This window comes from Chiloscyllium plagiosum, unplaced genomic scaffold, assembly GCF_037043375.1.
Source record: "Chiloscyllium plagiosum isolate Xiang-an unplaced genomic scaffold, Cpla_swu_hap1 HiC_scaffold_3, whole genome shotgun sequence".
Taxonomy (NCBI): Eukaryota; Metazoa; Chordata; class Chondrichthyes; order Orectolobiformes; family Hemiscylliidae; genus Chiloscyllium; species Chiloscyllium plagiosum.
The window spans coordinates 3,733,411-4,021,768 of record NW_028270141.1 but is presented as its reverse complement, the minus strand read 5'-3'; the positions used below and the strand labels follow the sequence as shown (position 1 = coordinate 4,021,768).

At 41.2% G+C, this 288,358-nt stretch overlaps 3 protein-coding genes and 2 non-coding genes across 17 annotated transcripts in view; all 5 read right to left on the bottom strand.

Moving 5' to 3' along the window:
• Positions 1–69,075, bottom strand: part of drc1 (dynein regulatory complex subunit 1 homolog (Chlamydomonas)) — an 81,093-nt gene extending 12,018 nt beyond the window's left edge. For 2 of the 3 annotated variants that reach the window (XM_087977148.1, XM_087977162.1), the window contains exons 1-15: positions 68,875–69,075; positions 63,881–63,968; positions 56,386–56,498; positions 54,524–54,707; positions 53,035–53,172; positions 49,139–49,225; positions 47,660–47,782; positions 34,056–34,195; positions 32,052–32,186; positions 29,476–29,711; positions 28,670–28,866; positions 24,486–24,575; positions 22,456–22,545; positions 16,007–16,248; positions 9,228–9,371 (exon numbers count right to left, since the gene is read on the bottom strand). In XM_087977148.1, coding sequence (XP_087833274.1) covers positions 9,228–9,371; positions 16,007–16,248; positions 22,456–22,545; positions 24,486–24,575; positions 28,670–28,866; positions 29,476–29,711; positions 32,052–32,186; positions 34,056–34,195; positions 47,660–47,782; positions 49,139–49,225; positions 53,035–53,172; positions 54,524–54,707; positions 56,386–56,498; positions 63,881–63,968; positions 68,875–68,996 — 2,129 coding nt within the window. In that variant the 5' untranslated portion in view covers positions 68,997–69,075. The remainder of the gene's footprint in view (positions 1–9,227; positions 9,372–16,006; positions 16,249–22,455; positions 22,546–24,485; positions 24,576–28,669; positions 28,867–29,475; positions 29,712–32,051; positions 32,187–34,055; positions 34,196–47,659; positions 47,783–49,138; positions 49,226–53,034; positions 53,173–54,523; positions 54,708–56,385; positions 56,499–63,880; positions 63,969–68,874) is intronic. The other variant, XM_087977155.1, reaches the window with a different exon arrangement.
• A 1,595-nt stretch (positions 69,076–70,670) lies between these two features.
• On the bottom strand, positions 70,671–125,322 carry selenoi (selenoprotein I). The gene is made up of 10 exons (XM_043676308.2): positions 125,152–125,322; positions 97,403–97,471; positions 96,776–96,884; positions 91,259–91,333; positions 88,843–89,105; positions 86,210–86,318; positions 84,495–84,543; positions 83,696–83,876; positions 83,403–83,585; positions 70,671–77,389 (listed from the first exon to the last, which is right to left on the bottom strand). The coding sequence occupies exons 1-10, from the start codon at positions 125,206–125,208 to the stop codon at positions 77,276–77,278; spliced, it is 1,209 nt and encodes a 402-aa protein (XP_043532243.2). The 5' UTR covers positions 125,209–125,322; the 3' UTR covers positions 70,671–77,275.
• Positions 125,323–135,711: 10,389 nt separating this feature from the next.
• Positions 135,712–267,113, bottom strand: agbl5 (AGBL carboxypeptidase 5). Of its 11 annotated transcripts, XM_087977072.1 has the most exons (21): positions 266,494–267,112; positions 258,874–259,070; positions 258,023–258,318; positions 257,797–257,881; positions 250,589–250,760; positions 228,707–228,873; positions 226,107–226,284; positions 225,100–225,278; positions 224,240–224,810; positions 219,539–219,708; positions 216,413–216,548; positions 207,048–207,229; positions 203,857–204,077; positions 192,634–192,840; positions 192,113–192,142; positions 161,081–161,190; positions 158,049–158,101; positions 151,985–152,136; positions 149,644–149,762; positions 141,420–141,515; positions 135,712–138,415 (listed from the first exon to the last, which is right to left on the bottom strand). In XM_087977072.1, the coding sequence occupies exons 3-20, from the start codon at positions 258,237–258,239 to the stop codon at positions 141,444–141,446; spliced, it is 3,021 nt and encodes a 1,006-aa protein (XP_087833198.1). In that variant the 5' UTR covers positions 258,240–258,318; positions 258,874–259,070; positions 266,494–267,112; the 3' UTR covers positions 135,712–138,415; positions 141,420–141,443. The 11 variants fall into 11 exon arrangements, with proteins under 11 accessions (XP_087833198.1, XP_087833197.1, XP_087833199.1 ...); XM_087977071.1 differs by lacking the exon at positions 258,874–259,070; XM_087977073.1 differs by lacking the exons at positions 192,113–192,142; positions 258,874–259,070.
• A 17,656-nt stretch (positions 267,114–284,769) lies between these two features.
• Positions 284,770–284,842, bottom strand: trnaa-agc (transfer RNA alanine (anticodon AGC)). The gene has a single exon. It is a non-coding gene; the product is annotated as a tRNA-Ala (tRNA).
• A 354-nt stretch (positions 284,843–285,196) lies between these two features.
• Positions 285,197–285,286, bottom strand: trnay-gua (transfer RNA tyrosine (anticodon GUA)). Its single transcript is given in 2 exon segments — positions 285,197–285,232; positions 285,250–285,286. It is a non-coding gene; the product is annotated as a tRNA-Tyr (tRNA).
• Between the last annotated feature and the right edge of the window lie 3,072 nt (positions 285,287–288,358).

The window sequence follows — 288,358 nt, the reverse complement described above, 5'->3', positions numbered from 1 at the left end:
ATAAGCCGCCTTCTTCCTCTTGACCAGAGATTCCACTTCCTTCGTAAACCACGGCTCCCGTGCTCTACAGCTTCCTCCCTGCCTGACAGGTAAATACTTATCTAGGACACACGGTAGCTTTTCCTTGAATAAGCTCCACATTTCTAATGTGCCTATCCCCTGCAGTTTCCTTCCCCATCCTATGCTTCCTAAATCTTGCCTAATGGCATCGTAATTGCCTTTCCCCCAGCTGTAACTCTTGCCCAGTGGTATACACCTATCCCTTTCTATCACCAAAGTAAACATAACAGAATTGTGATCACTATCACCAAAGTGCTAAGCATGAGTAAAATGTCACCAGTTGAACAGCAAATGAAAGAATGACCTATGATCTGATTAATTAAGGCAGAGACATAATTACAAAAACAATCAAAAATAAGATAGTGCTAGAGACAAACCAAATGGCTGGAATAACATGATAGATGTAACAGTCACAAGATGAGGGCCTAACCAAACTAACAAGTAATCCACAACTGTACAAACTGATTAAGATAGATCATAAGTTATCAAGGTGATGGTGTCAAAACAGAACAGTAGGGAAGATTTTACAAACATGAACAGTATGGTGAGGTTACATGTAGCACAACATGAACCCAAAATCATGGTTGAGGCCATTTTTATGGGCACAGAACTTGGCTATCAGTTTCTGCTTGTTGATTCAGCGTCATTATGTATCTCAAAGGCTGCCTTGGAGGATGCTTACCTTCCAGAGGTCGAATGTCCTTGACCACTGAAGTATTCCCTGACTGGGAGTGAACATTCCTGCCTGGCGATTGTTGTACAGAGTCCATTCATTAATTTGCAATGATCAATGACATGGTCAGGATAGCTTATGGCCAGATTTCTAATCTACTTTCTTGGTCAATGCATGAGGTGTACAAGAAGATTTTTGTAATGGTAGAGGAGTGTAATTTTAAATGAGTGCCTAATTAATGCAATTATCCTTTTGGCAATTAGCCACAAGTGGATCCCACTGCCACAGGTAAACAACTTACTTCATCACCTCTGGGTATGCTGGCAGTCATTCTTTCTATGTGCATTGTACAGATGAGATTCAGTAGAAGATGGAATGCTGTCCAGTGTTTTTTTTATTTCCTTGTGGAATATGGATGTCTTTGGCTGGGCCAGCATTCATTGCCTGATCCTAATTGCCCTTGAGAAGGTGATGGTGAGCTTTGTTCTTGAACTGCTGCAGTCTATCTGCTGTAGGTTGACCCCCAAAGACACTTAGTAGGGAATTCCAAGATTTTAAATCAGCATTCAAGAGAATGAGTACTGCTTATTATTCCAGTTTCAACCCCCAACATTCATGTTAAATTGTTCATTTTAGCCACGGTCAACCACCATCTGACTTAAGGCTCCCCACATATCCATTGAACTAACCATTAGCATCCCCAGACCCAAGCCTACTGCATAAGTATTCCTGACAATTTTATTTAAAGTCAATCCCAATTGAAGCCAAGCTGGAAATGACATCCAAAGAACAACCCCCTGTAGTACCTATGTCATACTGGCTCCAACATTTACACAGAGAGTTGACCTCCTCCATTGTTCCCTTTGCAACATAGTGGCTCTACATAGATTCCATGCCTCACACAGCAGTGCCCCCCGATAACCTGCCCAAATCCCAGGACTGAATGTAGCCCACTCCATGGATTAACTTGGGAAGGCAGCTCTGAGTGAGACATACCTGACTGATCTCAGTGCAGCTCACGGATCCTTATTGATAATCCACAGACTGGTTAGATTTCACAGGCAGGACTGACTGTGGTCCAATTTCCAGAATAAACTCCTTGGAACCTGACCACACCAAGTTCACAACTGACTGTGGTCAACTCGTTGGACTGAGCTCAGACGATATCCTTGACTGACTGTGGTGGCATCCCAGACTGACTATAGTTCAGCTTGATTGGACTAAGACATTCTACTCATAATCATTCAGACATGGCTACATGCTTGAAGGACCAGCAGTGTTTATGCCAAGCAAGTTGCTAGCACATACATTAGGTGTCACAATGGCATAGTGCAGTGTCATGCGCCAACATATCCATCCTCCTGACCATTCAATGCTAACAACCATGACAAGCCATCTGGCTCTATATCTGCACAGAACAGGTAACACAAAACTAGAGACTTTAAATTCTGAATGAAAGCAAATACATAAAAAAGCAAAGGAAGGCTGAGAAGCTGTGAGTCTCCAAGTAAGTACAATGTAAATCAGTACTAAGAAAGCAAACCAGCAGTCCTGAGAGGCACTCTATTCCAATGTACAACATGGGCATATGCTTAGGGTGTAGGTTTGCTCACTGAGCTGTAGGTTTAACATCCAGACGTTTCAATACCTGGCTAGGTAACATCATCAGTGGCGACCTCCAAGTGAAGCGAAGCTGTTGTCTCTTGCTTTCTATTTATATGTTTGTCCTGGATGGGGTTCCTGGGGTTTGTGGTGATGTCATTTCCTGTTCGTTTTCTGAGGGGTTGATATATGGTATCTAGATCTATGTGTTTGTTTATGGCGTTGTGGTTGGAGTGCCAGGCCTCTAGGAATTCTCTGGCATGTCTTTGCTTAGCCTGTCCCAGGATAGATGTGTTGTCCCAGTCGAAATGGTGGTGTGGACTTGTTGGGCCGAAGGGCCTGTTTCCACACTGTAATGTAATCTAAATCAATCTAAATGTAATCTAAATCTAGGCGGCCTGTCTCCCCAATGTAGAGAAGACCACATCGGGTGCAGCGGATACAGTAAATGATGTGTGTGGAGGTGCAGGTGAATTTGCGACGGATATGGAAGAATCCATTGGGGCCTTGGAGGGAGGTGAGGGGGGAGGTGTGGGCACAAGTTTTGTAATTCTTGCGGTTGCAGGGGAAGGTGCTGGGAGTTGAGTTTGGGTTATTGGGGGGTGTGGACCTGACGAGGGAGTCGTGGAGGGAGTGGTCTCTCCAGAACGCTGATAAGGGTGGGGAGGGAAATATATCCCTGGTGGTGGGAACTGTTTGGAGGTGGCGGAAATGACAAGAGGATGATACGATGTATCCGGAGGTTGGTGGGGTGGAAGGTCCTGGTGGCGATTGGAGGGGTGGGGTTCAAGGGCGGAGGAGCGGGAAGTGGAGGAGATGCGGTGGAGAGGATCGTCGACCACGTCGGAGGGGAAATTGTGGTATTTGAAGAAGGAAGCCATCTGGGTTGTACAGTATTGGAATTGGTCCTCCTGGGAGCAGATGCGGCGGAGATGAAGGAATTGGGAATATGGGATGGCGTTTTTACAGGGGACAGGGTGGGAGGAGGTGTAATCTAGGTAGCTGTGGGAGTCGGTCGGTTTGTAGTAAATGTCTGTGTTGAGTCGGTCGCCCGAGATAGAAATGGAGAGGTCTAGGAAGGGGAAGGAGGAGTCTGAGATGATCCAGGTAAATTTGAGGTTGGGGTGGAGGGTGTTAGTAAAGTGGATGAACTGTTCAACCTCGCTGTGGTTCTGTTCGCCGAGCTGGAAGTTTTTGTTGCAAACGTTTCGACCCCTGTCTAGGTGACATCCTCAGTGCTTGGGAGCCTCCTGTGAAGCGCTTCTGTGGTGTTTCCTCCGGCATTTATAGTGGCCTGTCCCTGCCGCTTCCGGTTGTCAGTTTCAGCTGTCCGCTGTAGTGGCCGGTATATTGGGTCCAGGTCTATGTGTTTGTTGATGGAGTTTGTGGATGAGTGCCGTGCTTCTAGGAATTCCCTGGCTGTTCTTTGTTTCGCTTGCCCTATAATGGTAGTGTTGTCCCAGTCAAATTCATGTTGCTTGTCGTCTGCATGTGTGGCTACTAGGGATAGCTGGTCGTGTAGTTTCGTGGCTAGTTGATGTTCGTGGATGTTCAACCTCCTCGTGGGAGCACGAGGTAGCGCCAATACAATCACCGATGTAGCGAAGGAAAAGGTGGGGGGGTGGTGCCAGTGTAGCTGCGGAAGATGGACTGTTCCACATATCCGACGAAGAGGCAGGCATAGCTGGGGCCCATGCAGGTGCCCATGGCTACTTCTTTGGTTTGGTGGAAGTGGGAGGATTCGAAGGAGAAGTTGCTCAGAGTGAGGACCAGTTCAGTCAGTCGAAGGAGGGTGTCAGTGGAAGGGTACTGGTTGGGTTGGCGGGAGAGGAAGAAGCGGAGGGCTTGGAGGCCTTCGTGATGGGGGATGGTAGTGTATAGGGACTGGATGTCCATCGTGAAGATAAGGCATTCGGGGCCGGGGAAGCGAAAATCATGGAGGAGGTAGAGGGCATGGGTGGTGTCCCGAACGTAGGTGGGGAGTTCTTGGACTAAGGGGGACAGGACAGTGTTGTGGTATGCAGAGATGCGTTCAGTGGGGCAGGAGCAGGCTGAGACAATGGGTCGGCTGGGGCAGACGGGTTTGTGGATTTTGGGCAGGAAGTAGAAACGAACGGTGCGGGATTGTGGGACATTGAGGGTGGAGGCGGTGGATGGGAGATCTCTGAGGTGATGAGGTTATGGATGGTCTGAGAGATGATGGTTTGGTGGTGGAAGGTGGGGTCATGGTCAAGGGGGCAGGAGGAGGAGGTGTCCGCGAGTTGGCGTCTAGCTTCAGCGGTTTAAAGATTGGTACACCAAACTACCACTGCGCGTCCCTTGTCTGCCGGTTTGATGGTGAAGTTGGGGTTGGAGCGGAGGGAGTGGAGGGCTGCGCGTTGTGAGAGTGAGAGGTTGGAGTGGGTGAGAGGGGTGGACAGGTCAAGGCGGTCAATGTCACGGCGGCAGTTGGATATGAAGAGATCGAGGGCGGGTAAGAGGCCAGCACGGGGTGTCCAGGTAGATGGGTGTGTTGGAGGCAGGAGAAGGGGTCGTCAGAGGGTGGACGAGAGTCCTGGTTGAAGAAGTAGGCGTGGAGGCGAAAGCGGTGGAAGAAATGCTCGATGTCTAGCCGCGTGTCGAACTCATTGATCCGGGAGCGTAGGGGGATGAAGGTAAGGCCTCTGCTGAGGACTGATCATTCATTCTCAGAGAGGGGGAGGTCTGGAGGGATGGCGAAAATACGGCAGGGCTGGGAGCTAGGACCTGGTGTAGGGCTGGAGCTGGGAGTGGGGGCGGAGTTAGGCATGGGGGGCGGAGTTAGGCGTGGGGGCAGAGTTGGTCGTGGAGTCGGAGATCGACGTGGGGGCGGAGATCGACGTGGAGACGGAGATCGACGTGGAGGCGGAGATCGACGTGGGGGCGGAGATCGACGTGGGGGCAGAGATCGACGTGGGGGCAGAGATCGACGTGGGGGCAGAGATCGACGTGGGGGCAGAGATCGACGTGGGGGCAGAGATCCACGTGGGGGCAGAGATCCACGTGGGGGCGGAGATCGATGTGGGGGCGGAGATCGACGTGGGGGCAGAGATCGACGTGGGGGCAGAGATCCACGTGGGGGCGGAGATCGACGTGGGGGCAGAGATCCACGTGGGGGCGGAGATCGATGTGGGGGCAGAGATTCACGTGGGGACGGAGATCGACGTGGGGGCAGAGATCCACGTGAGGGCAGAGATCCACGTGGGGGCAGAGATCCACGTGGGGGCAGAGATCCAAGTGGGGGCGGAGATCCACGGGTGGGGGGGTGGAGATCCACGTGGGGGCAGAGATCCACGTGGGGGCGGAGATCCACGTGGGGCAGAGATCCACGTGGGGCAGAGATCCACGTGGGGGCGGAGATCCACGTGGGAGTGGCGTAGTGTGCGGTGTGGTCGGTGTGGCAGTGGTGGCTGCAGTGGCTGCCGTGGCCGCGTGGGCAATGGCGCCTGAGCGGTTCCGGAGGTCACGAGAAGGTTCAGGAACAGTCGAGGAATCCGGAGTGTGGGGGTGAGTACATGAAAGTTTTTGTACTTACTTTCTTTGATGTTCGATATGGCTAGGAAAAAACGTTTGTTCAGTGTATGAATTCTTCTGAGGATGAAGAACAGCAAAGGTGCTTTGCAGGTCTGGGACAGTGTTGTCCTGAACTGGGGCAGGGCTGACTGCAGGGAGTGTAGGTAGCGGCGCATGGCTGCGAGTGTGGAGTGGAGGATCCAGAGGGAGGTCTGTTGCTGGAGGCTTTGGATTTGTTGCAGGTACTGGTTGTCCTGGTTGGGTCCAAATTGTGTTGGTCTGAATGTAGTCCGGAGTCCATGCGGGGTCAGTCGGTTCCGTAGGCAGGTGCTGAGGAAGGAGATGTGGCTGTGGTAGCGAGTCTGTTTCAGGACATGGCTGAAGAGCTTCAGGGCAGAGGAGATGACCTGGGGGGTGGAGGGGGGAGTGCAGTGAGAGAGGGACTCACTGAGATCCTTGTAGAGGGAGGAGGAGAGCTTCTTCAAGGTAGGCATGCTTGCAAGAGGATTCGCAATAGGTTAAGATCAACTAGGAGTAAGTGAGGACTGCAGATGCAGATGCTGGAGACCAGAGTTGAAAAATATGGTGCTGGAAAAACACAGCAGGCCAGGCAGCATCCGAGGTGCAGGAGAATCGATGTTTCGGGCATAAGCCCTTCTTCAGGAATGAGGATGGTGTGCCGCAGACTGAGATAAAAGGTAGGGAGGAGGGAATTTGGGGGAGGGGTGCTAGGAATACAATAGAGTCCTCTCCCGCCGGCCCAACCAGTACCCTTCCACTGACACCCTCCTTTGACTGACTGAACTGGTCCTCACTCTTAACAACTTCTCCTTCCAATCCTCCCACTTCCTCCAAACCAAAGGAGTAGCCATGGGCACCCGCATGGGCCACAGCTATGCTGCCTCTTCATCGGATATGTGGAACAGTCCATCTTCCGCAGCTACACTGGCACCACCCTCCCCCCCACCTTTTCCACCGCTACATCGATGATTGTATTGCTGCTACCTCATGCTCCTACGAGGAAGTTGAACAGTTCATCCACTTTACTAACACCTTCCACCCCGACCTCAAATTTACCTGGACCGTCTCAGACTCCTCCCTCCCCTTCCTAGACCTCTCCATTTCTATCTCAGGCGACCAACTCAACACAGACATTTACTACAAACCGACCGACTCCCACAGGTACCTAGATTACACCTCCTCCCACCCTGCCCTCTGTAAAAACGCCATCCCATATTCCCAATTCCTTTGCCTCCGCCGCATCTGCTCCCAGGAGGACCAATTCCACTACCGAATAAGCCAAATGGCCTCCTCCTTCAAAGACCACAATTTCCCCTCCGACGTGGTCGACGATGCTCTCCACCACATCTCCTCCACTTCCCGCTCCTCCGCCCTTGAACCCCGCCCCTCCAATCGCCACCAGGACAGAACCCCACTGGTCCTCACCTTCCACCCCACCAACCTCCGGATACATTGTATCATTTCCGCCACCTCCAAACAGTTCCCACCACCAGGGATATATTTCCCTCCCCACCCTTATCAGCGTTCCGGAGAGACCACTCCCTCCGTGACTCCCTCGTCAGGTCCACACCCCCCAATAACCCAATCTCCACTCCTGGCACCTTCCCCTGCAACTGCAAGAATTGCAAAACTTGCGCCCACACCTCCCCCCTCACCTCCCTCCAAGGCCCCAATGGATCCTTCCATATCCGTCACAAATTCACCTGCACCTCCACACACATCCTTTACTATATCCGCTGCACCCGATGTGGTCTCCTCTACATTTGGGAGACAGGCCGCCTACTTGCGGAACGTTTCAGGGAACACCTCTGGGACACCCGCCCCAACCAACCCAACTGCCCCGTGGCTGAACACTTTAACTCCCCCTCCCACTACGCCAAGGACATGCAGGTCCTTGGCCTCCTCCATCGCCAGACCATGGCAACACGACGCCTGGAGGAAGAGCGCCTCATCTTCCGCCTAGGAAACCTCCAACCACACAGGATGAATGTAGATATCTCCAGCTTCCTCATTTCCCCTCTGTCCCAACCCCCGAATTCAGCACTGCCCTCTTGACCTGCAATCTTCTTCCCGACTTCTCTGCCACAACCCCCTCTCCGGCCTATCACCCTCACCTCCTTCCACCTATCGTATTCCCAGCGCTCCTTCCCCAAATTCCCTCCCCCCTACCTTTTATCTCAGCCCGCTTGGCACACCAGCCTCATTCCTGAAGAAGGGCTTATGCCCGAAACGTCGGTGCTCCTGCTCCTCAGATGCTGCTTGGCCTGCTGTGTTTTTCCAGCACCACATTTTTCAACGATTGAGGAATTTGGATCTGTGCTCAATCAAGTTTAGAAGGATGAGGGGGAATTTGACTGAAACTTACAGAATACTGAGAGCCTTCGACACTCTGGATGTGAAGATACTTACACCGAGAGAAGAGAATAGGACCCAAGAGAACAGCCTCAGAGTAAAAGGATGATCTTTTAACACTGAGATGGAAGTAATTTCTTCAGCCAGAGGATAGTTAATCTGTGGAAATCATTGCTGTGAAGGCCAAGTCATTGAGGGCATTTAAAACATTGATATATAGGTTCCGGATTGAAAAGGGGATAAAGGATTACGGGGAGAATGAGGTAAAGAAACATATCAGCCATGATAGAATAGTGGAGCAGACTATGTGGGCTGAATGACCTAATTTTGCTCCTATACTTTATGGTCTTATTTCAAACAACAAAAGTTTAACCTCAAGAGTTTCTATGCAGTACTAATAAGAATTCTAAATAGAATTATTAAGTCAAGAAGCTCTAATATTAATCCGAGCATTAAAAAACTTGTGAACTAAATTAATCTTTTATAAAGGTTGTTGCATTTTGGCATTATTTTATTATTAAGAGATAGCACTTGAAATTTAGTATAAAGGTTTGGAACGTGGGTCAAAGATGTAGAGTTATAACTTTAAGTTTACAATATGAAGTATGCTGTCAAGGGAAAGCACCAAAAATAAAGTTAAGCATTTTCCCACAGAGAGGTGAAATACCCTTACTGTGTAACTTTTGCTCAGATAGGGCTAACAATAATATTTTTGTGCAGCCCCTTTTGGTTGGACAGCTGCATATTGCATATAAGGAACAAGCTATATTTATGATAAACATGCAGGTTTTTTAAAAAAAGATCAGTTTCACAGAAGTGTGATGAAAAGGAAAGCATAATTTGAAATGGGAGACTACCATAAAATAAGAATTGTATGCTATTGTTCAATTTTAACTATCGCAGTATAATAAATAAAGCTAAAATGTTCTACAACCATTGTATAAGGTTAATTTGATATTTCACAGTTGATTATGTGTTACATACTTACTAATATTTTTCCAGTGCATTGCTTAGATAATTCCAGATCTTTAATTTGTTTTCTGGTATGATATTTGCCATAGCAGCCCAATAAGCACTATCCTCAGAGCTATCCCTTTCCTTCACAGTGGTCACTTTGGGTTGTGATTTTTCCCTGAGTAAAAAACATCTTGTTGAAAAATTCAGCATCTTTGACTCACATCTTGCACAACTGAACATGGTCAAGCTATGTCATGAACGTGAGCAACGTGGTTGACTCCTCACTGCCTTCTGAAAAGATCTGTCGAGCAATTTCATTCAAGATAGTTAGGTATAGTCAACAAATACTGGCTTTGCCTGCTATGCCGACATACCATGAAAGAATACAGAGGCAAACAGGGAAGGTGACCTACCGTCAGTGTCACAGCAAAGCAGACTGGGAAGTGTCACCTACCATCAGTGTCACAGCAAAGCAGACAGGGAAGTGTCACCTACTGTCAGTGTCACAGCAAAGCAGACTGGGAAGTGTGACCTACCGTCAGTGTCACAGTGATGCAGACTGGGAAGTGTCACCTACCGTCAGTGTCACAGCAAAGCAGACTGGGAAGTGTCATCTACCATCAGTGTAACAGGAGGCAGACTGGGAAGTGTCACCTACCGTCAGTGTCACAGCAAAGCAGACTGGAAGTGTCACCTACTGTCAGTGTCACAGCAAAGCAGACTGGGAAGTGTAGCCTACCATCAGTGTAACAGGAGGCAGACTGGGAAGTGTCATCTACCGTCAGTGTCACAGGGAGGCAGACTGGGAAGTATCACCTACCGTCAGTCTCACAGGAGGCAGATTGGGAAGTGTCACCTACCGTCAGTGTCACAGGGAGGCAGACTGGGAAGTATCACCAACCGTCAGTGTCACAGGGAGGCAGACTGGGAAGTGTGACCTATCGTCAGTGTCACAGGGAGGCAGACTGGGAAGTGTCACCTACCGTCAGTGTCACAGGGAGGCAGACTGGGAAGTGTCACCTACCGTCAGTGTCACAGGGAGGCAGATTGGGAAGTGTCACCTACCGTCAGTGTCACAGGGAGGCAGACTGGGAAGTATCACCAACCGTCAGTGTCACAGGGAGGCAGACTGGGAAGTGTGACCTATCGTCAGTGTCACAGGGAGGCAGACTGGGAAGTGTCACCTACCGTCAGTGTCACAGGGAGGCAGACTGAGAAGTGTCACCTACCGTCAGTGTCACAAGGAGGCAGACTGGGAAGTGTCACCTACCGTCAGTGTCACAGCAAAGCAGACTGGGAAGTGTCACCTACCGTCAGTGTCACAGGGAGGCAGACTGGGAAGCGTCACCTACTGTCAATGTCACAGCAAAGCAGACTGGGAAGTGTCACCTACCATCAGTGTCACAGCAAAGCAGACTGGGAAGTGTCACCTACTGTCAGTGTCACAGGGAGGCAGACTGGGAAGTGTCACCTACCGTCAGTGTCACAGGGAGGCAGACTGAGAAGTGTCACCTACCGTCAGTGTCACAAGGAGGCAGACTGGGAAGTGTCACCTACCGTCAGTGTCACAGCAAAGCAGACTGGAAAGTGTCACCTACCATCAGTGTCACAGCAAAGCAGACTGGGAAGTGTCACCTACTGTCAGTGTCACAGGGAGGCTGACTGGGAAGTGTCACCTACCGTCAGTGTCACAGGGAGGCAGACTGGGAAGCGTCACCTACTGTCAATGTCACAGCAAAGGAGACTGGAAAGTGTCACCTACCGTCAATGTCACAGCAAAGCAGACTGGGAAGTGTCACCTACTGTCAGTGTCACAGGGAGGCTGACTGGGAGGTGTCACCTATCGTCAGTGTCACAGGAGGCAGACTGGGAAGTGTCACTACCGTCAGTGTCACAGGGAGGCTGACTAGGAAGTGTCACCTACCGTCAGTGTCACAGGGAGGCTGACTGGGAAGTGTCACCTAATGTCAGTGCCACAGGGAGGCAGACTGGGAAGTGTCACTACCATCAGTGTCACAGGGAGGCTGACTGGAAAGTATCACCTACTGTCAGTGTCACAGGGAGCAAGACTGGGAAGTGTCACCTACTGTCAGTGTCACAGGGAGCAAGACTGGGAAGTGTCACCTACTGTCAGTGTCACAGCAAAGCAGACTGGGAAGTGTCACCTACCGTCAATGTCACAGCAAAGCAGACTGGAAAGTGTCACCTACCGTCAGTGTCACAGGAGGCAGACTGGGAAGTGTCACCTACCGTCAGTGTCACAGGGAGGCAGACTGGGAAGTGTGTCCTACCGTCAGTGTCACAGGAGGCAGATTGGGAAGTATCACCAACCGTCAGTGTCACAGGGAGGCAGACTGGGAAGTGTCAACTACCGTCAGTGTCACAGCAAAGCAGACTGGGAAGTGTCACCTACCGTCAGTGTCACAGCAAAGCAGACTGGGAAGTGTCACTACCGTCAGTGTCACAGGGAGGCTGACTTGGAAGTGTCACCTATCGTCAGTGTCACAGGAGGCAGACTGGGAAGTGTCACTACCATCAGTGTCACAGGGAGGCTGACTGGGAAGTGTCACCTACCGTCAGTGTCACAGGAGGCAGACTGGGAAGTGTCACCTACCGTCAGTGTCACAACAAAGCAGACTGGGAAGTGTCACCTACTGTCAGTGCCACAGGGAGGCTGACTGGGAAGTGTCACTACCGTCAGTGTCACATGGAGGCTGACTGGAAAGTGTCACCTACTGTCAGTGTCACAGGGAGCAAGACTGGGAAGTGTCGCCTACCGTCAGTGTCACAGCAAAGCAGACTGGGAAGTGTCACCTACCATCAGTGTCACAGGAGGCAGACTGGGAAATGCCACCTGCCGTCAGTGTCACAGCAAAGCAGACTGGGAAGTGTCACCTACCGTCAGTGTAACAGCAAAGCAGACTGGGAAGTGTGACCTACCGTCAGTGTCACAGGGAGGCAGACTGGGAAGTGTCACTACCGTCAGTGTCACAGGAGGCAGACTGGGAAGTGTCATCTACCGTCAGTGTCACAGGGAGGCAGACTGGGAAATGTCCCCTACCGTCAATGTCACAGGGAGGCAGACTGGGAAGTGTGACCTACTGTCAATGTCACACCTACCGTCAGTGTCACAGGGAGGCAGACTGGGAAGTGTCATCTACCGTCAGTGTCACAGGTGGCAGACTGGGAAGTGTCACCTACCGTCAGTGTCACAGGGAGGCAGACTGGGAAGTATCACCAACCGTCAGTGTCACAGGGAGGCAGACTGGGAAGTGTGATCTACCGTCAGTGTCACAGGGAGGCAGACTGAGAAGTGTCACCTACCGTCAGTGTCACAAGGAGGCAGACTGGGAAGTGTCACCTACCGTCAGTGTCACAGGGAGGCAGACTGGGAAGTGTCACCTACCGTCAGTGTCACAGGGAGGCAGACTGAGAAGTGTCACCTACCGTCAGTGTCACAAGGAGGCAGACTGGGAAGTGTCACCTACCGTCAGTGTCACAGCAAAGCAGACTGGGAAGTGTCACCTACCGTCAGTGTCACAGGGAGGCAGACTGGGAAGCGTCACCTACTGTCAATGTCACAACAAAGCAGACTGGGAAGTGTCACCTACCGTCAGTGTCACAGGCGGCAGACTGGAATGTGTCACATACCGTCAGTGTCACAGGGAGGCAGACTGGGAAGTGTCACCTACCGTCAGTGTCACAGGAGGCAGACTGGGAAGTGTGACCTACCGTCAATGTTACAGCGAATCAGACTGGGAAGTGTCACCTACCGTCAGTGTCACAGCAAAGCGGACTGGGAAGTGTCACCTACCGTCAGTGTCACAGGGAGGCAGATTGGGAAGTGTCACCTACCGTCAGTGTCGCAGGGAGGCTGACTGGGAAGTGTCACCTACTGTCAGTGTCACAGGGAGGCTGACTGGGAAGTGTCACCTATCGTCAGTGTCACAGGAGGCAGACTGGGAAGTGTCACTACCGTCAGTGTCACAGGGAGGCAGACCGGGAAGTGTCACCTACCGTCAGTGTCACAGCAAAGCAGACTGGGAAGTGTCACCTAACGTCAGTGTCACAGCAAAGCAGACTGGGAAGTGTCACCTACCGTCAGTGTCACAGGGAGGCTGACTGGGAAGTGTCACCTACCGTCAGTGTCACAACAAAGCAGACTGGGAAGTGTCACCTACTGTCAGTGCCACAGGGAGGCTGACTGGGAAGTGTCACTACCGTCAGTGTCACAGGGAGGCTGACTGGAAAGTGTCACCTACCGTCAGTGTCACAGGGAGGCAGACTGGGAAGTGTCACCTACTGTCAGTGTCACAGCAAAGCAGACTGGGAAGTGTCACCTACCGTCAGTGTCACAGAAAAGCAGACTGGGAAGTGTCACCTACCATCAGTGACACAGGAGGCAGAGTGGGAAATGTCACCTACCGTCAGTGTCACAGCAAAGCAGACTGGGAAGTGTGACCTACCGTCAGTGTCACAGGAGGCAGATTGGGAAGTGTCGCCAACCGTCAGTGTCACAGGGAGGCAGACTGGGAAGTGTCACCTACCGTCAGTGTCACAGCAAAGCAGACTGGGAAGTGTCACTACCGTCAGTGTCACAGGGAGGCTGACTGGGAAGTGTCACCTACTGTCAGTGTCACAGGGAGGCTGACTGGGAAGTGTCACCTATCGTCAGTGTCACAGGAGGCAGACTGGGAAGTGTCACCTACCGTCAGTGTCACAGGGAGGCAGACCGGGAAGTGTCACCTACCGTCAGTGTCACAGGGAGGCTGACTGGGAAGTGTCACCTACTGTCAGTGTCACAGGGAGGCTGACTGGGAAGTGTCACCTATCGTCAGTGTCACAGGAGGCAGACTGGGAAGTGTCACTACCGTCAGTGTCACAGGGAGGCTGACTGGGAAGTGTCACCTACCGTCAGTGTCACAGGGAGGCTGACTGGGAAGTGTCACCTACCGTCAGTGTCACAACAAAGCAGACTGGGAAGTGTCACCTACTGTCAGTGCCACAGGGAGGCTGACTGGGAAGTGTCACTACCGTCAGTGTCACAGGGAGGCTGACTGGAAAGTGTCACCTACTGTCAGTGTCACAGGGCGCAAGACTGGGAAGTGTCACCTACTGTCAGTGTCACAGCAAAGCAGACTGGGAAGTGTCACCTACCGTCAGTGTCACAGCAAAGCAGACTGGGAAGTGTCACCTATCGTCAGTGTCACAGCAGGCAGACTGGGAAATGTCACCTACCGTCAGTGTCACAGCAAAGCAGACTGGGAAGTGTCACTACCGTCAGTGTCACAGGAGGCAGACTGGGAAGTGTGTCCTACCGTCAGTGTCACAGGAGGCAGATTGGGAAGTGTCACCAACCGTCAGTGTCACAGGGAGGCAGACTGGGAAGTGTCACCTACCGTCAGTGTCACAGCAAAGCAGACTGGGAAGTGTCACCTACCGTCAGTGTCACAGGGAGGCAGACTGGGAAGTGTGACCTACCGTCAGTGTCAGACGGAGGCAGACTGGGAAGTGTCACCTACCGTCAGTGTCACAGCAAAGTAGACTGGGAAGTGTGACCTACCGTCAGTGTCACAGGGAGGCAGACTGGGAAGTGTCACCTACCGTCAGTGTCACAGCAAAGCAGACTGGGAAGTGTCACCTACCGTCAGTGTTACAGGGAGGCAGACTGGGAAGTGTCACCTACTGTCAGTGTCACAGGGAGGCTGAATGGGAAGTGTCACCTACCGTCAGTGTCACAGGAGGCAGACTGGGAAGTGTCACCTACCGTCAGTGTCGCAGGGAGGCAGACTGGGAAGTGTCACCTACCGTCAGTGTCACAGGGAGGCAGACTGGGAAGTGTCACCTACCGTCAGTGCCACAGCAAAGCAGACTGGGAAGTGTCACCTACCGTCAGTGTCACAGCAAAGCAGACTGGGAAGTGTCACCTTCCGTCAGTGTCACAGGGAGGCAGACTGGGAAGTGTATCCTTTAGTATATTCCTACATGACAGAAAGTCTCTAAGTTCACTGGCTGGTATTGAAAAGGGAGGATTGGAAGGTAGGAAGATTAAACCAAACATCAAATGAAGACTTAACACAAACACTTGTTTATCAGGCAGCAGCGGAGACTGAAGAGATTGTGTACCTGGTCAGCAGCAGTACAGCAAACCTTCACCAAATACAGAGGCAAGCTCCTGAGGTGATGTCAGGATTCAAAAAGTAATGCTGGACAAGAGGAAGCTGCTGGTTTGGTGAATAGCACTTATAATTCGCAAAGTCTTCAGTTTATCTTAATGAACTGATCATGAACTGATGTCAATTTGCAATACTCATGGATACCAGCGTTTAAAATTCCAAATAAAAATTAACCAAAGTCTATTTCTCTCCTTAAGTTGGTGTCATCAGTCTATAGTATTGAAAATAAACATGATTTTTAAAAACTACATCCATTGATAACTTATTTCAGATAAAGGATTACTGAGCCATAGAGGCTGTGCAAATTTAATTTAGGCAGGACTACAGTCTAAAGTGTTTCCACTCTTCATCAGTACTTAGTGACTCAGTCTGGAAAGTGTGCATAAATGTAAAAGTTACTTCAGCCTTGATTATCATTGTCTTTGTTCCTTCTTTCTACGCCAAGATTTACCACATTGGAAACATTGGCCACTTGTATAAGGTTTCAAAGGACTGGGTCCATGAAACTGAAGCCTGGCATAGATTACTGGTGCCAGAAAACAAAAGTGGAAAAAATAACTGAGAAAATGTCTTTAGTGACAAAAAAAAGTGTTATCGAGTCACAGATTTTAAAGGCTTGAAAAAAGTTACATACCTTGATTGCTGAACGTCTTCAAGGAAAAGTCTTAAAGTTTTGAGGATGTCATTAGGGTGAACAAGTTCTAAATGATGCTCAGCTTGCAGATCTGCACAAACATGAGCCTCTCGCTCATCTGTTTCAGTTACACAAACTTCTTCCTCTTCTGCTGGTATCATACCATGTTGTTGCATCTCTACACTAGCCACAAATTCTTCTTGTACTTCTTTATCAAGTCTCTTCAATAATACATCAGTCTCCTAAAAGCAACCAATATACACATTCATTGAAAGGAGAAAGCCATTGCTGCTGAACCTGAAATGTCAACATTTCGCCAAACAAAATCATATCCAATAAAGACAGAAATGCTGGAAATACTCAAATAAAAGCAAAGTATTGCAGATGGTGGAAATCTGAAGTAAAAGCAGAAAGTACTGGAGAAACTCAGCAGGTCTGGCAGCATCTATGAAGAGAGAAACAGAAATTATTGGAAACACTTTGCAAATCTATGAGTTCCAGAGAGGGAAACAAAGGTAACATCGCAGATTGATGACCCTTCATTTATGTTTCTCTCTCCTTTGATCTTGTCAGACCAGCATTTTATATGTTTAATTCAAATTTCCATTAACTACAGTACTTTACTGTTAGATTATTTTAAATTTATCAAAACTGTATGCTAAGGAATAGATACATGCTCTCGGGCTGACTGTGAAATCACACACATAAAACTCAAAACCAAAAAAGAACTTCCCTGCAATCTATTTTTATGACAATGTGACATTGCTGGGGTTTTTTCTTATCTTTTATGGAATGTGGGCATTACTGACTGAGGCAGCATTTATTGCCCATCCCTAACTACCAGGAGGACAAGCCTGAGTCAATTACATTGTTGTAAACATATTTGAGGCAGACCGGGCAAGGATAGCATATGTTCTTCCATTAAGGGCATTAGAATGCCCTGTGATGTCACACACATAGATTTAATCTAATTATCCCAATTCCTAAGCCTTCTCTTCATTCTGGGATGCCACATAAATGAATTAATTCCTTAATGAGACAACAGCAGACATCACATTGACACTAAGAGCTCAAAATGGCATAAACCATTATATAGGGGTTTTCCATCTCCAACTCTGGCTTTATTAAACAGTAATAGGTCACTTTTAGATTTTCAATTACTTTAGGTTTTTTAACAGCTACTCAGCAGATATTTCATTCATTTTTGTTTAAAAATATCAACTCTCAAACAAAAAGTTCCTAAAACATACTAATTATAAATGTATCCATAACATAATACTTTAAAAACTTATAGAATTAGTTTAATTTCAAGGTCCAGTATCATTAACACAGTAAATAGTGTAAAAACTTATTTTCTGAACTAGTAACTACAGTACAAGGATTAATCATGTGGGTTGTGCTGGAAAAATCAAATGTGATACATTTGGTTCTGAGAGTCAAAATGGACTCAAAAAGTTAACTCCAGATCTTTCTCCACTGATGTGGCCAGACCTGCCAAGCTTCTCCAGCATACTCTGTGTCAGTTATACATTCTGTGCTTTAGCAATGATACTACTAATATAAAAACTACTTGCAAAATGGTGTTGACCACATAATATATTCATAAAAATTTCAGCAGTTATTGACATAAAAAAGCAATGCATGACCTCTTATGTAGGTGTGATAGTTATAACTTCCTGTTTTATTGAAATATAATGTTTCAACTCTACCTCAATCTGCAACGGTTTGATTTCATTTCCACTTATTGCCCATTTCTGCCCTACCTCCATTTCATTCCAGCTGCTGCAAAAATCTTCAACCACAATTCAGTAATAGAACATAGAACATAGAACATAGAAGAATACAGCGCAGTACAGGCCCTTGGGCCCTCGATGTTGCGCCGATCCAAGCCCACCTAAACTACACTAACCCACTATCCTCCATATACCTATCCAATGCCCTCTTAAATGCCCATAAAGAGGGAGAGTCCACCACTGTTACTGGCAGGGCATTCCATGAACTAACGACTCGCTGAGTGAAGAACCTACCCCTAACATCAGTCCTATATCTACTCCCCCTTAATTTAAAGCTATGCCCCCTTGTAATACCCGACTCAATACGCGGGAAAAGGTTCATACTGTCGACCCTATCTAACCCCCTAATCATCTTGTACACCTCAATCAAGTCACCCCTAAACCTTCTTTTCTCTAGTGAAAACAGCCCCAAGTGCCTCAGTCTTTCCTCATACGATTTTCCTTCCATACCAGGCAACATCCTGGTAAACCTCCTCTGCACCCGTTCCAATGCCTCCACATCCTTCCTATAGTATGGCGACCAAAACTGCACACAATATTCCAGATGCGGCCGTACCAGAGTCTTATACAACTGCATCATGACCTCAGGACTCCGGAACTCAATTCCTCTACCAATAAAAGCCAGTACGCCATATGCCTTCCTCACCGCACTATTTACCTGGGTGAGTTATAATGCCAAGGTTTAATTTCTCCAAATCAGTTTCATGTATTTCAACTGCATAAACTTCAACTCAACCAAAACTCTGGCATCTGCATATTTTGCTACACCATGTCCCAATTCCTCATCACCCTCCATTCATTTTCAAATTCCTCTACTGCCATGCCCCAATTTACAGCTTTTAACATCTCCACTCCTTTCAGTTTTTCCACTATGGCATCTGACTCACTTTTCCCCATCACCTGCCTCAACTCTACTTTCTGATAATCCCTCGTGAAACATTCTGCCTCCAATACTTTACATTTTACATTCAAAAGCCTGCTTCATAGAATCATACAGTACAGAAAGAAGCTTTTTGACTCATCAGGTCAGTACTGCCATAAATATACTACTACCTACACTCATCCCACTTTCCCACAGCCTTGAATGTTATGACACTTCAAGTGCTCATCCAAGTACTTTTTAAAAGGTTGTGTGTTATCCTCCCAAGCAATGCATTCCAGTTTTCCACCACCCTCTGGGTGAAAAGGTTTTTTCCACTGAAATACTCCTAAATGGCCTGCTTTCACTTTGAAATTTTGCCCCTTAGTTGCTGACCCTTTAACTGAGGGGAACAGTTGCTTCCTATTCACCCTGTCTACACCCTTCAATCTTATATGCCTCTATCAGGACCATCCCAACCTTCTCTGCTTCAAAGAAAACAGCTCAAGCTTATCCAGCCTCTCTTCATAGCTGAAATGTTCAATCCCAAGCAACATCCTGGTGAAGCTCTTTTGCAACCCAATGTACTGATCCTCAATCAATTATATTTTCCATCTCTTGCAGAAGGCAGCACACCGTAAAAGGAAGCAGTGCAGAGCAGACAGCAAAGATGCCAGCAACCCTCAAGTCCAAGACGGCAGATGGCCCTCCACATCTTGGGGCCAACTGTAACAAAGCCAGTGGCATCCAGCATTATTCAACACATTCAAGAAACAGTTATATTTCTGCCTTTTACCCCTTCTGCATTTGCAACTCCCTTCAACACATCATCTCGAACGAGGAGCAATATTCAGGTGTTTCATTGTGGTTCCCTGTGTTTCCACCCAACCCCACATCCTTCAGCTCAATCCTCTTCTTTCTGATATTCTGCTTGCAGACACGTTTGCTATTGTCCAGCCAAGGGAGTCCAAGAAGAGCAGAGAGCACCAGTAGAGCTGTTATGAGGAAGCCCATCATTTAATCTTATAATCACAATCATCAGTGTAGATGCTGACATAGCACATACTTAAAAGATTAGGGTAGAGTTGGATTCAGGATAAAGTGAGTCATCTCACATAGGCTGAAGACACACCAAGGGTAAAGGATGTTTGATGGATTAGTCCACAGCAGGAGAAGTAGAAGACAGGACACTACAGAGCACTTAGGCCTAAATGGGAATGGCATAAAGGAGAACACTTATGGGATATGCACATGAACCTGGCTGTCCTGTGACAGCCTCCTGACATTACCAAGGAGAAAAGAGGTGTCCTGTTTTGATTTGGCAGAACACTGTATAAAACTTGCTCTCTCTGCAGTTTCTGTTCCATTCTGTTACCCGACAGATCCAAGAGTCCTGCAACTGTCTTTAAAATCTCCAGCAGATATTTTACAATAGTAGTTACTCAAAATTTCCTTACCTGCAATTTGGGCAGCTGGTCCTTTTAATAAGGCTTTTGATACTGAACACTGAATTAGATGCTAAGCCAGTGGATTTGCATGTTTCAAATTTGGCATTTGGGCAGCCAGCAAACAGTGAGGATGTGCAATATGATAAGAAGACAAGTTCAGAAGCTACTTGCACGTGCAGATAAAGGATCAATACCTGCCGATACGCTGCCATAATTAACATAAACTTAGGGTCACTTCCTGCCCATCCTAATTTTTTTTTTGTTCACTCATGGGCACCACTGGCTGGGCTAACATTTATTGCCCATCGCTGGTTGCCCTTGAGAAGGTAGTGGTGAGCTACTGTCTAGAACCGGTATAATCCACATGCCGTAGGTTGACCCACGATGCCCTACTTAAGATGATATATCGTATGAGCTGGAAGCATAGCATATATTCCTAGGATATGAATCCAAATGCCAGAAGAGCTGCCCACATACTTTTATTACACCCTTCCATGACTAAAAATATGGACAGTCTATCACTAGAGAGAGCCTGGAGCACACGCTGTCTCATTCTTCAATAAGAAAGCTCACAAAAGCGAAAATTTATTCTCCAAATTGCAACTCACAAAGGCTTTAAAAAGAAAGGAAAATAAACATGCAGGTTTGTAGTCCTTCCATGACCTAAGGTCTTCCCATAGTGTTTTACAATCAAATAAGCTAATTATCAGTGAAGAAAACGATTGCATCTTTCACAACTTTAGCACTTTTACAGCAAGTAATATACTTTTGAAGTCATTAAGGAAGTAGAATATAAAGGTCAGTGCCAGTCCAATCTAAGAATTTCACAGGGGCAGGCAAGCCCAGGCCTGCCTAATGCTGCCCTAATTAACAAAAACTCAGGGTCACTTCCTGCTCATCCTTAATTTTTTTTTAATATATTCATGTGATATGGGCATCGCTGGCTGCCAGACCTGCTGAGCCTTTCAAGCATTTTCCATTTTTTGTTTCTGAGTTACAGCATCTCCAGTTCTTTCGGTTTTCATTTTTTAATCCCATCCCTGGTTGCCCTTGGGAAGGTGCGGGTGAGCTGCCTTCTTGAACTTGTACAATCCACCTGCTGTGGGTTGACCCACAATGCCATTTGGGAGGGAATTCCAGGATATTGATCCAGCAACAGGAAAGAAAGGGTGATATATTTCCAAGTCAAGATGGTGAATGGCTTGGAGGGGTACTTGCAGGTTGTGATGTTCCCATATATCTGCTGCCAATGTCATTCTTGATTATGGTCTAGAAAGTGCTGTCTAAGGATCTTTGGTGAATTTCTGCAGTGCATCTTGTAGATAGTAGATATGTTTGAGGTCTTATAAACAGCAGGTGAAGATCTGGCGATCTTTTTGGTGTAGACTGAGGGATGAATATTGGCAAGGACATCAAGAGAATGCCCTTGGTCTTCATTCAATTATATTTTAAGTTCACAGATATCTTGGTTTGACATTTCCTTCAAAAGATGGCACCTGTGGCAGTGTAGTAATTCCTCAGGGCTGCACAGCAATACTACCAAGTGTCTGGAGTGGATCTTGATTTTCAACCTTCTAATTGGGAGACAAAAGTGCTATGGCTGATGTATGCCAAGGATGCATGCCAACTTAAAAGAAAATCAAGTTGGAAATACAGGCTGAGACTAGAAATAAAAGCACTCAGGTGAGGATACAAGTCTTGTTCCACTGGTTCAGAATACAACGCAAAGACTTCGCAAATTCTCATTTGTATTTAGATGGATAACTGTCAAAACTTTTTGGGCAATTTTCCAATTTATGTTAAAATCAAATTTACTCAGAAGAGAAGCAATACCAGCTTCCAGTACTATATTAATCCAGTTTAAAATGTATGCATATTGTATATCAGTTCACAAAATCAACAAACTTACAGTTGATTACAACATCCATCCAACCAAAAAGTATACACTTCTTCCAAATGAACTTACATTTCTGTAAGAGGAGACATCTGCATATTGACATTCAAACCCAAGTTTAAAAGGCTTTAATTATTCTAAAATTCTAAAATAAATTGCTCAGCAATGCAATACCAAAGTATCTCTTTCAAAGTGCAATGATGACTGTAAGTCAAAATTAAAAATCACCACACCAGGTTATAGTCCAACAGGTTTAATTGGAGGTTCTAGCTTTTGGAGCACTGGTCCTTCATCAGGAGCAGCAGTCCGAAAGCTAGTACTTCCAAATAAACTTATTGGACTATAACCTGATGTTGTATGATTTTTAACTTTGTCCACCCCAGTCCAACACCGGCACCTCATCATCATAAGTCAAAAGCGCACTTAAATTTGTTTCTGAAGTTAATGGGTCTTACCTTATCTAATTCATGTTTCGAAGATTTACAATGCTTTATGAAGAACTCTGTCAACTTGATGATATCATCTTCATTCTCTAATCCTAAAGCCTACATAAAATAAAAAAATAAACAAAATTTCTATTTTTATTTTACAGTTAGATATGTCCAATAGTAGATCCACCTCTCAGAAAAGAAGTAATTTATGTAGTCTCCGTTGGAATGACCATCAGATAGCCTTGAGAGAGCACAATTTAAATTTATAAGGTTCTAAGTCAGTCAAGTATTCACTTCTTTCTCTACCCAGATCATTTTCTTCATGTATGATGACACATGTGAGGACCAAAGTCATTATTGTATTAACTGTGGGTCTCCTCGAGTAAATCTTATCATTATGGTCAGACAGTTGCGAAAACCATACCTGGGAACAGAAATAAAGGGTTTTTTTTTCCATGTTAATTCAGAAAATTACTAATTACACATTAATTTTTATTGATCCTTTTCCGTTGACTACACATCGTGGCCTATCACAGCATTTCTTCTTTGCTATTAAGAACATGTTCTGTATGAAAATAGCAAACATTAAATACATGAATTAGTGACATCTCAGCTACCTAAATAGAACTTTTCCTTGGAATTCAATTCTGTTATGAATTTTTTTTAAAAATCCTTTTATTTAAAAAGGTCAGTGTTACTAGATATTTTAATATAAAGTACATGCTATTCATTTACAATTATCAATGACCAACTGGAGTTTACAATTTAGAAGTGTGGGTTTTATCATTTATGCAGGAAAAGGGCCCAAACATATACCAATGTAGAAACTCCTACCAGTACTTTTGGAATGATAGTTTATACTCTTCATAATGGAATGTAAGAATTTATGCATGTTGTAGAGCTTTATCAACCCAATAATGAAACAATTAACTTGCACTGCATTTCATCATAGTGATCAGTCATGTCACAGCAAATTCAGTACATGTTGCCAATTTTCTACCAAATTGTTTGATGAGACAAGAGAAAGAAAATTTATTTTTTCCACTTTAGTATTCAAAGAATTATACACCACAGAAGAGGGCCACTTGCCCATTAGGCTCTGTTGATTCTTTGAAAGTCAACACAATTAATTTTTAAAGCTCTCCCAATCTTTTATCTTCAAATATTTATCAAATTATATTTTGAACACCATTATTTAATGTCCTTCTATCATTCTTTCAGGTACTGCACTCCAGTTCATAACAGTTCATTGAATAAAACATGTTCCTTCTGTCAACTCTTCTTACTTTACCTTAAATCTGTGCCTCTGCTTGCTTAACATTTATGTAACTGAAAACAGCTTCACCTGATTTACTCACAGTGACTGCACAAACATCTCATTTTAACCTTTCTACTTAATGAATAACCCCAAAATTTTCTGTCTCTCAATGTAATTTACCATTCATCCCAAGTGCTATTCTAACAAATATCCTTTATACGCCTTCTACGATCCTGACATGCTTCCTAAAGTATGAAAACCAGAACGGAGCACAGTTCTCCAGCTGGAGCCAAAGCAGGTTCGGGACAACTTTTTTCTTTATTTTGTTTTTATAAAGTTAAGGATCTTACACATTTCTGAAATAATTTTCTCAGTGTGTCCTGTTGCATTTAAAGATTCATACATCCCACATTCCCTCGGTTTCTGCAAGCCTTTTTAGCATTGCCTGTCTCCATTTTTCTGAACAAAATGAATTAATCAAACATAATAACAACAGCCAAAATAGGCAGCAAATAGTTGGAGTATTAGTCATCAGGGATTGTCACAAATGGAGCTAACTGAAATAGTGGAAAATATTAACATGAGTGCTGCAATTGTACCTGGCCATGTGGTTATCTTTCTTTAAAGTGCACATTTTATACCGTCATACCACTTTAATTAAAGGGCTTCTATTTCAAGATACCGATTGTATTTATACTATTTAGTTTCATTAAGTACTAAAAAAGTATTTGTACAAATCAAACACAGAATCTAAAGGTTACAAGGAAATGTTCTCATGAAAATCTGTAGCTCTTACAGCAAAAATGGCATCCAGTTTTATTAGCGATTGTTCATCCTTCTTGAGGGGAGCAAGAATTTTAAGAAGCTTGCTTTCAATCAGAAAACCCTGTCAAAAGAGGAAAATATTGCTTTATGCTCTAAATATTATATACATAGGAATTCTATGGAAATAAATATATCCCACAGGGAATTTACCCACTGTCTTGTGACTGCTACAAAGATTCATTGCATTTTCTTTTTCCTTTTGAAGTAATGTACCAACAGACTGGCACTTATAATCGAAAAAAATCAATTTATTCTATCTTAATCAGTTATTTATCACTAGTGAGTTTTGAGAAGATTTGTAGCTCAGGTCGAGATTCTGGATGTAAATTTGGTCACTGAGCTGGAAGGTTCATTTTCAGCCATTTCATCACCATACTAGATAACATCAACACTGAGCCTTCGGATGAAGCACTGGTGGTGTGGCCCGCTTTCTATTTATGTGTTTAGGGCTCCTTGGGTTGGTGATGTCATTTCCTGGGGTGACATGATTTATTGTGGTGATGTCATTTTCTGTTCTTTTTCTCAGGGGGTGGTAAATGGGACCCAAGTTAATGTGTTTGTTGATAGAGTTCCGGTTGGAATGCCATGCTTCTAGGAATTCTCGGGCCTGTCTCTATTTGTCTTGTCCTAGGATGGATGTGTTGTTCCAGTTGAAGTGGTGTCCTTCCTCATCTGTATATAAGGATACTAATGAGAGTGGGTCATGTCTTTTTATGGCTAGTTGATGTTCATTTATCCTGGTGGTTAGTTTTCTGCCTGTTTGTCCAATGTAGTGTTTGTTACAGTCCTTGCAAGGTATTTTGTAAATGACATTAGTTCTGCTTGTTGTCTGTATAGGGTCGTTCAAGTTCAGTAGCTGCTGTTTTAGTGTGTTGTTGGGTTTGTGGGCTACCATGATGCCAAGAGGTCTGAGTAGTCTGGCAGTCATTTCCGAGATGTCTTTGATGTAGGGAAAAGTGGCTAGGGTTTTTGGGTGTGTTTTGTCTGCTTGTTTGGGTTTGTTGCTGAGAAATCGGTGGACTGTGTTCATTGGGTACCAGTATTTTTGAATACACTGCTCTTCGTAGTTCCTCGTAGATGCTCTACTGCAACGTCTAGGAATGACAGTTTGTTGTTGTTTTCCTCCTCAAAGTGAATTTTCTCCCAGTAAGGGTATTACTGATGGTCTTGAAGGTTTCCTCTAATTTGTTGCGTTTAGTGATGACAAAGGTGACATCCACGTAGCTGAATTTGGGTCCGCTTTGTCATCACTGAACGAAACAAATTAGAGGAAACCTTCAAGACCAACAATAATACCCTTACGGACATACAAATATCCTTTCTGGCATAGAATTCACTAAAGAGGAGGAAAACAACAATAAACTGCCAATCCTAGATGTCACAGTAGAGCTGGGGAACTTCAAACTAGCGTCTACAGGCAAACAACACATATGGAGCAAATACTGAACTACAGAGGAGAAAGTGAGGACTGCAGATGCTGGAGATCAGAGCTGAAAATGTGTTGCTGGAAAAGCGCAGCAGGTCAGGCAGCATCCAAGGAACAGGAGAATCGACGTTTCGGGCATAAGCCCTTCTTCAGGAATGAGGAAAGTGTGTCCAGCAGGCTAAGATAAAAGGTAGGGAGGAGGGACTTGGAGGAGGGGCATTGGAGATGCGATAGGTGGAAGGAGGTCAAGGTGAGGGTGATAGGCCGGAGTGGGGTGGGGGCGGAGAGGTCAGGAAGAAGATTGCAGGTTAGGAAGGCGGTGCTGAGTTCGAGGGATTTGACTGAGACAAGGTGGGGGGAGGGGAAATGAGGAAACTGGAGAAATCTGAGTTCATCCCTTGTGATTGGAGGGTTCCTAGGCGGAAGATGAGGCGCTCTTCCTCCAACTGTCGTGTTGCTATGGTCTGGCGATGGAGGAGTCCAAGGACCTGCATGTCCTTGGTGGAGAGGGTGGGGAGTTGAAGTGTTGAGTCACAGGGTGGTTGGTCCGGGTTTCCCAGAGGTGTTCTCTGATACGTTCCACAAGTAGGCGGCCTGTCTCCCCAATATAGAGGAGGCCACATCGGGTGCAGCGGATGCAATAAATGATGTGTGTGGAGGTGCAGGTGAATTTGTGGCGGATATGGAAGTATCCCTTGGAGGGAAGTAAGGAGGGAGGTTTGGGTGCAAGTTTTGCATTTCTTGCGGTTGCAGGGGAAGGTGCCGGGAGTGGAGGTTGGGTTGGTGGGGGGTGTGGACCTGACGAGGGAGTCACGGAGGGAGTGGTCTTTTCGGAACGCTGATTGGGAGTGGAGGGAAATATATCCCTGGTGGTGGGGTCCGTTTGGAGGTGGCGGAAATGACGGCGGATGATATGCTGTATACGGAGGTTAGTGGGGTGGTAGGTGAGGACCAGTAGGGTTCTGTCCTGGTGGCGATTGGAGGGGCGGGGCTCAAGGGCAGAGGAGCGGGAAGTGGAGGAGATGCGGTGGAGGGCATTGGCGATTACGTCTGGGGGGAAATTGTGGTCTTTGAATTTCCCCCAATTTCCCCCCAGACGTGATCGACGATGCCCTCCACCGCATCTCCTCCACTTCCCGCTCCTCCGCCTTTGAGCCCCGCCCCTCCAACCGCCACCAGGATAGAACCCCACTGGTCCTCACCTACCACCCCACCAACCTCCATACACAGCATATCATCCGCTGTCATTTCCGCCACCTCCAAACGGACCCCACCACCAGGGATATATTTCCCTCCCCTCCTCTATCAGCGTTCCGAAAAGACCACTCCCTCCGTGACTCCCTCGTCAGGTCCACACCCCCCACCAACCAAACCTCCACTCCCGGCACCTTCCCCTGCAACCGCAAGAAATGCAAAACTTGCACCCACACCTCCCTCCTTACTTCCCTCCAAGGCCCCAAGGGATACTTCCATATCCGCCACAAATTCACCTGCACCTCCACACACATCAGTTATTGCATCCACTGCAGCCGATGTGGCCTCCTCTATATTGGGGAGACAGGCCGCCTACTTGTGGAATGTTTCAGAGAACACCTCTGGGACATCCGGACCAACCAACCCAACCACCCCGTGGCTCAGCACTTCAACTCCCCCTCCCACTCCACCAAGGACATGCAGGTCCTTGGACTCCTCCATCGCCAGACCATAGCAACACGACAGTTGGAGGAAGAGCGCCTCATCTTCCGCCTAGGAACCCTCCAATCACAAGGGATGAACTCAGATTTCTCCAGTTTCCTCATTTCCCCTCCCCCCACCTTGTCTCAGTCCCAACCCTCGAACTCAGCACCGCCTTCCTAACCTGCAATCTTCTTCCTGACCTCTCCGCCCCCACCCCATTCCGGCCTATCACCCTCACCTTGACCTCCTTCCACCTATCGCATCTCCAATGCCCCTCCCCCAAGTCCCTCCTCCCTACCTTTTATCTTAGCCTGCTGGACACACTTTCCTCATTCCTGAAGAAGGGCTTATGCCCGAAACGTCGATTCTCCTGTTCCTTGGATGCTGCCTGACCTGCTGCGCTTTTCCAGCAACACATTTTCAGTACTGAACTACAGAACCAATCATCTCAACACGCACAAACAAAGCTGCATTAGAACATTATTTCAATGAGCCACCACACACTGCAGCACAGAAGAACTAAAAAGAGCAGAGGAAAATCACCTTTACGGTGTATTAAAAAAGTAAAGGTTTCTCTCAGTGCTCTTAAGCAAGAAAATGTAATTTTAACATCCTCGACGGCCAACTAACATAGAACAAATAGCCAACAAAAGACATGGTAACTAATTTGATCTAGGGCATGGATGGTATTATGGTCATGGTCATCTTCCAGCACAATGTCTTTAGTTGCACGCCAAATGGTGAAAGGGCATTTTCGATTGAACATAACCTGCACCAGAAATTCCAAAATCTTTTGCAGTGGTTTGGCTGATTTTCAGGTGAATTGCACTGGAAATACTGAGACACAAAATTCCACACCATTGTACATATACATATCACCTATATGCACAGCAATTATTTTGTGTGCAATGCACACTGGAGTTTGATTACATAGTACAGGAGCACATTGAATTAAATAATGTTCACGACATTTTGGAGGTTGAACAGAGAGTCTGACACAATTACATCCTATTGAACGAAAAGCTGTTTTTGAGAATAAGAAAAATACTTACAGACTCATCACACAAGACTTCTAGCAATGTTTTGACAGTCGACAAGGAGATATTTCCAGGTGTTCCACCACATAACTCCAATGCTTTTTCCTCACTAGCTGAATAACAAATGTTTTGGAAAAGAGCATTCCACCATGATGATTCCTGGACTGTATCTGTTTCTGTTCCATCGTCCAAATCTCTTTCCCTTTTTCTTGCTGAAACAAGTTTAAACGCTGTTAAAGTTCACATTTTACCAACATCAAAATATATTCAATTGGTGCATTGAAGAAATGAATTGGAGCATTAAGATACAGAAGTAAATTGGAGAGATGCTGGATTGATATTGTTCCATCACGATGATGATTTCCAGATATGAGGAAAAATATTCCAGGGACATGACAGCTGAATTGAGACCTCCAGGAAAGAAAAGGATAGAAAATCAGACAGAATAAAAATTATACAGAAATTTGAAAACAGACTAGCCATTCCAGCTGATTTTCAAGAGGACACATAGGGATGGGCAATAAAAGAGACCTTTTATCAGCAATGCTCAAATCCAAAGAATGAATGAAAATAATTTATCACCAGATTGTTAATAGTGGAATATTCCAAATCACAACTTGACTGATAAAATTCATAATATAACATTTGCAATAAATGAAACAAATTAAGTTATTCTGTTTTCAGCAATTAATTATCAACTAATCAATATATTTAAAATTATCTTGGTTATTTACAAATGACTAGTTACCATTCAAAGATTACTGAGTCCCATGCCCTCTTATTTTCCTGCACAGCTCTTAAGCACATTATAGAATCCCTACCTCCGAGAATAACTTCTTCTGCCAACTCAGCAGCTGTTCTTTTCTTCTTAGCCTTGCATACAATTGGCCCAACATTGTTCATAAAACACAGATCTGGACTTGTCCAACTCAAGCCCAATTGCTGCTCATGAATTATTCGGTCAACATCAAGGGCCTTTCTGACTAATTCCTTTGCTTCTTTCTCATTCATTAACCAAACACCTTCAAATTTTTTTGCATCAATTGCAGCAAAATGTCTGGTAAAACAATAGATAAGATACTGAACTTACCAACATTTCAATCAAGCATTTACCTTTTTTTTTCAAAAATAAAAATTAAACAGCATAGAAAGTTTTTGTTAGCAGTCTAGAGATGAGAGTAAAATTGCCTTCCAGTCTCTAATTTTATTTGCATTTTCATTTTATACTTGCATAATTCTGGGTTCATATCGAAAATTACTGGACTTGCTTGTTTCAAAATATACATACTTGTCAGCATTTTACAATGTGTATAATTCAGTTTTAAATCTGAAACAAAAATGGAATTTGTTGGCTGAACGCAGCAGATCTGGCAGCATCTGTGGGGAATAAGCAAAGCTAACATTTCAATTCCAGGGACTCCATCAGAATATGTGACTATCAGAACATTTAAGCACTTGCCAATGCAGTATCTATGCACCTGAAAATGCACAAGGGGCTGCCTTCTGGCACTACAGAGGATGGAAAGGCTTGTTAGCCACCATTTCCATCACCTCCATGACCAGACACGTATTCCCTTCCCCTCCCATGTCAGTATTCCTCAGAGACTGTCCCTCTGGGACACTCTGATCCACTGCTCCTCCATTTCCACAATGGGCGGCACGGTAGCTCAGTGGTTAGCGCTGCTGCCTCAAGGCACTTGGGACCCAGGTTCAATTCCTGCTTCGGGCAACTGTCTGTGTGGAGTTTGCACATTCTCCCCGTGTCTGCGTGGGTTTCCTCCGGGTGCTCAGGTTTCCTCCCATAGTCCAAAGATGTGCAAGTTAGGTGAATTGGCCACGCTAAATTGCCCATAATGTCCAGGGACGTATAGGGTTAGGTACATTAGTCAGGGAAATATAGGGTAGGGGAATGGGTCTGGGTGAGTTACTCTTCAGAGGGTCAGTGTGGACTTGTTGGGCCGAAGGGCCTGTTTCCACACTGTAGGGAATCTAATCTAATCTCACAATCCCAGTTTCCCATACAATACAGGTGTAACACCTGCCCATTTACTTCCACGCCATCCAAGTCCTAGATATACTTTCAAGCTGAAGCAGTGATGTACTTGAACTTCATTTAATCTAGTTTACTGCATTCACTGTTCACGGTGTGGTCTCCTCTCCACTGGGGAGACTGCTTTGCAGAACACCTATGTTCTCCACAAAAATAACCCTGAGCTCCCAGATGCCTGCCACATTAATATATCACCATGTTCCCTGGCCAACATTTCTGTCACAGGCCTACTCCAGTGAGCGTCAGCACAAGCTCGAAAAACAACATTTCATTTTCCGCTTGGGGTCCTGCCGCCACTAAGACTCAAGAGTGAGTTCAATAACTCCTCAGCCACTATTGTAAGCCATTATGGGGAGGAATATGAGAGGAGAGGGAATGAAATGTGCAATGTGACCAATACAACCACCAGTGATACAGACTTGCATTGAGAGAGAAAGAAACAGTTCTGGGTGGCTTCTAAGTATGATGCTAAACCTTCCATCCCAGAAAGCTTCAGGAGAAATAGGAACACAGGGTGACAATGTAGAGGAATGAGATAATCATAGAAATTTTCAAATAAGAATAGTGCCCATGAAGGGGAACTATATTTACAATAATAGCTAAAACAGAAGTTAAAGAGAGCATTGGGAGGCCAAACGTTCAATGGAAATTAGTTTGGGGGAGTAGAAGTTGGGTCCCATGCATGATGCAAGTTTAGATAGGGCAAGAGGAAGATAGGGAAGAAACTTGAGAAAAGTTTGGGCAAAAGAGAAATAAAACTAACAGAGGTAGTTGAACAGAGATCTCATTTGTGGGAGATGAAAAATTCAATCTCCAGATACCTGTTAGACAATGGGGCTGGAAGAATAAAGACAAAAAACAGCTTAAGGAAGTGATTTATGAAAGAGGAGTCTGGGGTAATCTATGCCTATTAAGATTAGTCCAAATTGGTGAACTATTTTGCCATTAGAGATGCAGCCTAGCTAGGCTTGACATGGTTAAACTCTATCTGACTTTGGACAGCTAAGGCAGTTGTGTTCCAGACACAAGCAATCCTTGAACCAGAGAACGGAACAACTGGGATCTTCCAAGAGATAGGATGAGAAAAAGTGAATACTTTGCTGTGAGCAAGGCCACTGAGAGACAATAACTATAAAGGAACTGAGAGGAAAATCAAGCCAACAACCAGGCAGTACACAATTTGAGTACATGCTTATAAATTATCTGTTTTTCTTACCACACACAGATGTGGTAAAAAGTGAGTTTAAAAGCTGAGGGAATTTGGCTAGTTAACAATAGGAATGTGCACTGAGAGGTACCCTTAGTAATAATATACACAATAATAAATTTGTATTAAGATTCAAAAACCTCATTTTCTTCTGTAGGTCTTTATATAGTTCTACCGTCCGCTTATACTGGTCACTTAGATTCTGATTCTCTTCGCGATACATTTTCTCCTGTTTAGCCAATCTTCCCATCAACCTGTTCAGAATGTCATGTAACCTGTGAAGCAATGCGTATGAGACACTTTTTTAGTTAGAGGTGTCATCTGAAAATTTTGCAATTACAAACCCATTGGACCATCAACTGTATGCCAATAACACTTTCTACTTCAGAGCCCTTGCCATCTCGAAGACCCGCAGACCAGACTTCGAATTGCTTGCAGCCATATTTATTACTTAACTGTTATGTGTGTAATTTTGGTTCAGTGGCAAAGCTCTGGCTTTGTGGTTTACATTAGTGATTTCTTTTCAGTCATTTCAGACAAAGCAAAGCAATTTTCTAAAACAATAGTTTGAAAATGCTGCCCACATCCTACTGAAATACCAAACAACTAACATTGTGTATTTTGCTTTTACTATCAGAAAATGTGTTTTCTCAATATTTTAGTGAAATACAGAAGTCACCCGCCCCGTATCCATGGGGGATACGTTCCAAGATATACCGTGGAAGCCCAAAACCACGGATAGGAGCAAACCCATTTATATAAATGGGAAACTTATCTTCCTAGCAGCCCCCTGGTCTCTGGTTCTGGAATGTTACCTGTAACATGCTTGGGCCGCAGTAAACCGTGGGTAACTGAAACCACGGAAAACAATTCCGTGGATACAGCAGTTGCCCTGTACTCAAATATTTCTACAAGATATTATCTTTCCCAACTTTAACTCATTAACCAGCTAGGAAAATAGAACCAGTCTGACTCAAGAATGGAATACAGAGACTCTAACCTTACACCATTAATGCATTGTCTGAGCTGAGATGTCACCTTTTTTTGATAAAACCTTAAGTTATCTCGGGAACGTGCTTGAAAGTAGTTCTGGGATTTACATATTAATGAATTGAAACCTACTACCCATTCTAAAAGATGAAATACTTAACAGCAATCTAGGTTTGTTCAATATATCACATTAGCTGTATGACACTGTGATCCTTCTCCACTAGCTACCTGATGAAGGAGCAGTACTCCAAAAGCTTCTACTTCCGAGTTATAGTCCACTGTTGGACTATAACTTGGTGTGGTGTGATTTATAACTTTGTCCGCCCCAGTCCAACACTGGCACCTCCACATCATGGCATCCAGGAAAAGAAATGAAACTTATAGCTTTGAGATCCTCCTGGTCTGTACAGATAAATGCCATCTAAAAGCAACTCATTTATCTTTGCCAAGAGATAAGCAGTAAGAAGGGAGAAAAGTGAGGAATGACTAACTACAGCCTCGCTTGTATACTGCGGAGTAAAATGTTTTGGGGAGCAACATTTAGTTATACTATCTCAGGTAGCATTAGAGAGAAAAAAAATACAATTATCCACTCGATCAGTGTGCCTGTTGAGTTCTGAAAATGTAATTTAACTAAAGACTGTGGTCTTCCATTCAATTAATTATTTCATTGTGGTGGAGGTGAAGAGAGAAAAAAAGAGACACTGCTTCCTCCTAAGATTTCAGGATAAACTAATGTGGTCCAGTTATAACAACAAGACAACAAAAAAGACCGCACAAATTTAATGCAATGATTATCTAAATGTACTTCTTTATCAAATCATCTTGTTCCTCCTTTAACCAAATTCAGAATTAGGTGTCATAAACATAAGATTGTCAATATTAAGGCCAAAAGCAATTTAAGAGAACTATCTTTACTCAAAGTGGATTGAATATGGAACTTGCTGGTCATATGAAGTAGCCAAGGCAAAAAACGTTGATGCATTTAAGGAGAAGCTAGATAAGCATATGTCAGAGAAAAGAATTGAATATATGTGTAAGATGAGATGAAGTGAGGTATGAGTGGGCTCAAATGCAGGATAATACCAGTTGTATTATACCAAATACCAGGATAATACCAAATGTGCTGTAAAATGTGATGTGATTTAAATTACCTGGTAATCTTCCTTTTCTGTTGAGATTTTGTGACTGTGTTCTCTTCATCACGTTTCTTCAACACCTGGAAGTTGTACTCAAGTTTTTCTTGGTTTAGTTGGTATACAGCTTTCATCTGCTCTAGCTGCTGCTCAAGAATCTAAATAAATAATCAAAGGTTTTAAATGATGCCATTTGGTCATTTCGTTAATTAGAAACAGTTGTTAACTTGGTTTAATTTTCATTGTTGATAATGTTGTCACAAGTAAATTTAGAACCAACGTTGTATCGGAGAAAATAATGCACACTTCAAAATCATTTAACATACAATCAAAATGTTGATTGATACTCAACATTCATTTCCTCAGCAAGTTTTGAGAAGATCTGCAGTTCAGGTTGAGGTCCTGGATATAAGTGTGCTCGCTGAGCTGGAAGGTTCTTTTTCAGACGCTTCGTTACCATACTAGGTAACATCACAATGAGCCTCTGGTGAAGCATTGGTGGTAAGGCCCGCTTTTTATTTGTGTGTTTAGGTTTCCTTGGATTAGTGATGTCATTTCCTGTTCTTTTCTTCAGGGGGTGGTAAATGGGATCCAAAGCTTCGTCCAGAGACATGCGCAAGAATTCCAAGAAGCATGATTCCAACCGGAACATTAACTTGGATCCCATTTACCAACCCCTGAGGAAAGTGAACAGGAAATGACGTTGCCAACCCAAGGAAATCTAAACACATACATAGAAAGCGGGCCAGACCACCAGTGCTTCACCTAAGGCCCACTGATGATGTAACCTAGTATGGTGACGAAATATCTGAAAACGAATCTTCCAGCTCAGCAAGCAAACTTATATCCATTTATCTCGTCAGTTTGCTTTCATTAATGGCCACCAGTCTTTCACCCATCGCATATCATTTAAGGGACAAGGCAAGATTTGAAGAGGGGAATCTGTAACAGCATATCTCGGTTTTACCAAAGTTGAACCGCATACTATGTATGAAAATTTGCAACACTATCCAAACAGGGACGGAGCCAAAATATTAAATTTGTCGTGCTCAGTTTCTGACTAACCTGCTCAGCATTTCCAGAGACAGAGGTTAGCAAAATGGTACCAAGGATACAGGAATTCAGTTACGTAGAGACTAGAGATGCTGGAATTTCCATAGAGCTGAGAGGGTTAAGGGAGATTTAATAGAAGGTTTATAATTATTAAGAGTTTCAATGAGAGTGATTAGGTAGAAATTAATTTCACTGACAAAAGAATTGGTAACCAGAGAACACAGATTTATTGGCAATTGGCAAAAAAAGATCCTGGGATTTTGAATCAACTGCCTGAAAGGGTGATGGAGTCAGATTAAGAACTGATTTTTAAAAGGAATATATAGAAACTTGAAAAAGAATAAATTTCAGGCCTATAAGAAATGAACAGGTGAGTGGAACCAATCAACTGTTCTTTCAATGAGCTGGCACAAGCAGCTAAATAGTCTGTTGTACTGTCGTATTAATCAATGTTCTGTTTGCAAAAAGGTAGAATTAAACAAAGAAATAACTTATTTTTGCATTAATCCTATATGTTGTCAATTAGTGGGGAAGGCTTATTAATTAAACATTATCAAACATTTCCAATGTTTATGGATATAAATAAACGATATAATTATCTAACGTATTATGTCTTTCCCATAATATGTGAAAATATGTGGAAACTAACTTGATTGTTTCAAGTAAGACAGACATAGGAGCAGAAATTAGGTCATTCAGCTGATTGAGTCTGCTCTGCCATTCAATCATGGCTGATAAGTTTCTCAACCCCATTCTCCCGCCTTCTCTCCGTAACCCTTGATCCCTTTGATACTCAAGAACCTATCTATCTCAGTCTTAAATGTACTCAATGACCTAGCCTCCACACCATTCTGAGGCAGTGAATTCCACTGATCCACTACCGTCTAAAGAAGCTTCTCCTTATCTCCATTCAAAAAGGGTTTTCCTTTAATTTAAGGCTACGCCCCAGGTCCTAGTCTCCCCTACCGTTGGAAACATCGTCCCAACATCTACTCCATCCAGGCGATTCAGTATTCTGCATGTTTCGATTAGATCCCTCTGATCCTTGTAAACTCCATCGAGTGTAAACTGAGAGTCCTCAAACATTCCTCATGTGTTAAGCTTTTCATTCCTGGGACCATTCTCATGAACTTCCTCTGAACATGCTCCAGGGCCATATTTCCTGATACATACTAGTGCAGTTTCTCCCTATTCAAGGTTGTAACCTTGAACACCTATGGTTGAGACATGCTGAGACAAACAAGGAAATGGGAATTATGTGCTAATCGCCTAAATGCTACCTATGAGCAACTCCAATTCCTTCATGGTTACCAAAGGAATCAAATATTACATCCTGTGTCAGATACAGACCATCAATCAACAACCCACAAGCCAGGGAAACAGTCAGACAAAATGGTCTCAGGATGATCCAGATTATGATTAAGGACACACACAACAGATGACACAGGTACAGACAAGAAATGGTGTAACAAAAATCATGATTTTCAAAAAACAACCAACCAGAAGTGGACCATGACAGTCGAACAGGCCATCACCATTGGGCAGAACAGAACCACAAACAGAAAAAGAATGGTACTCCAAGACAGAATGTCTAAGCTAACCAACAGCAGAGAAGACAACACGACAGACATCTGGGTAAGAAACCTCTCCAACAGACAGCTTATTACAGACACAGAAAAAGCCGTACTAGCCAAGGGACTAAACTACAACCACAGGGTTGCAAAAACAACAGACTTCCTAGCTGCACTAGAATGTACGCTCAGAACTAATGGAGTAACCAAAGAGACACAGCAAGCAGTCAGACAAAGCATTCCTTACTAACAAAGGAATGACAAATGAACAGCCTCAACACCAAACAGAGAGAAGCTCTAAAAACAGTCAAAATTGACAAGAAAGTAATCTTAGTACCAGCGGGTAAAGGCAGAATGACAGTTATTATAGACAAGATCAAATATATGCAGAAAGCAGAGAAAGTACTTGAAGATATCGACAGCTACCCTGAGAGGGAGGATAATCCCATGCCATAGCTAACCAATAGAAAATATATCACATTACAGAACTTACAAAAAAACAGACTGACAACCAGGATTGACCTACAAAAGATGAAACCAAAAAGCAACAGCACTCCAAGATTTTACAGACTATCCAATGTACACAAACCTGATATACCACTTAGACACATCGTGGCATTCCAGGAACTCCATCACATAAACTGGCAAGAGAACTTCAACAAAAACTGAAACATCTTATCAGCAGATCCAAACACTGGATAGCGTTTAGTGGCTAGTTGGTATTCATGGATGCACATTGTTAGTTGTATGCCTGTTTGTCCTATATAGAGTTTTGTGCAGTCTTTGCATGGACACAATCACTCCATACAATCATCACAGGAATTCCTAGATAACATCAAAAACATAAACAAAGCAATGGTCTCATTCAACGTAACAGCACTACTCACTTCAACTGACAAAACTCTAGGCAGAGAGACAATAGCCAACCTCCTGAACAAACAGAACAGATGACACGACGGGGAACCTATCAACAAGGTCTGCATACTCAAACTACTGGACCTGTGCTTGACGACATATTCACATTCAACAACCAAATACATGAACAGATCAATGAGACACCTCTGGGCTCACCCATCTCCGGGTTCATAGCAAAAGCTGTGATGCAAAGAATGGAACTAACAGCCTTTGATGTGGGAGTTCAGAGCAGGGGTCATAGTCTAAGGATATGGAATAACCTATTCAGGACTGAGATGACGAGCAATCTTTTCACCAATTCTGGATCAGATATGTGAACGACACTTCTGTAATTATTAAGAGAACAGAAATCGAGAACACAACACCATGCTCACAGGGTTCAGATTTACGAGAGGAGGAAAACAACAATCAACTCCTGGATATGATGGTGGAAAGAACGCAAAATGGTGAATGCACCACAAAAGTGTGCAGAAAAGCCACATATTAGGACCAGATCGTGAACTACAACAGCAACCACCCAAACACACACGAGATGCTGCATTCTGACCTTGTTCAAAAGGGCTACAACACAGTACTCTTGACTTGCGAAGAGCAGAAGAATATCTCTACAGAGTCTTCACCAAGAACAGATATCCTCGCAACTGCACCCGCAGATGCCTAACAGACAAACAACATGACGAGGCCATGCCATGACCGAACACAGTAACCACTTACCTTATATGAAAATACGTCTCGGAAATGACAGCCAGACGTCTCCGACCACTTATATTCATGGCAGCTCATAAACTGACAACCATGTTCAGACAACTCACTAGAATAAAACAGCCTATACCCATCATGTGCAAGACTAAAGTAATTTACAAGATTCCATGTAAGGACTGCACAAAACAGTATATAGGACAAACAGGCAGACAACTAACAATCTGCACCCATGAACACCAACTAGCTACTAAATGCCACGACCAGCTATCCCTAGTAGCCACATACAATGATGACAAGGACCACAAATTCGACTGGGACAACACAACGATCATAAGACAAGCTAAAAGATGACAGCCAGCGAATTTCTCGAAGCACGGCACTCATCCGCGGACTTGATCAACAAACACAGAGCTAGACCCAATATATCAGTCACTACAACAAACAATCAGAACCAGCAACTGAAAACAGCAGGAATGGAACCAAATCAATTGCAGAAGACACAGTACAGCAGCACTTCACAGGAGGCTCCAAAGCACTGAGGATGTCACCTAGACAGGGTACAAAAAGTCTGCAAATCAATTTCCCAGATTGGCGAATATACCCACAACTACAGTTTCTCCCTATTTATAACTGGTTTTGCCTGGTCTTCTACTGGTTTCCATTTCGAGCCTTATATACATTCCAATGGCCTTTATTTACCACAGAAACATAGAAAATAGGAGCGGGAGTAACCATTCAGGCCTTTGAGCTGCTTTACAATTGCTTATGATAAAGGATGATCATCCAACTAACCTGCACCCGTTTACCTCCATATCCTTTGATCCTTTCAGCCCTCGGTGCTCTATCCAACTCTCTTGAAATCATTCAATATTTTGGCCTTGACTAGTTTCTATAGTAGTAAATTCCACAGGCTCACCACTCTCTTGGTGAAAAGGTTTCCCCTCATCTTAGTCCTATATCCTTAGACTATGACCCCTGCTCTGAACTTCCACATCATCAGGTACATCCTTCCTACATCTACCTGTCCAGTCCTACCAAAGTTTTATAGGTTTCCATGAGCTCTCTCCTCATTCTTCTGAACTCCAGCAAATATAATCCTAAATGACTCAATCTATCCTCATACATCTGATTTGCCATCATATTTTTGTGCAGATATCTTTCTGCACTCTGTCTGTAACAAGAAAATCTCTTCTCAGATAAGAAGAGCAAAACTGCACATAATATTCCAGGCTTGGTCTTACAAAAACCCTGCATAATTGCCCAAAAAAATCCCTGCTCTTGTATTCAAATTCTCTCCTGTGAAGGCCAACATATCATTTGTCGTTTTGACCATATGCTGCACCTGCATGCTCACCTTCAGTGACTGGTGTACAAGGATACCCAGGTTTCGTGCATATTCTCCTCTGTGAGCATAAGAGGTATAGTTAGTAAGTTTGCAGATGACACCAAAATTGGATTTGTAGTGGACAGTGAAGAAGGTTACCTCAGATTACAACAGGATCTTGATCAGATGGGCCAATGGGCTGAGAAGTGGCAGATGAAGTTTAACTTAGGTAAATGTGAGGTGCTGTATTTTGGGAAAGCAAATCTTAGCAGGACTTATACACTTAATAGTAAGGTCCTAGGGAGTGTTGCTGAACAAAGAGACCATGGAGTGCAGGTTCATAGCTCCTTGAAAGTGGAGTCACAGGTAGATAGGATAGTGAAGAAGGCGTTTGGTATGCTTTCCTTTATTGGTCAGAGTATTCAGTACAGGTGTTGGGAGGTCATGTTGCAGCTGTACAGACATCAGTAAGGCCACTTAGAGACCATAATTCTATTTGTTTTAAAATTGTGATGGAAAAGGATAGACCAGATCTAAAAGTTGAAATTCTAAATTGGAGAAAGGCCAATTTTGACGGTATTAGGCAAGAACTTTCGAAAGCTGATTGGAGGCAAATATTCGCAGGTAAAGGGACGGTTGGAAAATGGGAAGCCAGAGAAAGTATATTCCTGTCAGGGTGAAAGGGAAGGCTGGTAGGTATAGGGAATGCTGGATGACTAAAGAAATTGAGGGTTTGGTTAAGAAAAAGAAGGAAGCATATGTCAGGTATAGACAGGATAGATCGAGTGAGTCCTTAGAAAAGTATAAAGGAAGTAGGGGTATTCTTAAGAGGGAAATCAGGAGGGCAAAAAGGGGACATGAGATAGCGTTGGCAAGTAGAATTAAGGAGAATCCAAAGGGTTTTTACAAATATATTAAGGACAAAAGGGTAACTAGGGAGAGAATAGGGCCTCTCAAAGATCAGCAAGGCGGCCTTTGTGTGGAGCCACAGAAAATGCAGGGGATACTAAATGAATATTTTGCATCAGAATTTACTGTGGAAAAGGATATGGAAGATATAGTCTGTGGGGAAATAGATGGTGACATCTTGCAAAATGTCCAGACTACAGAGGAGGAAGTGCTGGATGTCTTGAAACGGTTAAAGGTGGATAAATCCCCAGGACCTGATCAGGTGTACCCGAGAACTCTGTGGGAAGCTAGAGAAGTGATTGCTGGGCCTCTTGCTGAGGTACTTATATCATCGATAGACACAGGTGAGGTGCTGAAAGATTGGAGGTTGGCAAACATGGCGCCACTGTTTAAGAAGGGCAGTAAAGACAAGTCAAGGAACTATAGACCGGTGAGCCTGACCTCAGTGGTGGGCAAGTTCTTGGAGAGAATCCTGAGGGACAGGATGTATATGTATTTGGAAAGGCAAGGACTGATTCGGGATAGTCAACATGGCTTTGTGTGTGGGAAATCATGTCTCACAAACTTGATTGAGTTTTTTGAAGAAGTAACAAAGAAGATTGATGAGGGCAGAGCAGTAGATGTGATCTATATGGACTTCAGTAAGGCGTTCGACAAGGTTCCCCATGGGAGACTGATTAGCAAGGTTAGATTTCATGGAATACAGGGAGAACTAGCCATTTGGATAAAGAACTGGCTCAAAGGTAGAAGACAGAGGGTGGTGGTGGAGGGTTGGTTTTTAGACTGGAGGCTTGTGACCAGTGAAGCGCCACAAGGATCGGTGCTGGGCTCTCTACTTTTTGTCACTTACATAAATGATTTGGATGCGAGCATAAGAGGTATAGTTAGTAAGTTTGCAGATGACACCAAAATTCGAGGTGTAGTGGACAGCGAAGAGGGTTACCTCAGATTACAGCAGGATCTGACCAGATGGGCCAATGGGCTGAGAAATGGCAGATGGAGTTTAATTCAGATAAATGTGAGGTGCTGCATTTTGGGAAAGCAAATCTTAGAAGGACTTATACACTTAATGGTAAGGTCCTAGGGAGTGTTGCTGAACAAAGAGACCTTGGAGTGCAGGTTCATAGCTCCCTGAAAATGGAGTTGCAGGTAGATAGGATAGTGAAGAAGACGTTTGATGTGCCTTCCTTTATTGGTCAGAGTATTGAGTACAGGAGTTAGGAGGTCATGTTGCAGCTGTACAGGACATTGGTTAGGCCACTGTTGGAATATTGCGTGCAATTCTGGTCTCCTTCCTATCAGAAAGATGTTGTGAAACTTGAAAGGGTTCAGAAAAGATTTACAAGGATGTTGCCAGGGTTGGAGGATTTGAGCTATAGGGAGAGGCTGAAATTATGAGGGGCATGGATAGGAAAAATAGACAAAGTCTTTTCCCTGGGGTCAGGGGGTCCAGAACTAGAGGGCATAGGTTTAGGGTGAGAAGGGAAAGATATAAAAGAGACCTAAGGGGCAACATTTTCACGCAGAGGATGGTACATGTATGGAATGAGCTGCCAGAGGAAGTGGTGGAGGCTGGTACAATTGCAACATTTAAGAGGCATTTGGATGGGTATATGAATAGGAAGGGTTTGGAGGGATATGGGCCGTGTGTTGGCAGGTGGGACTAGACTGGGTTGGGATATCTGGTCGGCGTGGACAGGTTGGACCGAAGGATCTGTTTCCATGCTGTACATCTCTATGACTCTATGACACTGTTGGAATATTGCGTGCAAATCTGGTCTCCTTCCTGTCGGAAAGATGTTGTGAAACTTGAAAGGAGCCAGAAAAGATTTACAAGGATGTTGCCAGGGTTGGAACTGCTATAGGGAGAAGTTGAATAGGCTGGGGCTGTTTTCCCTGGAGCGTTGGAGACTGAGGGGTGATCTTATAGAGGTTTACAAAACCATGTGGGCATGGATAGGATAAATAGACAAAGTCTTTTCCCTGGGGTGGGGGAGTCCAGAACTAGAGGGCATAGGTTTAGGGTGAGAGGGGAAAGATATAAAAGAGACCTAAGGGGCAATGTTTTCACGCAGAGGGTGGTACGCACATGGAATAAGCTACCAGAGGAAGTGGTGGAGGCTGGTACAATTGCAACATTTAAAAGGCATCTGGATGGGTATATGAATAGGAAGAGTTTGGAGAGACATGGGTCGGGTGCTGGCAGGTGGGACTAGATTAGGTTAGGATATCTGTTCTGCATGGTCAAGTTGGACCGAAGGATCTGTTTCCGGGCTGTACAGCTCTATGACTCTCAATTTATAGCCATTCAGATAATAATTCGCCTTTGGGTTTTTGCTCCCAAAGTGGATAACCTCACATTTGTCCACATTATACTGCATTTGCCATGCATTTGATCACACACTCAGTTTGTCCAAATCACACTGAAACATATCTGCATCCTTCTCACAGCTCAGCCATCCTTCCAGTTTTGTGGTCATCTGAAAATCTGGAGATATTACATGTCCCCATCTAAATCATTAGAACAGAATCTGAACAGCTGGGTCCTAGCAACGATCCCTGCAGTACCCACTAGTCAGTTGTCGTTTGGAAAAAGATCCTAATATATATTCCTCACATCTTTGGTTCTAGTTTTGGCAGATAACAGCGCTTTCCACATATCCTCTCAACCAAGTCATACACATCACTCCCTAAATTCCCCAACATATACCCCATTTCCTATTCCCCCATACACATCCCACTCTCTAAAGCCCCTCTGACACACACCCACTCCTTAAACTTCACTGACACACACACCCTAACCCCTAGAACACACAACCTAATGTCACATTACCCTGCAAGGGAAAGATAGCTCAAACATTTGAACAGGTGATGCTAACTGATTTATGCTGTTGCTATGCAGCATATCCATCAGTGAAAGATAGCAATTTTTGAGAGGATTTATAACTCAGGTTGATGATAAGTCTGTAAGCAAGCTTGAAGATTTGTTTTCAGACGTCCTTCACCATACTAGGTAACATCATCAGTGAGAGTCTCTGGTGAAGCACTGATGATATGTCCCGCCTCTATATTGTAGGTCTTGGTTTCTTAAGGTAGGTGATGTCATTTCCGGTTCTTTTCTTCAAGGTAAGGTAGATAGGGTCAAAATCGATGTGTTTATTGATGGAGTTCTGGTTAGAATGCCATGCCCCTAAAAATTCTCGTACATGTCTTTGTTTCACCTGTCCGAGGATGTGTGTGTTGTCCTTCTTTGTCTGTATGTATGGAAACTAGTGATAGTGGGTCGTGTCTTTTGGCAGCCAGTTGATGTCCATGTATCCTGGTGGCAAGTTTCCTGCTAGTTTGTCCGATGTAGTGTTTTTTACAGTTCTTGCGTGGTATCTTGTAAATGGCATTGGTTTTGCTGATGGCATTTAATGGATCCTTTAGGTTCATTAGTCGCTGTTTAAGTATAGTGGTAGGTTTGTGGGCTACCACGATGCCAAGGGGTCTGAGTAATCTTTGATGTAAGGTAATGTGGCTATAGTTTTTGGTTGCGTTATGTCTGCTTCTTTGGGCTTGTTTATGAGGAATCGGCGGATTATGTTTATTGGGTACTCGATTTTCTTGAAAATGATGTACAGATATTTTTCTTCTGCTTTTTGTAGTTCTTGGGTGCTGCAGTGTGATGCAGCTCTGTTTGTGGGTGTTGGTATGATTGCTTCTGAAGTTAAGTATTCGGTCCATTTGTGTTGTTTTTCTATGGACGCTGGTTTGAAGCTCTCCGTTAACTGTACGTTCAACTGTCACATTGAGGAATGGTCTTTTGGCAGTCTTTTCCTCTTTTGTGAATTTTATGCCGGTCAGGATATTGTTCATGGTGTTGTATGTTTCCTCTAATTTGTTCCATTTTGTGATGACAAAGGTGTCATGTACATAGCGAACCCAAAGTTTGGGTTGGATAGATGGGAAGTCTCTGCATTACTGCTTCCACTATTGGTGATCCCATAGGTGTCCCTTTGACTTGTTTGTTGATTTTGTTACTGAATGTGAAGTGGGTGGTGAGGCACAGGTCCACTAGCCTGAGGATGTTTTCTTTGCTGAAGAAGTTGGTGCTGTCTGCTGTCTCTGGTCCTGATTTTCCTAGCAGTGATAATGTGAATGATGAACATCATTTACAAGATACCACGCAAGAACTGTAAAAAACACTACATCGGACAAACTAGCAGGAAACCTGTCACCAGGATACATGAACACCAACTGGCCATGAAAAGACACAACCTACTATCAGTAGTTTCTATACATACAGACAAAGAAGGACACCACTTTGACTGGGACAACACACACATTCTTGGACAGGCGAAACAAAGACACGCACGAGAATTCTTAGAGGCATGGCAATCTAATCAGAACGCCATCAATAAAACATCAATTTGGATCCTATTTACCTTCCCTTGAAAAAAAACTGAAAATGACATCACTCACCTTAAGAAACCAAGACCTATAAATAGAGAGGCGGGACATACCACCAGCACTTCACCAGAGACTCTCACTGATGATGTTACCTGGTATGGTGACGAACATCTGAAAACAAGCCTTCAAGCTCAGCAAGCTAACTTACATACTTATCAGTGAAAGAAGTCTGCCAATCGCGCACGCAGGCATACACATATACTATTCGCTACTCGTTCCTCTGATCCTACTCCTCCCTCTCCCTTTGCCCCACACTCATTTACTCATAGGTTCCCTCTGACCCACACTCATTTACTCATTGGCCAGAGTATTGAGTACAGCAGCTGAGAGATCATGTTGCAGCTGTACAGGACATTGGTTAGGCCACTTTTGGAGTATTGCGTCCAATTCTGGTCTCCTTCCAATCAGAAGGATGTTGTGAAACTTGAAAGGGTTCAGAAAAGGTTTATAAGGATGTTGCCACGTTTGGAGGATTTGAGCTACAGGACTGTTTACCCTGGAGCGTCAGAAACTGAGGGGTGACCTTATAGAGACTTATAAAATCATGAGGGACATGATAGGGTAGATAGACAAGGTCTTTTCCTGGGGTGGGGGAGTCCAGAACTAGAGGGCATAGTTTAGGGTGAGATGGAAAAAATATAAAAGAAACCTAAAGGCCAACTTTTTCACGCAGAGTGTGATGCATGTGTGGAATGGGCTGCCAGAAGAAGTGGTGGAGGCTAGTACAATTGCAACATTTAAAAGGCATCTGGATGGGTATATGAATAAGAAGAGTTTGGAGGAATATGAGCCGGGTGCTGGTCGGTGGGACTAGATTGGGTTGGGATATCTGGTCAGCATGGACGAGTTGGACCAAAGTGTCTGTTTCCATGCTGTACATCTCTATGACTCCCTCAGCTGAGGCCATAATTGAATCTCATTCAGTTCTCCATTCCTCTCCTTCAACCCACAACCCCAAATCCCTCCTATGCACTTCTACAACAAATACCTTAATTCTCTCCCAAATGCCCCCTCCCACCCATTCTTTTTTTCTCTCTCTCCTGGACCACCATATACCTCCACTCTCACTGCTACACCACACACTGCATTTCTGCTCTCCCTCCAACTTGACATCCATCCTACAACCACTCATTTATACATTCCGTATGCCCTAACTCCACCCCATCTAATCCACATGCCCCTTCTCTCTCATGTATCCATCAATGCCCCTTACTCTGATCTGCCTTTTCTATCCCTTACCACTACATCCCCTTCTCTGCCCCTTTCCTCCACATTGCTCTCTTTTTTGTTATGAAGGCATAGAGGTGTACTGTACTTGACGGACTGCAAGCACAGAGAATGCTGGAGAACTTACAATGTAACATTTAGTCCAGCAGCTAGCAGTACCTGGGTAGCTATGAGACAAAAACAAATTCAAATTCTGCCAGTTTAAATTATGTTCCAAGATACTAAACTCCAAACAAGTTTGAATCTGGTATTTTGACAATATTAAAACTAATGAAATATCCGCTGCTTTGGGGTATAAGACCAGAAAAAAATTGGACTGTTTCCAGAGAACTGCTAAGCCACCAACATATGAAGACTGCTGCAGAATAGCTCTCTTAAAGGTACCCATATCTATCAATGGCCTGTGAAACAGAAACTCTCAGAAGAAGAAAAGACGACTGAGGAAGATACAAACAGAAGATTCACCAGCTGGCTGGTTTTGAAATTTGAATTTTTTGGTGAACCGTAATCAGGGGGTTTTATTGGACCAGTATTATACAAGGGAAAGTAAAAGATAAGTTAGAGAAAGGAATTGTATTGTTAGACTTTAAAAAAGTTGTTAACTTTTACTTTAAATATTGTCCTTTGGGATAGTTCTTTGCCTCTCGAATTTTAACAGATTACAGCACAGGTTAAATCATTTCTATTTTGCTGGTTTAAATTAGGAGATGTTTACCTCATGCCGTAACACTTTCCTCTGTACATTCAGACTCTATACCCACTCTCTCCTCTGTCCCTTCACCCTGCATCCCCTTTTTCTCCTCTGCCCCTTTACTCTGGAATCTCCTTCACCGCACATCCCTCCCAATCCCCCTTCATGTCACATTCCTCTCTCTCTCATTTACTCCCTTTACTCTGCGTCCTTCCTCAACCCACATCCCACTCCTCTGCCCTTTCACCCCACAACTCCCTCTCTCTCCTCTGCCCCTTTCTTCCACAATTCCTTCTCTTTTCACAGATTTCCCTACATTGCCATCTTCCCCCTTTGACCTGGCCTCCATACCTCCCTCTCCCTTCTCTGCATTTCCTCTCTTATTCTTCTTTCCTTCCTCAATCCTGCAAACCCCTCTCCACCGCCCACATCCCCTCTTCCTTTCCACATAAGCCCCTCCCTCTTTTGCCCCACCCCTCTATTCTACTTCTGGCATGAGGCCTTCCCACCCACTTCTGCTTTCTCTGTGTCGCCCTCATCCCGCTCCTTCTTCCTCCCTCTTCATTGCCCTCTTCTTTATCCCCCACACTCTTGCTCATCTCTCTAAAGCCCTGCAGAACCTAGAAATTCAGTCGACGGTTTGTGAAAGCAGCAGGATTGTTTAGCCTTTTCTCATTCCATGCCCTTTTAGGCTTCTAATTACCAGAGTCATGAAGTTGGAAAGTTCACAAAGGAGATTGCAGTTTGTTAACAGAATGTAATACTTCTGTAAGAATACCTCTACGTCAGTCTCCAACTTAATTTTTATCATGTTATATTCCTCTGCATCTTGAACTCGCAACTGCTGAAGTTGATTCTCATACTGCTCCACTTTGTTCATTCGAGCCATCAGAAACTCAATCTAAAAAGTAGGAAATAATTAGTGTTTTCTGTTAACAACTAATTCTGAAAATATGCATACTCTTGGTCTATCCTCCTTTTATTTAGAGGACCAACAAGTGGACTCAAAGATACTTCCCACAATTCCTAATTGCAGTTTATTTCAGCATCAAACGAGATGGCCCTTATGAGGGAACTAACACTGAAGTGCACTACCTTAAGTTACAACTGCAAACAAAGAACAATGAATATATTAGCGATTGCTGGTTCAGTTACTATGGCCACACAAATTTTAGTTGGCCAGCATACCCTTAGTACCATTGTGTGTTTGAGTGTAAATACACACAATTATATGTATGGTAATATTTCAGATACGATACTTATATTCTGATAATGTACTCAAAACAGGAAACAAAGACTCGATGAAATATAATTTAAAATAATATTTAAACACCATACTTAAATAGTGCCAATTCTGCAGTGAAATGTCAGAAATTTTGAAAGTTTTAAGATGTAGAATAGATATAAATCAGTCAAACAAATAGAAATTTTAATATTATCATATTTTTGAGAAGCACAGAGGCTGTCCTTTCTGTCTATTTCTGCACCTCAAAGTTATTAATTTGTTGTGAAATGATGTAAAGGAATATGTAGGAGAACATTTCCATGTTCTTCCATTAACTGTGCAAAAAGAAAATTAATTGCGCACTGTTCAGTAGTAGAGAAGCTTCAAAATTATTTAGATAAATATACAGAATTATCTTTTTAAAATTAGTTTGTTAGTCAGTTACTTATGCATCTGTGTATTCTTTGCCTACATTTGATCATGAATCACATATTTGAAGATTTACACGCCAGTGCAATGTGCAATTCCAAACATCATCATCAACCAGACAACTCAGCAAAAATAATAACTGCTTCCACCATCAGCCAGTCTTTTAAAACTTTCAGGCAATTGCAGTACTTAAAGTTTAAGTTAGTCTCTTGGTAGTTTTTCCTCCACTATTTTGTCATTCTTAATAATGACTTGGGTCTAGTTACCTGGTTCCACAAGCATTTTTTTTTAAATAATCCAATCAGAAAATAAAGCTTGTAGTTTGAGCTAGACACTTCATAACAAACTGTCACAGAGGAAACAAAATGCATACATAGGTTTTTAAATACCACATCAGATGAACAAGGACAACAGCCTCGAGTATTTAACTTAAAAGGACAGACAGTCCATAGAGGTACAAATAATGCAAATAATTTACATTTAAGTTTGAAAATAGTGCACTATTCAAGCTTGCATTTTTCAATAAGTTAAGATGTTTTGATCACTTGTTTTCCTGAACATATTTTAAAACATGCAACACTTTTGGAAATGATATTTATGTACCTCTTTGTCTCTTCGCATCTGCATTTTCTTTTCCCACATTACAAGATTACTTTTGATTAGCTCATGACGTTCCAACTGAAATGCTTTCTGTTAAACACAGAAAATAACAAATATACAAATAATGTAGTATCCAAATGGATCTTAAATGAAAATTAAAATTTTTATGACCAATCACCATGGTGCTGTCATCATTCGTTGATCATTGGAACTTCCTCAATAAACAAACAATCAAAAACAGCAAAAGCTTTACTTCAATGGTGCAAACAAAAGACTACAGACAGACTCTTATGCTGCTACTTAAAAAAAATTTATAAACTGTAAACAAATTGAATGGAAAATAAAAACCAAAAGAACTGTGGATTCTGTAAATCAGAAACAAAAACAAATTGCTGGAAAAGTTCAGCATGAGTGGTAGCACCTATGCAAAGAAATCAGCCTTAACATTTCAGATTGAGTTCTGGGGAAGGGTCACTCATTTGAAATCGAATGGAAACCCTATCAATATTGAATGAAAAGGAAGAGAACTAAAGCTATGGCACAAAACAATGTATAGGAGGGACATGGCCAAATGCGGCAGGAATGCTCAAGATTTTTGTGAAATATTTAAACCAACATTTGAAATACCACAGCATATCAGGCTACAGGCCAAGGCAGGTGGGACTAGTTCAGTTTGGGAACATAACTGGCATGGCCTAATTGGACCGAAGAGTCTGTTTCCATGCTGTATGACTCTATCAGATGCCCTTCAGTACCTCACCTGACTATCCTGTTTTCGATTGCGTGAGTTTTACTGAGTTTTAAAATGTATCCAACACACTAGCAGTCCTAAACTCAGGCAATGTACACCCTTGCATGCAAGAATCACTCAATCATGATTGGGAACGAAATTTCCATTGCATTTTTCAAAAACTCTCCTGAGCTCAATGATAAAGCAAATTGTGGTTTTTCATCTGCTGTCCAGTTAAGAGCAGCCAACTGATCCACACATGCTTACAGATTCCAGTTCTGTTACTCAGCTTTACCTGCTACAGATTATATATTAGATAACTTAGGCAAATCTTCCCAGCCCACAAACAATGTGGGTAATAGCATGTCAATTGATAAAATACAGCAAGAATGAAAAAAATGAGATTCTCAACATTGAGATAAGTACCTGATTTTTCACCCAAGGTTTCAACGACAAGGCAAGAATCTTATTTTCTTAGGTAATGGTCAGAAACTTGACAGTAAGAATTCTCAATATGAAAGTATGAGTGACACTGGAACCCATCAGCATCATTTACAGGTACCCCTTATGTTGGTCATCATTCCCAAACTTCTCAGTGCATGCTCCACAGACAGGGACTGCCTGCATTTCCCATCTATGGAAATTGACATCAGTAAAGCATCAGCCTCACCGCATCCACAGGGCACAATTGGGACCCACTTAATAGTGTGTAGCACTTCAATACTGCACTTTGCAGCTCACTACACCTGACATTGCAATACTGCTGCCAGACCACTTAGTGCATACAGCCAAGCAACCATCTTATGCATAGGAACAGAGTACATCGCAGGCCTCCTAACGTGTTTTCTTAGCATTCATTCACTTTGCATTTACTTGGATGTTCACAGCATTTCTGCCTTGCCTTGTGTCTAAGTGCAGGCAGATGGCCAGACAGCTTGAGATGTTTGACAGTAATGAACAGTCAAAGGGACCCATGGATAGTCAAGGGATTGATCTTTCATCTGTCAGGAAAAACAGTAAAGTCAGAAAAATATTAGTAATATGGAAAGAGAGTCTTCAGATCATCGTGACCACACCAGTCATCAAGCATCCATTTATTCTTATCCCACTTTCCAGCATTTGGCCCGTAGTCTGATATGCAGTGGTAGTTCAAATGTTCATTTAAATACTTTACAAAGATCTTAAGGGTTAGTGCCTCTCCCACCCTTTCAGGCAATGAGGTCCAGATACCCACGATCCACTGGGAGAAAACACTTTTCCTCAAATTTCCTCTAAACCTCCTGTTCCTTCCCTTAGAACTATATTCCTTAGTTAGTGTATCTCTCACACACACTCTTCAGCCAACACACCAAGTAAGGGGAAGGGTTTCTCCCTATTTACCTTACCTATACCCCTCAGAACATTGTGCAATTCAATCAGAAACCTCCTCAGGACAAACAGAAAGACAGCTAACGGTCCGCATCCACGAACACCAACTAGCCACGAAACGACATGACCAGCTATCCTTAGTAGCCACACACTCAGATGACAAGCAACATGAGTTTGACTGGGACAACACTACTATTATAGGACAAGCCAAACAGAGAACAGCCAGGGAATTCCTAGAGGCATGGCACTCATCCACAGATTCAATCAATAAACACATCGACCTGGACCCAATATACCGGCCACTGCAGCGGACAGCTGGAACTGACAACCGGAAGCGGCAGAGACAAACCAATATAAATGCCAGAGGAAACATCACAGAAGCGCTTCACAGGAGGCTCCCAAGCACTGAGGATGTCACCTAGACAGGAGACGAAACGTCTGCAACACAAACTCCCAGCTCAGCGAACAGAACCACAACAACGAGCACCCGAGCTACAAATCTCCTCCCAAACTTAAAACACCTTTGAATTGGCCTTAATATTACTATTTTTCTCAGTCGTTTTTTCATTTTCCTAATTTCTTTCTTAAATAACCCGTGGACTTTATATACCCCTTGAGAGCATCGCTGCCTTGAGCTCTTCAAGTACTTAACTAAATATCTTTTAAACATTGTAACTGTACCCACATCCTCCACTTGTTCTGGAAGTTTATTCCACACATGGACAACTGTGTAAAAAGATTGCCCCCCATGTCTTTTTTAAATCTTTCACTTCATACCTCAAAAATGTGTCCTCTATCTTGAAATCCCACACCCTAGGGAAGACTACCTGCCTTTCACCTTACCTATTTCCCTCATGATTTTATAAACCCTTATAAGGTCACCCCTCACCCACCTGCATTCCAGTGAAAAAAGCCCCAGCCTATCCAACCTCTCCTTTTAACTCAAATGCTCCATTCCTGGCAAGATCCTGGTAAATCTCTTATGAACCCCTTCCAGCTTAACAATATCCTTCCTATACAAGGGTGACTAGAAATGGACACAGTATTCCAAAACAGGCCTCACCAACGAAGACCTTACAAAACCTCAAATAACTTTCCGACTCCCATACTCAAAGATCTGAGCAACGAAGGCAAGCATGCGAAACATCTTCTTAACCAGCCCATCTATATGTGATGCAAACTTCAAAGAATTATGTACCTGAACCCCTAGATCTCTCTGTTCTGCAACAGAACCCAAGGCCCTTCTTTTAATTGTATAAATCTTGCCCTTGTTTGTTTTACCAAAATGCAATACCTCGCATTTATCCAAATTAAACACCATCTGCCACTCTTCAGCCCACTGACCCAATTGATTAAGATCTCTTTGTAATCTTAGATAACCTTCTTCACTGTCCACTATATCACCAATTTTGGTGTCATCCATAATCTTACTAACCATGCTTTCTATGTTCTCATCTAAATTATTCACACAAATGACAAAAGTGGACCCAGCACTGATCCCTGTGGAACACAGCTGGTCACAGGTCTCCAATCGGAAAAACAACCCTCTACCATCATTCTGTCTCCTGCCAGTAAGCTAATTTTGTATCAAACCAGCAAGCTCACCCTGAATCCCACATGATCTAACTTTACTAATAGTCTACCATGCAGAGCCTTGTCAAAAGCTTTACGAAAGTCCAAGTAAACAATGTCTACTACTCTGCCCTCATCAATTTTCTTGGTTACTTCCTCAAAAAAACTCAATCGTGAGACACAATCTCCCTTGTACAAAACCATAAAAAGAAATAAAAACTGGCCTTACCTCAATTTGTATCAATTCCGCTCTATAGGATCTTGTTAAGGTCTTTATTTGTTCTTCCATTCTTTCTAACAACAGAACAATGTCATCAGCTGCTTTCTTTAGGTCTTTCACATACTGGTCATCACTTAACTTTAATTCCTGCAAATACAATAAGTAATGCATATAGAAATTGAAGTTTCTTTAACAGAGCTTGCTTTGTTTTCCAAGATACAGTTATGAAACTGTTAAGGTATGGTAGTGAAACATAGCCTGCAAAGATGCATAGGCATCTCTTTCCATTAGCAAGAGATAATTGCTTATTAATAGTTGAAGGTAACGACCACAATTGTGGGAAAATGTAAGAAGGCACATCTCCTTATGCTAGGCATACGATCCATTGAAAAATAATGTCAAAATAAAATTACATTTTAAAATCATAGCATCTCAACCTATTCAAGATTTCACATACAAAATAAAAGTTTTATGTTTTGATAGAAGTGTGGGTTCCAGCTCCATTACAGTCCAAAGCTCATTTCCCCAAAACTCATTACACAAATCTGAATTTGGTTCAAGATAAGCAACAGTGTTATCACTTAATAGTGTTTAAATCTCATTGACTTGAAACAAAACACTGTTTTTCTTTGTCTATGGGTGATACCAGAGCTGTGGAATATTTCCATGACTTCAGTCCTTATTCAGTATTCTAACTCACCAACAGAATTTTACAGACTCCCCCAAGAAGAGAGCTGAAATGAGGGGGTTGGTAAAATTGCAGGGAGCTGCATTACCACAGCTCCCCAAAGAAGAACCACTGCCAGAGAATTTCACCAAAATATTTACCAACAGCTGAGATGCAGTCACTCTAAACAGTTATACAGACAATTAGCATAATTGAAAAGCAGAATATCAAGATACTGAAAATCTGAAAAATAAAAACAGGACATGCTGACCTTTTGTCAGAGTTGAGAAAAGTTCAGGATGTAACAGTTCATGATGTGTGCAAGTCAAGAAAGGTTTTGATAGCATGTATGACAGAACAGTTAGCCTTAGAACGACCAATGAAGGAGCTGCAAGCAGGGAAGGTCACCCTATGATCCCTCTGGTGGCTTATTCAACTTCCTGATTTTTTAAAAAATGTCTTTTAATCCTTACTGTCAGAGCTATTAAAGTCACGTGCACATTTCGGAAGGGACCACTTTCCTCCAGAGATGCCACTAGGCCTTCTAAGATATTAGCATGCTGACTGAGCTGGCAGTATCAGCACCTACCAATTTGGATGGTAGATCTCTAAGTAAGCAAGTATTGGAATGCCTTTTCATTAGATCAGCAAAGCATTCCAAGTGCCATCATGTGTAAGCTCAGGATCCATTTGTTGTCCAATATCAGACTCCTGATGTTAATGATAAAATTCAGGCTAACTACTAGATTTGAAAACTGCAACCACAAATGCAAAAACGTTAAACCAGTCAACATTTCACTTTCCCACAGATTCTTAATGTGCGACAGTTACCTTCTGCAAAGTGTTAATCAGCTTGGTTTTCCCGTCAATTAACTCAGAACAGCTCTGTTGCTGCTTGATAAGAATGTCACGCAGATCCTGTGGAATCTTACGGGCTTTTGCCGTTAGCCATTTCTTTGTGATGACCTCAAATTTTTCTTCACTCAATGTTGCTTCATTTTCCAGCTTTGCAGTCCTTTATAAACCAAAACAAATTTTAAAAATCCAATGTTGATTTTGAAAACTCAAACAATGTAAATATAAATACTTCTTTTCGGTATTAAACTAAAAGAGAAATTGCTGGAGAAACTCAGCAGGTCTAGCAATATCTGTGGGAAGAAATCAGAGTTAACATTTCAGTGAAGCTCAGCACAAGCTGGAAGAACAGCATCTCATTTTCTGCTTGAGAGCCCTGCATCTTTCAGGGCTCAAAACTGAGTTTTAGGGCCTGTGCAGCTTCTTCCATATCCTTTCCCCAAACCCCACACACCAAGCCAGGTCATCATGTGGGCTGCCATCACAACCAAAACCATTGTCAGCTACTAATGGTCCCCATTAACAGCTACTGATTCTTCCAGGTTGTCCATCATGTTTTCCTTTGTCTGTCCAACTGTTTTTTTCTCCCTCTGCATTCCACCTCCATCTGTCACTTACGCCTCCTCCAATACCAACTTCAGCATATATACCAAACCTTTCTTAGCTGCAATCATTTCTGAAGAAGGGTCAATGGACCGAAAACATTAAATCTGCTGTCTCGCCACAGTTGCTGCCAAACGTGCTGAGTTTCTCCAAAAATTTTGTTTTTGTTTCAGATTTCCATCCATTCAAATCACTATCAGGCCAGATTATGAATGTTCCTGTTACAGATTGAGAGTTTCAACACAAATTTCTCTCCCTATTCTCAATGCCTGCCTGTAAGCAGATAGTCATTTAACATTTTTCATTCTTTTTAAAATAAGCAATGAAGTTTACTTCCCCCACTCCCCCTATTTTTTGGACTATGATTTTGTAAACGCTAAAACAACTCTACTGTATCATAAAATCAAACGTAGAGCTTATTTCACGCACTTCTTTTGGAGAAAGGAAATTGAAATATTGTAAGTTCTAATCTTCAGAAACTTAATTCTGTACTTACTACAAAGCTTAATCTTTAGATTAGATCAGATTCCCCTACAGTGTGGAAACAGGCCTTTCAGCCCAACAAATCCACACTGACCCTCCGAAGAGTAACCCACCCAGACCCATTTCCAGTATTATGAGAAAAATCCCTTTACATTTCTAGAATATTCAACAAATATGGGAGACCATGTTGATTCACAAGTTTGCTCATTAAGCTGCTGCATGTGAAGATGGTATTTAGGTCCTCTGAATAAATCAAATATGAAATGTAAGCAGTTTTCTCTTTTCCTAACAACTGGCCTGGATTATCAGAGAAATATACTTGGTACAATTACTTTCTCACTTAAATTAAGATCAGTAAAAGTAATACTGAAAAGCATCTTTAGACTAACTAAATCTTTACCTAAAAGATAAGCAACAATACACAATGTAACTCTAATTGATATTGAAAACCAAATGATGAGCAGAACTGTAAAAGCTGAGTGAAGTTAGTTAACACACGTTTGTTTAAGCAAGTGGGTCTGGAAGAAAGGATCTGTAACCATCCAGGGTTCCTATTCCTGGACACCATCAAGGAACCAGTACTGGTACTGATGTGCTCAATATGACAGTACATCAATTAATTTTGATTTCTTGTCTAATTTTATCCAACTGTCACTAAAGAGTAGAAATGCTTCCATCCCCACCACCATTCTAAAACAATAGTATAGAATTGGTGCAAATGGAAAAATATAAAAATAGTATAACTGACTCACCTATGCTTTTGCATTTCTCTTTCTGTGCTTCTCCGCAGTATCTCTCTTGAGTTTTCTGCAATTTGCACATTTGTAACCAATGATGTCCCATCTCTTCGCAGTTGAATCAATTTCTTTAAAAATTAAAACAAACTACCAATCACTTATGAGTCTAAATTGACTGTCCATCTTAAATAAAACAAAGAACTGCAGATGCTTGAGGTCTAAAACAAAAACAAAAAGTATTGGAGAAACTCAACAGGTCCAACAAAATCTATACAGAGAAAAATAGAACTGAAAAAGATTACTGGACTCAAAACATGAACTGTTATTCTCTCTCCAGGCCCCGCCAGATCTACTGAGTTTCTCCAGCACTTTCGCATTTTGTATATCCATCTTTCCTCCCATTTTCTTTGCAACGGTTTGGGCCATGGACTTACATGGGCTATGTAGTTTAAGGATTTATAAGGATCAATGTGCTAGACTGCATAAGTATGATGAGGGTAGAGATCACATGACTGAAAGACAAGAGAACAATAACCATGGCTTCAGCAGTATACGTTCAGTCATGAAGACTTCAAATAGTTCACTCGCATATAATAAATAGTTGAGCACACTTATAGCTCAGTAATCAATACAAAGTTGGATTAATCAACTGGCAGCAGCATTAATGGACCCCATAAAATTGAATTTTCAATGTTTAAGAAGATGAGAAGTCAGATCTGTACTAGTGATAGCACGGTTAGTAAGTTTATGAATGACACCAAGATTGGTGGATAATGCAGAAGGTAATCTAACTTTACAAAGAGATCTTGAACAATTGAGTCAATGGGCTGAAGAGTGGCAAAGGGAGTTTAAGTGGATACATGCGAGGTATTGCATTTTGGTGAAACAAAGACAACACTTATACAATTAAAAATAGGGCCTTGGGCAGTGCTGTAGCACAGAGAGACCTAGGAATTCAGGTACATAATTCTTTGAAGTTTGCATAACCTCACTCAGATCTTTGATTGTAGAAGTTGGGCTTTATGTTGAGAACTTTGGAGTTCTAGTCCAGAATTCTCTCATGGTAAACTTGCAAGTTGAGTCAGTAGTTAGAAAGGCAAATAAAATGATGGCATTTATTTTGACAGGATTAGAATAAAAAAGCAGGGATGTACTTCTGAGGCTCCATAAGGCTCTGGTCAAATCACATTTGGAGTATTGTCAGGAAGGATGTACTGTCTCTAGAGCGTGTTCAGAGGTTCACGAGAATGGTCCTAGGAATGAAAAGCTTAACATATGAGGAACTTTTGAGGACTTTCGGTTTATACTTGATGGAGTTTAGATGGATGAAACATGCAGAACACTGAATGGCCTGGACAGGGTAGATGTTGGACGATGTTTCCATTGGTAGGAGAGACTAGGACCTGAGGGCATAGCCTTCGAGGAAAGGAAAGCCCCTTTAGAATGGAGATAAGAAGAAATTTCTTCAGCCAGAGAGGGGTGAATCTATGGAATTCAGTGCCACAGAAGGGTGTGGAGGCCAGGTCATTGAGTAAATTTATGACTGAAATAGATAGGTTCTTGAGTATCAAGGGGGTCGGGGGCTATGGGGAGGAAGCAGGAGAATGGGGCTGAGAAACTTATCAGCCATGATTGAATGGCGGAGCAGATTCGATGGAGTGAATGGCCTAATTTCTGCTCCTATGTCTTATGGTCCAGAATAGATTTACCAGGAGCTTGCCAGGAATGCAGGATTGGAGTTAGAAAGGATAGGCTGGAACTTTTCTCACTGGAGCACAGGAGATTGACGGGTGCCCTTATAGAGGTTTATAAAATAATGAGGGAGACAGATAAGGTGAATGGCAGGTGCCTTTTCCCTAGGGTGGAAGATTTCAAGACTTGGGGGCATACTTTTAAGGTGAGAGGAGTAAGATTTAAAAGACATGAGGGGCAATTTTTTTCATGCAGAGCGTGGTTCGTGTGTGGAATGAATTTCCAGAGGAAGCAGTGGATGAAGGAACAGTTACAACATTTAGCAGATATTTAGATAAGTACATGAATAAGAAATATTTGATAGAATATGGGCCAAGTGCAGGCAAATGCGACTAGTTTAGTGTGGGATTATGTTGGACCAAATGGTGTGTTTCCATGCTATATGATTCTATGATTCTAACCCTGGATATCAAAGAATGTAAAGGATTGGATACAGAAAGAAAATTAAGCTTATGGGAGATTCCAAGGACTCAAAACAGCACATTCCAGAGAGGGGGTATGAAAAGTTCAGGAGGTTACTTAGAAAGTAAATAAGGAGAGCAAATAAGCATATTAGGGGCAAGAGAATAATCAGAGAAAATGTACAGCCAACTGGGGACCAAAGTAGGAATCTGTGCATGGAGACGGAAGATATAGCTGATGTTTCAAATGAGGACTTTGCATGTGAATTTACCATACAGAAAGAATAGGTTGGTAGAGAAAACAACGACAGGGAAGAGGTATAACCCATTGTTGTAGTTCTGTTCACCAAGGGAATTTGTGTTGCAGACGTTTCGTCTCCTGTCTAGGTGACATCCTCAGTGCTTGGGAGCCTCCTGTGAAGCGCTTCTGTGTTGTTTCCTCCGGCATTTATAGTGATTTGTCTCTGCCGCTTCCGGTTGTCAGTTCCAGCTGTCCGCTGCAATTGGCTGGTATATTGGGTCCAGGTCAATGTGTTTGTTGATAGAATCTGTGGATGAGTGCCATGCCTCTAGGAATTCCCCGGCTGTTCTCTGTTTGGCTTGCCCTTTTAATAGTAGTGTTGTCCCAGTCGAACTCATGTTGCTTGTCATCTGTGTGTGTGGCTACTAAGGATAGCTGGTCGTGTTGTTTCGTAGCTAGTTGGTGTTCATAGATACGGATCGTTAGCTGTCTTCCTGTTGCATGGGATTTTGTACACCACGTTGGTTTTGCTCATGCTGGGTATTGGGTCCTTTGTCCTGGTGAGTTGTTGTCTGAGAGTGACTGCTGGTTTGTGTGCTGTTATGAGTCCTAGTCGTCGTAGTAGTCTGGCTGTCATTTCAGAAATGTTCTTGATGTATGGTAACGTGACTAGTCCTTTGGGTTGTGGCATGTCCTCATTCCGTTGTCTTTCCCTTAGGCATCTGTTGATGAAATTGCGGGGGTATCTGTTTTTGGCGAATACATTGTAGAGGTGTTGTTCTTCTACTTTTTGCAGTTCTGGTGTACTGCAGTGTGTTGTGGCCCTTTTGAACAGTGTCTTGATGCAACTTCTTGTGTGTGTGTGTTGGGGTGGTTGTTTTTGTAGTTTAGGACTTGGTCTGTGTGAGTGGCTTTCCTGTCTACCTTTGTGGTGAATTCTCCGTTCGGTGTTCTCTGTACCATCACGTCTAGGAATGGGAGTTGGTTGTCCTTTTCTTCCTCTCTAGTGAATCGGATTCCTGTGAGTGTGGAGTTGATGATCCAGTTGTGTGTTTTCTATTTCTGTGTTTTTAATGATTGCAAAGGTGTCATCCACATATCTGATCCAGAGTTTGGATTGAATTTGCGGTCAGACTGTTTGTTCTAATCTTTGCATTACAGCTTCTGCTATGAGCCAAGAGATGGGTGAGCCCATGGGTGTGCCGTTGATTTGTTCATATATTTGGTTGTTGAATGTGAAGTGTGTTGTGAGGCACAGGTCCAGTAGTTTGAGTATGCAATCTTTGTTGATAGGTTCCCCATCTTGTTGTCTGTTCTGTATGTCCTGCAGGTTGGCTATTGTTTCTCTGGCTAGGGTTTTGTCGATAGAGGTGAACAGTGCCGTTACATCAAATCAGACCATAGTTTCTTCCTTGTCTTATGTGTATATTTCTGATGATGTCCAAGAATTCCTGTGTTGACTGTATAGAGTATCTGGATCCGCTGATCAGGTGTTTCAGTTTCTGTTGTAGTTCTTTAGCCAGTTTGTGTGATGGTGTCCCTGGTAGTGATACTATGGGTCTGAGTGGGATGTCTGGTTTGTGCACTTTAGGTAGTCCATAGAATCTGGGGGTGGTGTTGCTTTCAGGTTTCATTCTCTGTAGGTCAAACCTGGTTATCTGTCCGCTTTTTTGCAGGTTCCTCAGTGTGTTGTTTATCCTATTGGTGAGCTGTGGGGTGGGGTCAAACTCCCTCTTTTGGTAGGTGTTGGTATCTGCAAGTAGTTGTTGCACTTTCTGGATGTACTCTGCTTTGTCCAGGATGACCGTCATTCTGCCTTTGTCTGCTGGTAGTATGATTATGTTCTTATAATTTCTTAGTGTTTTTAGTGCTTCCCTCTCCTTGGTGTTGAGGTTGTGTGTTTGTCTTTTCCTTTTTTTCAGGGGTATGATACTTTGTCTCACTGTTTGTTGTGTCTCTTCTGTCAGTCCATTGTTTCTGAGTGTGCATTCCAGTGCTGCGAGGAAGTCTGCTGTCTTGGCGTCCCTGTGGTTATAGTTGAGTCCCTTGGCTGGTATTGTTCCTTCTGTGTCTGTGAGCTGTCTGTGGGAGAGGTTTCTAACCTGTGTTGTGGTGTCCTCTCTGTTGTGTGTTAGATTGGCCATTTTTTCTTTTCATGCCGTTTTCTTGTGGTGTGTGGTCCTGTTCTGTCCCATGGTGATGGCCTGTTCTATGGTCCGGGTCCATTCCTGATTGGTGGTTTTTGAAATTAACAATTTTTGGCACGCAATTTCTTGTTTATATTTGTGTAGTCTCTTGTGTGCATCTGTAATCATTACCTGGATCATCCTGAATCCATTCTGTCTGGCTGTGTCTCTGGCTTGTGAGTTGTTGACTGGTGGTCTGTATCTGACACATGATGGAAGGATTCGATTCTTTCAGCATTCATGCAGGAACCGGATTTTGCAGGTTGGAGAGTGGATAAACCCCCAAGCTGCTGTAAGAGGCAAGGGTTGAGAGTGCAAGGGCTCTGACATTATTTTTAATCTCTCTAATCACAGGTGAGATACCAGAGGACAGGAGGACAGCTGATGTGATAAAACTATTCAAGAAGTGAGGTATGGATAAACCAGGAAACTACAGGTCAGTGAGTATAACATGGTCAGGAAACTGTTGGAAAAACTTCTGAGGGACAATCTTCACTTGGAGATGCATGGATTAAACAAGGCAAGGGTCTTCAGAATGCTTTTTATGGGGAAGATATTGTCTAAAAAACTTAGTTGAATTTTTCAAGTTGGCCAGAATTGTAAGTGAGAACAGTGCAGTTGATGTGACCTATTTGGACTTCAGTAAGGCTTTTGACAAGGTCTGGCATGGCAAAAAAAGACTTGTGGAATCCAGGGCAATTTGGCAAACAGGATCCGAAATTGGCTTAGTGACAGGAAACAGAGGGTCATGGTCAATAGGTGTTTCTGTCCTCGGAAACCTGTGTCCAGTAGCATCCTACTAGGTCCCTTGCTGATGGTTGTATACATTAGTGATCTACAGTAGAATGTAGAAGGTATGACCAGTAAGTTCACATTTGGTACAAAAATTGGCCATGTGGTAAATAGTGAGATCAAAAGCCTTAGACTGTATGACATTATAGATGGGCTGGTCAGATGAATTGACGAGTAGCAAATAGAGTTTAATCATAAATATTCTGAAGTGATGCATTTTGAAAGTGACTAACAAGGCAAGAGAGTACATGATGAATGATATGACCGAATGAATTACAGAAGAGACAGAACTTGGTGTATGTCCATAGATCCTTGAAGACAGCAAAGCAGGCAGGCAAGGTAGTAAAAATAGCATATAGGATACTTATCTTCATTGGTCAAGGCACTGAATACAAGGGTTCGGAGGTTACTTTGGAGCTGTATATAATGTTAGTTCAGTCACAGCTGGAGTACAGTACACAGTTCTGATGTGCCACAGTTTAGGATGTGATTGCAGTAGAGCAGGTGCCAAAGATATTCACTTGGATGTTGCTTGGGCTGGAGCAATTCAACTATGAAGGAGGACTGGATAAGCTGGAATTTGAGCAGAGAGGGCTAAGAAGGGATCTGACTGAGGTGTATAAACTTCGGAGGGTACAGATAGCATTGACATGGAACTTCCTCCCTAGCAGCAGTTCAAAAAGGCAGCTCAAGGGCAACTAGAGTTGGGCAGTAAGTATTAAAATGGTTTTAAACTGCTTAAAGAAGCAGCCTGACACTTAATAAAAAATGTAAATTCTTGAAAGAGTCAATTCATTTCTCAGACCACATTGTCAGTTACAAAGGCAGACCTGCAAAAACAACAGCCATCAATGAATCTCCACTCCAACATTTATATGGTGCCTTCAATGTTAAAAAAGTCCCAAAGTGCTTCGTATTATTAAATAAACTTTGACACCAAGCCATATAAGGAGATATTAGGAGATGTGAAAAAATCCTTGTTGAAAGATGTGAGCTTTAAAGAGACTCTTAAAGGAGAGCAAGGTATAGAGATTTAGGAAGGGAACTCCAGAGCTGGGAGTCCAAGCAGCCAAAAGCATGACTGATAATAGTGGAAGAAGTAAAACTGGAATGTGCAGAGCAGCAATTTCACAAAAATTGTAAAGTTGAAGGAAGTAAGAGAGATAGCAAGGGGCAATATCATGTTGCTATTTGAAATCAGGGATTTAAATTTTAAATCAGAAGGGATAATGGGTGAAGGGGACTAGGTGTAAGTTTGAATACAGGGAGCAAAGTTTTGGATGAGTTCCAGTTTATGGGAAGTATGTTGGGAGGCTAGCTGAAAGTGTACTGGAATATTCAAAGCTGAGGTAACAAAGGCACAATTGGTTGTTTCAGCAGTCATGCAATGTCACCATGAACTCTTACTGCAACTGCTCTGCTGAGACCAGTCAGTCACATAATCCCCACAACGTGAAAACAGGCCATTCAGACCCAGGCCAGACCAATCCTCTGAAGACTATTCCACTCAGACCAATCTCCCTACCCTATAATTCTGCATTTCCTGTGGCTAATGCACTTTAACCTACATATCCCTGAACACTATGGGCAATTTATCATGGCCAATCCAACTAACGTGCACATCTTTGGACTGTGGGAGGAAACCAGAGCACCTAGTAGAAACCCACACAGACAAAAGGAGAACATGCAAATTCCACACAGACATTCACCTGAGGTTGGAATTGCATCCGGGTCCCAGGAGCTGTGAGGCAGCAGTGCTAACCACTGAGCCACCATGCTGCCCTACTGAATCACCATACTGCCCATCCTATGTTAACAGATATAGTGGAATTTTCCCAACATTAAGCATGTTTAGGATAGAGTGAGTGAAAAACTGCTAGTTCATTAGTTCAAGCAAAATTATCGAAAAAAGTAAGGCATCATCAGAAACATCGCAATACCACAAATCGGTGTCACTGGGGGAATATTGCAATTCATCATATCACAGAATACATCTTCTTTTACTTTTCCAACACCAAAATGGTCAGTCAAAGCAGATTCAATGTGCAATGACTGAGTAATGCATGTGCACTATCAAGCTAAAGAAAAGTAAAGGAGAGTGAATATGGACAGGTGTACGTTAATATTAAAGAACTGACCTGATGCGAGTCCACAATCTGCTTGCAGCTTTTACTTAAATCCTCTTTTTCCTCTTCCTCAATACCATAAATTCTCTCCATTGCTTCCCTGCAAAATGATTTGACACATACTTCATTTGTTATGTGAATCTTTTAAATATGACAAACAAAAATCATAGATGAGGAAATCACCAGTAACTTTTTTGAATCACTGTGCAGCAATAAGGGTGGCACAGTGGCTCAGTGGTCAGCAAAGATGTGCAGGTCAGGTGAATTGGCCATGCTAAATTGCCCATAGTGTTAGGTGCATTAGTCAGAGGGAAATGGGATTGGGTGGGTTACTCTTCAGAGGGTCGATGTGGACTGATTCGGCCAAAGGGCGGTTTCCACACTGTTGGGGATCTACTCTAATATCTGCTTTCCCCTTCCCAACACTACACCAAGGATGGAGACAAAGAGGTCAGAAATTATTTGTGACAAGGAATCACACAAGACCATAAGAAGCAGAAGAATAGGTCATTGGCTTCTCCACCTTACAATGAGATCACAGCTGATCTTATAATTTTCAAAGCTATTTTCCTTCCTTTTCTCCACAACTTTAGACTGCCTTACTAATTAAAAATCCGTCCATCTCAGCCTTGAATATTCTTGACAATCCAGCCTTTACACTGTGCTAAGTAATCTCACAAATTCACTACCCTCAAAAAGGAAATCCTTTCTCATCTCTATCTTAAATGGCCAACTGCTCACTCTCCCACAAGTGGAAAGTATCTCACCACATCTACCCTAAGGTCCCTAAGAATCTTATATATTTCAATAAGGTTGCCTTTCAACCTTCTGAATGTCAAAGCATATAAGCCCAGTTCACTTAAACTTGACTCATAAGAAAATCCCTCCATATCCAGAATCACCTAGTGAACCTTCTATAGACACTGTCCAATGCCAATGCATCTTTCCTTTGATAAGGAAGCTAAAACTGTTCATAGCATTCTCGGCGCGGTCTGATTAGTGCTTTGTGCAGCTTTAGCAAAACTTCGCTATTTTTATATTCTATGCCCCTTGAAATAAAACCAGAAGTTCATTTGCTTTATTATTACACAATGAACTTGGATGTGATTTTATGCATAATCACAGGAAGAACAGACAAGGCTGAATATTAAATGAAGAAAGACTGTGGAAAGGTGCAGCACAGAACGATTCATGCATGAATCACAAAAAGCTAGTATCCAAGTTCACTCTGCTTTCTCCCCACTGCTGCCAGACCTCTTGACTCTTATCTTGGTAAGTTGTTTTATGTGTGGTACTTTGTTGAACCCGTTTTGGAAATTCAAATAAATTACATCCACTGGTTCCCCTTTATCTTTCCTGCTTGTCATCTCCTTAAAAAATTCTCAGAAATTTGTCAGGCATCATTTCCTGACGGAGGCAATGGTCTCTGTGGAACGCAGATAGGGGTGGGAACGGAAATATATCTCTGGTGGTGGGATCCGATTGTAGGTGGCAAAAATGGCAGAGGATGATGCGTTGTATCCGGACGTTGGTGGGGTGGAAGGTGAGGATCTCCCCCCCTCACCTCCATCCAAAGTCCCAAAGGATCTTTCCACATCCAACAGAGATTTACCAGTACTTCCACATACGTCACCTACTGTGTCCGTTGCTCTTGATGTGGTCTCCTCTAAATTGAGGAGACAGGACGCCAACATGCAGAACGTTTCAGAGAACATCTCTGGGACACAAGCACTAAACAATCGCACTGCTCTGAGGCCAAACACTTCAACTCCCCCTCCCACTCCACCAAGGACTTGCAAGGATGCCACCACCAAATTCCAGCCACCCGCACCTGGAGGAAGAACGCATCATCCTCTGCCATTTTTGCCTTGGGACTCTCCAACCACACAGGATCAATATCGATTTCACCAGTTTCCTCATCTCCCCACCTTATTGCAGATCCAACCCTCCAACTCAGCACCGCCCTCTTGAACTGTCCTACCTGTCCATCTTCCTTTCTACCTATCCATGCCACCTCCACTCCGACCTATCACCATCACCCCCCCACCTTCATCTACCTATCGCATTCCCAGCTACCTTCCCCCCAGCCCCACCCCTTCCCATTTATCTCTCAACCCCTTGGGCCCCCCACCTTCCTGATGAAGAGCTTATGCTCAAAATGTTAATTGTCCTGCTCCTCAGATGCTGTCTGACTGGCTATGTTTTTCCAGCACCACACTTTTTGACTCTGATCTTCAGCATCTGCAGTCTTCCCTTTCTCCCAGTCGTAATTCATGAGTCAGGGGGCTACTGGATGATTGATTTGCAATGCAGAGTAATGCCAACAGTGGGTTCAATTCCTGCATTGGCAGAGGTTACCATGAAGGTCTCTCCTGCTTAATCTCTCCCCTCACCTGTGGCATGGTGACCCTCATGTTAAACCACCACCATTCATCTCACTCAAATGAGAGACCAGCCCTATGCTCCACTAGGACTGTAACAACTTTATTCAATAACAATTGTAACTTGATTCCCTGGAGTCCTCTTATAAATTTGTTGAATTGTCCAATTGTTTAATTACAACTGGTTCACGCAAAATTTTGTTTGCAATTACACAAACAAATTTTAGCAGATGCTTGAACAACAGGCCAATACAATTCTGAGCATGTTCTGGTTGCAATTTCATGATTGCGCCTAAAGTGAAAACTCAACCCCACCACATTTAAACATGAATCCACTGTTCATTCTACCTACTAGTGACAATATTAAATACATCCAAATGTAAATCTTTAATACATGTTATTATTTACTATTCATTAGCACTTTCAGCTTATAAATGCAAGACCATATCCACCATAACGGACCACATTCCCCTATCTCCCCCAAGGTAGTCCAGACCACAACTCCCTGTTCTCTTGGACAGCCTCTCCCAGGCAATATTCCTTCTCTCTCTCTCTGCCAAATCTCCTCCCACCTCCACCTCCATCACCCCCAAAATTCTGCTCTCCTCCCACCTCTCCCCTACACCTATCCCCTACACCTCTCCTGGCCCCTTGCTTCACCCCTAGACCACCCACCCACATCCACGCTCCTCCTCGCCTCCATTCCACCCCCCACCCCTCCATCCCCCAACCCCATCCACTCCCCTCTCCTCTCCTCTCCTTCACATCTCCACCCCCACTCATCTCCCCCCACCCCACTCCTCACCTCCATCCACCCCACCCCATCCACCTGCCCTGTCCTCACCTCCCCTCCATCCCCAACAGCAGCCACCCCCTCTCCTCACCTCCATCCCCCCCAAACCCCCCTCTCCTCACCTTCATCCCCGCCCCACCCCCCCCTCCATCCACCCACCCCCCTTTCCATCCCCCCATCCTCACCTCCATCCCCCAAAATCCTCCCCCTCCACACCTCTATCCCCACCCCACCCCCCCTCTCCTCAGCTCCATCATCCCCACCCCCTTCTCTATACCCATCCCCCAAACCCCCTCTCCATCCCCCCAGCCCCCTCTCCTCACCTCCATCCCCCCCAAATCCCCCCCCTCCTCACCTCCATCCCCCAAAATCCCCCCTCCATCCCCCACACCCCCCTCTCCATCCTCCCCACCCCCTCTCCTCACCTCCATCCCCCCACCCCCCCTCTCCATCCCCCCCACCCCCTCCTCACCTCCATCCCCCCCTCTCCACCCCCCACACACCCTTCTCCTCACCTCTATCCCCCCCTCTCCTCACCCCCACCCCACTCCTCACCTCCATCCCCCCCCTCTCCTCACCCCCACCCCCCTCCCCACCCCCCCTCTCCTCACCTCCACCCCCCGTCCTCACCTCCATCCCCCCCTCTCCTCATCCCCACCCCCCCCTCTCCTCACCTCCATCCCCCCCTCTCATCCCCAGCCCCCCTCCCTCCTCTCCTCACCCCCACCCCCTCTCAACCCCACCCCCCTCTCTCCTCACCCCCACACCCCCTCTCCTCACCTCCATCCCCCCTCCTCACCTCCATCCCCTCTCTCCTCACCTCCATCCCCCCCTCTCCTCACCTCCATCCCCCCTCTCCTCACCCCCACCCTCCCTCTCCTCACCTCCATCCCCCCTCTCCTCACCTCCATCCCCCCTCTCCTCACCTCCACCCCTCTCCTCACCCCCACCCCCCCTCTCTCCCCACCCCCCTCTCCTCACCCCCACCCCCCTCTCCTCACCTCCACCCCCCCTCACCTCCATCCCCCTTCTCCTCATCCCCACCCCCCCTCACCTCCATCCCGCCACCCCTCCTCCCCCCTCTCCTCACCCCCACCCTCCCTCTCTCCTCACCCCCACCCCCACCCCCCCTCTCCTCACCTCCACCCGCCCTCACCTCCATCCCCCCCTCTCCTCATCCCCACCCCCCCTCACCTCCATCCCGCCACCCCCCTCCCCACTCTCCTCACCCCCACCCCCCTCTCCTCATCTCCGCCCCCCCTCACCTCCATCCCCCCCTCTCCTCATCCCCACCCCCCCTCACCTCCATCCCGCCACCCCCCCTCCCCACTCTCCTCACCCCCACCCCCGCTCTCCTCACCTCCGCCCCCCCCTCACCTCCATCCCCCCCTCTCCTCATCCCCACCCCCCCTCACCTCCATCCCGCCACCCCCCCCTCCCCCCTCTCCTCACCTCCGCCCCCCCCTCACCTCCATCCCCCCAAACCCCCCTCTCCTCACCTCCATCCCCGCCCCACCCACCCCCCTTTCCATCCCCCCATCCTCACCTCCATCCCCCAAAATCCTCCCCCTCCACACCTCTATCCCCACCCCACCCCCCTCTCCTCAGCTCCCTCATCCCCACCCCCCTCCCCTCTCTCCTCACCCCCCCCCCTCTCTCCTCACCCCCACCCCCCCCTCTCCTCACCCCCACCACCCCCCTCTCCTCACCCCCACCCCCCTCCCCTCCTCACCCCCACCCCCCTCCCCTCCTCACCCCCACCCCCCTTCTCTTCGCTTCCGTCCTCCCACCCCCCCGGCCGGTCTGATGATAACTCCATCCGCCGCTCCCACCGTCGCTTCTCCTCCTGCCGCTCGGCGATCCGGATGCGGCGGGCGGCGATTCTCTCCTCGGCGACATCGGAGTTGACGGTGATGGACTTCTCGTCAGGCTGGATGATGAGTGTGTCCGACATGATGAGGCTGGTGATCCCCCTGGGCCCGAGAGAGGCGGTAAGGACCGGACCGGGACCGGTAGCGGCTCGTTCCCCTGGGCCCGAGAGGCGGTTGTTCCCCGTCGCTAGGAGACGGTGGTCGCTAGGTGACCGTGACGTCACCACGTTGTTCGTCGCTGGGGGCGGGTAACTTTAACATCTATAAATTATTGTAATATAATTGGGACTAAATTAATAACCCGACAAATGTAGGTGAATTATTCATGTGAGGGACCAATAATGAAACTTGATGTCCTTTGACAAGGGTTAGTGAGGGTAATGTACATTACCTCAACTACCAAAGAACATTCCAGATTGATTACAAGACTATGCTATGATACTAACTTAATTCATGGAATGAAAGGGATATTTGCAATATTAATTAATGCAAGAATGGGCTGAGCAGTATGAAAGCTGAACTGTTAATTGATTAGTTAGCAGGGAGACTCTTGCTTTTCCTCATATGATTTACTCATTTTGGAATTAGTGTAAATTGTAAAGCAAAAAGTGTAGAACTTCAAAAAAAGACTGGGAAGGGAGTAGAGTACACAGGAAGGTGGCAGGTGAACTTCTTCAGGGAGGTGATACATTTCGAAGAGAAAAAATTGAGAACAGCATAAATTAAAGAGTTGCAATTGTTATAGGTGCCACACTTTAGCATGTGAATACACTTTGACTGCTGCACACTCTCTGACGTAGTTGCAGGAATGACATACTCCACTTATGAAGAAAGATTGGAAAAGTTAAGACTTTTGAGAGATGAAAGTGACTAATATTTTGAAAACATCAAAAATCAATCAGTACTACACAGAGCAAGGTTGGGAGGTGAAAGCAAATGCCCCTGCAATCAAAAATGAGCCCTAGCAAAGCTTAAGTAAATAAAAACTAAGGGGAAAAATAGTTCCACTGTTGGAGTCATATCTGACAGTTGTGGTTGTTGCATAGGTCCATCACAGTAGTGTTCTAACCCTAATCGTTCTGCTATTTCATCATGACCTTCCCTCCATCAGAAGGTCAGAATTGGGAATGTTCATATGTGATGCAGTGTTCAGCACTACATGCTACACCAGCTACTGAAAGTGCATGCCCAACTGCAACAAGATTTGGACAACATCTAGGTTTGGGCTGACAAAATAGAAGACGACATTTAGGCCACACAAATGCCTGGCAATGACCATCTCCAATAAAGAGGCAACCTAACCACCACCCCTTGATACTACATAAACTACATATTTTTTGAATGAGTCCAGTTGAGTTTCTGTTTAGTGGAGGATTCAGAGTGGCTATGAGAACAGGTCAGAGGCTAGGAATATTGTAGTGAATAACTCACCATCTGTACCACCCACCAAAATCCTGTCCACCATCTACAAAGGTGCAAGTTGGGGGAGGTGGAATGCTCAGTAGCAGTTTATACCATCTATAAAATATGCACTTTTGGAGTGCAAAAGATCATTAGTCCTTCCAAACCATTTGGAGCTTTTTTTTTAAAAAAAAAAGTGGAAGAATGAAGGAGTGGGAATATGGAGGCAAGCAGAATAATGGTCCAAAAACCTGTTACATAGCTTCACAACTGCTCTCTTAAAATTGTCTATGATCCAGTACAAACTTCAAGCTCACATTTTTGAAATATTTCAGAAAAAATGTTTTGTTTGGGAATGTAGAAGTTATGCATAATTTTATTTAAAAATCGAGTTGTCAAGATATTTTTCCATGAGCACAAATTCAACATACTTTATAATTAAGGAACATTGACAAGTGAATTTCAAAGAGGATATTAAAAAGGTTATACTTTCAATAAATCACCATGTCCTAATAACTTCAGTTATCAGATTATATAAGACAAAACAAATCAAAACACTTTTCCCCTCCAGTTTTATTAAACTTCCTCCAAGTTAATCTTTACAAATAAATAGGTAGCATTTTACAAACTAAAGCTACCACAGGACCTCATCCAACAGCAGTCATACATTTCTGTGACCATCAGAATAAAAATGTATGTTATGCATGACTTCAGCTGAAATAATGACCAGTAAATATGACACATTCCTGTATGCAATGTGGCATTCCCAATAAATTCAGTTAAAAGTGAAAGACCAGTTAGTGGGATGTAAGTAATCTGACCAACTGAATATATAGTTCTGAAGACATGCAAGAAAGTTGTCAAATGTCTACATGCTATACCAATTGAATTACCTCCGGTACATTTTTGAACAACTTTCTGCAAGCATGATATGCAAGCAACAGGATTGTGAACTTTTTTACTTAATCATAATGTCGATCATTACTTCATATGAAGAAAACAGCATTAAAAAGTTTTTTAATACTTAAAACATAGACTAAAAGTACAATTATCAAGAAAATGCACCTTAGGATTCATTCGCAATCAGGATGCAATCTCCTATGAGTTTTGAACAAGAACATCAGAATTTGATTATGAATCCAATCATTTGTGGATTACAAAACCCTGATAATGTAACAAAATAAAGACTTAAACTTCTTGACAGTAAACTAATTTAATTATAGAATGTGTACCACCAAGCTGCCTCTTCATGAAATTCAACAGTGAATTAGCATACACTTAGTTTTCAGCACCAAATCTGCACAGGTACCTCAGGACCTGCATAGAGTTTACAACAGTGTGTGTGTGTGTGTGTGTGTGTGTGTGTGTGTGTATATAGCTTGCCCTCTATCCTTTAATTTAAACCTTGTTGTTATTTTTGTAACAAATAATGATCTGCAAGAGAGCAACGTAATAGAGCTCTTTATGGAATATATTAGTACTATTAGGGTATTAATACCAGTCATCCCAATTATTTTTCTAATAAAAAGCTAATGAGGTAGCCTGGGTGTTTCAAGCAAAGGCAGCAAGGGCTTTCCCAACTTGTTCTTTATTGATGTTTATGAAAAACACATTTTGGGAGTCAAGGACAAAGGCATATTAGATGATATTTAGTCCTCATGAAACAAGTAGATTGTAGTCAGTTGTAGTGTGAAATATGTTTATATACAATAAATCACTAATCAAACAAATCTTAATTTGAATACTATGATTATTTAATTCCTCAGCTGCAATTTTAATGGTCCCATAATTATGTCATAAGGTAATCTTTTACCAATTTGTCACAAGACTTATAACCACAATTCTCTATAGGAACGTGGGAGCTTCCAAATTCTGCCCTTTCAGCCAGGGAACATGGATACACTTGTGAAAGTTACCTACAAGCCAATTAAAAAGCAAATCGAAATTCAATAGTGCAAAAGATGAACTGAACTCATTGAAAATACCATTTAAGACTAAGAGATCAAATTTTGCAATGTCAAAAAAAACTTCTTGTACTTAAGAATAAACTGTTATGGCTTTAAAAAGCAGTCATCCCTCAGTAGGTCTTCATCATAAAAGGTCTTCTTCCTAATGAAGGAGACTAACTGTGGAGAAGGTGAAGCAGTTACCCACATTTTCCTCCCTGTGCCTATCATATTCAGTGATGCTTGCTTTTTCTTATTTGCAAATTAGGACCTTAAAAGGGGAGGGGAAAGCACTATTGGTGAAACCAGTGTACTGGGTAGAACATAGTATTTGTAGTAATCCTGCCTATCATATAAAGCAAAATATTTTCCTCATTTAAACAAACAAACACAAACATTCAGACAATTTATTTTATTGATTTTTGTAACCAAGTCACTTCTGGCAACTCACGTATAACATTCCATTCTTTCCAAAGTCCAAGCATGTACTTTAGAGCTGTCATTTATTATCACAAAAGGTGCAATACTGATAAATTATTTTAACTTTTCTTTAAATTTGGAGGGCTGTCCAAAATAAGGTTCTCTGAAATATTATGTATGCAATTAATTCAGTTAAATCAGAGACCAGAACTCAGACAAGTTGCAAAGAAAACAGATTTTTGCATACCCACCATTTCCTGCATTGTCACAATGAGGAATGCAAAAGCTAAGTTCAAACCAAAATCCCTTCAATTTTTAGCAATTCAAAATAAAAGTATTAAAATGAGATTTAAAAATCAAAAAAGATTTCAAAATTATTGCCTGATAAGCATGAAATTGTTACCTGTTGATATACTAAAGTTAACGAGAAGAGTGTATGAAAATCACAGAACTCTTAATACACCCAAGGTTGGCAGTAAACAATTTGAATCAATTCTGACAAAGTGCATCTTCAAGGCTATGTTTACAAGATGACTGGAAAAGTTGCATTTAAATTGATTTAATAACCAGTTAACAAGCTCATTTCACTTTTATTGTTAAATCTCTCAGTTAACAGGTAGTGATCAAAATTTAAGACATTCACAAGTGTTTAAATTATATGCAGTCTTCTCAATGTTCTCCAAAATAAGCTCCAACTGAAATGGCATCTGCAAACTATTACATTGTGGCATTTTAGATTTACAGGAAAGAAAGTTCATATTTTGGTTTAGCATTTTTGAAAATTATTCCTTTCACCAGATTTTTCCCCAAAACAGACAAACCCCGAACTGCTTAAATGTGCTTTTAACTATCATCCAAGGTTTATGAGAACGTCCATCTCTTCTTTTCATATCCCACTTATTCTTTAAATTAATTTACTGAGGAACAAAGAAACAAAAACGAGCAGCCTTGAACAATCAGTTTCAGAAGCAAACTCAAGGCAGCAAAATATTACTGAATACATCTAATAGAGACAGATATAATCTGAATACGTTTAATTGCCTGCATAAGACATTAAATATCAATTTAAATAATATCACAAATTAAGCTGTATTCAGGCTTCTGAATTATACAACATGCACACAATTAAGTTAATTAAACAAACAAAAACAAACAAACAAACAAACATTCCCAAATTTAAAAATGTCAGCAATTGAGCAGCAAAATGGGTTAACTATTTGAATAAAATCGGCTTTCAAAAGGATAGAAAACAGATTTCTACACAGCTGTATTGTGGTATTAACTTGTAAACAAGATCAATGTGCAAATTGAATTAACAGTACACTACAATGGCAGGTGTGAAAAGCACTTCACAATCTAGTATAAATTTGTTAAGGTTTAATTGTTTCAGTTTGAATGGAAATAATTTATCATTTTCATTATACAGGACCTTTGGTACTAATGGAATCTGGAGTAACCATGCACCCTGGACCCAAAACCCAAAAAAACAAAAGGTTTTTGCATTAATTACATAAGATGCTTACAGGTTTTAGTGCTAATAAACAGTTAAACTATTTGTGGTAGAGAGAGGGATGTAAACAAAGCCAAAATTTGACCATCAGCCCCTCATATCCAACATTTGGATTAAGTGTTCTAGAAAACCTAGACTGCCACTGCTACTTAAAAAGAAAAAAAAAGTGACAAGATTGTTAAGCTGTTCTGTTTTTACCACTATGAAATTACATGGCAAAGGCCAAGGAGAATAATGCCTGCAAGAAATATCAAAATCTTAAAATGGTTAAAAAAAAACTGCAGCCACTGACACTTCTTACAAAAAAAGCTAGTAAGATATGCAAGTGGAAATACTAAACTTTAACTTTCATCAAGAAAACCACAAGTCACCTTAGTGTACAAGAATGTTCACTACTTTCTCCATAGAAGCGGTTTGATTGAACTTCTACTTAAAAGCTTTTAACTGAAGCAGGGGGAAGGTATTGTACTTTTTGCAGGATATTACTAGGAATATAAAAAAAAATTGCAAAATCCAGTGATACAAGGGAGGCACATAAGTTCTGTGGTCACTTCACCACAACTCATTTTCTGACATTGAGAACCACTATACAACATAAGAACCTATTTACACTATCAAATATCTGCAATTATTTCAAGTCAGCATTCATTGTACATATCTAACCAACTTAACCATGCATTAATTCATAATAGGAGAAGAGTTTATTTTTCATTAACAGCAAAGTTGTATTTAGATATTTCTGTACAAAATAACAGCCTCTTGAGAATTAATCAAATAATGTGTACCCATAACAACTGAAAGCCATGAGGATGTTCACACATCAATGCTCCACACCAATTAAGTGTTTAAGACACAATCACATTACTGGCAATTTAACTGAGTAGATGGAGAGGAAAGCAAAATTAAATTGTAAATAGCAACACTTAATATTAGCTTAAGATATAGTTCATTGACATCCCTAACAAAAATGTTACAATAATTACATCAGCAGCTAAAAATCAATAAAAAAGTTACATTTGCATGAATTCATGATTCAGTTACTGTCTGAACCCGGAAATAACAGACTCGTCTGGAATTGGCACAGAAAGTGCTTCTACCTCTAATATTAAACAAACTTCTGCATTAGTTTCAAGTAGTACTTCACAAATTGACACAGTTGTTAAAAGGACCGACATCCTCATATACAAGAGGTAGTATTAAAACCATTGCTAGATCAGCCAGCTCACTGTACATTCCGATTTGAACTAATGCACTACCAGGATCTCAATCTCTTCTACAAATTGGAATAAAAAAAGGTAGAAGTTACATGCAACCTGAAGCCGCAAATTAAAGAAAAACAATATTCCATAGCATTGCACCCTTTAATAAATGAAGGGAACTAGTCAAACAATTGATCATGGACTCCTTCCAACAACAAATATGAATCACAAGTGGGCTTTGAATTGTATTTTGGTTGAAAGTTGATGGTCAAATTAAGCACTTTCAATTTATGACTTTCAAGTCAGATTCAATCTGACTGAATTACAAAGCTAAAAACTTTAGGTATTCATCTCTTAGAATTCTGACAACATATGTTTGAAACATCAGAATCAAACACACAAACCACAGGTGAAATAGTAAGTGATATAAAGATGATTATTCTAAAGTTTCCAAGAGGTCAGTGAGGCACAACAAAGAGGCATTAAGTGGATTCAAACTTCACTTTTTAACTACAGATAGTTAAAAACATAAAAAGGTGGATTTGATATTTTGCCATGATATTAGAACTTTAGTTCATATTCAGAGACAATTATTGATACAACTGTGCAAGACTTGCTGGTATCTCATTGAAGCTGCAATACAATTAATCATATGGTTATAATTAGTTGGCCCAGTCAAAATTGCTTTAAAAAGAAACTGGAGTTAGTACAAAATGGTTAGCATGAAAACATAAAAGTTATTAGAACAGATTCTATTCAACAGATCCAAATATTTTGGAAGAAATTAGTTATGAAAATGAATATTGCAATATTTTATTATGGCAAGCTTTGCCTCTATGGAAGTGAGACCATTAACTAACTTGTGCTTAACAAGGATCCAAATTAAGTATGGATTATTATATTATGAAACATGACTATCAGATAGTTCTACCCCTTCTCTACACCCCTCCACCTTAACTGAGTGTAATTGCCAAAAATGAAAATACACACATTAAATTGCTTTTCCTAAACAGTATTTAGGAACTAAACCTCTGGTTTGTAAAATAAACACAACTACTACTAGTAATGCTTGTTCCTTCCAAGTATACCTTGCTCTGAGACTTTTAGTATACTCTTCATTCAAGCACAAATCTCCCATTGAAAAAACTATATTGTAGAAAAATCGGCATGCATTCACCACCACACAAAAAAAACTGAAACAGAAGAACTGAGAACATCTATTTAAGATTTTGATTGGTTTTGGATAATGAACTTCATTTTTAATATTTCCATCCAATTTCTTTTGCAAAAGCTATAACTTTCTCAGAAAAGAGGTTTAAACATGAGCTGTGGCAAACTCATACTCAAGACTCCATTACTATTCCATCTTTGTAAAAATGTGCAATTTCCAAAATTGGCCATTTTACTCAGACTATAGGCAAGAGAACACAATCTCCAGTATACTAGGAAAGATGGAATTATGTTTCAGGACAAGTTGAAAAAAAAATGCGGACAATGCAGAAAAAAACAAAAGTATAATCACATTACCCAAGGACTAGGTTCTGAATCTAAAAAGAGTGGAAGTCCAACGAAATGTTTCTTCATCCATTGTCTTGGATACAAGTTACCATCTATTTTAATCAAAGAGTCCGATAGTACAATAGAACTTGAATGAAAGGGAGCGTCACGTCAAAAAAAAACAGTGCCAGCCAATTGCACACAACCTTTGTGTACAGTTATTGTCTATTTACATAATTAAGTTATTCATTTTATCAGTACCTCTTCATTAAACAATATCTTAATACTTAGGAGGGACCATCTAAATCTCCTGTTTTCTACTGTTGGTGGTGGGGGGCACAGTTTGCAGTGATGGTTGAAGCATTCACAGGCTCTTCTGTTGCTATTCTTTACAATACTTCAGAAGCCTGCAAGCCAATTTTCTGTTCCTCCTCTAGTCATTCAATGTTTGGTTTTTTCAATGAGAATACGTAAATGTTAAAATGTTTGCTCAGTTGATTCACCTATGTAAAAGAGAATAAAGATGTTTATTTCAAAAGACATGTTTTTAATTCCTTGAAAGTAACACTTATCTAATTCCTGGCTATTCTCAATGCTAAGGTGCATCAGGGTATTTCCAATCATTGTGATATTGCAAAACTGCTTCCAGCTCTATATATATTTCAACCTTTTTCAACTCATTAGTTCAATTTTGAGTCATTCTTGACATGGTTTATTAGTCTACCTTTCATGGCAATTTTGTTGCCATGTAGTTCACCAGCATAAAGAGTACTTATCTATGGGGTCAAGGTTATGTTTTCTCTAATTCACTAATATAGATGGCCACAGCATGTGAAAAAAATGCAAAACAAACTCGTCATTCCTTTAAAAAGAGCCAGCTTTTTCAATCTATGGTCAGGAGGGTGTACAGTCAGGAGATTACGTCCAAAGTCAGGCATCAGGAAAGAGTATATAATATTGGGGAGGCAGTGACAGGCTCATGTCTTGGGATCTTGTGGTTCAAATCCCACCATGATAGAAATGTTAAAAACAGAATTAAAACAAGGGAAGTCAAAAAAGACTTGAAGCAGAAGACATGTATCAATGAAGCAGAAAACTCAAAAAGGGATCATGCTGTAAGGTTGAATGCATTAGGAGTTGATGGGAAGGGTGAGGGCAGTAACAAAATTAAAAAATACTATATATGAATGCACGAAGCATTAGAAATAAGAGGCTCTTTTGGAAATTGGCAGATACGATGTTGTGGGGATAACTGAGACGTGGCTTCAAGTGGACAGGGCCTGGGAAATGAATATTCAAGGCTACACGTGCTATCGTAAGGACAGACTGACGGGCAGAGGGGGTGGGGTGGCCATGTTGGTAAGGGATGATATTCAGTTCCTTGTGCAGGGGGACCTAAAATCAGGGGATGTAGAGTCAGTATGGATAGAGCTGAGAAATACCAACGGTAAAAAGACTCTCTTGGGAGTTATCTACAGGCCCCCAAACAGTAGTCTGGATGTCAGATGCAAGTTGAATCAGGAGCCGAAATTGGCCTGTCGCAAAGATGTTACTACAGTCGTTATGGGGGATTTCAACATGCAGGTAGACTGGGAGAATCAGGATGGTATTGGTCCTCAAGACCAATTGGGCGGCACGGTGGCACAGTGGTTAGCACTGCTGCCTCACAATGCCAGAGACCTGGGTTCAGTTCCCGCCTCAGGCGACTGACTGTGTGGAGTTTGCACGTTCTCCCAGTGTCTGTGTGTGTTTCCTCCGGGTGCTCCGGTTTCCTCCCACAATCCAAAGATGTGCAGGTCAGGTGAATTGGCCATGCTAAATTGCCCGTAGTGTTAGGTAAGGGATAAATGTAGGGGTATGGGTGGGTTGCGCTTCGGCGGGGCGGTGTGGACTTGTTGGGCCGAAGGGCCTGTTTCCACACTGTAAAGTTATCTAATCTAATCTAAAAAAGAAAGAGACTTTATGGAGTGCCTCAGATGGATTCTTAGAACAGCTGGTGCTGGAGCCTAGCAGGGAGAAGGCAATTCTGGATCTGGTACTGTGCAACGAACCAGAATTGATCAGGGACCTCGAAGTGAAGGAGCCATTGGGAAGTAGTGACAATAATACAATAAGCTTCAATCTGCAATTTGAGGGGGAAAGAGGGTACAATCGGAAGTGACAATATTTCTGTTGAATAAAGGGAACTATGGAGCTGAGGGAGAAGCTGGCCAAAGTTCAATGGTGCAATGCCTTAGCAGGGATGACAGTGGAGGAACAATGGCAGATATTTCTGTGTATAATGCAGAATTGTGGGTGGCACGGTGGCACACAGTGGTTAGCACTGCTGCCTCACAGCGCCAGAGACCCGGGTTCAATTCCTGCCTCAGGCAACTGACTGTGTGGAGTTTGCACATTCTCCGTGTCTGCGTGGGTTTCCTCCGGGTGCACTGGTTTCCTCCTACAGTCCAAAAATGTGCAGGTCAGGTGAATTGGCCATACTAAATTGCCCGTAGTGTTAGGTGCAGGGGTAAATGTAGGGGAATGGGTCTGGGTGGGTTGCGCTTTGGTAGGTCAGTATGGACTTGTTGGGCCGAAGGGCCTGTTTCCACACTAAGTAATCTAAATCTAAAATCTATTTAAAAGATGCAGGATCAGTTCATTCCAAAAAAGGAAGAAAGATCCTAGGAGGAGGCAGGGTGGCCGTGGCTGACGAGGGAAGTTAAGAAACAAAGTTAAAAGAGAAAAAAGTATAACATAGCAAAGATAAGTGGGAAAACGGAGGACTGGGAAGCTTTTAAAGAACAACAGAGGATTACGAAGAAGGAAATACGCAGAGAAAAAAAAAATGAGGGTACGAAGGTAAACTGGCCAAAAATATAAAAAAGGAGGATAATAAAAGTTTTTTTAGGTATGTGAAAGGCAAAGAAAAATGCTTAAGACTAAAATTGGGCCCTTGAAAGCAGAAACAGGGGAATATATTACAGGGAACAAAGAAATGGCAGAAGAATTGGTACTTCAGATCGGTGTTCACTAGGAAAGACACAAGCAATCTCAGGAGGTAACAGTGGCTGAAGGACCTGAACTGAAAGAAATTTATATTTGCCAGGAATTGGTGTTGGAGAGACAGTTAGGTCTGAAGGTTGACAAGTCCCCGGGGCCTGATGGTCTACATCCCAGGGTACTGAAGGAGGTGGCTCGAGAAATCGTGGATGCGTTGGTGATTATTTTCCAGAGTTCGATAGATTCGGGATCAATTCCTGCGGATTGGAGGGTGGCTAATGTTGTACCACTTTTTAAGAAAGGTGGGAGAGAGAAAACAGGAAATTATAGACCAGTTAGTCTGACCTCAGTGATGGGAAAGATGCTGGAGTCTATTATAAAGGATGAAATTATGATACATCTGGATAGGTCAGAGTCAGCATGGATTTATGAAGGGGAAATCATGCTTGACTAATCTTCTGGAATTTTTTGAGGATGTAACTCTGAAGATGGACGAGGGAAATCCAGTAGATATAGTGTACCTGGACTTTCAGAAAGCTTTTGATAAAGTCCCATATAGGAGGTTAGTGAGCAAACTTAGGGCGCATGGTATTGGGGGCAAAGGACTAACTTTGATTGAAAGTTGGCTGGCTGACAGGAAACAAAGAATAGTGATAAACTGCTCCATTTCGGAATGGCAGGCAGTGACCAGTGGGGTACCGCAGGGATCAGTGCTGGGACCGCAGCTTTTTACAATTAGTGATTTGGAGATGGTATTAGTAATAACATTAGCAAATTTTGATGATACAAAGCTGGGTGGCAGGGTGAAATGTGAGGAGGATGTTAGGAGATTACAGGGTGACCTGGACAGGTTAGGTGAGTGGGCAGATGCAGTTTAATGTGGATAAATGTATGGTTATCCACTTTAGTGGCAAGAACAAGAAGGCAGATTACTACCTAAACGGAATCAATTTAGGTAAAGGGGCAGTACAGAGAGATCTGGGTGTTCTTGTACACCAGTCAATGAAGGTAAGCATGCAGGTACACCAGGCAGTGAAGAAGGCTAATAGCATGCTGGCCTTCATAACAAGAGGGATTGAGTATAGAAGCAAAGAGGTTCTTCTGCAGCTGTACAGGGCCTTGGTGAGACCACACCTGGAGTATTGTGTGTAGTTTTGGTCCCCAAATTTGAGGAAAGACATTCTGGCTATTGAGGGAGTGCAGCGTAGGTTCACTAGGTCACTTCCTGGAGTGGCGGGACTACCTTATGCTGAAAGACTGGAGTGACTGGGCTTGTATACCCTTGAGTTTAGAAGACTGAGAGGGGATCTGATTGAGACATATCAGATTATTAAAGGATTGGACACTCTGGAGGCAGGAAACATGTTTCTGCTGATAGGTGAGTGCCGAACCAGAGAACACAGCTTAAAAATACGGGGTAGACCATTTAGGACAGAGCTCAGGAGAAACTTCTTCACCCAGAGAGTGGTGGCTGTGTGGAATGCTCTGCCCCAGAGGGTAGTGGGGGCCCAGTCTCTGGATTCATTTAAGAAAGAGTTGGATAGAGCTCTCAAGGATAGTGGAATCAAGGGTTATGGAGCTAAGGCAGGAACAGGATACTGATTAAGGATGATCAGCCATGATCATATTGAATGGTGGTGCAGGCTCGAAGGGCAGAATGGCCTACTCCTGCACCTATTGTCTATTGTCTAAATGGTAACCAGGTAACCACTGTTGATGGTCATTTAAAACCCTATCTACTTCAATAGTGTCCATTAAGGAAGAAATCTTGCATCCTTGCTCATCTGCATGTGGCTTCGTACCTAAAGCAACATGGTGGACTCTTCAAGTCCTCAGCAATTCAGGATGGGCAATAAATGCTGGCTTAGGCAACATTGCTAACACCCAAAAAAGACAAACCAGTTGGGTTCGTGTAGGAATTTAATGCACAGCAGGATAAAGGGTCCTCCATTTACTACCTTTATCAGCCCCCAACAGTTGAGCTCAAAGCACAGGAAGTACAAGTTCCTATTTATTACTTTAGCTGTGTAATATTAACTAATTGACTACTGAATGTTAACTATTAACTAATCTTCCATCACTAAAGCATGTGGGCACTTTCAGCTAGTGGATGCTGAGCTGAAGCCTTAAGTGTAAATATTGTGGTGCATCAGGGAAGGGGGAAAAAAGGTTGCCTAGACACTTAGTTCCAGGAGGCAGTCACACTCACTGGAATGAACCCAGTAGACTTGAAACCAAGCAAATATTACATCAGTTTTCAAGAAAAGAAAGGAGAAATAAAGCAGGGAACCACATGCCAATTAGCCCAATATCAATTCTCGGCAAAATGCTGCAAGCTATTACAGAAAAGTCATCTTAATGCAAATCAAAGACCATTGTATGATTACAAGTCAACATGGTTTCAGTAAAGGGAAAATCCTATTTGCAAATTTATCACAATTTGAGAATGTAACTAATCAAAAGGTAGATAACATGAAGAAAGTCATAAGATACCTTTCAATCTCCCAGATATTTCCATTACTAATACAGGATATATCTTGCACCATTGACAAACAGATCCACCAGAACATTGTGGTATACAATTAGGAGGGAGTGGTCTTGAATCCATCAACGTGGACTCCATACCTCAAAGTCTCATGACTTTTAGTCAAATAGGAGCAAGACAACATCCTAGTTACCACCTTCATCACCATCCCTCCCCCAAGCCTTTCATTCCTCCTTAATGTTGAAAACTATAGAGAAGACACAAAGTGCTCAGATCAGGGACTTTGAAAACATGCAGCAAATAAAACAATTTTAGACAGATGAGGAGAAACACCTTAACTCAAAAGGGTTGTGAATATTAGAAATTATTTACCAGAGAGGTTGTGCATTCTTTCACAGCATGTATTCAAAACTATGATAGATTTTTTTTGCGAGAAACCAAAAGAAACCAAAAGAAAGAATGTGACAAGAGGGGAGGAATGAGGCAGGAAAGTGGGGTTGAATCCCATTATTACACTAAATGGCTGACCAAGTTGGACAGACCACATGGTTTACTTGTGCTCCTATTTCTTGTATTTTTAGGTCTAAATCTTGAGACAATCACAACTCTAAAATCACTTCAGCTTTTCTTTTTAAAACTGTCTTCAAAAAGTTGTCAAATTCAAAGACAAAGAAACGCTAAATGCTTAATTCATGTAGCAATGCAGAAAAAAAGACTGAGGAGTGGTGGTGGCGGCGGCATTAAAATCAGAAAATGCCAAACAATTGAAAATTGAAAACATTTAAAAATAGTCCAGATGTATGGAATCAAAGTGCCAGATGCATATTATAAAAATAAACAAGCATCAATTTTTCAATTATAATGGAGGCACTGAAAATAAAATATAATCATTGTTCATAAAGGCTTTTGCTCTTTCCTCAAACAGCAATGCCTTTTAAAGCTAAATCAGTTCCACGGAAATGTTTCTCAATACTAATGATACATCGTAGTAAAGTAACTACTGTTTAACTAGAAATACTTAAGTGGCAAAGTACTCAAAATCTACTTACCACACATACTCCATAGTGAATATGTGCAAGAGTTATTACTGTAGTCAAAATAATGAGAAGATGATATTCTTTGTCTTGCAAGATACCAGAGATTACAAAAATCACACCTACAACCAATGGCAGGAGAAACCAGCTGAGGGGCTGACAGCGAGTATTACTCATCTGACAAACTATGAGCTTACACTGCAAAGTAGAAGAGAAGAAACATTTAGTCATATTTACATAAATAAAAATACAAGAGCATTTCTTTATAATTAAAAAAAGGTAGTGAACGGGCAGACAGATAATCTTACCGTGAGATTAGAAAAGGCTGTGCCAACCAAAAAGTATACTATTCTTGGATGTTTCTCCATAATATCATATGGTGATCTACAGACCCAGAGTGTGCAAAGACTGAAAAGCAATACTGGTGAAACGAATGGCAGCATTGCTTCATAAAAGGAGTGGTGCTTCAGGGTGTTAGACCTATATGCTCTAAGAAACAAGAGAACAGCATTTAATAAAAGTAGTCAAGCTTCACTCAAGTTATCCAAATTTTCAATATATTTATAAGAAATGCTGTACTACACAGCAAAGCAAAGCAATGTAAAATATTAAAAATAAAAAATTTTGATCCACAATATATAGACCTCAATAAAAATAACGACCCGCTATAGGTTTTATGCTATTTCCACAATTGAACATTTTGCAAACGTGGGTTTCCAAGGCATTTTTTTCCCTCTTATGTTTAATAACTTGGTCAAAGGATCGCAGATGCAATAAGTCATCCAAGAACAACAGATACACTATCTTTATTAGCTAATCATGATCATTTACAATCCCAGACTCCTTTAAAATCGCTGAGCACATGTACAAATAAGGACCCCAAAAATCAATTTCAAAGAAAACTAGAATAAATGCAGCTAATAGAGTGCATTTATGATCAAAGTTCATGACAGCAAACATTCAACAAAATTATTCCAAAATATTAACAGCTTTAAAATGTTTCTACTTTTATAATAAAATTTTCAAATTGAAATATTAATACTTGGTAAAACTTGTTAAAAACCATGTTAAAAAGGTGACAAAAGAACAAAAAGTTCAGATACTTACTTGAAAACATTGTACAAACTCACAGGAAACGTGACAATAAAGGCACAACCTAGAAGATAAATTAAATATATTTCAACTCATAGGCATCAGTATACTATGTCCATGAAACGACTTCAGTGTTCAATTCAATAAATTTACAACGGCATGCTTTGAAAATGGTCACATCCAAAATCACTAAAGAAAAAAAAAACTTTGCTCAAGGTGGGAACGATGCATAAATAACTCATGTTTTGTCATAAGTGCAACACAGTTGCCCATGTTACAGCAGTTTTAAAACAACAGATATTAACGATGCTGAATGTTTTTCTAGCGTGTTAAAGATTTAATATCACGAACATAGTGCTGGAATACCAAGTATTGCAGTCATGAACTCAGACATTTCTGCAATTGTAATCGTTAGATGTTTGAAACATACAGACTATTAGGATCCAAAATGAAAATTCATGGACTAGTTATAACATTCAAGTCCTACTCATTTATATCCTATTTGAATTTCTCATGCCTGATTAGTGAAGGATTCCAAAAACACCCATGTGAATTAGTAGCACAAGCTTCACATACCTGTTATAGCAAAAACTAATGGGAATGTTGTCTTAAATGTTTTTGTTTTAACCACATAGAAAAGTACAGGAACAGGCCCTATGGCCCTCCAAGCCTGCAGTAACCCATTTTGCCCTTGCATATCAAAATTCTTCACTATCTATATCCCTCTATTCCCTTCATATTCATTTGAATGCCGCTATTGTGTCTCTGCTCCTACCACCACCTCTGGCAGCATGTTCCAGCCACTCGACACCTTGTGTGGAAAAAAAAACTTGCTTCACACATTTCTTAAAAACTAATCCCCCCACCTCTTTCATCTTTTAATCAGGTCACCCTTCAACCTCCTGTATTCCAATGAATACAAACCAGTCTATCCAAAAACTTTCTTCATACCCAAAATCCTCCACACTAGGCAACATCTTGGTAATTTTTTTCTGTACCCTCTCCAAAACGTCCACATCCTTCTGTATGCAAGTTCATGAAACACCATGGCTTAGTTTACATTTAAAAACCAACTTTCTAAATTTAGATTGAAGAAACTGTTTAAGGCCTGGAAAAGTAACATCAGCAAAGCATTCACCGTCCTGACTCTGAAAATGACAGCAATCTTTGGAGTATGCACACGTACAGACAAAAGACCGACATCCAAAAATACTGCAGATTCCAGAAATCTGCATTGTTGTTCAGGTCAGGCAATGTTCGTGGAAACAAAATTTAACATTTTATGTTGACGATCTTTCATCAGAACCCAGCGGTTGATAACAAGAACAACTTCATTTTGATGAAAGGTCATCAACCTAAAACATTAATATTTGTTTTTCCACAATGCTGCCTGACCTGCAGAGCATTTCCTACACCCCAATGTTTTTATTTACAATGGAACACAACTTTGATTGAGAATTTTTTGATAATTTGGTTAAAACCCACTCCTTTCACATGTCTTGCATCATCCCAGAGTCAGAAGATAGTAATTCACTCCCACTTAAAAAGTGAGGGACTGTAACTGACTACCCATTGGCAACAAAGCTGAAATTAAAAATTCACCCTGTTGGAGAACTGCAGATGGGAACCTTCATCCTTTGTAGAGCACAGAGGCACTACTTGAAAGTCTATTTTCACTCGGCTTGGTTTCACACTGATAAGTCTTAACATATTTAAGAGAAGCTACATACCCAGAATCATAACACTGAAGAGATCTCTGTATTGTAAATTAAGGAAGACTGGTCCATACCAAGCTTCAACACCAACTATAGCAGTAACGATGTACACAATTGAAATAGTCTGCAAAAGAATTAAGAAAACGTTTTGGCTTTAATTTGTGGCGCACATTACCATAATGCTGCATTGGAGTGTGGTTGTCTGTAACAGACTTACAAGATCTAAATTATTTCATAATTAAAATATGCTTACCCATCTCACTATATAAAAAGATTGTAAAATGAAATGACTGATAAGGTAGCAAGTCTAAGTCAATTAATGGAGGATCAAAAACGTTAATCATATGGAATTTTCCATTCAAAAAGAAACTTGTAACAGAAATACCATTAACTGACATTAAAATTGCATTTTAAGTACAAAATTCTTACATGTTGCACTGCAGACATCATCATTGCAGCAGACAAGTTAAGATTGTATATTTTCTTTAAAAAGCAGCATTTAAAACAATAAATATTATTGAAGTGAGGTGGATAAATCCCCAGGACCTGATCAAGTGTACCCGAGAACTGAGAAGCTAGATATTTGTATCATCCTTAGTCACAGGTGAGGTGCTGGAAGACTGGGGATTGGCAAACGTGGTGCCGCTGTTTAAGAAGGGCAGTAAAGACAAGCCAGGGAACTATAGACCAGTGAGCCTGACCTCGGTGGTGGGCAAGTTGTTGGAGAGAATCCGGAGGGACAGGATGTACATGTATTTGTAAAGAAAAGGATTGATTAGGGATAGTCAATATGGCTTTGTGCATGGGAAGTCATGTCTCACAAACTTGATTGAGTTTTTTGAAGAAGTAACAAAGAAGATTGATGAGGGCAGAGCAGTAGATGTGATCTATGTGGGCTTCAGTAAGGCATTCGACAAAGTTCCCCATGAGAGACGGATTAGCAAGGTTAGATCTCATGGAATACAGGGAGAGCCAGCCATTTGGATACAAAACTGGCTCAAGAGATAGAGGGTGGTGGTGGTGGAAGGTTGTTTTTCAGACTGGAAGCCTGTGACCAGTGGAGTGCCACAAGGATCGGTGCTGGGTCCTCTACTTTTTGTCACTTACATAAATGATTTGGATGCAAGCATAAGAGGTATAGTTAGTAAGTTTGCAGATGACACCAAAATTGGAGGTGTAGTGGACAGCGAAGAGGGTTACCTCAGATTACAACAGGATCTTGACCAAATGGGCCAATGGGCTGAGAAGTGGCAGATGGGAGTTTAATTCAGATAAATGAGGGGTGCTTTATTTTGGGAAGGCAAATCTTAGCAGGACTTATGCACTTAATGGTAAGGTCCTAGGGAGTGTTGCTGAACAAAGAGACCTTGGAGTGCAGATTCATAGCTCCTTGAAAGCGAGTCGCAGGTAGATAGGATAGTGAAGGCGGCGTTTGGTATGCTTTCCTTTTCTTAGTCAGAGTATTGAGTACAGGAGTTAGGAGGTCATGTTGCAGCTGTACAGGACATTGGTTAGGCCACTGTTGGAATACTGCGTGCAATTCTGGTCTCCTTCCTATTGGAAAGATGTTGTGAAACTTGAAAGGATTCAGAAAAGATTTACAAGGATGTTGCCAGAATTGAAGGATTTGAGCTATAGGGAGAGGCTGAACAGGCTGGGACTGTTTTCCCTGGAGCGTCAGAGGCTGAGGGGTGACCTTAGAGGTTTACAAAATTATAAAGGGGCATGGATAGGATAAATAGACAGTCTTTTCCCTGGGATCAGGGAGTCCAGAACTAGAGGGCATAGGTTTAGGTTGAGAGGGGAAAGATATAAAAGAGGGTGGTACGTGTATGGAATGAGCTGCCAGAGGATGTAGTGGAGGCTGGTACAATTGCAACATTTAAGAGGCATTTGGATATGTATATGAATAGGAAGGGTTGGGAGGGATATGGGCCGGGTGCTGGCAGGTGAGACTAGATTGGGTTGGGATAGCTGGTCTGTGTGGACAGGTTGGACCGAAGGGTCTGTTTCCATGCTGTACATCTCTGACTCTATGCTGAAAGTTGGTCTTCATTAGGTAGTATCATTTTTAAAAGAATAGATTGATGTTTATGGAAACAGCTCAAGTTATACTGAGCTGTTTCAGAGAAAGACAATTTAATTCATAGTGCACTTCAAATTCATCATGTTGTTGGAAATCCTACTGTTTGAGCAAAGTATTAAAATCTAAAAAGAGGATTCTCCTGGGAACTGAAGGAAACAAGTCAGAGTAAGCAAACATCGAAAAGATAAAATGGTTGAGACCTGGATTTTGCACAAAGCATTTTGTGCTGTAATCATTGAAATGCTAACCATTTTCAACAATTTCAAGCTTAAACTATCAATAGTAGGAAGAATGGGTATTCATACAGCTTCTGTTGTGACCAACTTATTTTTGGAAAAAAATGCAAATTACAGTATCCCTTATGCTAACTGATGTTATTTTTCCTCATTTAAATTTGCATAAATTATATTGAAAGTGTCAAGAATTAATGGTCTTTAATTCTCAAATTGTTTGGTTACAATTGGTTTGACAAATTATTGCACATCAGAAGAGTTCACTGCACAAAGCACTTTATGACAGCTTACCACGACAAATTGCTACACAAATCAGAATACTCACTTACCACTTGACTGAGGTCATATCCCCATGGAAGGAAAAGAATCCCTGTGTTGTACTTCTCCCAGTGGGAAAGTATAAAGGAAAATAATACTACCCACAGAATGAAGAAGAGCGTAAGGACACTGACACCCGCCTCCCCACGTCCGAAGATGGAATAGACAGTGACTACAAAAAATATACAGGCCCAGCTGTCCAAACCATGGTCAAAGAGTTCTCCAAGTGGAGTGCTGGAGCTAGTCCGTCGAGCTTGCTTCCCATCAACTCCATCTATTGGAAATTGATAAAGAGATAGGTTCAGTATTTGGATCACCATAGTGTTTGCTAAAATAAAATTGTCATGTATTTATACCTCTCTAATCCAACTATAGCCACACAAAATAAAAAAAAAACTCTCTCATCATCGGGCAAATACTTGAACAGCTGAAGTAAGTAATGTTGCATAGAATGCATGCCTTTTGACAAAGGCAACTGTATTTATCCATTTATTGAACATGGTAAAATGCCCCAAACTTCAGAGTAATATTATAAAACAGAATTTGACTCAGCACCTAAAGGTTTGATGACCAAAAGCTTGGTTAAAAAAAAAGTTAGACTTTAAGGGGTGCCTTCTAGGAGGCTAGACAATTTACTAGGCAGGGATGTTTAGAGATGGAACCTGATCTTCAGAGTTTTGACAGTTGAAGGCAAGGCCACCAGCAATTCAGCATTAAACACTGCAATGCTCAAGAGGTCAGAGAGCTAGAGGAGTTTAGATGGGTGAAGCTGTGGGGAATTTGAAAATGACAATGAGCATTTTAAAAATCTAACAGAGGAGCCAATATAGGTCAGCCAGAAATCTCTCAAACATGTTTTACTAGTTAATGAACTTCTGATCTGTTGCAACTCCATCATGCCAATAATTCTCAAAAACAAAAATCTATTTTAGTGTTCAGAATTACAATGAAGCTAGCAAGAGCTTTTTGGAGTAGAATATTACAGACATCCACAATCCTTTGAATAAATGAACATTTTCTGATACTACTGAACAGCTAGCTCTAATTTTGTTATATTTCTAAGTTATTAATTTACAATAATCAGATAGAAAAGTTGATATAAAATAATTTCTTCGATAATCTTAAACATCGTAACTTTTTAATAAAGCTCATCTTACATGAACATAGGCATCATTGAGCAACCTAGCATGTTTTGCCCTTCACAGTCATCCATGAGACATGTTGGGAAGCCACCTTCATGAACCACTGCGTTCAGGAGGCAACTCCAGGATTTTTGACCCAGCAGCAAAGAAGGAAAAGGTGATACAATTCCAAGTTAAACACATGTGTGTATTGGAGGAGGACTTTCATATAGGGGTGTTCTCTCATACCTTCATCCTTGTCCTTCCAAGTCATAGGTTTACAAAAAGGTACAGAAACCTCAGTGAGGGGTACCACTGGGCATCTTGCATATGGTACAGACTGCTTCAACCAAGCAAGTCAGTGGCGAAAGAATTGAACGAAGGTGTGGGTGGATGGGACCCAAATAATATGCACTGCTTTCTCCAGGCTGGTATCAAGCTTCAAAGTGTTGCTCAAGCTACATTCATCCAAGGAAATGGACACTATTTCATCACAGCTTGATATGTAGATGTTGCACAGACTTTGGGGAACTAGAAGGCAAGTTACCATGGAATTCCTTGCTGCTGACCTGCTCTTATATCCAATGCTTTATGACTGGTCTTTTTCAGTTTCCAGTCAACGGTGAACTCCTAGGAGGTTACTTAGAGGGGGATTCAGGAATGGTAATGCACTGAATATCAAGGAAAAAAAAAAATGATTAGATTCTCTTGTGAAGGTCATTTTCTGGCACTGTCACACAAATATAACTTTTCACTCATCAGTCCAAGTCCAAAGGTTTTCCAGATTTTGTTGCATTTGGACACCAACTGCTTCAACATCCAAGCAGTTACAAATGGTGCTTAGCATTGTGCGCTGGCTAAGGGACATCCCACTGCTGACCGAAATATGGCAGGAAGGTCTTGAAGCAGCAGCTGACAACAATTGGGTCTATCACAATACCTTGAGGAACTGCCACAATGATGCTCCCATATAGTTTCTGCTCTTCCTGTGCTTTAGCAGTGCTTCCCCATCCCAGGTTCCTGCCTGTTTACTTCCTCAAAATGTTCCTAATCACCCTCTGCATTCTTTGTGCTTTTGTAGTCCTTTGCTTTCCTCCATCAAGAATAAACCAGACTCTGCAATAAGCTGGCATATCCATCTCACTGATACTTAAGAAAATAGATATTTATTTCCAAAAAAATTCAAAAACTACTTGCAGCACTGTCTTATTACATGCATGTTTTTTAAAATCAAATTAGGTTCCACAATTAATGGATTCCATTCAGAAAGGATCCTTCAACCAATACAGTTTTAAGAATCACTGACCTAACGTGTATGCCGTGAAATTCAGGAGACCAGCAGCAATCCATACCCAACTTGGAACATGTGTATAACCTGAACCTGTAAGAGAAAGAAAAGGCAGGGAGAAAATATGGTCAGTCTCCAATAGGACATCATTTACTCAATAGAATGTTTCACCAACTCCCTGGATATCAATATTGCCATGAAACAGAAGAATTTAACTACCTGCTCATTTTCTCCCAACTTTAAAACAGGAGAAAATAAGGCATTTCATATAATAAAGGGTAATAATGGTTACTTAGATTACAAAATAATTTACTCAGTTTACAACAAACAACCATGGATTCCAAATAGCACTGAGAAATCATTAAAAAAAAACTGAAGACTGTCCCACCTTTAACTAGCCAACCAGTTTTTAAATAGACAGTTCTTCTAAAAAGCAATAGTTGCATTCTTGTGCAACCTCACATTATAGGGAAAAAAAAAATCACACTTTAGAAATAGCATTTATAGTGTTGGTGATGTAATCACATTAAAGCCAACAGGTTTTAAAAAGTTTGCATTGCAGAAACACGTCCCCAATTCGTCGGCTGTGTTACAGCAAATTTGTGTTGTTGGTGAAATGTACATTATAGCAGAACAACAAGTCTACAGAAATGAAATACTTTAACTTTAGTCTATTTAATGATAAAAATAAACTTCCAAATGACAAATGGAAACAATAAAACAATTCTGCAGACAATTTTCAGGTATTGGTCAGCTAACTAAAGCACTCCGAGTATATGGTGCTATTAAAATCTGGATATGAAGTCATTCACAAGCTTCTGCTGAAGGATATTTTGGGAACACTCTTCTTGCCCCATACCTTTCCCCTCAGCTAGCAAAAAGAACATGAGAAATATAGTGGTAAATAAGTTACCAAGACAGAACATTTTAACTTTGAGGCCAATAAGGAGAAACTATTACACCAACTTAAGCAAGGCCATCACACGAGGAAGAGGAAGCATTTTCATACTGATGAACCAACAGAGAATCTGTTAGTAGCAATATTCGTTGTAGTCTAGAAATTAATGTAATGGAAAATTGTCACTTTATCAAGTCTGCTAAATTAATTCAGCTGTAAACAATAAGGACTAACACATCTCAAATTGAAAAGATATTTGTGGTGTTTTCTCATGTCAGTCAACAACATGGATTAGGTTATAAAATGTTCCTCAACAGCAGAATCAACAGAACAGAGAGACAGCTATGACCATGCATTAATCACATTACCATCTCAAAACAGATTAGCCAATGCATGGGTGGAAGGCCAGTTGCCAGAAATAAACGTGTCCCATAGTTTGTCTGCTCAACAACTTAGCTACTCAACCTGCCTGGTCAAGGCCAGCAGAATAAAATCAGGCACAACTTAGGTCTAGGGACAAAGTCAGATATTTCATAAACTGAGAAGGAGATTACAACGAATCACTACTAGCCTCTTAAAACATTCTATGATGCAAATAAAAGACATGAGCTTGTTAATTCAAATTGCATTCACATCTGGTGCCCACAGACAAGTGATTTAGCTCCTTCTATTCATGGCAAATATTGTACACACGCACTTGGGATTGAGACAGACGAACAAATATCTTTCAAAGCAGCATACGGTAATCTGTAAACAGCAATGCTCTTGGTGTTCTCAGGTGAGACTGAGGACTGCAGATGCTGGGATATGAGAGTCAAGAGTGTGGTGCTGGAAAAGGAAGGGCTTTTGCTTGAAACGTCAACTCTCCGGCTCCTTGGATGCTGTCTGACCTGCTGTGCTTTTCCAAAACCACGCTCACTGTCTCAACCAGTAACCTCCCTACCTGCATTTTAGATTCCAGCTCCAGGCCTCATTCATTTTGCGATCTCCTGTTGAAAACATAACTTTTCATTCGGTTCTCAGCCATGAGGACAGCTGAGATATTGCCCTGATGATATCAGAGTCATAGAGATGTACAGCATGGAAACAGACCCTTCGGTCCAACTCGTCCATGCCGACCAGATATCCTAACCCAATCTAGTCCCTCCTGCCAGCACCCAGCCCATATCCCGCCAAACCCTTCCTATTCATATACCCATCCAAATGCCTCTTAAATGTTGCAATTGTACCAGCCTCCACCACATCCTCTGGCAGCTCATTCCAAACATGTACCACCCTCTGTGAAAAAGTTGTCCCTTAGGTCTCTTTTATAATCTTTCACCTCTCACCCTAAACCTATGCCCTCTAGTTCTGGACTCCCCGACCCCAGGGAAAAGACTTTGCCTATTTATTCTATCCATGCTCCTCATGATTTTGTAAACCTCTAAGGTCACCCCTCAACCTCCAACGCTCCAGGGAAAACAGCCCCACCCTGTTCAGCCTCTCCCCGTAGCTCAGATCCTCAAACCCTGGCAACATCCTTGTAAATCTTTTCTGAATCCTTTCAAGTTTCACAACATCTTTCCGATAGGAAGGAGACCAGAATTGCACACAATATTCCAACAGTGGCCTAACCAATGTCCTGCACAGCCTGTGACCTCCCAACTCCTGTACTCAATACTCTGACCAATAAAGGAAAGCATACCAAACGCCTTCTTCACTATCCTATCTACCTGCGACTCCACTTTCAAGGAGTGATGAACCTGCACTCCAAGGTCCCTTTGTTCAACAACACTCCCTAGGACCTTACCATTAAGTGTACAAGTCCTGCTAAGATTTGCTTTCCAAAATGCACCACCTCACATTTATCTGAATTAAACTCCATCTGCCACTTCTCAGCCCATTGGCCCATCTGGTCAGATCCTGCTATAATCTGAGGTAACCCTCTTCGCTGTCCACTACACCTCCAATTTTGGTGTCATCTGCAAACTTACTAACAGTACCTCTTATGCTCGCATCCAAATCATTTATGTAAAAATGACAAAACGTAGAGGGCCCAGCACCGATCCTGGTGGCACTCCATTGGTCACAGGCGTCCAGTCTGAAAAACAACCCTCCACCACCACCCTCTGTCTTCGACCTTTGAGCCAGTTCTGTATCCAAATGGCTAGTTCTCCCTGTATTCCATGAGATCTAACCTTGCTAATCAGTCTCCCATGGGGAATCTTGTCGAACACCTTACTGAAGTCCATATAGATCACATCTACTGCTCTGCCCTCAATCTTCTTTGTTAATTCTTCAAAAAAAAAACTCAATCAAGTTTGAAAGACATGATTTCCCACACACAAAGCCATGTTGACTATCCCAAATCAGTCCTTGCCTTTCCAAATACATGTACATCCTGTTCCTCAGGATTCCCTCCAACAACTTGCCCACCACTGAGGTCAGGCTCACCGGTCTATAGTTCTCTGGCTTGTCCTTACCATCCTTCTTAAAGTGGCACCACGTTTGCCAAACTCCAGGTCTTCCATCACCTCACCCGTGACTAGCGATGATACAAATATCTCAGCAAGAGGCCCAGCAATCACTCCTCTAGCTTCCCACAGAGTTCTCGGGTACATCTGATCAGGTCCTGGGGATTCATCCACCTTTAACCGTTTCAAGACATCCAGCACTTCCTCCTCTATAATCTGGACATTTTGCAAGATCTCACCATCTATTTCCCCCACAGTCTATATCTTCCATATCCTTTTCCACAGTAAATACTGATGCAAAATATTCATTTAGTTTCTCCCCCATTTTCAGTGCTCCACACAAAGGCCGCCTTGCTGATCCTTGATGGGCCCTATTCTCTCCCTAGTTACCCTTTTGTCCTTAATACATTTGTAAAACCCGTTTGGATTCTCCTTAATTCTATTTGCCAAAGCTCTCATGTCTCCGTTTTGCCCTCCTGATTTCCCTCTTAGAGTATAAAGAAAGTAGCAGTATACTTAAGGATTCACTCGATCTATCCTGTCTGTACCTGACATATGCTTCCTTCTTTTTCTTAACCAATCGATTCATAATTTGGATTAAAGTCCACGGATAACACTTTCTTCCTTTGAGGAGTGATTGTTTGAAAAACATCCACTATAAATCAAAATAAGTAGGGACTGATGCACCTGGAAGATGTTCATTATATTCAATAAGTGCCAATCTACTTTTAATGCATACCTTTAATACTTGTGGTAGTTTTAATTTGAATGAAAGAACGTGCACATTCACCTTTGGGTTGGAGGATCTGAGCTACAGGGAAGCTGAACAGGCTGGGGCTGTTTTCCCTGGAGCGTCAGAGGCTGAGGGGTGACCTTATAGAGATTTACAAAATTATGAGGGGCATGGATAGGATAAATAGACAAAGGATTTTCCCTGGGGTCAGGGAGTCCAGAACTAGAGGGGAAAGATATAAAAGAGACTTAAAGGGCAACCTTTTCACGCAAAGGGTGGTACGTGTATGGAATGAGCTGCCAGAGGATGTGGTAGAGGCTGGTACAATTGCAACATTTAAGAGGCATTGGATGGGTATATGAATAGGAAGGGTTGGGAGGGATATGGGCCGGGTGCTGGCAGGTGGGACTAGATTGGGTTGGGTTGGGATATCTGGTCGGCATGGACGGGTTGGACCAAAGGGTCTGTTTCCATGCTGTACATCTCTATGACAAACATCAATTAATTCCAGAACAGTTTCCTCCATGATGGGTGAAAAATGCAAAACAAAATCCTGCAAGTGGAGTCTTGCCTGTTTAAAGGTGGAGACATGCAAAACCTTCTAGTTCACAGCTGGGCTAGGGGCAGTTGAGCCATTCATTAGACAACACTGCCTCTTCTATACAAATCGAGCCCAGGAGCAGCAACCAAGGCTTCAGTACAGAAAGCTTCACACCAGCTCAGAATCCTTTGCAATTGCTCAAAAATACACCATACGATAATACATTTAATGTAATGTAAAAAAAAGGAAGCGGCCTAATAGACAGTTGGCAATGCATAATTACATAAAGTATGTGTTTCAATAATTCCTGTATAGTGCCATACAAGCCAAAATGTGCTTTTGTATGGACGTCCCCAGCTAGGATTAACAGTTAATGCAATGCAAATACCAGGAGCAACAAGAACAGAAACCACTTTCCACCCATAGAAAATTAATGGCTCTGGTGGTAAATTGAGCTGGTTAAGTTTCTCCCCATAACTGAGCCCCTAACCAATCAAGGCTGACCTTTCATCAATGCACTTGGTGACTATCTCCACAGCATTCTGTGACAACAGGTTCCACAGATTCCTTCTGTTTGAAGAAGTTCCTCCTCATCTCAGTTCTAAAGCATCATCCTTCACTCAGTGGCTATGTCCTTGGGTCCTAGTCTCCTACTAGTGGAAAACCTTCACATCCACTTTTACTTGGGTCTCATAGATTTCTGTAAATTTCAATCAAATCCCCCTCATTCTTCAAAATTCAAGTACAGATCCAAAGCCCTCAACAGCTCCTCATATGAAAAGTCTACAGTTTAATTTCAAAGACTCCTGGTGCCTTGGGAACCTGGTGAAGTAACTATGTCAGTGTATTGGGACAGCAATATTTAAGCAATTTTCACTTTTTTGAAAAACAAACCAAACCAATCTCTTACCTGAAGCATAAAAATCATAGTCAAAATAGGCCAACATAAAAAAGTTAAGCACAAGTAGCATGAAACCAGAGAACGTCAATAGATTTGGTGCCAGCCATGTCGGTAAAATCTATAAAAGCAAAAAGGAAACTTGATAAAATCAGCAGATTAGAAATTAGAAGCATAGATTAAGTAGTGTTTATAGTAAATTTAAAAAGTTTTAAAACTGAACAGTATGTCAGGCCAGCTCAATTTCTGTTGTTTTTTTTTAAAATCTTCTATATATCTTAAAGTAACATTTTCTTACATTGAATGAGCACCATTCTTACCAACGGGATCTCAATGAATATGAGATATCTAATTCCACTGTCCAAATGTGGCCCATCCTTCCACCATGGATCATAAAAGCTGCTCATACTGAGCAATACTCAAAACTTACAGGTACACCATAGACAAGAGACTGACAGTGAAGAAAACTCAGGAATTCTCTTAATAAATTATTTTACAAGGAAATCTGGTACAAAGTATCTTAAGAAAACTATTTTTAAATCAGATTTAGTACATATACCTAATGCTGCAATGAAACTAAAAAAGGAGGTAACTACAAGGATCCAGGAATACTGAAAATTCATCATAATATGCTCTTACCTTAACTACAGAGTTCCAGAATGGATGCATAACATATACAGATAATGGATTGGTGTCCACTGCACTATACTGCAAGGAAAATAGAAAGACAAAACTCATGCATATTTTAGTGCAAAATCAGAATCTATGTATTTGTAAATTTAAAATAAAACAGAGGCGACTAAAAGAAGCTAGCTATTGCATTAATCAGAACAAAAATAAGGCTTCCAATTAAAAACTTTGCCAGATTGATCTTCCATTTCAGATTTAATGAATCGGTGCTCAAGATCTGAACAAAGGGATACACTGGCTAGTGTGACCACTACAAATGGTAGGGGTATGCTCAACCAAATGACTGCTGTATTCTTAGCGGGAAGGAAACCAAATATCAAAATCAGTTTTTTCCCTTCAAACTGCAAATTACATCCTGTAGCAACCAACCAAGCTTGCTGTGATTTACCTCATCCAAAGCAGTTGCAATTAAGGATAGGTAACTCAAAGCCATGGTCTCTGGTTATTTAAGGCTCACGGTAAAACAATAAATTTAGTTATCAACTATTAATTTCACAGCATTTTAATCCAGCCACTACTTCTTAAAATGTAAAGTCTTTGCGAATAGCAAGCTATGCTAAAAAAAAAACTCCCACAAAATGCAGAAAATAATTTTGCAGGTCAGTAGAAGGGAAACTGTTCACAATTTAAGATTCTAAAGTTTACAGCATTTTGTAGCTTCCTTTCAAAATTACAGCATCCTTTAGTATAGATCATGTACTTTAGTATACATCATTCAGAACTGCAAGATGCTGGTAATGGAAAAGCTTCAGTATCAGAAGAAGAATCTAAATTTTTTTTAAAAATTCATTAATGACATGAGGGCACCACTAGCTACAGCAGCATTTATTGCCCAACCCTAATTCTCCAAAGGGCAGTTAAAAGTAAACCACATTGCTGTGGCTCTGGAGTCATACGTAGGCCAGGCCAAGATGGCATTTTCCTTCCCCATAGGACATAAGTGAACCAGATGGGTTTTCCCCCTGACAATTTGCAATTAGACATTTTAGTTCTTAGATTTTAAAATTGAATTCCAATACCACCATCCGTCACAGTGGGAGTTAAACCTGCATCCCCAGAACATTACCTGGGCCTCTGGATTAATAGGCCAGCAATAATACCACTAGACTATTGCCTCCCCTCAACTTCAGCTGTCGAACATGTGACAGGTCACTTTGAAACTTCTTATTTAAAGTTACTTTAAATCAAAAGGGGATTTCTGTATGAACGCATGAAAAAACTACACATCCCAAAGACTGGCAGAAGAATGTTTTGAGCTAGAGCATGTACACATGCTGGTCAAGGAAAACTGAAGATTCTTGTGTACCAAATACTAAGCCAGAGAAAATGGGATTCTGGAATAGGAAAAGAATAGTAAATACATATTAAATGTTCAAGTTCTGCTCAGTTTCAAAACCACATGAACAATCTTAAGTCCCTACTCTTCACACATTTTCACTTTTCAGCCCATGAAAACCTTTATTTCTCAGTTTCTACTTCTGACAAAGGGTTCAAATTTTTGCTATTTTTAATCTGACCTATGTATTCATAGAATTTTCTAGATTTTTCCAAATTTGCAGTACTTAAATACTTATTAAATGCTCACAAGACTATATACACAATACTTGGCTAGCAAAATGACGACACATCACAAATGACTAGGAGTGACAATGAAGCCCTCAGGAGTGTTCAGGAAGGAGAAATGACATGCCCATAAGTTTGCTAGAGGATTTTTCAGTTGGTTCAAATGAAAAATCAATGGTGATCCATTTGTCTTTGCAAAGAAGCCTTCAAGGCTAATGATTTGGCAAAAAGGGCAAAAAACCCTTAAAAATAAAGTCATTTTCATTCTTACTCGCTTGTTTCTGATCAGACATCCCTCAATTAGTATTACACTAACATATGAAGTCAACACCTTTCTGTAGCACATGGTGACCAAACCCACTGAACAGACTTGGAATAAACTTAAGCATTTTGTGGAATTTGTTAGCACACATTGAACGAATTGGGTTGCAAGGTTTTAATTTTCCAAATTCTACTCCAGTCACTTAGAATAAGATTGACATTGTAACAAAAAGGCTAGAAGAACTACCTTCAGAAAATCTCAAGCAAGCAATTCAGGTCATTGGAATATACAGAGCAGTTTTGTACCAGCAGTATTTGACCATTTTAGAGGGAGCACAACAACTTGATTTTTCCAAAGCAGCAATACTTAACTGAAAACTATTCCAATCAATTGTTACTTATTTATTCTATTTCAATTTTGAAACACCAATTTTCACTGCATGCCACCTTCAGTCAAAGTGCTGCTGCTCTACCAAAAACTCAGCAGGTTGAGCACTGTATCAGCTAAATTTGGCTAGAATGTTGTTACTTAGGGTGTAGGTTTGCTCGCTGAGCTGTAGGTTTGATATCCAGACCCTTCATTACCTAGCTAGGTAACATCATTGGCGACCTCCAAGTGAAGCAAAGCTGTTGTCTCCTGCTTTCTATTTATATGTTTCTCCTGGATGGGGTTCCTGGGGTTTGTGGTGATGTCATTTCCTGTTCATTTTACGAGGGGTTGATAGATGGCATCTAGATCGGTTTGTTTATGGCGTTGTGGTTGGAGTGCCAAGCCTCTAGGAATTCTCTGGCATGTCTTTTGCTTAGCCTGTTCCAGGATAGATGTGTTGTCCCAGACAAAATGGTGGCTTTTTTCATCAGTGTGTAGGGCTACGAGGGAGAGAGGGTAGTGTCTTTTTGTGGCTAGCTGGTGTTAGTGTATCCTGGTGGCTAACTTTCTTCCTGTTGTCCTACATAGTGTTTGTGACAGCCCTTGCATGGAATTTTTGAAGATGATATTGGTTTTGTTCACGGGTTGTACTGGGTCTTTTAAGTTTGTTAGTTTTTGTTTGAGTGTGTTGGTGGGTTTGTGTGCTACTAGGATTCCGAGGGGTCTTAGTAGTCTGGCTGTCATTTCTGAAACTTCTTTGATGTATAGTAAGGTGGTTAGGGTTTCTGGCTGTGTTTGGTCTGCTTGTCGCGGTTTGTTCTTGAGGAATCTGCGCACTGTATTTTTTGAGTATCCGTTCTTCTTGAATACGTTGTATAGGTGGTTCTCCTCTGTTTTCCGAAGTTCGTCTGTGCTGCAGTGTGTGGTGACTTGTTGGAATAGTGTCCTGATATAGCTTCATTTGTGTGTTGGGATGGTTGCTGGTGTAGTTAAGTATTTGGTCAGTGTTTGTTGGTTTTCTGTATACGCAGGTTTGTGGTTCTCCGTTGTCCTTCCTTTCAACTGTGCAATTCCATGCAAGGACTGCCACAAACACTACGTAGGACAAACAGGAAGAGTTAGCCACCAGGATACACGAACACCAGCCAGCCATAAAAAGACACGATCCTCTCTCCCTCGTAGCCCTACACATGGATGAAAAAAGCAACCATTTCGACTGGGACAACACATCTATCCTGGGACAGGCTAAGAAAAGACATGCCAGAGAATTCCTAGAGGCCTGGCATTCCAACCACAATGCCATAAAACAAACAGATCTAGATGCCATCTATCAACCCCTCAGAAAACAAACAGGAAATGACATCACCACAAACCCCAGGAACCCCATCCAGGAGAAAGATACAAATAGAAAGCAGGAGACAACAGCTTCACTTCACTTGGAGGTCGCCAATGATGTTACCTAGCCAGGTAATGAAATGTCTGGATATCAAACCTACAGCTCAGCGAGCAAAACTACACGCTAAATCTCAACCTGAGCTACAAACCTTCACAAACCTTGCAAATGTTGTTACTCACATTATGATCATAGTAAATCTCACTTATTCTCACCATTTATTTCACCTGTGATATGGTGTGGAATATTTTCTATATTGATGAGATGCAGAGAGGAACTAAACAGATGGGTTCAATCCAGTCCTTGTTCAGTTACACTTTCAGTAAAGGCCACTGACTAGTATTAAAAGAACAAGTCATTCACAGTGCATAGGGAGATTAGGAGCTGTCATTATCACCTCTTTATTGCTACCTTTGCTTCTGGAGCCATGACACCTTCTCAGCCCAGTATAAAATACCTATTTTTCTCCTTTGTTTTAGCTTTGACAAAGGGTCAGTTAGACTCAAAACGTCAGCTCTTTTCTCTCCTTACAGATGCTGCCAGACTTGCTGAGATTTTCCAGCATTTTCTCTTTTTTGGTTTGAGATTAAAAGAACAAACCTATGAACAGAGTGTGTCTTGAACTTTCAAGCTCTGTAGTCAATTGTCAAGATTCAGAGGCTATGAAACTCAAATAAATCTGGATCTTAAGGCTCAAGTTAGAACGAGTATCTGAAATTAATTTTAAAGACACGTGCAGACCAAATGGTGTCATCAAATTTGCATCAATAGCTTTTTATCCAGTCAACAATAATTTGTTACAATTAATCCTGTGTGTCGAGAGCCTAGACTTATGATTTCATTAAAATTCCACCTCTGCTGATGAACTTAAATTCAAATATATAATTAGATCAGGAATAAAATCCTTACATCAATAATAGTAATTAGGTCATAAGAGTTCATCTGATACACCAATATCCTCCCATCTTCACACATGATCCCTAATCCACAATTTGGGTTACTCTGAATTGCCTGAAAAAGCCACTCCCTTAAGGGAAGTGAGGGATAGACAAGAGATGCTGGCTTTTCCAGCAATGCTCACATCCCATGCATAAATGTTAAAAAAAAAACCTTGAAGTACATTGTAATATCCCCACAGATAATTCTGTTAATGGGTGATCTGCTAATTGCATTGCTCATTAAGTTTAACAATTACTCTGTACAAATTCAAACAGGCAATCCTTCCAATATAGAGTCGGCAGCATTAAAATTACACCTGCGACTGAAATAGCAAAGCGGACAAAATTACACAAAAAGGGTGTTTCAGTTAATTTTCTAAAAGTATAAAAAGGTCACTGACCTCTCTCCCACAAACACTGCATAATATGCTAAGCATCTCAAGGATGTTTGGGACTTGAGATTCTAATTATTAGCAGTGTTTTGCTTTTGGTGCACATTGAAGCAGCATTTCAGAAAAATTAATATGGTAGAATATTTTTGTTACATATCCCTTAACAGGACACCAGCAATGTGAAACACCAAAATATACAGTGCCACATGATGCTAGATCACATTTGATTAGGGCTGAGAGAGAGTTTGGAGTTCCTGAACTCTGGGCCCAATCACCTTCAAAACATTCTGGATGGGAATTCACCCACTGGAGCTTGCATCATAGCTCAACGTAGCAGTCAGGAGCAAAGTTCTCTAGATGGATGGAGAAATTTGCAACAAACCACCAAAAGCAGATTAATACTCATTATTAATATTGGTGGGGAAAGAAAGACTGCAATCATACAAGCAGCCTGTTCCCTCAATATAGACAGTACCTCTGATCTCTACTTTGAAATAAAAACCAAAGTAAAAACAAAAATAAACGTTCATCTAGCTGAACGCCTAACAAAACTACATACAGCATGACGAATTTATGCTTTTATAATACCTTCTATAAATTCTTGTGACCACATTTTATAGTGGTCATATCAAAAAGGGACAGAGTGCAACATTTTAAAAAGAGAGAGGTCTGCATTACCAAGTTTAATTTTCCTCTGCTAATGTGTCCTCACAGAACAGCAGACATCTTCTGTGGTCACACAATCAATTTAGTCAATTCTTGAGGCAGATGAACTCGGGGCATGGTTAGCAACATGGGACTGGGATATCATAGCAATTACAGAAACATGGCCCAGTGGAGAGGCAAGTCTGGCAGCTTAATATTCCAGGATACAAATGCTACAGGAAGGATAGAAAAGGGAGGCAAGAGAGGAGGGGGAATGGCTTTTTTGATAAGGGATAGCATTACAGCTGTATGGAGGATATTCCTGGAAATACATCCAGGGAAGTTATTTTGGTTGGGGGGGGGGGGGGGAAAGAGAGGAGGAGTAACTGAGAAGAAAGAAAGGGATGATCACCTTTATTGGGATTGTATTATAAACCCCATAATAGTCAGAGGGAAATGGAGAAACAGATGATTTGTAAGGAGATCTCAGCTATTTGAAAGAAATAATAGGGTGGTTATGGTAGAGGATTTTAAAAACTTTCCAAACCGACTGGAACTGCCATAGCGTTAAAAGGTTTAGACGGAGAGAAGTTTGTTAAGTGTGAACAAGAACATTTTCTTATTCAGAATACGGATGGACCTACTGGAGAAGGTGCAAAACTTGACCTACTCTTGGGAAATAAGGCGGGGCAGGTAACTGAGGGGTCAGTGGGGGAGCACTTTGGGGCCAGAGACCATAATTCTCTGATGGAAAAGGATAGACCAGGTCTAGAAGTTGAAGTTCTAAATTGGAGAAAAGCCAATTTTGACGGTATAAGGCAAGAACTTTCAAAAGCTGATTAGGAGCAGATGTTTGCAGCTAAAGGGACGGCTGGAAAAAATGGGAAGCCTTCAGAGATGAGATAATGAGAATCCAGAGAAAGTAGATTCCTGCTAGGGTAAAAAGGAAAGGCTGGTAGGTATAGGGAATGCTGGATCACCAAAGAAATTGAGGGTTTGGTTAAGAAAAAAAAAGGGAAAAGGAAGCAAGCATGTGTCAGGTATAGGGATTCTGGATTAGTGGTGCTGGAAGAGCACAGACGTTTCGGGCAAAAGCCTTTCATCAGGAATAAAAGCTCCAGCAGAGATCGAATCCTTAAGAAAAGGGTAAAGGCAGTAAGAGTATACTTAAGAGGGAAATCAGGAAGGCAAAAAAAAGACATAACTCTATATTTGCCAAAGCTATCTTAAGGAGAATCCAAAGCGTTTTTACAAATACTTTTTTTTGTCCTTTTTTAATGTAACTACGGAGAGAATAGGGCCTCTCAAAGATCAGCAAGGCGGCCTTTGTGTGGAGCCACAGAAAATGGGAGATATACTAAATGAGTATTTTGCATCAGTATTAACTGTGGAAAAGGGCATGGAAGATATAGATTGTGGGGAAATAGATGGTGACATCTTGAAAAGAAAAGTGTCCATATTACAGAAGAGGAAGTGCTGGATGTCTTTAAACATATAAAGTGGATAAATCCCCAGGACCTGATCAGGTGTACCCTAGAACTCTGTGGGAAGCTGGAGAAAAAAAAAAGCGATTGCTGGGCCTCTTACTGAGATATTTGTATCATTGATAGTCACAGGTGAGGTGCCGGAAGACTGGAGGTTGGCTAACGTGGTGCCACTGTTTAAGAAGGGTTGTAAGGACAAGCCAGAAAGCTATAAACCAGTGAGTCTGATGTCAGTGGTGGGCAAGTTGTTGGAGGGAATCCTGAGGAACAGGATGTACATGTATTTGGAAAGGCAAGGACTGATTAGGGATAGTCAACATGGCTTTGTGCGTGGGAAATCATGTCTCTCAAACTTGATTGAGTTTTTTGAGGAAGTAACAAAGAGGGTTGATGAGGGCAGAGCAGTAGATGTGATCTATATGGGCTTCAGTAAGGTGTTTGACAAAGTTCCCCATGGGAGACTGATTAGCAAGGTTAGATCTCATGGAATACAGGGAGAACAAGCCCTTTGGATACAGAACTAGCTGAAAAGGTAGAAGACAGAAGGTGGTGGTAGGAGGGTGGTTTTTCAGACTGGAAGCCTGTGACCAGTGGAGTGCCACAAGGATTGGTGTTGGGTCAACTACTTTTCGTCATTTATATAAAATAATTTGGATGTGAGCATAAGAGGTAAAGTAAGTTTGCAGATGACATCAAAATTGGAGGTGTAGTGGACAGCAAAGAAGGTTACCTCCGATTACAACGGGATCTTGACCAGATGGGCCAATGGGCTGAGAAGTGGCAGATGGAGTTTAATTCAGATAAATGCGAGGTGGTGCATTTTGGGAAAGCAAATCTTAGCAGGACTTGTACACTTAATGGTAGGGTCCTAGGGAGTGTTGCTGAACAAAGAGACCTTGGAGTTGCAGGTAGATAGGATAGTGAAGGCAGCATTTGGTATGCTTTCTTTTATTGGTCAGAGTATTGAGTACAGGAGTTGGGAGGTCATGTTGCAGCTGTACAGGACATTGGTTAGGCCACTGTTGGAATATTGCGTGCAATTCTAGTCTCTTCCTATTGGTAGGATAGAGTCATAGAGATGTACAGCATGGAAACAGACCCTTTGGTCCAACCCGTCCATGCCAACCAGATATCCCAACCCAATCTAGTCCCACTTGTCAGCACCCAGCCCATATCCCTTCAAATTCTTCCTAAATCAATCATATACCCATCCAAATGCCTCTTAAATGTAGCAAGTGTACTGTCCTCCACCACATCCTCTGGCAGCTTATTCCATACACGTACCACCCTCTGCGTGAAAAAGTTGCCTCTTAGGTCTCTTAGATATTTCCCTTCTCACCCTAAACCTATGCCCTCTAGTTCTGGACTCCCTGACCCCAGGGAAAAGACTCTGTCTATTTACCCTATCCATGCCCTGCAATTTTGTAAACCTCTAGAAGGTCACCCCTCAGCCTCCAACACTCCAGGGAAAACAGCCCCAGCCTCTTCAACCTCACCCTATAGCTCAACTCCTCCAACCCTGGCAACATCCTTGTAAATCTTTTCTGATTCCTTTCAAGTTTCACAACATCTTTCCTATTGGAAGGAGACCAGAACTGCACGCAATATTCCAACAGTGGCCTAACCAATGACCTGTACAGCCTCAACATGACCTCCCAACTCCTGTACTCAATACTCTGACTAATAAAAGAAAGCATACCAAACGCCTTCTTCACTATCCTATCTACCTGTGATTCCACTTTCAAGGAGCTATGAACCTGCACTCCAGGGTCTCTTTGTTCAGCAACACTCCCTAGGACCTTACCATTAAGTGTATAAGTCCTGCTAAGATTTGCTTTCCCAAAATGCAGCACCTCGCATTTGTCTGAATTAAACTCCCATCTGCCACTTCTCAGCCCATTGGCCGATCTGGTCCAGATCCTGGTGTAATTGGAGGTAACCTTCTTCGCTGTCCACTGCACCCCCCCATTTTGGTGTCATCTGTAAACTTACTAACTATACCCCTTATGCTCACATCCAAATCATTTATATAAAAATGACAAAGTAAAAGGACCCAGCACCGATCCTTGTGAAACTCTCAGAATAGAGTGCCACAACTCAGACCAGACTCTGCTCCACACAAGTCCTTGGAAGCACTCACGGAGGCAGGTGCCACAGCCAGTGCCCGGTACTGCAGGGGTATTTCCTCATTGTTGCAATCCTTTACCTGTAGCCATTTCTTTCTTTGGAAAAAAAAGCACCGAAACTAATAGCAGTTCTGGGGGTCTAAACCAACAATTTGCACCACAATGGGTTTTAAAAACAAAAGGAGAGGGTGAATACACCATTTTGTCTGGATTTTTGGGTAGAACCTAAAACAGGGCAGACCTACTAGATTACCCATAGGTATTCAAGTTTGCATAAAGATTTGTAGCCTCAGGTGCTGGTTACCATAGTTGTGAGTATGTTCACTGAGCTGGGAAGTTGACTTGAAGTAGTTTGGTCCCCTGCCTAGATGACATCTTCAGTGCTTTGGAACCTCCTGTGAAGCACTACTGTACTGACTCTTCTGGAAATTTGGTTCTGTTCCTGCTGCTTCTGGTTGCCGGTTCCAGTAGTTCATTGTAGTGGATGGTGTATTTAGGTCTAGCTCTGTTTGTTGGAGTTTTTTGTGGATGATGCTATGCTTCTAGAAATTCTCTGGCCGTCCTCTGTTTAGGATGTCCTATGATCGGTGTTGTCCTGGTCAAATTTGTGGCTTTTATCATCTGTGTATATGGCTACTAGGGACAGCTGGTTATGGCATTTAGTAGTTAGTTGGCATTCATGGCTGTGGATTGCTAGTTAACTGCCTGTTTGTCCTAGTGTTTTGTGTAGTCTTTGCATGGAGTCTTGTAAATTACGTTAGCCTTGCACATGATGGGTGTAGAGTTTTTTTGTCCTGGCGAGTGGTTATCTGAGCATGGCTGTCGTTTTATGGGCTGCCATGAATCTGAATGGTGGGAGAAATCTGGCTGTCAGTGCAAAGACTTTTATTAAAATATTTTTAAAAAAAGGTAGCATGGCTAGTGTGTTGGGTCGTGGCATGTCCTCATCACATTGTCTGTCTGTTAGGCATCTGTGGATGCAGGTGCTTAAAGACTCTAGAGCTTTAAATTCTTCTCTTCGCAGGTGAGGGACTGTGGTGTGTTGTAGCCCTTTTGAACAGGGTCCTAATGCCGCTTTGCTTTTGTATTTCAGAATCTAGTCTATGTCTGGGGCTTTTGTGTACACTTTGTGGTGCATTTACCATTAGGTTTCCTTTCCACAATCATGTGCAGGAATGGGATTTGATTGTTGGTTTCCTCCTCTCATAAATCTGAACCTTGTGAGCATGGTATTGATAATCCAGTGTTATCGATTTCTGTTCTCTTCATAATTACAAAAAAAAAGTGTCATCCATACATCTGACTCAGAGTTTGGGTTAGATTTGTAGGAGAGCTGTTTGTTCCAGTCTTTGCATCACTGCTTCTGCTATCAGTCCAGAGGTGGGTGAGCCCATAGATATTCCATTGATCTGTTCATCTATTTGGTTGTTGAATGTGAAGTGTGTTGTTAAGTAACGTCTAGTGGTTTGAGTACACAGTCCTTGTTGATAGGTTACCTGTCATGTCATCTGTTGTGTTTGTCCAGGAGGTTGGCTATTGTCTTTCTGGCTAGAGTTTTGTCAATTTAAGTAACCAGTGCTGTTATGCTGAGTGAGACCATTGCTTTGTCCTTGTCTAATGTTTACGTTCTTGATGTTGTCTCGGGAATTTGCAACTCAGGCAGACACCTAAATCTGTATCCACAAACACCACGACCAGCTGTCACTAGTAGCCATATACACAGATGACAAGGACCACAAATTTGACTGTGACAACACAATGATCATAGGACAAGCTAAACATACAACAGCCAGACAATTTCTAGAAGCATGGCACTCAGCCACACAACAAATGCAGAGCTAGACCCACTATACCGTCCACTACAATGAACTACCAGAACTAGCACTGGAAGCAGCAGGAACAGAACCAAATAAATTCCAGAAGACAGTGCAGCAACATTTCATGAAAGTCTTTGAAGCATTGAGGATGTCACCAAGACAGGGGACGAAACGTCTTCAAATCTCAGCTTGGCAAACATATCCATAACCACAGCTGTACAACTCTGACTCCAGTGCAGAGGTAAAACCAATAGAAAGGCACAAACTATAATCACAGTGAATCACTTGCATAACCACAAGTTTAAAGTTGAGAACCAAATAACTTGTGTGTTACTTACAAGGTACAAATTTCACCAATATTAAAAATGATTAAAAAAAGTTAATAAAATCAAATTGGGAACCAGCTGTTAATTGTAGATAAAGAACCCTGCCCTTTTACTCCAAGACGTGAGTTCAGATCAGAACAAATGGAAATATTTCTGGTGGCTCTAAACACGGAACATGCTTTTTCATTCCTTAGCTAATTCCCAAGTGATGTTAAACATAACTATAATTTGTAGTTAATTTCTTATATAAAGTTTGATGATCTGCATTGACCCAGACTTGCCACTTAAATATTATTCCACAATAAAGTATGTAGTTTGACAGTGATGTTCAGTAAAACACAGAACTAACAAGTGTTCAAAAAAAAAGTGTACCTCAACAAAAATGCATCTGACTAGAGCAATTGAAATGTGTTTGAGTGACCAGCAAATAAGCGATGTACTCAATTCATCTTTTAATTTGTTCACTGGATGGGGATGTTACTGGCCAGGCCATTATTTATTGCCCATCCCTAGCTGCCCAGAGGGCAATTGAGAGTCAAATACTTGTGGGCTTAGAGTCATATGTATGGCAGTTAGGATAAGAATGATAGATTTCCTTCCCTAAAAAAAAAGAAGAGGCATTACTGAACCAAATAGTTTTGATAGTTGGCAATAGTTTCATGATCCCATGTTTCTTTAAAAAAAAAGATGGATTTAAATTCCAATGTCTACCAAAGGTTCCCAGGACATTACATGGGTCTCAGGACTAACAGCCCAATGGTAATACCACTGGGCCATCTCCTCTTGCTCAGCTCTTCACAAAAATGAGTCACTCAGGCTGTCCACAGCCTTAGCAGGATTAGTTGTAGAGATATTGGTATTATTAGAGATACTGGCTCAATTTCTGGCTGGCAAGTGAAACATTTGCCTATTTAAAAGGCTTTGGAACGGTCACCAATCATAGCCCTCAGCCAGTCTTAAAGCCCTACTTTCAACCAAAATAATCTTCACTCTGATGGCCACTTCTGCAAATCACTATTCACACCATGATCATCATGTCTTTGACCATGTAATCCCCATTGTAAAATTTCATTACAACTCTTCTACTTCATCTCCACTAGTGGGGCCAACACTCCTAATATCTCTTCCTTTGGATCAGTGTGCTTTCAATAAGCACTGGATCAGTTGACACCCTCACCTCTTCAAGTTCCAGAGATGAGCATATCCTCTAGTCAGATCTGAGATAATATAGTACTATCTATTGGTAAAAACAATGACTGCAGATGCTGGAAACCAGATTCTGGATCAGTGGTGCTGGAAGAGCACAGCAATTCAGGCAGCATCCGAGGACAGGCAAAAATCGACGTTTCGGGCAAAACCCCTTTATCAGGAATTGGTGCCATCTTTCAGATGCGACCTCTCAAGTAGATAGAAGAGATCCTGTGGCATAATTTCAAAGAGAGGAGCAGGTAATTTCTTTCTGCTTTGTTTAGACCACAAGGTAAACAGCTGAATTAGGCCATTTTGGCCCACAAGTCTGCTCTGCCATTCAAATCATGGCTGATATGTTTTTAAAACCACATTCTCCCGTCTTCTCCCCACAAGCCTTGATCCCCTTGCTAATCATGAACCTCTGCCACAGAGGGCTGGGTAGGCAATCAATTCCACAGATTAACCACATTCTATCTGAAGAAATATTTCTCATCTCAGTTCAATAGGGTCATCGCTTCACTGAGGATGTGCCCTCAATCCTAGTTTCTTCTACTCGTAGAGAAATCTTCCCTGCGTCCATTCTATCCAGACCTCTCAGTATTCTCTAAGTTTAGAGATGATTCCACCTCATTCTTCTAAAACTTTAAGTACAGACCCAGGATGTCCAACCACCACTTAGCTGTCTTGGAGAGTTTGGTGTAAGTTGGTTTAGCCTTTCCTATGTTATCATATCCTTGTGACTGCAAATCAAAACACTAATCTATGCAACTGTGAAAAGGTGCTATAATCAATACAAGTTCTTTCTTAACTGCTATTGCAGTTACAAATATTTTTTTAAAAAATTAGAAGATAGTTTGTAAAACAAAAAGCAAAGAGCACAGAAATAGATCCTTTGGTCCAATCAGTCCACACCGAACATAATCCCAAACTAAACTAGTCTCACCTTATGCTCCTGGCCCATATCCTTCAAAACCCTTCCTATTCACGTACTTAGCCAAGTATCTTTTAAAACGTTGTAATTGTGCCCACATAGAGAGTATAATTCAACTTTTGGTGTCTCCATAAGACAGAGGAGCAGAAGTTAGGCCACTCAGCCCATCAAGTCTGCTCCACCATTCAATCATGGCTGACAAGTTTCTCAAACCCATTCTCCTACTTTCTCCCCATAACCCTTGACAATCAAGAACCTGTTTTAAATACACTCAGTGACCTGGCAGCCACAGCCATCTGTGGCAATGAATTCCATAGATTTACCACTCTGGCTGAAGAAGTTTCTCCTTCGCTCCATTCTAAATGGTCTTCCCTTTAAGGCCGCTCCCTCAGGCCCTAATCTCTCCTACCAATGGAAACGTTTCCAGTTTAAAAGTTTGTTTTATTTATAGATGTGTCAACACTGCAAGTGTTTGTGCCAAATTTGATCTTCATCTCTAGCCCCACAAATCCTTTGGCATTAAGCGACAGTCATATTTGCATCTAAAATTTGTTACTAGTCTTATAAACATTTAATGGGCTTGGAGGATTGAATAAAAGACTTTTAAAAACAGTTGGAACAATTTAAATAAATTCCAAATCAAAGTACTAAGACTAGTAGCTGCAGCTTGGGACATACAGAACTTAAAGGAAAACTGATTCAAAAAAGTTTACATGACTGCATACCTCCAGCAATTACACTCTACAGTCCATAAAGAAGAAAAAGACATGATACTCTAACAAATGCAGGTAGGAATGGTTTGTACCACTTTATCAGTTTCTCAGCATGGAAAAATAAAATTCCTCTCACCAGAAAACACAGCTAAACTACAAAAGGTTATTTTGATCCAGCTATTTATTTCAAATAAAATGCAGTCGAGATAAAAGCATCTGCTGTGGCAGAGAAGTGGTTTTTTTTAAAAATAGAGGGAATCGATCACCCTTACCCACCTCATTACATTAAAATGATTTAAAAAAAAACCGAAAAGCAAAATGCAAGCACATGGCAACAAACTCCATTCTAGTTTTGGAGGTTTGAAAACCAATCATTTGCCCTTCAGAAATGAATGTAAATCACTGAGGGACGTTAACTTTCTAATGAAAGACAGCTTTTTTCACCCCCCCCTCCGAAACTGTAGTTATGAATTATGGGAACATGAATCAGATTATGCCACGGATATACATTTCTGCATCTGCTGTGTCTCAGTATAATACCATCATGGAAGCAGTATGTCATCTACTAGGATGAAATGGTATCACAGCTACTCAAGTTCAGTGCAATGGAAATTCTACACAAATTACAAAGTATTTTTAAAATATGAACTATTGTGGTCTATCGATTGAACCACCTAGTTTGGAATTCAATTCCAAAATGGCACTTCCAGCAAAAAAAGTAACAAATATTTGTTGTCACCTTTTAAAAAAAAAGTATATAAAATAATACTGCAGATCAGAGTACAATTACACTCCGATATTCACCGGACTGGATATATCTAAGCACATATTAAAAGTAAACTTTGAAGGTTCCTGCAAGAAAATTTCTGCCAACACTACAATGTATTGCCTTTTCTATAATGAACCAAGATCAAACACATTCTCAAGTGCCCGTCTTTGTAGCAGTCAGAAAGACACATTTTGCTGTCACAAGTAGTGTTCATTGTCAGCATCTCATTAATATTTGGAAGTTGCCTAACAAAAGGGCAAGTGGGTTGAGACTGCAACAAAAGCAAACAATCACAAAACAGAGCTTCAGTAAGAGATGTTCTGTCCCAAACTGTTCTCAAATGTTCAAGATTTGCACAGATACCACTTTAATGGCTAATTGAAAGCAGAAAAACAAGTAGCTATTTCAGGTGGGACATTTTGTCTGAACATTAAAAAAAAGTATTGAACATTAGTCGGCATTTTTAATTGTCTATTTCAGTGCATATTCTCAATAGTGACATACAGAACTGTGATTGCCCAAAGTAACATAGCATTTATGAAACCCTAAACTTAAAACTTTTTGTTTGATTACAAAGTCAGTAGAAAAATGAAACATTACCCCAGGAAAGACCAGCCTTTTATTTCTTTAGTTTCCCAATTCCATTTGGGCAAATTGGCAATTACTGTATGGTTACTTTTCTGCTGAAAGTCTAAAACAGGTTAACATTTCTGGACCGGTATCTTTTAAATGTTTTCATGTGCAGTGAGTGGGCTACAAACGAGTCAATTTAATGAAAATGTTTGATAAATCCAATGTTAGTTTCAGGGTGGAACATGCAAGGCAAAGAAGGATGAGGATAATGGGCACAGTACTTGAATATTTGGAAAGCACTAAAGATTGTTGCACAATATAACTATTCATGGAATTTGGGTAGAATGAGTGCCAGGTTCTTTTCCCCAAGGTTTCACATACAAGATGCAATTTGCACACATCTACTTCTGCAAACAGTTAAAAGTTTATTAAGCCTGTATAAGCCAGGTGTGCAAAGTAGAGTCAAAAGAGGCCCCAAATAAAGAAAACACATTCCCTTTATACAAGTCAGTTGTTAATGCTCACAGGTACTCTGGCCACTCCTCCTCCTTCCCCCACCCCCACCCCCACCCCCAGGACCACAATGGTAGGATGATGTCATCCTCAGAGACAATGTAAATGTAAAATGCCCAAACCCTGGGGAAATCATTAGGCAAACAATTTCCTGATTCAGTGATTCCCCAAGACAATGTAGTTGTGATACGTCCTAGCTTCAGGGCAGCCCTGCAAACTAGTTATGGTTCTGCTACTCCACAGGTATGATCAGCTTCAGTAATCAGGGAATGATCATGCAAACAAATTTGATTGGCTAGGGGACAGCTATGAAAGCATTTCTGAATGGAAGGGACTGAATGAGAGTTTAATTTGATAATAGGATAATTGTAATAATGGTTGCCCAAATTAAATGGGAGTCATCCATATCCACTTCCTGAATGTGGAGCTTCTGGAGAAAGATAGTACAGTTTAACCCTTCAACATTACATTAATATCCAGAGAGAGATAATACAATTTAATCTTTTAATGTTATATGAACAGGTACTGAGGATTAATACAGTAGGTAGAAAACCATAGGAACAAAAAAAGGGACCAATTTCAGAATGGTGAGGTGTATACTGGATTCTTGGAAGGATTGTGCTTGAGCATCAGCTACTTTCAATTTACATCAAATTGAGATGACCTAAGTTTGAGAGTTATACAGAGCTATGTAGAAAAAGTAAATTCAGTACATCATTGCAGGACACTAACTTTGAGCCTGTGTCCTACAATTGTCTCAAAGATCTTGCCTGCATCACAAGGTCAGAAGAAGTGGAGAATGTTCATTGAATTCTATTTGCAACTCATTAGATGACAACTAACATTCACATCACATAGGCACCAGGAAAATGACTGTCTGCAACAAAAAAAAAATGTATTTAAAGGATTTTCACTTGATATTCAGTGATATGACTATTGTTTAATTCCCCCACTCTGGGGTCACCATAGACCAGAAACTCAAACAGACCAGCCATATAAAACAATAGCATGTCAGAGGTCAAGAATTCTGTGCCAATATAGCAGTTGTGTTCAAATTCCCAGAGCCTGTCCACTATCTAAAAACATATGTCAACAGTGTGATGGAATACTGTTCACTTGGCTGGATGTGTATAGTTCCAACAACATTCAAGAAGCTCAACACCTGCCAGTACAAAGCAGCCCATAAGACCAGTATTAGACTATCTGGCCCAATGAGTCTGCTCTGCCATGTTTCTCGACCAATTCTCCTGCCTTCTCTCCATTCAGTTTGATCCCCTCCCTAATTAAGACCTCATCAAATTTCTGCCTGACATACACTCCATGACCTGACCTCCATGCCCCTCTGCAGCAATCAGCTCCAATGATTAAGCACCTTCTAGCTGAAGAAATTCCTCATCTGTCCAAAAGGGTCATTTCCCTGACAGGTCCTAGTCTCTCCAACAAAAGGAGACACTTTGAGTCATAGGTGCACTATGATATTAGGAGTTAATTTGCTCTACTTGCAAGAAATAAAATGTCCTGGGATTAGAGCGGTGTGTCTTTAGGGGGCATTACTAACTGTGATGTAAAGATTTTGTGTAAAGGAAGGACTGTTCCCTTTGTTCAGAGAGCACTCCCTTGGACACACCTTGTAATCATGACAGTGTTCACTGTTTCTCCAAAGCTTGTGTTGGACAGTGCGAAATAAATTTTGGTTGTTCACACAAATTGATGTGTTGCGGCTGCCTAAAGTGTGTAAGGAAACTTGGGAGAAAAAAAAAACTTAACAGCACCACTGCTATTATTTCTTAGACTTCAAAAAAAAAGGTATTCAAGGAACAGAAGTTGGCTAATAAATTCTTAACACTAAGCAATGTGACATTCTGTCCTGCAAGTGTCCTATGTTCTCATGGATGTTGAACAATTGCAAGATTGGTGTCCAGTTTCACAGGTCGTTATGTATCAACATAATGTACAATGCTTAATAAAAAAAAAAGTGTGAATAAAAAGCTAATGGATTTGAAACTTGAAGTTCACACTTAAAGAAATACACCCTATGGTACAAGCTGCAAACTCTCCTCAGGCTCTGACTATTTACTATACATCGCAAAGCAATAAAACTGCTTCAGAATGGTGGTGTTAATACAATGGAGAAATGGTGCAATTGCAATGCAAGGTCAGGGTTAAATCATTTGAACAAATTATAAGCATAGTTTCCTTGATGTCCTATTCAAGTGAAATTTCAAGTTAAATAACAACCCTTTAAAATTAAGGCTTCATAAACAGCAGCTACAAAAGCAAGTCAGAGGCTAGGAATACTGCAGTGAGTAGCTCCCTTCCTAGCTCCCCAGTCCACCACCCACAAGACAGTAGTGTGATGGAAACACCCCACTTGCCTAGGTCAGTACAGCATCAACAATACTCAGGAAGCTGACAGCGTCCAGGACAAAGCAGCCCACACGACTGGCACCACATCCACTCCCTTCATCACAACAGGGAGTTGCACTGCAGAACCTCAAAGATGAAGATGTACTGCTGATACAAGCCTCTGTTGTTAGAGAAGGAATTCTGGGATTTTGACTTAGCACACAGCATCTTCTATACTCACGACCAGTTCCATCTAGAAGGGCAAGGGCAGCAGATAAATGGAAACACCACCACTTGCAAGTTCCTGTCCAAGCCATTCACCATCCTGATTTGGAAACATATTGCAGTTCTTTCATTATCAAAATCCTGAAATTCCCTCCCTAACAGCACAAGGGTCTAGCTACAGCACATGGACTGTGGTGACTGAAGACAATGGCTCACAACCACACATTCTCATGAACACTAGGGATTAGATTACTTAGTGTGGAAACAGGCCCTTCGGCCCAACAAGTCACACCGACCTGTCGAAGCACACACCCACCCAGACCCATTCCCCTACATTTACACTTGCACCTAACACTACGGGCAATTTAGCATGGCCAATTCACTGAACCTGCACATTTTTGGACTGTGGGAGGAAACCCATGCAGACACGGGGAGAATGTGCAAACTCCACAGTCAGTCGCCTGAGACGGAATTGAACCCGGGTCTCTGCGAACCACTGTGCTGCCCAGCATTGGGGACAGCAGCAATAAATATCAGCCAGCCATGCCCTCGCCCCATAAATAAATAAAAATGATAAATACTAAAAAAAAAAGCACACTTTTACAAACTTAAATTTTCAAAATCATTTGCCTTTCATTATACAATGCATGTGTCTGTGGACTGTACTTTTATTCATCAATTAACAGCATTCCATACAATTTTCATGAAAACTTGTGATAAGCAAATTTCTCTTTGAATAGGAGCCTGATTTATGGGAATAGCCATAGGGGAAGAAAATGGAGAGGAAAATTGAGACTAGCATTTGTTATGGAAATGTGTTGCTGGAAAAGCGCAACAGGTCAGGCTCACTAGCATTTGTTAGAAAGGCAGCTGAGAAATTGTAAAGCACAACAGATTAAATCAGCATATCACAAACTGAATGTCTTAACATGTGCTATGCTTCTGTGTACTTTTATATCTAAAAAAAAAGTTAGGGAGTAAAGACTCAAACTATGGTTGGTGGCAGATCATAAGGCTCTGGACTTCAACAAAGACAACTTCTGTCTGAATTTCAGGAACAACATTAAGCCCACAATATCATTGACACTTTCTGCAACATTCAAAACCCTTGTTCTCAGGGAAACATATTACACCGCTAAGTGTTTACTTTGGGTGGCTCAGTGGTGGTCAGCATTGCTGCTTCTCAGCACCAAGGATCCAGTTTAATTCCACCCTTGGGCAACTGTGTGGAGTTTGCATGTTCGCCCCGTGTCTGTGTGGGTTTCCTCTCGATGCTCCAGTTTCTTCCCACAGTAATATTGAACATATGAACAAGGAATGAGAATATTCCACTTGAACCTGCTTCAACATTCAATAAGATAAAGGCTGATCCAATTTTAAACTTCAACTAGGGTGGCACGGTGGCTAGCACTGCTGCCTCAGCGCCAGGGAGCCAGGTTAGATTGCAGCCTTGGGCGACTGTCTGTGTGGAGTTTGCACAGTCTCCCCGTGTCTGCGTGGGTTTCCTCCAGGCGATCCAGTTTCCTCCCACAATCCAAAGATGTGCAGGTCAGGTGAATTGGCCATGCTAAATTGCCCATAGTGTTAGGTGCATTAGTCAGAGAGAAAAATGGGTCTGGGTGGGTTACTCTTCAGAAGGTCGGTGTGGACTTGTTGGGCCGAAGGGCCTTTTTCCCACACTGTAGGGAATCAAATCTTTTTAAAAAAAAACACTTTATATTCCTGCAGATCTTCAATAACCTTTCATCCCCTTGGCAATCAAGAGTCTAACTCTACCTTAAAAATAATTAAGGAAATACACCAACAGAAATCAAGTTAGTTTATTAATTGCCTGTTGAATTAACATGCCACACTGCCGTATTTAATTTTTTTTAAAAAAAGAGAAGTTTAAATCACATTTGAAGTTAATTTTTCAAATCAAATCTCAATGGCAGCAAAACTTCAAAATAGACTATAAAAACAAATCGCTGACAAAACTCATGCCTGGCAGTATCAGCTGGAAGAAAGCAGTGTTAACATCTTGAATCTGATGACTCTTAAGAACTGATTGCAGCTGGGAACAAGTAATACTTATCTGTCTTTTTTGGGGTGGGGGTGGCAGCAGCAGATTAGCTGCAGAATCTGTCCACAAATTAACCCAGAGTTTCCAGTTGCCTGCACGTTCCCCATGTCAACATTTCTGTCATAGGCCTACCAACAGGTCTTTGTGCAAACTGGAGAAAAGCATGTCATTTTCCACATGCAGACCGTGTAGCCTGAGACTCAACATCAAGTTCAATAGCTTTTACAGCCTAATTCCATCCTTCCATGTTATTTTAAACCCACCCCACACCCAGTCCTGTTATGACCCGGGCTGCTTTTAGCACAGCCCACCCATTTTCACCCACTCTGAAGCCTATTATCACACTACATGGTTAGCTTTCAGCACAGACTACTCATTCTCTACTACCCTCAGCTCTTATTCAGTTTCTCCTCTGGCCTGGCTTGCCATCCATATCCCTTGTTTATTGTCCCCTTTCTCTAGGCTCCATCTTCACCCATCCACTCACCTCACTCCTCTTCACCGCCCACCTTCAGCATAAATACCACTTTTTCAGAATTGATGACAGCTAGGAAGAAGAGTCACCAGACTTAAGTGTTGTTAAATCTGCTTTCTTCCCATAGAAACTTGCAGAACGCTTCAGAGAATATCTCTGGGATGGACACTCCCGAAACTGCCCCATGGCTGAACATTTCATCTCTCCCTCCCACTCCACCAAGGACTTATAGGTCCTGGGCCTCCTCCACTGCCAAACCCTTACCACCCACGCCTGGAGGAAGAACACCTCATCTTCCACTTTAGGACTCTGTAACCACATGGGATCAATGTTTCCCTCGTAATTACGAAAGCCTAAATATCAATGAAAAAACATGTACAAGGAGCCACCCGTTTCCCTACTTGATAATTACATGAAGCAAACTCAACCATACAGTCCTCAAACTGCTTCCATGTCAGCTAGAGATACAGCTAAGTTATGAAGGCTCAATTGAGTGGTGTACTAACGCATTTGATTAAAGAAATGCACATGTTTAGACAATAGGAAGCCTGCCAAAATGTTAAATAATTAGATTAACACCATATAAGAGTACAGGACAGCATGCAAGGAACAGAACCAGGCCTACTCAAAAACAAATGTCAACCTGAAGTAACAAAAGGACTACCTCCATTCTAAGAGATGGAACATTATGCAACAGACAGAATTAAACTAGTTCCACAAACAATAGAAGTAGTCTAGATATGTTTATTCCAAGGCACAGGTAGGGCTTGAACCCAGGCCTCTGGCCCAGAGAAAAAAAAACAGATGAACTCAAAGCTCTGCAGTTCTCCTCAGTTGCTCTGCCGTTCCACCATTATGGTTAATTAGCTAATGCCCTTAAAATGATACCAATGAGGTCATGGAAAAACTGCTGGAAAACTCTACATTGTTGAAAGAAAACAATATTTGTCAAAGCTTTTTATCTTGCACTCTTCAGGATAATGAGAAATCTAAGATGTCATTTATACTACATGGGAGCAACCACGATTGGTTGGCAACTTGACTCAATGGTAGAAGCACTGCCATAGAAAACATGTCAATTAATTATAACTGAGCTAACTGCCAAGTGTTTAAAGTTTAATCTAAGCAGGTTGACTAATTGGATCATTTCTCAGATCAACAGTTGACCAAGAATAACAGTGACCAATTTGTTGAATCGAAAAGGATGCAGAGTGCATCAGGTTCAGAACAGGGCCCTGCATATTAATGTATAGCTCTCAGGACATGCAAGTGCACCACACTGAACCCGCATTTGCATTATCTGCATGAGTCAGTTGGCAAAAAAAAAATCAGAATTATCTTTTCAACACTACAATCAAAATTATTATTGCAGTTATCTAGCTCAGCTTTTAATGCTCAAACAAAGCAGTGGCAGAAGAAAATTATACAAACATCTGTTATATACTGCAAGTTATTACGATGTTAACACTTCCATGTGAATTGCATTTTCCTCTTCACTCCTCTGGGGAACGTGATAAAAAGACAGCCCAATTTAACTGAACAATTATAGACGGTTGGCTGTTAAAGACAAAGCATTATTAGAAAAAAAATGGTAAATAGCAATTGCACAACTACCAACATGGCTACTATATGTAACACTGATTGTAAATTCAGCACCCTAAATCCAATATTTCATCTACCATTAGGGGCTCCTTCAGAGTGGACTGAAGTTGTAAACTGATACAACTACAACATTGTTAAAACATGCAAACATGCATATCACCCAGGCAGATGGAATGGTGAGGAATTACTTGACAACTGCCACATCATTAACACCATGGCAACCATTATATGTAGACCCATGGGTTCCCAATTCTCCTCCCCCAATACTGAGAGAAACAACACGGCCCTTGACTACAGTTACACACACTAGCAGCAGAAGTGCTCGGTTTGCTGTGATCAGGACCACATTTTTGTCTCAGCCCTTGCAACTGTCTAGCAGATTGTAGATCAATGGCCTACAGTTTCCTGGTTTACCTCTCTGCCTTCTTGAATAACAGTACCTCAGTGGCTGTCCTTAAGTCCAATGGCACCCCTCCTGCAGGCAGAGGATTTGAAATTTATTGCAAGCATCTCTGCTATTTTCTCCCTTGTCTCACTCAACAACCTGGGATATATTTCATCCAACTTCTGGAGATTGAACTACTTTTAAAAGACTGCCAGACTATTCAGAATGTCTTGTCTATGCTAAATTTCTTTTAAGTTTATCATGGTCTTCTTCTCAAAAGCAACATTGCACCAAGAGAAGGGCAAAGTACTCACTATTTAAACCCCTACCTGGATCCTCTGGCACCGTAGACAAACTACCACTGTGGACTTGAATGGACCCTACTCTTTCCATAGTTATCTCCTTACCCTTAGAAGTACTGTTAAAATATTTTAGGATTATTCTTTATTTTACCCATTATTCCCACACTCTCCCACTTTTGGTCTCCTAACTTCCTTTTTCAAGTTTCCCTCTTGCACATTCTGTACTCATCCAGAGTTTCTGTTGTTTTAAATCCCTCAGTTTCTGCCAAAAGCCTCCCTTTTTCTCTTTATCAAATCCTGTATTTCCCTTGATATCTGAGGTTTATTAAACTTTTTGATCCCACACTCCATTTTTATTCAAAGATATCAGCCATGTACTGTTTCCTTCTTAAATGCATCTCACTGCTCTGACACTGATTTACCTGGAAAGATCACAATTCTTACCATGTGGAAGCAGGCCATACAGCCCATCGTGTCCAACCAACCCTCCGAACAGCATCCCACCAAATCCCTGTAACCCTATATTTCCCATGGATAGTCAACAAGCCTACACATCCCTGACACTACAGACAATTTTGCATGGCCAACCCACTTAACCTACACATCTTTGGACTGTCAGAGAAAACACATGCACCCAGAGGAAACCCACACAGCAATGGGAATAGCGTACAAATTCCACACAGACATTCCATCCTTGGATGACTTGTACCCAGGTCCCTGGTGCTGAGACAACAGTGCTAACCACTGGGACACCATGCTGCCCCATCTGCTCCCAGTCCACTCTGACCAAATCATGCTGGATCTTATTAAAATCAGCCTCATGCCAGTTCAGAGTTTTGATTTCAGGCCCCAACCTTACCCATAACAATCCTGAATCTGAGAGTTACAACTGCAGTCTGCAACCACTCCACAAATGACATTTCACCCAAATACCCAGTTTCATTACCTAAAATTAAAGTCCAGGACCACCCCCTCTCAGAGTGTCTTGGACATACTGGCTTAAAAAAGTTCTCCTGGATACATGTGAAGAATTTTGAATCTGTGTGCCATCCTCACCATATGCCTTCCCATCTATTTTTGTAACATCTGCAAACTTGACATTCAGTCACTAATGTATAAATTATATGTGGGACATCATTACTTATAGGTTGCTAGCCTGAAATACCCACCTTTTCTCAACTGTCATCTATTGGTTAGCAACACTCTATCCATGCTAACACATCTCCAATGCCACTTAAAAAAAATTCTGTAAATTCGAGATCCATGTTGAGAAACATATCAGCCATGATCAAATGGCAGAACAGACTCACCTGGGCCAAACAGCCCAATTCCACTCCAATTTCTTATTATCTCCCATTAAGGAGAGATGAGAAACCATTTTGAAAACTCAAGTCTGAGGAATTCTCTTCCCCAGAAAGAAGTGGACAAAGAGTCACTGAATATTTTGGGACCGAGGGACATCGATTCTTCTCAAGACAGGTTCTCAGATACACTTTCCTCCGTTTTCCTGACGTAGCACATCATAGGCAGTGATTAATTTTGTCCTCTACACCTGCCATGAGTCATCTCAAAGATTTGGAAACTGTCCATGTTTTCCAGGATTTCATCACAAACGTATACATGGAAAGTTGGCTGGAAGAGCTTCTGTCTCATTGCCCCAACTCTCATCTGTTTTCTTGGACTACAAGCCATTTCACATCCAGTAAATTACATGGGCAGATTACCTGCAGAACAGATAAAACTGTCCAATTCACACTAGCTTTGACACTAACCAAAAATTTCTCCAACTTCAGTCAGAGTTTCAATACACAAATCACACTCATAAAAGTGTGTTCACTCAAACCAGGTCATTGTCAACACCTTCTCCAAAAGCATACACGGTAGCAATGGGCAGCACGGTGGCACAGTGGTTAGCACTGCTGCCTCACAGCGCCAGAGACCCAGGTTCAATTTCCACCTCAGGCGACTGACTGTGGAGTTTGCATATTCTCCCAGTGTCTGTGTGGGTTTCCTCCCATAGTCCAAAGATGTGCAGGTCAGGTGAATTGGCCATGCTAAATTGCCTGTAGTGTTAGGTGAAGGGGTAAATGTAAGGGTATGGGTCAGTTGCGCTTCAGCAGGTTGGTGTGGACTTGTTGGGCCAAAGGGCCTGTTTCCACACCATGTAATCTAATCTAAAATGGTCTTCTCACAAGACAGCCAATAAAAAAAAACTAAAGGCGCAAATAAACAGAATGGATATGCAAGTGGCAAACTAACACCTTGGTAGGAGATTAAGGTGATCAGAAATATGCAAAGTCATCTGAAAACTGTTTAAGCACACCAGTAATTAATAGATTCCAATTCACAACATCTTCAAGGTCTCAACACTTATGATCAAAAATCATTAAAAAAGTGGAAGAGAACTGGGGCACATTTCAAGAAGGGTAGAATTCAAAGTGACAGAATTAAACTCTGAAGTTATAACAAGCTGGTCATAAACTTTGGTTATGCACTTCTACTGTGAACAGTTGCATCTTCAAATTATAAGAAAATTAGAAACACTGAACTAAATGTCAAAAAGCAAGACAATAATGATAGAAGAACAGACAGAATATAGTTAATAAACTGAATAAGCTCTGGCCTTCATTAGTCAAAAAAAAGACAAAGGCACAACCTGCTCAAACATGTGAGCAAGCTCAATATGGTAGCCTCTTTGTTTGAGAAGAGGTGACAGTCCAGAACTCAGCCATAAGATAATCACCAAATATCCATTAAGGAATTCAGGAAATGCTTCTTTTGTCAAATCTGAGTGAGAGAAAAAACCAAAACAACCATAGATACTGTAAATCTGGAACAAAAACAAATTGTAAAAGCTCAGCAAGTCTGACAGCATCTGTGAAGTGAAATCAAAGTTAAAGTTTCACATCCACTGACCCTTCCTCTGTTCTGAAACATTAACTCTGATTTCTCTTCACAGATGCTGCCAGACTTGCTGAGCTTTTACAGCAATTTCTGTTTTTGTTTTGTGCGTGTGAAGCTGTTACCAGATAAATTGTTAAGGCAAAGAACATGGTAGCACAGTGGTTATCACTGCTGCCTCACGGCACCAGAGACCCAGGTTCAATTCCCACCTCAGGTGACTGTGTGGAGTTTGCACATTCTCCCCATGTCTGTGTGGGTTTCCTCCGGATGCTCCAGTTTCCTCCCACAGTCCAGAAATGTGCAGGTTAGGTGAATTGGCCGTGCTAAATTGCCCGTAGTGTTAGGTGAAAGTGTAAACGCAGGGGAATGGGTCTGGGTGGGTGCACTTCAGCAGGTTCAGCGTGGACTCGTTGGGCCAAAGGGCCTGTTTCTATACTAAGAAATCGAATCTATTTAAGGCAAATCTAGATCGATAGGAAGGTAAAAGGATATAGAAGATAGTTAAAAAGGGTGAGAAGAGTAGTAAAAGTACACAAGGAAACACAAGAGTCAATGAGATATATAGCACAGGAACAGACCCTTCAGTCCAACTCATCCATCCCAACCAGATATTCAAAACTAACCTAGTCCCATTTGGCCCACATTTCTCAAAACCCTTCCTATTCATAAACCCATCCAGATACCTTTTAAATGCTGTAATTGTACCAGCCTCCACCATTTCTTCTGGCAGCTCATCCCATACACACACTACCCTGGTGTGAAGAAGTTGCCCCTTAGATCCCTTTTAAAATCCTTCCCCTCTCACCTTAAACCTATACCCTCTGGTCAATGGTGGGTGTCATTAGCTAAACAGGGCCTGTTTTAGTGTTGCAATAGGTTTGCCACTGGTAAGTAACCATCATGTCAGTGAAGCAAAGTGATTCTTTACTGGGGTTTGATGAAATGGTCATTGGAGTCAATATCAGAGTGGTGCTGGAAAAGCACAGCAGGTCAGGCAGCATCCGAGGAGCAGGAGAATCAACATTTCAGGCAAAAGTCCTTCATCAGGAACGAGATCCAGCTGATCCTCTGACCTCCAGCATCTGCAGTGCTCACTTTGGCCAAAATGGTCATTGGACTCGACCCATGAACCCTGCTTCCACCCTGCACACACCTGCTGGCTTTATCCAGCACTTTCCAAAACCAGCGGTTCTTGGATTTAATTGAAGTGATTCGCTGGTGGGCCACACGGAGGAGTTTGGGAATCCCTTGCCCACTCTGCCCCCCTGTCCTGTCTCTCCCACCAGGGGAGTGCAGCATCGCCGCTGTCATTGTGCTGCTCAGAGCGCAGTGAGCCGACACAAACGTGTCCGGACCGCCGCCTTTAAGAGAGCTCCCGCCCAGGCCGGTTACCTTGTACTTGTCGAACCCCGCCAGCTGCTCCGCCGTCACATACTCATAGGAAAACATGTCTCCGCGAGGTGCCGGCTGCCTGGCCGGCCGCTCCCTTCCTTCCTCACACTAACACACCAACCCTGCACCGAGCACCAGGACTCCCTACCGATTGCCAGGAAGCGGCACACAACACGAGCACCACCTCGGCCCGAGAGCCTCCATAAGTACCGCCACCTGCAGACCAGGAGCGGCACCTCATCCCCTCCCCCACCCCCAGGAGATCCTCCATAAGTACCGCCACCTGCAGACCAGGAGCGGCACCTCATCCCCTCCCCCACCCCCGAGAGCCTCCATAAGTACCGCCACCTGCAGACCAGGAGCGGCACCTCATCCCCTCCCCCACCCCCTGAAGATCCTCCATAAGTACCGCCACCTGCAGACCAGGAGCGGCACCTCATCCCCTCCCCCACCCCCGAGAGCCTCCATAAGTACCGCCACCTGCAGACCAGGAGCGGCGCCTCAGCCCCCGAGAACCTCCACAAATACCGCCACCTGCAGACCAGGAGCGGCAACTCATTCCCCTCCCCCACCCCCAGAAGATCCTCCATAAGTACCGCCACCTGCAGACCAGGAGCGGCACCCCATTTCTAACCCCCTCCCACCCCCCCCCCCCCGAGAACCTCCACAAATACCGCCACCTGCAGACCAGGAGCAGTACCTCAACCCTGTATGAACCTTCATAAATACTGCCTCCTGCAGGACATGATGATTTCCTCAGAAAACAGACCCATGGCTGATAGAGTACTCTTTGTTGTCCAGTACTTCACCGGAGCGGAGAGACTACATCATGTTCTTTGGAGCCATCAGCATGTCATTGACGACAATGAGCATCTCAGCAAAATCATCCCTACGCCTCCACGTCTCACCTTCAAACAACCACCAAACCTTAAACAGACCTTACAGCAAACTACCCAGCCTTCAGGTCAACATCGACCACAACACCGCACAACCCTGTCATGACAGCCATCTGCAAGATATCCCAGATCATCGACATAAATACTACCATCACACGTGGGGACATCACCCACCACGACCATGACAGATACTCATGTGACTCAGCTAATGTTAATTATCTCATGTTCTGCAGGCAAGGATGCCTCGAGGCATGGTACATTGATGTGAGACCATGCAGATCCTACAACAACAGATGAATGGACACTGCGCAAAAATGGCCAGACAGGAATGTTCCTCCCAGTCGGGAAATACTTCAGTAGTCAAGGAGATTCAGCCTCTGATCTTCAGGTAAGTGTCCTCCAAGGCGGGTTTTGAGACACATACCAACACAGAATCACCGAGCTGAAACTGATAGCCAAGTTCCTTACCCATGAAGATGGCCTTAACTGTAATCTTGGGTTCATGTTGTGGTACATGTGACCCCACCTTACTGTTCTGTATCTGTAAAATCTTCCCCACTGTCCTGTTTTGACACCATCACTTTGATAACTTGTTATGATCTCTCTACCTTAATTAGTTTTTATAATTTTGGATGACTTGTTACCTTGGTTAGACCCTTGTTGTGTGATTATTACACTTATCATGTTAATCCAGCCATTTGGTTTGTCTCCAGTAACATCTTACTTATTTAATTTTTGGAATTATCTCTTAACTAATTGGATCATGGGTCATTCCTTCACTTGGTGTTCAGCTGTTGACACTTTATTCACACCATCTCGACACTTTTGATCACCTGCAGAGACTTATTATTCACCTTGACAACACTCCACTCACACCATTTGTACTTTATTTTGACACTCGTAATTTCCTCGAATTGTCTTGCAATGATCTCTCTGCCTATAAACTCTGAGTCTATGTGCTTCTCTTCACTTCATCAGACAAAGGAGCAGTGCTCCAAAAGCTTTTAGCTTCAGTTAACCTTGCTGGGTCAATAATCTGGTGTTGTGTGACTTCTGACGTTGTCCTGCAGGACAAGTTAGAGCAAATTACTGGAGTTGCTGGAATCTGTACTGAAAACAACAAATGCTGGAGATCACAGCAAGTCAGGCAGCATCCATAGAGAGAGTGCAGGCTAATGTTTCAAGTCCAGATGACTCTTCATCAGAGCTGACTTGAAGTGTGAAATTGGCAGCATTTATGCTTTTGTTGGAGGGGGCTTGGACTATAGCGTGCTGAAGGAGAAAGGATGTTGATAGCTCATATTAAGTGATCAGAATGTGGGAATGGCAGACACAAAATGTGGAAGATGATGCCACTTTCCAAAACAGTGCAGCTGATCTGGCATACTTATTCAATAACCATGGTTTCCCACCCACATCCAACCTATCCCTCATGTTTCTGCACTTGCCCCTTTCCATCACTCACAACAGTGTGATCAATTCCTCCTTGTCCTCACTTTTCATCCCACCAGCCTTCGTGTTCGAAGGATCAATCCCCGCCATTTCAGACAACTCCAGCAGAAAGCCACCACCAAACACATCCCCCCCTCCCCATGTGCATTTCACAGACATCACTCCTTCCAAGACATCCTACTCCATTCAACGACCACTAAGCTATTTAAGGACATGATGAAAATGAAGTAGAATAACTGGATGTGTGAGAGAGAAAAAACACACGAAAGGAGGCAGAATGCAGGTTCCATCACTGCCACTGATCTGTCAATGGATTGTTGATTCATGGAAGGAAAAAAAAGCTGACACTATTTTCAAATCATTCAAGAAATGTAGAATTTCAGTTGCATTGAACGATACAGAGGATGGTTAGCTATGGGATGACACAGGTGAAGAAGAAGCAGATGATGTGCTACCGCTAACTACGGACAGCAAGGGTGATCCATATGATGACATCATTCATCTGATGATTATGAAGCTTTATTCAGTGCTGAAGCTATTGAACAGTGTGATTTTGCAGAATTTTAATAAACTTTTGTAGTTGACATGTTTAAGATATAATACGTCATTGAGATTTAAAGCTGTATTATATTTCTACTTCACTTTTTGTATGTATAAGTAAAAGTTTACTAATTCATTTTTGTCACTATTGTCTTTGTCCGGAATTACGATAACTTGTTTTGGTTTTTTTACTTTATATATTTAGAGATCAGTTGGGCTTCTGCTAATGATAAATATTTTGGACTGCAGCATGAATTTCAGCCCCTCAAAAGGAGCATCATGTAATAGTCAACCCCATAAATTTAATCTTAAAACAAAGTCTAAAAGATTCAATTTTTACAAGTGTATAGTAATATTGAATTCAACACCTTCGAATTGTGAACTCACTCCCATTCCTTCCTGTTCTTTTAGCTTTACTTGTTATATTCTCTGTCACCACGTCATCTCTCCCCTCTCCAGTGGGATTGTCTGATCTTTCCAGTCTGACAGTTAGACACACCGGTGTTTTGCCATTCCCACATTCCAATCACTTAACCTGAACTACCAACATCCTTTCTCCACACCTCCCCCATCCAGCTATACCATAAAACCTGGCCCCTCCATACTTCATGTCAGCTCTCATGAAGAGTCATCTAGACTCGAAACATTAGCTTGCTCTCTCTCCATGGATGCTACCTGACCCACTGTGATATCCAGCATTGGTTGTTTGCAGTACCCTTCCTCAGGATGTTCCTGAATTCCAGATCCGAAATGTTAACTCTGGTTTTCCTCCTCAAATGCTGCCAGACCTGCTCAGCTTTTCCAGCAAATTCTGTTTTTGTTGCCTCTATATTTCATTTTTTGTTGTCTGTCTGTGTGGAGTTTGCACATTCTGCGTGGGTTTCCTCCCACAATCCACAGATGTGCAGGTTAGATGAACTGGCCATGCTAAATTGCCCATAATGTCCAGGGATATGTAGGTTAGGTGCATTAGTCAGGGGTAAATGTGGGATAATGGGGTAGGGGAATGGGTCTGGGTGGGTTACTCTTCGGAAGGTCATATGGACTTGTTGGGTTGAAGGGCCTGTTTCCACATTGTAGGAGGATTCTATGAAATAAATATCGTCCCCTACAGAACAGGAGCAGCATATCATGAGATTGTCAGAACCTCCATAAACATCCACAGCATAGGAGCGGCACTGGGCCCATGCTCGTCTTTCCTAATCACCTATCAGGAGTTGGAGAGTATCTTTTGTAAAATATCTAAAATTCCCATTCTACCCATTCTGTTGCCTCATGGTCAGAATACCAATATGTAGACAATTACCTGTAATTTGTCACCAATGATCCAATGGCTACAGGAACCCGAACCAGACTGACCCCTTTGCTTCATGCAAAAATAGTTATATTTTCATTCAGTTAGGGCCATGGAAAAAAACAATAAATCAATGCAGTTATGGATTTTTCATCAGAATTCCAAAAGCCTCTCTGATACTTCAAATATTAGCTTATCACAAATGCTGGGGTTCAAGAGTGTGGTGCTGGAAAAGCACAGCCGGTCAGGCAGCATCCGAGGAGGAAGAGAATCGATGCTTCAACCATAAGCTCTTCATCAGGAAACATTAAAGCTGAATACTGATGAAGAGTTTATGCTCGAAACATCAACTTCTCAGTTTAGTTTGGGAACGTGGTCAGCGTGGACTAGTTGAACCACAGGGTATATTTCCATGCTGTAAGACTCTATGACTCTTCTCAGAACTGAAGGGTAAAGATGTGGAGTGTCGGATTGTCAAAGAGGGGAAAGAGGGATCAAGAATGAAAAGGAAGATGTGAGATATGGTCAACCAATGATTGTCTCTGTCGTATGGTAAAGCATCTCCCATCCCCTTTCAGAATATCTGCTATTACATATTTGATTCAGAATTCACAACATAATGTGTGAATTCACAAGCAGCTCTAACACACTTAACTTTCCATTCAGTAAAAATGGTGCAATTTCATATTCATTGTATAGCACTGGACATTTATCATTCAGTTGGATTGTGAGATTTGAAAATATCTCTGGAAAAAGTGTTTTATGCTCTTCCATCATTTCAATATTTTTGTAAGTCAACTTGGGTTTATATCAGTGGTTTTAGTCTGACTTAAACTGTAATACCAACCTCAGCTGGACATAGACATATGCCTGGTTCCAAAATAAACATCAAGGATTTTTATGTAACATGCACAATGCTTTAAGGTGCTGCTGCTTTGAATGTAAGTGCATTTGAACTCCCATACATCATTTTTTAGATTTGTAGAAAGCTGTACAATGCTTCACTGCCCTTTTTCTTCCTGGAAGAATACGTTCTTTAGCAAGATCACGTAAATCAAAAGTGACAGCCTTTCATCATGCTTCGTCAGTTTTCTGATGTACAAATCATCTCTATGCATTAGCAAATTAGGATCGTTGACAGTCATGAATCTTAATATCACTTAGCTTTACTGGACTGCTTAGAAAACCACTTCTTGCTGTATAAAGTTAAACATCATACAACACCAGGTTATAGTCCAACAGGTTTATTTGGAAGCACTAGCTTTCGGCATGCTGCTCCTTCATCAGGTAGCTAGTGGGGCAGGATCATAGGACACTGAATTTATAGCAAAAGATCAAAGTGTCACACAACCAATGCAATGTATTGAACAAACCTAAATTGCGGTTACGTCTTTAGTCACTTAGAATAGGATGCAGGTTTTGATTCATTAATATGCAAATCCCAGAACTTCTTTCAAGTTACGTTCCCGAGATAACTCGAGGTTTTAGAAAAGAAAAGTGACATTCAGCTCAGACAATGCATGAAAGGTGTGAGGTTAAAATCTGTCTGTATTCCAAACTTGAGTCAGACTGGTTCTATTTCCAAAGTAGGAATTGATAAAATGACACATAGACTGACTGCCTACAGCTCATGTGCATTTTAAATAAAATAGAATGAATCTGCAAATACAAATCTGCAAATGCAAATTCACTCTATATGGCACTTGTTTACTACAAATTCAGTGTCCTATGATCCTGCCCCACTAGCTACCTGATGAAGGAACAGCGCTCAGAAAGCTAGTGCTTCCAAATCGACCTGTTGGACTATAACCTGGTGTTGTGATATTTTTAAATTTAAAGATTAGAGTGGTGCTGGAAACATACAGGAATCCTGAGGAAGGACTCCTGCCTGAAACATCGATGTTCCTGCTCCTTGGATGCTGCCTGACCTGCTGTGCTTTTCCAGCACCACTCTAATCTCGACTCTGATCGCCAGCAACTGCAATCCTCACGCCTAGTTGATTTTTAGTCCAACACTAGCACCTCCAGATCATGGTTTTCTAAACATCACTCAAAAAAGATGTTTCTTCCTAAAATTCAGTACATTTTATTGTGCCCACTTATTTTTACATAACTATGTCAGATGGCTAATCATGTTTAGGTATATCAAGGAGAAAACTGAAACCTAACTAGCTGAAATAGCACAGAACTAAGTTACTCCCAAATCTAAATGAGAGAGCAGATGGATATCTTTGCTGCATATTATAAAGTGCAACAATGTCCCTTAATGGTAACTTGCTATGCCATTGAATATTCCAATCAGGTTGTTTCAAATTTGATAATGTGTCTATGGTTATCTGCAATGCAGTGTATTTTTACAAGGAACATTTTTAAGGATTAAGTTCTTACAATATTTCAGGTTTATTAAGCAGCCAGTATTCATAGAAAGTAATAAAAACTTACAATGCAAAAGAGGCCATTTTCCCTTAGTGTCTTTGCTAGGCCAAAAAGCCATCCACTCTAATTTCTAGCTCCTGGTTTGTTAATTATGCCATTTCAAACGCATATCTATGTATTCAGTCTGCTTTTATCATTGTAAGGTAAAAATAAGGACTGCAGATGCTGGAAGAGCTTTTGCCTGAAATGTCGATTTTCCTGCTCCTTGGATGCTGCCTGACCTACTGTGCTTTTCCAGCACCACTCTAATCCAGCCCCCTTTTATCATTGTAAGTCAATGTACAACCATGATAAATGGTCATATGTAAATAATATCGTAGGATCCCTGAAAGTGCACAGCACAGAATCCCATTCTAAATGCTTAGAAAAGCTGTGAAAACTGACTTATATAAGTGTACAATTGTGAGGGAAACCAGGAGTTTTAAAAATAAATTCAAACTTCTAGTTATTATCTGATAGAATTATACAACACACTTTAAAACAAAAACTTTCTGGAAAATCTCAACACAACAATTCCTGTTGGATTGTTATTCTTATTGTGAAGTTTTCACAAGACTATGAGGTCACTTCCTGACACCAAACTGCAAACAGTGGAACTGTTAAAAAGGCAATTCTTAAAGCTTAACAGCTTGTCCCAGAAACTTATCAATTATAATTTAAGATGAGAAAGAAACCTTGTAGAATTGACAAGAGAAAAATAAATGCTGATAGGATTGGTTTTTTGATGATTGAATTTAGAGGAAAATCTTTGAGAATGCAAGGGAAACCATGATGATGGATGAACTGTGAAATAGGTTTTAAGGTCTGCATGAATGCTATTTATCAGCATCAAGTATTAAAGATCCAAGAAATAATTAGGAAGGCTACCAGTGTTATCACTTATTACAAGGGAAATCGAACACTGAAGTAGGGAGATTATGCTTTAGTTATGCTGGGTATGGATGACACTATGTCAGTGCTTGTGTGTACAGCATTGTTCACCTTAATTAGGAAAGGCTTACCAGACTAATACCTGAAACGAACAGGGTGTCGAATGAGGAGAGGTGGACAGGTAACGCTTGTATTCGCTGATGCTTAGAACAGCAAGAAATGACTTGATTGAAACATAAAATCCAGAGAGTCTGTTCAGGGTAGATATGGAGATGATGCTTCCTTTTAAAAAATGAAAAACTAATGGTCACAGTTTAAAAAGCTGGAGTTGCCTATTTAAAACAGAAATGTGACGATTTTCTTTTCGCTCAGAAGACTTTGGCACTCTTTTACTGCGAAGATGATGGAAACAGAGTGCTTGAATATTTTAAACGCTGAGATAGATAGATTCTTGTTAAGCAAAGAGGATAAAAGATTATCAGGAGCAGGATGGTATGTGGATTTGAGGTTCTGTCATGATCTTACTGACTGGTCATGGTGTGGAGATGCCAGTGTTGGAGTGGGGTGGGCAAAGTTAAAAATCACACAACACCAGGTTATAGTCCAACAGGTTTAGTTGGAAGCACTAGCTTGTGTAGGAGGCTTGAGGTGCTGAATAGCCAACTCCTGCTCCATTTTTGTCCAGATATCTATGGTATCTCACACAGTGAGAAGATGATCATTAGGGAATCCTCAAAGAAATTTGAGGAGTAGAAAATCCGCTCAGATGGAAATTTACTATTCATAAGGAACAAACAGAAGGAAATCAAAGTAATAAGAATAGTGATATCACGAAAATGACATTCTTTAATAAGTCTGGATGTAGCACAGCTTAAGTTAAATTGGAGACCAATTACAAAGTAAGAATATCTGCTAATACCCCAAACACACTCCATGTGTGCACACAAACCAATCAGTACCCTGCCAGCTCTACCAATGACACAATTCTATCCTGTTCATTCATAACTATTGTGCTCATTTAGGAGCTATCTTACTTTTCACTGGTTTTTCCCAAAGCACAGAACTCTCCACATGCACAATGTGAATCTTTTGAGGATGTCAGGAGATACAGCCTTCTCAGAACATCCTGTGAATCCTCAGAAAAGAGGGCATGAAGAAAGGAAATAGGTGTTAAAACTGAGGCTGTAGTAAGAGGAGAACATATATGAAGAAGGGGGAAGATGACTCAGAACAGTCAAGATAATTCATAATTATTGACAAACAGAATCTGACCACTGGAGATTCAGAATATATCATTTCAAAAAGAGGTACTTCCTTATGCTTTAAATAAGAAGGTAAACCAACAAAAATAGTGAGAGACACTGGAACAAGTCAGCCACTGATGCTGGCTTGAGATACAACTCATGTTGTAGAAGGGTGAATGAAGGAGAAAGTATTAATTGGAGGCATAAATGGGGGTTTCAGACAAGTACCATATGTAGAGTTGGATTAAAGAGTGAGTAATTAAATGGAGAAATTGCAGATAGAGGAGAGAATAAATATTTATCGAAGGAATTGACTAGTTTGGGGAGTAAGTTGGCTGGTTGGATCTATTGACCTCATCGAAGGAAGTGGAACAACTAACAGAAGTGAAAGAAACAGAGATGCTATAAAAGGAACATCCTGGATTGTTACCATAGTAAAGGAACCATAAGGAGTCAGATAAATAGAAAATGAAGGAGTTAAGACCAGGATGCAATTTCTCTGACATTGAGTCGACAGCATCGAGAAACAGATTGAAACTTTGTTTTGCTGCGTGTTGGAAGACTATCATCTTTAGCACTTTTTTTTAAATTTCTTCTTTTGTGTAATAAACCTCTGCTTTGTTGTTAAAGAAAATTTGCAGTCTTGTGTGAATATGTTTGAATGACTAACCACCACATTAACTACCTAATCAAAATCAAATCCATCAGGCAGATGTTTTTTTTTCCCAGTAAAATAAAATAAACCACAGATAGTGATCTGAACAAAGAAGCAACAGAAATTATTGGAGAAACTCAGCAGGTCTGGCACATGTAGAGAGAAAAAGAGGGTTAATGTTTTGATATTTATTCTTGTTCTGAATAAGGGTCACTGTTCTTGAAACGTTAACTCTGCTTTTTCTCTACAGATGCTGCCAGACCTACTGTGTTTCTCCAACAATTTATGTTTTTGTTTGTTTCCCTGGTTGGGATCAGAACATTGTGAAAGAACAAAAACATCTGCAATCATCCCAGTCCTGGCTCCATTCTGAAGACAAAACCACTTATCCTTTATTCTTTTCCCAGTTCTCATTCTGGCTTGCTAGTTAAACACAGATTACTCTTTGAATTGCAATTACTTGAAGTCTATTTACCAGCCTCCCCAAACCAGGTGTTTCCAACATTTTACATTTAACAATCTCAATTTTCAAACTTTAAGCTACATTCTTAAAACATATAAATTATGAAATTTAGTTTTTTTTGCAACAATGGTTTTTTTTGTAAGCATGCACAATATTTAGTTCATGTAGGAAAAGCTATCTACCAAACGTGATATTGCTTTCAGCAAGTCTTGTTCCACTGATGAGTACTGATTAGTGTTAAAATATTCAAAATTGTTGGGTCTCAAAGAAATGCTTGTCCATGAACATTTGCTAAATTTACATACATTGAGATATGAAAAAGTAGTTTATTGAGTCTAAACACCCATTTGCAAGTACACCTATAATTACCGTGACTCATGGTACTTATAGTGCAGCTGGATAAGCTTCTGAAACTTCTCCTACTCTATTCATCTACACAGTTAGAAACCTAGACAATGAAAATAAATGAGTGCAGATCTCAAAATCACCCATTATCGTTGTACTTAAAGTGAAAATTGTAAACTTGTGGGAGGATTTAATAGTAAAACATTATCTGCAGATATACAGTCACTGTAGAAAATGCAATCCAATATAGGACATCTCTTAAAGAACTTTTGCATATTGTATCTAAACACAGGAATTCTGTGTGACAGCGAAATACAAAGAAAAGATATAGACTTCATTCAGCTGTATCCTCATCCACACAAAAATAGTTATTAAGAACTTTATGAGTTGTAGTTTTAAGTTACATGCAAATTACACAAAGTTTGTAAGAGAAGAAGGGATTAAATTATATTCCAGTACGAGGGAGAGAGGAAGGAGACAAGATCATACATAATAGGAATTTGATTTCCATTACCCAACTCAGTCTGCCAATACTCATTTTCCAAAATAAAATAAAACTACCCTTATTCTGAACTATTATGAAAAATATTTAAAATATTGCTAGAAAGACACAAACACATTCTTAGAAAGAAAACTGTATACAAAATCAATTACCTACACTTCTTGCCAAATTTTGTAGAGAGAGGATGATCCCATTATAAAAATTCAAGTATTACAATAGAAAAAATGTATCTCAATATTTTCAAGTGTGCAAATATATTCAGTGAATCAAATAATTAGTATTCAAAAGACACAGGTGAGATAACGAAGTAGAGAATTAATCAGATATCATTCAGTTTTAACAAGGCTTTGATCTAAGTCGTAAACAAATTATGCTATAAGTAATTATGAGGGAACTCAAACCAGCACAAAAGCTAATGTTTCTTTTGGTTAATTATTTGTACACAACTGGTGATGTTAGTAGTTTTAAACATTTGCTGCAGAGAATGAAATCTGAGTAAATGTCATTTGCACAACTGAAATTTGCATTGATTGGTCTTTGATGAAAGATGACACCATGTCTAAATGACTGCATTGTACAAATAACTAAAATGTTTTAAAATCAGATATACAGTACCTCCACATATATTACAGATACATTTCATTATAACCATTTCCACAATCATTTTACTTTAGATCACAAAATATTACATAAGATAATTTTGTACAAAAGTTTGTCTCAGAAGATAGTCTTTTACATTGTCAAGTAGTGTTTATATATTACACATGTTAAATTTCTTGATTTTAAATAATAAAAGCTCAAATTTCAGAAATTTGTCAAATGTGAATTTTAAAACTAACAGCAACTACCTGTATATCAGTAGTGAGTTCTAAAGTAGAAACAACTCAAATATTCAAAAGTCCTAAATCTTATATAGGTGGTGTATAGGAATCAAGGATCCAGTTTCTTTAGAAAACAAATATCACACAAGAGATTAATTCCTACAAAATAATAAAATTGTTTAATTAGTCAGTTTCTATCAGTAGCACTGGTAGGTCAAATAGGTTGTTTTAGTGTTGGAACATTTATGGTTTCAGCCATTTCCAGTAGGCACTTGTGTAACATGTCATTAAACTGATATGTAGCAGAAACTGCTTAATAGGAGCATTTGCAAAGAATGCTTTGTAATGTCAAAACAGTGCTGGTACAGAAGCTTTAGGCTGAAGTCGCTGCTTTGTAGGCAGAGCTTCAAATACTGGTACTGAATTGGTGAACTGCAAAACTGAGAGAGTGTGAGGCATACTGCACTTGTTGGAAGAGCTACAATATAACTCAACATAATGCAAATGTACTGTTGATAAACTCTTGCTCTTGAAACTAACTCAAACCAATAAAGCTATGTGGAGACAGTTTTATATCTTTTAGTCAGGTAGAAATCATTTTTGGGTAGTCATAAACAATTAAAATGGTGAAATGTGCAATTAATAGTATTTCTTAACTGAACAAATTATCATGGAGCTATCCTGTGTGCCAAAAGTTATTCTGATTATGGGGTCCATAAAACTTCAATTTACAATAGCGTAATGTACGGATACAAATCTGTGGCGCTAATCTAGGGTTGGACCAACTGATTTCCAAGCAATGGAGCACACAGAATGGAGCTGCAGACTTCAGAACAGATAGTTTAATTAAAAAAGGTGGTTTACTGAAATATTGTGTTTAGTGTGGGAATAAATAAGCTGTTATAGGCCAACAATCCCAACAAAATCTACTCATGATAAAGCTTAGACAAATAGCTGCACTGAAATGGTCTCAAAAATGTCCCAAAGTTTAAAAAGTGTTTATGCTGTGTGCATCAGTGCAACACTGCTGTGAGTGTGTTACAGTTTCATACAATTTCTAAATGTGTATTTTGAGGCACTGTTAGGAACTTTGACATTTCTGACATTGTTATTAATTTGGCTGTTAAAATGGATCAAATAAGGAATAATCTTAAAAGTCTTGAAAACCACAATGTGCTATAGTAAACATTTGTTTAAAAATGTAATTTTTTTTAAGAGAACTATTTTGAAAAATTTGTCAATGACATTTCCAACAATGATATTAATAGTTGTGAGAAGTCAACTTGCAGCAACTCCAGTCTAATCATCAGCAGTCCTTTGCTAGTTAAACTATATTCACTATTTGTGCCCAGTATGATACAGCAGAATATTCAAGCTTCCAAGCACGGATTCAACCTTCTAGAGGCTAAAATGTCAGTTAAGGTGTCCATTCAGCCCATCAATCCAGTGTCACTTCTCCGTAAGTTATGCATTCAGTTTAATTGCTTTACCCTCTCTTTATATTTTTAAATGTTTTATTTTTCACATATTTATCTAATTTCTTTTAAAAGCTGTTGTAGATTTGCCTTCCATCTTCGTTTTCTGCAGGTCTTTATGGACTTAGATTTCCACCTGGAATATTTTTGTACACTTTCATCAGATTTTCTTTTAAAATTCTTTGTCCTAACGAAAATACTCCATTTCTTATCTTTAGTTCCCTCTTAGTGGAACCTCTTTCAAATCCTTTCCATCAGCTTATTATGCTTCCTAAAAAAAAAGAACTAAAATTAGATGTTACATTCCAAATGCAGCTTAATCAATGATTTGCATGGATTTAACATTAGCTTTTTATTTATTGAGTACTTCAATTAATAAAACTTAGGATCTCAAATGTTTTAAACAACGACCTCCTATTTTCAAAGGTCTGTGTACCTGAACCCCCAACCTCTAAAACTGGCACAATTTCTACTTAGTTTTATTACATAATGTATATTTTCTCTCATTCCTTCCAAGAATGCATCACCTTGCATAGCCCCTTTATAAAATTTCATTCAATATCTGCACAAAATACCAACTCACTATGTTTTCCTAAATTGCTCACAATTTCTATGTTAACTGTGCTTTCCATTTTCATGTCATCTGCAAGTTTTGATATTGCAATTCCTAGAACTGAAGTTCAGATCACTCTCTCATACTGGTGTAGAACTTCAATAGGGATGTATGATTTGGAGATGCCGGTGTTGGACTGGGGTGTACAAAGTTAAAAATCACACAACACCAGGTGTAGTCCAACAGGTTTAATTGGAAGCACATTAGCTTTCGGAGCGACGCTCCTTCATCAGGTGGTAGTGGAGGGCTCAATCCTAAAACAGAATTTATAGCAAAAATTTAGAGTGTGATGTAACTGAAAATATACATTGAAAAATTGATTGTCTGTTAAGCCTTTCATCTGTTAGAATACAGTGATAGTTTCACTTCTTTCATGTGTAAATCACAAAACCTTTTTTTTAAAGTTGCATTCTCAGGTTAGCTGTTAACAATGGTGATAGCAAGACAATATGTTGAAGGTGTTGGCCCCCTGTGTTCTCTGTCTAAGCCATAATGTTTAGACTGATTCTAATCTAAAAAGTGAGATAACGGAGTTTTACATAAATTCATGCAGTTTTTGAGCTCAGAGTTCAGGGATGTATGTAGTTTGGGCAACACTAGCATGACAACATTTCCTGTCAGCCCCTAGTTTCCCAGGGGAACTAACAATAAATGATGTTGCTTCCACTGGAATCACATGTAGACCAGAAGCTCTGCTATCTATCTCCGCATTAATGTTTCAGTTTTTTTCAATTCTACTTCTTTATCTTTGCTCATTCTATCAAATTTCTTCGTCTCTACCCTTTCATTCCCATTGCCAGACCCTACTGGGAATATCGAGGCAAAATATTCAGTAACATCTATTTAAGATATCCTTCATTATTTTGCATCATTTTAAAAATTGTTCTCTTCCTTTATATTAAAAACTCAATTCACTATGTTTTTAATGTTGACTGTCAATTTCTCACCCATCACCTCTTTATAAGCTGCATAAGCCTTTTTTATTTTTGCTTTTGATTTTCTTTTTAGCCTGATATTTGTTAAATGGTTCTTTCTTAAAGAGTGTCATTTATCTGTTCTAGTTGTTACACTGTCTTATCTTCTTTTGTCGACATATTCAGTCAGATTCTAGTTCTGAGGAAGGGTCACTGAACCCAAAACATTAACTTTGATTTGACTTCACAGCTTCTGCTAGACCTGCTGAGCATTTCCAGCAAATTCTGTTTTCGTTTGATTTACAGCAGCCGCAATTCTTCCGATTTTTATTCAGGTTCTAATCATCCTCTGCCTGCATATTTTCCCATTTTTGTTCATGGTTTTAACTGCCAACATATCTAGCTAGCACTGGTTAAGCTAATTAAAGTTGGCTTTCTCCAGTCAACTGTCTTTTCGTAAACTGCTCTCTTTTACAATTTAATTTAATTTAAATTAATTATGCTATCATCATCTTTTTGAAGATATTAATCTTGCTACACTATTGACTTTCCCACCTCATTTCTTAGAACTAAAGCTAGCACTGTCTCTTTCCCCACTAAAGTAAAATATATTGATAAAGAAAGCAGTCCTGGACACATTACAGAAACACCTCCTTCTCTTTATTATGTCCCTTACCTTTTCCTTGTCTATTTGTGAACAATTAAAGTCCCCTCTCACATGCTGGATGCTCAGTCAAATCTGAGATTGGCTGAGCTTTGGATATCAAAAGGGGATGGGGCTAACATGGGAAAATGGAGTTGATGGGAAAGTATAGCCATGATCTGACTGAAGTGTGAAGCACAGGCTGTATGGAGGACTCCTACTCCTATTTCTTTTGTTTTATATCTCACTTTGCATCTCTAATTTGTGCATATATCTATTGGCAAAATTTGTTCCCTATTATTAAAAAAAACACTTTTTTTAAGCAATCCTATTTTAAAATATTACCATCAGCCTGTCTCTTTCCTTCCCCTGTTTTATGACATGCAATGTTTATCTCTCAGTTCTGGATTAGCCTAACAAGAAGAAAAATTGCAGAAAACTCAGCAGGTCTGGCAGCATCTCTGGAAAGAGAAAAACAGTGACCCTACTGCAGAACCAAAACATTCACTCTATCTTCTCGCCACAGAAATCCAGCAATTTCTGGTTTTTGTTCCTGATTTCCAGCATCCACAGTTCTTTTTTTTTTCTGACTTGGCCTAAACTCCTAAAATTACGACAAAAAATAATTGGACCAATTTTATTTTCAATCCTTTGAAAAATCCCAGAACATCATCAAAATGACAGAGAAGAGACCACACAATCAAGATCATCACTTCTATTTCCTGACTCTGACACCCACCCAGGGTAGTGCAGCTTTGATACAAGTACACAAGGGTCAGAAAAATCAACCCCATTAGTTCTTCACTAGTATGTAATTTCTGCTAAGTGTAATTAGTGCCTTAAGCAATTCAGTTTCTAATTAAAGGTTTGAAAATTAAAATTAAGAACACGGCAAGTGTTTTTGAACTATCACGTGAAAAGGTTTCACTTTGACCAAACATGCTGCACAAAATTCTCTGGTTTATTACCCGATGAGACCAACATTACACTGAAAGCACATTGACACACTCTGTCCACCAACTTAAACACACAGGCATAAAGGTGAACAGGCACACTCAATTCAGGCAGATGTAAAGTACACATAATAAAGGTTTTTAATACAAACCATAGAAATAGTAGAATTGCAGTATCAGCCCTCTGTACAAAATGAAAATATCTGTCTATATGCAGGCATCTGCTCTGTTCCAGTTGCCAATGAAAGCTGTTGAAAAAGTACAAAAATTATTATAATAATAATCAGAACTACTCAAATATCTTTTTTGACTATCAAATGCATTTAAAATTGCACATGATTGAAGTCTTTCCTGTACAATTCTCATTTCAGTGTTCAATCACAACTGCATCCTTTATAAACTGTGCATAAAACTGATCACTATTAAAAACATTCGATGAGTTTGCATATGGTTGTGTGACAGAAAACAAATATATTGTGGGAAAGAAAAGTGAATACATTTCAGTTTCTTTAAAATACATTGAAATTAAAATATATTTTTTAAAAACAAAAATGTTCATCCAAATCCCACGTCAGGACAATAACTCGATCCAAAATGATTGTGTAAGCTATTTTGGCCCATTTCTACTTATTTTATTTATTTTTATTACTAGTTGTTTTGCTGACTTGACGTGGTATGATATTTATAACAAAACAGCTATCGTCCGATGAACATGGGCCAGACCCAAAGAATGAACAGGGCAAGTATGAAGGAAAAAGTTGGTAACATTCCAAAATAGGGTTGATTCCAAAATGAATCTTTTTGATTAGGGAATATAATGCAGAAAGAGATGTGTAGACAAGTTAGAGATACATGGATGCAAAATGGATATGAAACAAATGCAGTAGGAGCAAGAATAAATAATGCTAAATTTAGTTTAACATTGGAAATTAATTTTAATCAGCAAGGCTTTACTCCAGAGCAACCTGCACATAGTGAGTTGTTACAAATTTGGGTTGTTATAAAATGTTCCATCAGCTCACACACAGTGCCACAGGAGATATATTAACTGTTAGAAACTGGATAATGTCAGCTACAAAATAGTTTTTCATGCACATTCCCAAGATGGAAAATAGAGAAAAAAATGATCAGCTTTACTGAACTATATTCTGCAACTCAAGGGCCCTGCAAAATCCAATGCAATATTAATCACATTAACAATTGTCAAGGGTCCTAAATGACGACCTAAAACAAGCACATGGCCCTTTCCACATGTTAATTGGCAGAAAAGCCAATTTCTGGGACTCTGAAAAATCGTGTTGACTTGACCAGAGCAGACAGTGGGCATTCAACACAAAAAGTGCATTTTATGAAATCCTATTCCTTACAGAACATGGAAGACAACAAAGGTGCTTCTTTTCAAGAAAGGACAACATAAGGGCGGCACGGTGGCACAGTGGTTAGCACTGCTGCCTCACAGCGCCAGAGACCCGGGTTCAATTCCCGACTCAGGCGACTGACTGTGTGGAGTTTGCACATTCTCCCCGTGTCTGCGTGGGTTTCCTCCGGGTGCTCCGGTTTCCTCCCACAGTCCAAAGATGTGCGGGTCAGGTGAATTGGCCATGCTAAATTGCCCATAGTGTTAGGTTAAAAGGGGTAAATGTAGGGGTATGGGTGGGTTGCGCTTCGGCGGGTCGGTGTGGACTTGTTGGGCCGAAGGGCCTGTTTCCACACTGTAAGTAATCTAATCTAATCTAATAAGCCTGCAGTTCAATACCCAGGCTAGTATCAGTGTAACTGACTTGACTTACCCCTAACCCTGAAGGCTTAAAACTGACCACTGAAAAGGAGGACATCAGTCCCAGAACCATTTGGAATTAAAATTTCACGAGGTATTACAAGGAAGGTATGGAGGGAAGGCCCCTTACAAGGAAAAGGCTGAGGGACTTAAGGCTGTTTTCACTAGAGAGAAGAAGGTTGAAAGGCCACTTAACTGAGACATACAAGATAATCATAGGGTTAGATAGGGTGGAAGGTGAGAGTCTTTTTCCTCAGATGGCGATGGCTAACATGAGAAACATAGCTTTAAATTGTGGGGTGATAGATATAGAACAGATGTCAGAGATAGTTTCTTTACTCAGTAGTAGGGGTGTGGAACACACTGCCTGCAACAGTAGTAGACTCGCCAACTTTACGGGTATTTAAATAGTCATTGGATAGACATATGGATAAGAATGGAATAGTGTAGGATAGATGGTCTTCAAATTGGTTCCACAGGTCGGCGCAATAGCGAAGGCTGAAGGGAATGTACCGCGCTGTAATGTTCTATGCTCTACGTTCTAAACAAGATTCAGAACTGAAGTAATGGTAAATAATTCACATTATACAAAATAGTGTTTGTCCGCTCAAATGCAGTTGCCAATCAAACATATACTTAAAGAGATTCACCTGACTTCCCCACGAAAGAGCAAAATAATAGCAGAGCTACAGTAATTCATTTGCAACAATTGGAAATACAGTTTTTGGAACACAATGAAGCAGGAAATCAGCTGGAGAATTTCTATAATATAAGCATGTCCAATCAAAGCTTGCTTACACAATCCCCGGATACTAAGCTTGTGTATGACATGGACCGGCTAATTTCTGCAAGTTAACATGTATTTATAACCTTTCTGAAACTATAATCGGCCTTATTCTCCTTTTCCCCCGTAACCCTTGATCTCCTTACCAAGAAAACCTATCTATCTCTGTCTTAAATACACCCAACGACTTGCCCTCTACAGCAATGAGTTCCACAGAGTCACCAACCTCTGGCTGAAGAAATTCCTCCTCATCTCAGTTCCATAGGGTCATCCCTTCACTCTGATATCATGCCTTCAAATCCCAGTATCTCCTGCTTCTCTATTCGGGCCTCTCAGTATTCTCAAGTTTCAATCAGATACCTGACAACCCTCCCACATTGGAAAAGGGCAATGTTAGCGAGAATACGGAGATACAGGCGACAAGGTTAGATGGGATTGTGGTTGACAATGAGGAGGTTTTAACAATTTTGAAAGATCTGAAAATATTCAAGACCTCTGGGCCAGATGGGATTTATCCTTGGATTCTTTGGGAAGCCAGGGAGGAGGTTGCAGAGTTTTTGGCTTTGATCTTTATGTCATCACTGTCGACAGGAGTAGTGCCAGAAGACTGGAGGATAGCAAATGTTGTCCCCTTGTTTAAGAAGGGGAGTTGAGACAACCCTGGTAATTATAGACCAGTGAGCCTTACTTCAGTTGTTGGTAAGGTGTTGGAAAAGGTTATACGGGATAGGATTTATAATCATCTGGAGAGGAATAATTTGATTAGAGATAGTCAACACAGTTTTGTGAAGGGTAGGTCATGCCTAACTAACCTTATTGAGCTTTTCAAGAAGGTGACAAAACAGGTGGATGAAGGTAAACTGGTTGATATGGTGTATATGGACTTCAGTAAAGTGTTTGATAAGGTTCCACATGGTAGGCTATTGCAGAAAATACGGAGTTTCGGAATTGAAGATGATTTAGCGAATTGGATCAAAAATTGGCTAGCTGAAAGAAGACAGAGGGTAGTGGTCGATGGGAAATGTTCATCCTGAAGCTCAGTTACAGGTGATGTGTTGCAAGGATCTGTTTTGGGGCCACTGCTGTTTGTCATTTTTATAAACGATTTGGATGTGGGCGTAGAAGGATGGGTTGTAAATTTGTGGATGACACTAAGACAGGCAGAGTTGTGGATAGTGCTGAAGGATGTTGTGGATTACAGAGGGACATAGATAAGATGCAGAGTTGAGTGGAGGAATGGCAAATGGAGTTTAATACGGAAAGGTGTGAGGTAGCTCACTTCGAAAGAAGTAACAGGAATGCAGAGTACTGGGCTAATGGTAAAGCTCTTGGCAATGTAGATGAACAGAGAGATCTTGGTGTCAAGGTGCATAAATTCCTAGAAGTTGCCATCCAGGTTGATAGGGTTGTATGGAAGGCCTATGGTGTGTTGGTGTTTATTGGTTGGGGGATTGAGTTTCAGAGCCACGAGGTCATGCTTCAGCTGTACAAGGCACTGGTAAGGCTGTACCTGGAGTATTGCTTATAGTTTTGGTCACCGCATTATAGGAAGGATGTGGAAGTTTTGGAAAGGTTTCAGAGGAAATTTACTAGGACGTTGCCTGGTATGAGGAAAGGCTGAGGGAACTGAGGTTGTTTTCGTTGGAGAGAAGATGGTTGCGAGGTGGCTTAATCGAGACGAATAAGATAATTTGAGGGTTAGATAGGTTGGACAGTGACAGCCTTTTTCCTCCAATGGTGAAGGCTAACACAAGGGGACATAGCTTTAAAGGAGCGATAGATTTAGGACAAATATCAGGGGTAGTTTCTTTACTCAGAGTAGTAGGGGTGTGGAACAGACTGCCTGCAACAGTAGTAGACTCGCCGACGTTAAAGACATTTAAATGGGCATTGGACATACATAGGGATAATAATGGAATGGTGCAGGTTTGATGGGCATTAGATTAATTTCACAGGTTGGCGCAACATCGAGGGCCGAAGGGCCTGTACTGTGCTGTAACCTGTTATGTTCTATGTTACATAGCCTCCTGAAATTCTCGTCCTCTTGAAATGAATGCAAATATTTTATTTGCCTTCCCTGAAGAAGGGCTTATTCCCAAAACGTCGATTCTCCTGTTCCTTTGATGCTGCCTGACCTGCTGCGCTTTTCCAGCAACACATTTTTAAGCTTTTGCCTTCCCTACTGCCAACTAAGGTTACTAAGGTTACCAAAGCTGCATGGTAACCTTAAGAGAATCCTAAGTCCCTTTGTGCTTCATATTTCTGAGGCCTTTCCCCATTTAGAACATAGTCTTTGCCTCTATTCTTCCTACCAAAGTGCATAAGCTCACACTTTTCCACACTGGTATTCCAATGACCACTTCTTTGCCCTCTCTGCAACCTGTCCAAGTTCTTCTGCAGCCTTCCCACTTTCTAGCCCTTCACCTCTCTTTGTGTCATCTGCAAATTTGAGCAAATATGCCCTCAGTTTCTTTGTCCAAATTGTTAATGTATAACATGAATAGTTGTGGCCCTAACATGGACCCCTGTGGAACTCCACTAATCACCGGATGTCATCCTGAAAATGTCCCCTTTATTCCCATTCTCAGCCTTCTGCAAGTCAGCCAATCCTCTATCCATGCCAGTACCTTGCCCCTAACACCATGAACTTTAATCTTATTTAGCAGCCTCCTGTGTGGCACCTTATCAAAAGCCAACTGGAAATCCAAATACATCACATTTACTGGCTCTCCTTTGTCTAAGTTGCTTGTTACCTTCTCAAAGAATTATAACAGATTTGTCAGGCAAGACCTTTCCTTGATGAGATGTGCTGACTCAGCCCTATTTTACCATGCTGTTCCAAGTTCTCTGCAATCTCATCTTTAATAATGGACTCTTTACAAACAACTGAGGTCAGGAAACCAGCCTTCTACCTCCCTTCCTTCTTAAACAGGGGTGTTACATTAGCCATTTTCTAGTCCTCTGGGACCCTTCCTGACTCCAATGATTCCTGAAAGATCACCATCAATGCCTGTACAATCTCCTCAGCCGTTTCCTTCTGAACTCTGGGGTGCAATGCATCTGCTCCAGGTGATTTATCCACCTTTGGACCTTTCAGCTTCCCCAACACCTTCTCATGACCCTAGCTACCTTGAAGCTCAGTATGCTTCTAGTGTCTTTCACTTTGAAAACTGATGCAAAGTACCTATTCAGTTCCTCTGCCATTTCTTTGTTCCCCATTACTACTTCTCCAGCCTCATTTTCCAGCACGCCAATGTCCACTCTTGATTCTCTCTTACCTTTTAGATATCTAAAAATATTCTTGCAATCTTCTTTTATATTACTAGCTAGTTTACTCTCAGATTTCATCTTCTTCCACTAATTGCTTTTTATCACTGCTAGTTTTTAATGGATTCCCAATCCTCTGGCTTCCCACTAATCTTTACCACATTGGATGCTTTTTCTTTTGCTTTTATGGTGTTCCTGACTTCCCTTGTCAGCTACAGTTGCCTCATCCTCCCATTAGTATGTTTTTTCTTCCTGCTGTGCTTTCTGAATTACCCCCAAAAATCCTGCCATTGTTGCTCCACCATCTTCCCTGCTAGGCTCCCCTTCCAATCAACTCTAGCCAGCTCCTCCCTCATGTCTTTACTCAATTGTAATATTATTACATCAGATTCCAGTTCCTCACTCTCAAACTGCAAAGTGAATTCTATCACACTTCATCACTGCCCTGTAAAAAGTTCCTTCACCTTCAGCTCCCTAATTAAATCTGTCTCATTACATATCATCAAATCTAGAATTGCCAGTTTATAAATGGGCTCTACCACAAGCTGCTCAAAAAAGCCATCTCAAAGATATTCCCTAAATTCCTTTTCTTGGGATCCACCACCAGCATGATTTTCCAAGACGACTGTAGATTGAATATTTTCAACGGTGCCTTTCTTACAAGCCTTTTCTATCTCCTTAAATATTTTCTTCTCCAAATTCTGATGGCTGCTAGGAGGGCAGTACACAGCTTCCATCAGGGTCTTTTCTCAAGTTCCTCAACTCTACCCACATAGATTCTACACTTTCCGACCCTACATCATTTGTCACTGTCAATTTCATTTCATTTCTTACTAACAAGGCAATCCCATCTGCCTGTCCTCTCGATAGGACACATATCCTTGGATATTTAGTTCCCAGCCTTCATCCTCTTGCAGCCACGTCTGTGATACCCACAGCATCATACCTGCCAATTTCAATTTGCGCATGCAAGTTCAAAACTCTCAGCCCTGTGTTGACTCTCCCCCTTCTCATAGTTGTTCCCTAATCTGCCTGAAGTTAGATTCCTGACCTTTTCCATACTCTCTGTCCTGTTATTTTTTCCCCAAAAAACTTTAATAACATTTGATGAGCCACCCCCCTTTATCTTTCCTTATAATTTTCCATGTAACTGACCCCTATGACTGCAGTTAGTTATGTGATTTGCCCGGACTCTGGTCCCAGCATGGTACAGAGAAGAAAGGAGAAAACAAAACAAAATAACCACTGGTGCTAATTAATGCCCTTGGCAGAGTACCTTGGACACCCAAATTTCATTGCTTCTTAAATAATTTCACAGGAAATGCACAACCGTTCTGTGCAAATAAAAACAACAATCTTTATTAAGTTAATATTATTTAGAGAAGCATCTTATGATCAAGTATAAAAAAAAGGAACAGACAAGAAGGAACAAATGCTACAAGATTAAATTTGACACAATTCAAATTTGATATTTAATTCTAGTGCCCTTTTTTCATAAGGAAGAGAATAATTTGCTTTCTGAAATAATATATATTTAGGACTATTTATTTCAGTTTGACCTAGAAAATGGGTCAAATTCTCAATAAGAGAAGTGCTTGATGCCCTTCCTTATAAAATTAACGAACGTGCTTGGCAGATCTCCACTTTAGTTCTATCAGAAATATAAACCCATCACAGACTTGTGAAGCAGTTTAATTGTGCTATTGGAGACACTTTAGGTTGACCAGTCCTGGACAAAAGCACTGTGATTTTTTTAAAAATTTAAAATAATTATTTGCACTTACAGACCACCTTTAATGCCCACCCAAAGTGGACATGCCAAAATGCTTTACAGCTAAAGCACCACTTCAAGTCGTCACCACTTCAAAGTACGGTGCACATATCAGCCAAACTGTGCACAGCAAACCTTGACAAAAACAATGCAATGATCTTCACATGATCTGTTTTAATGCACTGATTGGTGGAAAAATTGGCAAGTAACTGCAACATTGGGGTGGCACAGCGGCCCAATGGTTAGCACTCACAGTGCCAGGGATCCAGGTTCAATTCCAGCCTCAGGCAACTGTCTGCGTGGAGCTTGCACATTCTCTCGTGTCTGTGTGGGCTTGCTTCGGTTTCCTCCCACAATCCAAGGATGTGCAGGTTAGGTGAATTGACCATGCTAAATTGCCCATAATGTTCAGGGATGGGTAGGTTAGGTGCATTAGTCAGGGAAAATGTAGAATAATAGGGTAGGGGAACGGTTCTGGGTGGGTTACTCTTCGGAGGATCGATGTGGACTTGTTGGGCTAAATGGCCTCTTTCCACACTATAGGGAGTCTAATCTCAATTGTTCTCCCAAATAGTGCCATGGGATCTTTTACATTTCCCTGAGAAAGCAGATGGATTTCAGTTAAACACCAACACCACGAACACTGGCATATCTAACAGTGCAATACTTCCTCACAAGTTGAGTTTGCACTCAAGTCCAAAAAATGGGACTTGAACGAAGAACCTTTTGACTAAGAGGCAAGAACTCAGCCACAACTGACAGCAAAAATGCAAATACCTTCTCAGAAATATCCAGCTGCGTTTCTACTTCACCATTAATAGTGGACACAGAATCTTCAGAACTACATTTCAGTGCTGATGGAGACAAAGTCATAGCGGAACAATTCAATATGCTACCTGTTGATAAAGCCAAGGGAGGAAATAAATTCATGGATTATTTTCCACTCTTTACCCAAGTCAAATTAGGAATAAACCATCTGGTGAATATTTATGTGCCAAACTGTGACTTCTTCAATATCTGAACCCAAATATTTAAAAATGAATCTTGTAAAAATAACCTTCAAAATGTTTGTCATAGTTCCTCTTAATCTATCACACCAAGTTCCTCAACACACTTATTTTCAATGAAATTGATGATAATTCAATAATTAGGAAAGAAACTTTATTTTGTATGCCAATAAGAAACACCCCAAAAGGGTGCAATGAATTATGTAGACTCCAAACCCCACTACCTGACCCAACCCGATTTTGTGAACCTTCCCTTAGACCAAACATGGTCTGACCTGACCCATGCTCCTGCAGAACCCTGACCTACCCCTGACCTTCCCACCTACCCTAAGCACTGCATTACTTACCTCACCATTTTAACTCCGGCACCTGGCTCTCCTGAGACTCTACCCATCTAGCACCCTGCCCCCTCCCCAGCTGCAATCTTACCTGCCCAGCACTCTACACATTTCCAGGAGGTGATGGTATTATCACTGGATTGTTAACAGAGACCCAGGTAATTTCTAGGGAACAGGTTTGAATCCCACTACAGCAGATGGTTACATTTGAATTCAATATAATCAATAAAGATCTGGAATTAGGAATCAAATGATGACCACAAAACCACTGTGGACTGTCAGAGAAAAACGCATCTGGTTCACTAATGTCATTTTGGGGAATGTAACTACTATCCTTACCTGGTCTGGCCTACATTAGGCTTCAAACTAAAAGTTACATTCTAAATCCTATGAATCAAGGAAAACTGAAAGGTAAGGAAGGTATAGCTAAGACAGCAAAAAATAAACAGGAAAAGAATGATCCTTTTCAAAAAATGATGAATATTAGGCACTTTTGATTGATTTTACAGAAAGGCTACAGTATTGACAGAAACCTGGTCACTTTACTGAACAAAATTGAAATTAGGGCCTGGTGGCTCAGTCGTTAGCATTGCTGCCTCATGGTGCCAGGGACCTGGGCTCGATTCCAGTCTCGGACAACAGTCTGTGTGGAGTTTGCACATCCTCCCTGTGTCTGCAGGGATTTCCTCCAGGTGTTCTGGCTTCCTCCCACAGTCCAAAGATGTGCAGGTTAGGTGGATTGGCCATGCTAAATTGCACATAGAATCCAGGAATGTGTAGGTTAGGTGGGTTAGCCATGGGGAATGCACCATTACTGGGATAGGGTCGGTCTGGGTGGGATGCTCTTCAGAGGGTCAGTGTGGACTTGATGGGCTGAATGACTTGCTTCCACACTGTAGGAATTCTATGGAAGAAATGCAAATAAACATATCTTGGAGGGATAGAAAGCAGGTAGAGTGGCAATAAAGGTATAAGAGGGAATTCAGATATGATGATAGGGCAGGAAGTGGGGTGCAGAGTCAATGAGACTGAAGCACAAAGACAAAGGGTGTGCTACGTTAGTCAGATGGCTCTGCTAACCTGCAAATTATGTAAGGAAATAAGTGGAATTCTGAAATCAGATTAGAGAGCGGAGTTTCAGAAAGGCACGGAAAATTTTATATATCCACTTTTTAATTGGGATAAAGAGGGATCAGTTAAATGAAGAAAAATTAAACGAATACCTAAACTACTGGGCAATCCTTTCCTCAGTCATTAGTTTGACATAGGATAGAGGTGTTGTTAGATCTAGTTATGAGCAAAGAACCAGATAAGGTGGACAACCTAAATGTGGGGGCGTACCATGCAAGTATATACGAAAGTAAGAAGCAATTTTTTAAACAGAGAGATATGGATAATCCATGCAACTACACACTATTTAAATTAACATCTATAGAAGGGCAATTTTTTAAATTGAGAAGACGACTAGAATTGAAAGTAGCAGAGATATTAAGAGGGACATCAGTGCCAAACAAGTCTTTGAGTAGATTAAATGTAATGAACATACATGGATTTTAAGACCTTTGACAAGATTTCATACATCAGATTACAAGGGAAGATTATTCAATGCTATTCACAGTAAGAACTACAAATTAGATTCAAAACTGATTAGAAAGCAGCATGTAGGAGTTAAGGGTAACTTTTCAAAGTTACACAAAAAAAGATAACGGCATCCAGTTCAGGTCTGGAGCTACTTCTGTTAATTCCAATTCAAATAATGAATCATGCACTTACATCCACTTGGTTCTTCTTGAACATTCGGCTGCACGCTTTTCAACCCAGGGTTCTGACTGACTTTGTCGGTGGTTAGTCGCAGATTTCCCTGGGATGTAAGCACATCACTTTTTCTCACGGGGATTCTACTGGGTCTCAGCTGTTGTTCAGAACTATGAATGAAGAGAAAACACAAGCCAACATTTGTGACATGACATACTGGGAGAAACATGCATTTGGTTGCTACAAAGGCTTTTTTGTAACCTGTTGGATGATGACCTGGTGTTGTGTGGTTTTTGACTTTAGAAAAAACTCAGCATGTTTGGTTGCATGTGTGGTGAAAGAAATAGAGTTCATGTTTGGAGACAGATATGACTTCTTTGGATCTCAAGTCATAGTGAACTCAAAATGTTAGAAGTGTTTCTTTCTCCAAAGATGCTAAGTTTTAGATCTGCTGAGGTTTTTTTTAGGACTTTGCTTCTCTTTCAGATTTCCAGAATCCTTAGTACTTGGTCTCTATTTATCCATTTTATTTTTAAGATTAGCTAGGTATAAAATCTATGATAATTAAAATTGTGATTGGTGTGCACCCATAGAATCACAGATGTCACTGATCAGAGAAAACAAGCAGAAGGTACAGGATATATCCATGAGCTAACAGGTATAAGGCATGCGAATTCAGCCTGCTCCAAGCCAAGGGTATGAGCAACAGAAATAATGAGAAAGTTTTTCAGGATGGATGAGAGCCACCTTGTCTTAACCTTTCCTCCCTCCTGTTACAACTCAGCTCCAATAGATGCAAAGATCAGTTGGGATGCAGGTCCTGACAACCCATGTGTTTATAACATGACCACACTCAAAAAGTATGAAGTGGGTGAAGGAGGCAGGTTCCATTCTAGAGGTAGCGATGTCACAGAGCAACAATCGCTTTTTTTGCGGGGGTGGAGGGAGGGGAGAGAGAGAGAGAGAGAGAGAGGTACCCAGAGTGGTTTACTTTTCCTTTCACAGGATTTTATTACCTGGGTGATTGTCTTTTCAAAATCAGAAAAGCCTATCTTTGATCCTTGTGAGCAAGCAGCTCTGGGGAGAAGGTGATTAAGGCCTTATCTAAATCAGGTGTGAATAGTTGGGGTGGGAGCGGTTGGGTTTGGGAGGTTGGGGGAAGGTTTGAAGAGAATACATTATATTGTGATAGATGTGTTTTCAATACAACAAATGAAATTTGTGGTAAAAATTAAGGGAAGGGCTTTGTCCTACACCATCCTGCAACTGAGAATCTCCCCCTGCAGTTTAATTTTTGACAAAAGAGGCATTTCTCTTATCAAGGCTGCACTAACCAAGGACATTAAGTAGTTAGTGATGAAAAGGTTGCTAGGTGACACTGGACTGGATGTCTGGAACATCAAGGCTGCTCGTGACTTAAGCTGTCTCCAAGTTGTTTTTCATCATGACAAAGCTGTTGAAGTAGAGAAATAGAGATGTACAGCACGGAAACAGAACCTTCGGTCCAACTTGTCCATGCCAACCAGATATCCTAACCTAATCTAGTCCCATTTGCCAGCACTTGGCCCATATCCCTCTAAACCCTTCCTATTCATATGCCCATCCAGATGCCTTTTAAATACTGTAATTGTACCAGCATCCACCACTTCCTCTGGCAGCTCATTCCATACATGTACCACTGTTTGTGTGAAGAAGTTGCCCCTTCAGTCGCTTTTATATCTTTCCCCTCTCACATGAAACCTATGTCCTCTAGTTCTGGACTCCCCTATTCCAGGGAAAAGACGTTGTCTATTTATCCTATCCATGCCCCTCACGATTTTATAAACCTCTGTAAGGTCACCTCTCAGCCTCCTGCACTCCAGGGAAAACAGCCCCAGTCTATTCAGCTTCTTCCTATACCTCAAATCCTCCAACCCTGGCAACATTCTTGTAAATCTTTTCTGAACCCTTTCAAGTTTCACAACATCCTTCCGATAGGAAGGAGACCAGAATTGCATGCAATATTCTGAAAATGACCTAACCAATGTCCTGTACAGCTGCAACATGACTTCCCAACTCCTAAACCCAATGCTCTGACCAAGAAAGGAAAGCATACCAAACACCTTCTTCACTATGCTATCTACCTGTGACTCTACTTTCAAGGAGCTGTGAACTTGCATTCTAAGGTCTCTATGTTTAGCAACACTCCCCAGGACCTTATCATTAAGTATATAAGTTCTGCTCTGATTTTATTTTCCAAAATGCAGCACATCACATTTATTTAAGTTAAACTCTACCTGCCAATCCTCAGCCCATTGGCCCGTCTGATCAAGATTCCATTGGCCCGTCTGATCAAGATTCCATTGGCCCGTCTGATCAAGATTCCATTGTAATCTGAGGTAACCTTCTTCGCTGTCCACTACACCTCAAATTTTGGTGTTATCTGCAAACTTATGAACTATACTTCCTATGTTCACATCCAAATCGTTTATAGAGTAGATTCTATTGTCTAGTTAATTGGAATGATAGCTGCTTGAATGCATTACTGGAAGTCAAGTATAAGAAAATATTCCATTATCCATTGCTTATTCTATATTATGATTGAGTTATGGAGTGGTAAATAGATACAAATGACTCTGCAAATCTCTCACTGGCAGAACCATTCTATGGCATACAGAATGGCACATCCACACTATAGCCAGGAGAATGGCAGAACTGTTCACTACGTCGCATAATCCAGGTGTGTGCTGCCCGCTAAGGTTCAAATCTAATTTCAGTAGCTGTCCAACAATCAGTTCATGAGGATTCACTGTGGGGAGAAGGGGGGGCAAGTTGGATTTCTTTGAGATTTTGGAAGCTTTACATGACATGCCTTACCCTAAAACTTATGTAGCAAGTAAACTTTCTCAGTATGCTAGGATATTGGTGATCATTGATCAGCCATCTTGGTTCATTGACATAACCCAGTGGAATAGACCTCCCCAAGGGCTGAAATTCTTCTCATTCAATTTCAAAAATTCCTACAAGCCAAAACTACTGGACATATTACTGGAAATTGAATAGCATTCTTTGTTGGGAGTTGCATGGTTTTAGCAGGTTACACTTCAGCAGTACTTCCCTTGAGAAACTGCAAATGGTTCTTCTTGGATTGCTGCGGATTGTTTGATGAAGGTGATACCAAAAAGCTGTTATAGGGAATTGCAGAATTTCCACCAGGCAATAATACAGGAACAATTACACATGGTCAAGTCAGAATGGCATGTGACTTGGGAGAAGAATTGGGTACTGATGCTTTTCCCATGCAACTCATGCTTTTGTCTTTCCACGTAACAGAAGATGTAGGTTTTGGAGATGCGGCCAATAAGCTTTGCTGAGTTGCAGCAAGTCTAATTTCTGGATCTCCCTAAAATAAAACTCTAACCCTCTCTGTCCTTTGCTTACTGCCTCCCCATCACCAACACTCATTTCCTCTCCAAGGTCTTTGAAGGTGTTGTCACCTCTCAAATTTCTGTCTACATTTCATGGCACTCCAATCAGAACTAACATGGCTTTAAAATCACAAATGATATCCTACATAATGATGAAGGAGGTAAACTATCCCTTCTCACCTTTCTTGACTTGTCTACGGCTTTTAACACAGTCAAGCATACCATTCTCCTTCAATCTAGTTCTACTATTGTCCACTTGAATAGGACTAAACTTGTCTGGCTCCTTTATTATGGAAATAATCTGGTGATTCTGTAATGACTTGTCCCCGAGTCTCTACCCTTGGCCCCTTCCCATTTCCTAACCATATACTGCTCTTTGGGAATGTCATCCAAACAAACAGTGTAGGTTTCCACGTATATGCTGATGGCACCCAACTTTATCTTACCACCACTCTCTACAGTCTAGAAATTGTCAGATTGCTAGTCAGTTATCCAGTACTGGATGAGCAGAAACTTACACAGCTGTGAAAGCAGATAGTATTCTTCCTGGTCCCCACCATAAATTCCATTCCCCTAATCTTGACCCCATCTGTCTGCCTTTCCATATTTACAGCTCATGATGCAGTATCCTCTACTCCGGAGTGGCCAAATGCAGATTTAACCATTGTTTTGCAGAATGTCTTCTTTCAGTCCACAAACAGGGGGTCCCCAATTTACAAACGTCTAACTTACAAAAGCTTGTACTTACAAACATGGTCTCACACAGGGGTGTAATTTTAAAGTCCCGACTTACACCATTTCCTGTACTTACACACAGCTCCTTTATTTTGTCCTGCATTGTATTCCGACTTGCGAACAAATCAACTTGCAAACAGACTTCAAACGGAACCCATTCATAACCCAGGGAGTGTCGGCCTATAATTCCAAGCTTATGGTCACCTATCATTTTAATTCTCTGTTTTGCACCCACCCTGATTATTCTGTTCTTGGCCTTTTATAATGTTCCAATGAAATTCAACATAAGCTTGAAGAACAGCACCACTTTCAGTTACGCATTTGACAGCTTTTCAAACTAAATATTGAGTTCAACAATTTTTGATCACAACCTCTGCCCCTTTTTGTAGATGAATTGATGGATTTTCATTCTGATCACTAGTTAATAATTTCATTCAACTGCCACCATGGCTGATGTCACTCCTGATGGAACTGATTTTGCACTCTAGCAATCTCTATGCTTGTGTGTAGTTCACATGTAGTATGTCATAAGAAAATCTTGGGCTTCACTGTAAAAGAAAAGTGGCATTTTTTTCTGAACATGTCAATGCATCACACTGCACAAATAAAATCAAGAAAGGAAAAGCTGAAAATCGCAGAAATAGAAATTGCAAAAATTAACAGGCAATCAGAATATGCAAATGGAAAAGGTATTTAAAGTTTTCGGTAAAGCCCATAATCAGAACTGTAAACATAAGCAGTATAATTTCACAACATAATGCACAGTTCAGTACAAAATGACTCAGACCTTCCAGAAGAATAACACATGCAATTTTGAAAAATCTTCTCACTGTTTTAACTTACATAAATCTACATGTGTATCCAAAAACAATATTTTCAGAGTATTTCAACTGTATATTTCTGTTTCTTTACTTTTTGTGGCATCAAATGTTTGATGCATTAATGATGCTAACATATATGTGATAGCTTGGATTTTCCTATCAGTGATGAAGAAATGACACTTGCTTTGAACTCACTAAAAGCTGCCACAATGTTTTGTAGGGTTCAGACAGAGACTTACTGCAAATCTAGGTCTGATCCAATACAGTCTCCACATATGGCAGCCAGGTTGTTTGTAAGGAGGTTAAGTAACAGCAAGGTTTTTAAACCAATGAGAGTGAAGAACCTCACAGGGCACATAAGTTCAAAGTCAGGAAATATAAACCATGAAATATAAATTAGATTTAAATAAAGCTCAGAAGATTGGGAAATAAATAAAATTAGATTGGGAAATACAGAATAAATATAGAAGACTGAAGAAAGATTGAAGAGGAAATAAAAGCTATGCCATTTTTAAAAATTCTTCATCTTTATTACTTTTAGGGGAATGAGGCTCAATACTTGATTAAAAATAATGTTCATATCCAGCGATGTTGTTCAATGGGAATTATTGTTTAAAATACCATTACAAACTCATTTACTCCTCAATGTACAAGCTGTTTTCTTGGCTTTACAGCAAAACTCATGAGCAAATGACGAACACTCACATCATTGCATTAATCTCAAAGCCAAATCTATTACTGAGAATCGAAAAGGATACATCCTGTGGAGGAGTGGATTATTTCTGACAGGACCTTCTGGATTTGTGCATTTAATTATGGTTTGTGCAGCAAAGAAGTTGTTGTCAAATTTACTCTGTTGTAATATTTTGCCATGTTGCTTCTAATTTTATAACTCTCATGTTCGTCATTCTAGTTACAAAATCCAGCCCAATACATTTGTATTACTGAAAGGCACCTTGAGTGTAATTATTTAGGATGCAACTGAACACAATTGTAACAAAAGCTGATATGCTGATTGACACACCTTGATTTGTACAAACAGCTATTAATTAGTGTGGGGAGAGGACTGGTTTTGAGAGATAATGAACTGGTTAACAAAAACAAGAAATGTTCTACTACCTGGTAATATCTAAAGATGTCCTTAATTTTAATTTGTTTTTCTTCAATGGATTCTAGGGAACAAAATGAAATCATAAGACAAAAAAAATTGGGGTCATGAGCAAATATAACAGTCAGACGTTAGTCTACAAAAAAGATTATGCCTTTTTTTAAAAACAAGGTTCAAAGGTCCAAAAAAGGTACACAGGGTCATGATGCAAGCTACATTCAAATGCTCATGTGTTTCTATTGCTGTTGCAAGTTTAAGGGAGCAGCCAGCAATATCCACACTCGTCACTGGCTTCATGGAAGGAGACAGTATTTCACGGACTCCATTTAAAGTCAGCCATCATCTCTCCAATCAGTTGTGCAATATGGCTGCCAGATTGTGAAAAGGCACAACACAGGTTGTTTTCTTTTAAGGCGACTTAACCTAATAGACCAACTTATTTGGAAAACACCTTTGAACTTGTAACATGGCTAAGTCATCCAGGTTTGTTACCTGCTTTCAAAATTAATAACAGGCTTTGGTCTGAGACAGAATAATTATGGCAGACACTATCTGAAAGATCAGTTGAAACCATCAAACCAGCTGCAAGACAACAATGCAGCCGAGGTAATACATGGCTATGCCATGAAAGTGGGAGAAGAAATTAGCCCCAATCTCTTCCAACTTCAAGTTCACCTGGGGATGACTGTCTGACAATTTCAACTTCAAGAATCCTCATAGCTTAAATGGGAATTCTCTGCTTTTACAAGTTCTCCATGCCAGTTAAAGCATCAATTTATCTAAGAAACACTGTTGTGAAATAGACTAAAATATGTCCAGATCATAATCGTATTGCTTCCTTTTGCATCTATATCTAATCTTCATGCATTTGATAGTGTGTTTAAGAGGTTATATTTTAACCTTCCAGCCCAAGTGTGTGATAACAAAATAATCTTTATAATCACAAAAATTTGCTACTGCAGTAATTTAAAGTGGGACGTATCGACACTGACAGCAGGAACACACAGTAACCTCATTTCTTTCATCGTGGACAACAATAAAACTCAAATTCTGTGCATTACACTCCTCCCTTGCTCTCTTTGGTCCACTTACTCTCACAATTATTGTAATCCTCATTTAACCACAATACACAAATATTCAGCAATTTTCTTTAAAAAAAACAGGAGACTGTCACTAGTCATTTCTAGGGGTTCAGTATATGCCCGTACACATTGCTCCCTCTGGAGCAAAACATGTCTGGACATCACTCATTCTGCCCTGAGCTGAAAGAGAGACCCCTGTTTACTTTAGAGGGGGTTGGAGGAGATGTCTTCACATGATTAGTTGATGGAATATGTGCAGGGTATGGCAATTATTGGGACATCAGAGATTCTAGTTTGCCAGAGAACTAGAACATCAGATATCCTGCAGAGGACTCAAGGTTTAGATTAGATTAGATTCCCTACAGTGTGGAAACAAGTCATTTGGCCCAATACGTCCACACCAACCCTCTGAAGAGTAACTCACCCAGACCTATTCCCCTCTAACTAATACACCTAACACTAGGGGCAATCTAGCATGGCCAATTCACCTAACCTGCACATCTTTGGGATTGTGGGAGGAAACCAGAGCACCCAGAGGAAACCCACGCAGACACGGGGAGAACGTGCAAACTCCACACAGACAGTTGTCTGAGGCTGGAATCGAACCTGGGTCCCTGGTACTGTGAGGCTGCAGTGCTAACCACTGAGCCACCATGACTTCAAAGGAATGCCTAGAATGACTGCCAGACTGATTGTAAACAATATTTCAGTGCATTGTGGAGTTTGGCTTCAACTTGTGCAATGGCTTCTTGCAAAGCATGAAGACTAAACTGTCCAACATGAAGAATGATGTGACAGTGCCACCCATGATGATGAAACATTGGCTTAAAGTTCTGGCAGTTTCTAACGTAGCTAACACTATTGAGAAAGAAATTCATCACTGCCATTTAGGTTCTTGGTGCCTGTGTTTACTCAGGTTTCCAATGTAGCACATCACTCTGGCCCTCTGTCTTACAGTCAGTCTAGGAATGCTAAGTGGATGACATTGCTTCATCAGATGGAAGAGGTAAAAAGGGCTTTTGTCCGAAATGTTGATTTCGCTGCTCCTTGGATGCTGCCTGAACTGCTGTGCTCTTCCAGCACCACTAATCCATTCATCAGATGAAAACCTACCATCCTTCCATGCTAGCTTCCATGCAAACCACTATATCAAGTGCCCTTGTTCGTGCTACAGCCAGCGTGCAGCACTGTCCAGACCCACACTAATATTATATAATCTGTAGCAAGCTCTCAATGCTGCTCATCATTCCCACTTGGTATTCCAATGGGAGTTCAGCAGTCTGCTACCTCTCAGGTTTTAGCTACCGAGGAAACATCTAGCCGAGACTAATAAGGCATTGGCAGACTGCACTAAGTCTTTTCTCAATAATTCCACGAAAATTGAATTTCTAGGCCTCTATTTATTTTTATCAAAACCCTACATGGCAGCAACGAAATAAGAACAAATTAAAAGTAGCAACCACAACACAAGAATCAGATTGAGAGGTAAGTTGTGGAGTCAAAGTTAAGGTTGCAGGACTGGAAAACTAAAGAATGGCAAGATGAATCTAGAAAAAAGCCTTAGTGGCGGGGACAAAGAATAGAAACGTCAAATAAAATATCAAAAAAAATCTGTATCTTTTTAACTTTTTAAAATGTTTATAAGAAGGGTTAGGACTAATATGAAAGGAACTGGAAAGCAGAAAAAAATACAGATGTAACAAACATTTTGCATCAGTTTTCTTCACAAAATGATTTAATGATAAAATAAGTAAATTCTCAAGATAATTGGATTTGTAAGCAAAAGCAATACTTACACTCTGAATCCAAATACATTCCACCATTGTGATGTTAAGTCAGAAACAAAGCTTTTCTATCAGAAATTACTTTGAACAAAAATCTGATTTTTAGGTTCTATCTTCAAACATATCCAAGTTTTTTTTCTCATTATTCAGCGAACTTAAAAAATAGTTGCTGTTTACCTGCAAATGAATCTTCCTTCCAACATCTGAACTATTTTCCGGTGGCTGAGCATGTTCTAATATTTCATGAGAAATGCCATTTTTAATTGCACCAGACAGACCTTTGAACCCTAAAATGTGAACAATTGAAAACATACACATCAAATATAATGCAGACTTTAACATCTTCACCAGCTTTTTCGTTCCATGCATTTAGATTACCCTTCAGACTTAAGAGAATAAATTTCAAGAAATGAACATGGCTCGTAATTCTTGGGCTTCCCAAATCCTGAAAAACAATACTTTTCAGAAATGGTCAGCATTTTCAATTGAAAAAGTTAACTTGCTAATGGCTACCCTGAAGATGATGTTAATTATTTGCACAACATTGGTAATTCCATTCAGCAAATATGTTAGTTGCAAACTGAACAAACCATTTTCCTGTTTGAACTCAAAGATGTCTGTCCAAACAGGAAACAAAATCACTAACTACTTACGGCATAGATTAGTATGGAAATGATTCCCAGCTCTTGTCATATATACACTTAACTATTGGTTCTGAGCAGCATAGCAAAAGCCCAGTTGCCAGACCACCATGAAAGTATCAGGGAAACAAAAGAAACAGGAAAGAAAGTGTTCATCCATAAAATATAAAGAGAGAACATACACTCTCCAATGTTTACAATCTATGTAAAATGCAATGAAAGCTAATAATGCTTCAAAAAGGATGCAACTTAGCACTACAGTTTTGATAAGAGGACTCTTGTGCTGCTATGGCAGTGTCCCTTACTCTAGACCAGGAGGTCCAGGCTCAAGTCCCTCCTGCTCCAAAGGCGTGTTATAACATCTCTGAACAAGTTGATTAGAAAGTATCGACAGTCTTGCTGTGACACAGCCCAGAAAATTTACAGTCTTTCATGATTAGTTTGATACTCTACTCAGGTCAAAGGGACTAAGCATAGTCTAATAGATAGAGATCATTGAAATGTTACAAAAATTATACATAAATTAGATTCATGGACATATTTTTAAAAAAAGAAAAACATTTGCAGAACAGACATTGAAACCTTTCTTATTTAACTGCCACCCTTTAAATACTAAAGTGAAACAGAAAATTTAGGACATCAGGCTGTTGAAGAAGTCAAAGATGTGAAAATTAATCAGTTAAAGAATAGGGAGTATTCGACCTTTGCTGAATAAGTTACTTTTCTTCATTGATCTTCCTCAAACAGTTTATCTTACAAGGGAAGATTATCTTTTTCAGTGGAAAAAAAATATCCTGGTAAACCGCCTCACTGCCTCATCCAAAGGACAATAGGAAGCAAATGCCTCAAGATTCCCACACTTTACCTTATAAAGGGATTTCATAATATAGAATGGGCATTTTTCACTAATCACACTTCACTTCCATAAGACTAAGTAAGATTGCATATCCAGAAACTCCTACAAATTATCTTACAGCTAAAATTAGTGCAGGGGCATCTCCACAAATCAACATTCCATACCAAATCATGAGACATAGAAAAGCATAAGGAATAATGATACTTCAAGTGCAATTAAGATAGAGAAAGACACCATTTTGGTTTCAATTTAAGTGATATACGTGCAGGTTAAACTTAAAAAGCATGCTGCAATTCACACTTGGTAAGCTCAGATTAAAACTACTAGAAGTATACCTCTTCTTCAGCTATAACGCTGTATGCCTCACTCTGTTGGATCACCCTATGATCTGTATGTCCTTGTATGTTATGATCTGCCTGTACCGCATGCAAAACAAAACTTTCACTGCACTTAGGTACATGTGACAACCCAGTAAATCAAAAAAAAAATCCAGATATCTGTCTTTGAAGAAACACAAAAAGTGACCACCATCACAGAGTTTGTTGATGATTCATTTGTGCTTTGCATATTCTAGGATCACACCACAGTGATACTAAAATGTAGTTGTGGATCATTTGTAACATAAATTTAAATTCTGAATTAAAAATCAACACACTAAATGCAACGGATTGTCAAAGGATAAACTGAAATAATTATGATTGTTTAAAACATGATATGAGGCTAGGGAAAATTAGTAAGAGGATTTGCTAAATTGTATATAGGATAACTTCCTCATATGGTTATATTCATGGGTAGAGACATTGCCAAATGTAATTACACATTACTAGATTTATTAGAGATGTTAATTATGAGTTGAAAGTGGTACTAATCCAATTACTAGACTAGTGAGATGAACTAAGGGAGCTGGTTAGCTCAGTTAGTTAACTGTTAGCATATATTTCATGTGAATGTCATCATCAAGGGTTCAAAATCCATTTGGTTGAAATTGACTTTGAGAGTTGCTTCCTTATCCTACTGCGAAGAGTGAAAGGCGACAAAAACAGCCAATGAATGTGCTCAGGATAGAGCATTAGCAGACACAGAGCCAAGAACCTGCCTTCAGGAAGAGCAAATACGAAGGAAGCAATGAAGATGAATTAAATTTCAAGACAAAGAATCAGACAAGAGTTAAGATTCAAATAGAAAGGGAAAATTTCACACAACATGGATGTGTAGGTGAGGTGCATTGGTCAGGAGTATTAGAGTAGGGGAATGAGTCTGGGTGGATTACTCTTTGGAAGGTCAATGTGGATTTGTTGGGCCAAATGGCCTGTTTCCACACTGTAGGGATTCTATGATTCTATGATCTATGAACAAGAGCTCGACACTTGATTACAGCAAACATTAGAGAAAAAAAAAATGAGCTGGCAAAGAGAAACTGAAAGCCAGACTAACAAGATACTTCCTAAAAGGAAAATTCTAAGTTTTAAAATAAATATGTACCAGTGAAAAAAGGCAACTTGCAGTTATAGAGCATTCTATGGTCACCAGATGCCACAAAGGCATTTTACATCCAATGAAGTATTTTGAAATCTAAAGTTAAAAATCACACAAAACCAGGTTTTGGACACACACATACATATAAATCTATGGGGTGAATTTGCATTTGCAGAATTGCATTTGCAGATACATTCTGCTTTGTTTAAAATGCACATGACCTGTAGGCAGTCAATACATTTATAAATTTTATAAATTCCTACTTTGGAAACAGAACCAGTCTGACTCAAGATTGGAATACATACAGACTGTAACCTCACACCTTTAATATATTGCCTGAGTGAGGATATCATTTTATTTTAAAATAAAATTTTGAGTTATCTCATGAATGTGACTCGAAAGAAGTTCTGGGATTTGCATATTAATGAATCGAAACCTGCAACCCATTCTAAAAGATGAAAGACTTAACAGCAATCTAGGTTTGTTCAATATATCGCATTGGTTATATGACACTGTGATCTTCTGCTATAAATTCTACGTCCTATGATTCTGCTGCACTAGCTACCTGACAAAGGAGCAGTGCGCCGAAAGCTAGCGCTTCCAAATAAACCTGTTGGACTATAACCTGGTGTTATGTGATTTTTAAGTTTGTCCACCCCAGTCCAACATCGGCATCTCCATGTTTTGAAATCTAGTCATGGTAAATATGCTCCACTCCCCACAAATATTTAAGATAAAGTTGCTGTGGTTCTGTTCGCCGAGCTGGAAGTTTTTGTTGCAAATGTTTCGTCCCCTGTCTAGGTGAGATCCTCAGTGCTTGGGAGCCTCCTGTGAAGTGCTTCTGTGGTGTTTCCTCCGGCATTTATAATGGCCTGTCCCTGCCGCTTCCGGTTGTCAATTTCAGCTGTCCGCTGTAGTGGCCGGTATATTGGGTCCAGGTCTATGTGTTTGTTGATGGAGTTTGTGGATGAGTGCCATGCTTCTAGGAATTCCCTGGCTGTTCTTTGTTTCGCTTGCCCTATTATGGTATAACACTATATAGGACAAACAGGAAGACAGCTAACGATCCACATCCACGAACATCAACTAGCCACGAAACGACACGACACGACCAGCTATCCCTAGTAGCCACACACACAGACGACAAGCAACATGAATTTGACTAGACAACACTACCATTATAGGGCAAGCGAAACAAAGAACAGCCAGGGAATTCCTAGAAGCACGGCACTCATCCACAAACTCCATCAACAAACATATAGACCTGGACCCAATATACCGGCCACTACAGCAGACAGCTGAAACTGACAACCGGAAGCGGCAGGGACAGGCCACTATAAATGCCAGAGGAAACACCACAGAAGTGCTTCACAGGAGGCTCCCAAGCATTGAGGATGTCACTTAGACAGGGGACAAAACGTTTGCAACAAAAACTTCCAGCTCGGCGAACAGAACCACAGCAACAAGCACTCGAGCTACAAATCTTCTCACAAACTTTAAGATAAAGTAAATAGGTTTGAAACAAATTAAAACAGAAAGGAGACAGTACGTATAATAAAGAAGTGGGTAGCAGTTTCTTCCCAAGTTTTCTTCTGGAACAGCTTTTGTTTGCAGTACTCATCATTGATTTGGACTCATGGCTAAAGAGACAGTCTTCCTGTTAAAAGTATAGCAAAAGCAAAGAGACGAGAACTAGAGCACAGTGTTTAAAATTTGGGGTCTACTAATTAAGACAGAGATCAGAAGAATGTTTTTACTATCACAGATTCATAATTCTGTACCTCAAAGAGCAGTGGAAGAAGGATCACTGAATATTTTTAAGGCAGAGAGAGAGAGAGAGAGAGAGATAACTTGTCACTATCATGGGAGACAAAACATCTGGGAAACAGTCAGGCAAGTAGTTAGAGGTCAAAATCAGATCAGCCATGATCTGATGAAATGGCAGGCAGAGTCAAAGGGCTTAAAACAGAAATTGGTGGAAAATCTCAGCAGGTCTGGCAACATCTGTGGAGAGAAAGCAGAGATAACATTTCAGAACAGTTCTAAAGGAGGATCAATGAAACATTAACTCTGCTTTCTCTCCACAGAAGAAAAAGTGAGGACTGCAGATGCTGGAGATCAGAGTTAAAGACAGTTGCGCTGGAAAAAGAACAGCCAGGGCAGGCAGCATCTGAGGAGCAGGACAGTCGATGTTTCGGGCATAAGCTCTCCACAGATGCTGCCAGGCCTGCCAGTTTTTCCACCAATTTCTGATTTTGTTTCTGATTTACAGCCTCTGCAGGCCTTTAATTTTTTTTGTTTCTAAGGGTCAAAAGGTCTACTTCTACCCTATGTTCTTATTAAAATAGGTTACAGAGTAAGTTATTCTGTGGATCAAAGGAAACTGAAAGTGAGTGTTGGTTACATTTAATTTCAAACTCACTACCAGTTCTGAAGTGCTACATTTTGGTAACAAGTAGAAATAACTGTAATCTAAATTGGATAAAGCAGAATGCTGAAGTACAAAGAAAATTGGTCATTTCAATTCACAAGGCATAAGCAGGATCTCAAATGGACAAGACCATCAAGGAAGCTAACAAAATATTGGGTATTACGGAAGAACTGTAGAACACAAGAATCAAGAAGCAATGATTTATCTGTACAGAACCTAGTAAGATTCCACACTATAGGATATATGTCGAAGCAACAGAGATCTGTCAGCACAGATGCATTAGGATATTACTTGAGGAAATAAAAATTTGAAAATGACAATAACTGGAGTTGTTCTCATTAGGAGAGGTGATTTGATAATTGTGCCCAATATTATAAAAGCAATGGGATAGAGTAGCAGAAACAGATTATTTGCAGTGATTGATCGACTTAGAACTAAGATTAAATGTATTTTTTTAAAACACAGACAATCCTTTATACAGTGGATTGAGAGCACTAAAGTTTGTGGTTAAAACAGGAACCATGTTAGCATTTACAAATGGATGGTTGAGAGATAGGAGTTAAGAAAGTTTCTAACAGACGAATATGGAATATGGGTCGTGTGGAGGAGAGAGACTAAAGGATTTGTTGCAAGCAGTTTATTTCTATGTTATAATTTCCGTGTGGGGATTTCAGTTTGGGAAGATGGTGGTATAGTGGTAAGGTTTCTGGGCTAGTATTCCAGAACTCAAGGCTAACATTCTAAAAGTATAGGTTCAAATCCCAACATTGTAGATGGTGAATTTGAATTCAATTAAAAAAAACTGGAGTTACAAATGCTAGTCTAATAGCGACCATATAAGCATTGCTGAATATTCAAAAAAATGTTGGTTCACTATTAAAGGAAATCTGACGTTCTTACCAGGTCAGGCCTACATGAGACTCTAGACTTCCACAAAATGGTTCACTTTTAACTTCCCTCTGAACGTTTAGGGATGGGCAATGAATGCTGGCATGTGGGGGAACAATGAATCCTCATACTTCCCAATTCTTTAAGTTTCAATGAGATGAGGGTGCATAGAAAAGATGAGAGGATCTGAAGGTGATTAGAATCTAACAGTCATGATTACATTGATGGACCGGGGTGGACAAAGTTGAAAACCACACAACACCATGTTATAGTCTAACAGGTTTATTTGGAAGTACAAGCTTTCAGAGCACTGCTAGTTTATCAGGTAGTAGCGCTCTGAAAGCTAGTGCTTCCGAATAAACCTGTTGGACTATAACCTGATGTTGTGAGACTTTTAATTTAGTCATGATTACAAGTGAGTTGATGTCCTGATAAACGGATGTGGATCTAGAGTGGCTGCCTTTCATCCCATGCATCTTCATTTTAGTCTTAGGCCTACATCTGAAGATGGAGGGCTAAACTGAATACTGCTACTCTCTTCTTCTCTCCCCAACCACCCAATTTAAAATATGTAGGGTGAAAGCTCCTTAACAAAAACAGTCCAGTGGAGAGAAGAACATTTACTTTTTACATCCTTCACAAAAGTCTGTACATATGAGAGAAAATTACAGAACAAAAATTATTATAATAAAAATAATAATAATTACAGGCTTGACATCAGTACCAAAATTCAAATTTGATCTGCCTAAAATGGTCATCTAACCCTTAGAGAATACCAAACAAACTCTGATGGGAGCCAATTTAGTTCGGAATATAAAATGCAGATTAAGTGAAGCAGGATAACATTAGAATGATAAGTTTGCCATTCAGCTCCTCAAGGTAAAAACAATGACTGCAGATGCTGGAAACCAGATTCTGGATCAGTGGTGCTGGAAGAGCACAGCAATTCAGGCAGCATCTGAGGACAGGCAAAATCAATGTTTCGGGCAAAAGCCCTTCATCAGGAAACATACCTGAGAAGAACTTCCTTCACAGCTCAGTTTTGACTGTGTCCACTTATCCTGAAACTGCACTAGTTCAAGACTCCCCCATGAGTGGAAACATGTTCATAACATTGACTCTGTCATGACCGCCCAGAATCAGGTATGTTTAATTAAGACTATACCTCATTCTTCTAAACTCTAATGAATAAAGGACTAATATGTTTAGGCATTTTGACCATTCAACCACTTCAAGCCAGGAATCTTTCCAGTGAATCTCTTTTACATCACCTCAAATGCCAGTTTATCATTTTTTAAATGAGAAGCAAATTTGCACACAGTACTCTGATCAAAAAGGCCAAATAAAGACCAAAATTTAACTTGCTTTCCTACTTACTTGCTACACATACATGCTAACTGTGTATATCACGCACAAGAACACACTGATCCCACTGTCCTGCATTTCTTTTTAATTCTGTCTCCATTTAAATAAGCCTGCCTTTCAATTCTTCCCAACAAATTACTTCAAGTTTTCCCTCAGTAAACTCCATCTAAGTTTTTGCTCACACACTAAACCTACCTACATTCCCTGCAGATTCCTTATATCCTCATCACAACAGTCTCCCAGCAAATTTGCATATATTACACACTGCCACCTTCATCCAGGCATGAGTATCATTTTAAATATTTTGGGATCTAGTTACATCTGTCCAACCTGAAAAAGACTCCTTAAACCTGACTCTACCTTTTATGCTAACCAATGCACAATCCACACTAAGTCCCAATGCCATGAACTCCTATCTTATGCAATAACCTTTTAGTGGCATTTAATCGAGTGCCCTCTGGAAATCCAAATGCATGATATCTATCTGCTCACTTTATCAATCCACTTGATATACTCTTAAATAGTTCTAGCAAATTTGTCAAACTTGACTTCCTTTCCAGAAAACCATCGTAACTCAGATTGGTTAAGTTTTACTAAATGTTCCTCTATTTCTTCCTGAATAATGGACTCCAGCATTTTCTCCAATGACGGATACTAGGCTGTCTTGTAGCTCCCATTTTCTGTCTCCTTCCCTTCTTGAACAGTGGCATCACTTTAGCAGTTTTCCAATCTGCTGAAATCCTTCCAGAATCCAGTGAGTTCTGGAATATTTTAGAACATTGCCTCCACTGTGTGTAGCTACTTCTTTTAATAACCTTACATGCAGGCCATCAGGTTCTAGCAACTTGTCTGCCTTTTGTCCCATTACTGTGTTAACTATTTGAACCTTAAACATACTTGGAACTATTAAGAGATAGCAATGAAATAAAAGTTTGAAAAGTTACTGATTTCCCTTCTAACAAAAAACATCAATTTAGCAATGCTGACTTTCTCTATATATGGGCCCTTCATTTGACTGTCACAGCACTTCCCTTTCTGCTCCTCTTGCCCCACAATTCCCTTGTTTATTAATCTTCTGAAGTTATCCCAGTCTTGGATCTTCCTTGAATAATCACACAGCTATTCCTTATTGAACAGTCGCAAATTATCTATTGAAGCTGCATTGTCCTTCTTTTGGACCACGTTATCCGTGTCTGCGTGGGTTTCCTCCGGGTGCTCCGGTTTCCTCCCACAGTCCAAAGATGTGCAGGTCAGGTGAATTGGCCATGCTAAATTGCCCGTAGTGTTAGGTAAGGGGTAAATGTAGGGGTATGGGTGGGTTACGCTTCGGCGGGTCGGTGTGGACTTGTTGGGCCGAAGGGCCTGTTTCCACACTGTAAAGTAATCTAATCTAATCTAATCCTTCACAGTCAGCGATGCTGCTGGACGGTTGAATTCAGCAGTCTCCTTTACTTCCTAATCTTCTCAACTATAAATGCATGCCCACCTTTGGATGCTCAATAGCCAGTCTAAAATGTTCATTTACTCACAAATAATGTCCTGGGCCCTATGACTCTAGGTTGGATAACTGGACTGGTATTCCTGATGAAGGGCTTTTGCCCAAAACATCGATTTTGCTGCTCCTCGGATGCTGCCTGAACTGCTGTGCTTTTCCAGAACCACTCTGACCTAGAATGTGGTTTCCAGCATCTGCAGTCATTGTTTTTACCCAACTGGACTGACCTCCAGGCTCATGGGTTGCAGTGCCTTACCACTTGTTAATATTTCATTGCCTGCAACATTTAACTATTGGGGGGCAATTTGGTCCATGTTAATATGTCATCCTTTGGCTTTTATGCCCTCAGAACATACTGCCTTGTTAAAAGTTCTCTCATCTCTCCTTCAAAATCTTGTTGCATATTGCTTCCACAAGCCTTGTTTCAACTTTTTTTCCCATTATATACTCTCCAGCCATATAAACTCTTCTCCTGAGCTTCACTCCTCTTGCCTGAAGCATTGACAAGTTCATTTCTTTGAGAGTCTCGATACCTGAAGAACCCATTCCAACCTTGCTTCCTCTATGCCATTCCTCAGAAATATATTTCTCACCCCAATCATTTAGAGTTGTACTCTCAAACTGTCACAATACTTCCACTCCATTCAACCAATCCCTTACCTCCACCTTTAATGCCCTCAGCTCCAGAAAGATTCCTTGATCATGACCATCTGGTCATCCCCCTCATATGGCTCCAATCTTCACTTTTGGAAATGTAAGGAACATCAACGGAAGGAGCCATTCAGCCCTTCAAGCCTACTCATCACTTGATCTAGCTGGGTTTATATCAAGTGCCACTGAGCTACACATTCCCCTGTAAAAACTGCCTAAGACTTCAAAATCATCACAGAAAGCAAAATAAAATTAATTATCACCAACTATATGTTTAACTTCCTTTTCAATGGCACGACCCCTAAATCAGTGCAAGGAGTTCATAAACACTTGTCACTTAGATTGGGACATGCTGTTGAGCAGTCTTTAATCTAGGAATATAACAATTAGGAACTGGAGTACATCATTTGGCCACTTGAGTCTGCTCTGCTTTTTAATACATGGCTAATCTCACCTGGGCCTCGACTCCAATTTCCTGCCTACTCTCCATGATCTTTCAACCCATTACTGATTTAAAGATCTCATTATCTTTTCCTTATATTTTCTCAATGTTCCAGTATCCACCTCGCTCTCCGGTAGTGAATTTCACAAATTTTAAATCTGCCCTTTATCCTAAAACTATGACCTCTCATTCTCGATTGCCTCACGAGGAAACATCCTCTCTGCGTCTAGTTCATCGATCCCCTTTAGCATCTTGTATACCTCAATTAGATCTCCTCTCATTCTTCTAAACTCTGGGGAGTATGGGCCTAAACTGCTCAACCTCTATTCATAAGACTACCTCTTATTTCTGGAATCAATTGAGGAAACCTCCTCTGAACTGCCTCCAATGCATCTACTTGCCTCCTCGAGTAAAGGAACCAGAGTCCCTTGCTCACTGTCAAACACACCTCATGCATCCTCCCTGTTCTGTCTCTAAATCTACACCTCTGTATCAGCTATCCCTGTGTCCTCTCTTTACCAGACTCTCTGTCTGTTTTGACCCTATTTCTTCAGCTCTTAATGGATCCTCATGCTAACTGATACTGTAAATGGTTCACTCTCCTGAGAAACCATCTTCTTTACAAAAACACACCCTCAGCACATCCATGTGAACTGCACCTCATCATAAATCCCACATTTTCCTTGAAGATGCTGCAGCCTCCAAAATTGTTGCCAATCTTTCTTTCCTCGTAGTTTCTGACTATCACAGCACAGAAACAGCTATAACTGAAATCATATGACTGTATGACTCTATGACAACTGACGTTGCTCATGACTATGACGTGACATCGATGCATATACTTAATTAATCTACACACTACCTTTCCTGTGCTTAAAACACATTTGCCATAACTTGAGTTGCAGGCAGTACTCAGACTGTGGCCTAACCAATGGTTAGATTCATCAGCAATTCCTTTCTTTAGTATTCAATGCAGTTACATGTAAAATCCGGAATAATAATTGTCCTTTCAATGTTTCTTTTTTATGAACAAAATCTTAATTTGAAAGATCAAATCTTGCATTTCTTCCTAAAAGACAAAAACAAGTTTCACTTAAGGGAAAGTAATCTTAAAGCTAATTAAAAGCTATTAAGATGCTTTTTTTTGGATTAAAGCATATCAAAATAAAGAAATGGGTAATTGTAACAGGAATTCCCTGTTTTTGAAATATCTGTTTAATCTACTTCAATTGTTTTTCTTCCTGTTCTGAAGGAACTAACCAAATTCAAATTACACATCAGATAGAAAAGATAAATGATAAAACTACACGGAAGTTTTTTTTAAAACAAAGTATTACTACAGAGAACACCTATCTGTATATTCACAAAACGCATAAACAAACCATGTAATCATGTTTCCTCTGTCAATTGTAGAGTATCCAAATGGCATATATTCACATGCGTAGGTCAATCTCATGTATAAATTGACCCGTGATTTTTGGTCAAAAAATGATTTCCTATATAACCTGTGTATACGTCAACCCTGCATTATAAACCTCTTACAAAGGAAACTGCATGTTCCCATTAACTCACTTAAACAAAATCGCATTTATTCATTCATACTAGTAATTCTACTCACTCTTTGTTTACTGTTTTCATTCATTCATAACTCTACTTACCCCACTTGGTTTACTGCAGCACGTTTTGATTCATTCATTCATTCATTCAGACCGGTACTGAGTCTATCGGTACTTATTGCACTTTGTTCACTATACATCCAAGTGTTAATATCGTTAAAAAGTTAATCATTTTAATTAGACCATTATATCTGAATAAAAGTGAGATATATTAGCTACATACCAGTATATCTTTAATTCTTTGACAAATTTGTTAATGTTGTTGAGGTTCATAACATATAAGAGTAAATGGGAGGGAAACAGAAGTATTTGGCAGGAAAGTTCAAAATGCTTACACAATCAGAATTTAATAAATGTTTCATTTTAAGTGTGCCATTATACCAGGCCATGATGATGTTGAACAGTCTGATTTTGCAAGATTTCAATGAATCTTTGACTTGTTATATGTTCATACCGGTCTCTTATTTTTATCTGGTAATTCCCTTTACTGTAATTCATTGTGTCTTTCTTCTTTACCCAGGATTAGTTGTGCGATCAAGTTGACTTCTGCTAATAATATGGTATTTCAACCATATTTCAGCCCCTCAAACTTGTGACCATGTATTAGTCAACCCCCTAAATTGAAACTTTAAAAATAGCCTTAAAAATTCTGCCTACGCACGAGTATATACAGTGATATTTCTTTTGCTTCTTCACCAAAATCAAAGCCAGTGCAAAGAAGAAAGAAATCTATATTTACATGTTAAATCAAACAAATGCTGCACTACAGTATGGACTCATTGGACAGTTTGATTCCAGCATAATTAGTCTCTGGAATTCTCATCAGTAGCATTTAAGTTATTTAATTTGATCACAGGCTTGAACCGAAATCAAGTCCATGGAAGTAAAGATATTTCCAGGAAGGAATATGGCTGTGATCTTATGCAGGCTTAACCTGTATAGGGGATGAGATTATCTAACTGAAAAGGCAAACAGGCCCATGGCAAAAAAAAAGTCACAGTGCCATTTGAATATTTAGTTGATGGGGAGAAAGTAGTAAATCTCTACAGCCTTTTTTGACATCCAAAAAGCATAGTGGTTATTACATTTTAAAAGTGAAGATACCTTACTGAAAAGAATGGTAATAATTGGCTAAAGAAACAAACAGTCCTTTCATGCCTAAAATGTATTGCACACTACAATGCAAAAATAGGAAAAGGCCAGTTGGCACAAGTGTATAATATATTTACAATAATCATGACTAAGTAGACTAAGGAAATATTAAGCCAAGTTGTAAATGCATCTTGAATATCTCTAGTCTCCACTAGCATAACTAGCATATTAATACAGGCATTTATCATGTTTGGAGAAAGTGTTTATAGATATTCATTTAACTTTCACAAAATAAACTTCGTAATACAACTAATCTGTTTACATTTAATTTCCTGCATTTACTTACATACATTATTTATGTTCTGTTACGCTATTTGATGATTTTAGAATACAGGCAGTTAAAATGTGACAATCAATTCTGGCTATTACACCATGATCATGCAACAGGGACAAGAATAATTCCTAATTTGAAGGAGAGAGCTGTGCGGAAAGCATATTTGAATCACATTTGTGGTTAGAACGTGGGACAAAAGACTATGGGCTTGAGAAGAATGGTTTTCCATTAACTTGGGGAAAATTCTATAAACTACTTGCGAATTTCCATGCTCTGCCATAAAACAAAATTTAAGAACATGAGACTTTAAGAGCAGAAAAAGACAATTACAAAGTCAATCATAGCAGTTATATTTTCCATTTGTCACCATACCTGCTTAATTATTCTTCATAAAAGTGCATTTTTCATGTCCTGGAATGTGCCTTTTATTTGAAAATAAAACTCTACATTGGCCCAATCCAGCAAAATTGTCATCTCAACCTCTGTATACACCAGAAACCACCAACTGTTTTCACCCAAACTCCTGTCAGTGGTTGCCACATGCCTATCGCTACTGTGCGCTGCCTTCTCAAATCCAATCCAATCAGAAAGCAGACAAATAGCTTGTATGCAATTACACAATTCAATCACAAGTCAAATAACTTTTGATGAATAATTTGTGATGCCCTGATGATTCTTCTCTCCAATCAATCATCACAGTGTACAGGAAACTAAGTTTTCATTCTGGCAATTCCAAGGCAGACCAAGATGGTTAAAGTCCCTACTTCCTCAATCGTAGAAAGAAAAAGCTGACCAAGAAATCAATGTCTTACCAATGAAATTTTTGATACAAACCCAATGTAGTACAGAAAAGCTGTACAAAGTGACTTATCCTCATAATTCCTTGCAAAATTTCCACAAAGAACTGCTGAAATCCAAATTTAATTGCACTCATGGTCCAGACTCTTGCACGAGAGTAGGAATTCAACACCATTCAGTTTTGAATTTGATGTACACCCAATCTTTAGGCTTCTTTCTTGAAAACTGCAATTTATTTTCAGAGTCTAATTCAGGCCTGAGCTACATAAAATCGCGGTGGAGTAGATTAGATTAGATTACTTACAGTGTGGAAACAGCCCTTCGGCCCAACAAGTCCACACCGCCCCGCCGAAGCGCAACCCACCCATACCCCTACATTTATCCCTTACCTAACACTACGGGCAATTTAGCATGGCCAATTCACCTGACCTGCACATCTTTGGACTGTGGGAGGAAACCGGAGCACCCGGAGGAAACCCACGCAGACACGGGGAGAACGTGCAAACTCCACACAGTCAGTCGCCTGAGGCGGGAATTGAACCCGGGTCTCTGGCGCTGTGAGGCAGCAGTGCTAACCACTGTGCCCGCCCACTTTTTCTTCAGAATAATCTCAGCTTTAACAATACTCAATAAGGTCAACACCAAAGCAACTGCTTGATTGGCACTCCATCTAACACTTTTACCATTCACTCCCTGCACCATCAACACACAGTGGCATACAACATACACAAGAAACGCTACAATAACTACCAAGATTAGATTAGATTAGATTAGATTACTTACAGTGTGGAAACAGGCCCTTCGGCCCAACAAGTCCACACCGCCTTTTTCTAAATCGGTTTCATTCATGAGGGGAATAAGTGCACCAACATAATTACTAATGGGAGAAGGTAAGTGAACTTAATGCATGAAAACTCAGATCAAAATGTTTGTCAATACAATTAATTATCTATCACATAAAACATTCTCTCTCCCAGTCATAGACTTGATAGGCCAAATAGCACCTGTTATAATGACATAACTATCTAGTCATGACAAATAGAATCACCTGCATTTGGAGCATAATGTTTTTTAACTGGGCTTTTAAGTGATTCATTTGGCCACAGATTTCTACTGTTGGTAATAAGCTATGATGTAGGAAATGGTGGATCCGCTGCCTGATGGGCCTTTCCCTGCCCTATTACCAGGCTTCACACTTCCCCAAATACCTGCAAAGTTGCAACTCAATATTCCAAGTCTATAACTTTTCTTCAAAACGGAGAAAGTTGGAAATGCAATAGGTTTGATGGAAGTGAAACGGGCAAGAACAAATAAAATGAGAGGCCTATGAAAGATCACTGGAAGGAAGAGATTAAGTGACAAAATGGTTCATGCTGCTAAACCAAAGCAAGAATGGGACAGTTAAAGAAATACATTATTCTTTTCGAGGAGCAATGAGTGGCAGACTAATGAATAACTGCCAAAGGACAAAACAGAAATGTAAAAAAAAACAGAAAACAGCAGAAGTTTCCAAAATTCAATAGAAATTTTGTACAGATTGAGCAGCTTTACAATGGGCTCTTTGCAGCCAGAATTGAGGGGAGTCTTCTTAGACACTCCACCAGTTCTTTCAAGAGAGTCTTTCTATCTTTGGATTTTACTGATGTTGGCCTATAAATTTCTTTGGCTGTGTTGGAAAATGTCTGTTAGCAACGAGTTGAATTTTCTAAACCCTCTCTGTGCTTTGGAATTATGGGGTTTTGTTTTCAACTTTGGCTACCTTTTCTGCAGTATTTAAATTTTGTTGTCAGGTCAATAACATCTATTCATTAGAGAACTAGACAATGGACTTAAACAATCTAATATTGGTCCCTTAAACCTGCTCTGCCATTAAGATCATGGCTGATCTGATTATTCTACATCCTTGCTGTCTTCAATAACTTTTTATTCCCTGATCAGCAGTCTATCTACTACTGCCTAAAAAAGTATTTAAAGACTTTGCTTTCACCACATTTTGAGGAGTTCCAGAAACACATGACCCCTCTATGGGAATAAAATCTTCATCTGTCTTAAAAACAGAGGCTCTTATTTTTAAACAATAAGCCCTAGTTATAGGAAATTCAGATGAAAACAATAAAGCTGATCTCTTGAATACTTGTGTGAAGCTCTGGCACAATGAAGACATTCCAGGTGACTACAGAGTTGCCAGGATAATCACAATCTTCAAGAAAGGAGCTAAGTCAAATCATAGCAACAACTGGACATAGCATTGCTCTCCATTGTTGGCAAAATTTTAGCTTAGTTCCTTCTTGATGATCTTTTGCCAATTGTAGATGAAGTCCTCCTAGTGTCCTCCAATATATAAAGAAATGACAGACTTCATCTTTACTACAAGTCAACATATGAAAAATATAGACATCAGAACATCTTTGTATACTGCTTTATTCAATCCTATTTATTCAATGCCGCAAAGTCTTTTGCATGCCATTTCTTGGAAGGTGCTCCAGCAAAGTGGATGTCCAGATGAGTTAACAAATATGATCTGTCACTGACATGACAATATGCAAATAACATCACTGTTAAAAATCACACAACACCAGGTTATAGTCCAACAGGTTTAATTGGAAGCACACTAGCTTTCAGAGCGATGCTCCTTTATCAGGTGATAGTGGAGGGCTCAATCCTAACATACAGAATTTATAGCAAAAATTTAGTGTGATGTAACTGAAATTATGCATTGAAAAATTGATTGTCGGTTAAGCCTTGCATCTGTTAGAATACAGTGATAGTTTCACTTCTTTCATGTGTAAATCACAAAACCATTTTTTTAAAAAGTTGCATTCTTGGGTTAGCTGTTAACAATGGTAATAGCTAGACAATATATTGAAGGTGTTAGCCCCCTGTGTTCTCTGTCTATGCCATGATGTTTAGATTGATTCTAATCTAAAAAGTGAGATAACAGAGTTTTACATAAATTCATGCAGTTTTTGAGCTCAGAGTTCGACATGAATGCATACAGTTTTTGAGCAAAGTACAATGTAACCCTGCAAGTACAAATTCACCCCACAAAATATACGTGTGCATGTGGGTCTTTGTCTGCCTGTGTATGTGTGTCTGTCTGGGTTGGGGGTTGTGAGTGTGAGAAAGTGTACGTGTGTGTAGTGAGTGCAGAGTGTCTTACGTCTGTGAGGAGGTGCATGTGTGACGGTGTGTGTCTGTGTGTATAGGAGTGCCTGTGTGTGTGTGTGAGAGTGTGTATGTAGGAGCATCTGTGTCTGTGTGTATATAGTGCAATGATGGTCACCTGTACTGTGACATGAATCCAAGGTCTCGGTTGAGGCCCTCCCTATGGGTACCGAACTTAGCTACCAATCTCTGCCCGGCCACTTTTCTCCGCTGCCTGGCCCGAAGTCCACCTTGGAGGATGGTCACCCGAAGGTCCGAGGCTGAATGTCTTGGACCACTGAAGTGTTCCCCAACTGGGAAGGAACCCTCCTGTCTGTTGATTGTTGTGCAGTGCCCATTCATCTGTTGTCTTAGCCTTTGCTCAGTTTCCCCAATGTACCATGCCTCCGGGCATCCTTGCCTGCAACGTATAGGATAGACAACGTTGGCTGAGTCACGAGTATCTGCCATGTACAAGGTGGGAGGTGTCCCCATGCGTAATGGTGCTATCTATGTCCACATTCTGACACGTCTTGCAGCGCCTACCGTGACAGGGTTGTATGGAGTCACGATAGGCGCTGCAAGACGTGTCAGAGTGTGGACATAGATACCACCATTACACGTGGGGACACCTCCCACCTTGTACATGGCAGGTAGTCATGTGACTCAGCCAACGTTGTCTATCCTATATGTTGCAGGCAAGGATGCCTGGAGACATGGTACATTGGGGAAACCAAGCAAAGGCTACGACAACGGATGAATGGGCACCGCACAACAATCAACAGACAGGAGGGTTCCCTCCCAGTTGGGGAACACTTCAGTGGTCCAGGACATTCAGCCTCGGACCTTCGGGTGACCATCCTCCAAGGTGGACTTCGGGACAAGCAACAGAGAAAAGTGGCCGAGCAGAGGCTGATAGCTAAGTTCGGTACCCTTAGGGAGGGCCTCAACCGGGACCTTGGGTTCATGTCACATTACAGGTGACCACCATTGCATTATACACACACACACAGATACTCCAACACACTTAGACACACACACAGGCACTCCTATACACACACACACCCACAAACACCCTTACAGACACACACACTTCCACATGCACCCCCTCACAGACTTAAGACACACTGCACTCACTACACACACATACACACTTTCTCACACTCACAACCCTCAACCCAGATAGACACAGACACAGACACACACACACGCACGCACGCACACATGCACACATATATTTTGTGGGGTGAATTTGTACTTGCAGGGTTACATTGTACTTTGTTCAAAAACTGCATGCATTCATGTAGAACTGTGAGCTCAAAAACTGCATGAATTTATGTAAAACTCCGTTATCTCACTTTTTAGATTAGAATCAATCTAGACATCATGGTATAGACAAAGAACACAGGGGGCCAACACCTTCAACATATTGTCTAGCTATCACCATTGTTAACAGCTAACCCAAGAATGCAACTTTTTAAAAAAAAAAGTTTTGTGATTTACACATGAAAGAAGTGAAACTATCACTGTATTCTAACAGATGAAAGGTTTAACAGACAATCAATTTTTTAATGTATAATTTCAGTTACATCACACTGTAAATTTTTGCTATAAATTCTGCATTAGGATTGAGCCCTCCACTACCACCTGATGAAGGGAGCAACACTCCGAAAGCTAGTGTGCTTCCAATTAAACCTGTTGGACTATAACCTGGTGTAGTGTGATTTTTAACTTTGTACATCCCAGTCCAACACCGGCATCTCCAAATCAACATCACTATACACTGACTCCACCATAGGCCTCTTCTGTGTCATCAAAAGATGGCAACCAGAGATGTGTCATTGCTCCCACCCATTTTACCATTTTCCTTGCAAATAATATTGTAACTGACTATAGACAGACTCACCAAAGTGTATGCATGGTAATAATAGTCACACAAACTCTTCAACTTCAACCTGATGAAGATCACAACCAAAGCAACACTACTTCTCTGACAAATCTACAGCATGATGATGATACTCAAGTTAACGTTCACTTTGAAGAACTATGACCGATAGTTGCCATATTCACTCAAACCTATGTGGCTTTACCAGGGAGACCCTCAGTGGCAACTGCCGATCTTGTAAGATGAGGGTTAATGATGTAGTGACCATGGCAATATCTGCTACATGTATGGTTAAGTGTTAGAAAACGTCCCTCATCTTGTATCTTGACAGCTATCATTAAAAAAAAAATACATTAATGAAGACAGTCAATGTGTTTTGCTCAGCCACAGGCAAATTATGTATTTGATTTTGAGAATTACATTGAGACCTGACACCAAACACAATTGTTTATCAGGCAGTGGTTCTCTCCACATTTCTCTACCAAGTTAAGCTTGGACTGACAGATGCAATATCAGAGCCCTCGAAACACTTTATCAATACTATGTTAGAAGGTCTTGCAAATCAAGGGAGGATAAAAGAACACATACAAGCAGCCAAGAAGCAGATATGCTGAATAGAAAGGCAATGATAATTTCTCATCACCTGAAATGGAGCGGACGCAATCAGAATGCCTAATCTCAATAGAATGCCCAAACAGGTGATCTACTCAAAATTTTGTCATACAGTCCATTCACAAGGAGGCTAAAGGGAATGTTTTAAAGACCGCTGTCAAGCTGCCCTGAAGGTCTATACTATGGATGTCAACATATGGAAAAAGGGTATGAATGAAGACTGAATTAGGGCTTGACATTCAAAACAGCTGTCAAAACATTCCAATTAGTAAGAGTAGCCCTGAAACTGAACCATGAAAGACTGACAGAAAGAGGAAGTGGGTGCAAGGGCCAACAATCCATCACAATTTCTGCCAGCTGACAAATCTGTCCACTTTTTGGGACAGCCTACAAGGTTAAGAAAAGGTTTATAAGCCACCTACAAATTTACAAACTTCGCCACTATCCTTTCCACCCTGCTATCTACAAGAAAGAATTATCCTCAGCAGAAGAGATTTCTGATAGAAGCTGATGAGTAGCTTTCACCTCTACAGTTTCTCTTTTCTTCTCTCACATTGAGATGGTCATATTCATTATCGCGCCATTCACACCTTTTCAAAACACATCTTTTGTTTATTCGCTTATCCCATTATCACTCCTTTTAGCCGATATCATGAAATTATTTTGCTACTTTTTGACATTTCCTTTTATTGTTTTTGTCACCTCTCTTTCACTTGTTCAAAACCTATTACATATCTAACTTCTCCCAGCTCTGTTAAATTGTCCCTTACCTGAAATGTTAACTCTATTTCTCGAGATACATGCTGGCCAATGTGCTAAATATTTCCAGCATTTTACGCTTTTAGATCTGCTGAATCTGCAGTACTCTGTTTCTGTAGTTGTATTTTGTCTAATTTAGTTATCAATGTTGAAACATAACACAGTATGAAAAAAGGGAACAATGCAAGAGAAAAGTTTTTTTTCAAAAACATATAAATAAAGTTTATTTACCAAAAACACACATTAGAAGTAATTTCACAAACTTCACATGAATGGCAAAAAGATAGCAAGAACATTCAAATTACACAAGAAAGTAATTGGCATGTCTCCTACTCACAGTAAAACATTAAGACTTTTCTCAGATATAACAAATTTATCAAGTGAAAACAAGAGGATAAATTACGAATCGCAACAAACAAATTTAATGCTTTCCAACATTTCCCTGACTCTGTTTATTTATAATGTAATTCTATCATTGAATTTCTGCCCCTTTCTACTACAGGGGCAGATTTATATCATTTTTGTTATTTTATTAAGTGGTCATATTTTCTTCATTTTGTTGTATATGTTGAGTGTTATTTTATGTTTCTCATTTTTTGAATCGTTCTCAAGTTCTCCTGCGCCAGAAACAGTTTTTCAATTTCATCCCTGTACTCCCTACCAACCCTCCAAGCAGCAGAATTCATTTTCTGGAATATTTATAAACACAGGGGATAAAGCATTAATTTTGTTTAGTCTTTGTTGCACTGTTGCCATTGTATATAATTGTATGTAAACAGCTAAACTAATAAGCAAATCAGCAGAACATAAAATCCCTTTCAATGTTAAATATTAATGTTGATCACTTTACAAAATCTGTGTAAAAATTATTTAATAAAAGCATTTAATACTCTTTACATCCATCTTTAACACATCTCTGGCTCCTTCTGTAGAGTCAGATATATAATGGAAAAACTTGGTTTGCGTAAAAAATTCCATTAATGTAAAATGGTTAAGACATTTTAGAACTAAAGACTGTTCCAATTCTAGCTGAACTATCAGAGGGTAGGTATGAATTGCAACCAAACATTTATTAAAGGAAAAAATGCTGGAAATAATCAGCAGGTTTGACAGCATCTGTGGGCACAAATAAAATTATAGCTTTTTGATCTATGACCTTACGGTAGAATTAGAAAAGGTTCTTCTCTCCAAAGATGCTTCCTACCTACTGGTATTGCTAGTGCTTTCAATTTTTCTTTCAGGATTCATAATAATTCGCTTTTGCACTTCTTCCATGAGGGTTGGGATTGTGTAAAGGTTTAATGCCTCATTTTCCTTTCTGCTGTCACTGGTCACTTACATTGCTGTACTGGGATAATGCTACTTTTGCGCTCTCAAATCTGAGAATACTACATGGAAGAAAGGAAAGAAGAAGAAAAAAAATTTGGAACACCAAAATAGTGTAGAAACTACAAAAACTACACCCCACTGCATGAATGCCATTCTCAAAATTTCACAGTGAAATTAATAGCAAAAAATTAAAGCAGCAAAAAAAAATGCCAACTTGAAGACATTTGTTTCAACTAACGTATATAGACTGTTGTTTCTGAAATGTTTATAATTTATGCAATTCTCAGTGTTACAAATAAAATCACTGCTTTAGGGCTGCTCAGGTTTCTTCCTGAATATGGATAATTCTGAAATCTGGCATATTTAGAGGTAAATTGCAATATTTAGAAGGTCATCCACACAAACACCAAAACTTTAACAGAAATTAATTAGAAAGGAACAAAAACTAACTCAATATTATGAAATTCACACAATTTGCCAAATTAAATCCATGTAAATTAGTAAATCAGACAAACAAAACAGCAGCTGAGCTAGTACCAAGCACTAAAAAGGAATAGGCCTGTTGAGTAAAACACCCACCTGGCTATCAAATATTTTTGAAAATGATTTGTAAAATTGTATCTTTTATACTACAGAGTCAGGAGTACAACTTTTCAAATGAACTTTCCACATTTTTTGAACGATCCTGCCAAAGGATCAGTTGAAGCATAGACCATCAAAAAAAGAGTTATTTTAAATAAACCATTTAAGTTATTTCAGCCTGAAGTAGATAATGTAGAAATTAATGGATAGTTCAAGTCAAACTATTGAATTGTTTTTCCATTTGTTAATAAAGGCAAAATCAAATCCTAAATGAAACAATTTACATGTACAATCTTCCATCAGATAAATTATACAACTATCCACTGCTGCACAAAAATCTGATCTGTTTTGGTACTGGTCCCAGTTTTCATTTATTCTCAGCACTTAGGATTGATTTCATTTTCATAAATAATGCTTTTGGTCACATCACCAAAACAAAAATGGCCAAACATACCAAGAAAATTGGCAACTAACTGATAAATATTATCATAAAAGTATCAATGATATGGAGCAAAAACATATAGTTAAAGCTTGCCTGTATAATATATTCAAATGTGAGTGGACTTGTACATGCATTGGAATTGTGACGATGCTACTCCTTTGACAAGGTTATTCTATCCTTGGTGTTTGTTTCTCCTCCCCCCCACCTCCCGAGAGGGATCATAAACACAGAGGTTCCGATGTGTCTGGTTCGTATGGGCTTTAGGGCCAATTTGATTATAGCCAACACATACTGCCTCAGGAAAATGGCTTTCAAGTTTTTTAAAAATACTTGTACAATGAAAGGAGAGTGGCCAGTTTGCCCAACTCAGCTTTTCTCTTGTTTGTTTTGGTTTTCAAAAGTCTGGCTGTTTTGCAGCTGCTGATCGAGTCTTAGCTAGAGACCCAGAGAAGCTGCTGGACCAAAAGAAGCAGCTCCATGCTGATCCTCTCTCTCTCTTGGACATCTCTCCTGTGAGACCCTGTATTTGATTTTACCTTTTTTGCCAAGGGGGTGTTTATGGGGATTTGCAAGTATTTGAAACAGCATCATTAAGTTGTGAGAGTCAATTGGGTTTTCAGATAAGTTATGTTATTCTATATTCTGTTTTCTTTTGTTTATGTATAATTAAATTGCTTTGATTAAAACCAAGTGGTTGGTCCAGCTGCATCACTCTTGGTACATACACTTCTCACCTGCTTAAAACAACTAGAAAATTTAGTGCCTGGGCTAGCTTCTTGAAATGTTTTGAGGGGGTCTGGCCTGGTCATATTAGATTGGAGGCTCTTTGTGGGATTCGTTCTATAGTTCCAAATTGAGATGAGTGTTGTTGGAGTCAAAGGCAGCGTGTGGCAGGTGTCGGTGTCTTTGCTTTGGGTGTTGAATTTGGTTGGTTTAAACAGTGCTGGTGTAGTAATGGCTCTTTCAGTCACTAAGAATTTTCTGGGGGTGGAAAGTGACTTTGGGGGCTTTACAAAAGATGAACAAGGAAAAACTGCTGGAATTGGCAGTCAAGCTGGAGTTGGAGCTGCCTCCTTCCGTGAAGAAAGGAGAGATAATTACAGCAATAGCTCAGCATTTAAATTTGCTGTAAACACCGTCAGAATCTTTCAAGATGGTGAAAATTCAATTAAGAATAAAACAGCTTGAGTTAGAGGCAAAAGGAAAAGAGAAAAAATGAAACTGTTTGAATTATGATTAAAAGCATGAAGAAAGAGAAAAAGAATAAAAGGTCCAAGCAGAACAAAAAAAAACTAAGGACAGAATAACCTTGTTAAAGGAGCACAACATCACAGAGGTAATGGTTTGCTGTTGCGAGGGTGGGGGGTGTCGGAAATTTACAGGGACAATTTCAATAAGAAAAACATATGCTTGAAAGTTCAGAATGGAGAATTAATTCAATTCTGGTCAAAATCCTAAATAAGATAATTTCTCCAAAATGTTCATGAGCTACCCAGTAGCAGTACTAAATTACTGCCAAATACACATGCATCATAATGGTGAAGAAACGCTAAAATTCTATTCAAAAGTATTTCTACGATCTTCAGTATGGATCTACCCCGCACTGGAGGGAGATATAGTTTATGATGTGCAATCAGTATTTGTTGATTCAGTTCCATTTCTGCTGCAGCTACTGAAACAAATTTTGGGAATACCAAAACTATTAATATAATTTCTTCCATTCATCATTTTTATTTGGACAAAAGAAACATATTAATCCTGATTATTTCAATTCAGTCCATTTACTGTTCTAGCCTACTGTTCAGTCAAATGACAACCACTAACACATGACAAATTTTCAATGCCAATGTTAAAATTCAGAGGTCATGAACATGGTCCCGTTCTTCACTTTTCCATTCAAAGTGCAAACAATTGCTTAGAAATGTGATTAGTTATTTGTCAACAAAACAAGCAGCACAAAGTAATACAAATGTAAAGTGCAATGTGACAAAAGATAAGAACGTACTCTTCCTATAACCTCCTAACCGAATGAGATATGTTAAGCAGAATAAAATGAGACAAACTGAATAAATTTGATTATTATTTCATGCCAAGATAAAAGTAACTGTCTTGACTCCTATAGTTCAACACTGAAATTGTTATTGGACTGTTAGCATCAGCATCAAACAATAACTGATTCCCCAGCCAAACGTATATAAGTAAGTATTGAAATGTTTTTATTGAAGTGACAATTTTTATACAGAGTACATTTCACAACTGCCTTCCACTTCCTTGCTTTACAGGTTTTTCCAATGCTATAATGCAATGTAAGGCATACGCATTTAGTATCACAACACAATATCTTATAGAAAATTACGTCAGTGAACCAAATACTTTTTGTTCAAAATCTTTGAAAAAGCCTAATCAAACAAAAGTGCGATATGTGATCTGAAAGGATTAAACAGGTGAGAATGGGGCTTCTTTCAAAAAACTTTGTACCAAATCCAAGGTATAAGGACACAGCAAAGTACATGAACAACAAAATACTCTGCTGTCCAATTTAGCTGGTTAATCGCAAGAATCAAAAAAATTACATCAAGCATTTTCTCTTCATGCCAAGCAAAAGTAGAAGCACACGAATATGGCCCCTGGAATTTAGCCAACCTTTAACTAGGCCGATGAAGGAACTCTCAGACAACTTTGCTAATCATAATTAATTCATAATAAATAAGTCTTATTCATAAATCAATTAGACCGTGCTCAATATTTTGTTTGGAAAACGTAATTTCAAACATTAATTATATTTGCTTACAGGTTCCAGTCACATTAACCTGAAACTTTGATGACAACCTTTTCTCAATTCATGACACCATCGCCACAGTGTAAAATGACAATTAAATGAAAATGATTCAACTGTCTTTGGCATAAGTATTTACATTTCCGGCTTGTTATAAAATCATAAGCTGTTATTGATTGCTGATTTTAAATGTCCTTTCACCCTTAATTGATTTGGTTTGCTCATTCCAAAAGAAAAAGGACGGTTTTTGTTCAATCTATTCCATTTTAGGGTAAATTCTACTTCGAAAAAAAAGTAATTAATTTTTTTGGATACTCCCAGATTCCATAGTCGTCTTCATTTAACGATTCAAATAAATTTATAGTAAGCTGGCACTAAGAAACAGTTTTTTCAACTCTGGGTTCACTCAGGTGATCTAGAACTAAAAAATAACTTAACAGCAATCACTCATCCATCACTATGCTATTGTAACTAAAGTTTTAGACTCTTATTGATGTAGTATTTCCACAATTATAGCATACTGACCATATTAAATAGTGTAAATCTTTACTGCCTTGTCCTAAACAATCTCTTTTGCCACCTTGGACCTCCAAGTAAGGATGGTACTTGGCATAAGGAATTCATTTCTACGCTATACCAGGTGCATTTAAGCTTGATTTTACAAATACATCAAATTAAATTCATAAGGTTTTCAATATGATTATGTAACTGACACAGCTCAACTGTTTCTTGGTTCGTAAATACTGGATAAGTAAATAGCCTAACTGCCTAATGAAACTTAAGTTAGAGAAAGGGAAGATTTATCAGTCATACATTATAATAATGAGACTACATTAGTCATGTTTGAAATACGAAGTGAAGTAATTCTGGCGTTTGTAATGTGCTAATCATGTTGCTGGGTTCCTGATTATGCATCACATTAAATTAACAATGAATTAATCTTTCATTATATGTTCTTTCCCATTTTATAATATTCTATCAATCAAGGAGGCTGATGGAAATTATACAAGGGCACTTGAGCTGATCAGTCATATGCTGCTGCTTTTTGAAGATTTTATTGCTGAAGCATGCAAATATAACATGTGAAGTAATCTTTTCTTTACTGTTTGTACATTACTTTCAAATTTGAAGGCTTTAAAAATTAAGCTTCAAAAAGTACAATGTGAATTTGATTTAAAATCTAAATGAAAAGTTAATTCTGGCCAGATTATTTTATAGCTGAAAATGTGTTGCTGGAAAAGCGCAGCAGGTCAGGCAGCATCCAAGGAGCAGGAGAATCGACGTTTCGGGCATAAACCCTTCTTCTTCTCCTTGGATGCTGCCTGACCTGCTGCGCTTTTCCAGCAACACATTTTCAGCTCTGATCTCCAGCATCTGCAGTCCTCACTTTCTCCTCGCAGATTATTTTATAGCTTTACTAACACTGAACAAAAAATAATTAATGCAAATACATGACTTTTTGACTTACATACTTCTAAATAGTTCTCACGTGTCCAAGATAGTACCAGTGACCAATTCCCAAGCAACCCTCATTGCCCAAATGATCCACATAACAAAGGCCAGAAATAAACCAACTTTCCATTTACCCATCAAATGTTGTGGGCAGCTCCTGGTGTTTCATGATCTCATCCCTAAGCAGTTCATAGCCAAGTGTGTTTGAAGTATATTCACTACTGTAGTGCAAATAAATGTGACAACCAATTTGTATAAAGTAGTATAACTGATCACACACAAGCCACCAGAACTGCTTCACTGGTTAAGGGATAGTTGTTGATGAGGAAATGGGGAGAAATCAATTGCTCTTCGAAAACATTACAGCAGCTTTAAAGTTCATTAGAGAAGACAAACACATTCTTTAACCTCTTTTCCAAATGTCAGCAAAACATTCCTCGGATGCTGCCTGACCTCCTGTGCTTTTCCAGCACCACTCTAATCTTGACTCTGGTTTCCAGCATCTGCAGTCCTTGTTTTTACCTATTTCACTAAAGTGTCAGCCCAGATAAAGTGCTTTTGTGCTATTGTGAAGATTGAACCCACAGCCTTCTGACTCAGAGGCAACAAGTCTACCACAGAGCCCGAGGCAAAGTAGATGAAATTGAATCAAACCCATGTGCTTTAACACATTGCACGACTCACAATTGTGTAAGGATGAGAGGTGGAATGATAGGCTACCATTTTGATTTTCCTGGTGGCTATAATAAGCAACCGACTATAACATATTAGAATGTTCCCAATTGTGCAGCAGTGACTGAATGCCAGGCACACCCCCACAGAACAGGAGAGAAAATTAGGCTTGAGCTTTCTCACCAGACTACTCCAATTAGCTTTCAATTGGCTTTTCCATAGAAGTCTAAATGGCCATCTAAAAGTAGACAGTCCACCACTGTGCTCAACCAGTTGTCATACAACTCAAAAGAAAATCTTAACACTTGATATGGTTTTTCTTATGCAAGTGGTCTATTGCCTCTAAAATTATAGACTAGTATAGAGATTGAAAGGGTGTGCAGTTTCAGTTGCCAAACTTGAAAAAGGGAAATTAAAAACTACTTATTTGCAAAACTTGCATATGGTTTCCCACTTTCATGAATTGGCATTCTACAGCATAAAAGGACATAATTTAGTTCATTGTGGCCTTTGTCATCACTGCCACATCCCTATATCATTTTAGCACTTTTCAAGTATTGAGCAACTTTCCTTTTAGAGTACCTTTGCTTTTGTACTCTTTGAAGTTTTGAATTCTATATTTGTTTTTAAAGTGTTTGTATCTTAACTAAAGTCATACTGCTTCCTCCTTTCTGAATTTTAACCTTATTCCCAAAATATATTGCATCTTGCTCCACATACAAATTTCACCTGACATATCTACCTGCTGAATCTACTGAACTGTCTACATCCATTTGAAATATTCACGATCAGTTAGATTAGATTAGATTACTTACAGTGTGGAAACAGGCCCTTCGGCCCAAAAGTCCACACCGACCCACCGAAGCGCAACCCACCCATACTCACTCCCCTACATTTACCCCTTCACCTAACATTACGGGCAATTTAGCATGGCCAATTCACCTAACCTGCACATCTTTGGACTGTGGGAGGAAACCGGAGCAAACCCATGCAGACACAGGGAGAATGTGCAAACTCAACACAGTCAGTCGCCTGAGGCGGGAATTGAACCCAGGTCTCTGGCGCTGTGAGGCAGCAGTGCTAACCACTGTGCCACCGCGCAGCCCACTTCCATTTTTGACAGCAACACACATTTAGACTTGCCATACCATAGTCTGAATCCTTTTTGGAGACAGGAAGATTAAGGAGAGAGTGAGATAAAAGTAGAGAGAAAGGGAGAAATGCAATTGAGAGGAACCTCAATTATCCGAAAGACATGGGCGGGGAGTATTTTGTTCTGATAATTGAATGCCAGATAACATAGTAAGTCAAACACCAGGACCTTGCGATCTTGTTCGGATAATCTGAAATTCGGTTAATCAAAAGCTTACACACTACCAATGTCAGCTTGACTGGTCTGTAGCCACTTAGTTTATCCCTTTTGAAATAAAGGAATTACATTGGAAACCCTCTAAATCCTTGCTCACAACTTCCATATCTAAGAATGCTAGAAAGAAAATTAAAGAATTCGACAATGACTGTCATGAAATCATCCTGAGACTAAACTTTCACCAACCTACATAGCTACATTGGACTATATTCTTGTATCGTTTTAATAGTAACAAATTATGGTGTATTTAAGCAGACTACCAGTGATGTACAAAAGAATGAATTTTTTTTCCACTCATTTCTCCAAATATGACTGATTCCTTCTCATTAGGCTCCAAGACCCTTCTATAAGTAGGGGGGGGCAAAGGCCAAGTATACAAAGACCATCAACAACATTTATTTTGATACCAATAACTTCCTGTCTCATTGCAGTGGCTTTCCCTTGCAGATAGGGTTTCGTTTCCATTTAGTCATCCTCACAGAGCCATGAACTAAAATGCAAACTTTAATGAATATAATAAGCAACTATATGCTGCTCCAACATGTTCTGCCACGTGAACACCACCTCAAATACTTTAAAGGTCACATCTAAGCAGAGATATTATCAATGATAATCCAGTGGAATGGTGGCACACATTAATCAATATTTACAACTGGGAAACATGGCAAAACAGAAATCAATCTGGCACTACTGATAAAGTGTGACTTCAAAAATTATCATCTATGTATTCAATCAGTAATTAAAGACAAGAAATGGTGGGGTCAGTAAGACAGATGTCAGAAAGGCCCCAGCTTTTGTCCTTGGTCAATGCTAAATTGGTTATACTGATTTGAGTTGATAGAAGGCATGACAATGGACCTCAACTTTCTAATGCCAAAAACATGGTACCCTGATGGAAATGTGGATGAATACTGGCACAGGGTCAGATCATAGCTCTGACATAAGAGTCTTAGGACTCTTATGTCACATATAGAACATGACAATGGATAGAGATACAAGGCGAATAACACTACCAGTTATGGAACTGTTTCAAGGACATGATTGAAGGAAACAGAAACAACAATCATTGATGAGAACATTAACACTTGGATTTGGTAGATGGTGTGTCTAGGAGTTTAAACTTACTAACTTTTTTATGTCAATCATACACTCTGTAGGTGGAATTTTATTGGACCTGAGGGATGAGATAAGAATCAGATCAAGCAGCAGTGGGTTGGAGTGCCTGATACCCTATTGCCACCAAGGGAGTCCGTCAGTGATGAGAACATGACTTCCCTTTCCAGAGGCCAACTCTGTCCACTTTTGACCAATTCGAGGCCCCATTCCTTTGCCCTTTGGCAGTTTTTTTTGGTGGGGGAGGGGTTTCTCCTGATCAGGCACTGCAGGCTACAAAAGGATTCTGTGGCAACTCACTCTGTCCTTCCAAGCCCCACCTCCCCCTTACCAGTGCTCATTTGACTGACACCAGAAATGCCCAAAGCTTCATATATTGTTCCTGTATACAGTATTTATCACTGTATTGTTCAGTTACTTGCAGTCCCATCAATGGCAATTGCTCCCAGCAGTCCAGCTGGGACTGAAGAGCTGCTGGCCTTTTGATTAATTTGCAACTCTTAGAAGCAGGATCTTGCTCTTTAAAGGGACAGGATAATAACAGAATTGCCTCCAAGATGGGCCTGAAGTTCAACTGGGGCTTACCAATATGGTTTAGAGGGGGTTGGCCCAGCACTCCAGTCCAACGTTAGGGCCACCTCCACCTGAAAAAATCCAGGTGGTGATAAGTCAATCATTAGGGCAAGAATTGTTCATAAGGAAACGGATATAAAAAACATGCAACTTAATGCCGGCAAATAAATCTGCTGTAATTTTCTGTCTTGATTAAATGCTCTAATTCTAATGTAATCTAATTCCTGATAATATTGAAACCTGTAAGCAAATTATTATGCTCTCATTGGGTAAAATTAAATTTTCAACACTTAGGCGTATTTGAAGAAAAATTACAACTACTTTCAAAGCTTTTCTGATTTGGTTCATTGAAACAGAAATTAATGCATGCAAAATCACTAAAGAAGAACAATTTCTTTTACAGGGTGATATATTACCTCTTTCGCTTATGTTTGTTTGTTGGAATTCTGTCAATAATGAAAAACACAATAGTTACTTTTATGGAATATTGTTCTCAATTAGTGTTAATGATCCAAAACGAAAAACTGAGAGATAAGTTTAGTACTGTACTTCATGACTGAATTGTTTTATCACCAGGTTGTGAAGCTGAATGATAATTAAATGTTATACTAGGAAACACTCATAACAATGGAAATCATCTTGGCCTCTCTCTTTTGGAATAGTTCTTTTCACAATGAAAAGATCAAGTTATTTATTTTCTTTTGGTTAGCCAAATTTTTTCCTCAGCTCTGATTTTCCCTCTTTTGTTGGCTACTGATGTCATATGAAGATCCCAAAATGCTGTTTCTTTCACCCAGAAACCCCAGAGAAGATAGGCTGGGGTGAAGCAAAGGTGAAAAGTGTTTGCTTAAGGCTTTGCTCAATAAGTTTGGCTTGGACATGGATTTTAGAGATGGATAAAACTTGGAAATGCTTGAAGTTTCGATTGCATACAAACCTGCAACTTTGAAGGAGGTTGGAAGAGAGCAAGGCCTTAAGTGGGAAGGCTGGACTTGGGATGGGTCTTTAGAGAAGTTGAGGGAGACAGATGTAGGACACTGCATGTACCGATGGGCTGGAGAGCTATGCTGAATGCTGGGACTGTTGACTGCTGCTGCTCGCAATACAGCCTGTTGCTGTCGACGCTTCTCCTGTGCTTTAGTTTCTATATAATCAAAACACAAAGGCTTCAAAATTAACGAACTAAGAAATTTCATACACAAGTTCAACCTGAAACAATTGTGTAATATTTACTTCATTTATCTGAGTAGACAGTGCTTGCCACAAATAAGCCTTCTGTTTCTCTCCAGAAATGTATTAATTTAGATAATTATTTTGCCTGGCTTTCAAGTTGAAAGGTTTCACAAATTATCATAAAAACACTTGAATTACTCAACTGTCATAACCTCTAACTTAGTCTGTTTGTTGCATATTTCTGACAACCTTTTGGTAAGACACTAATTGTTACACATATAAACTATTCTTGAGGATGACAAGCTGATTGAAGGATATTGTGGATGATGGAATCAGAGAATGTTGGAGAAACTCAGCAGGTCTGGCAGCATCTGTGGAGAGAGAAACAGTTAATGTTTGAAACTAGTATGACTTCTTCAGAACTGCAGTATGACTCTTTTTAAGAAGGTACCAAAATAAAGCTGTACTTAAACCTGCATCTGAAGGATTCCAGAGTATGATACTCAAAATCAGATCAGGAGGAAACAAATAAATACAATGCAAACAGCCATAAATGTCCTTCAAAGAAACCAATTTATAGTCTTTGATTTTTTTTTATGTTGGTATTAGATGTTTAGCTTCAGAATAAAACTGAGTGTCAATGATCTCTTCTTCACTCCACAAAAAGATGTTTTTCTCTACTTTTCTCACACAGGATGATTACAATACTAAAAATCCTGAGCTGTCAATTAAGACTCTGCCACTTATATATTAGCTTGACATCCATGTTTAAACTACTCATAATCAATAGCATGAATGCTTTGAAACCAGTTGCAATGCAAGTACTTCCAGAAGTGCTGAGTTTCCCCAGCAATTTCTGTTTTTGCTGCAGTGTAGACAATTTTATTTCATAAACAGAATTGACGTTACTGAATTAGTAGCTTGTTAATCATAACAGAAAAACAAAAAATTGTTCTCCCAGTGATTCTGAAGAAGGATAAACTGAGCTAGCTCCGTTTTAGTCTATTTTCTCCACGTCGCATTGCATGAAATGGACATATATCGTTGCTCTTTGGAATCCATGGTAATTGTGCAAAAACAATTTTCTTTAAACAGACAATACACAGACTAGCAAGAAGGTTTACTTATCTGTACTTGGTTAAGAAACAGAATAATTTCCGTAAATTTTCACTCACAATCTACATTCAACCACACAACACCAGGTTATATTCCAACAGGTTTAATTGGAAGCACTAGCTTTCGGAGCGCCATTCCTTCAATCACCTGATGAAGGAGCAGCGCTCCGAAAGCTAGTGCTTCCAATTAAACTTGTTGGACTATAACCTGGTGTTGTGTGATTTTTAACTTTGTACACCCCAGTCCAACACCGGTATCTCCACATCATGCATTCAACCAAGTACTGTACCTTAAATGACGAGATCTTTCCTTCCTGCTTTCCAAAAATAACTAGGATCAGGCCCAGTCTCTTCCCAAGAACTGGCAAATTTCTGCTTTATCTCAGACACATTGACATATCATGGAAGTAACAACTTGAAAGCAGGAAATATGAGAACGAAATCATTTTGATATTTATTCAAAGTGACACAAGTCAAACTGTTTGATTTGAGCAGCCATTAACTGGGAAGCAAGCACCACCTGGAATTGCTTCAAAACTGAAATTCCCACTTGACATTGTTAGAGACTGTACTCCTACAGTAACAACCAATTTATAACAAACATGTTTATAACATGGCTTACTTGCTTGCTAGAAATAACAAATAATATATTCATAGGTACATGTGTTCTTTACTCAGGAGCTTATCAGTATCTTTCTAGTATTCACTGAAGGGATGTGGACATTTATTATAGTCCTGACCTTTACTAGTCATGGAGATGGAGAGCAGACGACGATATGGGAAAGTTTTAATTGGGGAAGGGGGAACTACAATGCTATTAGGCAGGTACTGTGGAGCATAAATTGGGAACAGATATTCTCAGGGAAATGCACAACACAAATGTGGACATTGTTTAGGGAGCACTTGCTCCCTAAGTTTTGAAGAGCAAGGGGTGCTTTAATTGTATATGATCATGTTTGTTTCCTTGTGTGTAAATAACCCTAGTTATTTAGGGGCTCTAAATTCTGAAGAATAGTCATATTGGACTCAATGTTAACTCTGATTCCAGCTGTTTATGCTGCTAGACCTGCTGAGTTACTCTGGCACTTCAGATTTTATGTTAGAAATTTAGGGAAAATTTTGTAACAACTTAGTCTACACAAATATATTGTTGGCGAATAAAGGAGCAGTGAATTTGTTCTGACACTGAATTGTCCTTTTATAACTTTTTCATCATGTGTTGTCAGTCATGTCTGGAAAAAGATCTACACTAGACTAAGTCCTTAACTGTCACTTGGTAGTACAGACTTGAATATTGTTCAAAGATCGGATGTTGCTGGAGCTCATCATTGCTGTAATTAACACATTTAGACCTGACCTCCAGGTCAGGTGGAATTTGAAAACTAAGACCTTCTGGCCCAGATATAGGGGCATTGCCACTGTGCCATGACACCCTTTCTTGAAGCTTATAGACTTACCATAAGCAGGAAAAGACATGAGATCGTGAGATGAATACGTTTCAAACAATTACAACAACTTCTACTCCGCTTGACTCTGGCTAAGACATTGCCATGGAGATAGCAACATGTTAGCTTACCACCACATTCTAAACGATGATAAGTGACAGGCAATAGAACATAGAACAGTACAGCACTGCACAAGCCCTTCAGCCCTCGATTTTGTATCGACCTTTTATCCTGCTCTTAAGATCAAATTAACCTCTGGGCCCTTCAATTTACTATCATCCATGTGCCTATCCAAGAGTCGCTTTAATGTCCCTAGTGTATCTGACTCTGTTACCACCGCTGGAAGTGCAATCCATGCACCCACCACTCTGTGTAAAGAACCTACCTCTGACATCTCCTCTAAACCTTCCAACAATCACCTTAAAATTATGCCCCCTCGTGACAGAAAATTCCGTCCTGGGAAAAAGTCTCTGGCTATCTACTCTATGCCTCTCACGCCTCTATCAAGGAGGAGAAAGTGAGGACTGCAGATGCTGGTGATCAGAGTCGAAAGTGTGTTGCTGTGAAAGCACAGCAGGTCAGGCAGCATCCGAGGAGCAGGAGAACCGATGTTTCGGGCAAAAGCCTTTCATGAGGAATGTCTGATGAAGGGCTTTTGCCTGAAATGTCGATTCTCCTGCTCCTCGGGTGCTGCCTGACCTGCTGTGCTTTCCCAGCAACACATTCTCAACTCACACCTCTACCAAGTCACCTCTCATCCTTCTTCGCTCCAATGAGAAAAGCATTTGCTCCCTGAACCTTCCTTCATAAGACAATCCCTCCAGTCCAGGCAGCATCCTGATAAATCTCCTCTGCACCCTCTCTAAAAGGAAAGATGTGGAAGCTATAATGAGGCGACCAGAACTGAACACAAACATTTTAAGTGTGGTCTAATCAGGGCTTTACAGAGCTGCAGCATAACTTTGTGGCTCTTAAACTCAATCCCACTGCTAATGAAAGCCAACACACCATACACCTTCTTATCAACTTGGTGGCAACTTTGAGGAATCTATGGATGTAGACCCCAACATCCCTCTGTTCCCCAACACTGCCAAGAATCCTCTGCATTCAAATTTGAGCTTCCAAAATGAATCACTTCACACTTTTCCAGGTTGAACTCCATCTGCTACCTTTCAGCCCAGTTCTACATCCTGTCAGTGTCCCGTTACAACCTACAACAGCCCTCTACACTGTCCACAACTCTGCCAACATTCATGTCATTGGCAAACTTAATAACCCACCCTTCCACTTTCTCATCCAAATCATTTATAAAAATCACAAAGAGCAGAGGTGCCAGAACTGAACTCTATGGAACACCACTGGTCACCAAGCTCCAGGCTGAATACTCTTCATCAACCACCACCCTCTGTCTTTTATGGGCCAGCCAATTTTGCATCCGGATAGCCAAATCTCCGTCTCCCATGCCTCCTTACCATGGGGAACCTTATCAAATGCCTTACTAAAATACATGTATGCCACATCCACTGCTCTACCTTCAACAAGATATTTTGTCACATCCTCAAAAGAATTCAACAAGGCTTGTGAGGCATGACTTAGCCCTCTCAAAGCCATGCTGACTATCCCTAATCAAACTATGATTTTCCAAATAATTATAAATCCTAAATCTTAGAACCCTCTCCAATAATTTGCCCACCACTGACGTCAGAGTCATAGAGATGTACAGCATGGAAACAGACCCTTGGGCCCAACCCGTCCATGCCGACCAGATATCCTAACCTAATCTAGTCCCACCTGCCAGCACCCAGCCCATATCCCTCCAAACCCTTCTTATTCATATACCCATCCAAATGCCTATTAAATGTTGCAATTGTACCAGCCTCCACCACATATTCTGGCAGCTCATTCCATACACGTACCACCCTCTGAGTGAAAAGGTTGCCCCTTAGGTCTCTTCTATATCTTTCCCCTCTCACCCTAAACCTATGCCCTATAGTTCTGGACTCCCTGACCCCAGCGAAAAGACGTTGCCTATTTATCCTATCCATGCCGCTCATAATTTTGTAAAACTCTATAAGGTCACCCCTCAGCCTCCGACGCTCCAGGGAAAACAGCTCCAGCCTGTTCAGCCTCTACTGATAGCTCAAATACTCCAACCCTAGCAACATCCTTGTAAATCTTTTCTGAATCCTTTCAAGTTTCACAACATCTTTCCGATAGGAAGGAGACCAGAATTGCACACAATATTCCAACAGTGGCCTAACCAATGTTCTGTACAGCTGCAACATGACATCCCAACTCCTGTACTCAATACTCTGACCAATAAAGGAAAGCATACCAAACGCCTTCTTCACTATCCGATCTACCTGTGACTCCACTTTCAAGGAGCAATAACCTGCACTCCAAGGCCTCTTTGTTCAGCAACACTCCCTAGGACCTTACCATTAAGTGTATAAGTCCTGCTAAGATTTGCTTTCCCAAAATGCAGCACCTTGCATTTATCTGAATTAAACTCCATCTGCCACTTCTCAGCCCATTGGCCCATCTGATCAAGCTCCCGTTGTAATCTGAGGTAACCCTCTTCGCTGTCCACTACACCTCCAATTTTGTTGTCATCTGCAAACTTACTAACTGCACCTCTTCTGCTCGGATTCAAATCATTTATGTAAATGACAAAAAGTAGAGGACCCAGCATCGATCCTTGTGGTGCTCCACTGGTCACAGGCCTCCAATCTGAAAAACAACCCTCCACCACCATCCTCTGTCTTCTATTTGAGCCAGTTCTGTATCCAAAAGGCTAGTTCTCCCTGTATTCCATGAGATCTAACCTTGCTAATCAGTCTCCCATGGGGAACCTTGTCGAACGCCTTTGTGAAGTCCATATAGATCACATCTACTGCTCTGCCCTCATCAATCTTCTTTGTTACTTCTTCAAAAACCTCAATCAAGTTTGAAAGACATGATTTCCCACGCACAAAGCCATGCTGACAATCCCTAATCAGTCCTTGCCTTTCCAAATACATGTACATCTTGTCCCTCAGGATTCCCTCCAACAACTTGCCTATCACTCAGGTCAGGCTCACCGGTCTATAGTTCCCTGGCTTGTCTTTACCGACCTTCTTAAACAGTGGCACCATGTTTGCCAACCTCCAGTACAAATATCTCAGCAAGAGGCCCAGCAATCACTTCTCTAGTGTCCCACAGAGTTCCCGGGTACACCTGATCAGGTCCTGGGGATTTATCCACCTTTAACCGTTTCAAGACATCCAGCACTTCCTCCTTTATAATCTGGACATTTTGCAAGATGTCACCAACTATTTCCCTACAGCCTATATTTTCCATATCCTTTTCCACAGTAAATACCGATGCAAAATATTCATTTAGTATCGCTCCCATTTTCTGTGGCTCCACACAAAGGCCGCCTTGCTGATCTTTGAGGGCCCTATTCTCTCCCTAGTTACTCTTTTGTCCTTAATATATTTGTAAAAACTCTTTGGATTATCCTTAATTCTGTAATTCCCAGGATTGTCCCTATTCCCTTTCTTGAACAAGGGAATAATATTTGCCACCCTCCAATCATCTGGTACTACTCTAGTTGACAGTGAGGATACAGAGATCATTGCCAAAGGCGCAGTAATCTCTTTCCTTACTTCCCGTAGTAACCTTGGGTACATCCCGAATGGCCCAAAGGACTTATCTAGCTTCACGTTTTTCAGAAGTTCCCGCAGATCGCCCTTCTTAACATCAACCAATTGGAACATATCAGCCTGTTTCACGCTGTCCTCACAAATGACAAGATCCCTTTCGCTCGTGAATACTGAAGCAAAGTATTCATCAAGGACCTCCCCTACTTCCTCTGACTACAGGCAAAAGTCCCCTTCCCGATCCATGATCAGCCTTACCCTCACTCTGGCCATCCTGTTGTTCCTTACGTAAGTGTAGAACGCCTTGGAGTTTTCCTTAATCCCACCCATCAAGGCTTTTTCATGCCCCCTTCTAGCTTGCTCAGTCCATTCTTCAGTTCCTTCCTGGGTCCCTCGTAACTCTCTTAAGCCCGGTCTCATTCTTGCTACTTCAACCTTAAGCTTTTTTCTTTCTCTTGACTGCATGTTCCAAATCTTTTGTCATCATGGTTGCTTCAACCTACCATCCCTTCCTTGCCTCAATAGGACAAACCTATCCAGCTGAACCAATTTTCCCTCCTCAGACAATCTGTTCACTCAAGTATCGATCTAGAAAATCTCTAGTGAACTACCTCCAATACATTTATGCTTTTGTTTAAGCAAGACGAACAAAATCTGATTCATAATCTTATTTTGGTGTTCAATTCTACTCGTAATAAGGACAAAATTCGATTAGCTTTAACAACTTGCTAACGTTTTGTGATCCATGCACCAGATCCCTCTGCACCTTGGAATTCTTCAGTCATTCCCAATTTAAACAATCAGAATATCTTGTGAACTCAGTGCAGAAAGAAAGCTGACATAATTCTCAAGTAACGGGAAATAGCTACCTGCCGAAAGATGGTGCTTTAAGATTTAAAATAAAATGCCCTCTGAGAGGATATAAGTAATTTATTTTAGTTTCAAGTTGATCGCCTCTATATGCAGTCTCCCTCTCTATCTTTGTCCAAGATGCCTCCCTGTCTCTTTCTTGCAGTCACCCTCTCCCCCTTTTTCCTAGCAGCCTCACTCTCTTTCCCAGCACCTCCAACTCCCAGTGTAGCTTTCTCTCCAACTTCCCAATGCCTTTACAGGCCTCTCACCCTTTTCCCACTTATGGCCAATGTTCCTACTCCCATTAGGTTCCCAGCCACTGCCTCACCTTGCTAAACGATTCAACAGCAGCATATGTACTGATGATAAAACTGCATATGTAATGCAGTGATGACATTGAAATATGTACAGACACTCTGTGTTTGTTCCTGCCATGGCCAGCTGACATCACAGATTGTTGTAGATATCTACTGTTAAATAATACTCCACTATTTTATTATTCCTGCCAAAGTGAACATAAGAGACAAGCAGGAGGCTGGAAGAACACAGCAAGCAAGGCAGCATCAGGAAGTGGAGAAGTCAACGTTTCCAGTGTAATCCTTCTTCAGGACTGGGGGTGGGTGTATGGGGAGCTGCAAGTAAAGGGGGTGTCGGGAGCAGGGTGGTGAAGTGGGTTAGCATAGGTGAAAACTGGTAGACGGTACGACCTGGTTGGTCAATGGAAGGAATGAATCCATTAGGTGGCTGGGAGGAGTGGAAGGGAGGGGAGGGACTGGGAAGGGAGTTGGGGGAAGGGAAGGTAGGTTATCTGAAATTGGAGAACTCCGGGCTGTAGGCTATTAAATGTGAACAAGTTCACATTATGCTTCATCTACCAAATTTTGTCCTAGTCATCACCTCTGTTGGTCTGCATTTTTGCTCTGTCATCTTCATAATACAATTTTCCTATCTTTCGATCATGTGCAAATTCACCACCATGCCTCTGCTTCCCTCAACTGAGTCACTGGTGTAAACTGTAAGATTGCGGGTAAAGCACAGGGCCGGCGCAAAAATAAAACATGTAACACCTTCAGTCCTGGAGGAACGCTGTCTCATTTTTACTGGAGCAGTTGTATATGGTAGAAATGACAAATAAAAGCTTCTCTCTCTCTCTCTCTCTGTGGAAATCCACATCTCACATCCTGCCAATCTGAAAATGACCTGTTTATGTACACACTGGTTTTTGCCAGTTAGCCAATCTTCTGTCCATGCCAGTACATTATCTCCTACACCATGAGCTTTTATTTTGTGCAATAACCTTTTATGTGGAACCGTGCCAAATGCCTTTTGGAATGCCAAGCAATGGTGTTCATCAATGGGCTCCCCTTTAACTTCAGAACACGTCCACCCTTCAAAGAATTCCAATAAATTGGCTAAACATGATTTCCTTTTCACAAAACTATGCTAGCTCTTACTGGTTACCTTGTTTTTTTTCCAAATGCCCAGTTATGACCACCTGAATGATTAATTCTAAAATCTCCCCCATAACAGATATCAAGCTCACTGACCTATGGTTTCCTCTCTCCCTCTCTTCTTGTATACAGGAAGTACATTTGCTACTTTCCAATCTGATAAAACCTTTCCAGAACATATCCACTATTTCATTAACCATCTCTTTTAAGATCTTTATGATGAAGTTCATCAGGACCTGGAAACTTCTAAATGTGCAGCTCCACCAGGTTGCTTAGTAATGCTTCCTTAGTGATTATTAGTCGACTATTAACTGCCTATGGTCATCCTCAAGAGGTCCAACACTACTTCACTGACTCTTTTTTAAGATATCTATATAAATGCATGTTTTTACATTTCTAGCTACCTTCGTCCCTTCCTGACATTTATTTCTTCTGAATAACCTTTTCGTGATTGTCTATAATTCTTTGCATTACTAGGTGGGCAGAGTAACTGGTATGCTCAGAAGAGCCCCAAGTGCAAACCATGTAGTCAGCAACAAGATGGCAATGATATCCTTCCTATAATTGGACAACCAGAACTGGACATTCCAGAAGAGGCCTTACCAATGTCCTATACAACCTTAATGTGACTTCCCAACTCCATTACTCAAAGGACTGAGCAATGAAGGCAAGCACGCTAAATGCCTTTTTAACATGCAGTCAATATGTAATGCAAACTTCAAACATTATGTAGCTGAACCCCTAGGTCTCTCTGTTGTACAACACCACCCAAGGTCCTGCCATTAATTGTATAATTCTTATCCCTATTCATTGTACCAAAATACAATACTTCACATTTGAAAGGAGGTGAGGGTGGAATAGCAAGCCTTGAGAAGCCAGAAGACTGTCATGGCTGTGGTAACATCAGCACTGCCAATCTATGCATGCACAAGCAGCCAGTGGTCATCTTTGCCAGTCATACTGACAACGTGCGTGCTGTTAAATTATCATGTTTTCTCAACTACTGATTAAAAGCTATAGTAACACATTCAAAATAACTTGTCTCAGCTATATTGAAAATAATGTTCACAACCATAAACCTGTTCCTCACAGCAAAGGTATTCTCTTAGAATTATGGTGTAACTCAAACACTTCAACTGTTTTATTCAGAATATGGTAACATTTCTGTTAAAATCATATGAAAACACAAAGTGTAACACAATGATTAGCTTTTAACTCCTCCAATAAGAACACAGATTTTAGTTTTCTTGCATTAATTTTCTAATAAGGTTTTTTATGTTAAGACAATTGAACTGGAAAGTTGCAGGCCACAGAATAAGATGTTAAAGAATCATGTTTGACTGTTCTAGTGCATGTTGCTAACCATTAGCTAGCTGGAAGTACAATAAATAGTACAAATGAGATGGACGGAAGATGATGGATTTTTTGTTTAAATTTATGACCACTATAATGAACTGGTATTATTACATTCTTGATTTATTGTTCTGATCACCAGATAAACATATCTGTCAATACCTTTGAATGTACTAAAAATAGTCTAATTTCATCATTGCTGAATAGCTTCATAAGTTATAGAATCCCTACAGAGTAGAAGCAGGCCATTTAGCCCATCAAGTCCACACCACTTCCAAAGAGCATCCCACCCTGTCCCACCCCCCCTACCCAATCTCTGTAACTCCACATTTCCCATGGCTAATCTACCTAGCTGGCACATTCAGCCAATTTAGCAAGGCCAATCCACCCTAAACTGCACATCTGTCTGGTGGGTTTCCTCCGGGTGCTCCGGTTTCCTCCCACAGTCTAAAGATGTGCAGGTTAGGTGAACTGGCCATGTTCAATTGCCCATACTGTTTGGTGCATTAATCAGAGGGAAATGGGTCTGGGTGGGTTACTCTTCGGAGAGTCGGTGTGGACTTGTTGGGCCAAAGGGTCTGTTTCCACACTGTAGGGAATCTAATAAATATAAATAAAAATCTTTGGACTGTAGGAGGAAACCGGAACACCTGGAGGAAATCCACACAAACACAGGGAGAATGTGCAAACTCCACACAGTCGCCAAATGGTCGAATTGAACCTGGGTCCCTGGCATTATGAAGCAGCAGTTCCAACCATTCAGTTACCATGCTGCCCCAGTAGCTGGAAGGATTACATGCATGATAACTTTTGATTAATCCTTAAGCCAAAGATCACAGATTACATGAAAGTAGTAACAACTGCAATAAAACCCAGGAAACCTTAACAGAAGTTAAGCTATGTATACTAGAGCTCAACACAGCAGATATATCTTAACAATAAAACTGAAAATACTGGAAACACATCATGCAGCATCCCTCTGTGAAGAGGAGAGTTAGGGGTTTCAGGTCTGTGACTTACAGATTATTTCCAGCATTTTCTCACTTATTTCAGCTTTGTAGCATCTGCAATATCCTGCTCATGCAGGCAAGGCTCAGTTATAATACATACAGTTATAATACATATCTTACCTCTCACTGGTGCAAGGGTTTTGTGAGCACCTTTTGAAGGGTTATGATTTGATCCTGGTGCACAAGCTCCTTTGCTTGTTCCAGGGCTGTACCCAAATGTAAAACTGGAAGACGCTTTAATCAGAGATGGATTTTGATGCCCATTGCTGATTCCAGAGGCGCCAGTCCCATTACTCTTCATCTTACTGAGAGAATTTTCTGAGATGGAGGATGTTATCCCACTATGTTTGAGAGAGAACGAATACATCAAAGCATCTGATGTACAGTACATAAACATCACCTCAGTAAACAGCAAATTATTTATCTTCAGTAGCTCACTGTTACCGTAAATAATAAAGCGTGTATGATTTTCTCTTTCTCTTCACTTGAGATCACATTTCAAAAGTACCGCACATAATTGGAGTGGAAAGGTGAACAGAAGAAAGCCTAAATTGGTTAACTATTCACTTGAATAAATTTAATTCAATAGTTTGACAGTAGTATAAAGTAGCAATTTAAAAATTGTTATTTGTTACTTCAGTAGTTACTTTATAATTTATACGCATGTCAAAAGCAATTTCCCATTTGGAAGCATACCAAACAAAATGTCATCACAAAGTTCTGTTTACTTCCACTATAACAAAAGTAACACCATTACACTTTATGAAACAAAAAGCAGTCATCTGTAGTAATCCCTCTTCTCTGCAAAACAAAGTCAAAACAAGGATTGAAGCAGAGATACAAACCACATGATACTCCTTTGATAATCAACCGTAAACTATTTGTTGCTATTAACTCTATACCACTTTGGTTGGTGATTTTGAAAAACCTATTAACAGTAATATGTTCTAACACCTGCATGTGCAAAATCCAACTGTGCAACTTATTCAATTCTGCCCAAAATTGACAGGAGTCCATGATTATACCCATAACTGAAGTAACAGGTCATGATTCGATGGATCTGGCAGTCTGAAAATCAATAGTTACATTCTATAGATTAGATTAGCTTAGATTCCCTAGAGCACCCGGAGGAAACCCACGCAGACACGGGGAGAATGTGCAAATTCCACAGACAGTCGCACGAGGCTGGAATTGAACCTGGGTCCCTGGTGCTGTGAGGCAGCAGTGCCACCCATCGTGTTGTCAAAGAATCACAGAATCTCTACAGTGCGAAAAGAGGCAGTTCAGCCCATCGAGTCTGCACCAACCCACCGAAGAGCTCCCACCCCTACCGTATCACCATAACCTTCATTTACCATGGCTAATCCACCTAGTCTCCACATCCTGGGACAATACAGACAATTCAGAATGACCAATCCACGTAATCTGCCCATCTGTGGACAGAAACCAGAGCACCCGGTGGAAAGTCATGCAGACATTAGCAGAGCACGCAAACTCCACAGTCACTCAAAGTTGGAACTGAACCGGGGTCCTGAGCACTGTGAGGCAGCTAACCACTGAGCCACCTGCCACCCATTGACATGTCCATTGGCAAGATTTGATTTCATCTTTTATCTTCCTCCACTCTTAAATTCAGTAACTATCAAGGAGGGCGCAATGCTTGATCTTGAAGGAACTATCCTAGACTTCCAAATCACCTGTTTTCAGCTCATGCATGAAATACTATATCTAATGACACACACCTCTAAGAACAGTACAGCACAGAAAGAGACCGTTTGCCCCAGTCATGTTCAGAGCAATTTTAGTTGTCCATTCCGTTGCTCTTTACACATTCTGCAATTTGTCCTCCTCCAAGTATTATATATTAACTAAATAAAAAAAAATCAACTTGATCTGGACATGTTAAGACACTTCCGTAGCCATCACATGCTAGGAAGGGACATCTGACCCAGACACAGAGACACCATCACAATACACTTTATTAGATGCTTATAAGTACACGTCATGATATATCAAATCTGGATTATTCAACTTTAAATCCAATAGATTTACTATAAAGTCTTGGACTAAGAGGTTGGGAGAAGTAAAATAAGTCTTGGAACTTTTCAAAATGATCACCAAAGCCACCTGACCTGAAAACAGACAAACTCTCAAGGAAGATAAAAAGGAACATCTAATAGCTGGGATGGATTCGTGCACTCAGAAAAGGCTATCCGAGGGTTAAGTGGCTGGACGCTGAAGTGCATCATCTGGAGAGTTCAGCAGTGAATGAGACTTTCAGATTGCTCTGCAAATAAGACTTCTCAACCACAGGTATAACTAAATCCAAAATTAATTATGTAAAGGAGAGAAATGAAACCCTCCCTCTCTCTACAGGGAAGAACCATCACAACTCTGGAGTAATATCCAGCAACTTGCAGTATTGTAAAAAATAAGGAAGGTTTCTTGGAAGTGTGCCCAGGTCAGCAAAGAATTGAACAGCCCTCAGAGAAAATCGATTGCAAGTCAAGATCTTTTAGAAAATGGAAAACCTGCCAGTCAACTATCTTAAGAAGAAAGAAAAGTTCAACCTGTAATTCCTTAATTATAAAACTGCAAATGTTATGTCACATCTCTAGAGTAAGTGGGACTTGAACTTAGTGTCCCTACCTCTGAGCGAGGGAGGCCTAGCACAAGAGCCCTTCATACTAGATGATTTCAGCCAACATTGGTCTCACCAATGTCCGATGTAATTGAAGTATAAATTCCCTATATTTGCATTCAATTTCCTCTGCAATACACAATAACATTCTATTAACTTCTCAAATTACTTGCTGCACTTGCATATTAATCTCTTGCGATTCATATAAATCTCTTTGCACCTCAGAGTAGGCCAAGTTCTCACCATTTATATTCTTCTTGCCAAAATTGACAATTTCACCTTTTTGCACATTGTTTTCTATTTTCCAGATCTTTATCCACACTTATCCACAATGAGACCCTTCTGGTCTCATTGTATCCTCCTTATAACTTTCCTGCCTATCTTTGTATTATCAGCAAATTTAGCAATCATACCTTCCGGTCCTTCATCTAAGTCATCGACATAATTCTAAAAAAAGATCCTAGCACTGATCCCTGTGGCACATCACAAGTTACATCTTGCAAACCTGAATATGACTAACTTTTGTCTACACCTCCTGCTGGCAAGTCAATCTTTTATCCATGTCATACTTCCTAAACCATGAACTTTGGTTTTCCACAATAACTTTTGATGTAGCACCTTATCAATGCTTTCACTGGAAAGGAATTTTCTGTTTTTTATTGTGACTTACTTGGGACCTTTAGAAATCCTTGTGACATTTTTTTTTGACATTGCTGTGCTTCTTGTATTTCGAATATGCTTCAACATCCATGCACGAAGTTTAGTCAGACAACTGTATTCTGACAAAACAACTCTCGGCCAAGGATTACAATCAGCCATATCTAAGGCTGCAATGGCTAAAGCTCTCCCCACCTAAGGAAATGAGGGAAACAGAAAACTAATTAACAGATCAGACAATTACTTTTATGTGATAGCTATGGCTATCCACATATGCCCTCTCAAATTATTAACCACCTTGGTGAGTGGTTCTTCGATTAGCTATAAGACATTAAAATCTAGAATTATCACACAATTCTAGAGCCCATGGAAATCCAATCTAGATAACAGAATCCTTACAGTGCAGACAAAAGCCATTCAGCCGAGCAGGTCTGCAATGGCCTGATGAAGAGCATCCACCCTATACCCATAACCCCATATTAGCTAATTCATCTTGCTTGCATATCCCTGGACTCAAAAGGCAACTTAGAATGGCCAATCACTTTACCTGCACATCTTTGGACTAGGGGAGAAAACCAAAGCACTTGGAGGAAACACACACAGACATGAGGAGAACATGCAAACAACACAGACAGTCACCCAAGGCTGGAATTGATCCCCAGTTCCCTGGTGCTATGAGGAAGCAGTGCTAACCACTGTGCCACCATGCCACTCATCTATGCCTGATAGACAGGTAGCTTAACAAAATGGTTAGCTAAGAAGTCAATGCTTGATGGTCAGTTCTTTAATCCACAATTTAAACTCCAGATTCATTTGACAGCATTCTACAGTTCAAGTGTGAAGTTTCTTGACCAGCAGAATAAACTAATCTTAAAGTAGCAACAGTATACCACAATTAACTGTGTCTCTTCTCCAAACAAGGCTAAATTACATTTGCACAAGTTTGGATATATTCAGAATTAACTTCCATTATACCATAATACTGGGTACTCCCAGAGTTTTATTTAGCCCCTACAAAATTTTACAAATATATTGTGAGGAATATGCAATTTTTTCTAGGTTTCAGGATTTCTGCAAATATGAATAATTAAAAGTGAATACTCAAGTCTGGTTTTCAAAATAGAAATTGAAGCCCTCGCTTCTTTCATTAACCTTGGAGTCCTAATAATTTAGAGACAATCCAAGGAATTTCCATCAATACTGAAAAATATGTTGCTGGAAAAGCTCAGCAGGTCAGTCAGCATCCAAGGAGCAGCAGAATCGACGTTTTGAGCATAAGCCCTTCTTCAGGAATGAGGAGGGTGTGCCAGGCAGGCTAAGATAAAAGGTAGGGAGGAGGGACTTGGGAGGGGCGTTGGGAATGCATAGGTGGAAGGAGGTTAAGTGAGGGTGATAGGCCGGAGAGGGGGTGGGGGCGGAGAGGTCGGGAAGAAGATTGCAGGTCAAGAAGGCGGTGCTGAGTCCGAGGGTTGGAACTGAGATAAGGGGGAGGGAGGGGAAATGAGAAAGCTGGAGAAATCTGCATTCATCCCTTGTGGTTGGAGGGTTCCTAAGCAGAAGATGAGGCGCTCGTCCTCCAGGCGTCATGTTGCCATGGTCTGGCGATGGAGGAGGCCAAGGAGCTGCATGTCCTTGGCGTAGTAGGAGGGGGAGTTAAAGTGTTCAGCCATGGAGCAGTTGGGTTGGTTGGTGCGGGTGTCCCAGAGGTGTTCTCTGAAACGTTCCGCAAGTAGGCGGCCTGACTCCCCAATGTAGAGGAGGCCACATCGGGTGCAGCGGATGCAGTAAATTATGTGTGTGGAGGTGCAGGTGAATTTGTGATAGATATGGAAGGATCCCTTGGGGCCTCGGAGGGAAGTGAGGGGGGAGGTGTGGGCGCAAATTTTGCATTTCTTGCGGTTGCAGGGGAAGGTGCCGGGAGTGGAGGTTGAGTTGGTGGGGGGTGTGGACCTGACGAGGGAGTCGCGGAGGGAGTGGTCTTTCCGGAACGCTGATAGGGGAGGGGAGGGAAATATATCCTTGGTGGTGGGGTCTGTTTGGAGGTGGCGGAAATGAGGAAGGATGATACGATGTATCTGGAGGTTGGTGGGGTGGTAGGTGAGGAACAGTGGGGTTCTGTCCTGGTGGCGATTGGAGGGGGCGGGGTTCAAGTGCAGAGGAGCGGGAAGTGGAGGAGATGTGGTGGAGAGCATTGTCAACCACGTCTGAGGGGAAATTGCGGTCTTTGAAGAAGGAGGCCATCTGGGTTGTTCGGTATTGGAATTGATCCTCTTGGGAGCAGATGCGGCGGAGGAATTGGGAATATGGGATGGCGTTTTTACAGGGGGCAGGATGGGAGGAGGTGTAATCTAGGTAGCTGTGGGAGTCGGTCGGTTTATAGTAAATGTCCGTGTTGAGTCGGTCGTCTGAGATAGAAATGGAGAGGTCTAGGAAGGGGAGGGAGGAGTCTGAGACGGTCCAGGTAAATTTGAGGTCGGGGTGGAAGGTGTTAGTAAAGTAGATGAACTGTTCAACCTCCTCGTGGGAGCATGAGGTAGCACCAATACAGCCATCGATGTATCGGAAGAAAAGGTGGGGGGTGGTGCCAGTGTAGCTGCGGAAGATGGACTGTTCCACATATCCGATGAAGAGGGAGGCATAGCTGGGGCCCATGCAGGTGCCCATGGCTACTCCTTTGGTTTGGAGGAAGTGGGAGGATTGGAAAGAGAAGTCGTTCAGAGTGAGGACCAGTTCAGTCAGTCGAAGGAGGGTGTCAGTGGAAGGGTACTGGTTGGTTCGGCAGGAAAGGGAGGGCTTTGAGGCCTTCGTGATGGGGGATGGATGTGTATAGGGACTGGATGTCCATGGTGAAGATAAGGCGTTGGGGGCCGGGGAAGCGAAAATCATGGAGGAGGTGGAGGGCGTGGGTGGTGTCCCAAACGTAGGTGGGGAGTTCTTGGACTAAGGGGGACAGGGTCGTGTCGAGGTATGTAGAGATGAGTTCGGTGGGGCAGTAGCAGGCTGAGACGATGGGTCGGCTGGGGCAGTCAGGTTTGTGGATTTTGGGCAGGAGGTAGAAACGGGCGGTGCGGGGTTGTGGGACTATAAGGTTGGAGGCGGTGGATGGGAGATCTCCGGAGGTGATGAGGTTATGGATGGTCTGGGAGATGATGGTTTGGTGGTGGGAGGTGGGGTCATGGTCAAGGGGGCAGTAGGAGGACGTGTCCGCGAGCTGGCGTTTAGCCTCAGCAGTGTAAAGATCGGTGCGCCAAACTACCAAACGCGCCTCCCTTGTCTGCCGGTTTGATGGTGAGGTTGGGGTTGGAGCAGAGGGAGTGGAGGGCTGCATGTTGCGAGGTTGGAGTGGGTGAGAGCAGTGGACAGGTTGAGGCGGTCAATGTCGCAGCGGCAGTTGGCTATGAAGAGATCGAGGGCGGGTAAGAGGCCAGCACGGGGTGTCCAGGTGAATGGGGTGTGTTGGGAGAAGGGGTCGTCAGAGGGTGGGCGAGAATCCAGGTTGAAGAAGTAGGCGCGGAGGCGAAGGCGGCAGAAGAATTGTTCGGTGTCTCGCAGCGTGTTGAACTCGTTAATCCAGGAGTGTAGGGGGATGAAGATGAGGCCTCTACTGAGGACTGATCTTCCATCAATGCAATAGCAAGTCTAAGAATATCCAAACCCATATCCCAGTTGTGGCCATTTAGCTTTGTAAATAACCGTCAATGTTACTGAATATTCATTCCAAGTACAATTTACAGGATCCCTAATTTTCCATCAATTAAACATTCTCAGAATCAGATATACTAACACACAATTCAGAGGGTTAAAAAGCAAAGATAGTTCTTTAAAAGTGTTTATTTTAAAACAGAGTGCATAGTATAATGATGTGCATGAGAAAACTAACACAAATGTTTATAATCAAATTGAGCTGATACAGTTTGGAATATTGTTTCTCATTGGAAATTGATGAGCTGCATAAGAAAAGTCAATGACGGCCAACATCTCAAACTGCTTTACAGGCAATTAAACATAGTAAGAGAGTCAAATAGCATTAAAACAGAGCCTTTGGTCCAACTCATCCAAGTTTCCCAAATAAAACGTCCTATTTGCCTGCCTTCGGCATATATCCCTCTAAATACTTTTGAAATGTGGTCACAGTTGTAATGTAGGAAATGCAGAAACTAATTTTTGCAGAGCAAAGTAGCTATAATTATGCACTTTGAACATTGCACAAGATGCCAACTAATGGGGTACTGTTAGCTGTGAGAAAGAGGAAGCTATTCCATTAGGATGGAATCCCCCAAGAACAGGCTATGAACAATTTCATAAATAATCAAACAACTAGTGCAGTAAACAGGGCTTCAAACTAATAACAGGAGGAACAATTCAATAAGGATACAAATTCAAGGCTGTAGAATAGCGATCTAAGTAAAACCAAGCTGGAAGATCATTATAGGACTGCGGCGATTAAAGTCATATGAATTATGAAGAGTAACATTAAAATTAATGGTGCCAAATCTGATTGTACAAGGCATTGTAATGAATAACGGTAGCTGCAAGTTCATGACTTGTGAATTTGTCCATCCGTGTCAAAAATAAGTAGCAACAAAGTTCAACATACATGGGCAAACTTACATATCTGGGATTTTTAACGGGTCCCACACTCGCAAATTTCATCATTCATGGGGGTTCTCAAAAACAGAACTCTCACGTATAAAAGGAAGGACTGGAGATTAAATAATAGCAGAAATAAATAGGGGGTATAATCGAATAGGTTTGACTGAGATGTAGTTGCATGGCAACCTTTCCAAAAAGGAAAAATGTCACCAGCAGAAAAACAAGTGAGGCAAGACTGTGTGCCTCACCGCACGCTAGAAGGCTGCAGAGAAAGATGGGGCCAACCATTGTGGTTTGTCAGATCACCTACCCATTAAGATCATGTAGACAATGACAACATCCCAGAGTCCCAGTCTTAAATAAAGTTGTATTCAGGTTTCCATGGTCTTTGTAAACAAGTAAATTCAAGAAAAGTGTCAAGAATACCACCAGAATTCTCCATTGCATTCAGTGAACTGACCAAAGCATTTGATTCATGATGCTTTATTGACCACTCCCTAAAGGTTTATATGTCCAAGAAACTTCATCACAATCCTAAAACTGCTTCACTATACTCTATATACACACACACATTCTTTGCACACCAAGGCAAAACACTGGAATTTGACACACTCTGCAATTGCAAAAACCAAGGGCATTAAAACTTTACATGGTGGTCTTCCTCCACTACGCCTTGGCAGCAGCTGCCCCAAGCTTTAGAACATCCCTCGGCATGTATCATAGAACCGCTAGAGTGTGGATTGGCAGGCTATTCAGTCCATCGACTCCACACTGCCCCTCCAAATAACATTCAATCCAGATCCACTCCACTGCCCCCAAACCAACCCCTGTAACCCTGCATTTCGCATGGCTCACCCACCTAGCCTACATACCCCTGGACAGTGGGCAATTTAGCATTGCCAATCCACCCCAACCTGCGCATCTTTGGACTGTGGGAGGAAACCGGAGCACCCCGGGACAGACTTTGCATATCTCTCCAGACTTGCTTTCCAAAGGCACATTCCAGAAGGAGATGTATGACAATCTTTACGCCCTCGCAACTGCTTCGAGGACAGCATGCAGTGCCACAGAGAGACCGAGTATGCATGAAAGATCTCACAGGTAGTGCCCTTCTCTCGACCAGCCAAGCAATGTCTTGGTGCTTGTTGGAAAGTTCTGGTGATGAGGCATTCTGCCAAATGACTGTGGCAGTCTATTCAGGGAACCATGCGATAGGATCCCCTCTCTCCCTTTCCCACAGGGGCTGCAGGACGCAACCTAATGGACTTGAGATTGAAGGTGTTCTTTCCAAAATTCTTCATGAAGGACAAGTGATAAGGTACAGTCTAACTGCATCCAGAGATTAGTGGGGTGGAAGTTGAGGACCAGGACGGCTCTATCCTTGTTGCGCTTGGAGGGGTGGGGTTCAAGGGCGGAGGTACGGGAAGTGGAGGAGATGTGCTGGAGGGCATTACTGACCACGTGGGAAATTGTGGTCCTTGAAATAGGAGGCCATCTAGAATGTCCAGAAGTGGAATTGCTCCTCCTGGGAGCAGATACAGCAGAGGAATTGCGAGTAAGGGGTCACGTTTCTACTTTGCGGGGCTGGGGGTCAGGGGGGAAGCGGTTTAGTCCCCACAGCTATGAGATGTCAGTGTTGAGTCAGTCCCCATTGATGGAGCTGGAGAGGTCCAGGAAGAGGAGGGGGGTGTCCGAGATGGCCCAGGTGAACTTAAAGTTCAGGGTGGAAGGTATTTGTGAAGTTGATGAACTGTTCAACCTCCTCATGGGAGCACAAGGTGGTGCCAATACAGTCATCAATGTAGCGAAGGAAAGGTTGAGGAATGGTGATGGCGTAACTGAGGAAGATGGGTTGTTCCACGTATCTGATGAAAAGATAGGCGTAGCTGGGGCCAATCCGGGTGCCCATGGCTACCCCATTGGTCTGAAGGAAGCTAGAGGGCTCAAAGGAGAAGTTGTTGCAGGTGAAAGCCCGTTCCGCCAATCAAATGATTGTGTCGGTGGAGGGATACTGGTTGGGTCAGTGGGATAGGAATAACTGGAGGACTTGGAGGCCTTCGCTATGGCGGATGGATGCGTATAGAGATTGGATATCCATGGTGAAGATGAGGCATTGGGGGCCAGGGAAACAAAACTCATGGAGGAGGTGGAGGGCATGGTTGGATGTACATGGGGATCATGAGGGGCAGGACGGTGTCGAGATATGAGGAGATAAGTTCAGTGGGGCAGGGGCAGACTGAGACAATAAGTCAACCTGGGCAGTCAGGTGTGTGAATTTTGGTAGGTGCAAACTGTGGAGTTGGAGGCTGTGGACAGTCTGGGAGATGATGATTTGGTGATGGGAGGTGATGTCATGGCGGTATGTGGAGGTGTCTGTGAGTTGGCACCTGGCTTCGGTGATGTAGGAGCCAGTGCACCAAACTACCACTGCACCTACCTTGTCCACTGGTTTAATGGTGAGGTTGGGATTAGAGCAGAGGGAATGGAGGGCTACACATTGTGAGGATAAGAGGTTGCAGTGGTTGGGAAGGGTGAGAGATTGAGGTGGTTAATGTCACAATGGCAGTTGGAGATAAAGAAGCCCGTAAGGGGGCCAAAACAATGGAGTGTGTTGGAGACGGAAGAAGGGACCACGGAGGGAAGTTGGGAGGCATGACTGAAGTAGTAAGCATGGACACAGAGGAAGAAAAGATCAATGTCACAATGCATTCGAAATTTGTTGACCTGGGAGCGTAGAGGACTGATCATTCATTCTCAGTGACGGGGAGGTCTTGGGGGAAATGGTGAAAACCCAGCAAGGCTGGTGGCTGGGGCCTAGTGTTGAGAGTAGAGTTGGAGACTGCCCCCACTTCAGGGACAGTCACGGGATCATTGATGACATCATAGGTGATGGTCATGGGGGCAGAAGTGGTGTATTTGGTGGCATGGCATCTAAGGCAGTGTAAGCAGTGCTTTCGGTGGCGTGTGCTGGGGCAGCGTGGTTGTCATCAGTGTTCCGGTGGGTGATGTCAATATGGGGTAGAAGTGACATTGGCAGTGGCAACCACGGGAGTGGAAGTGACATGCAGGCAACATTGGAAGGGTTCAAAGGAGATTTACTAGAATAATCCCAGGGAGGAAGGGCTCCTCATACCAGAAGTGATTGAGGACTCTGGGTGTGTAATCGAAAGAGTTTAGAAGGATGAAAGATGTGGGGAGAAAATCTCATTGAAATTTACAGAATATTGAGAGACCTGTATAGAATGGACATGGAGAAGATGTTTCCACTCTTAAGTCAGACGAGGATCTGTGGGTACAGCCTCAGAATGAAGGGATAGCCCTTTAGAACTGAGGGTGGTGAATCTATAGAACCCATTACCACAGAAGGCTCTGAGGCCAAGTCACTGAGATAGACAGGTTCTTGATTAATACAAGAATTAAGGCAGGAGACATATCAGCAATGATCAAATGGTAGAGCAGACGCCATTGGCCAAATTGCCTAATTCTGCTCCTTTATCTTATGGATTTTAAGAGTTTTTAGGAACCATGTTAGGAAGAGGTCATTGAAAATATTAGAGGCACTGGCATAAAAGATGAGAAAATTATAGAAAAAAAACCTATTTGCATCAGTGTTCACAACAGAAAGCAAAAGATACATTGTGGGGAACTTACAAGTTCGTAACATTAGTGAAGGCAAAAAAGCTGAGAAATTAATGGGATTAAAATTCCCCCATGCCCAATGCCCTTCTGCCTAGAGTTTTGAAAGAGTGGTTACAGTTATTGTAGATTATTTGAGTATTTGAGGCTCCAGAACTCCCTAGATTCTAGAAGACTCCCAATGGATTGAAACAGAGCAAAAATTACCTCTCTTTTCAAGATAGGAAAGGAAAAGAGAATGATCAGTCAGGTGGCCAAAATGAAAAGTAGGTGGAATCTATAACAACATATATTACAAAGTAACAAGTCATATTGAAAATTACCATATTAGGCAAAGCCTAATGAGAAGGAAATAATGTTTGGCAAAACTATTCGAGCTTTTTGAAGGTACAAAAAGCAGGACAAGCAAGGGGGAATTAGTGGACGTAGTATACTTGGATTTTTGGAAGGGATTAGGTAAGGTACTCTATAATAGTTTGTTGCACAAGATAATGCACATGGGATTGAAAATATTATATGGAAGAGAATGAAGACTGGTTCACAGACAAAAGTAGAAAAGGACCAAAGAAGTCACTTTTGGGATGATAGTTAGTTTCAAGTGCTTAGGCCTCAGTGATTTACAATCTATATAATTGACTTTGAGAAGGGATTATTTGGAGATGCTGGTGTTGGGACTGGGGTGTACAAGCTTAAAAATCACACAACATCAGGTTATAGTCCAACAGGTGTATTTGAAAGCACTAGCTTTCAGAGCGCTGCGCCTTCATTAGGTGGTTGTGGAGGATGAAGGAGCAGCAGTCCGAAAGCTAGTGCTTCCAAATCAACCTGTTGGCCTACAACCTGGTGTTGTGTAACTTTTAACTTAGATAAGGGAAGTGATAAATCCAGGTTTTCTGGTGAAAGGAAGCTAGAAGGGAAGAAATAACACAGATAGGTTGCTGAAGCACATGGACTGCTTCAAAAGATAACAACATATTGTATAAACTGGGGGGATTGGGGAAATGTTAAATTATCAACTTGGGTAGGAAGAATGGAAAAACTGAATTCATTTAAAAGGTGAAGTATTAATTCAGAGGAAAGACTTTGTGTATGCATCACAAATTCAAAACACTGCATATATGACACTTTATGTTTACAATGTTTACATACTTGTTCAAAGATTTCTGTAGTATATTTAGGTGGAAAAGCAGGTAGTGGTGGTGGACTTGCTCGTCCATTGTCATGGCAAGCAGGAGGAACTGAGTTCACGCAGCGGCCTGTATTATAATTACATTCCAAGGTATAGCTGTGGAGGAAAACACAGAAACTTTGAAAAATCACAAAACTTTCAGACAAATTCTCGAATGAAATTACATTAGGAAAATTTTTTGCATCATTGTGAGCCACGAGTGAGGCCCCAGAAGACAGAGGGTAGTGTGTATCATAGTCATAGAGACGTACAGCATGGAAACAGACCCTTCGATCCAACTCATGCATGTTGACCAGATATCCCAACCTAATCGCACTTGCCAGCACCCAGCCCATATCCCTCCAAACCCTTCCTATTCATATACCCATCTAGATGCCTTTTAAATGTTGCAATTGTACTAGCCTCCACCACTTCCTCTGGCAGCTCATTCCATACATGTACCACCCTCTGCGTGAAGTAATTGCACCTTAGGCCTCTTTTATATTTTTCCCCTCTCACCCAAAACCTATGCCTTTTAGTTCTGGACTCTCCCACCCAGGAAAAAGACTTTGTCTGTTTATCCTATCCACGTCCCTCATAAATTTTGTAATCCTCAAAAAGGTCACCCCTCAGCCTCCGACGCTCCAGGGAAAACAGCCCCAGCCTGTTCAGCCTCTCCCTAGCTCAAATCCTCCAATCCTGGCAACATCCTTGTAAATCTTTTCTGAACCCTTTCAAGTTTCACAATATCCTTCCAATAAGAAGGAGACCAGAATTGCACGCAATATTCCAAAAGTGGCCTGACCAATGTCCTGTACAAATTGTGCCATAATTCAAGAAAGGCTGCAAGAAAAGCGTGGGAACTATAGACCAGTAAGCTTAACACCTTTGGTGGTTAAGTTACATGAGAAGATTCTGAGAGATAAGAATATACACGCATTTGGAAAGACAGGGTTTGATTAGGAGTAATCAGCTTTGAGAGTGGATATCATCCCTCACAAATTTGAGAGAGTTCTTTGATGAAGTGACCAGGAAGGTTGACGAGGGCAGGGTGGCAGACGTAGTCTATATGGATTTCAGCAGGCCTTTGTTAGGTTCCACACGGTAGGCTGCTCTGGAACTCTTGAACACATGGAATCTAGGGGGAGCTGGCAAATTGGATACATAGTTAGCTTGATAGTAGGAAGCAGAGGGTCATATTGGAAGGATGCTTGTCGGACTGGAGGCCTGTGGCTAGTGGAGTGCCTCAGGGGTCGGTGCTGGGCCCATTATTGTTTGTTATCTATGTCAATGATTTGGATGAGAATGTACAAGGCATGATTAGTAAGTTTGCTGATGGCACTAAAGTAGGTGGTGGCGAGGATGGTTATCAGAAACTGCAGCAGAACCTTGAAAAGAGAAAGGGTAAATGGAGTTTAACATAGTTAAGTGAGAGGTCTTGCATTTTGGAAAGTCAAATCAAGGTAGGAGTTTCATGGTGATTGGTAGGGCCTTAAGGAGTGCAATGGAACAGAGTGATCTTCAAGTTCAGGTTCACAGTTCTCTGAGAGTGGATTCACAGGTCGACAGGGCAGTGAAGAAGGCTTATGACACACTGGCCTTCATCAGTCAGGGCACTGAGTAGAGAAGTTGCAAAGTTATGTTGCAGTTATAAAGGACATTGTTGAAGCCGCACTTGGAGTATTGTGTTCACTTTTGGTCAGCTTACTATAGGAAGGATGTTATTAAACAGGAAAAAGAATGCAGAAAAAAATTACAATCTACATGCTGCTAGGACTCAAGGGTCTGAATCTTAGGGGGAGATTGGACAAGCTAGGACTTTTTCCTTTAGAGCATAGGACACTGGAGGGAGGACCGTATAAAAGTGTATAAGATCATGAGAGATATGGAAAGGGTGAATGTACTGTGTTTTTCCCAAGGTTGGGGAATAGAGAACTAGGGGGCATCAGTTTAAGGTTAGAGGGAAAAGAATAAAAGGGAACTTGAGGAGCATTTTTTTTTACACTGAGGGTGGTAAGCATTTGGAACTAGCTACCAGTAGAAGTGGTTGAGACAGGTACATTAACAACATTTAAAAGGCATTTGGATAAATACATAGACAGGAAAGGATTTGAAGGATATGAGCCCAGTGCAGGGAAATGGAACTAGCATGGACAGACATTTTGGTCGGCATGGACCAGTTTGGGTCAAGGACTCTAGGACTCCAAGACTCTAAAGTAGGTTATACCAACTTTAAAAAAAGAAGAATGTTTTGGCTTCTTTTGAAAAACAGTACAATCAAACTGAGCATCAATAATTACACCTGAATTATGATAAAATCTTAAATAGAAAACTAGAATAACAAACAGCACCATCTTGTGCACCACTGAGTCAGATTCTACTGACTACAATGAGAGATTGTCCAGTAATGAGAAATCTAATTAGAAACCAAGTCAAAAATAATATTTTCAGATCACTGTGGGCAGTGTATTTTCTGTTGAACAATATAGAACAAAATGAAATTTAAAGTGACTAGCTGTTTGTTTTTAAGTATGTCCAATAGTCATAGTAAAGCTTTGCTGCATTATATTTTCCTGAAAATTCAAACAAAAGAATAATGAACAGATTTCAGATTTATTTTTCAAATTTTGAAGAGAAATATAAATGTCATGTTGCCTAACACTTTTTTTTTCTTAACTTTAAGCTTGAAAGTACATAACAGCAAAGAAACATAAAATAAATTAAAGGCGAATTTATTGTCTGGATTGAACTTATTTGATCTCCATTTTCAAATTACAGGTTTGTTTCTGAGAATAATATCGGTTTTTGAAAATATAACAAAATGCTAAAACTTCAGTTTTGAATCGAATCATTACAAAATTTACTTATGAGTAAAATTATTTAGAACAATTAGGGCACTCAACGTAAGAAATTTAAGTTACATTAAAAATGCTTGAGTTAAAGATATGAATATTATTTCAAAAACTTTCAGCTGTCACCATTTGCATTCTTTAACATGGCATGAATACAAAATAAACATTTTTTATTTAAAACTCTGCAAGTAAAAAAAAACTTGAAGTATAACCAAAAAAAAAACTTTTCATAAACTGTATGAAACACCCTCTCACCTGTGAATAATTCCAGTCGCCTTATAAATTGCCACTCTCCCACTTCCCTCTTTAGACTGTCCGTCCCTTTTGTCTTTGGCATACATGTTTCTCTCAGAGAAATTGCAAGCCGTGAAATCAAAGTGTGCTGAGTTCATGGAGATCAGTTTTGGAAACAACATATTCTCTATCTATTTGGATAATGAAAAAAGAAAACTATTAAATGGAAGAATTTAATCCTATTTGAGAATATTGAGCTTAAAAGTCACCAAGCACAGGAAGCAAATGTTTACATTCATGGAAGTAGAAGCATTTTTAAAAGTGAAAGCAGTAACACAGTTCAATCAACACAGCCAAAAATATGCACCCTACAGAATCTGTGTTGAGTGTAAAAGAGATATTGGGTGCACTGATAGTAATCTTCCAAGAAACCGAAGATTCAGGAAAATTCTCAGAGGATTTGTACGCTATCAAAGTAACACCTTTATTTAAAAAGGGAAGTTGATAAAAAAAAATGGCAATTATAGGCTAGTTAGCTGGACATCAGTCATGGGGAAAATGTTAGGATCTATTATAAAGATCGTAATAGCACAGCATTTAGAAATACATATGATCAAGCAGAGTCAGCACAGCTTCACGAACAGGAAACCATGCCTGATAAATTTATTAGAATTCTTTAAGGATTTAGCAAGCACGATACATTAAGGGGAAGTGTGTGTTAGTATATGTTGCACATGGCATGCACAAATATACCACACAGAGTCCCACTGGCAATCTTAAATTGGTTGTCAGCATAGTTCTTACTACATTCAAAATTATTTACCATGTGACGTCCAATCGTTCAAGCACACCTAATGTTGGAAACTGGAATTTTGCAAGCATGGCCTGGTTAGGTATGGTCAGCACCTTGACTGTTGCAAATAGCCAAAGGGACATGCTGTTTGACATGATCTGCCAGTATTTGGGACAGTTCAATGAACAAGGGTAAAGTTTCATTTCCTGAAGAAGGGCTTATGCCCAAAACGTCGATTCTCCTGTTCCTTGGATGCTGCCTGACCTGCTGCGCTTTTCCAGCAACACATTTTCAACAATGAACAAGGGTAGGCTTATACAATTAATGGTAGGGTCTAGGTTGTATTATAGATCAGAGAGAGCTCAGGGTTCAGATACATAATTCTTTGAAATTTGCGTCACATGAAGACAGGGTAGTTAAAAAGGCATTTGGCATGCTTGACTTCATTGTTCAGTCCTTTGAGTATAGGAGTTGGGAAGTCGTAGAGGTAATACAGGACATTGGTGTGGCCTCTTCTGGAATACTGTGTCCAGTTCTGGTCACCTAGTTATAGTAAAGATATTATTAAGCTGGAGAGAGCTCAGAAGAGATTCACCAGGATGTTGCTGGGTGTGGAAGGTTTGAGATATGAAGAAAGGCTGGATAGGCTGGGACTTTTTCAATGGAGCCTAAGAGGTTGAGAGGTGACCTTACAGAAGTTTATAAAATAATGAAGGCTATAAACAGACTTAATGGTAGGTGTATTTTCTCTAGGAGAAATTTCATGACTAGGGGGCACATTTTTAAGGTGAGAGAAAGAAGATTTAAAATAGACATGAGGTGCAAAGATTTTACATAGTGGATGGTTCGTGTGTGGAATGAACTTCCTGAGGAATAGTGGATGTGGGTACAAATACAATGTTGAAAACTCAATTGAATAAGTACATGAGTAGGAATGGTTTGGATGGATATAGGCCAGGAGCAAGCAAGTGGGATGAGTTTAGTTTGGGATTAATGTTCGGCAAAAGGTCTGTTTCCATGCTGCGTGATTCCATGATAAGTTACTTAATAAAGAGCCCATGGTGGTGGAGATAGCACATTAGCATGGATATGAGGATTGCCTTACTAACAGAATAGAGAGAGTTGGTATAATTGGACATTTGCAGGATGACAACCTGTAATTTGAGAGTTCCAAAGTGATCAGTGCAGGGGTCACAATTATTTACAATTTGTATTTTGCTTAAAAATGTGTTGCTGGAAAAGCGCAGCAGGTCAGGCAGCATCAAAGGAACAGGAGAATCGACGTTTCAGGCATGAGCCCTTCTTCAGGAATGCCCGAAACGTCGATTCTCCTGTTCTTTTGATGCTGCCTAACCTACTGCGCTTTTCCAGCAACACATTTTTAAGCTCTGATCTCCAGCATCTGCAGTCCTCACTTTCTCCTTTACAATTTGTATTAATGATTTGGGTGAAGTGAATGTACTATAGCCAAATTTGTGGATGACACAAAAACATGTGGGAAGGTAAGTGCAGAGCATGATTCAAGGGGTCTACAGAGATATACAGACAGGTTCAACAAATGGGTCAAAACTTGTCAGGTAGATCACAATGTGGGGAAGTTATGCACTTTGGCAGGAAGAACAGAGGAGAGCTAAACATTAATAAGATTCTTAGAGGATTTGAAAGGATGGATGTAAAAAAAGTTGTTTCCCCTAGTGGGAGAGTCTGGGACCAGAATGCATAATCTCAGACGAAGGGGTCACCCATTTAAGACAGAAATGAGTTTATCTGCAGAATTCTTTACCACAGATGGCTGTAGAGGCTGATTGTTAAGTACATTCAAGGCTGAGATAGACAGGTTTTTAATCAATGATGGAATTGAGGGTTACGGGGAAAAGTCAGGAGAGTGAAGTTGAGGATTATCAGATCAGCCATGACCCCTCTGAATGGCACAGCCGAATGATTAAGATAAATGCCTACTTCTGCCCCTGTGTCTTATGATCTTATAACATTCAACCTAATCAGTAGCAAAAATGATTCCATTTTAATGTTCTATGACATGGAAACAACAGATTTACAATGAAGCGTGGAAAGCAATAAAAGAAAGAGGCAGTGCAAATCTTATTTTTAATACTGTAAACTATGCTGAAGGCTTGAAGTCTTTAAAAGACAACTGAAATCTCAAGTTTAATTAAGTTTTTCAGATCCAATATCCTTTTACTTAGATCCCCAACGAATGGAATGGCCGAAACACTCCACTCGTTTCAACTGATATGAAAGAGTGCATTGCTCAAAGTAGTACCTGAAAGCCATACCCTCCTCAGGCAAATAACATATCCTAAAGAGGAACAAGAACAACATCAGCAGTTAACCAAAACAGAAATAAAGAAAGGGGAGAGGAAAAGTCTGTAATAGGATGGAAAGCAGAAGTGGAGCAGCGAAATCGACATTTCGGGCAAAAGCCCTTCATCAGGAAGGGCTTCTGATGAAGGGCTTTTGCCCGAAACGTTGATTTCGCTGCTCCTTGGATGCTGCCTGAATTGCTGTGCTCTTCCAGCACCACTAATCCAGAATCTGGTTTCCAGCATCTGCAGTCATTGTTTTTACCTGGAAAGCAGAAGTGATTAAATTCCAAAAGGGAGGAAGGAGAAAGAAAAACAAAAAGGAATGGGCTAATGCTCTGAAATCACAACATTCTCTCAATTCGGACCTTTTGTGCATCCATAAATTCCATTGCTCTACAATTGGCAGCAATCCTCTTAATATACCCAAATCACTCCTCACCTCTTTTTCCTTCTATATAAGTGCTTTTAACATCTACCTCTGACTAGATTTTGGATGCCTGCTTTAATATCACCTTATGTGGTTCACTTTCAAATACTGCCTGATATCCTGATGTTAGAAATAAGTTTGGAAATTTCACACAATTTATGTTATTGGACTGGTTGAATTGATTGGTTAGTTTCCATGATGCAATTCCTGGTTATTTTCGAGGGCATTAAATTTTACAATAATGTGCACACCTTAAAAAGCATCCAATGTCATCTTTGTAGATAGTATATGATTAAACTAATAGGGAGACAGAAAAAGTTACACTTTTAAAGTTTAAGGATGCAATATCAAATGCACTGAAATATTTTAAAACGAGCAGTTTGCACCAACTTTATTACAGTATATCCAAATCTTCATGATATCGGACATCATTTTCTGTTGTCCGCTAATGGTATTCACATAAAAATATATTTACAGAACTGAGATCCCTCAAGCAATGTAAGGACTCTATAATAATAACATCTCATTTTATATTTTATGTTAGAATGCAATAAAATCACTATGTACTCAGATAAAATATGTTAGTTCAAGGGTTGTGTAAAGATTTGTAGCTCGGGTGCCAGTTGCAGTTGTCATACGTATGTTCACCAAGGACATCATGTGCAGGACAAACATGGTGTACAAGATTCCATGCAGAGACTGCACAAAACATTGTATAGGACAAACAGGCAGAAAACTCGCGATCTGCATTCATTAACATCAACTAGCCACTAAACGGTATGACCAGCTATCCTTAGTATCTATACACACAGAAGACAAGGACCATAAATTCGACTGGGGACAACACAACAATAACAGGACAAGTCAAACAGAGGACAGCCAGAGAATTCCTAGATGTTTGCCACTCTCAGTGGACTCTATCAATAAACACATTGACCTAGACCCAATATACTGACCACTGCAACAAACAACCGGAAGCAGCGGGAACGCAACCAAATAAATTTCAACCGACACAGTACAGCAGCACTTCAAAGGAGACTCCACAGCATTGATGATGTCCCTAGAAATGGGACAATATGTCTGCAAACCAAATTCCCAGCTCAGTGAACATACCCACAACAACTGCAAAATGTGTTAGTCTTGGGATTCATTGAACAAATAATACACTTAATACTAACCTGGTTATTTTCACCAGGAAGTGAATTTCCATACATAAAACAACCCCGCTTTGAGGCATGGCCATGCAAGTCCACATAGTATGCAATTCCACTTTCATGTGGAGGAATGTGCTCAGCAGTTTCTGAAGGGTCAAAACTATCAGTTGCCTTCTCGCAAAGTGCACCATTACCACTCGATGAAACTGTTTTTCCATTGTGTGTTTCTGAAAGTGGCTGCCCATTGTTATCTTTGCCTTGAATTAATGAATCTGAATGGTCAATATCTTTACAGGAAATTATACAATCTACTTCCCCATTTTCAAAGTTTTTTATATTTTTGCTTTTCTCCATCTCTGACAGAGTGGTCTCAAGAGAGGTAGAAGTCGTATTGATGGAATGGTTCAAGTCTTTTGTGCATAGAGGACCACTGGATGACAATGAAGAGAACTTTTTCCAGTCACAATTACCCAAAGACACACGATTGTTAACGTGATGATACAGGATGACTGCACGGGCCGCATAGATTGAAGGGTGCAAATTAAAATCTGGATTCAAGTATAAACGATTCAGATTCACACCTCTAGAGTCAGTACTGCAAAATACAAAACACAGAAACATAAATTGAAACAGAACAGGTTAAGGCATTCAGCCACTATGCCAATGCTGCCTTTCTGGTAAAGCTCTCTTATTAATTCCACTTTCTTGCTGTTTCCTAAAGCTCAATACAGTTTTTGTATTTCCAATGCACACCAGAATCTAATGCTGATGCTTTGTTAATTTGGTGCTACAACCAATGTTGGCAGAACCAGGTATTCAAAGACATAATCGCAGCAGTTCCCTGATTGAATAATATTATAACATCTTAACATTTGCATGCTTACCGATAATGTCCCCTCACTACACCATCTGGATTCAACATGGGTATAAGTTTAAAGACAAACATTCGTCTCAACATACGAGCACGATGATCATCAGCCCGTAAAATAAACTCTAGGAAACCATTGAAAACAAAACTAGAGGGAGTTTCACCAGGATGTACTCGACTGCTGAGGAAAAACACCTGGAACAGAAGAAAAGCTTGATTTAATTAATTTATACAATCAATCAATCACAGAGACAAATGATTTAGATCACAGAAGTTCATTTGACTGGGGATGATTTATTTAGCCTGGGAATTAACAGTTAAAATAAAGTTGGACTTGTGCTTTGCTTTGGCCCACAGTTGTTTTGTAGAGTCGGGCACAGCACTCAAGTTCTTTCTCAAAATACTAAAACCTTTTTTGAGTTTATATTAAGACAGCCAACAATTATGAGTTGTGTTTCTAAGGACTTCATTTGGCTGCTAAGGCCTGGAAATAAGAATTAAATCAGTGCACCACAACTCCAAACAAAGTGTGATGAAGTGTTCATGTTCATTTGAGGATAAAAGACTTCAGTCACATGGAGAGACTAGAGAAACTTGGGTTGACCCCTCAAAGTAGAGAAGCTTTGATAGCATTATTCAATCATGAAAACAGAACAACATCAGCAGCCAGAGAACACTTGGCAAAAAAAACCATAGGCAATATTAGGGAAAACAATACGGGATACTGTATGTGGATTGTACTGCCTGGAAAGGTGTTGGAAGCAGATGCAACTAAACTTTTAAAGGAAATGTGGATAAATATTTGAAAATGAAAAGCTGTATGGCAATGAAGAAAAAGTAGAGGTGTAGGATTAGCTTTTATCAAATATTGATCAAAGGCCTATTTCTATTTGGATTAATTAAATGAATAAACCAAATTTAAACCTAGAGATTATGGTAAACAATTTTTAAACTAAGACCTCAACATGTGGCTTTTGAACAGAAAGTCAACTAAGTTGAATACAGAACTTTGGATTTTCTTACTTGTTTCCCAGGAAACTGCTTTGGGCGAGGAATGGAATCATCTGGAAAAAGCTTGTCAAGTCTTGGTTCACATTCTGCTGCCATTCCATCGCATGAAGTAATGGTGATAAGATCAACACGTCGTTTGTCCAAGGAATAACACAGAGGCTCACGGTGATAGTAAATACTATCTGGAGGACTGAAGCGAAATTTCCTAGTGTTACAAGTTATTCACTTCACAAATTTAAATTCATACAATAAGATAAGAGCACTTCAAAAAGGAATATTTGTCCATGTTCAAATCAAACTGCCTCCCCATATACAAAGAAAGGGTAAAGAGATAGTTTTTTTTAGGGATAACTGAAGGAGAACTCCATCTTCAAGTTCTTGCCAGTAGCCTATAGGAACTCTAATACGCAACACAGACATTCCTGTGTTAAGACCATAAACAATTACAAATGGAGGACCCCAGTGAATCAGTGAGTCATACATTGACCTTTTATTTGGGATCGGAGATCAAATTAAATCTTGACAGAAGAAATGGATGATCTATTTGCCTGTTAACCACAAAAATAATATAAAAATGGGATTGAGCAGTCTAAATTAAATTCTTTCTCAACACAGGTCTACAGCACAAAACCATCTTCAATTCAGTGCAAATTTACATTCTTGCTCAAAGGCTACTGAATGGTGCACAAAGAAATTTGCAATGGTAAAGCAGAGGTAACCAGAGGTTAGGGTGGGAGGTACAATGTTGGGTAGGTTATTTGGACTTTGCTCTGTATTTCAATAGCTGACACAGAAATGTCTAATATTGATATCTCTTACTCTGGCAATAAAAGTAAAGTACACTTTTTTTGGAAAAGCAAATCACAGCTTCAATTTAAAATATTGCACAGAAGATGCTGCCAAAGAAGTCCGATAAAAAATAAATTGATAGGATGTAAAAGAAGAGTTTGGTATACTTTCCTTATTGGTCAGAGCATTGTGGACAGGAGTTAGGAGGTCATGTTGTAGCTAAACAGAATATCAGTTAGGTCACTTTTAGAATATTGTGCGCAATTCTAGTCTCCTTCCTATTGGAAAGATGTTGTGAAACTTGAAAGGGTTCAGAAAAGATGTACAAGATGATTTAGGGACATAAGAAAATAAAACAGCAGTAAATGCCTTGTTTCCTGTTCAATAAAATTATGGATGATCTGTAATCTAATGCCATATATCTAAATGGTCAATAAATATGATGAATAGCTGAGATCCCAAAGTAGATTCTCGTTGGATACCATAAGTCAAATCTTTCCAATTAGAGTACCTGGCCATCATCACTGCCCTGTTTCCTGCTGATTTCCCAATAGTAAATAACTATAGACATTATATTTCTCTGTATACTGTACTTAGCTTTTAAAAGCCATTCAACTAGACTCATCAGGCAAGTAGTTCTGAAAATTTGCCATTTCAGTCTCTTGGTCCTTAATTATAAACATGCCCGACAACAGATGTTCATAAAACTTGTCTATAATTCCCTGGTTTCTCTCTCTCATCTTTCTTGAATAGAAGAGTGACTTTGGAAGATTATAACTCAAGTGTCTCCAATGCTCTAAGCTACTTCCATTAAATTCTTGGGATTGAAATCATCTGGTCTTAGTTAGCTCTCACTCTTTCCTAAAATTTTCTTCTTTATTTGCTATTTGTTTACATTAACACTGCAGAGTCGCTAACCCTGGTCCAATGGACATTTGGAATGCTGGCTTCTTCCTCAACTGTAAATTCCGAATCACAGTAATTATTAAGCAGTTCTGCAATTTCCCTATTTGCATTGATATTATCACTACCATTGGTTTTTAAGGGTTTGTCACTTGTTTGCTTTACTGCACTGCAATAGAGATGGTAAGTATTGAATCCATCCTTACTTCCAGACATTCTTTCGCCATCCTCTTAGTTGGTTCAGCACCATTCAATATTTCTACTATTCTTATTTTATAACGTGAAATATCTTGCACTGTTCTATACTGAATTCGACTGACTGAAATTTTGTTCCAGCGCCATCTGTAATTTTTTGGCGGATAATTTAGCATCTGCAAAATTGGGCATATGGTGCATTTCTGAATTCAGGCCATTTACACATTAGAAGCAGCAGAAACCCCAACTTAGCATCTCTACTCAATATCTTACCACATTACATTAATCGCTATCTACTGCCTAATATCTATTTCACCAACTCCCTAATCTTCAAAATGTTTGTAGAACAGCCATTTCTTATTGATTTTGCAATTACAGCATTCAACTAATGTACACATAATGGGTCTTCAATACAATCACAAATACACGACAGTAACTTGATGATCAGGTCCTGATGAAGGATCTGAACTCAAAATGTCGATTACTCCACCTCCTGATGCTGCCTGGCTTGCTGTGTTCTTCCAGCCTCATGCTGGTCTACTATGAACTAATGGGAAGCAAGCTCACTGAAGTGAACAACAGCAGTGCATTTCCAGTCATCAACTTACATATCAACAAAAGCTAAATACAAGTTGTTTCTCAAAGGGCAACAATATTTGCATGGAAATCATTTGGAAAATTAATTGCACAAGGTGCTCAATTGAAATTCTCAGACTGCATCCTACCTCTTCGTAGTCAGGTGTTTACAATATTCAAACTTTTCATCCAGTTGCATCAACATCTCTTGACATTCAGAATATGTGAATGGAAAGCAAAATGCAAAGTAGGTTGTTGCTCCACGATACTCAAGAAAACGATGCATGAAGGAGAGAATAAACTGGTTTTCCACCATCTAAATTGAAAGAAAATGGTGTTAAAAGAAATGACAAGCATTTTATAAAAACAAACTGTTGAATCCTGCATCTGACAGTCATCTATTCAAACTGTAATTCAGCACATTGTAGGAGTAAAACATTGAAGGGTAGACACAAAATAAATAGCATTCCAGCCTTGGACAGTCTCAGAACAGCACTGATTGTCGTAATTACAGAACAGGACAATTTTTCCTCCATCTCATCCACATCAGGTTTTACTAGAGCAATTTAATCATCCCCATTTCTCACTGTCCTCGTAGCCCTGTATGTTTTTGTTCAAGCAACGCATCCAATTTCATTTTCAAAGCATTCATCGTCTCTGCTTCCACCTATCTCATGGGTACCAAGTTCCAGGTCATTACCACCAGTAGTGGAAGACAGTTCTATCTCCTCAAATCTCGTGCTGAAAATCTTAAATCTATATCCTTTCATCCTTATCCCATCGTCTTATGGGGGCCGGTTTACTTTGTCTATGTTAATTAAACCATCATAATCTTTGCACCTCTGTCAAATTTCAACCTCCCTTGAAAGAAAATCCCAATTTCTCCAGCTTAACCTTAAAGATAAAAATCCCTCATCTTTGAAATCATCCTGTTAAATCTTCTGTGCACCCTCTGAAGGAACATCATGTATTGACCATCCCACTCATCATTTCATTGACATTCACGAGATTACGTACATGGGAGATATAAACAAACAGGTTATTTGGTCCAACCATTGTTTATGCCACACTTGTGCCTCCAACCATCTTTCCTAATCCAATCTAACATAATTCTCCATTCACATTTGCCTCACATGCTTGTTAAATGTCCCCTTAAATGGATCCATGCTATCACTGCCTGTGATAGCAAGTTCCACATTCTCACCATTCTTTGAACTCTCTATTGGATTTCTTCATCATCGTTTCAGATTGATAGTTTCTAGCACTTTTCAAAAATGAACATTTCTTTGCTTTGGTTAAACTGACTTGGCAAGGGGTGGGAACCAAGTGAGAGAATTAGAAAGGACTACCAGAATGCACAAAATACTTGGATACACAGATAGCATTAGTATACAGGTGAAAGTGAAGTCAATAGGTGAATTCATTGTAATGAAGAAAGCAATGAAATCTAAATCACAGAATATTAAATTAAGATTGGGGAGTTAGAAATGCAGATTGCTATGACAATAACAAAGACCTAGCTCAAGGAATGGCAGAACTGGGTGTTAAATATGCCTGCGTACAAGGTGTAGAGAACAGATATACTAAAAAGAGGAGAGGTGGTGGTCTTGAAGGGCAGTTTTGAAGTACAATAGAAAGAGAATATCCCAGAGGTTCAAAGTCAGAATCAACCTGGCTAAAGCTAAGAAACAAAATGTGTGCAGTTATATAGATCACCAGCTAGTGGGAAGGTTGTAAAGGAACAAATCTGCAGGAAAATTACAAAGAAATGCCAACATTATAGACTTGTTGGGACTGGGGACCTTGATTATCCAGATGTAAATTGCGACAGTGGTAGCATTAAAGGCAGAGAGCAGCAAACAGTCCTAGATGATGTTTAGGAAAATCTCCTACATCAGTACATGTCCAGTCCAACTAGAAAGGATGCACAATTGGACCTGATTCTTGGAAATGATATGAGCCAAGTAGATCAACTATCATTGAGGGAATATTTCAGACAGAGATCATTGAGTTGTAAGATTTAGTATGATGATTAAAAATAGGATAATAAGCAATCCCGAGTAAGAATAATTAACTGAGGACAGCTAAATTCAATGGGGCAAGAACAGAGTTGGGAAAGATAGATGGGAACAATAGGCTGACAAGAAAAATTGTAGCTGAACAATAGACTGCCTTTAAAGAGGAGATGGTTTGGATACAAATACTGTATGCTCAAAAATTATAAGTGTTCTGAATGGACTTGTGTTTCGACACAAAAGGTTTAAAGAATACTCATCCTGCAAAGAACAGACAATATACTAAGTATCACTTGAGGTAACCTGTTTAAATTTAAGCTAAAACCAGCATCTCTTTTCATATAACCAATTAAACAAGGAGTTTAAAACATCAGTGAAGAAAGCGAATAAATGTATCAACAAGATTCAGATACAATTTGGAAAATTATATATATCAACCAACTTGAAAATGGCATGGGGGGCTGGGGGCAACCAGCTTCAAAAATAACTTACTGAAAAATAATATGCTTAGAAGTGCATGATTATTAACATGCTAGTCAGGCAGTGACTTGTGGCATGGAGACATACTCAAACCTTAGGATATCACAAGTTGCTGGAGAAGCTTTATGCTTCATTATGAGATATGTACGGCTCTACTATGTATAACCATATGGTCCATCACTTTTCCAAGTATTGGACTATGAAACTAACACAAGGTTGAATTAGATATGTCCAAACATGTTCACAGTTTTGACTGAGCTACTCTCATAACTCAGAGTGGAGAAAGTGAGTAACAGAGGAAGTAAAATAGATAAATGCTCCCAAAAAACTGCAAAAATGGTGTAATACCAGCCCAGAAGCTACAAGAGCCTTGTTCTTAATATTATAATTTAGATTTTCATAGTATTGTAAATTACAAGTGACATTTTATATAACAGTAATTGCATTAAACTATCCTTTCACGTTCCTGCATTTTTAGGCATGGGTGAACACACCACCCTCCATCCATCATCCAGTTGCATGGACTCATTTAGTTGCAGCCTCAGAATCACATGCAATGGCTTCACTTTTCATTACTGCAGTTCCCCAATAGTCCCCGACTCCTAATTCTCATCTACATGCTACCTGTTAACAACATCTTCCAAAATCACAATGCCAGGTTTCAAATTCACAATGATGACTCCAAATTCAACCTCAAACCCTTACACTTACCAGGTTACTTATCTAACATCCAGCCCGAAATGAACAGGAACTTCCTCTATTAAATAATGGCAAAGCCAAAGCCATTATCTTCAGTCTGTGCTGCAAAGTCTATTACTTGACATTGACTTCAAACTAAAGACAGTAAGACATAGCAGCAGACACATAGAAATGTAAACCATAGAGCAAACGAATAGATGTAACGCAGTCAACCTATGATCACATGTGACCATCCAACCTGGTGCCCTATTCCCACTTTCTTCCCATACTCTCCGATTCCTTTAGCCCCATGGAATTCTACCTATCTCCTTTTCTGAAAACACTGCTTGCTGAGAAAATAAATTTCAGCATGGTGGCTCAGTGGTTAGCACTGCTGCCCTGCCTCACAGTGCCAGGGACCCTATTCAATTTCAGCCTCAGGAGACTGCGTGGAGTTTGCACATTTTCCCCATGTCTGCGTGGCTTTCGTTGGGATGCTCCAGTTTTCTCCCACAGTCCAAAGATGTGCAGATTAGGTGGATTGGCCATGGGAAAATGCAGGGGTACAGGGATAGGGTATGGAGTGGGTCCAGGTGGGATGCCCTTCAGAGGGTCAGTGTGGACTTGATGGGCTGAATGGCATACTTCCTCACTGTAGGGATTTTATGATTCATCTCTGTTATAAATGATTTGCTCTGAATCCTAAGACTGTGACCCCTGGTTTTGGACTTCTTGGTCACTGGAAAATCTTTCTGCATTTACCGTCTAGTCTTCTTAGAATTCTCTAGGTTTTTTTTTGAGGTCCTCTCTCATTCTTCTAAACTCCAGTGAATATAATCTTCTTCATATTGTCGACCGGCTATCCCAGGAATCAGTCTGGTAAACCTTTGGTCTAATTCCTCCATAATCAGAAGATCTTCCCTCAGATAAGGAGACCAAAATTGCACGCAATATTCCAGGCGTCGTCTCACCAAGGTTCGATACAATTGCTACAAGACATCTCTGCTCCCGTATTCAAATCCTCTCGCTATAGATGCCTATATACCATCTACCTTCTTCACTGCTATTCTGTAAGCCATTCAGCACATTGAGACCACCCTATCATTCAATGAGATCATGGGTGATATGATAATCAGCAGCTTCACTTTCTTGCCCTTTCCCCATAATCCTGATTCTCTTACTGATTAAAAATCTCTCTGTCTTGAATATATTTAATGCCTTAGCTTCAACAGCTCTTTGCGGTAAAAAAAATTCCACAGATATACTACACACAAGAAGAAATTCCTCCTAATCTCTGTTTTAAAGATGCAACTCTTTATTCTGAGATTATACCCTGTTGTCCTTGATACACCCACAAGAGGAACAACCTTTTCACATTGAACCTGTCAGGTCCCCTAAGAATCTTGCATGTTTCAATAAGGTCACCTCTCATCCTTGTATATTCCAATAAGTAGTAATCAATTCAACCTCTTTTCATAATGCAATTCCTCGATACCTTCCATCAGCCTAATGAACCTTATCTGGACTGCCTCCATTATCAATGTATCTTTCATTAGAAGGGCCAAAAACTGTATTTGGGCTGGTCTGACTATAACCTTATACAATTTTAGCAAAACCTCACTAGTTTTACACTTCATTCCCTTTGAAATAAAAGCCAACTTCCCTGTTATCTGCTAAATTGAATATTAGCTGTTTGCAATTTGTGGATGAGGACACCCAATCCCTCTGTTCTGTAGATTTCTGTAGTCTTCCTCCATTTAAATAAGATTCATCTCCTGCCAAAGTGCATAACCTCACATTAAATTCCATCTACCAAGTCTTGCCCACTCTCTTAACTTGTCTAGATCCCTTTGCAGACTCTTTGTGTCATCCTCACGACTGGTGTTCCCATCTATTTTTGTGTCACCCTCAAACTTGGCCACAGTGCATTCACTTTCCTCATTCAAGTCACCCTATACCCATCTATCCTACTTCTTACCTCAATGAATGCTAGAATCATCAGGCATGGGTCCCCTGAATGCAAGCCCTGCTGATTCTGCTTGATCATACTGTGTATTTCTAACTGCGCTGCTGTTACATCCTTTACAGTAGCCTCAAACATTTTCCCAAAGACAGACGTTATGCAAACTGGCTTATATAGTTACTTGTTCATTGTCTGCTTCCCATTTTTAAATAAAGATGTTATACTGGCAGTGTTCCAGTCACTGGGACTTTTTCACATCTAAGGATTCCTGGAAGATTACTACCTGTGCATGCGCTATCTCTGTTGCTACTTCTTTTAATAGCCTAGGTTGCATCCCATGAGGTCCAGTTCAATTGCCTTCTCCATGGCAAATGTCAGAGGCTAAATATGTATCTGAAAAGCTTGCTGTCACAATGGAATCCAAGATGGACTTCTAACTTTATATATACTCTATCAACAAGACTGTCTACTTAAACCTGTTACATTGAGAAGGTAGAGGAGGAATCAGGCAATGAAGAGAATTAATATTGGAAAACATGGAAATAATGGAGGCTTTGACAGGTATTTTATATTTGTTTTCATGGTAGAAAACTTAGTGAATCGCCCAGAAATAATCAATATAACTAAGTGAATCATACCATAAGAATTAATATCATAGGCAGAGTTAGGTTCCTTTGAACAACATTTTGCATGGAAAAAAATGTACAAGTTGAAATACTATACATGTGCTACAGCATCGCTGGTTGAAATAACTCTAAAAAATAAAATATATCACTAAATGTTGAAGAAAAACCACAAATGGCAAACTTCCTGTACAATACAAGTTTTATAAGTTACAGATGTATTTTTAAGATTGACCAGGCTCTACCTACTGGCAGAAGTTGGTCTGTGCCAGGAGTTGCAGAGTCTTGGTGCCAACCAATTTCTGCCAGTAGATGGAGCCCTTTGGTTGACGGTCAAAATCAGTGAAGAGAAGGAAACAGCTTGAAAAGCAAACGGAGTAGCATGAAGTAAGAGCAAACAAAGGCAAAGTCAAAAGGAAGGATGCAATGCCATTTGGTGGAGGGCCTAGAGTGGTCTCCTGGCCTCGAGGTGAAGCCTAGTGTGGTCTGAGGTCATGGCGCAGCGTGGACTAGCGGCTCGGTCCCAGTGTGGACTGGGTTGGAAGGACTGTTGTTCTGAAGTTATTATTTCTACATTTTTCTAATTTATTCCTATGATCTGTAATACTCTTTATTTCTTTATCTTTTAAATTTTTTTTTCCAAATAATTTTTACTTAAGAATCTGTACCTAGGTACTTTTGTACCGAGGATGGCACCAGAAGTGGTGACTTGTAAACTTTTCACTGTACTCATTTGAATACATGTGACAATAAAACTAATTCTGATGCATTTCAACATCTCTGTCTTGTGACAACCATCTGTGTGTACCAGGACACCAGACTGAAAGCCGCGAGGAACATTTTCACATCATTTTCTTCTTCAAGACCTGACAATTCTTTAGCCAAAGTTGGTTTTAAAAAGTTAATCTCCACAGAGAAAGCTTTAGCTTTTCCTTTAACTGATGTGTGTGCAACACGTGTTAGTATAAATATACACCCTTCTGAATGACCTGTTATATTCCAAACTGTGATAATGAGGTTTGCCTCTTTTTAATAAAATAGTCATTCCATTGTTCATTAAAGAAACTGATAGTTGAATTTATATTATGAAACAAAAATATATTTGGATTAATGTTTGAAAAATATAACCACACAGATATATTTGGTCATATTTTTAAAAGGTTAATCAATTCTTTTTAAGTACTGAACCAATGGATCATCAGTACTTTCTCTAATTTATTTGGTTGGTGATCAGTAATAAGATCAACATTTTCACAACCTTGAATAAAACAATTCCATTATTTTCTTTCCAAAAATCAGATCTGGAAATCCATGTGCATTACATCAGTGTTGTCAGTGGACCTCACTTTCTAAAGGAATCAAAGATTTGAATTTCATCTTAAAATCAGTACAGCAACAAATGCCAGGCTTCTGCTTTTAATTAGCAACAAAGTAAAGTGTAAAAACAGCTACCACCCTTAAAAAGAAAGGTTTCAGTGAAAAGCCACCTCATGTCACACACTAGTTGAATTTCATTCTCAAAGGAAATTTCCCAGTGTTCCACTGAAGTGCTATAAATAATGGAAATCCTTGTTTGGAGAGGAGGGACATATGCTGACTTCAACACACCTCAGTTTTTCCAGAAATGGTTTGGAAGCAGCCACAAGAAGTGCTGAAACAGGCTGTTTGTAAAGGGCAATATCTCCAGCTTGAAGACTCTGTTCTAATTGCGGTTGAATATTAGGCTCTCTAAGACGAATACTATTCCCCAGCTAATTCTAAATGTCCCATCTATACAAATACATGATCCTATTCACACCCAAACGCCCCTCTATAGAGGGCGTGGTGCTGGAAAAGCACAGCAGGTCGGGCAACATCTGAGGAGCAGGGGAATCGACGTTTTGGGTGTAAGCCCTTCAACCTGATGAAGGGTGTCTACCAGAAACTTTGATCTCCAGCATCTGCAGTCCTCACTTTCTCCTTATATCCTCTGTGCCAATCTTTGCCCTCACACATCCTCATGGCTCCCTGTACTCAGTGCCAATAGGATTCTGGGTAATCTGAGATGGAGGACCAGAATAAATTGTGGCTGTAACAGGTGCTCCTTTTTTGAAGTATTTAGGTGTTGGAGGTGGTTTTCTCGAATTCCAGGAGCAGCAACTACTGTTTCATATGCTGTTGGAACTTTGGGGGAAAAATGATCAAAACAATAGCACTTTTAAAAGGAAGACAAAAAAAAGGCAACGACTACATGGTTAGTGAGGAAGAAAGAGAAAGAAACCTACACTGCTAACTAACACATCAGTTAAGCTGCACAGTTACTGCCTTTGCTGTTTGAGTTTGCATATCTCTGGACATCGGAGTGCATCTAGGAAAAATTAACAAATAATGAAACTCACAGCTGACCTTGGAGAAACTTGAATAAGAGAGCTCACAGCACAGGAACAGATAAGTGCATAATTTTTAACATGTAACCTTGCTCGAAGTCTACAGTAGTGAGTAGAGTGGGTTCTTTCTTGATTCTATGTTTTATTGAGAGCTGTCTTGAATAACATTTAAAAATATAAACCATACGTACTAAGTTTGCCTGCAGCACTGTTTTTTTTTTAAGAGCAAAAAAAATGGTGCTATTTTCTGGATCTATAGACTGTGAAGGAGCAAAGATGGCCTTTAGTAGGATGATGTGCTCTTCCTGACAGATGTGGGAGTTTAGGGAGGGTTTCCAGGTTACTGATGATTATGTCTGCAGGAAGTGTCTTTGGTTGCGAATCCTATCGGATTGCACGGATCAGTTCGAACAGCAGTTACATGCAATGAGGAATTTACAACAGCTAGGGGGTGTGATGAATGGCAGTTTATAGAAGGGGTTAACTCCAGGAAAGGTAGGAAGGGTAGGCAGGTACTCTCCAGTGGAGTCCTCAGTGGTTATCCCCATTCAAAGAAGCATGCTGCTTTGGAAAATGTAGGTGATGGACTCTCAAGGAAATATAGCATGAACAACCAAGTTTCCAGTATTCAGACTGGCTCTAATGTAATGTTCATCAATTCCAATGAATTGACTGTGATAGGAGACTCTCTAGTCAAAAAGATAAACAGATGTTTCTGCGGCCAGCTACAAAAGATCAGAATGGTGCATTGCCTCCCTGGTGCCAGGTTTAAGGATATCTTGGAGAGGGTGCAGAATGTTCTCAAAGGGAAGAGGGACCAGCAGGAGGTCATTGTAAACATTGGAACCAACAACATAGGAAGGGAAAAGCCTGAGATTTTGAAGGCAGAATATAGAAAGTTAGGCAGGAATTTAAAAATGAGGTCCTCGAGGGTAGTAATATCTGGAATACACCCGGTGCTACGAGCTACTGAGGGTAGGAATAAGAGGATAGAGTAAATAAGTGCGTGGCTGAGGAGCTGGTGCAGGGGAGAAGGGGTCAAACTTTTGGATCTTTTGAATCTATTCTGGGGTAGAAGTGATCCTTGCAAGGACTAATATACTGATTTGTTAGAGCTGAACGGGAAGATTTAAATGGTGGGGTGGGGGAGCCCAGTGAAATAGTGAGGAAAGAGATCAATCGGAGACTGGTACCGATGGGAAAAGGAGCAAGTCAAACAGTCAGGGCAGACAGGAACAATGCAGAGAACAAGGTAAGATTGATAAAACTGCATTTACTTCAATGCAAGAGGCCTAACAGGGAAGGCAGATGAACTCAGGGCATGGTTAGGAACATGGGACTGGGATATCATAGAGATTAGAGACGTGGCTAAGAGATGGACAGGACTGGCAACTTAATGTACCAGGATACAAATGCTATAGGAAGGAGAGAAAGGTGGGAGGGTAAGAGAGGAGGGGGAGTAGTGTTTTTGATAAGGGATAGCTGTGGTGAGGGAGGATATTCCTGGAAATACATCCAGGGAAGTCATTTAGGTGGAACTGAGAAATAAGAAAGGGAAGATAACCTTATTGGGATTGTATTATAGCCCCTGAATAGTCAGCAGGAAATTGAGAAACAAATTTATAAGGAGATTTCAGTTACCTATAAGAATAATAGGGTAGTTATGGTAGGGGATTTTAACTTTTCAAACATAGACTGGGACTGCCATAGTGTTTAAGGTTTAGATGGAGAAGAACTTGTTAAGTGTGTACAAGAAAAAATTCTGATTCAATATGTGGATGTACCTACTAGAGAAGATGCAAAACTTGACCTACACTTGGGAAATAAGGCAGGGCAGGTGACTGAGGTGTCAGTGGGGAAGCACGTTTGGACCAGCGACCATAATTCTACTAGTTTTAAAATAGTGATGGAAAAGGATAAACCAGATCTAAAAGTTGAAGTTCTAAATTGAAGGAAGACTAATTTTGACAGCATTAGGCAAGAATTTTCAAAAGCTGATTGGGGGCAGGTAAAGGGATGGCTGGAAAATGGAAAGCCTTTAAAAATTAGATAAAGAGGTTACAGAGACAGCGTATTCCTGACATTGAGGTGCAGGGAATGCTGGAAAACTAGAGAAATTGAGGTTTTAATTAAGAGAAAAAAAGCATATGTCAGGTACAGAATCAATCCTTAAAAGAGTATAAAGGCAGTAGGAGTATACTTGAGAGGGAAATCAGGAGGGCAAAAAGGGCATATGAGATAGCTTTGGCAAATAGGGTTAAACAGAATCCAAAGGGATTTTACAAACACATTAAGGACAGAAGGGTAACTAGGGATAGAACAGTCTCCCTTAAAAAGATGAGCAATACAGCCTACGTGTGGAGACGGAGGAGATGGGGGCAATACTAAAAAAGTATTTTGCACCAGTGTTTACTGTGGAAAAGGACATAGAAGATGCAAAATATGGGGAAATAGATGGGGACAGCTTGAAAAATGTCCAAATTACAGAAGTAGCGCTGGATATCTTGAAATGCATAAAAGTGGATAAATCCCCAGGACCTGATCAGGTGTACCCTAGATCTCTGTGGGAAGCTAGGGAAGTGATTACTGGGCCCTGTGCTGAGATATTTGTATCATCGATAGTCATGAGGTGCCAGAAGTCTGGAGGTTGGCTAATGTGGTGCCGCTATTTAAGAAAGGGTGGTAAGGAAAAGCCAGGGAACTATAGACCAGTGAGCTTGACATCGGTGGTGGGCAAGTTGTTGGAGGGAACCCCGAGGGACAGGATTTACAGTTATTTGGAAACACAAGGACTGATTAGGGATCGTCAGCATGGCTTTGTGCATGGGAAATCATGTCTTACGAACTTGATTGAGTTTTTTGAAGAAGTAACAAAGAGGATTGATGAGGGCAGAGTGGTTGATGTAATCCATATGAACTTCAGTAAGGCTTTTGAATGGTTCCTCATGGGAGGTTGGTTAGCAAGATTAGATCTCATGGAATACAGGGAGAACTAGCCATTTCGTTACCATACTGCTCGAAGTTAGAAGACAGAGGGTGCGACTAGTGCTGGCAAATGGGACCAAATCAGGTTAGGATATCTGGTCGGCATGGATGAGTTGGACCGAAGGGTCTGCTTCTATACTGTATGTCTCTGTGACTCTTTAACATAACCTCCCATTCATATCCATGTGGTCTTATAAGTCCCTATGCCAGCGACAGCAATTCTGATTTCTAAAGATGTAGCTACAAGTTGACTTTGTTTATAATCTTCCCTATTGTGGACAAAATGCTTGTTTAGCAAATAAATCAATCCCATCCTACCCCACGGAATTGGCTTCCATTTTTTGCAAGTAAGTAAGTGTTTAGAGTTACACACTTTACAAGTCAGCAAGTGGGATCAAGCAGGTAATGAGACCCAAGAGTTTAAGATACACAAACACACACATGCAGACTGCACATGGCGAGTAACATTTAGAATTTTATTCGTATTTCAAAATGGGAAACTACATAGATCTTAGAATAATATAGCGAAGTACATCAGCCCTCGATGTTGCATTGACCTGTGAAACCAATCTGAAGCCCACCTAACCTACACTATTGCATTTTCATCCATATATTTATCCAATGACAATTTAAATCCCCTTAAAGTTGGCAAGTGTACTACTGTTGCAGGAAGAGCATTCCAAACCCTTACTACTCTGAGTAAAGAACCTACCGCTGACATCTGTCCTATATCTATCACCCCTCAATTTAAAACCATGTCCCCTTGTGCTAGCCATCACCATCTGAGGAAAAAGGCACTCACTGTCCACCCTATCTAATCCTCTGATCATCTTGTATGTCTCTGTTAAGTCACCTCTTAACCTTCTTCTAACAAAAACAGTCTCATGTACCTCAGTTCCTTCTCCATACCAGGCAATATCCTGGTAAATCTCCTCTGCACCCTTTCCAATACTTCCATGTCCTTCCTATAATGCAGCGACCAGAATTGTATGCAATACTCCGAATGGGGCCGCACCAGACTTCGATGTTGTGGCTATTAGGGACTTCGATGTTGTGGCTATTTGGGACTTCGATGTTGTGGCTATTACGGAGACATGGCTAGAACAGGGACAGGATTGGCTGTTGCAGGTTCCAGGATTTAAATGTTTTAGTAGGGTCAGAGGTGGGGGTAAAAGAGGGGGAGGTGTGGCATTGCTTGTCAAAGATAGTATTACAGTGGTGGAAAGGACGATGGATGAGGACTTGCCATCTGAGGCAGTTTGGGCTGAGGTTAGGAATAGGAAAGGTGAGGTCACCCTGTTAGGAGTCTTTTACAGGCCTCCTAATAGTCCTAGAATCATTGAAGAAAGGATAGGGAAGGTGATTCAGGAGATGAGTGACAGTAATAGGGTGGTTGTTATGGGGGACTTTAACTTTCCTGATATTGATTGGGAAAGCTATAGCTCAAGTTCGTTAGATGGGTCAGTGTTTGTTCAATGTGTGCAGGAGAGTTTCCTGACACAATATGTAGACAGGCCAACAAGAGGTGAGGCCATACTGGATTTGGTTCTGGGTAACGAACCAGGCCAGGTGTTAGAATTAGAGGTAGGTGAGCACTTTGGGGATAGTGACCATAATTCGGTGATTTTTACTCTCGTGATGGAGAGGGATAAGTGTGTACTACAGGGCAAGAGTTATAGCTGGGGTCAGGGAAATTATGATGCGGTGAGGCATGACTTAGGATGTGTGGCTTGGAAAAGTAGACTCCAAGGCAAGAGTGTAAATGATATGTGGAGCTTGTTCAAGGAGCAACTATTGAGTGTCCTTGATAATTATGTACCTGTCAGGCAGGGAGGAAAGGGTCGTGCGAGGGAGCCGTGGTTTAATAAGGAATTGGAATCCCTTGTTAAATGGAAGAGGGCGGCCTATCTCAAGATGAGACGTGAAGGTTCAATTGGGGCGATTGAGAGTTATAGGGTAGCCAGGAAGGACCTGAAGAGAGAGCTAAGAGCAGCAAGGAGGGGACATGAAAGGTCCTTAGTCGGTAGGATTAGGGAAAACCCTAAGGCTTTCTATAGGTATGTTAGGAATAAAAGAATGACTAGGGTAGGAATAGGTCCAGTCAAGGATAGTAGTGGGAAGTTGCGTGTGGAGGCGGAAGAGATTGGGGAGACACTGAATGAATACTTTTCTTCAGTATTTACTCAGGAACAGGGCAGTGTCGTCGATGTGAATACTGAGTCACAAATAAGTAGAATGGATGGCTTTGAGGTATGTAGAGAAGAGGTGTTGGAAATCCTGGAAAAGGTGAAAATAGATAAGTCCCCTGGGCCTGATGGCATTTATCCTAGGATTCTCTGGGAAGCAAGGGAGGAGATTGCAGAGCCATTGGCCTTGATTTTTATGTCCTCTTTGTCTACTGGAGTAGTGCCAGAAGACTGGAGGATAGCAAATGTGGTTCCCTTGTTCAAAAAGGGGAGTAGGGATAACCCTAGTAACTATAGGCCGGTGAGTCTCACTTCTGTTGTGGGCAAAGTCTTAGAGAGAATTGTAAGGGATAGGATTTATGCACATCTGGATAGGAATAATGTGATCAAGGATAGTCAGCATGGTTTTGTGAAGGGCAGGTCGTGCCTCACAAACCTTATTGAATTCTTTGAAAAGGTGACGAAGGAGGTTGATGAGGGGAAAGCGGTAGATGTGGTATATATGGATTTTAGTAAGGCGTTTGATAAGGTTCCCCATGGTAGGCTACTGCAGAAAATACGGAGATATGGCATTGAGGGTGAGTTGGAGATTTGGATTAGGAATTGGCTGGATGGAAGAAGACAGAGGGTAGTAGTTGATGGCAAAGTTTCTTCATGGAGTGCCGTCACTAGCGGTGTTCCGCAAGGATCTGTTTTGGGACCATTGCTGTTTGTCATTTTTATAAATGACCTGGAAGAGGGGTTAGAAGGTTGGGTGAGCAAGTTTGCGGATGATACGAAAGTCGGAGGAGTTGTTGACAGTGAGGAAGGATGTGGCAGGTTACAGCAGGATATAGAGAAGCTGCAGAGCTGGGCAGAAAGGTGGCAAATGGAATTCAATGTAGCTAAGTGTGAGGTGATTCACTTTGGGAAGAATAACAAAAAGATGGCGTACTGGGCTAATGGTCGGATACTTGGTAGTGTGGATGAGCAGAGGGATCTTGGTGTCCATGTACACAGATCTCTGAAAGTTGCCACCCAGGTAAATAGTGCAGTGAGGAAGGCATATGGCGTACTGGCTTTTATTGGTAGAGGAATTGAGTTCCGGAGTCCTGAGGTCATGATGCAGTTGTATAAGACTCTGGTGCGGCCGCATCTGGAATATTGTGTGCAGTTTTGGTCGCCATACTATAGGAAGGATGTGGAGGCACTGGAACGGGTGCAGAGGAGGTTTACCAGGATGTTGCCTGGTATGGAAGGAAGATCGTATGAGGAAAGACTGAGACACTTGGGGCTGTTTTCATTAGAGAAAAGAAGGTTTAGGGGTGACTTGATTGAGGTGTACAAGATGATTAGGGGGTTAGATAGGGTTGACAGTGTGAACCTTTTCCCGCGTATGGAGTCGGGTATTACAAGGGGGCATAGCTTTAAATTAAGGGGGGGTAGATATAGGACTGAAGTTAGGGGTAGGTTCTTCACTCAGCGAGTCGTAAGTTCATGGAATGCCCTGCCAGTAGCAGTGGTGGACTCTCCCTCTTTATGGGCATTTAAGCGGGCATTGGATAGGTATATGGAGGATAGTGGGTTAGTATAGGTTAGGTGGGCTTGGATCGGCGCAACATCGAGGGCCAAAGGGCCTGTACTGCGCTGTATTTTTCTATGTTCTATGTTCTATATGACGGGCGAAAGCAAGGACTGCAGATGCTGAAGATCAGTCAAGATTGGAGTGATGCTGGCAAAGCACAGCAGGTCAGGCAGCATCCGGGGAGCAGGAAAATCTACATTTCGGGCTGGAGTCTTTCATCAGGAATGTGGCTGGGAGCCTCCGAGGTGAAGAGATAAATGGATGGGGGGGGGGGGGGGTGTGTGGCTGGGGAGAAGGTAGCTAAGAGTGCAAGAGGTGGATGGAGGTGGGGATAAAGGTTATAGGTCAGAGAGGAGGGTGGAGCAGATAGATGGGAAGGAAGATAGGCAGGTAGGACAGGTCATGAGGATATGTGCTGAGCTGGAAGGTTGGAACTGGGGTAAGATGGGTGGAGGGGAAATGAGGAAACTGGTGAAGTCCACATTAATGCCTTGGGGTTGAAATGTTCCGGTGCGGAAGATGAGGTGTTCTTCCTCCAGGCGTCGGGTGGTGAGGGAGGGCCATGAAGGCGGCCCGAGACCTGCATGTCCTTGGCAGAGTAGGAGGGGGAGTTGAAATGTTCGGCCACGGGGCGATGGGATTGTTGGTGCGGATGTCCCAGAGATGTTCCCTAAAGCGCTCTGCCAGGAGGCGTCCAGTCTCCCCAATGTAAAGGAGACCGCATTAGGAGCAACAGATACAATAAATGACATTGGTGGACGTGCAGGTGAAACTTTGATGGTCGTGGAAGGCTCCTTTGAAGCCTTGGATGGAGGTGAGGAGGGAGCTGTGGGCGCAGGTTTTGCAATTCTTGCAGTGGCAGGGGAAGATGCCAGGAGTGGAGGATGGGTTCTTGGAGGGCGTGGACCTGACCAGGTAGTCACAGAGGGAACGGTCTTTGCGGAAAGCGGATGGGGTGGGGAGGGAAATATATCCCTGGTGGTGGGGTCCATTTGTAGGTGGTAGAAATGTCGGCAGATGGTGAGGAGGTTGGTGGGGTGCAAGTTGAGGACCCGGGATTCTGTCCTTGTTGCGGTTGGAGGGGCAGGGTTTGAGGGTAGAGGTGCAGGACATGGATGAGATGTGTTGGAGGGCATTTTCAACCACATGGGAGCGAAAATTACAGTCTTGAAAGAAGGAGGCCACCTTCTGTGTTCTGTGGTGGAACTGGTCCTTCTGGGAGCAAATACGGCGGAGGCGGAGGAATTGGGAATACAGGATAGCATTTTTGCTGGAGGTAGGGCAGGAAGAGGTTTAATCCAGGTAGGTGTGGGAGTCGGTGGGTTTGTAATAAATGTCAGTGTTAAGTTGGTCATCGTTGGTGGAGATGAAGAGGTCTAGGAAGGGGAGGGAGGTGTCAGAGATGGTCCAGGTGAATTTAAGGTCGGGGTGGAATGTGTTGGTGAAGTTGATGAACTGCTCAACCTCCCCATGGGAGCATGAGGTGGCGCCAATGCAGTCATCAATGTAACGGAGGAAGAGGTGGGGAGTGGTGCCAGTGTAACTACGGAAGATGGACTGTTCTATGTAGCCAACAAAGAGACAGACATAGCTGAGGCCCATGCGGGTGCCTATGGCTACCCCTTTCATCTGAAGGAAGTGGGAGGATTCAAAGGAGAAATTGTTAAGGGTGAGGACCAGTTCAGCCAAATGAATGAGTGTCAGTGGAAGGGTACTGGTGGGGAAGGCGGGAGAGGAAGAAACGGAGGGCTTGGATGCCCTGCTCATGGCAGATGGAGGTGTAGATGTCCATGGTGAAGATGAAGCCTTGGGGGCCAGGGAAACGGACGTCTTGGAGGAAGTGGAGGGTGTGGGTGGTGTCCCGAACATATGTTGGGAGTTCCTGGACGAGGCGGGATAGGACAGTATCGAGGTAGGTGGAGATGAGTTCGGTGGGCAGGAGGAGCTGAGACGATGGGTCGGCCGGGGTGGTCAGGCTTGTGGATTTTGGGAAGGAGGTAGAATCGGGTGGTGCGGGGTTCCTGAACTATGAGGTTGGAAGCTGTGGGTGGGAGTTCTCGGAGGTGATGAGGTTGTGTATGGTCTGGGAGATATTGGTTTGGTGATGGGGGGGATGAAGTTATTGTCGGGGGGTTGGTAGGAGGAGGTATCTTCGAGTTGGCGCCTGGCTTCAGCGGTGTAGAGGTCAGTGCGCCAAACTACCACGGAGCCCCTTTATCCGCTGGTTTGATGGTGAGGTTGGGATTCGAGCAAAGGGAATGGAGGGGTGCGCATTGTGAGGGTGAGAGGTTGGAGTGGGGGAGACGGATGGACAGGTTGAGGTGGTTAATGTCACTGCGGCAGTTGGAAATGAAGAGATTGAGGGCGGGTAATAGGCCAGCATTGGGTGTCCAGGTGGATGGAGTGTGTTGGAGGCGGATGAAGGGGCCCTCGGAAGATGAGCTGGAGTCCTGATTGGAAAAGTAAACTCGGAGGCGGCGGAAGAAGTGTTCGACATCACGATGCGTATTGAATTTGTTGATGCGTGGACGGAGGGGGACGAAGGTAAGGCTTTTGCTGAGGACTGATCATTCGTCCTCAGTGAGGGGAAGATCTGGCGGGGGGGGGGGGATGGTGAAAATGCGGCAGGGCTGGGAGCTAGGACCTGGGACTTGGTATAGGGTGTGGAGCTGGGAGTCGGGGTGGAGCCTGTAACTGGAGTGGGAGTGGTGGTGGGGGAATGGGGGTGGAGTCATTAGCAGAGGTGATGTTCCCCTCAGGGGTCTGGGGCTGGGTATGGTGACAGTGGGATCCGTTGGGGGGGGTGGGGGCGTGTCAGCAGTATGCAGGTGAATAGCGTTGTTGGGTACGGAAGTGATGGCGACAACGGCAGTGGTGAGCAGCGCCAAAGTCACAGAACACGTGACATCAGCGATGACTCGTGGGGCGGAGGTGATGTCACGTGTGGAGTATGTGAAATCGTTAGGGGCGGAAGTGGCTGCAATGGGAGCGGAAGTCGCGGAACACATGGCATCAGTGGTGGAAGTGTGTCAGAGGGGGTGGAAGTGGCTGTAATACAACCTCAAGGTTCCAAAACCCAATTCCTCTACCAATAAAAGCTAACATAATGTACACCTATTTAATAACTCTATCAACCTGGGTGGCAACTTTCAGTGATCTATACACATGGACACAGACACAGAGATCTCTCTGCTCATCCACACGACCAAGAATCTTATCATTAGTCCAGTACTCTGTATTCCTGTTACTCCTTCCAAAGTGAATCATCTCACAATTTTCCACATTAAACTCTATTTGCCACCTCTCAGCCCAGCTCTGCAGCTTATCTACGTCCCTCTATAACGTGCAACATCCTTCAGCACTACCTACAACTCCACCAACCTTGTGTCGTCCGCAAATTTACTAACCCATCCTTCTATGCCCTCATCCAGGTCATTTATAATAATGACAAACAGCAGTGGCCCCAAAATAGACCCTTGTGGTACACCACTAGTAAGTGAACTCCAGGATGAATATTTCCCATCAACCACCATCCTCTCTCTTCTTTCAGCTAGCCAATTTCTGATCCAAATCGCTAAATCACCCTCAATCCCATGCCTCTGAATTTTCTGCACTAGCCTACCATGGGGAACCTTATCAAACGCTTTACTGAAATCCATTTCCACCACATCAACCACTTTACCCTCATCCACCCGTTTGGTCACCTTCTCAAAGAAGTCAATAAGGTTTGAGGCATGACCTATCCTTCTCCAAGTTTAGATTAGAGTGGTGCTGGAAAAGCACAGCAGGTCAGGCAGCGCCTCGAATGCTGCCTGACCTGCTGTGCTTTTCCACCGCACTCTAATCTAAACTCTGGTTTCCAGCATCTGCATTCCTCACTTTTGCCTATCCTTCACAAAACCTTGTTGACTATCTCTAATCAAATTATTCCTTTCTAGATGATAATAAATTCTCTCTCTCATAATCCTTTTCAACACTTCACAGGTCTATTATTACCAGGGTTGTCTCTACCCCCCCTTGCTATCCTCCAGTCTTCTGGCACTATTCCTGTAGACAATGACGACATAAAGATCAAGATCAAAGCCAAAAGCCCTGCAATCTCCTCCCAGAGGAGAGCTTCCCAGAGAATTCTAGGATAAATCCCATCCCACCGAGGAGGACTTACTTATTTTCATTTTCCAGGATTGCTAACATTTCCACATGATCCTCACCCCTGTCTAGTCTAATAGCCTGTATTTCAGTATGAATACTGACCAAAAGTATTCATTTGGCACCTCTCCTATCTCTTTGGAATTCACGTAAAACTTCCCACTACTTCCTTGACAGGCCCAAATCTTTAGTCTTTTTTTTATTCCTGACATAGCTGTAAAAAGCTTTAGGGTTTTCCTTGATCCTACCTACCAAAGACTTCTCACGTCCCTTCCTGGCTCTTCTTGGCTCTCTCTTCTCATAGTCATAGAGATGTACAGCATGGAAACAGACCCTTCGGTCCAACCCGTCCATGCCAACCAAATATCCCAACCCAATCTGGTCCCGATTCGGAGATGCCGAAGTTGGACTGGGGTGTACAAAGTTAAAAATCACACAACACCAGGTTATAGTCCAACAGGTTTAATTGGAAGCACACTAGCTAGTGTGAAAGCTAGTGTGCTTCCAATGAAACCTGTTGGACTATAACCTGGTGTTGTGTGATTTTTAACAATCTAGTCCCACCTGCCAGCACTCGGCCCATAACCCTCCAAACCTTTCCTATTCATATATCTATCCAAATGCCTCTTAAATATTGCAATTGTACCAGCCTCCACCACTTCCTCTGGCAGCTCATTCCATACACGGACCACCCTCTGTGTGAAAACGTTGCCCCTTAGGTCTCTTTTATATCTTTCCCCTCTCACCCTAAAACTATGCCCTCTAGTTCTGGACTCCCTGACCCCAAGGAAAAAACTTTGCCTATTTACTCTCTCCATGCCCCTCATAATTTTGTAAACCTCTATAAGGTCACCCCTCAGCCTCCAATGTTCCAGGGAAAACAGCCCCAGCCTGTTCAGCCTCTCCCTATAGCGCAAATCCTCCAACCCTGGCAACATCCTTGTAAATCTTTTCTGAACCCTTTCAAGTTGCACAACATGTTTCCAACATGAAGGAGACCAGAATTGCATGCAATATTCCAAGTGTGGCCTAACCAATGTCCTGTACAGCTGCAACATGACCTCCCAACTCCTGTACTCAATACTGACCAATAAAGAAAAGCATACTAAACGCCTTCTTCACTATCCTATCTACCTGTGATTCCACTTTCAAGGAGCTATGAACCTGCACTCCAGGGTCTCTTTGTTCAGCAACACTCCCTAGGACCTTACCATTAAGTGTATAAGTCCTGCTAAGATTTGCTTTCCCAAAATGCAGCACCTCACATTTATCCGAATTAAACTCCATCTGCCACTTCTCAGCCCATTGGCCCATCTGGTCCAGATCCTGTTGTAATCTTGGTAACCCTCTTCGCTGTCCACTGCACCTCCAATTTTGGTGTTATCTGCAAACTTACTAACCGTACCTCTGTTGCTCGCATCCAAATCATTTATGTAAATGACAAAAAATAGAGGACTCAGCACCGATCCTTGTGGCACTCCATTGGTCACAGTCCTCCAATCTGAAAAACAACCCTCCACCATCAACCTCTGTCTTCTAACTTTGAGCCAGTTCTTGTCGAATGCCTTACTGAAGTCCATATAGATCACATCTACTGCTCTGCCCTCATCAATCCTCTTTGTTAGTTCTAACTTGTAACACACATTCGCCCTAACTGAGCCTTCATGTCTCATCTTTACATAAGTGCCCTTCTTACTCTTGACAAGAGATTCAACTTCTTTAGTAAACCACAGTTCCCTCACTCGACCACTTCCTCCCTGCCTGACACACAGAAGCTGTTCCTTGTACAAGCTTCACATTCCAATTGTGCCCATCCCCTGCAATTTCCTTTCCCATCCTATGCATCCTAAACCTTGCCTAATCGCATCATAATTGCCTTTCCCACAACTATAACTCTTACCCTGTGGTGTATAGCTATCCCTTTCTATCGCTAAAGTAAACTTAATCAAATTGTGGCCACTATCACCAAAGTGCTCACCTACGTCCAAATCTAAAACCCACCTGGTTCATTACCTCATACCAAATCCAATGTGGCCTCACCCCTTGTTGGCCTATCTACATACTGTATCAGGAAGCCCTCCTGTGAACACTGGACAAAAACGATCCATCTAAGGTACTCGAACTATAGTGTTTCCAGTCAATATTAGGAAACTTAAAGAATATCTTTTCAATTCTTTCCTTTACATCTCTGGAACTTTTCAGAGGCCTTCTGAAAACTCCCAGCAGGGTGACCTCTCCTTTCCTATTTCTAACCTCAGCTAAAACTACCTCAGTAGACAAGTCCTCATCAAACATCCTTTCTGCCACCACAATACTGTCCTTGACTAACAATACCACACCTCCCCCTCTTTTACCACATTTTCTGTTCTTACTAAAACATCTAAACCCCGGAACCTGCAACAACCATTCCTGTCCCTGTTCGATCCATGTCTCCGAACTGGCCACAACATCGAAGTCCCAGGTACCAACTCATGCTGCAAGTTCACCTACTTTATTCTGGATACTCCTGGCATTGAAGTAGACATACTTCAAACCACCTTTCTGCCTGCCGGTACACTCCTGTGGCCTCAAAACCTTATTCATGACCTCACTATTCTCAACCTCCTGTACACTAGAGCTACAATTCAGTTTCCCATCCCTCTGCTGAATTAGTTTAAATCCTCAGGAAGAACATTAGCAAACCTCCCCCCACCCAGAATATTGGTACCCTCTGGTTCAGGTGTACACCATCCCGTTTATACAGATTCCACCTACTCCAGAATGAGCCTCAATTATCCATGTATCTGAATCCCTCCCTCCTACATTATCCCTGCAGCCACGTGTTCAACTGCTCTCCCCCCCTATTCCTTGCCTCGGTAGCATGTCGCACGGTTAACAAACCAGAGATAATAACTGTTTGCTCTAGCTCAAAGCTTCCACCCTAGCTCCTTTACAAAGCTTCAAAGATGAACTTATATGCTACAATCTACAGGATGCAAAAATAAACATTTCTACAAGATCACTAATTCCGAAATTTCCATACCTCATATGTTGGTCTTTCTCGCACCCGCTCCCAGCGTGGTCTTCCAGGAAGAGTCTTAACTAATGGGGCCATTCCTTGAGAGTACAGTTTGCTTTGCTTATTCATATTCATGATATTGATTTTAATAACTTTACTTGGAATTCCCCCCTTCACACTAAAATAAAACCAGGACCTGAAGATAAAGACAAAATAAGTTATCATCAATATGTTGCATGAATTCAAAATGTCAGATCATAAATACAACTTAATAAAAAAAGCTTCTTAGCAAAATATTGATGATGCTGAACCAATTCTTTCCTTGGGTTCATCAGTCCCAATCAATGAATTTCAATGAATATGAAGAAATATCTGTGAAAATAATCTAAATTTACTTAAGTTTGTTATGAACATCAAAATTGATGCAAGAGAAAAAGTCTCACAATCCACATATTATCTACTATCAGTTTCATAGTCATGTGAAACAAAATAAAGTTGCTGAGTAATTGAGGCAAGCAATCCCCATCAATTAATCTTTAACTGATATGAAATGAGGTGAAAAATTCTGGGAACCACACATCCAAAGTCACCTGCCATTCTAACCATACTTTATATGTTTTACATCTAATGTTATTCACATAATGAATAATGAGTGCTATTTTCTGAACAAAATCTAGCTAACTTAAATTTGAATGAATCAATACTGATTCATTCCACTTCCTCCATGAGACATTGTTCCATAACTTCATTCCGAAGTCACTCTTCCTCAAGCACAGGCTATCCCAAATGGCTCTACTATTCTGGGCAAAATGAAATTACTAATCATAGGCAACTTTTGTGAGAACTTTTATATAACTCTAAAAGCAGCAAACCCATTTGAAACTTTTCCAGTGACAATGTGTGCAATAATAAAATTATTGGTCCTCATAATCTTGTAATTATTCACTCGTTTAACTTTGGCATTGAGATAAAGTAAGCAAATAGTTTACTGTAACACAAACATGACTAAGACAAACTTTAGAATCAGCTAAAAAAAAAAAAGATGCATTTGTATAACTTCTTTCACATGCTCTGCACACTCCCAACATATTTGCATAACAAGTAATGACAGGCAAGAAAATGTCCCCTAGTGCAGCTTGTCCCATATAATTACGATACCTGGTGCTGACCACTATAATTATCTACCTTCTGGAGGTAGTAATCTGTAGTCCTGTGAGAAGTAGGTTCAGATCTTACTTGAAGGAGTTCAGCAAACCAGTGTGCATTGCTCAAACCAGCCAGCCACCTATCCAACTGTTTAATTCCTGACATGTAACTAGATCCTTGGGGGGAGGTTTGCTAGTGCTCTTGGGGGGGGTTTAAACTAACTCGGCAGGGGCATGGGAACCCAGATTGTAGCTTCAGGGTGCAGGGCCTGGAGTGTAGGGAGGTGAGGAACATGGCATCAATTTCCAAGGAGGGTGCCTGTAAACAGGGAAGTGGCTTGAAGTGTGTATACTTCAATGCAAGAAGTATACGAAATAAGGTAGGTGAACTTGCAGCGTTGGTTGGTACCTGGGACTTCGATGTTGTGGCTATTACGGAGACATGGCTAGAACAGGGACAGGATTGGCTGTTGCAGGTTCCGGGATTTAAATGTTTTAGTAGGGTCAGAGGTGGGGGTAAAAGAGGGGGAGGTGTGGCATTGCTTGTCAAAGATAGTATTACAGCGGTGGAAAGGACGATGGATGAGGACTTGCCATCTGAGGTAGTTTGGGCTGAGGTTAGGAATAGGAAAGGTGAGGTCACCCTGTTAGGAGTCTTTTACAGGCCTCCTAATAGTCCTAGAATCATTGAAGAAAGGATTGGGAAGGTGATTCAGGAGATGAGTGACAGTAATAGGGTGGTTGTTATGGGGGACTTTAACTTTCCTGATATTGATTGGGAAAGCTATAGCTCAAGTTCGTTAGATGGGTCAGTGTTTGTTCAATGTGTGCAGGAGAGTTTCCTGACACAATATGTAGACAGGCCAACAAGAGGTGAGGTCATACTGGATTTGGTTCTGGGTAACGAACCAGGCCAGGTGTTAGAATTAGAGGTAGGTGAGCACTTTGGGGATAGTGACCATAATTCGGTGATTTTTACACTCGTGATGGAGAGGGATAAGTGTGTACTACAGGGCAAGAATTATAGCTGGGGTAAGGGAAATTATGATGCGGTGAGGCATGACTTAGGATGTGTGGCTTGGAAAAGTAGACTCCAAGGCATGAGTGTAAATGATATGTGGAACTTGTTCAAGGGGCAACTATTGAGTGTCCTTGATAATTATGTACCTGTCAGGCAGGAAGGAAAGGGTCGTGCGAGGGAGCCGTGGTTTAATAAGGAATTGGAATCCCTTGTTAAATGGAAGAGGGCGGCCTATCTCAAGATGAGACGTGAAGGTTCAATTGGGGCGATTGAGAGTTATAGGGTAGCCAGGAAGGACCTGAAGAGAGAGCTAAAAGCAGCAAGGAGGGGACATGAAAGGTCCTTAGTCGATAGGATTAGGGAAAACACTAAGGCTTTCTATAGGTATGTTAGGAATAAAAGAATGACTAGGGTAGGAATAGGTCCAGTCAAGGATAGTAGGGGGAAGTTGCGTGTGGAGGCGGAAGAGATTGGGGAGACACTGAATGAATACTTTTCTTCAGTATTTACTCAGGAACAGGGCATTGTTGTCGATGAGAATACTGAGTCACAAATAAGTAGAATGGATGGCTTTGAGGTATGTAGAGAAGAGGTGTTGGAAATCCTGGAAAAGGTGAAAATAGATAAGTCCCCTGGGCCTGATGGCATTTATCCTAGGATTCTCTGGGAAGCAAGGGAGGAGATTGCAGAGCCATTGGCCTTGATTTTTATGTCCTCTTTGTCTACAGGAGTAGTCCCAGAAGACTGGAGGATAGCAAATGTGGTTCCCTTGTTCAAAAAGGGGAGTAGGGATAGCCCTAGTAACTATAGGCCGGTGAGTCTCACTTCTGTTGTGGGCAAAGTCTTAGAGAGAATTGTAAGGGATAGGATTTATGCACATCTGGATAGGAATAATGTGATCAAGGATAGTCAGCATGGTTTTGTGAAGGGCAAGTCGTGCCTCACAAACCTTATTGAATTCTTTGAAAAGGTGACGAAGGAGGTTGATGAGGGGAAAGCGGTAGATGTGGTATATATGGATTTTAGTAAGGCGTTTGATAAGGTTCCCCATGGTAGGCTACTGCAGAAAATACGGAGATATGGCATTGAGGGTGAGTTGGAGGTTTGGATTAGGAATTGGCTGGATGGAAGAAGACAGAGGGTAGTAGTTGATGGCAAAGTTTCTTCATGGAGTGCCGTCACTAGCGGTGTTCCGCAAGGATCTGTTTTGGGACCATTGCTGTTTGTCATTTTTATAAATGACCTGGAAGAGGGGTTAGAAGGTTGGGTGAGCAAGTTTGCGGATGATACGAAAGTCGGAGGAGTTGTTGACAGTGAGGAAGCATGTGGCAGGTTACAGCAGGATATAGAGAAGCTGCAGAGCTGGGCAGAAAGGTGGCAAATGGAATTCAATGTAGCTAAGTGCGAGGTGATTCACTTTGGGAAGAATAACAAAAAGATGGGGTACTGGGCTAATGGTCGGATACTTGGTAGTGTGGATGAGCAGAGGGATCTTGGTGTCCATGTACACAGATCTCTGAAAGTTGCCACCCAGGTAAATAGTGCGGTGAGGAAGGCATATGGCGTACTGGCTTTTATTGGTAGAGGAATTGAGTTCCGGAGTCCTGAGGTCATGATGCAGTTGTATAAGACTCTGGTACGGCCGCATCTGGAATATTGTGTGCAGTTTTGGTCGCCATACTATAGGAAGGATGTGGAGGCATTGGAACGGGTGCAGAGGAGGTTTACCAGGATGTTGCCTGGTATGGAAGGAAAATCGTATGAGGAAAGACTGAGACACTTGGGGCTGTTTTCATTAGAGAAAAGAAGGTTTAGGGGTGACTTGATTGAGGTGTACAAGATGATTAGGGGGTTAGATAGGGTCGCCAGTATGAACCTTTTCCCGCGTATTGAGTCGGTATTACAAGGGGGCATAGCTTTAAATTAAGGGGGGGTAGATATAGGACTGATGTTCGGGGTAGGTTCTTCACTCAGCGAGTCGTTAGTTCATGGAATGCCCTGCCAGTAACAGTGGTGGACTCTCCCTCTTTATGGGCATTTAAGAGGGCATTGGATAGGTATATGGAGGATAGTGGGTTAGTGTAGTTTAGGTGGGCTTGGATCGGCGCAACATCGAGGGCCCAAGGGCCTGTACTGCGCTGTATTCTTCTATGTTCTATGTTCTATGTTCTATCTGGCTTATTCAATTTAACAGTGACACCCTTGGTGCATCCAAAACTATGTAACTGAAGAAAATTGTCAACTGGTATTTATTCTTTTTTTTCCCTATTTATATGTTGAGTAAACCTACGTTCTCCATTGTTTCAAGTTCCAACTCTTTTAGTCTATCTAAATAGCCAAAATGATTCTCAAGACGTTAGAATTGAAAAGCAAAAATAACAATGAAGCATTGAAAATTATGAAACAAGCCTTATGCCTCATACCTTTCACATTTAAATTCCTCACCTATTTACTGCATTGCATAAAAGGTCAACAGATTTTTCCCCCAATGTAACTGAAAAGTTATTTTCCTACAAACTCATTGATCATAAAACAAATAACAACCCACTAAGGTTGATCAAATATTATTAGGTGCAAGATCACCTACCATTTTAAACAAGTGTCTAAACTCTACAAGTTTCAACTCCCTCTCAAGTCCCACAGTCACCTAGCAGACAAGTTAGCAGCTACATTAATGAAGAATCATAGAATCCTACATTGTGGAAACAGGCCATTTGGCCCAATAAGTCCACACTGACCCTCCAAAGAGTATGTCACCCAGGCCCATTCCCCGACCCTATTATTCTACATTTACCCTGATTAATGCACCTTACCTACACATCCCTGAACACTGTGGGCAATTTAGTATGGACAATTCACCTAACCCAAACATCTTTGGTCTGTGGGAGGAAACCGGAGCACCCAAAGGAAACACACGCAGATATAGGGAGAATGTGCAAACTCCACACAGACAGTTTTCCAAGGCTGGAATCAAACCAGAATGCTAACCACTGATCCACTGTCCCGCCCTAGTACCAGTGTTACCAGCATAGGCGGGGCAATACCGATAGCTTTGAAAAGATTTAATTGTACTCACTCAAATTAAACTAGGCTTTGAATTGAGCTCAAATAAATATTACGAATAAGCAAGAGACCTTTAGTGTTGTAAGGAAGATAGTACTAGATGGTACAACATTCTGCAACCATCACTATCTCAGCATACTTTTGATCAGTGAAAATCTTCCAAAATCAAAGGAGAATCTCAACTATTGATATGAAAAGAGTTTGGTTTAGATGTTCATGTGGTCTAGTAACCATGCCATTGAAAAATAACATAGCTTTCAATGCAAGTTTTGATTTGCCCACTGTAAAGATAAGTCCAATGTAAGATAGATGAATATAACATTACCAATAACAATAGATTTTATAAACATTTACCACAAGAAGCTAGATGAAATTGAGACTATAGCAAGTATACTTTCGTTTGAAATCTATGTTCAGTGAAAGCAAATTAATATTTACTATTTTAAGCATCAAGACAGCTAAGCAAATGTAAATCTACAATTATATTGCTTATTCATTGTTTAAACCAATCCTAAGACTGAAGAGCATACATATTCAGTCTGTTGTTCAAGATAACTACTTGGCAGTAACATAATACTTCCAACAAACATTACTAGCTTTTGTTATAATTCCTGGGTCTCATCAAATGAAAAGAAGAGATAGTTCTTAGAGCTAAAGGGATCAAAGTGTATGCAGAAAAGTAAGAACAGGGGTACTGAATGGCAATGGTCAGCCATGATCATACAGAACGGTGGAGCAGGCTCGATGGGCCAAATTGCCTACTCCTGTTCCTATTTTCTACATTTCTAATGTTTTCTACTCAAATCTTGAGGAGGACCTGGGGCTCCTTTTTATCCAGAAAATGGACAGAACAAATGGCTTCACAGGCCTTGATCAGAAGTAAAGCTCAGTAAGGGAATCAGTGCCTGGTAATGCATAGGAGTCAAATAGGCCCTAAATCTACAAAGAAAATCTCCAAGTACCTCCAAGTCGATTTGTGTAGATTGTGTAGATGGTTGATCATTTTTTGTTATGTTGTTCATCTACGCTTTACTCAAATAGTCACAGACATATTAGGGTTTATTATGGATCTTGGCAGGGAGACCAGAATTCCTGCCATACAACCCCTCAAAAGATTTGACCTTATTTGACTTTGACATCATCAAGATCAGAGATCATGGATTCACTTCCTTTTGCAACTCATAAAATCATCACAGGATCCCTATAGAGGGGAAGCAGGTATTTCGGTGTGGTCCATCCTGACCCTCTGAAGAGCATTCCATCCAGTCCCATGCTATTCCTGTAATCCTGCATTTCTGAAGCTAATTCACCTAGCCTGCATACCTCTGGACACTGGGCAATTTTGCATGGCCAATCCAGCTGACCTGCACATCTTTGGACTGTGGACAAACCCATGCAGGCAGAGGGAGAATGTGTCAACTCCATACAGACAGTTGCCTGAGGCTAGAATCGAACCCGGGTCCCTGGCACCATGAGGCAGCAATGCTGACCATTGAGCCACCATGCCACCCTCATAAAGAGTGAATCTCAAAAGTCATTTTAAAATTGAGGACATTTCTACTTGAAAGGAAGACAAAGTCATGCATGGCGGTTGAATGGATTTATAAAGTGAAGACCACAACGATAAAAAAAATCACAAATAGTGTGCACTGCTCTCATGTGACTTTGAAACACACTCTGATAAACTAACCATTTATTGGAGTATAGAAAAACCTGGCACTAACAATTCCTAAGCAATTAATTTTTAAAACTTGGAAAATGATGGGCATGTAGTAAGAAGCTTAAAAAATTTGATGAAGCTTTTGTAAAGTAAATTTTAATTTGTAAATAGTACTATAATTGGTCTTTACTTTGTGTCCAATGAAGTAAAATGATAAGTAATCTACTTGAACTATTTACAATCTAATCCACTGACTAAATGAATGTTCGTGAAAACTGATTATACTTGGGGTTAGCGATTAAAATATACTGAAATTCTCTTCCCTTTTCCTGTCAATACAAACCAATGTGCCACAAGGTGATTCCCTCCTGTAATGCCTATTATCATCAGATGCATCTTGTTATACTGCATTTTTTCCATAGCTCCACCTGTAATGAAATCAAGTTTCCAAAGTTTCATGTAAAAGCAATGACACCATAAATGACAACTGTTTTACGCAAATTTAACCTAGCAACAAAATTCCTAATTATTCCAAATACATTTAAAAAACTCATTAAATTACCTATTACCATTCTCGAATTCCGTATCGGCACAGTCTGGTTTGGTCCATACATTAAATTCGCAATCTGGAGTAATTAACACATTTCCTAGATTTCCTGTGCCTGTACTACCACCGCTGGGAGTTGAGTCCACTTCTCCTTCAGGTCGCTCCACTTTTTCAACTTGAGCAATGTTTCCAGAGTCAAACTTGGAACTAAAAAGTAAGCCGCCACATCGAATTTCCATTTTTGTGGCAAGACAGAATATTTCAAGTCATCTTTCATTCTTCTACGTGACACTGTGAGAGCAGTTATGTCTTTACCTTCTGTGCAGGGAAAGAAAATAATTATTTCTAAGTATTTCAAAATACAGCTAAATAGCTTACTGATTAAATAGAACCACAGTAAAACTTAAACAAATCATTACCAAAAATTGTCTTGGATATCTCATCATTCCTGTGCAGTAATACCTAAAAATTCTCATAGATTAATACCCTTTAAAATCAAGATAATTAATATAAAAATCACAACTTGCATTTTTTCCAACAAAGATCAATAAAGATAAAAGCCTTGTAGAATCAAAAAAGGAAACTCAACTATATGCAATCTCTTCCAAATATCAATGGCATAGCACTCACTGATTTACTGTTTCCTAGAAGAAAGACAAGGTCAATCTCTGGGTTCAGTCATCCAGTAGAAATTACAGTGAACTAGAAAAACAGAAAATTGTGCAGCAAGAAAAAAAAATGCAAAATGCAAATAATTGCACAAAAAGCTTATCCTATAAAGGTTGGGTCTCAGTTTATTAAATAGATGGTATTTGCAACTTAAAATAGTCTAGAAAATGCATGACTTTTAGTTTTTACAAATCTTTCACTAACCTTCCACTGCAGACTGCTGGCAATTCAGAGAATGTGAATAAAAGCTGTCTGATGTGTTACAATGTTTAGAACCCAGCAAATCTGATCACTCAGACTTGTCCCTTATAGCTCTGGATGACCCTTCAGAATGGAGATGAGAAAGAGGAATTTCTTCAGCCAGAGGGTGTTGAATCTGTGGAATTCATTGCCACAGACAGCTGTGGATGCCAAGTCATGAGTATTTAAGAGAGAGATAGAAAAGTTTGTGATTAGTAAGGGGATGAAGGGTTATGGGGAGAAGATAGGAGAATGGGGTTGTAAAACATATTAACCATGATCAGGTAATGGACCAGACTTGATGGGCTCAATGTCTGGATTAGTGGTGTTGGAAGAGCACAGCAGTTCAGGCATCCGAGGAGCAGTAAAATCGACTGATGAAGGGCTTTTGCCCGAAACGTCAATTTTACTGCTCCTCGGATGCTGCCTGAACTGCTGTGCTCTTCCAGCACCACTAATCCAGAATCTGGTTTCCAGCATCTGCAGTCATTGAGCCCATCAAGGTGGTAAAAACAATGGCCCAATTGTGCTCCCATATCTTATGTTTTCATGGTCAGAGCATCACAATCAGCCATAAATACTACTGTCTGCTGTGCAATAACTGAAGCCACCGATCTTATAAACTTTATGAAAAGCCTCAAACTCTTTGTGGGAAAATTTTAAAAAGAAAACAAAGCAATGAGATTTCAAAGCCCCAGTGGAAGACCACAGGCAAGGCTCATAAATCGCACGGCTCACAATTAACTCGAGTGTTGACTTGTCTGCGGTGGTCTGATACCCTCTGCAACCTTTCATGGATACCATTGACTCCTGTGCCAATGCAGCAAACCCAACTATAGCAGTCCTAAGGAACCTTCCACAATTTTAATCCAAGAAAACTTAAACCGTGTAGGAGCAACAGCTCAAAACAAGGTCAAGGGGCAGCGGAAGGGCGAAGACCCGAAAGAATATCATAGAAACTGATATTAGCACAGGAGACCACTGGCAAAAGTGATTTAACAAATTTCCCCAAAAGCATTCCAAGGAAGTTTTATCATTTTGATACTCCATACCAACTTTAAGTAATCTAGGCTAACCCAGCAGTAACATATCAAAGGCACTTTTTTGTAACTGACAACTCTCCTTCTTCATAACTGAACTCAAAATACTGTCAGAAAATTCTAGACGATCAGATTAGAGTATAGAATTAGTTTAAATATTAAAACCATATTCTGGCAAATTTAGGGACAACAGCTTGTGTTATATAGCATTTTAAGCATAATAAAAATATATCTAAGCACTTCACAGAAGTGAATTTGCCACATAAGCCCATAAGTAGGAACAGGAGTAGGTGACTCAGCTTGAGGCTGCTCCATCATTCAATGGATCAAGGCTGAACCTCATATCCACTTTCCTACCGTTTTCCCCCATAATTCTAGATTCTCCTACTGATCAAATATGTCTCAGCATTGCAATATACACAAGAACTCTGCGTTATCTCAGCTCTCTGTAATAAGACTATGAATGAAGACATTCCTCCTCATCTCAGTCTTCAATTGGCACCCTTTAATTATGAGATTGTCCCCTCTGGTCCTTGACTCTCACATGAAGTGAAATGACCTTCATCATTTACCCTGTCAAGCTCTTTAAGAATCCAAGTTTCAATGAGATCACATCTTCTGTTTTAAATTCCATTGAGTAGAAGTCCCAACCTGTTTAACCTTTGCTCGCAAGATATTCCCCCAAACCAGGAATCATCCTAATGAACGATTTCTGAAATGCCTCCAATGAAGTAATATCTTTCCTTAAATAAAAGGGACCAAAACTGCTCACAGTTGTCCAGATGTCTCGCCAGTACCTTGCACAGTTGCATAATGGTGTATACAGGTATACAAAGGGATACTTGAGTAGACCCTTGTCAGAGGTAGGTTTTAAAGAATGCCTTAAAGGATCAAAGGGCGGCAATAAGACTTAGGAACTTATTCTGCATCTAAGAGTCTTGACAGCTGAAAACACAACAATCAATGCTAAAGTTATTGAAATCAAGGATACTTAAAAGGCTAGATTCAGCAAACTACAGAGATATCAAAGAGCTGTGGAACTGCAGATTATAGATTTAGGGATGAATTTGAAAACAATGATTGATCATTTTCAAATTAAGGTATTACTTAAACACTAAGTCATTGAACAAGCACTGAAAGATGAATGGAGGGTATGTATTAGGACAGGGGCAAACTTTTCGATGACCTCAAATTTACAGGAGAGTAAAACACAAACACAGCCAGTTCATTGGGATAGTGAAGTTGAAGTAACAAACGCAGTCATCATAAGTGATTGGGATACATAGATGAAATGGACAGTACACTGACAAATGAAAATACTACAGAAGTTTGGCACAATTCTTTGATTTTTTTTTAAGAAAGATTGAGGAGACAGAATAGAAACTAAATAGTATATTTTAAATAGCATGTGGGAACAGGGAGTTCTGCAAGTGTGCTTCTACACATTTTGAGAGTGTAACTGGATAAATTGAGAAGGCTGCTGAAAACAACTCTTATGGCAGCATCATAAAGTCATGACAGATGTGATTTAAGTATTTCTTGAGACAAGGACAGTTGATCATGATAGTTCAATAGATGTTCTATGTATCAACTTTTAGACAGCACTCAACACTAGCTATCCCACAGGATATTTGTTAAGATGAAAATCCATGGCATTTAAAGGGAACGGGGTAGTATGGATACAAACTTGTTCTAGCAACAGGAAGTAGTGCTAGGCTGATTTTTCAGACTGGAATGTGGCAAGCAATGATCTTATCAGTTTTAGATCCATTATTTTCTCATTTTTTAAAATATAAATGCCAGAGACTTAGACAGCAATAAATGCAAAGTTTGGCAAAATTGTATATGTGATATGATAGGCTTCAGAAAAACATGCAAAGTACAATACAATTGTATTCAATGGGAAGAAGCAGATGGAGTTGAACAAAGAGAAGGTTTTAGAGATACACCTGGGAGAACTAAATTAAAAAGACAGCGCATATATATATATATATGGCAAATGTAGAAAAGTGCAGATGGGCAGAAAAGCCTTATTGTCAATACTTCCAAATCCTTAAAAGGTGCAGCACATGGTAAACACTTGTGGTGCAGTGGTTGTGTCCCTACCTCTGGGGCCAAAAGGACTGCTACGTCCCACTATTCCACAGGTGTGTCATAATACATCTGAACAGATTAAAATATCTACAAGGTTACAGGCCAGGTCCTTGCAAATGGGATTATTTAGCAAATGTTTAAGGACAAGTGCAGATACTCATGGCTAAGGAATATATAGATATTGGAGAGTGATGGGTATCGGAACTCGCCATCTAAAAGGGTCTTAGAAGTGGGAACCCTCAAAACAATTAACACACATTTAAAGAAACACTTGAAAGACTATGGCTGGAAATGTGTTGCTGGAAAAGCGCAGCAGGTCAGGCAGCATCCAAGGAACAGGAGAATCGACGTTTCGGGCATAAGCCCTTCTTCAGGAACACTTGAAAGACTATAGCATGCTAGGCCACGAGCCAAGTGTTGCAAAATGGAATTAGACTAGTTGGATGTGTGATGACTGGCACAGTCACGATGGATCGAAGGACCTCTCCCTATGCTGTAAAACATCTAAATTAATAAACATGGTTAAAAATGCACATGGGCTGTTTGTACTTATTATAAGGTGTAGATACAAACAGAGTCTGATAGAGCTTTGCAAATCACTCATTAGGCTTCAGTTTGTGGACAATTCCGCACATCACACTTCAGGAAAGGGACACTTTGGTTCTAGATTCCCCAGCCTGGGGAAATACCCAGCCTGTCTAGCCCTGCTAGAATTTTATATTTCAATAAATCCCCATTCCTCTAAACCCTCGTAAATATACACCCAGTCAAACCAATCTCTCAAAATAATACAAAATAAAATTCCATGGATAAATGTTGGTGAAATAATTTTTATTTTTGAGCAGTTTTCATCAATAGTCAAAAAAGGACATTTTAACAACAAAGTTAATGCAACATTAATATTTACATAACCAAAGAGTATGATAGCCGAGGGTTTTTGAGTTAAAAAAGGAGGCAGTCATGCTGATTTTAACAAGTACATAGACTGATTGAACATACTCAAGAAAACTCATTGCTTTTATATGGTATTGTAGATAGATAGGTTGGATGTCAAACTCTGAAGAAAGCAAGAGTAGCCTACCTCTAGTTGCACAAATTATTCTCCCAGCGCAATGTATGTAGATAGACAAATATTCAAAGATTAAATATTATTTGGGCAGAGTTTAGCAGGTACGTTAGAATTAATCCAATTTAAGATGGTTCTCCCTCTGGAATATGACAACTAACATGCATAAAATGATGCCAAAGCAGACCAGTAGAAAATACATTATGTATTTTATATAGACCCATAAGATCATAAGACACATAGCAGAAATTAGGCCATTTGGCCCATCAAATCAGCTCCACCATTCAGTCTCAGCTGCGCCATTCTCCCCGTAACCTTTGATCCTCTTAACAATCAAGAGCCCATCTCGGTCTTAAATATACTCAATTACCTGGTTTCCACAGCCTTCTGTGGCAATGAATTCCATAGATTCACCATTCTCTAGCTGAAGAAGTTTCTCCTTAGCTCCGTTCTAAAGGGTTTTCCTTTTCCTCGAAGAATGTTCCCTCCCATCCTAGTCTCTCCTGCCAATGGAAACACCTTCCCAATGTCCACTCTGTCCAGTATTCTTTAAGTTTCAATTAGATTCCTCTCTCATCCTTCTAAACTCCAAGCATGAACCCAGAGTCCTCAATATGTTAAGCCTTTGATTCCAGGGATCATTCTTGTGAAACTCCGCTGGACTGCCTCCAGAGCCAATACATCTTTCCTGAGGTATGGAGCCCAAACAGTTCACAATACTCAAAATGCAGTCTAACCAGAGCTTTATAAAGCCTCAGAATTCTATCTCTGATTTTATATTCAAGTGCTCTCAAAATAAATGCCAACATTGTATTTGCCTTCCTGACTACTGACTCAACCTTAGAAGTCCTAGTCCAGGATTCTCCCAAGTCATTTGTAGTTCAGATTTCTGAATTTTCTCCCCTAGTAGAAAATAGTCCATGCCTCTTCTTCCTACCAAAGTGTATGACCTCACACTTTCCCACATTGTATTCCAGCTGCCACTTTGTCCATTCTCCTAACGTCTAAATCCTTCTGCAGCCTCCGGGCCTCCTCAATACTACACATCCCTCCACCTATCTTTGTAACATCTGCAAACTTAGCCAGAATACCCTTAGTTCCTTCATCTACATCATTAACGTATAAAGTGAAGTGAAAAGGTGTGGTCCCAACATTGACTCCTGCAGAACACCACTAGTCACCGGCTGCCATCCTGAGAAGGACCTTCTTTCCACAATTCTCTGCTTTCTGCAAGACAGACAATCTTCCATCCATATTAGCAGCTCGCCACTAACACCATGGGCCCTTATCTTACTCAGCAGCCTCCTGTGCAGCAACTTGTCAAAGTCTTCCAGAAGCCCAGGTAGATAACATCCATTGGCACTCAGTTTAACCTGCTCGTTACCACCACAAAGAATTCTAACAGATTTGTCAGGCATGACCTCCCCTTGATGAAACTATGCTGACATTGCCCTATTTTACCATGCACTTCCAAGTAGTCAAAAATCTAATTCTTCACATTGGATTCCGAAATCTTACCAACAACCAAGGTCAAGCTAATTCCCACTGCCCTTCACCGCATTATATGCGTTCTCTTTTGCTTTTATGCTGTTCCTGACTTCCCCGATCAGCCATGGTTGCCTCATCTTCCCTTTAGTACGCTGCCTCCTAGGATATATTTTTACCATGTCTCCCAAAGGAACTCCTGTCTTTGCATGTTCCACTGTCTTTTTTGCCAACTCCTCTCCTGGTCAGCTCCTCCCTCATGCCTCTGTAATTGCTTTTATTCAACTGCAATATTGTTACATCTGATTCCACCTTCCCACCACCAAACTGCAGAGTAAACTCTATCATATTATGGGTCCTAAGGGTTCCTTCACCTTAAGCTCCCTCATTGCACAACACTAAATCTAGAATTGCCGTGGACCCCACCACAAACTGTTGGTCCATAGAATCTCTACAGTGTGGAAACAGGGCCTTCAGCCCAACAAATCCACACCAATCCTCTGTATAGTAACCCATTCAGACCCATTCCCTTACCCTACATGTTATCCTTGATTAATGCACCTAACTTACACATCCCTGAACATTATGGGCAATTTAGCATGGCCAATTTACCTAATGTGCACATCTTTGGATTGTAGGAGGAAACCGGAGCACCCGGAGGAAACCCACCCAGACAAGGGGAGAATGTGCAAACCAGAGGCTGGAATTGAACCCAGGTCCCTGGTGCTGTGATGCAGCAGTGCTAACCACTGAGTCACCTTGTTCCAAAAAGCCATCTCAGACATTCCACAAATTCCTTTTCTTGCGATCCACTACCAACTTGATTTTCTCAGTTCACCTGCATATTGAAATCCCTGATGATAACTGTCACCTTACCTTTCTTATATGCCTTTTCTAGCTTCTGGTGTATCTTGCACCCCAAATTCTGACTACTGTTTGGAGGCTTGTACATAATTTTCATTATGGTTTTTTTTTAACATTTGCAGTTCCTCAACTCAACCTGCAGAAACCTGTAACGACAACGTGTTGTGTGATCCCAATGTTCAGCCTCATTTTCACACCAACTGTAACCAATTACCTTTAGGCCTAATTTGAGATGTCAGAAGCACTATTTAGGGTCATGGTTGCAGTGCCAACAGCACTGTAATATCAGTGGTATACAGTAATGATAAATATTAATATCTACTGATTGTAATATGGCATTGATATTACAGTTATTCAGCAGGTGCTGATGCTTAAATCTTACTATACATCTTCTTAGCAAAAATTTCAGTTAACACAGTACTGACCTGCAGTAGTTATAAGTCATGTATATTGCTACATTGACATTACCAACTGGCTGTAAGATCATAAAGACATAGGAGCGGAAATTAGGCCATTCAGCCCATTGACTCTGCTCTGCCATTCAATCATGGCTGATAAGTTTCTCAACCCCATTCTCCCACTTTTTCCCATAACCCTTGATCCCGTTGACAATCTCCCTCTTATGACCTGGCCTTCACAGCTCAAGGTCACCCTCCCTGGTGATATCACTAACCTGTGGAAGTGCCCATCACTGGTGATCTCACCAATTATTGTCACCAGTCAGTTACCCTCAATGTTGATATCAGCAGCCCAACACTCAAGGGATATCAGTGACTATCTAGCATCAGCTCAGTCTTCGCACTGGGAAAATCTCCGTTTGCTGGCCCCAAATACTCAACTGTCACAATCATCAGGGACACCCCAACTATGGCACTGGTCACTCTTTACCAGCGACGGCAGCAGCAATCACTACCTCCACCAAATGGGCCCAGCAGCCCTCATCACGACAGCCTGAACAGAGAGGCAGGAACGGTCACCTCACACCGGGGGCTAAGCGCCGATGTGGCGGAATGTCCGCTTCCCGGCTCCGCTCACCTGGGCTCAGCGACAGCGCCGCCTCCCCGCCGCGGGGCTCATCCCGAGCCCAGAACTCCGGCTCGCATCCCTCGGGGCCTCGGTCCGACTCGAAGCCGAAGCGGCCTCTTCCTCGGATCCGCTCTCGGGCGGAGAATCTCGGCACTCGCACAGCCGCTCTCGTCGGTTCTGGGTGACGGCTAACCGGTCGCTCCGCCTTCGCGCCTCGGCCTCTCGCTGCCGGCGGCTCCGGGAGTCCTCCTCCCTGTCGTGATCCCGTTCCCTCCGCCTCCTCTCAGTCGCTGCTTCTCCGGAGCCCTCGCCGCTCCTTCCCCGCTGCCCTTGCCGCCTGGTATTCTGGTCACCAGCAGCGGCTAACCGCGATCTCTCGGGCTCCGTCTCTCCGTCGCTTTGTTTTTTTTCCCGACAAACAAACAAACACACACCAACTTCCCTTCAAACTCTGCTTGACATCAACAACGAGCTAGCTGATTGGCCACCTCGCATGCAGCAGCAAAGTGACCAATGATTGGCTCGTCACAAGGCACTTTTAATTTAAAAAAGGGTCAGTTTGATTCATGAAAAGGGCGCCTGCGCTATCCGCGAGCCCAGTCGGAAAGGGCAACGTCCCGTGCGAAGGGCTCAGGCAGCACGGACCTGTCGCCTAGGAAACCGGGAGGCGGGGCCTGTCGCCAGGGCAATCTCGGTGCTGGGAGTCTGTCACATAGTCAAGCCACCAGGTAAGTGTTTCAGCTTGAAGTTTCACACGAAACTGAACGATTTTTTTTCCTTTATCCACCAAACAAATTCCATTGAATTATCAATAACATGCAAAGCATCATCAGGGTCAGTGTCCTAACAGGAAAGGCGAGGAACGGATGAAATCAGGGAGCCCTATGGTGCCCACATATGTCTGAAACAGTCATGGGTTATCACAGTCGGGACACTGTCTCCTGGGTCTTACTGGTACTTGTGCAGCTTGCCAGGACTGAATGCTTTTGGTCTTAACCTTGTATAACTCTATGACTCTTGAATTGCAAGGTGGGGGTGAGGAAGAGATGAGGATTGGGAAAAGTGGGAGAGAGAAGGGAGGAGAGAAGAGGCTGAGAGGGAGTCAGGAGACTAGGGTTGGAAGGGGATGGGGAGAGAAAGGGGAGGAGGAATACAGGAAATGGGTGTTGGGATGAAAAGGGGACAGGAGGGGTAGACAGGGCAAACAAGGAGGGATAGAAAGATGAATGTGAGCTGGGGAGAGAAGAAATTAAGAGGGACGGAAATATGTGTGGGGTCATGTGTAAAGGGTGCAGGAAGGAGAATTGCATGGGGGAATGGGTGTGGTAAGGGGGAGAAAGGCAGAGAAGGGTGGGGTGTTGGTATAGGTGATCCTGCATGGGTGAGAATTTACAACCAAACTTCTTGATCAGCCATTGCAGTGCCAAACTCACAAGAACGGCCATCATTTGCAGCAAATTACCCATCCGTCAGGATAACATTGACCACAACACCAGGCAACCTCTGCAAGACTTGCCAGATCACTGATGGATGCTACCATTGCACATGGGAACACCACCCAACATGTACATGCCAGATACTTGTGACTCAGTCAATGTTGCCTACCTCATACACTGCAGGCAAGGATGCCCCAAGACATGTTATATTGGTGAGGTAAAAACAATGACTGCAGATGCTGGAAACCAGATTCTGGAGGAGAGTGGTGCTGGAAAAGCACAGCAGTTCAGGCAGCATCCGAGGAGCAGGAAAATCGATGTTTTGGGCAAAAGCCCTTTATCAGGAATACAGCTTTTAAAAGAGAGTTTAGAAACCACAACACTGCGATGGCTGGGAATCGAACCCAGGTCAACTGCTTGGAAGGCAGCTATGCTCACCACTATACCCATGTTATATTGGCAAGACTATGTAGATGCTATGACAACAGATGGACGGACACCACAACAATTGCCAGACAGGAATGTTCCTCCCAGTTGGGCAACACTTCAGTGATCAAGGACACTCCGCCTCCAATGTTCAGGTAAGCATCCTCCAAGGTGACCTTTGTGATACACAACAACACAATATCTAAGGAGAAACTGGTAGCCAAGTTCTGTAACCATGAAGACCGCATCAACCGTGATCTTGGGTTCATGTTGTGCTACATGTAACCTCACCGTACTGATGTGAATTTGTAAAATCTTCCCTTACTGTTTTGACACCATCATCTTGGTAACTTTAAAATCTCACTATTTACTTTAATTAGTTTGTACAGTTTTGGATTACTTGTTACTTTGGTTAGACCCTCAGCATGTGACCGTTGTGCCTATCTGGTTATTCTAGCCATTTGGTTTGTCTTCAGTACTATTTTAATTTTTATTTCTTGTAATTATCTCTCTATCTCAATCAGATCATAGGTCATCCCTTCACTTGCTATTCAGCTAGTGACACTTCACTCACACCATCTGACACTTCTAATCACCTGCGGAAACTTGTTCAACTTGTCAACACTCCACTCACACCATTTGTCTGATCTTTTGATTTCTCTGCCTATAAATTGTGCCTGTGTACTTTCCTTCACGTCACCTGATGGAGTAGCACTACGAAAGCTTGTGATTTCAAAGTAACATGTTAGACTATAACCTGGTGTCATGTGACTTTTGGCCTCGTCCACAAGAATAAACAAAGGGTCAAAGATAAGGGCCTGTGTGAGAGTGGAGTGCCCATGTACTAATCTACTGTGCCTGTGACACTTAAGGAAACCTGAGTTTAATGACCAAGTAACTTGTCAATCTGGATGGTCTGTACCAGCTAATCTGAGGCACATGAGTCAGGGAATTAATAATGAAGGATAAAGAAACAACAGATGAATTAAACAGATATTTCCTTCACTAGAGGAGATACAAGTGGCACTTTGGAAGTAGCTGTAAATCCGAACTTTTTAGGGAAGGAAGAACTCCAGATAATCACAATTATCAGGGAATAAATTGTTGGAACTGTGTGGGTAAACAAGTCTTCACGTCATGAGATTTTAAAAGTAGTAACAATTAAGATAGTTAATTCCATTAGTTTTAATTTTCCAAAGCTCATGAGATTCAGAGTGAATTCATTTCAATCGAAACGCAGTTAATATAAGTCCGTTTTTCAAAAAGTGAGGTAAGCAGAAAGCAGGCAACTACAGGCTAGTTAGTTTAACATCTAACATAGGGAAAATGTTGGAAGCTGTTAGTATCGAGTTATACAGCACAAACAGACCATTCAATCCAATCATCCATGCTGATCAATTTTCCCAAACTAAAATGAGTGTCATTTGGCCTATATCCCTCTAAACCTTTTCCTATTCATGTCTGAATGTCTTTTTAAATGTTGTAACTGTACTTGCATCTACCATTCTTCTGGCAGTTCATTCCATGTACGAACCACCCTTTTGCATGTGAACGTAGCCCCTCCGGTCCATTTTAATCTTTTCCCTCTCACCTTAAAGATATGCCTACTAATTTTCAGCCCCCCCCCCGGTCCTAAAAAGGGAAAAGACTTTGGCTATTCACCTTATCTATGCCCCTCAAGATCTTGTAAACCTGTGGTGTAAAATTATGTCCCAATACATGTGTGAATCATAATGTAACACATGTATTGGGCCAAGCAGTGGAATGTGGTGAAACGGTTAAAAATTATGTCCCAATACATGTGTGAATCTAACCGGAATGGAGGTGTTGCTTAGTCCCGTGTGAATCTTATTACACACCTCCCCGTGTGAATCTTCTTATCTGTATGTAACCAGAATGGAATGTGTTTTTTAGCCTTGCTCAGCTGTTCACATGAATGTTTATATCTGGAAAAGAGTATATCAGCTGGAAAAGTCTCCAGTTCGGTGAGTCTGCTCCGGGGTTACGTTTAACCGCCGAGCGTGGGTTGTTGGCAACCGCTCTACGAGAACTGACGGCTCCCAGTTCCGGTAACATGTAGAGTGAGTATAAGCCAGACCCGTTGTATGAGACCTGGTTGTGGCGACGCTGCGGGGAATAAAATGCCCATATTCTAGCAGACTCGCCTCTTGGTCGTTTGTTCTGTGTCAGACTACTCTCCTACGAACCTGACCTTGAGAATTTTTTAAAACAAAACCTCAAATGCATGTAAATCCTGTCTTTCAGAATCCTATACAACAACTTAACCATCGCTGTCAGACTCGCAGGTGCTTGAGATTTATTAGCTTTCATGTTTTTTAAGACCTCCAGTACGTCCTCTGCCATGTGGACTGTTTTTAAGACCTCACTATTTATTTCCGAGTTCTCTAGCTTCCATATCTTTCTCCACAGAAAATAATGACGCAAAATATTTGGTTAGTATTTCTCCCATCTCCTCTGGTTCTACAAAGATAACCTTGTTGAGGTTTAAGGGACCCTATTCTTTCCTGAGTTGCCGTTTTGCTATTAGTATACTTGTAGAATCTCTTTGGATTATTCTTAACCTTTGCCTGCTTTTGGCCCATATCCATCTAAACCCTTCCTATTCATTTACTCAACCAGATGCCTTTTAAATATTGTAATTATATCCACCTCCACAATCTCTTCTGGCAGCTTCTTCCATATACTCACCACACTGTGCAAAAGGTTACCCCTTAAAAACAGTATAACAGGACACTTGGATTGTTCAAAGTAATCAGGCAGTGCAAATAAAAAATAGTCTAATTGAAATTATGCTTAACTAATTTTATTTGAGTTCTTTGAAGAAATAATTTGTATTGCAGATAAAGGGAAACCAATGGGTGTACCATATTTAGATTTACAGAAGGCATTTGATAAAGTGCCACTTTGAAGATTATTGTGGAAATTAGATCAGGTGTATGGGGTAACATACTGGCTTGGATAGAAGATTGGCTGACTAACCAGGAGAAGAGAGTAGAAATAAGCTATTCTTTTTCACTCTGGCAGATGGGCCACAGGGACCAGTGTTGGGGCATCAATTGCAGTTTAAATTGGATAAGTTGGATGAAGGGGTTGAAGATGAAGTAGCTAAATTTACTGATGAGGCAAAGATAGGTAGGAAAGGGCGTTGTGAAGAGGAAATAAGGAGCATACAAAGGAATGTAAATAAGATCAGTGAGTTTGCAAAGATTTGACAGATGAAGTACTGTGAGGAAAAGTTTGAAATTGTCCAGTTTGGCACAAAGAATGAAAAAAGAAGCATATTTTGCAAACAAGAGGTTGTAGAGCTCTGAAATGCAGGAGGTTAGTATACAGGTACAGCAAGTAATCAGGAAAGCTAATAGAATGTTATGTTTTATTGTGAGGGGAATTGAATGCAAGAGTGGGGAGATTATGCTTCAGTTACACAGGACTTTGGTGAGTACCCTGTACAGTATTGGTCACCCTACTTGCATGTTAATGTGTTGGAAGCAGTTCAGAGCAGGTTTACGAGACCTAATGTCTGGAGTGAGTCAAAAAGTGTGGTGCTGGAAAATCACACCGGTCAGGTAGCATCTGAGGAGCAGGAAAGTTGACCTTTTAAGCATAAGCTCTTCATCTGGAATGTGTTCTGATGAAAGAGCATCTGCTCAATGTTGCTTCTCCTGCTCCTAGGATGCTGACTGACCGGCTGTGCTTTTCCATCACCACACTTTTTGACTCTGATCTCCAGCATCTGCAGTCCTCACTTTTCTCCTAATACCTGAAGTAGGCGCATTGCCTTAATCTGGTCTATTCTGAATGACAGTGGCTCCTCCTTTTATCTGGTGGTTTGATGACAATGTTGTAATTGGTTTTGAGAGCATGGGTGGCATTGCGTTGTGAACAGGTGATTTGTGGGTACGGCTGATGAACCTGTCATTTTTATATATTTCCTCCTTTCCAGATAAAGGAGGAGCTGCCATCTTTCAGAATAGAACATGTTACTGCAAGGAAGTGTACCAACAACTGAACAACCAGGAACACTACAGGCAACTACTGGCTGATCCAACCAAAGAACATACCTGTGAACTAAACACATTGATCAGGACTTTGAATCCAGTCCTTCAGAGTTCCCTATGCACCCTCATCCCACATACTTCTCACATAGGCGACTCCTACTGCCTTCCAAAGATACACAAAGCCTCCACACCAGGATATCCCATCGTATCAGGCAATGGGACCATGTATGAGAATCTCTCTGGCTATGTTGAAGGCATCTTGAAACCCATTGTACAAGGGATCCCCAGCTTCTGTCAAGACACTATGGATTCCTTACAGAAACTCGGCACCCACTGACCAGTTGAACCGGGAACATGTGGACCCCAATATGCCAACACCTTCATGCAAAGGTTCAAACAAGGTTTCCTCTCTACACAGGACCTCCAACCAATATTATACACCAGGTACATTGATGACATTTTTCTTCCTCTGGACCCATGGTGAGGAGTCACTGATAAAACTTCAGTGATATCAACACATTTCATTCCACCATCAAACTCACCATGGACTACTCTCTATCTGTCTCATTCTTGGACAAATGCATTTCCATCAAGGATGGACACCTCAGCACCACACTCTACCACAAACCCACAGGCAACCTCACAATGCTACACTTCTTTAGCTTCCACCCAAAACTTATTAAAGCAGCCATCCCCTATGGACAAGCTCTAAGTGTACGCCGGATCTGCTCTGATGAGGAGGAACGTGACAGGCACCTGGAAGTACTCCAGGATGCCCTCATAAAAACTGGGTACGATGCTCAACTCATAGTCTGAACTGGCAGTCGTGCCACAGCAAGGAACCGTAATGACCTCCTCAGGAGACAGACATGTGCTGCAAAGACAGGGTACCCTTCGTTGTCCAGTACTTCCCAGGAGCTGAAAAACTACGCCATGTTCTCCACAGCCTGCAACACATTATCAATGAGGATGAGCACCTGGCCCACACCTTCCCCACACTTCCATTGCTCACCTTTAACTGCCAAACATCAAACAGATCATTGTTTGTAGCAAACTGCCTGGTTTTCTGGACAACTCCATACAACCCTGTCTTGGTAGGTGCTGTAAGACATGTCAGTGTGGACATAGATACCACCATTTCGTGTGGGGACGCATCGCACCATGTACATCGCAGGTACTCCTGTGACTCCGCCAACATTGTGTATCTCATAAGCTGCAGGCAAGGATGCCCTGAGGCATGGTACATTTGGTGAAACAGAGCAGATGCTATAGCAATGGCTGAATGGGCACCGCACAACAATCAACAGACAGTATTCCCTCCCAGTTGGAGAACACTTCAGTGGTCCAGGACATTCAACCTCTGACCTTCGGGTGACCATCCTCCAAGGCAAACTTCAGGACAGGCAGCAGCAAAGTGGCCAAGCAGAGGCTGATAGCTAAGTTCGATACCCATGGGGAGGGCCTCAACCGGGACCTTGGGTTCATGTCACACTACAGGTGACCACCACTGCACTATACAGACAGGCACCCCCACTACACAGACACTCCTATACACAGACACTCACTCCTCACTCATACATGTAGCCTCTCACCGACTTAAACCACTTTACACTCTCTCACACCCACACGGATATATGCTCTCTCACAGACCCTCTCCAGTCCCCACATGCACGCACCCTCTCACAGACTTAGACGTGTGTGTGTCACGGGAAGTTAACAATCACACAACACCAGGTTATAGTGATTTTTCACTTTGTTCACCCCAGTCCAACACTGGCATCTCCACACATTGACACTTGTGGGATGAATTTGTACTTGTAGAGTTACATTGCAGTTTTTGAAAAAAGTACATGAATCCATGTAAAACTTCATTAACTCACTTTTTACATTAGAATCTGTCTAAACATTATGGCACAGACAGGGAACACAGGGGGGCTAACACCTTCAACATCTTATCTGGGCTGACACCAATTCTTACAGTTAACCTGAGAATGTAACTCGTTTATTTTTTTTAAAAAAAGTTTTGTGATTTTACATATGAAAGAAGTGAAACTATCATGGTCATTCTAACAGATGAGAGACTTAAACAATCAAGATATTTTTCAATGTATAATTTCAGTTACATCACACCGTAAACTTTTGCTATAAATTCTGTCTTACAATGGTGTCCTCCACAACCACCTGATGAAGGAGCAGCGCTCCGAAAGCTAGTGCTTCCAGTTAAACCTGTTGGACTATAGCCTGGTGTTGTGATTTTTCTTTTTAAACTTTGTACACCCCAGCATCTCCAAATCATATTTTCACATTCCTTGCCATCATCTTCTCGTACTCTAATTTTATCCTCCTGATTTAACATTTTAGTCATTTTCTGCCCTTCTTTATGTTCTGATCAATCATCTGACCTGCTGTTCATCTTTGTGCAATTGTATACTTTTCCTCAAGTTTGATCCTTTCTATAACTTTAAAGGATGATATTCAGAAATATCCCTTAAAAGTATGCCATTGCATTCCTGTTGATTTGTCTCAAGCCCAGTATGCTGTTCACATCAGCTAACGTAGCTTTCATGCCCAACAATTGTCCTTATTTAGACTTAAAATATTAGTCTTTGGCCCCATCTTCTCACTTTAAAACTGGATGTAAAATTCAATCATGTTGTCATCATTACTACCTAAGGAGCCTTTACGCTGAGGTCACTAATTCTGTCACATTAAAAATTACTATGTCGAATAAAACTGCTTTCCTGTCAATTCCAGAATCTGCTGCTCTAAAACTATCTTGAAAGCACTTATGAACTCCTCATCTAAGGGACTACTGATTTTTCCACTATATACATATTGATGTCACCCATAATTACTGTCGTTACTTTATCACGAGCACACAGAATTTCTGTTTGTTCACTTTGTCCAACATTGTCTCTTTAAGGCACTAGTGACTCCTTTCCATTTTTCATCTCCACCCAAACTGATTTTTACATCCTGAATTCCTGAAACAATGTTATCTTAAATTACTACACAAATGTTATCCTTGAATACCTTTCCACCGTTACCTAGTTTCCTATTTTTTTTATTGAATGCTATGTATCTATCAATATTCAGGACAAAATTTGTAATCATTATTAGACCATATTTAAATTAATATTTGCTATCAATTTGTTTACTTTGCTATCAATTCAGATACAAAGCCTTGTCTCTTGTCTTTATTTTACCTTGTCATTCATTCACTGACAACATGCAACCTCACCTACTCTACTGCTATTCCTTAATTTTATTTGAAACAAGCTATCTTCTGTAATACTGTTCTAATGCAAAATATTTATTTACTGTATTCTAATCCTTACCTGTCTGTATCATGTACATTTCTAATAAATGAAGAGTAAATGAGAGGATGGTGAATATTTCCCTCTTAATTCATATTGTATAACCCTAATTAGAATATTTTGCAGAAACCACTCAATGATGTCACTTTTTCATTGTGATACTATTCCTCACTGTACCAGGGACCAATCAGCAGTTGTCATTGACTAATGACAGAGATATTTCTGTCATTTTGCTTGAATTAATAAATCACAGGTCAAAATTGAAAATAAGATTTAATCATTTTCTGGGTCAATTACCAATTATTGTCTTAACTGAAACATAACAAATAACCTAGTCCACTAAACTGCATTCGCAATATTACTCAACACTTCCTGTCAAACTCACCAGCTGTTAACCAAGTGCAAATGATGTTATTTAAAAGTAACCTGAACAAAATGTTCATTTGGATCTCAAAGTTAAAGTTCTAAATTGGAAGAATACCAATTTCTGCAGTATTAGGCAAGAACTTTCAAAATTTGATTGGGAGCAGATGTTCGCAGGTAAAGGGATGGCTAGAAAATGGGAAGCCTTCAAAAATGAGATTATGAGACTCCAGAGACAGTTCCTTCCTATTAGGGTGAAGGGCAAGGCTGGCAGATGTACGGAATGTTGGATGACAAGAGGATTTGATGTTTTGGACAAGAATAAGAAGGAAACATATGTCAGATATAGACTGCAGAAACAAAGTGATTCCCTAGAAAAGTATAAAGGCAATAGGAGTATACTTAAGAGGGAAATCAGGAAGGCAAAAAGGGGACATGAGATAGCTTTCGCAAATAGAGTTAAGGAGAATCCAAAGGGATTCTACAAATATATTAAGGACAAAAGGGTAACAGAGGAGAGAATACCTATGTGTGGAACTGCAAGAGATGGGGAAGATACTAAACGAGTCAGTGTTTACTGTTGAGAAGGATATGGAAGAGAGAACTTTCAGAAATAAGTAGTGATTTTTTTTTTTTAAAAGTGTCCATATTACAGTGGAGGAAGGGGTAACGTCTTAAATGATGAATAAATCCCCAGAATCTGATCAGGTGTACTGCCGGCCCTTGCTGAGATATTTGGATCATTGATAGCCACATGTGGGGTTTCAGAAGACTGGAGATTGGCTAACCTGGTGCCACTATTTAAGAAAGTGGTACGGAAAAGCCAGGGAACTATAGACCGGTGAGCGTGACATTGGTGATGGGCAAGTTGTTGGAGGGAATCCTGAGGGATAGGACTTACACATATTTGGAAAGGCAAGGACAGATTAGGGATAGTCTGTGGCTTTGTGTATGGAAAGTCGGGTCTCACAAACTTGGTTGAGTTTTTTTGAAGTAGTAACAAGGAGGATTGAAGAGGGCGGAGCAGTGGGTGTGATCCATATGGACTTCAGCAAGGCATTCGACAAAGTTCCTCACGATAGACTGGATAGCAAGGTTGGATCACATGGAATACAGGGAGAACTAGCTATTTGAATACAGAACTGGCTCGAAGGCAGAGGGCTGCTTTTCAGACTGAAGGCCTGTGACCAATGGTGTGACACAAGATTCGGTGCTGGGTCCAACTGCTTTTCTTCATTTATATATAAATGATTTGGATGTGACACCAAAATTGGAGGTGTAATGGATGGCGAAGAAGGTTACAAGGGATCCAGATCAGATGGACCAATAAGTTGAAGAGTGGCAGATTGAGTTTAATTTAGAGAAATGTGAGGTCCTGCATTTTGTAAAGGTAAATATGGGTGAGATTTATACACTAATGGTAAGGTCCTGGGGAGTGTTGCTGAACAAATACACTAAGGACAAAAGAGTAACTAGGGAGAGAGTAGGGCCCCTCAATGATCAGCAAGGCGGCCTTTGTGTGGAGCCGCAGAAAATGGGGGAGATACTACATGAATATTTTACATCAGTATTTACTGTGGAAAAGGATATGGAAGATATAGACTGTAGGGAAATAGATGGTGACCTCTTGCAAAATGTCCAGATTATAGAGGAGGAAGTGCTGGATGTCTTGAAACGGTTAAAGGTGGATAAACCCCCAGGACCTGATCAGGTGTACCCAAGAACTCTGTGGGAAGCTAGAGAAGTGATTGCTGGACCTCTTGCTAAGATATTTGTGTCATCGAAAGTCACAGGTGAGGTGCCGGAAGACTGGAGGTTGGAAAATGTGGTGCCACTGTTTAAGAAGGGCGGTAAAGACAAGCCAGGGAACTATAGACCGGTGAGCCTGACCTCAGTGGTGGGCAAGTTGTTAGAGGGATTCCTGAGGGACAGGATGTATATATGTTTGGAAGGGCAAGGACTGATTAGGGATAGTCAGTATGACTTTGTGCGTGGGAAATCATGTCTCACAAACTTGATTGAGTTTTTTGAGGAAGTAACAAAGAAGAATGATGAGGGCAAAGCAGTAGATGTGATCTATATGGACTTCAGTAAGGCGATCAACAAGGTTCCCATGGGAGACTAATTGGCAAGGTTAGATCTCATGGAATGCAGGGAGAACTAGCGATTTGGATACAGAACTGGCTCAAAGGTAGAAGACAGAGGGTGGTGGTGGAGGGTTGTTTTTCAGACTGGAGGCCTGTGACCAGTGGAATGCCACAAGGATCGATGCTGGGTTCTCTACTTTATGTCATTTACCTAAATGATTTGGATGCAAGCATAAGAGGTGCAGTTAGTAAGTTTGCAGATGAAAGCAAAATTGGAGGTGTAGTGGACAGCGAAGAGGCCTACCTCAGATTACAACAGGATCTGGACCAGATGGGCCAATGGGCTGAGAAGTGGCAGATGGAGTTTAATTCATAAATGCGCGGTACTGCATTTTGGGAAAGCAAATCTTAGCAGGACTTATACACTTAATGGTAAGGTCCTAGGTAGTGTTGCTGAACAAAGAGACCTTGGAGTGTAGGTTCATAGCTCCTTGAAAGTGGAGTCGCAGGTGGATAGGATAGTGAAGAGGGCGTTTGGTAGGCTTTCCATTATTGTTCTGAGTATTGAGTAGAGGAGTTGGGAGGTCATGTTGCGACTGTACAGGACATTGTTTAGGCCGCTGTTGGAATATTGCGTGCATTTCTGGTCTCCTTCCTATCGGAAAGATGTTGTGCAACTTGAAAGGGTTCAGAAAAGATTTACAAGGATGTGCCTGGGTTGGAGGATTTGAGCTATAGGGAGAGGTTGAACAGGCTGGGGCTGTTTTCCCTGGAGCGTCGGAGGCTGAGGGGTGACCTTTATAGAGGTTTACAAAATTTTGAGGGGCATGGATAGGATAAATAGACAAAGTCTTTTCCCTGGGATCGGAGAGACCAGAACTAGAGGGCATAGGTTTAGGGTGAGAGGGGAAAGATATAGAAGAGACCTATGGGGGAACCTTTTCACGCAGAGGGTGGTACATGTGTGGAATGAACTGCCAGGGGAAGTGGAGGCTAGTATAATTACAGCATTTAAAAGGCATCTGGATGGGTATATGAATAGGAAGGGTTTAGAGGGATATGGGGGCCAAATGCTGGCAAATGGGACTAGATTTATTTAGGATATCTGGTTGGCATAGGCAAGTTGGACTGAACTGTCTGTTTTATACTATCTCCATGACTCCAAACATTACTGGACAATAGATTTGTGGAGAACTTCAGTGATAGTTATTAAGGAGAAAGTCAGTTGACAGTTAATGTCACACAATGAGAAATCAGTCTATAAAATTTCAAAACAGTAATATTACATGGAAAGATTGCACAATTACTTCAACAAACGTGCCTAAGGCTTGTACGATCCATCATGTGAGAAAGATGTATATTTAACTTAGTTTTCTCTTGCTTGCCTTTTGTAGTTGTTATTCATTTGTTTCGTCTTCCATTTTGTTCCTTCCCAGCACCACGATTGGCTGTTCAGTCTTGAACCAAAATATCCCCTCCTGGATGTAACTGTTAGTTACTTCATAACAGCTTTTTACAACTCCTCCATCACAGCAAATTCTATCATGCCACCTTAAAACATCAACTATAAAGAAACATTGGCCCTAGATTGTATGACAGTAATGACAAGGAGGCTGTGAGTGTACACTGTTATTTTTCCGTTGTTAAGAGTGTCAGCAATCTGTGATTACAGGAACTAAAATGACGTGGATAATTTTGGGTAACTTATTATTTTGGTTAGACCCTCGGCATATGACTCTGAAACCTATTATATTATTCCAGTCATTTGGTTTGTCTCCAGCATCACCTTTTTTTTTAAATTATCTCTCTGCCTCACTCTAATCTCAACTCTAATCTCCAGCATCTGCAGTACCCACTGCTGCCTATTATTTGGCCTGTTGACACTCCAGTCACACCATTTGTATGATCTTTTGATCTCTCTGCCTATAAATTATGTGCCTGTATGCTTCTTTCTCACTTTACCTGATAAAGGGGTCATGCTCTGAAAGCTTGTGATTTCAAATACACCTGTTGGACTATAACCTGGTGTTGTCTGACTTCTGACCAGGATCTATAATGTACAAATCCCAAACTTGTGATGTTCAGAAAGTACATTGAACTTTCCAGGTTAACAGTGCGATCATTTGTGCTTTGCCAAAGGCATGCCCTTTATTGTCAGCTGGTGCTTCATTATGAGCTTTTATTTCTTTGGTGACGCAGGGCAAAGAGGCTGGCTCCAAACCAACCTCATTCAGAGTTGAATCTAACCCGTGCAGTCAGCACATGCTGAAGTACACACACTAGCCATCTAGGTGACTGAGTTTGCTAAAAATGTGTTGCTGGAAAAGCGCAGCAGGTCAGACAGCATCCAAGGAGCAGGAGAATCGACATTTCGGGCATGAGCCCTTCTTCAGGAAAGCTCTGATTTCAGCTCTGATCTCCAGCATCTGCAGTCCTCACTTTCTCCTCGACTGAGTTTGCTAGTCCCTTTTAGCAGCATGTCAATAGGAAATATATAGTATTGCCATGAATGTGGACTATTTACTCACTTGTAATGAACATTTTCTGCCAAAGCATTTTGGGCCTGTTGCATCCAATTGATAAGGATTACATATGTCCATTTGTGAAGATTTAGTGACAATGCTGGTACAGGAGGATGATTTGAAGTGTGAATATGTTTGTGGAAGAGATTCTGAATACTGATCAGACTTAAATGATTAAACATAAATAACTTTTAAAAGATGTTTCTGATATTATTTATCTATTTTTTAAAAATCTATAAATTTGGTTACTCAAGTTTGTGGAATTTCATAACTTCTTGTTCACATTTAATACATTTCTTAACATGTTTTTTTTAAAATAAAATCCTGTTTACCTCCATATGATAGGTACTGAAAGGCTTACCCTCTACAATAGACAAATCAGGAGTGTGATGAAATACTCCCCAGTTGCCAAGACAGCTGAAGCTCCACAAAACACTCATGAAATTTCACACCAATCACGACAAAGCAATCAACTTAATTGGAAACACATTCACTTGTTCCACTAGTAATATTCAGTAGCATCAGTGTGTATTGTCTACAGCACTGCAGAAATTCACCAAGATTCCTTAGTCAATATCTTCCAAACCATTAAGAAGTACAAGGACAGCAGATACATGGGAACACCTCCACCTGCATGATTCCCTCCAAGCCATTCACAATCTTGAATTGTATATATATATCTCCATTTCTTCAGTATTGCTGGGTCAAAATCCTGGAAATCTCTTCCAGCAGCATTGTGAGTCTATTTAAACTAAATGGACTGTAGCAGTTCAAGTAGACAGCTCCCCACTATCTTCTCAAGAGTAACTACAATTTGGGGCATAAACACTTCAAAAGTGGCTAGCAACATTTTGCTACATTTATAGAAGGAAAATATAATAAATGATTGAAATGTGAAATTAAAATACTCAGCAGTCAGGCATCAATGCAAAGAGGGAGAGAGAAAGAACAAAGTGATTTCTAGTTGATTATCTTTCAGAAGAACTTCATGATTTAGTTTCTTCACAAATGTTGCTTGAGCTGCTGAGCATTTCCAGAATTGTATGTATTGATATATACTCTATAAATACAAGTTCTTGTTGAGAGCAAGATTGTCCCTGTTGACACCTAAAGCCTGACATCAGGCTCAAATGGAGGTTAGTCACAAGCCTGCACTGTCTGGGGCATAGTTATTCATTTATGATTTTCCCTGGCACAACCTATTATCTCTGCCAAGAGCATGATTTTGGCACAGATCATGGCACATGACATTGCTGATAAAGTGGCATCTCCTGTCCAATATCTAAAGCCAACAGTTACAATAAAGTCGCAAATTGACTACATGGCTTTGGACAGAATAAGATGGACCTACTTGGAATACTGCAAAATGATCAGTGATTGATATCATTCACCAATACATTAGAAATAAGATAAATAAGGGCTCTGGGGGGAAAGAGACACTGGACAGGGAATCTATACTATTGCAATTGGATCACAAAAAATGACAGCAGAAGAGACTGTCATTGCCGCCTACAAAGATCTGCCTGTTTGTCACATCCAGGATGAATGAACAATTCTGAAGAGCATGTCACTACCAATATGAAGATCAGCATCTCCAACTTGGAACTGGTAAACTATTCTCGCCTATTATTGTAGAGTCATAGAATTGTTACAGTGCAAAATTAGCTCATTAAGCCCATCATGTGCACACCAGCTCTCGAAATGAGCATCTCACCAAGTGCCATTCTCCTGCCTTCTCCCTGTAAATGCACATCATTGTTGCTCTTCAAATAACTGTTTAATTCCCTTTAGAGTGCTTTGGTTGGACCACCTTTACCAATCACTTAGACAGTTCATTCCAGACCCTAACCATTCATTGTGTGAAAAAGATTTTCATCAAATCACTCTTTTTGCTTACAGGTCATTTGTGTTTTCTGTCTGTTTAGTTTACATATTGCATCTAAACTATTGCTTCTTAAGACAAACTCCTTTAAAACCATCTAAGTTCCAATACCCCTTTTTGAATGTCTTTTGGACCAAATCCTATACTCTTATACCTTCCTGGACCTGAAATTCTCCACCAGACCCCAACTCCTTGATCACAACAGGATCTTGATCAGATGGGCCAATGGGCTGAGAAGTGACAGATGGAGTTTAATTCAGATAAATGCAAGGTGCTGCATTTTTGGAAAGCAAATCTTAGCAGGACTTATACACTTAATGGTAAGGTCCTAGGGAGTGTTGCTGAACAAAGAGACCTTGGAGTGCAGGTTCATAGCTCCTTGAAAGTGGAGTCGCAGGTGGATAGGATAGTGAAGGCGGCGTTTGGTATGCTTTCTTTTATTGGTCAGAGTATTGAATAGAGGAGTTGGGAGGTCATGTTGCGACTGTACAGGCCATTGGTTAGGCCACTGTTGGAATACTGCATGCAATTCTGGTCTCGTTCCGATCGAAAAGATGTTGTGAAACTTGAAACGGTACAGAAAAGATTTACAAGGATGTTGCCAGGTTTGGAGGATTTGCACTATAAAGAGAGCTGAACAAGCTGGGGCTGTTTTCCCTGGAGCATCGGACGCTGAGGGGTGACCTTATAGAGGTTTACAAAATTATGAGGGGCATGGATAGGAACAGGGAGTCTAGAACTAGAGGGCATTGGTTTACGGAGAGAGGGAAAAGATATAAAAGAGACCTAAGGGGCAACATTTTCACACAGGGTGGTACCTGTATGGAATGAGCTGTCAGAGGAAGTGGACATTTAAGAGGCATTTGGGTGGGTATATGAATAGGAAGGGTTTGGAGGGATATGGGCCGGATGCTGGCAGGTGTGACTAGATTGGGTTGGGATATCTGGTCTGCATGGACGGATTGGACCGAAGAGTCTGTTTCCATACTGTACATCTCTATGACTCTATCATCTAAATGTCCTCTTCACTAACCTCCCATCTCAATCCCGTGCCCAATACCTCTCTCCCAGTCCATCTCCCAACAGAGCTGAAAATGTGTTGCTGGAAAAGCGCAGCAGGTCAGGCAGCATCCAGGGAACAGGAGAATCGACGTTTCGGGCATAAGCCCTTCTTCAAGCTTATGCCCGAAACGTCGATTCTCCTGTTCCCTGGATGCTGCCTGACCTGCTGCGCTTTTCCAGCAACACATTTTCAGCTCTGATCTCCAGCATCTGCAGTCCTCACTTTCTCCTCATCTCCCAACAGGCCAACTGACCTACCCTAAACCCCTGCCTGCTATCTACTACCCCTATCCCATAATCTTACCCCATATTCTCTATTTTCATAAGCCCCCCTTTCCCAACAAGACTCCTGGATATTCCTCTGGTAACCACTCCTGCTTCAAGTCTCTTCTAGATGGGTATCGGCTACTGGCAATCGGAAGAGGTATCTGAGGAAGTTAGTAATTGGTGGGCATTTGAGTAAAGAATCTGTTACGAGCAAGAAATTTAAAACTAATTCACCCACATAGATTGACACTCTTTCTTCTCTATCCACACCTGCACCATTCAAGCTATCAATACACACTAATATTAACAGCATTACCTCCTGCCCTTTCCAAGTGAATGGGATTTAAATTGCACTGGACAGCAACATAAATAAAGATGGAACGAGGATCTTGCAGCTGCTCCTGAGTTGCAGGCTTTTCTTGTGGATTTCTTATGGTTATTATACAGCAGAAGCTGATTTTTGTTTTTTTTTCAGGTACAGTTGCAACATTTAAGACATTTGGATAAGTACATGAAAAGGAAAGGTTTGGAAGAATATGGGCAGGCAAGTAGGCATAATTAATTTGGGAATGTTGGTGGCATGGACTAGAAACAGACCTTCAGGCCAACCAGAGTCTAGATTAGAGTGGTGCTGGAAAAGCACAGCAGTTCGGGCAGCATCCAACGAGCAGGAAAATCGACGTTTCGGGCAAAAGCCCTTCATGATTCAGTCTAACTGACTGACCATTGAGTCGAAACGTCAGCTCTTTTCTCTCCTTACAGATGCTGCCAGACCTGCTGAGATTTTCCAGCATTTTCTCTTTTGGTTTCAGATTCCAGCGTCCGCAGTAATTTGCTTTTATGAAGGATTTATTTCCTTGCTGTATGACTAAAATACTTTTAAAAGCCGTTTGACAAAAGCGACTGGAGGATGCGGGCATCGATCCCGCTACCTCTCGCATGCTAAGCGAGCGCTCTACCATTTGAGCTAATCCCCCGATGAAAGACATCACCAGAAGACAGCTAATATACGATTATCCCTGTAGTTTCTGGCTGACGGAAAAATTGGAGGTGCTGAACTAGATGAAACAATTCAACCACCGTCCTGACTACCTAGTGTTACCACTCAGTTCATGTCTTTCCTTAAAACGTGAGCCGCCGCCTGGAACCCAATACCACTCAACCGCAAGAGAAAGATTTCTAATGGCACCCCCTCACAGATACACACAATATTTTATAATCCTGATCCAATCCCCGCGCCAAAAAAAGCATATAATTCATAAGGATTATTTAAATCCTTTTCGAAGTTACTGTTTTCCTTCATTGAAGATTTTAAAAACAGAAAACTTATGTCCTTCGAGCCGGAATCGAACCAGCGACCTAAGGATGACTGGCATTTAATCCACTACAGTCCTCCGCTCTACCAGCTGAGCTATCGAAGGCGCTGACGAATAGCGTGCGCTTTCCGGCTGATGTCTGTACGTGAACAGCTGCGGTCACCACCATTTCAGTCAGTTGTCAACTGCCGAAGCGCTTGCAAGAGGCTTGTGGACGTCCTCGCGCGGTGAACGGCGGTTTTTTCAAAACCAGAAATTTAAACGGTCTCCAACTGGATCACGGACTTCACGCTGCTTGAAAATAATACCTTTCAGGTGTGCAGTTTATGGACACATTGTAGGCAACAGTGCTGTAAAAGGAAGGGATAAACTTAAAGATAAATAAACACCGTGGAGAACCTCAGCAGTTCTGGTAGTTTCTGTGCAGAGAGGAAGTAAGAGTTAACGTTTCAGTGAAGTTAGAACATTATTTTTGCTTTCCCTGGTAAGCATTGAAATTGATTGATTGTTCTTTATGAAGGATTGAAGGGATGCAGACGGGGTCCCCAAGCTCTGGTGGCACTAAGAGAACAAAACAACAGTACAGGCTGTTCGGCCCATCGTGTCCATGCTGACCATGATGCCATTCTAAACTAATCCCATCTGGCTGCCTGTGGTCCATGACCTTTTATACCCTGCCTGTTCATGTAGCTGTCTAAATGCTTGTTAAACTTTGCTAACATATCTGCTTCTACCATCCTCCCTGGCAGTGCCTTCCAAACACCTATCACCCTCTGTGTAAAAAATAAATTGCCTCTCACATCTCCTTTAAATTTTCCCACCCCCTCAACTTAAACCTATGCCCCCTTAAACCTATGAAAAAAACTCAGACTATCCACCCTATCTATGCCTCTCATAATTTTACATACTGCAAGCAGGTTGCCCCTCAAGTGAAAACAATTCATATTTATTCAATCTCTCCTTATAGCTAGTACACTCCAATGCAGGAAACATCTTGGTAAGCCTATTTTTCGTTGTCGCCAAAGCCTCCAATCAGGACTGCATGCAATGTCTGTGGCTAAAAGGATACAAAGATCTCTGTCAATGCCCCAGCAATTCCCTCCCTTGCCTCCTTCAGTATCCTGGGAAAAATTCTATCAGGCCCTAGGGCCTCATTTACTTTAGTGTTTGTCAAGACGCCCAACACCACCTTCATAATATTGACATACCTAGGAGCATCAACACACCCCTCCCTAATCTTACCATCATTCTTACCTTCTCTTAGTAATATAATGGAGAGACCATAAAGATCTTTTGGAGGAATAGCCAAAAATTAGATTTCGCAGAATTGCAGAATTGTTATAATTTAAAAGGAGGCCATTTGGCCTGTCACTTCTGTACAAATTCTATTACCTAGTGCCAGCTTCACGTTGGAAGGACGAAAGTGTATAAGGATTGATTTTGACAGATAACACCAGAGCAAAGACTTAGATACTGAATGGGTTCCTGGCCCTGTGTATTTCAAAAAGAGCAGAGCTTCTGATACTCTTTAAGGAATACTATTGTATACTTCACTCCTGTCTGAAGAACAACCTTTAACCACTACTCTCTGCTTTCTATTTCTTTTCCAATTTTCAATTCTTTCACTGTCACTTTAATCACATAAGCTTTCATTTTTACACAAGTTTTATCACCACAACTGATATTGTTAAAAATCACACAATATAGTCCAACAATTGGAAGCAGACTAGCTTTCGGAGCGTCGCTCCTTCATCAAGTGGTAGTGGAGGGCTCAATCCTAACACACAGAATTTATAGCAAAAATTTACAGTGTGATGTAACTGAAAATATACATTGAAAAACTGATTGTCTGTTAAGCCTTTCATCGGTTAGAATACCATGATAGTTTCACTTCTTTCATGTGTAAATCACAAAACCTTTTTTTAAAAAGTTGCATTCTCAGGTTAGCTGTTAACAATGGTGATAGCAAGACAATATGTTGAAGGTGTTAGCCCCCTGTGTTCTCTGTCTATGCCAAGATGTTTAGATTGATTCTAATCTAAAAAGTGAGATAATGGAGTTTTACATGAATTCATGCAGTTTTTGAGCTCAGAGTTGTACATGAATGCATGCAGTTTTTGAGCAAAGTTGGGAAATAAGGCAGGGCAGGTGACTGAGGTGTCAGTTGGGGAGCACTTTGGGGCCAGTGACCATAATTCTATTCGTTTTAAAATAGTGATAGAAAAGGATAGACCAGATCTAAAAGTTGAAATTCTAAATTGGAGAAAGGCCAATTTTGACAGTATTAGGCAAGAACCTTCGAAAGCTGATTGGAGGCAGATGTTCTCAGGTAAAGGGACGGCTGGAAAATGGGAAGCCTTCAGAAATGAGATAACAAGAATCCAGAGAAAGTATATTCCTGTAAGGTGAAAGGGAAGGCTGGTAGGTATAGGGAATGCTGGATGACTAAAGAAATTGAGGGTTTGGTTAAGAAAAAGAAGGAAGCATATGTCAGGTATAGACAGGAGAGATCGAGTGAATCCTTAGAAGAGGATAAAGAAAGTAGGAGTATACTTAAGAGGGAAATCAGGAGGGCAAAAAGGGGACATGAGATAGCTTTGGAAAATAGAATTAAGGAGAATCCAAAAGGTTTTTACAAATATATTAAGGACAAAAGGGTAACTAGGGAGAGAATAGGGCCCCTCAAAGATCAGCAAGGTGGCCTTTGTGTGGAGCCTCAGAAAATGGTGGAAGTACTAAATGAATATTTTGCATCAGTATTTACTGTGGAAAAGGATATAGAAGATATAGACTGTAGGGAATTAGATGGTGACATCTTGCAAAATGTCCAGATTACAGAGGAGGAAGTGCTGGATGTCTTGAAACGGTTAAAGGTGGATAAATCCCCAGGACCTGATCAGGTGTACCCGAGAACTCTGTTAAGTGATTGCTAGATAAGTGATTGCTGGGCTTCTTGCTGAGATATTTGTGTCATCGATAGTCACAGGTGAGGTGCCGGAAGACTGGAGGTTGGCTAACATGGTGCCACTATTTAAGAAGGGCGGTAAAGACAAGCCAGGGAATTATAGACCGGTTAGCCTGATCTTGTGGTGGGTAAGTTGTTGGAGGGAATCCTGAGGGACAGGATGTACATGTATTTGGAAAGGCAAGGACTGATTCGGGATGGTCAACATGGCT

What these genes read in the sequence shown, in the direction of transcription:
- agbl5 (XM_087977072.1), bottom strand. Translation starts at nt 258,239, where the DNA reads ATGGAAATTCGATGTGGCGGCTTACTTTTTAGTTCCAAGTTTGACTCT. An exon ending in TTCCTGGTGAAAATAACCAG is followed by an intron (nt 219,709 to 224,239) that starts GTTAGTATTAAG and finishes TTATCCAAATAG; the next exon opens with ATAGAGAATATGTTGTTTCC. An exon ending in AACAAACATAAGCGAAAGAG is followed by an intron (nt 161,191 to 192,112) that starts GTAATATATCAC and finishes TTCACATTTTAG; the next exon opens with GGTTCAAAGGTCTGTCTGGT.